We start from the raw sequence: 243,793 nt of genomic DNA, 5'->3' as shown, positions 1-243,793 counted from the left end.
TTACTGTGACTTTAAAGGGATTTAGTATGAATGCAATGCAGTATGTACCAGTATAAAAACAAGTACAACTGGAAACAAACCACTAATCATGATAAACTTCTTTGTAAAAGTAATCAATAAATGCTGTGGAAAAACTGCAATGGAGTACTTGATTAAAATATATTTTTTATTAATAGGTCCAAGGATTTAAATCTGTAATACAGCAGACAGATTTGGACAGTTAATGTGAAATGTACTGTTACCATTAATGGTTATTGTTATTAAAAGTTGTATTAAATTTAAAACGCAGTGTTATAGGTAAAATCAATATCTAAATATTACATTCAAAATACAACAAAGAGCCAATAACTGTAAATAATGTACCACAGTAGTCACAGGGTACTGGGATGTGTTTCTGCCACAAGAGAGCAGCATTACTTCATGAATTGTTGGGGTAACTTAGACAAGAAATGGAAAGAAGTGTCCATTATGCTTACTTTATTTAAATGAAGACAGAACCAGTGTCTGTCCTAAAAACATAAACAACACTCTTTGTCCTTTGAAGGTGACAAAAAGAGAAGTGTACTTACCATGTAGTGTGTATTTTAATATCATCATTATTATTTTCCTAAAGTGAAACCATTTGCGTTTGCTATTGCTGATGATAGATAGGCTACAACAATTCATAAGGCCGGTTTTCAAATACACTTAAAAGAAAAAACATCTGAAAAAGGAGAAAAGAAAAGTCTGACTGCAATAACAATTTCATAACTTCATTACATGACAAATTTGATACTAAATTAATACTAAATTTGTTCACCATTATAGTGGCTTTAAATTAATGTAAATATAATATAAATAATGTAATGTTATCTTGCTATCAGAAAAAAATGCATATACTGTAATAAATCTTCCTTGGAGCATTTTACCAACTTGGCGAAAAAAGTGACAACTTGACAAGTAAAACTAAAGATTAAATCTTTTAAATATAAAATTTAAATCATTTCATACAGGTTTATTTATATGAAGAGTGTTTGTGACAGCTGATCAAAACTGTATATTTGAGTAAAAAAAAAAAAAAATTTCAAATGTTTATACAATTGTAAAATAAAAAAGTATGATTAAACATTTCCTTCTCATATGTTTTTCCTGACAGCTAAATAAGGTTCAAACTTTAATAATATCTGTATATTGTGTTGTATAGTATATACACTTTTGTATAATATTAGTATTAAACCAATTATATTAATACTTTAAAATGTTTCATTCATCAAAATGTTAAATCTAGTCGATAATAATAATGTAAACTTATTTTATCTTAAATAACAGCTTAAAGTCTTTCTAAATATAAACACTCACCACACTGTTACTGTTGGCACATAATAATAATAATAAACATGTTTATATATATATATATATATATATATATATATATATATATATATATATATATATGTATATATAGTAATATATATACATACAAAACATTGCTGTTATCTCCACTCAGTCCCTGTCATTTCCTGCCTTATCAATGAGATAATAAAGAGAGTTCAACCATCCCACATGGGACATGGAAGATATAGATACCACACCCCTTCCCATGCACTACAGTACATTAAGGCCAAACATATATCACAAAGCATCAATGAAGAGATGAAAGATGTTCATGATGCATCGATAAGTGGACACTGACAAGACGAGAAGGGGGGGGGGGTGGAGACGAGGTAGAATATAAGGAGCCATTGTCCTCATATCCGCGCCCTTGCGGAGGAGTCTGAGGTCAAATCTTCCCGCAGTCGTTCTTGATTTCAACGGTCGGTTCCTGGCCGTCACAGAGGTGATTAATGACGAGGAGCAGACTTGATTAGCTAAAAAAAGAGCGCCGAAACAAAGTGGTCCCAAAGCTCCCGTCGACTCCCCCTGTTTAGATTAACACATTCAATTCAAGAACTCTAATGAAAATGCCATTGGTCAGGATGAAAGGTACGATTAGGCACAAAGTCCTCCTTCAAATTCACAATGGCCCTTGTTCAAGAGGCAGATATTATGCAAAGTGGACCTCTCAAAGCTTTTAGCAATACAGAAAGTGATTTTTTGAAGCCCTTTTGGTGTTACATAAAGGTAAACGAGGGGTTCAGAAGTCGTGTTGGTCTGATGGTTCTGGAATATGAATGTTGTCTTTTGGTGGGCACTTGGGACCGGAGGTAACCTGACCATATTGAGCAGGGAAAGTTCACTATAAAATAAAAGTAAATAACTTTCTGTCATCGTTTATTCATCCTTTTGTTGTTTCGAACACCAAACCAAAGATTATTGATTACTGATGCGGCTTTTTTCTTTGGCATCAATAGCAGAAACCAAAGATAACCAGGACATAACTAGCGAGGGGCGGGAGATTTTTTATATTGTCTGTATTGAAACATTGTTGAAAATGTAAGTACACATAAAAAAACATAAATAGCACCGTGCTAGTTTTTGGATATATAAAGGCAAAAAATCTTACATATTGTGCTTTTAAGTTAGCAAGCTATCAAGTGTCTTGAACGAGTACATCAATAAGAGATTGTGGTTGTTTGTCTTTTTGGAGCACTTTTGATAGTTGATATTTTAAACTCAATGATAAATATGTCACAGACAAAGCCGCTTTTAAACAACTCTGTATACAATCACTGCATTAAGCCTGACAGGCTCTTAGTGCAAATTTGCTTAAGATCAATGGCTGTAAAAGCAGATGCATCCTGACTAAAAGGAAGATATCTACTTTAAAAGCATTAGAAGTAGCTTTCTTCTTCTCAGTACAGACAATAGTTTACTAATAATAGAGTACAACTGTGACTGCTCACTTTTTTCTGCGACAGAAAACTGAAATAGTTTATTCCGACAAATGTCTTTATATGTGCATGAAATGTAATGATTATAATCTAGGCTTTGATTTAAACTTTTCCTGACTTCTCAAAGAATTAAAAACTTATAAAGATGAAAACTGTTATGTAATATAGGAAAGTATTACAGCAATTATAGTAGTGCACTTTCAGAAATAAAAGTACAAGAAATTTAGAAAAGTTGTTACTGGGGCAGTACCTTCAAATTCAAAGCTGGAGTGTAAAAAGATTGACATGATTATTAGAATACTTTAGAAAAAATTATTAGAAAAAAGGCGGTCGCTGTTAAACTCTTGCCATATTTACTGTTTACATGATGCCAGCAACATTTCTGACTGACTGATGAATTTCAGTCATAAATAGTGGGTGCTGCATTTGACGGGCCAGTCTGAGTATTTCACAATCTGCTCAGTTACTGGGATTTTCAGGCACAACAATTTCTAGGGTTTACAAAGAATGGTGTGAAAACAGAAAAACATCCAGTATGCAGCAGTCCTGTGGGTGAAAATGCCTTGTTGATGCTAGAGGTCAGAGGAGAATGGGCCGACTGATTCAAGCTGATAGAAGAGCAACTTTGACTGAAATAACCACTTGTTACAACCGAGGTATGCAGCAAAGCATTTGTGAAGCCACAACACACACAACCTTGAGGTGGATGGGCTAGAACAGCAGAAGACCCCACCAGGTACCCCTCATCTCCACTACGAATAGGAAAAAGAGGCTACAATTTGCACAAGCTCACCAAAATTGGACAGTTGAAGACTGAAAAAATGTTGCCTGGTCTGATGAGTCTCAATTTCTGTTGATGGTAGAGTCAGAATTTGGCGTAAACAGAATGAGAACATGGATCCATCATGCCTTGTTACCACTGTGCAGGCTGGTGGTGGTGTAATGGTGTGGGGGTTTTCTTGGCACAATTTAGGCCCCTTAGTGCCAATTGGGCATCATTTAAATGCCACAGACTACCTGAGCATTGTTTCTGACCATGTCCATCCCTTTATGACCACCATGTACCCATCCTCTGATGTCTACTTCCAGCAGGATAATGCATCATATCACAAAGCTCAAATCATTTCAAATTGGTTTCTTGAACATGACAATAAGTTCACTGTACTAAAATGGCCCCACAGTCACCAGATCTCAACCCAATAGAGCATCTTTGGGATGTGGTGGAACGGGAGCTTTGTGCCCTCAAATCTCCATCAACTGCAAGATGCTATCCTATCAATATGGGCCAACATTTCTAAAGAATGCTTTCAGCATCTTGTTGAATCAATGCCACGTAGAATTAAGGCAGCTCTGAAGGCGAAAGGGGTCAAACACAGTATTAGTGTGGTGTTCCTAATAATCCTTTAGGTGAGTGTATGAAGAGTTCAGATGCTAAAGCTGCCTAACACCACCTTCTTCAAAAATAAGATAATGAATGTAACAAAATGCTTTCAACAAGTACTATAAATGGTCGCGATTACACATTTGGAATGAACTTAACTTCCGGTTTCTGTTTGTTTAATGGTTTGACTAGTTGATAAACTAACCTCTGGAACAAATATTCTGTCGAATATACAAATGTTTAAATTTCCTAAAGATGTGGGGAGACGCCAATCCATGTGAAAGTAGGCAGCTGATTTGTAGTTAACATTGTATACATTATATAGTACACATTTTACACAGTGACGTTAGCTCAGTGTAGTTTTTGATACTCTTTAGCTATAATTGGAACGAAGGTAATCTACTTGTTTATTTAGCTTGTTATCAGAAATAAACTACTTTAAAAGGACTTTGTTGTTATTGATTCTTTGTGGAAGTTTACCAGAATTTAAGTGTGTTCCACAAATGCCGTTTGTTACTGCTGAAACCGTCTCTACATCCATCAAATACTATTGCATCAAATCTGCTTAATCCCGCCCTCAGGCCATTCAGAAATACCGGTTTATTGGCATAATCTAATAACTGTGATAAAAATGCTAATTAACAAGAAATCATGCCAGACGCACTTAACGGGTTTTGCATCTGAGCTCTTATATATTTTTCTATTCCTTTTTTCTACATTTGTAAATATTTACAATGCATGTAAAAATATCTGTTATCTTGAACACACATTTTCTCAATGTAAAATCTGATACAATAAATTAACACAAATAAATAATAATAATAAAAACCTAAAAGCTCCCAGCGCAGTTCGGCCAGAAAGCAGGATCATAACTCATTAAAACTCCCTTGGGCGAATTCCAAATGGGGTTTTTGCGCCCTTGAGGGGCACTTCGGAACGGGGACGCTGCATAAACAGTCGCTCCAAATAGAGAAAATGAGTTTGTTTTTATTGCTTTATTCACCAAATGTATTTTTAACGGCCACACACTAGGCTCAGTATTCGAATTATGTGAAAGATAATGGGGGTCCCCCTGTCATTATAGGGTCACCGTAATTTCACAAAATAAGATGTAATCCTGGATCAAAATTTTTTTGTTGGTCCTAGATCAACATTTTAATCAAAGAAACAACAAATTACCCTAACCTCAAACTCTAACTATTTTTACTCCTCAAATTAGAGGCCCGTGACTTCTCTTCAGAGGGGCATAAATTCAAAATATGTGTTCGGAGTGTCATGTGTGTTGCTTGTCAGGTCAAAATATGTGTTTGTTGCAATGTGTAAACCATGTTCCTCATGCATGAATCTTGTCAAAATACAAGCCTGCTGTACACGCGTGGAGCGGATGTATTAAAAAAAGAGACGCTCGTGTTCACAAAATATTTGCATGACACTCACTTAACACTAAACTCTGATTAGACATGAGATTATGTGAGTATCTAGCAAAAATGGGCGTCTCTTTTATCATTAACCCTTTAGACACATGTGCAGCAGGTTCGTATTTTGATATATACATGACACATTTTGAAACAAGTTGACGAGTCACACATATGAAGGGCTACATGTTGTGACAAGCTTTGCATTGTGGGCCCTCAAAAAATAATTCAATTTTTTAAAGGCCCCTAATCCAATCCTAAATTTAACAATCTATCTCCAGAAAACAGTGTGTGGCGCACTTAAGAGTTTACATTTATTTCAGACAGAAATCTTTTAGTTTATTGTGAAATTGGATCAAATAATGGAAAGTAGTGCTTTGTGGCTGCAAAGCACGAGAAATTCATGTAAAAATGTTTTATTAAAACCAGTGGACCCCCTAAATGTTTGTGCTTTATAAGGAGTCCCTCAATGTTTACAGGTAGTCCGGGACGCCAACCCCCCTCAATTCAAACAGTGACTAGGCTATAAAAAACAACAAAAAAACTCCCTCCAGAGTTTACACAGCTTTGATCTATGAGGGGAATAGGGCATAGGGATGATCACTTCCGATTAGACTTCACCCCCTGTCCCTGTGTGCTGTTCATGTTCTCGGGCTAAACTCACCGGCACATTGTCATCATTTCCCAAAGTAAACTCATCCTTGTGTCTGACGGAAGCGAGGAGGGGGTGCACAGCTTCTTTAGGAGCGGCACTGACTTTGTGGAGAAAAAATGTGACTTGGTTTTTAGCCACATAGTTTTTTTCCTCCTTTTTTCAGCTCCACAGGGGTAGTGGTGTTTCATTGTTTGTGTAATTTCTAAACCTCGCCTTCTGCTTACAAATTCTCACTCTTACAATCAGCTGTGTGTTTACTATCATTTATCAAAATGTCTTATTTTGTGTTCATCAGAAAAAAGAAATTTATACTGGTGGTTTAGAACTACATGAGGATGGAAAAATTATGGCAGCATTTTCATTATTGGATGAACTATCCCTTTAACCTCAGACTTTACTGTAACTCTCTCAAATGGTTTATATTTTAATAAAATCGTTGAAAAAAAATCAGAGCCTGGGGTGCGCTGGGCAAAAACTAACGCGGGGTTAGTTGTAACACGGACTGTTTACATTGTTGCACAAGGTTGAGCGTTTTATTTTTCTGCTATTTTTTTCCACGCTGCCAAAAGACGATCTTCTGCAAATTAATAGAAATGTATAATGTTTTTCCAGAGAGTTATTGATGAACGAGTGTTTTGGTGGCAAGTAAGTACATTTTTTCATCATGGTTTTTTTTTGGTTTCTAAGTTGGGTGTGTAAGATACCAAATCCAATGCTATGTCATATTAATCCGTGTCTTGTTGACTAAACATAGTTTTGAAATATGTCTGCAGCTCTTAGCAACTTTTTTGGTGGGCTTGAAAATATTTTGACCCAGCGGGGTTAATTGTAACGCTGTGTTACAACTAACCCCTCAGCACTTACGATATGAAAACCGCTAACGTTAGCGTAATTCTTGCCATTGTTTTAAATAAACTACACACAAATGATTGCTGGCTGCCAACAAAATAAATGTGCCTGTCTTATCAAAAATCGTGTGTCAAATTTATTTTTGTTCATATCTTTAATATTAATTGAATAAGGTTACGTCAAAGATTGAAATCATAATGAAATGAATGGATAAAATCAGACTTCGATGCTCATTATCTCAGAATTTGATTTTGAAACTGTAGTATGGTTATTACAGACTGGGTCACATATAAAAAAAAATGTTTGTCATAATTGTGCTGCTTTTTCTCACATATTTAGACATTTGTATCCATTTATAATTGAACTATTGTTAGAAAAGAGCTGGATGAATGAATACAGTGTAGATACCTGTCTATTATAGACAGATATATAAACAATATCCACTTCAAGTATATAGACAAAATAGTATTGAAATATTTGCCTGTAAAACTTAATTTTTAGCAAGTGTTACAACTAACCCCCCTGTCTGTTACAATGAACCCCACCTATGGGGTAAGTTGTAACGTTTGCACTTCTGTCACGTTTGGTGTAATTGTCCAAGAATGATAAGTACTAGGAACAAACTTCAAATGTTCATTTGTAGCAGAGATGTGTGTGTTGAACGATTGGGCCAAAACCAAAAAGCGTTAGGTTGTGCCCGCTCTCCAATACAGCTGAACTGAATAAATGGCAGATAACAATCATAATGTTGTTTTGTAGAAGTACTTTATTTCTGGTTAGTACACATTGCTCTACGACAGAAATGTAACGTTGCACACAAACACATGTGGTGATCATCACAGGGAACCTTTTAACATCAGAAAAAAGTTTTAAAACTACCTTCAATACAATCAATGTTTAACAATTTTGGATATATTACTGTACCCTATGACCTTTTTTGTACCTTTAAAGGTACAGTTCAATGTTTTGTACCCCACACCTTAAACTGGTACAAAATTGGTCCTTAGGATATAATATTGTACCCCAAAAGATGCAACATTTGAATACTTTGTATACCATAAAGGTCAAAAATGAACCTTCAATGATACCACCCCAGTTTTGTACCTTGATTTCTGACATTGCAATTGTTTTTTATTACATTTTCTAAAAAATAAATCCTTTGTAACCTTTAATCTAGAAAATAACTCCTACTTTGCCCAAGTATAACAAAACTGTGCTGAATGAGCATTGAGGATGAAGCTCTGTTTAATAGGAAGCTGTTTGCGAGTAGGGCAGATTACAGGGATACTTACTGAAATTCTGTGTATGCATCCGGTTTTCTGGAGGTACGTTAGGTCTCCTAAACACAAAACACAGAGCATGGTGCTCCTCTTTATAGGACTGAAGGAGCAACAGGTGGATCTTAAAACGAGAAGAGCAACTAGAAGGATAACATTAATGCTGATGTATTTCCATACATAGACCATATGTCTCTATTGGGGTAACAAAGCTGTTGTTCATAAGGAAAAACAAAATGCACAAACACGATAAATACAATAACAGCTGTCTGCCCTAAAGAAAGATGTTGACAGTAAAAAGCTGTTGGACAGTGTGATTGATTCTGAATATGAATGCCTGATTATATTATTTTATGCTAATATTCATGAAAACTTGATTATAAGTGAAGGCACTAACAAGAAAGGTAGAACTTAAATGTGATAATTATTCACAGTGAGCTTACATGTAGGCTATTCAAAATATATAAATGTAACGCTCTTGTGTCCTTAAAGTGAAATCCAAAACTCAAAGATTTAACATGTATAGAGACTGTCTTAAAGTCAAAAAGTGCTTGTGTCACATTTAAATTAAACAGTAGATCACACTTTTGTAAGGTAATTTTAACACAATGCTGACATTAATTTGAATAATAAGCAAAGTTACATTTGCATTACAGGTTGTACCACATTTACACTTAAAGAATACATTCGATCTCTGTGTTTACTTTTCAGTAGTAATTCATCAGGGCAAAATATCATTTTTATTAAGCAAATTCTTATTAATGCATAGTCTTTATTTAGGAATCTACTTTGAGATGAACTGTTAGTATTATGTTGTGTTTTATTTAACCAATCCTCTTTCTTTACAGTAAGTATGGGGTCTGATGACTGGATTTTTGACTGGGCTAAAGCTAAAGTTTCATTAATAATAAATGTGTATAGCGTGAGCAATAATGATGCAATGGCCATGTGGGAAAAGTTGCTGAAACATCGTGGAGATTTGCAATATTTAACTGTGTTTTTTCTAAAGGATGGGGGGGTGATCTCAGTGTGAATGGAGGTAGGCTGAGTCACAGAAGTTGCTGGGTTTCCATCTCGTGGCGAATTGCTGATTGTGTTTCAGTCGCAGCAATCGATTTCCTCGTTGGCCAGCACAATAGCGGTTCTGCAGGGAATGTAAACCTGATAGGAAGAACCACACAGACAGAAAAAAAGATCAAAGGGACTCTGTGATTGTTTCAGGCAGTCTAACACATTTTTAAAACAATGCATGACATCAAAACGTGTGAAAGACTGAAGAATATGCGCATGAAACCTCATCCATGTCATATATTTAATACAACTCGAGATCAAAAGCTCAAAAATTACATCCCCCCCAAAAAATTATCCCTAGCTGTCACTGGGGACATTAACCTTTCAAAAAGTACCTAAATAGTGCATATTAGTACCTAAGAGGTGCATACTGATACCAAATGTACACAAATCTGTACCTAAATGGTACATGTTAGGACCGTTTTAAAGGGTAGTGACCCCAAGTGACAGCTATACAAACCATTCTGGACCATTTTTTTCTGACAATGTAGTTATCAGGGTATTAGTTAAGCTGCATTCAGACCAGCAGCGACTAGCAGTAGCAGAGCGACACAATCTCATTGATTTCCGGCGACACGAGCGACAGTGACCGTTGACGACTGGATGGGCATGTCCAGTCGCGCGACAAAGTTGAGAAATGTTTAAATGCAAATTGTGAGTGACTTTCCGAAGTGAATACCAATGAGAACGAAGCAGTGGAGTTCATGTCATCCATCTCTCTTCAGTAACTAAAGTGGACGGTACTTATTTGTTTACGACAACCAGATTTAGAAACTCTACTTATAATCTTTATGCTACACTCTCTATATAAATTATAAACTGGCAAGGTGTCTTTTTTGGGTAAATGAATTACATTGATACCGATGACATCATCTGCTCACGAAAGCACTCCAATAAAACTGGACACTAGCAGAACATTTACTTTATTATGAAATATTTGTGATTTGTATGGTGGATGTTAAATTGTAATTCATATGAATACAAGCACTGTAAAAAAATCCTCGTTGCACTTAAATGTTTAAGTTTTAACGACTTGTGCAAGTCATTTCAAACATTTAAAGGTGCCGTAGTAGAATGTTAAACTGACTTATTACACGGCTCTCTGGAATGCTTGATTCTGATTGGTCAGTTGAGACATTTGCAGGTTCGTTCTTTTCAAATAATAACCGCTCCAAAGTAATAACGCATAGCCGGTACTACTTGTACGATTAAAATCGCTCCGCGCCAATAAAGATTACTGTTTGGCGCCATCTTGTGACAAACACTGGACAACCACAATTAAGAATGGAACATTTTGACATTAATTTTAACATGTACGGAAAAAACAAAACATTTAAACAGTGGATAGAAGAATGAACAACGACAAGACACAGAGAGCTTACTGAGACTGAACTTGACAAAATACAGCATGACAGCTACGAAGCCAACACACACAAAAATACAGAATGGGCATTAAAACTTCTCAAAGACTGGTTAAAGAGAAAAAAATGGAGACAGACAAGTATGAAGCAGAGGATCTTAATAAGGTATTACGATCATTTTATGCATCTGTGCAAAGTTTCGCGGAAGGATACAAATGTTAATTTAAAACAAATATGCCAATAACATGTTTCAAATTCATATTCATGTCCAGTTTTTTTTTCTTATGTGGCAAGTAGCCGTGTAATAAGCGGGATAATTTAGAGGCAGCCAGTAGTTATCAGGAAATAAGCCCCTTCAGTGTGATACAAGACCCTCCACTTCGCGTCGGGTCCTGATCACACTGTCGGGGCTTCTTTCCCGATAACTACCAGCTGCCTCTACATGATTCCTTACATATATCTAGGCATAGATGAATAATAAGAGTTCTGTCCATGGTAATGACATATAATGAGCCTCAAACAATATTGTTACCTCCTTCTTATGTAAACATTATGCATGCAAAAGACTGCTAGAAAACAGACCAATCTTAACATAACACCGACTGTGACGTTACAGTCGAGATGAACACCCCCAACATTAAATGACACATTAAATTAATATTTTGAACAATGCTAAAACAAAGTTGTGACTGTTGAGTTAGTGCAATATGCTAGTTAATGCTATATGCTAACATTTAGGCTGAAGTTCTACTATTGACGTTTTGCAGGCCCATATGGAAAATAACAAACTTACCACTCAGAAATGTCCATAAACAATCTCCAAACAATTGATTATTCCTCAAATTACGTATCTTTGTCTGATACAGACTCAAACATAAGATCTGTTTACACACACACAAAGAGAGACTGAAGGAGCTGCTCTGAGAAACAACCAATTTTTATTCATGACCATTTGAAATAAGGCAATAATAGACCATTTCATTCTAAAGGCATAACCTAGGATTGTAAACGAACACGTAGAACTGTCTTTGCATCATTTTTGCACTTAATAAAGCCACATACTGTAGATATCAGAGAACAATTTAACTGATTATTTCAATGCATTCTTTGGCACCTTTAAGCAAATCTGCTTACTACCATCTCAGAAATATTGCCAGAATTAGTTTTGTCTCAAGACAGGACTTAGAGAAACTTGTTCATGCTTTCATCACAAGCAGGGTGGATTACTGCAATGGACTCCTTACTGGGATCCCCAAAAAGACCATTAGACAGCTTCAGCTCATGACGAGAACCAAAAAATCTGAGCACATCACTCCAGTCCTCAGGTCCTTACACTGACTTCCTCTTACATTTAGAATAGATGTTAAAGTATTATTAAATTATTATTATTTTTATTTTATTGTGATTTTTTCTCTTATATATTGTTTTCTCTTTTCTATGTACTGTAAAGCACTGTGAATGAAATGTGCTATACAAATAAACTTGCTTTGCCTTGCCTTTAAGTGCAACGAGGAAGTTTTACAGTGTGTCTACTTTGTAAAAGCTGTCAAGAGAAAGAAATGCTTTTGGAGGACTCGCACCTTGTCCATGCTAACAAGCAAACCTTGACTTTCGCCTGCCACTGATCATCAACGTAACAAAAGTAGCAAATCATTGCTTTTCAAAGACAAGACCTTCAAAATGTCCCATCCTAACTTCTTGTTTTAACAGAAAATATGTCAAGGCAGGAAAGAGAATTGTATTCATCAAAACATTTTGTGTGATATTCAATTTTGATCTTTGGAAAAAAGAATGAACATTATTCAAAACAGAATTAAAGTCCTTATAAAAAAAAATCTAAATTGAATTTTGCAGTTTTCAGTATGAATATGTTAGCCTTAAAGTGCACCCTTTTCATTGCTAGAACGTTTGTGTATTTGGTATAATACAATGTTTTCGCAAGGTTTATGGTTAAAAAACACATTATTTTCCATTTTTGTAGCTCCAGATATACTGCCTCCCTCAAACGCATCGATTTAGTACAAAACTCATGGATTTGAAAAGCTCTGTGTCCCTGATTGGCCAGCTTATCTGTACGTTGTGATTGGCAGCTGTAATGTGATGCTCCTTACCATGTTTGAAGGATTCGATCACAATGCAATGCTAACAGGAGTTAACTTACAGGTTGTGAGTCAAAGCGGGAGGAATTATGATAATGTTGGTCTTGTCTACATCACCAATCCCAGGAGGTAAACTGTTGACTACAATCCGTGTGTTTGTTGTAGTCCAAGAAAAGAGATTTACGTTGGAGACGATAATTCATGTCATCGTTTACTTTGGGGTTTGTACCTTTTGTATATCATTAACATGTACTAACACACACTTACACACCAAAGGAAACGTAAAATCATGAATCGGAAAACAGGTGCTCTTTAAGGATACCCAAGAATGAGTGTGCTCCAAAACATCCACGACATTTACATTTACAAGATACAATTATTCAAAATGTACACTCTTTCACTTCCTCCAATACGGATCAATGATTTTTATGACATCATTCTGCACTTCAGCTTTTCATCACAGTCCACACGTTGATGTAAACTAAACAGCTATTGGCTATTTTATAAGGGGGAGGAGCCACTCACTATGTCCCACCCTACTAAAATTACATCAACACATTAAACAAAGCTGCACATTTCAAGGCACTTCAGTGGGCCTTTAAACAACATGAAGGGAAAAGATAAGCCCCAAGACTTAATTCTTAAACATTTCAAGGTTTACTTCAAAGTAAAAACTATCTGCTAGATAAACAACCCAAGCTGTTAGCCAACCCAGCTACAAATGAATTTAATTTCTCAAACGAAGCATAGTGTAAACCAGAGATATGAGGTGGTTTGTCTTTCATATACGCAATATTAAAGCACCATTCCACTTCTGTCAACCATCCAAACCTCTTCAAACTCTCTTTTATCCTGCGCTCCGCAAAAACCATGTTTCTTCTGCACTAAACCTCTGCAGGTTTCAAGAAGATGCTTGTTCACACCTCCACGTACTGTAGTATCCTGTCCGATCCCTGCCGCTCACCGAGTGTCCTCTCTTATGCTGTCGGGTGCGGTTCAAAACACCATCGAAATCTAAACTCAAAGACAGAGAGGGATTGCATCTCACGAGAAACCCAGAACACGTTCATTCTCTGTTTGTTCCTACACCGGCGCGGCGCAGCGCCACGGGAGCCAAGCATCTCTCGCCGCAAACTGACAACAGACATCGGTGACTAATTAAACAGACTCAGTGAAGAGAAGCAGAGCCGGGGCGCGCCGCTGCCGAGAAAGAAAGTGATATGTTGCACCTGGCTAGACAAAAGCTACCGCTGCGTCGCAGCCTCCATGTGTCAACAGCATTTACTTTCCAGGGCCGCGCAAAACAATGGTGACAAATGGTGGATTAATCGTCTAACAAAGAACAGCAGAGATCTCTAATGTCATTACCGCGATGCGTCGCGCACATGCTGATTATTGTGACCAATGCAATATGCACCTCATTATTAGCATTTGATCACTTCAAATTAGATTCTGATTTGCAAGCGTAGACACGCCGGATTAAACACACGTGAGGTTTGGAATATGAAACGAAGATATAGGGACGGTTTCCCAGACAGGGTTTCTAGTCCCAGACTAAAATGCATGTTTGAGCGGCATTAATTAATTAATTAATGACTTAAACACTTTGTACTGACGCAGAGCTGGCGACTGCCTGGGGCCCCGCAACAAGACGAGGGCCCTCCATGCATAAAATTATTTTGTCATTGCACAAATCTCATAGACGCGATCAGCAAGCAGTACGCGCTTCATGCGCAGGGTTCTTATTGATTAAAATAGGGATCACAAAGACGGTAGGTAAAAAACCCAACAGGATAAATTCCCCACACAACAATCTACATTAAAATGATATAAAATACAAAATCTTAGTATAAGTAAAGACATAAAATTTGCATAATGTACATGATGTCATGGCGCTTGCGGAGATGTGTCTCATTGCGCATGCATGGAAATGAAACGTTTTTTTGTTTTTATATATATCTTCTATCTTTTAAACAGGTATTGTTTTGGAATAGTGAAAACTTTTATCTTGGTATATGTATTGCCTCCCTATGACAAATCGCTTTAATGTTTTTTGTAAAAGAGTCTGCTAAATGCCTAAATGTAAAATGCAAATAAAAGCTCCTAAAAATAAAGTGAAAGCACTAAAATATATTGATTATTGACAATATATAGCAGAGGTTCTCAAAGTCCGGGCCCGAAGGGAATTTGATCCGGATCCACGTTCACTTCATATTGCAAGTGCATTCATTTCTATGTGATTGATTAAATGTGTGCATTTGCTACTTTAAAAATGCATATTAAACTTGTAAACCACTACAAAAAAGGAAATGAAATGTTTTGGATTATGGGTAATGTAGTATCGTATAACAGCGCAATGTTTACGTTACGTCTTTCAATGATGATAAAAAAACAAGACTTATTTTAGTGAGGTTGGGGTGGTAGGCTATGGCAAACTACTATTAAAACAATACATTTTACTAGCTGAAGAGAAAGAGAGAAAAGCAGAGAAAGAAAAGCAATCGCAAGGTAAAGGTATTTTCTGCTTTACATTGTTTAATGCCTATGCTAATTTAAAAACATTAGAAAAATGTCCATAAACCTTTCTAAATTAACCCACATGAAAAAAGACTAGTATACTATATAATTTACTGCAGTAATCTGTATATTAAAATTCTTGGATACTAAAAATATACTAGAGTTCAAAAACAGTATACAGAATACTGTGTCACATAGTAATTATTTTGTATTAATATCCATGATATTTGTATTGATACATAAAGTACTGTAGTTATCTTGCACTAACAACATTGCTTAATAATAATAATAATAATAATAATAATAATGAAATTTTATTACTAACTATAAAACATTTTAAACCAGTGGGGCCCATTTTCAAGGTCTCGCCTAGGGCCCCATAACCCCTGTACTGACATATCTTAACATATATCAGTGCCACTGTTTTGTCTCAAGATGCACACCAGTATTGTTTTTTGTAAGGTTTGATTGTAAAAACTACCAAAATGTCCTGGTATAACTAGTCCTGGATTAATCTAAACCCTGCCCGGGAAAAGATTTCAACCCTGTAACTGAGATACAATTGATAAAAAAAAGTGTTAAGATGGAATACAGTTCTGTATGTATAATATACAGTATTTGGACCCTGTTCACACTTTACATTTACAAGTAATAAAAAGAAATTTAGAATCAAAATGACATTTTTAAGAAAGATAGCACATGCATACTATTAAAGCATTTAGCAAAGAAGTATCTTTTTTATACTTTAAAGCAATACTGAACATGAGGAAGATAAAAAGCATTTGGAGATTTTCTGCTTGTTAAATGTTATTGGCCTAGGGTTGCACTGAAAGGAAAATTCTTGGCCGAAGCTAAATAAAATGAAGAAGAATACAGAGCAACTGAACACATTTTTGCTTTTCATTTTCCTAATTATTTTGCCAATTTTCTCACAATTGCACAAGTTAAATTTTTAAAATGTCCTTTTATATTTATTTCACATTATTTAACAATTACATTTTTAAATTCCAGCCGTCATTATAGGGCTTTTTACACCTGGTCAACCACATAACTGCTAAATGGATATTAATCTGATGTTTTATTCACATGCAAAATGCAAATACCCAGGATTGCTGCCGCCGCGTCTTTCTCATACGCTGCATGATGTTCAGGATGTCTTGAGTAATAAATGAAACTAGTAGTGCTGTATGTTTTCGTGTCTTTCTCTGAAACTTTAAAAGCTTTTACTGATAGCTTTTACCAATATGTTTGCTGCAATTGCACATCTCTAACTGATCTGGTTACTATTTGATTGTGTCATCAAAGACCTCATTGCTAGGTAAAAGTTTCTATTTAAAAGTTGCTATTTTCTGCCAAATAATTTGGGTTGCCAAATTTTCGGTGCATCTCTAACTGGAACATGTTCATCTGTAAGTTTTTTGGCTTTTAGTATCAATATGTTAACCTAAAACAGGGGTCTCCAAAAGGGGTCTCAAAGGTTGCCCGCACAAAGCACATTCTATTAATAGTCTCAACTGTAATATTTATTTATTACATATTTTTTATATTAGCTTGGCTTGGTTTAAGTATGTTAACATTTTAAACAATGATAAAACATGTCAACAAGTAAAATAAAATAAAATCAACAAGTAAAACAAAAAAGTTTTGAGTAGACTATATCAAAAAGTAGCCCCTCCACATTGTTTTATCCATTGTGGTAGCCCTTGCTCACAAAAAGGTTGGAGAGCCCTGACCTAAAGGATATTAACTATAAAGTGATGCGATCCAAAACATTGACAAAATACTTTATTGAAAAAAATATGTGAGCCTGTCAGTAAAATACAGACTAAAGTCACAATCGAATTATAAGATTTTAATCTTTGACATGATATTACTCAGTCAATATTAAAGGATTAGTTAAATTTCTTTAAAAAAATTCAAATAATTTACTCACCACCATGTCATTCAAAATGTTGATGTCTTTCTTTGTTCAGTCGAGAAGAAATTATGTTTTTTGAGGAAAACATTCCAGGATTTTTCTCATTTTAATGGACTTTAATGGACCCCAACACTTAACAGTTTTAATGCAGTTTAAAATTGCAGTTTCTTAATGATCCCAAATGAGGCATAAGGGTCTTATCTAGAAACGATTGTTATTTTTGACAAGAAAAATAAAAAATATGCACTTTTAAAGCACAACTTCTCATCTATCTCCGGTCCTGTGAAGCCCCAGCGTGACCTCATGTAATACATCATCACGTCAAGAGGTCACGGATGATGTATGCGAAACTACGCCCCAGTGTTTACAAGTAAACCGTTCCGACTTTGTTGTATGTCAAAATGATCCTAATTAATGTATTTGTGTCAGTTTATTGTTTAAAATGGTCCGCAAATGTGCATTTCATATAAGTAACATGTGACCTTTCCACGTCATTACGCAATTGCGTGAGGTCACGCTGGCGCGTCACAGGACCGGAGGAAGAAGAGAAGTTGTAGTTAAAAGTGCATATTTTTTATTTTTCTTGTCAAAAATGACAATCGTTTTGCTAGATAAGACGCTTATGCCTCGTTTGAGATCGTTTAGAGTTTTTGAAACTTCGTTGAAAAAAACTGTTAAGTGTTGAGTTAAGTGTTAAGTGCTGGGGTCCATTAAAGTCCATTAAAATGAGAAAAATCCTGGAATGTTTTCCTTATAAAATTATATATTCTTGACTGCACAAGAAAGACATCAACATTTTGGATGACATGGTGGTGAGTAAATTATCTGTATATTTTTTTGAGAAAATTGACTAATCCTTTAAAGATATAAAGGTTATTTTTCACAGAATGTTATTTATATTACTTAGTATGATTTAATGAAGAAAACAGTAAAAAAAAAGACTTTAGACGGGTTTTCACTTGTCTCAGTCTGAAACCGTTGGCTGAACTTCTGATGTATGTAGATCACTTTTCTAGAAACACTTTTTTAACACTGAAAACACGGATTTAAAAGCCAACCTCTGATTTGTTGAATTGTCGTCTGATCAAAGAAAAAAGCTTTTATGCTTCCATCAGTGACGATATGCTTCATCAAGAATAAACGCTGCATGTTTAAAAATATTCAAGGTATTTTAACATGTTTACCATTTTTGTTATAAACATTATAATTGTTCATAAATGAGGGTAGCACACAGTTATTGTGGCAACATCTCCAAACCCTTAAACATGACACAGCACAAAGCAAAACGTGATTGGTTGCTTTACATGTCAGTCACATGGATTCTTGGGAAGGAGTTTTTCACAGACTGGGTCACATATAAGCAATTAAAACTTACCGTGTCTTACTTTTGCTAAAACGGATCAATCATTTCGATGCCATCTTTTTATTTAGATTTCAGACTGTGAAGTAAACTAAATACTATTGGCTATTTTAAAGAGGGGAGGAGCCACTCAATATGACCCTGCCCTAGTTTCATGTATCAATGGAAATCATGTAAATGCAATTAAAATGTGATGAACTACACCTGAGCTTATTCTTCAAAGACACCTGCCTGAGGAGGGTTGACTAGTACATCAAATAAAAACGATTTTGAGGTCAAACTGATAAAAAGTTTTTTTGTTTGTAGAGTCCACTTTTTCTGACTAACGCAACAACATTCATGCATTTTAAATGTGGCTTAAGTGTCTCCTTTATTCCAAAACAATGTATATCCAGTATTCAAAAGCACTTTTTGGTAAAACCTCAAAGTATTACGACTTGTCAAGGTTTGTTATAAGAAACGTAGAAAGGCTGGCAGGGACCGAGTAGCAGGTGTTCGAAGGCCTTGATGGCACGTGTGGTTTATTGTGCTTACGTTAATATTCAACGCGAGAGGGATCCAGCTGAGACGCCTTCCACTTCAAGGACAGTAAATCATTAGTAGGTCTTTGTGATCATGAAAGAGCATTCAAAAAGCGAACGCAAGGTACAGAGCCTGTGGTCTGACGCATAAACAAACAGATGATGTACGAAATGAGGACGTCTGCCTCGCATTTCATTGAATCCCAATTCTGACCTGTGGTTTGTGATCTCCAGAGTTTCAAAGACGATGCAGAAGAGCCTTTGGTCACGGCGCTCGATCGGGTCGACGTTGTGATGCGGTGTGGATCAGCACACATCATGCACGAAACAGACTCGGTTCACACGCCTCCGGGACACACCGGGGGTCTCCGGGATCTGTGAGTAGTCTTATCACGACCTTCTGAAGATGGGCATATTGTGTAACCTTAAAATAAGAACACTCCAAAACAATCCACCGCCTCTTTCTCGCCCTAAAACTCATGCTCCGTGGGTCTCTGGTGAATACTCTCACCAGCTAAACTCGTACACCTGTCTCTTATCTCGTCCGTGCTTTTTAAGTGCTTCTTGACTGAAGCGTGGAGAGAAACTTCAGCTGGATACTGATTTATTGAGGGCAAAAATGTGTCTATTTTACACTACCGGCGAGCTTTACATTCAATTTATTGATTTAGGGTTTAAAGTAGAGATGTGAGTTGATTAAAAATTTGTTACATTTAATGACACAATATGACAAACATTTCCTTATTTATTGGATATTTCACTGAAAACACATTAGGTAACTAAAACTGGATTGGAAAATCAACGCATTGTTTATTTCATCCTATCCTCCAACCCATACAACTTTTTTGGTCGTTTGTCCATTCCCCCTGGGGGGCGATCGAGATGTTTTGGCTTCACTTTTCAGGGCTTGTGAGGCACGCTTGATTCCAAGTGTACCGAGGTCAAACAATCGATTTATATGAAGAAAATATGTAAAAGTGTCATTACGTTAGCTAAGGATGTGTGGCCAAATTCCGAATAAAAATTCCTTATTATGTTTTTTATTTATGCGGAAAAGAGTAAATGCGAATAATAGGAGATGGAAACGAATTTGCCAAATAAATTCTGATGTAACGAACATTAAACCCACGTGACAGATTGTCTAGCTGTATCGTCTGACGTTGTCGCAATGTCCTTGCTGCTAGTGCCTGTATCAAAAATTCTGCCCTGCTAGTAAATGTTTAACTTGCCACATCGTAACTAACTGCAGTCCTGTCTCCATCTTCTTTAAGCGTCCCTTGTTTTTTTAACTGTTGGTTACTAGGTTACCAAACGTCATTCGCTCGAAAAACTTGATGGAAATGCATCAAAAAAATTTTTCCGGATTTTAAAGAGAGTTTGAATGGAAACCCCACTATTAATTCAACTATATAACCCCACTTTCTGCCTCTTTCATTTCGGTTTTATGTTAAAGCGTGTGAAAGTGGCACAAGCCTATTTCATCAATTGCTCTGAAATATCTGAGAAAGCTCTTACATATGCATGTACAAACTGTTGTGCAGCATGTTTACTAATAACACAAGCAGCGGTACTCATAATATTAGTGCACATCAACCTAAACCCATCATTTCTCCTACTCGCGTTTAAGCGAAAGCAGAGGGACTCGCCCACAGACCATCTCCTCAAAGTAATTAAAACAAAAAATTTAACAAAAGACAAATGAAATTAGTCCAAGGTCTGGACTCCATAAAAGCCCAAGAGGCTGTCTGACTGGTATGTAAAGCAACCAATCACAGTTCATTTTGTTTTGGGCTGTATAATGCAAAGCTGATATCCTAATGCTGCGTTTACACCAGCCGCAGTAGAGGCGTGAAGCGTGAGTGATTTCAATGTTAAGTCAATGTGAAGACGTGTTGACGCGTGTCTAGATGTCCTGTGGTGCGGATGAGGCGTTTAGCGCAGCGCAGCAGACGCGTTTCAGCCTCATTTGCGCGTTTAGTTTGCGTGAATTCCGCAAATTGACCGTATAGCACGATACACCCCAATGGCGCTTTTTGTTCATTTTGCATTTGACACGAATTGCCGGCTGACACCCCAAGTTGAAAAATTTGAACTTTGGTGGATTTTCGCGCCACGTTAACCAATCAGCAGCCTGCTTGCTGCTGTGGCGGCAGCCCTGCCTGGAGTTACTCATTCAGCATGAAGGCTTGATATTGTCCATAAGCAGTCACCCGGAGCTATACGACACAAGTTCTTATTTCTATAGAGACAGGAATAAAAAGGACAACGCTTGGAAGAGTGTCAGTGAGGACATTGGGCAACCTGGTAAGTTGTAAATACACATTTCACTTTTGAGTCACATGACGTTTATCGACCCGCGCCGTTTATTTTCCCCCTATAGTAAGGTGACTAAATACAAACCGGTAACTTTCTCATGATAAATGCACAATCAACATCAGCCATCCTGCAAACAGACAACCGCATAGCACCTGCCCCTCCCACAAGAAGCGGATTTTTGCCTCTGATGCACATAAAATGCTTGCTTTTTCCGTACGTCTACTTCGCTCTTGACGCGCCACTGCATTCAGACTGTTCAAGCTGCAAACTAGGCGTGGTAGACGTGATTTTGACGCCTGAAACGCGGTTGGTGTAAACGCAGCACAACATGGCCTAGAAATCCTGTTGAGTTGAACCAATCAGATGATGACTCTTAAAGTGTTTCCTGAATTGATGTCTGACGCTGATATACTGTACACTCTTTTTGTGTAATGGACATGATTGATACCTTAAATCGTGTTTTTTATTGAGGAGAGTTGTATTACTTTTACAAATGATCTGACTAACCATTCTGCCTCATTAAAGGAATGCATCAAAAGTCAAATTGAGGGTCCGCTATTTATTAATTTAAACCTGGGGGAAGGCTTTTAATTTAGACCAACAAGCAGCTACCTACAGTAAACAACCCTAGCAACTGCATAGCAACACTACTAACTATCACTAAGAACATTTTGCATCGCCCTAGCAACCACAACATAAATTTTGGTGGGGTAAGCATCAATGACATTTTCTACAGATATTGTACAAAGCATTTCACTAATGTAATCTCACTTTAAAAAGGATTTCAGTGGCACTTCAGCTTTTTTATGGTGAATTTAAATCATACTAAATAATAAAATATCACAAAACTGCAAATAACATATGTTACTAGATGAAAATACATTACTGGTTATTATTCATCAGCTAATTTATAAAATTATTATATGTTTCTCACGAGTTAGCTCAAGAAAGACGGCGACTCGCTGTTTTTTTTTAATTAGCGCCTCATGAATATCATTGGAATTCAAACAATCTCCTCACATGCAGAACTTTAGGAAACAAGCACAAAAACGCAGTCGACGCTCGCACCAAATTGATGCTAGGGGCAGGAAAATCATATTTGTTCATCATTGCAAAGTGAAAGGGTAGTATTTTCCACTCGTCTTTTGCTCGGCGCCTCCGCAGTCATCCCGATGAATACCTGATTCTGCCGAACGTGCCGGTTTAAGAGCTCGGCGCGTCAGCCTTTGCAACGCCTTCAGACAGTAAATGAGAGTTTGTTGTGACTCGTGGAAACGGAGGGGGTGAGCTAATGGACCCATTAAAGGTGTGAAAAGAAAAGACGGAGGGAAAGTTTACACATACTCGAGTCAACTTTGAAATCATGGCCATTACATAAATCATAAAGCAAAATCGGGAAGAAATAAAGGAACTTGGCACCTGCCAACGATCAGAACGATTCATTTCTGTCGTATGCAAAAGAGAAACGTCTGACAGTAGTCATGCAGCCACAGATCGACAGCACACACCTTTATGTCATCGGCGCTTATGTACATCTCCTTTAAAGCTCTACCGGGAAAAGGGACTTGTTAGACTAAACTTTTCATTTGCCAGAAAGTGGGAGGGAGCGAAATAGTGGTGTTTGAATGAATAACGCATTGCAATGAAAGAAAAAAGAGAATGTGTAATTCTGGGGATTTAATTGATGAAGGCTGTCGTAATACAGTCGGGGAGAGATAAAAGGAAAGTTGTACAGGGTTCACAAAGTCTCCCGCAGAACTGCCGTATTGCACTTTACATGGGGGTGAAGCCACAGTCAAAAATTCATAGCATAACAGCATAATTAATCTAATGAAAGGAAAAATATGTACGCAGCAAAAAAAAGTATCTATTCTTGTTTTCCAATAATTTAGAGAGGTTTTTCGCTAAAATAACACTGTGAAAAATTATATATCAGTAAGTCATACCAAGCAGTGGTCTCAAACTCCATTTGCAGCCCGCCCTACCCCTCTCTGCATCTACGGTCAAAAATTTAAACTTAATCTGGCTCGCAGAAAGACTTTTATTTACTTTGTTTCATATATGTTTGATTGTTGATGGGAATGTTTAAGGGGCCGTTCACAGTAACAAAAAAACGCGTGTAAATGCGAGTTAAGACGCTTCTTTCCAAAGCACTCGGGAGGTTGCTATGCAACCATGAGCTGTGCTCTCTGTAACGGCAAGGAAAACGTAACGGTAGATTCACACGGGATGAAGCGTTAAGGGCTCGTTATAGTTGTGCGTAGGTCCTACGGCATAGCCGCGACAGTGTAGGTTCAGCGTCGGTTTTCATTTATAATTTTGCGTTGTCGTCCGCGTCGACGTGCAAACACGCGCGCAGACCGCTGGTAAGCAGTATCCACACGTGTATCCACAGTAGCAGCGCGACCGTCAAAGAAGAAGAAGTTTACCCACAAACGAAGAAGAAACAGCAACTTGATGATTTGAGAAGACCAGCAATGATGGAAGTAAATAAACAGCGACTTTTTTTGCAGTTTGAGTAAAATCACTCCTCAACTTGGCTTATCTTTGTTTTCACCGTCGCAAACGGAAATACCTATGATGCAGTTTTTTAACCTGATGGGAGGGGTTCTGGTGAACCAATCACAGAGCTTGCGGTCTGCGTAGAACTGACACGCTGTAAAAAAAATTTTGCGAGGTGCACTTCAGGCTTACCAGAGCTACGCACAGGCTATGGATAGCCTACGCCGTACGCATGACTTTAAAGGGCTCGTTATACTGTAGTCGTGCGATGGTCCTATGGCATAGCCGCAATGGCGTAGGTTTAGCGTTGGTTTACATTTATAATTTTGCGTCGTCGTCTGCGTCGACGTGCAAACACGCGCGCAGACCGCTGGTAGGCAGTATCCATGTGTGTAACCACAGTAGCAGCGCGACCGTCAAAGAAGAAGAAGTTAACCCACAAACGAAGAAGAAACAGCAACTTGTTCTGTATGATTTGAGAAGACAAGCAATGATGGAAGTGAAAAAACAGTGACTTTTGTTGCAGTTGGAGTAAAATCACTCCTCAAATTGGCTTATCTTTGTTTTCACCGTCGCAAACGGAAATACCTATGACACAGTTTTTTTACCTGATGGGAGGGGTTCTGGTGAACCAATCACAGCGCTTGCGGTCCGCATAGAACTGACACGCTGTTAAAATTTTTGCGAGGTGCACGTCAGGCTACGCACAGGCTACGGATAACCTACGTCAACTTACGCACGACTATAAATCGGGCTTTACAGTACATTCACACGGTGTGTAAGCGTTAACGCTTCCCATTCACTTTTAATGGGTGACGTCAAGCATTGCCGAACTGAATTGTGGATCCGACGGTGCCGCGTCACTGCCGTTGCTCGCGGCACAAGTTGAACATTTCTTAACTTTTCAAGCTGCAACGTGTGCGTCAGTCAATCAGATGGCCTTATGGAAATACCCTAGTGCGCGACAGCCAATTAGGTTTATGGAAGACCAGAGCATGTGTAGCGGTCACTGTGATTGGCTGTTGGCCACGCTCCAGACAAGCCTTCCGTCAAGCATTAACGCTTCATGGCCCCAAGCCAGTCTGAAACCCGGTTTAAAAGTGTAACACAAGTAAATGTGTTTGTGACAAACATCCTGAACAAGACAATTATGCTTGCATCTTCACCTAATGTCCACCATTTAAGATGAGGATATCCAAGCATCCTATTGTATCTGTCTGGCCACAATATATCAATAGAGTTCATAAAATGCTCATTTGCAGCACAGGGATTTGGATGTGCATTATAAGGATCAATATGTATTTGACCTGTCTGAGACTAATGTATTCCACTATCAATTTCAAGAGTCCAGGTCATGCATATTTTACAGTATCCCATACAGTGTATACTTTCAGACATCTGCCTACTTATTTTGTCAGCAGTGATTGATTCATTAAAACAACAATTAAGTTAATACATCACTACTTGAGGGGTTTATCATGCCAGTGTTGCTGCAACAATGCTAGGGTGATAATGGCGGCTACCAGGGTGTTGTAACATGTTGATGCGTGGTGGTTAGCATGTATTGGTTGTTTCCCTACTGGTCCAAGCATATAGCTCAGGCTTGAGTTTTGCCCCTTGAAAATCTCATCACTATGAAAGGTAACAGCACACTTATCTTTAACACTCATACAATGTGAGCAATACTTGGATGGATTGGTTCAAATATTTAACCGTAACTTTCGTTGAATGCTGCAGCCATGTTACAGCAGCAAAGTCCTTGATTATTACGCCAGTTTAAGAGTATAGTTCATAGCCATATCTGCCTAGAAAATCACAACTTTTAATTTTCCGTCGGTCTTAGTACACGATGTAACTACAGAAGAGTCAAGTTTTAAACAGGAAAAATATTGAAACTCTTTGGTTATTTTTTAGCGTGATGCTAATGGTCTAATCAGATTCAATGGATTATGCTAAGCTATGCTAAAAGTGCTAGCGCTAGACACGGAGATCAGCTGAATGGATTTCAAAACGGTAAAAATCAAATGTTTAACTCTAGGGGAGCTGGAAAATAAGCATGTCCCTTTAACAGTTGCTCTTTAATATCAAAATGTAAAGAAAAACGATAAAATCTGTCTTCAAGTTTTAAGCACAGTTCCACTCTTTTTTTCTGCCTTGAGACCTTGAGATATCTTCATGCCTAAAGGCCCTGAGGTCTTCTTTCAAAGTAAGTTTGATAGTATGAACATAATACGGTTCATAAATTATGCAGCTTTAAAGGATGAATGTTTTACTTTTAGAAGTCCTACTACTATATCAGATAACAAATGACACTGCCGTCTTGAGTAATCTGACACTGATGACCGTAAACAACAGTTTCAATCGTATTCGCAAATGTTTTCATGTTCTGCAAAAAAGAGACCTTGGTTTGAGTTTTCACAAGCGCTCTTTCATTAATAAACTCCTTTTATTGATCTTGTTGGAGCTTTTTGGAAATAATAGTCACTCTAAAATATGCTACGTTATGTTAGGTCAACTAGGGACAAACCCAACTGTCGGGTTAAATTTATCAATTATTAAAAAAAAGGTTTATATTGAAACAACCCAGCATAGGTTAATTTATTGCCCAACATGCATGCTTTTATTGCATAGAAAGGTTTAAAGTGGCCTTTCTTTTTGAGTCACATGGGTCAGAAAAACATGAGGGTGAACAAATGATGGCGCAGAATCTGATAAATCAAACGCTTCCCAAGCGGTCACACGACGGAGCATATCCAAGAGAACAAACATCAATTATGCACATCTTTGTCACCTTTTACCCACCAGATCAAGATTAGCTCACATGCTCTGCTTAACAATTACAAAAGTATGTCGACAACTGGACAAGTCAGCAAAAAGTTAAGTTTGCTTTTGAATTTTTATAGATCTTATTAAAGTCAGGAGGCCCAAGGGTGAGGAAATGAAGGGGGAAAAGGGAGAGGTGCTCAATAAGGAGGCTGAAAATAAAGCCTTGCATCACAAGCTATAGCCAGAAATGAGGATTTAAATTTCACGCTATGCACTTAATTTCAATAAGGCCTCTGGAAACAGAATACACAATATGTCAGCTGGAGCCCATAGACAAAGAGAGAGGGAAACTTATCTGATGAAGAAATGTGACTCACTAGAAGAACTGTACTATGATTACTTAAGATAGTGCTGCAATACAAGTCACGCAAATAACAGAAATATTATGTAGTGATTGCACGGTGTAAAATTTTGTGGGTATTATTCCAGTAATGCATGGCTCACAATTTTGCATATTACTGTGTTCAAACACAAAATCCTCCTCTAAACATATAGCTGTTTTGCCTTGAGCTTCAATCAAAGCGCTTACAGTTTTCAAACATCTCTCACGATGGCTATTGCATGCTTATGCAGACTGGGAATTTTTACAGTATTCCTGTATTGGATGTATTGTAGAGCTAAAGTTAATGCCACGATATGGCTTAATAGTAAAGTATTGTATACTGTTTATAGTATAGCAAAGCGTAGTGAAGTATAGTAGAACATAATATAATATAGTACATTATGGTACAATATAGCGCAGTACAGTAAGTTTTAGTTTAGTTTAGTTTAGTTTAGTTTAGTTTAGTTTGTAAAGACAAAAGAACTGGTATGGCATAAGTATAGGATTGTATGCCATATTATATAGTTTAGTATAATCTAATATAATATATTCTATATAGTATACAGCATAATATATTGTAGTATAGTATAGTACAGTGTAGTATAGCATAGTATAGTATAGTGTAGTAGTATAGTAAAGTATAACATACTATAGCATAGCATGGTATAGTTAGTTTAGTTTGTGATGACAAAGAACTGGTGCTCTGGTACAAAGTCAATAATTAAAAAAAAATCAGTGTTTCCCATACATAGGCTCTACTTGGGCGCTGCGCCCAGGTAAATTGCGACCCGCCCAAGTAAAAAAAATCACTTTACGAAATTCCGTATTTCTGAACTCGACTGGATGACCCGTGTTTTGGAGAGAGACAGAGAGAGAGAGCGCGCGCGAAAGAGACAGCGCGAGAGAGAGGTGGTGGTCGGGTGACCGTGAAGATGATGCACGCGTCATAAACTCATCATCCAGCGCGGCAAACTGGATCAACTGCAGCAGCACATACGGAGCAGCCAGGGAACACACTGCGACCAAAATGGTCGCATATGCTTATGTGCATATGTGTTTATAGCATCTAAGTTGGCTTCATTTTGCGTGCAAGCACGTTGTGTCTCTCCGGTTGAGTGTCCGTTCACGTGCTCTCTGTTTCTCAATGAATTGGGCGCGACGCGAAGCAACCTCAGTGTCACATTGTATCCTTTCATGTTTTTGAACTTGAGCAGAGTTTTACCATTAGAGGTCTTTCTTCACTGAGGACGCGGGACCCGTACGGTTCCGGGTTTATATTTTAAATGGTCAGATGGGTCCGGGTCGGTCCTAGTTCATTACTTCGGGTCCCAAGTCTGATTAATATTGTGTGTAAAACCCGAGTCGATCGGAGAACGGCCGTGAGCGCTACCGCGCTAAAGCTCGAGTGCTGTTTTAGCGTGCCTCCGGTTTCTATGGCGATAGCAACTGGCTCTTGTCACGACCACGCGCCGCTTCATTTTCTTTATCCCATTTTTTAATAGTCTTACTATTAATATACAATATCTTTACTAAAATCTAAACAGTTTGCACAGAGATTGTAGCAAAAGCAGTGCTAATACTGAATGAGCAAAGCTCTAGCTGACTCAGGATATAAAAAACGCAAAGCTGTAATGTAAAGTCTGTCATCGGGACAGCACAGCAAGTAGACTTTTAAATCTGAAATAATTAGTGGATTAAGCTTTTTTTAATCGGCAAAAGAGAAATAGAAAGCAGAAGCAGTAAAAGTGCTTATAGAAGTTATTACCATTATAACATCAGTCACATTTATAATCTATAGACCTGCACTGTCTATATAGGCTATAGTATACATAGTATTGTATATAATTGAGTTTGATAAAAGGGGCCATCAAATTGCTTCATATATCAGTGCAAAAACATAAAGTTTTTTCGTGGTGCTTTGACAAACAGTGTCAGCTTTGTTTATGGCAAAAAAAGTTTGGGGTGGTTAGATTAATGAACTATAATGTGAAATTAATATGAATGTTTTATAAATCAAAGTATTGTGTTGTGTCACACATTATTAGTTCTTTGTTACATGTATAGTAGACCATTTTTTGTCGGTGGATAATAATGATTGCCCTTTTCACCAGCTACCACCACAAGTAAATTTCAGATCTGTGGGAAACACTGAAAATACTTAATTTGTATATTTGTTTTATTGTTTATTTTGATATAAGTATAGTTAAAATAAATTAAAGATAAAAAAATTAAGACTAAAATTTGATTGATTGATTTTATTTGTACTTTATGTAAGGTGATTTTAGTATTATATGTTTAAAAAAAATTCACTTAAATATAAACTATTTATTTTTAATATGTTGTATAAATTGTATTTCTTATACAATTTTATTGTACAAAAATAGTACTGTATAACTGTAAAAGTTTTACAAATTTGTATTAGAAATGTGTTGAATTTTACTGGAACTAGTATCAACTACTGTAATTTGTTAGTATCATAACAACAGTACACTGTAAAAAATGATGTGTTAATTTTTTACACATTGTGTGTGTCATCCCATTTAACACGTTATTTCATGTTAAAATAAATGAAAGGGACAACACAAGTTGTGTTAAAAACAGTGACAGGAGTAACGCGTTACAAAGTAATTCCGTTACTGTAATTCCACTACTTTTAGCGTTAATGAGCATGTAACAAAGTATTTTTTTTATTCAAGTAATGCAGTTCCAATAACTGAAATTGAAAGTTCATTTTTCAAGTTCATTACTCGAGTAAAATGACACTTGCAGACAAGACATTTCTGATCTAACGTCGCAGGACTGTGGTTTTATTTCACAAAATAGAGTTACTCGAGGTACATTTACATTACCCTACAGTCACATTAGCTACAAAAGTGAGCGACACCGAGCGACATGCACTCGCTTGATGGGCGTTCCTTGGCTAGTACCTAAAAGCGTTATCAAAAGTCACTTTAGAAGTAACAGTAAAAGTTAAGTTACAAGAACAGTGTATTTGGATTTAAAAGTATTTATTTCTCGATAAAAGTAACAAAATATATGAGATAAAATGCCGAACTTATCAGATATATACAGAAATACACATTTTCCGCTATTTTGAATTATTTTCTTCGACTCGACCACAGACCTACGTCACGCTGCTCCTTCACTCCGATTGGCAGTCGCTTTGTCGCATCGCTCAGCATTTGCATAAAATAGCCTGCTTGTCTATTTTAGTCCCACCTTGCTCGCGCAGCGGCGAGCTCGTCGCTTGCCGCTGGCAAACGGCCACTCCAATTGAAAATGAATGGTAGCCTGTCGCTCTGTCTCTTGTAGCTAATGTGACTGGGGGGTTATAAGTGACTTTGTCGCTGTGTGTTGCTCGTCTCTTTCAGAAGAGACATTTCTTTATCTAGTTGTCATAAACACATAAGTAACGTCCACTCCACTAACTGCCGAGAGACGGATGATGTGAACTCCCCTGCTTCGTTCTCATTGGTCTCATTGCCACCGAGCTTCCATTGAAATCAATGAGATTGCGTCGCTCTGCTACTGCTAGTCGCTTATAATGTGAATTTACCTTAAAGCATGTTTGATTAATAAACAATTTGGCTGATAATCTCTTTAGCTACTAATAACGAGTATTGGGGGTAACCAATTACAAGTGCATTACCAGTGCACAATGTGCATTACGTAATAATATTACTTTTCTGAAGTAACTTTATAAAATGTACGCATGTATATTTGAGTTATTTTATAATGTGAGTTCCTTTTCAATTGAATTAATTAAATAAAAAGAATAATGTACTGAATTAAACTGATTAATCACGTAGAATAGTGCGAAACAGTTTAAGTCAGAACAGGATGGCAGAATGGCAGGCCATTTTTGCAATGGAAATATGCAATTTCTGAATGTAGAACCTTCTCAGTCATAAAAAACACTTGCAAGGCCTAAAAGAGATCAAGCCTTAGCCAAGTAAGAAAATGTAACGCAAACACAAAAAAAAAAATGCGAAAGTAATGTAAAAGTAACACAACTATTACTTTCCATAAAAAGTTACACAATTAGTTCAGTTCAATTTAACATTTGCCTGTTTACAACTACACTGTAAAAAATTTCTGTAGAAATTTGGGATGCACCGAATCCAGGATTCGGATTCGGCCGAATACTGGGCTTTTTGACGGGGTTCGGATTCGGCCGAATACTAGATTTTTTTCCCACCGAACCGAACCCTAGGCTTGCGCTACGCAGGTCGACGTCACGCGGCCGTTGATTACACACATCGGGTGCTGACGTGGAGATGAGCTTTTTCTTTCGGTGAGCCTTAGGGGCTGGACACACCAAAACTTTTAAACACAGCTGAAAACGCCTTGAGGACGCCAAATTCCAGCTGTTTTTCAGCCGAGCGCTTGGTAGCTGTGATGCTTCAGCTGTGAGCCGGTTGGTTGCTGTGGTAATCTCCCGCCCCTCCTCCACTGTAATTGGACGGCCGTGTGAAAACTGACATTGACGAGCGGAGCTTCTCACTCAAAGTTAAATATAGTTTTCAGCGCGGAGCTGCTTGCTTATTGGAAAAACGAGCGTGTCGCAACGCATCGCTTTCATTATGCATAGGCTTATGGTAATTGTCAAAATAGTTTTTCCAACTTGTCATCCTGGCATAATGTACAGTTAAAATTAAATAAAATGAAAAATACACTGCTGTGGACGTTGTTTACTTCATTAATGTGTTTTACTGTGTTAATGGAATAAGGATGGGAGTAGGATTTGGTATTCGGTTTCGGATTCGGCCGAATCTTAAACGGTGGATTCGGGATTCGGCCGAACCTAAAAAATCTGGATTCGGTGCATCCCTAGTAGAAATTACAGTATTACTGGGTATTACTGGCAACTAGCTGCCAGTAACTTACTGTAGATTTTACATTTATGTTATTTACTGGCAACAGTTTGTTTAAAGTTAAATGAACATGAAACATTTTCAGTCTTTATCTTCTACAGTAAGTTACTGGCAACCAGCTGCATAATTACAGCAGATTTTTTACAGTGTACATTATTCAAGAGATTTCCTCCACAATCAGTAAAGATACATGCAGATCTACAGTATGTGGCCATGTGTATGATGTTGTGTGCATACTGTACCATCATAGAGTTGGGCCGATCGTTGAATTCCACCGGCTCCGTGAAGAACTCTGTGTTGTGGTCCAATCTGCCATGACCTCCATACTGGATTTCATCCGAGTCCAGTTTGATCTTATATCTGGAGTAGCGTGTGGTTAAGAAACGCATTGTGGAGATGCTGCAGACAGAACTTATAAAGTAAATATATGAGGAGCTACGATGCAAAAGCCGCTCATAATATAAGATAAGAATTCTTCAACATTCAGACCAGTATAAGAAGTTGAAATGAAACAGCATTTCACATTGAGCTCCTAAGGTGTTGTGAAAATTCGAAGGGGCGAGTCAGGTCGCTGTGATTGGCAAATTTCCTTGTCAATGGGTCAATGCAAACCACATGTTCATTAGCACATTGTAATTATTATTTAACATTCAAAACATGCTTAAAAAAATTAGACTGCATGAGAAAACAAAGTGATTTTTGTTGTGATTTACTTTTCTACATAAAATGACCTTACATAATGTACAAGTCATTTTGTAAAAATACTCAATTTTAAAGATATGAAGATTATGAGTAAGATTGAAATCAATGAATGAAATTAAACTTTGATGCTCCAAATCTCATCATTACATTATGAGACTTTAGCCTGGATTTCACATACAGGTTCATAAATTTAAGTTTAACATAATAAAAACATATAGTAGTTTTTACACAACATTTACATTGGCCTTAAAAAAGTAGATATTCCCCATATATTTTAAAAGTTCACCACATGCCACTAGAGACAAAGTATCATTTAACAGATCAAATAAACTCATGCATCCACCCATCCATCAAAATGCTTCAACCTAATGGTCCAAACATTGATCTTAAGCGGCCAAACACCAGGCACAATTAATTCATAGTCATTAAATCCTCGTGGCATTCACACTGAAGTGTTGTGGATGTGAACTAGTTGTCCATCCTCTAGAGAAGTTCTCCTGCTCTTCTGAATGCAGAGCGATGAGTCGGCGCTACTGATTGCTTTGAGCTCCGCTGAGACAATGACACACATTCGTCCCATATAAACACGGCCGCCAGAACCGATGAGTCTCCGCATCAACAATTCCAGGCAGAATTATTTATCCATTTCAAAATATTAATAATGTATTCCATCAAAAAATGTTTCAAACAACATCGAACGTGCACACACACACAATTTCCCTGTCTGTGCTACACTGACTAAATTAAATATTAAAAAAAGTAATTGCCTAGACTCATGACCGGAATAAGAAACATTTTGACAGAGAAAGAAAGGTCAGGAAAGAACGATGAAGACATTTCCGAAGAAACTGGAAATCTATTTCATGCTTTTTAGCTCTTTATAGGTATAAGTTATATATCAAAAAGTTGACAGCTGCCTGGAAAACTTCAGATGCTAAACATACGACAATATAAAAAGTGCTTAAGGCACGTTGGACCCATTTTTGTGACTTACTGTTTTCTACATAAAATCATCCTATATAGTGTAAAGAACTTTCAGTGGAAAAAAAAACTTACTGTCAGAAAAAAATTGGTCCCAAGCAGTCACTGGGGCGATACCATTTAAAAAAGTACAAAGAGTTCATATTAAAACCCTCAGGGGTACATACTGGTACCAAATGTATACTTTTTCTGTAACTAAATTGTACATATATAGTATCATAAAAATCATTCATTTCAGTATTATAAATCTTGAAATCTATATACAATATTTTTAAGTAAATCCAGCCTTTATTTTGTTTTAGTGCAGTTTCCAGTAAGTAAACACTGTGTTCCTGTGGCACTAAGAAAGAGAAAGATGGAGGTGCTGTAGTGTCTGTTTACGCCTGCCTCTCAGGACTTTAAACAGTTGTAAGATGTAACAAACATGCAGACGGGCATCTAATTGGCTGCTTGAATAATCACCTCATATCCCCGTGGGCAAGCGCTGGGTCTTCATGTTATCCTCAAACACTCTGTTACTCAGCCCCTGGAGCTGGAGCACACTTGGCTTTTATTGTCAGCTTGCCAGCTTTGATAGCGATGATTAAAAAGAAGTGTTGCTATTCGTATTGTTTGTGCCGAGAATGACGATAGATGAGCCCCTCACCAACCCACCCACCCACCGACCCTGAACAATTATTTGCATTGCATCCTCTCACTGATAAGACAAACTTGCATTGTTATGTATATTTTGGGGGTGTTTTAAATAAGTGATGCTATTTATACCATGCAGAGTTAAAGGGTTCTGCATATAAGTTGTTTACTGTCGTTATTTAAATAAAACTCAAGCAAGCAGATAAGCTTTCATAAAACGGCACTCAGGAGTGCCCAAAAGCTGATTTTGTGAAATTTGCATTATTAGGGCGCCATACCATGACCCCAACAAAGCTAAAAAACGACCTATATTTAAGCTTAGATATGTTTAGATATTTTTAATATCTCAATTATTTCTCCTAAACATTAATGAGATTACATGGAGAGCAAATGGAAGCTGTAGCTTAAGTCTCCTGCATCTCAGATATTTTTCCTGAGAAAAAGACACAGAAATCTCACAAATGTCTCTATTAGAGTTTCAGAAAAGATCTCAGCAATGTCACAAACTGAGTTCAGATTTGCCAAGTCAATATTACTGAAGATTTCAATATGAACTCAAACATTTCTCATGAAATTTACACAAATCCGGATAATTTTACCTATAATAGATTTTACTGTATCAATGTACAATGTGAGAGACAGTTAAGACTTTAAACATTACAAACCTATAAATAATTTCAAATTTGATGTGGACAGGTTGTTAGGAAAGAAAAAATAAGACTCCAAAAATCTTCATGACCACTAAAGCAAAACCTAAAGATTCACCTTGTGACCTGAGATTCACCTCATCTTATGTTTAAGCTTAATCTCTGCACATTTGGTCTAAATATGTTATTTTGAAAGCTTAAAATTTATTTCACTAACATTTTCAAAATGGCCTGCAGATAAAATCTTGCAGGGTAGGTGTATACTAAAGGCTCTTTCATATAACTCATGTCAGTATTCCCAGCGTTTTGGAAGCAAAATATCAAGATAGAGCATTACGTCCGGCGCCCCGTCGTGCACAGATCAAACGCTTTAGCACACCCGTTCAAACAATCTTTCGACTATGGTCACTACTAACTTTTCAAAAGTGTAGCCGTTGATTACTGACCAAGTGGAAAACGGGGGCAAAAGTAATGCGGGACGAAAGTAACAAAGCGATATTCTCCGAGCCCTGACTACATTTGCATTGCAAGCTATGATGGCACTTTTAGCACACAACCCTTGACGGGGTCCAGAAAGCTATTTTTTACGATGGAAAGTTTTATGTGCCACCGTAATGATCTATCTATCAGTAACACATCCTGAACTTTGCCTTTATACTTTATTACCATTTTTTCTGACAGTAAAAGTTACACATACAGAATTTTTCAGTATAAAAGTAAATCGGGTTTAAATGTAGAGTTCCTGTTAGGGCTGTGATGGTTGTCATAACCACCGGTGGTGCAGCACCATCGCGATGGTTAGAGGCAATCAACTGGGAGTGCACGTCACAAACTATGAAAATTATTAAGTACATTCTCACCCAGCGAGATGTCTTTAAGTTGGTGTGAACGCAAGTGACTTAGAGTTAAGGGAGGCAACTGATATCAGTGATGAACCGCAGGCTTGGGGCAGAACAATGAGGCAAGATATTCTCTCATGGTTTTTGGCACGACTGGAAACAACTGGATAACCCCAGTAAGGTTCCTTAATTGAATGGTGCGTTGTTTTGTGGGTGGAAGTGAAGGAAGATGGAAGTGAAAGATTATAAACACGCAAATAGGCACCGATCCTGTTGGTGCCACGGGGCTCAGCTCGAGCACCCACCGAAATGAAAAATTTTTAATCAAATACGCTTCTGAAACTCGGGAGCGTCTCTGATTGGTGGATCTAATTAATTGCAATATCGATAGTATTACAATATTTCAAAACGACGCAACTTGACCACGCCGCTTTCCTTACCAAACGATTGAGTTTCCGTTTGCCATTTCTAAGTAATCTAAGCATTGCTTGGCGTTGTGATGAAATCAGTGCCTATGAACATGCACATTGTTAAGAAACACATTTTTGATCCTCATTTACATTTATATATTTCAAATTATAAAATGGCCTGTTATGGTTCTTCATTCTGATTGGTTGAAACGCTTTCTAAGCCGTGATAAAATACACCGGTAACCTCACGGTTCAGACCGCATTACATAAGAATCACTGCACCACTGCTGCTGCGTACTGATTTATGAAAATAAACACCACAGTCTTAAATCATATTTTTAATCTGTATACAATTGCACAATTATGGCGATATCCAGATACATGTCAATAAATATTGTTGAGTCATCTAATCAATAAAGAGAAAACGCTCACTGAGGAGTTTCTACCTCAAATATTTCCGCTTTCCACTGGGTGGCGATCTTACACAACTTAAACACTGACGCATTCACTCAACACTAAAAACAGGCTCTGAATCTGATCTCTTACAAAAGTTCTTCACAAAAATTGAATTATCTCTGCTTTTAGCTGAAATTTTGAGAGGTGATAAGAGAACAAAGGATGAAATGTTTTATTTTTAAGCAGAGCATTTGTTCTTTCATTTGATATATTTTATGTTTATTTAAAGAAGATCATTTTTCTGGCAGCCTTTAAACTAAAACTGGGTGGCAACTTAAAAAATAAAAACGCTGACGGGGAAAGAGTTAAAGTTAAGTATGCATATTTGAGAATCACTTCAACAGTTGCACGATATAAATGTAAATGTATAAATTGGATGAATGTTGATTTATGAAAATAAACACCACAGTCTTAAATCATATTTTCATTGTGTCTTTGCTGTCTCTGTGTTGGTTGGGAACTGCGCTCTGTTGCAGCCACACTTGATTCTGAGGAACTACTTTGTTACACATTATTTGTGTTTTATTTTATTAAATCCTGCTATGCATATGAAGTAACCGTTTTATAAATGCAATAAGCCCCGCAAAGCAGTGGGGTTACAGTGCATTTTATAACAGCTAAGGGGGTTTTAGGCACTCCGCTTCGCGTAATGTCCATAATGCTCTTTGTTCCTTATAAACGCACATCCAAAAACTAAAATACAATAAATATTAAATGTCCTTTGATGAGACAACCTTTCTCCATTTGTTGGGTATTATTGCTTCTGGTTTGTGCCTTTTAATTCACAGAATTCCTAAAAAGAATCTTAACGAAAATTTGATACACGTTTGATTGCACTGTAAATATAACGGTCCGAATGCAAACCGACAGATCTTTTTAATTACATATTTAAAATATGTTTGTACATATTTTGCAATAATACCATGTATCCTATATATTTCATAAGTCTAATTTTAATGTCTGTACTGCCTGTCCTACTCTGTATTTACTGTAAAGCTGTTTTGCAACAATGCAAAAAGTCCTAAAAATAATTTTGAACATTCAAATTTTCATACGCATTAACGTAAGCTTCCTCCTCCATCGTATCAATACCCCACTTCTTCATTCCTGTTGCTGGACATGGCCACATGACATGACGATAACTGTTTCTCATGCGCTAGAAACACCAACGTCATGGGTTTGATTCCCAGGGCATGCACAAATGAACAAGCAGCAAGTCTCGCTGGATAAAAGCATCTTCCAAATGTCTGAAATGTAAATAGCTTCTGTTTGCTTTGTCGCTGTGAACTCGACTTGAGAGGTGCCCAATGTTTTTTCTCCAATGCCTAATGAGGATGCCAAAACTTAAGCCTTCCTGCCTCTCGAGGCAATTCGGAAACTGATAACTTTATTATTAATGCCAGCATTTGATGTTCCGGCTCTAGAGGAAGCGCACGAGATGTAAGCAGGTATCGCGGCATGGCAGAATATCAGTTCTGCCCCCTGTGGATTTGTATAGACGCCATGCCCAAGATCCATAAAAATACTTCAATCCCAAGAGAAGAGAAATAGCATAAAAAAAACACAGGAATCCTTTATAGCGAAGACGTCTACATTAGGCATTCATGCATTGATCAATACCACCCGTTCCCATTGGACAAGTGCTAAAATCGCAGAGGACCAAAGCGTATATGACAGACAGAAACCAACACGGAGTGTGGAGGAAAATATTAAAAGTATTATTGTACGTGTGTGTGCATAGATGACTGCAGAAGTGAACACACAAGACCCAGAGTGGTTAATTCAATGTTCCCTGGCAAGCATACCAGAGTAACACTAGCACCCCCTGACTCAAATTGGCGGTTGGAGGCTTTTAGCAATTATGTTTTTGTTAGAGCGTACAGATGCGTGTCTTGCAGGCCAGGCGACTCGGGTGTTAAAGCACTATAATCAGTGAAGGCTTGCTGGGGAATGGGAGGGTCTGAGATCAAAGTCAATTTGTTCACAGGAGGAAAATAAGGGACAAGAGGGTGGTAGGTTTGAGGACAACAGGACCAAAGAAAGGTGCAAGTGATCACGATTGACAAGAGGTTCGCGACTTTGTTACTGTCTCGTGTTTGCAGTAGCGGTAATGGGAGCTCTTAGTAGGGCAAACAGGTCGGTGAATGCTGTGATATTAGGATATTAGGAACCTAGATACCATTTCAAAATGAAGCAATTTGTATTGTGTAATAACTCAACATCATCTTGCATCCTCTGCACCAGGTATACAAAGCATGGTCTACATTTTTCTCCAAGAAATAGTGCGTAAAAGAATGTCCTTAACCTTCTTAAGTTTTTCAACATTTTGGGAATTTTTATTATTAATTTTTAATTGGTCAATTGCGTCGTCCATGGTCTAATATTCCTCAACAACCAACAAAGTGACATCAGACCAATCAATGATGCAACCCAATATTTATGTGTTTTACTCATGTGAAGGTGCTAAATGTTTTCATATACCATTTTGGCTGTGTGGTTCCATAAAGGACCTTAAATAACCAAAGAACATTTTGTGCAACAGTAGTGGAGAAAGTTCTTCAGACTATAAAGAAATGGTCCTTTTAAGAACTTTGACTAGAGAAGAAGAAAAAGAAACAAGTTTAACTACATGTTGCATTCCAACCAATCATTGATCGCTATCTTTAACAACATGTGTGATGTCATTAAGGCTACGCTTACACGGGAATGATCTGAAAAGAAAATGTTGCATTATTACTTTTTATTCTGCATTTATACTAGGGCTGTGAAAAAATATCGATACGGCTAACTACTTTTTTTCCACAATAGTGTATCGATATTTCAATCTCTGCTATCGATATTTTAAACTTTTTTATTATCCCTCTGTGTGTATCAAACGACCTCCTCCGTCGCTGCTGTAGTTGTCGCTGTCCAGTTGTCTGTTATATACGGCCAATGTCTCAGAAGTTAGCGGGAGTAAAAAACTGTCAGTAAATTTTTAAACACTTGCAGCTTTCGTGTGGACACACTTTGGCTTAAAAAAAGTAAAATAAAATCAGCTCTATTTTTTACAGTTTTGATAAAAAAAAGAAAACGCATTGCAATGTATCGCAACATGCAACGTATCGCATCGTATCGTGATACATTGTACCGCGATCCATGTATCGTGATACGTGTTTTACCGTGTGGCCCTTGCCAATACCCAGCCCTAATTTATACGAGCATTTTGAGGGGGAAATCTGTTGCAATTGAAACTCAACTGTGCTGTCAATTATTTTCTCTCTCGCTCTCTCTTTCTCTCTGCACTAAATGGCAGTGCTGTGGTTGGATAGTGCAGATTAAGGGGCAGTATTATTATAATAAGAGCTCCTTATGACATCATAAGGAGAGCCAAATTTCAACGACCTATTTTTTCACGTGCTTGCAGAGAATGGTTTACCAAAACTAAGTTACTGGGTTGATCTTTTTCACATTTTCTAGGTTGATAGAAGCACTGGGGACCAGTTCAATTTTCATGCCATGGCCCCTTTAAATCTAACCCCATCCTCAACATCACTTTGGCCACTACTGTAGATTACTAAGTTACAGTATATATGACTAACACGCAATGTCTCTCTCTCTCTCTGTCTCTCTCTCTAACGATTTCATCGTGATCAATAACAAATATAATTCTTCTACCATCACCCCTGGTTCTGTCTGACTTTATTCATATTCATTTTTCCTTTTCATCTTTTATACAATTCATTAATTTAGTTTTCTTATGAAGTCATCAGTTGTAAACCACAGGACTGTTTCGCCCGAGGGAAAGGTTGTTATAGATTCAAGGAGGACTGCTGATATGGGTGAATTATTTAGAATGACGTTCGAGTAAATGCCCCTGACAGATAATAGCAGAATGATGACCTGACACAATCACAGACGCCTGTTGGCACGCAGCATATCAAAGACACATCAGGCCTGACAGGGAACGCTTTCATGATACCCAACTGGGATTTACAATACTCCAACCATCTGAAAAGATAGAGGCGCGTGAAAAACTTGTCCATCGAGAGACGAAAAGAATCGGGAAGATCGAGAGGAAAATGCATAGATGGTTTGAGTTCCTGTCAGGCGCTGATGTCGACAGAATTTTAATGGCTGATGTTTGTGCTGGAGTGCTTAACTCAGGGGAAACTTTGTCTTCCTTTATCCAAAAGAAAGAGAAGAAAAGTCTAAAAGAACAAAACTGCTGCTCATCCTGTTAAAGGACATGGGAAATATTATTCCATCTCTCTGTAGACTCCAGATTTATGACCACTTCCTTCTTCAAGCTTTTTTTGTTCGACTCATACGTGTGGTATAGTTTGGATTGCAAAACTTTGCTTGTTTGTGGGATTTGCAACTGTTAAAGGGTACATATCATGAAAATCTGACTTTTTCCATGTTTAAGTGCTATAATTGGGTCCCGGTGCTTCAATCAACCTAGAAAATGTGAATAACAACAATCCAGTAACTTAGTTTTGGTAAACCATTCTCTACAAGCATGTGAAAAATAGATCCTTGAAACGTAGATCCCCTTGTGATGTCAGAAGACTGCAATTCTGCACTATCCAACCACGGCACTGCCATTTAGTGCAGAGATCAGCTCATTTGCATTTAAAAGGGAAACATGCTATTATCTATATGATATTTTGAACTAGAACTTTACATATGTACTCTGGGGGCACCAAAGATTTATTTTAAATCTTGAAAAGTCTTGTGAAATGTCCATTTAACCGATGCAGATAAGCCATTACATTATGACCACCACCATCCTAGAGTAATGAGTGGACCTGGCAACCAAGAAATGGCACAGTTACAGTTTATTAAGCAGTATATACAGTATAGGGCCCTATATTAATTATCTAAGCACACGAACTAAAGCCCATGGCGCAAGTGCACTTAGGGTGTGTCCGAATCCACTTTTGCTAGTTTAACGATGGTAAAAATGGTTTGTGTGCCTGGCACACAGTCTAAAAGAGTTGTTCATTTTTTTGGTAATGGGTGTGTTTTGGGTGTAACGTGCAATAAACCAATAAAAGTGTCCTATCCCCTTCAAAAACCAGTTGCATTCGAAAATAATGCACACCCAAGGTGGTGATGCGGCAGGACGCGGGTGTGCATTATTTTAAAATAATTCAAAGGACCAGAGTTAATTATTTCTTTTATACCACGGTTACCACAAACATTGCTCTGGTGCCTATTGTAAAGACATTCAAAAGGTTAGGTGTGCGGTTTACAGAAAAATAATCAACACCCATGAAACATTTCTCAACCAATCAGAATAAAGCATTCAACCACTATAGTGAGTACATTTCAAAAGTGGTGCACGTATGAACAAATGTCAAACTCAATAAAGACCAATAACAATAAAATGCAGTCTCTCTCATATTTTCCCCTGCAATTAATGGAAAGGCACAGAGTGTTGCGGCATTGCTTGACTCACCTGGTACTGTCTAACAGAGAATAGAGATCCACAGATAAATATACACAGGTGCATCTGAGATGGAGTATGTGCGAGATGGCAGGGGTTTAATGAAAAAGCACTCTGGACATGTTGGGTCGTACTTGTTTACCTCTTCTGACACGGAATGGCACATTCATCTGTCTGCACCTCTAATTGGACGCTTCGCTTCAACTCCCATTGGTCGAGGACGGTTAGCTTGCCGACACAAACATGCACACATACACACGGAGTAATGCTAGGCAAATTCGTCAGCGTGTTTATCTCTCGGGCTCATAATGACAGCTGTTTCTGCCGGTTCTCAGCTGTTTACATTTCAAAAGCTGTTTTTTCACTTCCTGGCTAAAATACTTCCCGTGGTATTAAACCAGTAAGGAAAGGCACTAAGGATAAATAAAAAACAACAGAAATAAAGCATCAGGTGTTTAAGTCTAATGCCCGGGGTTTTAAGGTTCAGCCTACTGTAGGAAATTTGATGAAGAACTTTGATTAGGTTTGTACTGCATTGAACCCAAACACAAAGCTGAATGAAAATGATCAGTTCCTACATACAGTACAACAGTCATTCAGACAGAAATGAAGGATACTTTCCCGCTGATCCCACAGCGATTCTATAGCTGCTGTAGCTTTTGGTGGGGTGGAAGTTGAAGACGAAGATGACGTTAGCTCTCTCGAAGACTATCACCTTGTCTCCCTCGTGTTTGGCGCTGACGTGAGCCTGCGGCAGAAAAAGAGAAACCAAAAACCAACAAGTCAGCCAAATGGGACTGATTGAGATTTTTAATCAAATTATATACAGTACTGTGCAAAAGTCGTACATGTTAGTATTTTCAAAATCTTTTGAAAAGCCTTCCCAGAATAGGTTAAACAAAGGCTTGTCATTAAATGTTGGTGTATTCAGGTTTCCCATGCATGGTCAGACAAAAATGGTTAAAAAATTGTCCCTAGATGATTTAGGAAGAGTTCATATTGACACTTCAGGAGGTATACACTAGTACCAAAGAGTGCTTATTAGGAGCTATAAGTTATCGAATAGACAAAAAAAAAAACTGGGTTATTTTCAAGCCAACATTGGTTCAAAAAGGGACAAACCCAACCTGTTGGGTTAAATTAACCCAGACATTTTTATATTTAACCAAACAATGGGTTAAAATATCCAGCTTTTTGGGTTGAAACAACTCAGCGTAGGTTAAATTACAAAACGTTTATGTCTTTATGTACAGAACTTAAAAAGTTGCCCGCCAGCATTTTTTTATGATTTTCACAAAAGTTTCACAAAATGCCTTCCAGGAAAAATTTTTTTTCTATAAATATTAACATACATACAGTATATATCAACTGAAAGAACAAACCATCTGCTTTCAAACAAACAAACAAATAAAAAGAAACACTTTTCATTTGTTCTCTTTTTATAACCTCTTAAATATGGGAAGTTTCTTTAAAAAGCAAAAAGCTGAAATAATTGCATTTTTGTACAGGAATTTTGTTAGAAATCAGATTCAGAACGATTATAAAAACATACAAAGAGTTTCAAATTAATTAAATTAGTTTTTGCTTCAGTTTTTATAAATTGGGAAAAAGATTTTATAAAACTAGTCGATAAAAGCAGAATTACAGATTACCGTAAAAACTTATCAGGAAAGCGTCATTGGCAGGGAAATGTTTTCTCTTAATTGACGAGATAACTCGTGAAAGGCGGGGAAAGAGTTAATGGTACTGTCGTACCATTTTGTGCGTATGCTGTACGTATGCACCAGGGGTCTCACTTATAAAACTGTGTGTAGGATCCTTAATCAAAAAGTCTACGTACGCACAAAAGCCAAAAATTGCATACAGCAAAAAAAAAAAATTCCCTTTATAAATCACAGATCACCTGCAAGTGTGCATACAGGAATCATCCTCAGATCCCACCCTTCAAGCCCATTCTCCAATTAAGTTTGCTTTTTATAGATCACAAGCTTTGCGTGGGAACTGGCGTACGCATGTTTCCAGCCCCACATGCTTTATAAATGAGACCCCAGGTATGTAGGGAACCTACATGTTATAGCAACTGTTCAGTTGCTTAATGGAAATATTAGCCAATCACATGATAGGAATAAAGGATAAAGTATCTTTTGACGGTCCAACCAAATAATCAGAACAGAAGTAAATACTATAATGCATAAAAGTGAACAACCTGTGTGATCCTTGGGAGTCAAATCCATAACCTTTGCATTGCTAACACACTGATCTACCAACTGTGTTTCATAAGCTGTGTTTCCATTAAAGACTTTGACGTTATTTTCTAAATGTCGACACAAAACAAAATTGCAAAAATGACGTTGTTTCCATAACCAATGTTATGCGGCTAAAACGTAATTTAGTTTTTATTTTGATAAGGCGTGTTTGGCTTCATACGTTGGCTGTGCAGTTGCCACATGAAGTCTATTACACCTCTTCAGTCTGGTTTTCCAACCAAATTTAAAGAATAATCATGTGACTTTCACACATGTGAAGCCAAAACGTCTCGATCGCCCCCCAGTGACTGGTCCCAGTATAGGTCATAAACCCAGCCTCCCCCATGTTGTTCAATGGGTCTTGAGACCAACGAAACTATTTAATTACACTTCAATTATCTTTTTTCCGCAGCTGGTTTCTGTCATTTACTGTAGTTTTTATCACGCTGATGTAAACTCAAGTGTTTGTTTTTAAAATAAGTTTGTTTTTAGTTAGTTATTTAATGATATAAAAATGGTGGTGTCACGTCATGATTGACAGCTGTGATATTGTGTGATATGCACATTCTGCGAGGGCGGGGTCTTGATTTCACGTCTTTACTTCCTGCTCACTACTGCGCAGGACTGGTCCCGAAATCGCTACTTCGCAGACTCAAGACCCTAGATGTCAGCGCCGTATCGGGACACTGGCGGCTTCACTTTTCACCAATGGAAGAGAGCGAAGGGGCGTCGTTCATCAAGTCTATGATGTCAGGTGACATGTAAATGCAATATATTCTTTTTTATATTCCATCCCACCCGAGCGTACAAACTTTTTTTGTGATATACGGGAGTTTAGGCGAAATAGCTGTGTTTCCATTTGCCATTTCAAATTGCACAATTTAAAGGGTAATGGAAACGCAGCTAGTAACACCTTTACAAGATTTAAATGATTTCGAACGTGGCATAGTTGTTGGTACCAGACAACTAAATCTAAATCTAGTGGGATTTTAACTCATAACAATTTTAGAGAATGGTCAGAGAAAGATAATAAAAAAGGAATGAAGGGCAAGTCTCTGGGGGAAAATGCTTTGTTGATGGCAGAGGTCAGATGAGAATGGCCAGACTGATTTAAGACAAAAGAAAAGCACCAATAACTCAAAAATATTTGTTTGGTGGGCCAGGTCAGCTCACTGTGTGTTAAATGAAATAAAAATTTTAAGAGCTGAGAACCGCAGAATCTGTCCATTTCCCCTTAACACAACCCCTTTAAATACTCGACACAAAATCCACACAACCACATCGGGTCCAGAGGAGCTCACTGTGAGCAGCAGATGCCTGTGAATGATTTAGCCGCTGTTCTCGGCAGAAATATGGGTCTGCAACGTACCATTATGAGAGATTATCAATGTCACCCTGCCCCACTATTTTTGGTGCCCCGGACTCTCAGCCAATTTAGGAAGTGAATATGAGGGAGAGATAAGAACGGCTCACATTGGACAGGCAAGCGAACCAGATGACAGCTGTTCAGAAGAGAGACAGAATATTCTAGATTCATCTGCATTGAGTTAAATTGTATTATATGATATTCATGCCTGGTTTATGCTTCACTGACAGAAAATATTAATTTATGGATCTGTAATAAATTTCATATCAGTTATTTACGACACATATACAAGACAATAATTTCACAGCACTTCAATACAGTTGTTTATCAAATGTAGTGCTGTGTACTGTAATATCTACAGCTTGAGTCAGAAAAAAGCAAAAATGCTTGAAATTAAATCTGAAACAGACTGCTTTTTGTAACGCACCCACTATAAAACCTTATTTGAACTTACAGGGGCAGTTTCCTGGACACGGGTTTAAGGGTGTTTTCAAAAAGCAAAAAATGATACATTGTAACATATTTAGCCGTTTTGGTTCCTTTTCACACCACACTGATTGGTCTGATCCGCACCAGTTGAAACGAACCAAAATTCTGTCATGTGACAAGATCAACATCACTCATTGACCACATGTCTTTGAACGTTTTCCTAAACTGCTTCTCGATTGGTCAGAATCAACGTGCGCAAAATTCCAACGGAACCACGAAAGTAAACAAAAAGAAGAAGAATACAGCAGACACCGTGGACATACGACTGCATGCTGTAATTATGTCTCCGTGGTTGTTATACATAGTTTGTATACAGCACTCTAGACAAACCATTCATTTTCAGAAAGAATCGCGGATGCGGCTTGAAAACAATGTTTTAATTGCACTACAAACGGCGAAGACACCAAATTTCTGAGTCTCCTCCCACACCTCCTCGCAACTCCAGGTATGTCCGCGACCTGGAATTGTGCTAATATTGCTAATAGAAACTGTCAACAAACGCTTCCTCATCCGATAATGCACATCGCAGCTGACTACGGCATCTGGTTTAGTCCAAAATGTGCAGTACTTTTGCAGTTAGGTCGGTTTGATCTCGGATTGTGTTCTCACCACAAACGAAACGCTCTAGAGTTTGTTTGAAAGCGTATCGGGACCACCCCTTCAAGGCGGTCTCAGTCCGCTTGTTTGTTGCGCACCAGAGTTTGTTTGCTGCATTCTCACCTGCCCAAACAAACCGCACCAATTGAGCAATCGAACTCGGTATGATTCAACCGAACTAAACAAGGCATTTCTGTTCCCATTGGAAACTCAATGGCCTTAAAGGGGACAGAGAATAAAAAATTGTTTTTACCTTGTCTTTGTTGAATAATGGTAGTCTACACACATTCACAAACATACAAAAAGTTCTAGACATGCTAAACATCTCAGTCTCATAGACTTTTAGAAATGTCAGCCAGAAAACGACCCAATCTGAAAAACTGATGCTTATGACATCACAGGCATCTCACTGCCCCTCCACTTTAAAATAATTGGCTTCATTTTTTGAGTGGCTGCAAAGTCAGCCAATCAGTAAAAAGATTGCAAGTTAAGCCAGTAGGGGGAGCCAAATAGGTGCAAAAACACTTGTTTTAAAATCCCCCACCCTAATAGAGCTATCTGAGAGAGGTTTTTAGGAAGCTTCTAAGGCATTACAGACCCAAACAAATTTTTTTTGTCTACATGTCACATCACAGAACAAGGAAAAATACTCCGTTCAATCATTCTATGTCACCTTTAAGTTTCACAACGGACATTTGGACCTCGGTAAGCATGGAGGCGTATATGGCTGTCACCTGTAATTTTATAAGAAAGAATCAGAGAAATGGGGCAGCGTTCAAGGGGTCTATTGCTCAGGACACACGCTACAGCTGTGCATTAATACAGCTCTCAAACAGTTTTGGCTGCCAGGAATCTCGTGGGACACTTCAAAAAAAGTGCAAAGGCTACAGCTGCTTTGAAAGAAAAACAAACGCAGCAGAATGTTGTACAGCACAAACTCATTCATGATACAAGTTGGAACACTACATATGAAATGCTTAACCGACTGGTAAAGCAACGATGGCCAGTGACCGCTGTTTTGTCAAATCCCAGCCAGTGTTGTTTTCCTCAACGGTGACAATAATGAAATTATTTCGTTGACGCACCTTTTTAATGATGCTAATGCGACGACTTTAAGGTGACGAAAACATGACGAGATGCTTTCGAGTTTTCGTTGACGAGACGGGACGAAAATTATTATAAGTCTGACGTTCACAATGCATGTCATTTCTGCCTAATTTGCGTGAAATCTGTCTGTTTTGAGCTAAGAAGTATCAGCAATGCTGCCGCATTCTATCCTTGTTTTGGGTGCGCCCACCACCCAGCTGCCGCTATGCCGCGCACACGCATCACATTTCACACAACAACAACACACCTGCGGCTGTGGTGAGTTCGAGGGACCGTGGCGGTGACACCAATAAACGGAAACGACGAGATGATTTATGAGAATACCACCAACCTCAAGCGGCACCTGAATGCTCATCACGCTAATATTTTTTTAAAGGTAACTAACAAGTCACGCTGTTAACATATCATATTACACGGCTCTCTGGAATGCTTGATTCTGATTGGTCAGTTGAGACATTTGCAGGTTCGTTCTTTTCAAATAATAACCGCTCCGAAGTAATAACGCATAGCCGGTACTACTTGTATGTTTAAAATCCCTCCGCGACAACAAAGATTACCGTTTGGCGCCATCTTGTGACAAACACTGGACAACCACAATTAACAATGAAAAATGTCGACATTAATTTTAACATGTACGGAAAAAACAAAACATTTAAACAGTCGCTAGATTTGGACGATTCAAATGGCTCCCCAATTAAGACAAAAATAAATTGAACTACAAAGAACAAACAAGACAAGACACAGAGAGCTTACTAAGACTGAACTTGACAAAATAGAGCATGACAGCTACAAAGTCAACAAATACAGAATGGGCATTAAAACTTCTCAAAGACTGGTTAAAGAGAAAAAAATGGAGACAGACAAGTATGAAGCAGAGGATCTTAATAAGGTATTACGATCATTTTATGCATCTGTGCAAAGTTTCGCGGAAGGATAAAAATGTTAATTTAAAACAAATATGCCAATAAAATGTTTCAAATTCATATTCATGTCCAGTTTTTTTCCTTATGTGGCAGGTAGCCGTGTAATAAGCGGGACAACATTTTTACCATGTACCTTTTGTGAAGAAGAGCATTTAGAAGACATTTTATAAGGAACAGGTGCACTTTTTTCAGACTTATACCGAACTGCTCCAGAGTTCGCTTGCAATCGAACCAAGACCACCTCCTTCAGGCGGTCTCGGATCGGTTGTTTTGGTGCGGATCCGAGTGCAATTGCCATGTTCACACATGGGTGATTCTCGAGAAATTAGACTTATGAGGTGTCATGAAACATTTTGATAAAAAAGTAAGAGTATCAAAATAAGAAGCAAACATCTCTTCATGTACTATTTTGCACATGATTTCAAATGACAATTTTGTTGTTTTTTCCACATTCAAGGGAAAAATTTTCATTATCGCAACGTGTCCATGACTAGATTTGGGTTCTTTGACATGGAAATATTTATAGTTTAAAATCTAAAAAATAAAAAGCTTCAGTGCATGTTATACTATAAACATTTACAGTAAAGAAACATGTGGTATTTGGTGATCATTGGCAAATGTAGAGACAATAATAAGGAATATAAATTATCATCCTCCGCGACATTTTTCAATCATTGTTTAAGCCCTCAAGGAACTAACATTAAAAAAAATTGTTGTAAGGGACATAATTGACTGTGACACTCAAGATGACTTCCAGGTAAGCAGTTCTTATTTTTCTCTCCAGATAAAATTTGAAATTTTGTTTGTCATAGTACCTAGACAACTTTTTAGTTATCATTACCGAAACATGATATTGTAAATGCATATATTTAATGTAATATCATGTTGTGGTAATAATAATTTTTGGTAATGATAATTTAAAAAAGTAAATAATTTTATTGGAAATATGTTTTAAATCCTCTAAAAATAATGGTTATAGTAAGTTCAGACCTTAATCTTATATGTGCAAAAAAAAAAAACTGGCTTCAAGTTTGACACGGATTGTGTAAGAATGGACACTGGGTTTCGGGAGAATCACCTATATGCCTAAACGAGCCAAAAGAGAAACACACCAGGGCCGTTTCTCAATATGCGTTCTTGTCTGTACTTGTGTTCTTGTGGACTTGTGAAACGTCATCAGTAGCGGACCAAGTACTGTTCCAAATCAAAGTTCGCATCAAGCCCAAGTTCACATAAAATCCCCGGATGTGTTCTTGATCCGCCCATTTTATCGAGGATGCATCAGAGGAGACTGTATGGACTTATGACAGCGAAGTTTCCCAGAATGCATTTCGCATCAGGAGTTCGTTCTTCCGAGTCTGAACTTGCAAGTTCGAACTACGAAGGACACAAGTCCGAGTTTGGCGTACTTGGTATTGAGAAACGGCTCAGGTTCTGAAACGAAGGTCTGAAAACACCTATAAAATAAGTCATTGTTTTGTCTCAAGATGCACAACAGTAATGTTTTTGTAGGGTATTTAAATGTCCTAATTCAACAAAGGCCTAGTCCTGGATTAAACTAAACCCTGTCTGGAAAACTGTCCCATAGAGTTTTATGTCTAATGTGCTTTCTGCATTCTTCTCTCACAGAAAATTGACACTTTATATATATGTGACCCTGGACCACAAAACCAGTCATAAAGGTACATTTTTTTGAAATTGAGATTGATCAGAAAATGTATAAATGATCTCTTTATTAATGTATAGTTTCTTAGGACAATATTTGGCTGAAATACATTTATTTATAAATCTGGAATCTGAGGCTGCAAAAATTCAACACACATTTAAAGTCCTTAGCAACACAAATTATTAATGATAAGTGCATTTTTGATATAGTTATGGAAGTAAATGTACAAAATATCTTCACGAACCATGATGCTTCCTTACATAAACAAAAAGTAATACATTTACATACAATGTATTTTAATATACCCGTGCTACTTATGACTGGTTTTGTGGTCCAGAGTCACATATGTTTATTATTTGAAGATAAACATGGATATGCACATATTTTTTTTGCAGATGGACTAATGTCATTTCTGTCTTAGTGGGACCAATATTAAAGATTATTTATTTAGGCAAGACATGCTAGTCTAAATTAAAACAAGCTGTCAAAATGTACACCTTTATACCTCAAAGGCACACCTAAATGGTACACATTAGGACCTTTTTAAAGAATAGCGTCCAAGTGAAAGCTTTTGTACCTTTATTTCTGACAGTGCTTGGTTTATGCTTACAAGGTGACCTGTGTTTGAATCCTGAACAGCCTAAACCTGCTGAAATAAGATTAAATAAAACAACACCTTCTGTGTTTCATAGTAAAGAGTCAAAAAGTGTCAAGACTTAGCATTGAGGTCTGAGGATTACATATAATGTTGCTGTTTTTTTTGCATCAAAACAGTATCATTTAGAGTAAACCTGAGGAGGTGAAGCAATTCTCATCATTGTCATGATATACTGGCGCCACACTGGCGAAAGAGAGATAATGTATATTATGGAGTGCTGAAACAACATCACTTAGTGCATACAGATATAGCTTTAATGCTTTAATAGAGTTTACTGTCATGCCTGGTTTTATTTCATAACTAAAAGTATGAACAGGAATAAGAAAATCTCAAAGGAGGCACCTGCAGTGAACTAGAAAAACTACAGCTAACAGGTTGGGATAGTTGTGCATTTAGAGAGGAAATTACCATTTGACACACAGTACCAGACTTTGTCGATTTCACACAGCAAAATCACTGGTGTTAAAATAACACCCAGGGTGTCAAATTTAACACTGGAAAAGTGTGTATATGTGTCCACACTACACTGTGTTAATTTAGTCAAAAGTGTAGTGTTAATTTAACAACACTCATTATATGTTAATTTAACACTCAATATTGTTAAATTTGACCCTTTGTTCAACACTATTCATTGTTGTTTCCACACTACACTGGTGTTGGCACAGACATACAGTGTTAAAAATTAACACTCCTAATTTAAAGTCAACACCGGTGTAATGTGAATTCAACAATGTTAAGTGTTAAAATACTGATTAATAGCCACTTTTGTTGCTAATGGGTTGTTTATATAAAAGACAAATGACAAGAAATATTGCAAAACCTCTTTTTATTAAAGTACATCACATTTAATATTTACATTGATACACACAACACTTTGCATTTAACACTGCTTATTTAAATACCTCAGCTACAATTAGAAACAGAATACAGTATGGAATAATGAAAGTTATCTTATACCACAACGCAGTGACATGAAAACCACTTATTATAAGGTCTTTAATAAATCAAATGAGAGTTTAAAAAAAAATAGCCACCCTACTCAAAACTTGAACATTAAAATACACTGCAATTACCTTACTGGCAGGCAGAAATGCTTATACTTCACAATACTAAAGATTTTTCAATAACAAAACAGACATTTCAATTCAAAAGACGTTTCATTTTTCATAAATACGTTCCAACCTGGTATTTAGTTCTGTAGTTGTTTTACTCATGATGTAGTGGAAGGCTGCATCAATGGTCTTCATCATGGAGGGAATGGCTTTTTGGTCCAGAATCATGCAAAAATTCTGGATACAACTTCTGTTCCCAACGCAGTGCAGGCAGGGCTGTGCTGATTCATTCCCCTCAAAGCATGGATTGATGCTAATCACCTAAGTGTTTTAAAAGAGTGTATTTGATTAATGTATTTGATGTGTATTTATGAACTTGTATGTATTTACATAGGGTGAACAATGCAAGCAAACTAACTGCTGAATAAATAACTAGAACAAAATACTAAAAAAACTTACACAGCACAATCAGTAGCTTCAGTTGCACATTGACCCTCTTTCTTATTTCTTCTTTCTTCCTTTCACAAATGAAAGGCAAGAGGTGAATGAGCCAGGGAAGAGCTGCCACATCACTGTCCCGTCCTAGCAAAACAGAATTTAAACACCATGAGTATACAGTTAAACTTTAAAACCGTAAATGTAGCAAACCCATGTAGGCCTGTCGCGATAAACGATAAATCGATTAATCGCACGGTAAATAAAATGAGCTCGATCATTTTTTTAGGCCGCGATAATTCACATTTGCATGCTTGTTTGTTTTCCTTGTCTCTCTCTCTCTCTACCAAAGAGACTGGATGACCGCTCCGTGCAACGAGTGACAAGGAGTGAACCCTCGTCAGTCATTTGTCAGTCGCATGATCTGTGTGGGGAGGGGGGACTCCTGGCGTAGCCTATCACAGTAGGAGTACTGAGGAGGATGAGAGCCGCGTGAGAAGTGTAGCAGGAGAAAACACTAGTTAAGACGAGAGTTGGAGAAAAAGATGGATTTACTAGAGGCTGTTTACACTTGTCATTAACATGCGTTTTTATCGATCGGATCACAATGTTTTACGTCTTTTCTGACTTTTCTGACACAAGGTGAACAGTGCTATTTTAGCCTTTCATTGATAAACTAAAGCGGGTGATCTCCGCAGTTTCATTTTGCAAGCGTGTGAAAGTTGCGCGATCTTATTTCATCAATTGCGCTGAAAATTCAGAGAAAGCTCTAACATATAAACGTACAAAACACTGTGCAGCATGTATACTTGCTAAACAAGCAGCGGACTCCGACATAATATTAGTTTGCGTCCATATAAACTCATAATTACTCCCGCTGGCGTTCAAATGACAGCGGAGAGACTCGCCCACCGTCTCACGGACCGTCCCCTCACAGTATTCAGCACAGAAGCGGTCGAAAGTGGACAAAAGAGACGGATTTAAATACCAGGTGTAAATGTGATATGTCTCTCTCGTCCACTTGTGATCTGATCAAAAACACATCTTGATACCAAGTGTAAACAGCCAAGTTTCAAAACCAAACGCTACAGCTGCAGTGTGGGAGTACTTTGGATTTAAACCTAATGACCGAGGTGAACCACTAAACCTGAACGAGCCGTTATGTCGCATTTGTGGTAATAACGTAGCACTTAAAAGTGGCAACACGACAAACATGCATATGCACCTAAAACGCAATCATCCTGTTATTTTGTTCATTTCTTGTGGATATTTAAAATGTCTTCCAGTTCCAGTATTACTTATTGTTTAGAAATAAAAGTTTATAGATCTTTGAAAAGGTGTATCTGCATTATTATAATGGTCCCGGAGCATCAATGTTATCGCCTATCGCGATAAATTCCGAGGCAATTTATCGCCTAGCAAAATTTGTTATCGTGACAGGCCTAAACCCATGTACACTTACCATATTTAAACTCCTGTTGACCAGACAGAGGGTCATCCATATTGTTGTATGTTGGCTATTTTGCAATACATCACCTCAGCATATTTCTGCAGATTTTCAAAGACAAAAAGAGTCAAGAAAATACCAAAAAGGGTGCAGTTTTAACCATTATTTGAATCAAAATCATCACAGTATAATAAATCATGTTAGAGACAGTGTACAGTACAAATGTACTGTGTGTACTCACATAACTAGTTGGTAAGCTCTTATCCTCCAAACTGGGTTAAGGAATAACAGTTCCAGAATTCATGGGAATGCCGTATTCAAATATAGTCTGGTAGGGTCCTATCACAAAAATGACAATAAAGACTCTGAAAACTTAACATTCTTTTTATATTAAAAACAACACTCAAGACAATATGAATCTTCATTTATACATTTTCAAAATAGTAATCAATTTGATTGCTATTTAATATGACATCAATAGCAAAACGATGTATGAGAAGATAATATATTTTTATTAAAGTTGGCAGCAGGTCATGTGAGTTTCTTTCCAGATTAATAATAATAATAATAATAATAATATGTACAAAACTACATATACTAAAAAGATTGGTTAACTGTTCAGTTATGTCAAATAAAATGATTTATATGTATAAATATATAAACTTACCTTCTGTAATGAATTTATATAAGTATTAGCAGTCGTTTCTCATTGGAAGTCATCCATGTCAGGTCTTCTTTAATAAACTGCCCTAAAAAAACAGCATCTCTTCTGAATGATTTGAAGCACTCAGTGTGAACTTTCCCCAAACTAGCATCTATAATGACAGAAAAAACAAATGTTCGCCATACACGTTTTACACTTCCGTATGTATTTGCCATTTGCATCTGTCTGACATCTAGCGCCACGAAAAGCTTACAACACACAATGCATCCAATCCAGCAATCTGTGCATACAAATGATGATATATTGTGAGGTTTTGGTCAAATTAATTGTTGGTTTGGCGATATTTCCCCTGTTTGCATACATCTTAGAAAAACACATGACGATGCGGTTGCGGTTTTCTCCGTGTTTTTCAGTAATTTGAATAATTAACCGATATCCGTGCACTCACGTGCATGTAAACGACCTCGTTAACTCACGGTATCTAGCCTGTATGATTACCTTATAACGAGCATCATATGGTGAATAAACGAGCTTTCATTTAACTTAATTTCATACCTTCACCTCGTTTTATCATGGTTCAATTCTTTCGTTCATATCTCCTGTTAAAATTATCCTTCTTGGTTTTAAACTTTTAGCTAGCAGTTTAACTTTATACTAAACTAACAAGGGAACAACGTAACACAAGGTAGCTCTGATTAAACTGAACCAAATAACGAACAAAGGGGAAATAAAATGGGAAAAATATCTTATTTAGGTTTTTTGGCATATGGCTGCGTAGAGTCAGACAGAGAAATAACAGTTTAATTTAGCTAAACCATGTGAATATTATGAGACTGATTTACCTGATCTCTTCAGTCCTCCTGTGAAAGAAAATGGCGGTAAAATCCCTGACAGGAAATGTTTAGTGGAGGCGTGGCTTGATTTACACCGCTCAGAGTGAAATCTGATAACACCCTTGTTTTACACTGACACTGTCCTGAATATAACACTGGCCTAGCAATGGCAGTGTTATTTTATTACCAGATAGTGTTAAAACAACATCAACACTGTGTATTTAACACCATCCCTGAAAATTTAACACTGGTGATTTTGCTGTGCATGAATCTGATGGGCTGAGAGATATTTCAAGGTGTTGAATAATTTTCCCACTGCATGTACACTCATGAAGTACACTGTAAAAAAATTCCGTAGAAATTTCAATGTTATTGCAGCTGGGTTGCCGGTAATTTACCGTAGATTTACATTTATGTTATTTACTGGCAAGAGTTTGTTCAAAGTTAAATAAATTTCAAATATTAACAAGTCTTTATCTTTACAGAATAAAACTATACAATAACAGCCTCATGCAAAGCATTCTGGGAACCAGAAATCATCATCAACCTTTTTCTGTTTTTTGGTCCAGATTTTGTTTCCCAGAATGTTTTGCTTGATGCTGTTTTTTAGTTTTACTCTGTAAAGATAAAGACTTGTAAATGTTTAATTTTCATTTAACTTTGAACAAAATGTTGCCAGTAAAAAACATAACTGTAAATCTACGGTAAATTACCGGCAACTCAGCTGCAATTTCTACGGATTTTTTTTACAGTGGAAGGTGTTAAAGTTTAACATCACTTTGGCAACAAATTGCCTTTTTTACAAAATATTCTCCTACTATTTTAAGCCTTTATGACTTTATCCTGTGAAAGACAAATGTTGTTTTGGTGAATGAAGACTGAAGCAGACATCTTAAGTCTTTCTAATGGCGCTTTTCCATGGCTTGGCACATCATTTACTTACCATGTCATCCAAAAATTTTTTTGCGTATTACGTAATCACGTCAAAATGTCACGCATTACATTTGTAAAATGCACATTACTTAGTATCATTCCACATACAACAATGTCGGAACGGTCCTCTTTTATACCACTTGTAAACAATGGAGCGTCAATTTGGGTAGGGACGCTAGGTCCCTATCAATATCCAGGGAACACTAAAATTGTCCCTAGCAATAGTTTCGACCAAACAATTAATCGGTATTTACATATAACTAGAGATGTTCTGATACCATTTTTCTCTGCCCGATTCCGATATCTGGGTTCGGGGTATCGACCAATTCAGTTTTTAAATACAAAAGCTCCTTTAAAAACACTGAGTGTAGCCACAATGTAGTAAAATAAAAGACTTGAGTGTAACCATCGTGTTTGTCGGGGTGACGCGTCTTCAAATGCTATAAGTTACTGTTACTTGTTTTAAAATTATTAATACTTGTGCAACCCATCAAAAATGCGTCATAGCATATGAGACATGTCAACGTTTTATTAGTCTGAAATACTAACAAATAGCGAACATATGGTTGCACGCTTTCATGTCTTCGCTGCTCTAAGTAAACAGTGGGTGCGTCACGTGTGTGGTAACTTCCTGGTGTTTGCATTCAGAGCAGCGAAGAAGAGATGAGTTTCACTTTGCAGCGTTAGCTTTAACGTTAGCTATAACGGGCATTACTAGGTTTATTAAGAAAATGGTATCGGATCGGTACATGGGTTCAAATGTGGTATCGGGCGCATTTTTGATACTGGTATCGGAATTGGAACAACTCTACATCTAACCACTGATGTCCATCTGTGTCTTGTGTTTTTACTCATTACTTATTTTATTTAACATTTATTTACCCGGGAATAATTTTTACAATGACGCAGTAAAATATATAAAAATAATGCAGTCTGTGGTGCAAAAACGTTTAACCGATCTCGTTTTCTGCAACGAGTCCCACCTCCATAACTCAAGTCGCTAATAAGATTGCCTATGCCTTTCTTGAGTCCCGCCTCTCTAACCCACGTCGCTTTATGATTGGCTTTGTCTTTGCTTGCTGTCTGACGTAGGCTGCATTTGGAAGTAAAAAGCTCTGTCAACAAGATGCAATGTGCATCATATCATAGTTATGCAGGCTACCGGCGGAGAGGAAGAAAACATTCTTATACCAAGTTTTATGCAACTCAGTGTTTCCCCTACCATTATATAAGGGGGGCGCCCCGCTTTCCTAACAGCTCGACCCGCCCCCCTTGAATGTGAAGTAAATTTGATTTTCTTTATAGTGCCTGAGAACAATTTGTTATTTTATTAAACAAACTAAATAGCCCTCAAGTAATATGTTATTTCTCTTATTTCTACGATGGCATGTCTTTTCTGTCTGTGTTTGCACGTTTACAATTATCCAATTGAGTGCGCACATATTTTAATGTTCGGCTTTATTCACTGCGCGCGCTCTCTCTCTCATGCTGCCTGCAGCGCGCGCCTCTCTCTCTCACATAACTGAAAAGGTGACGTGTTTTAAAAGTCCGTATACTTTCTTTTTTGCGTAAACATCGACAGTCACGGATGTTACTGACAGAGAAGACGGCTGATCGAGATAATCATGACTTGCCGAAAGGTGTTTCCCACACACACGCGCAATTCTCTCCCTCTCTATCACGTGTATGCGCACATGTTTTGTAGTAACTCTGTGTAACAGTAACATTGTATGCCGTAATATTTCTAAATTTGCACCGAATTATCTGCGCTATTAGGCTACGCGATGGATAATAAAACTCACATTTGAAATAAAAAGCTCATAACACAACAAGACATGATTATAGAAAAGCAACACCAGTAAGGCATCAATGTAAATGTATGGTGATTTTGTCAGATGATTATAAACCGCGTTTATATATCAGGATTTCAGCAGAGTTAACAGCTGGTTGGATTAAACACAACACAAGGTGACTGGGTCGTGTTTACTCTTACTACTTTATAGTCTACTCATTTTATGTTTGACAACAGAACAGATAATATGTAAAGAAAAAAAGAATTGTTCTCTCCAACAATCCAAACAATGCATCATTTAAAATGTGTTTATCATATAAGTGTATTAACTAACATTGACAAACAATGAATGAGTAATATATTGTGTGTGTGTGTGTGTGTGTGTGTGTGTGTGTGTGTGTGTGTGTGTGTGTGTGTGTATACACACCCAACCGAACCCCCCCCCAAAGCTGTACTGTCCTTCCAATTCACTTAAACGGGGCATCTTTTTTTGTCTTTTTATTTATTGGTTTCTCAATTTTTTTCTGTTTTTTAAACCATTTTCGCTTGGGTTTAGGGTTAGATTTTAGATTTGCTTAATGAGGTTATTTAATATACAGGTTTCTCCATGTTTTTGTTCAAATTTAAGCCATGGTCGCTTGGAGTTGGGATTAGAGTTGGGGTTTGGGTTAGGATGTCATTTTTATATAATAAAAAGTTGTTCTAACCCTAAACCCAAGCGAAAATGGTAAAAAAAGCAAAAAAATTGAGAAACCAACAAATAAAACGACAAAAAAAGATGCCCCGTTTAAGTGAATGGGAAGGACCTGCGTATCATATGCACGCCAAAGTGGAATTTGGCGTATGTATTGCACGAGTTTTACACTTCGTGCTATTTATACGCATCTTCAGGAGACTGGGCTGGAATAAATGGGTTATTGAAATGTGGCTCCCCTTGTGATGTCAGAAGGAGATAATACCGCCCCTTAATCTGCACTATCCAACCAAAGCACCGCCATTTAGTGCAGAGATCAGCTCATTTGCATTTTAAAGGACACATCCAAATACTGCACAGTTTTGCTCAAACCTACAAATTGGCAATTTAACATGTTATAATAAATTATCTATATGGTATTTTGAGCTAAAACTTCACATATGTACTCTGGGGACACCAAAGATTTTTTTTACATCTTTAAAAAGTCCTCTTTAAAGTACCCTGATGGTAAAATCCAATGGAAATCCATGCAGACTCTAATGGTGGATGTTACCCATAATTCACTGCTTACTTTACATGTTAGTATGTCCCAGTACTTACCCTCTTTTGCTACATGCTAAAATGTAAATACCTACTTTCCCATAGCAAAAACAGTATGTTCTTTTTAGGCATAGTACAAGCAGATAAATTGTGATGCAGCATGGGTACTTTGAGCTACCATAAGCAAATCCTGAAGATTTCAAATTAAAACTTTTAGGGGCTCATGTGCCAACCAAGCAATGTCATTGAGATGAGCACAGTGCTGACAGCTCTTAATTAGCCTGGCCTATGTTTTGGTGGATCACTGATGTTCTTTTAACTGATGTGCGAACAAACTTTTTCAGAAAAGTCCCCAAAAACTTGAGCATTTGTGTTGCACAACGTCTAGACGTCTTGTATACAACCTGCTGTGTTGTGGTGGACGCACTGTAAATAATATATGAGCACAGGCCCTCACAGGGAAAGAGAAAATGGAAAATAAAGAAAAAGAGAAACCAGCACGAGTAGGAGAGAGCAAAGATGAGTTACTAAACACCAATCCTGTTTACAGCACAGTGGGCGATCTGTATGATTTTAGCCTCAAGTAAACAGGTTTTGTTCGAATCACAGCTTTAGTCTTTTGAAGCCTGCTGAGATGCAACATCAATCGGACAGCTAACGCCTTTACAAATGATGAACGGACATTTCATAATACATCAGATGTATATTTGATGATTTTGCTGCAGACATTAATTTAAATCTTTTTTGAAATATTGTGATTGTCTTGATGTGCTCTTAATCTGGCAAATGTAATTTGCTCTGAGTTTTGGGGAGTGGCCTTATTTGTCCGTCTGACTGACGGCAGATGAGACGTGATAGGGAAATATTTTTAAAATACATCACTTTTTCGCAATTATATTTAGTGACAGTGAAAAAGAAAGTTTCCTATAAACATAAAGATAGAATTTTGGGGCTGTACATCCCTCATTTGGATGTCCTAAGTTTACTGCTCACTCTGTCCTGCCCGCTGGCGTGCTCCAGTCTCTATCCACAGACTGCTAAAAGAGCGGGTCTGCTCTGGGGTAACGGACGGGCGAGCAGGCGAAACCTGCCAAGTACCAAGTGCAGAGAAGCTGAATCTAAAGAGCAGAGGAGGGATTTAACAATCCAGCTCACACACACACACACAATGCTTGGCTCTCTCGAGCAATTCTTTCTAACTACTCTGTCAGTGTTGTGGAGAGAGAGAGAGAGAGAGAGAGAGAGAGAGAGAGAGAGAGAGAGAGAGAGAGAGAGAGAGAGAGAGAGAGAGAGAGAGAGAGAGAGAGAGAGAGAGAGAGAGAGAGAGAGAGAGAGAGAGAGAGAGAGAGGGGGGGGCTGGGAGTCTGAGTGGGTGCCAAGATTATGTCGATTATCTACCCTGGAAAAAGACGTCAATGACGCACAGCAATTACAAACATTCAGACACACAAAACTTGCTCATATTTTTTAAAGACCTCTCATTAGAAAAAACACAAATGAGAAGAATTACGGCTTATTACCAGTTATCGGTTTTAAACAATAATGTTAGCAATGTAAGGCAAATACATTATTATCCAATTAAATTAAAATGATTCCCTTTCACCTGATAACTGTTTAAATTTCAATGCAAATTACACAATAACTATTTCAATTCTATTGTTTAAGTATTTGTCTTATGAACAAATGCTATTTTTTATACAAAAAGTTATTTCACATTCATCTCTGAAAGAGAGAGAGATGCGAGAGAGGAGAGATAATTGTGCGTACGTCAGAATAAAGCAATCTTGACCACATGTGAACACAAAGTTGACTATATACTCACCTAAAGGATTATTAGGAACACCATACTAATACTGTGTTTGACCCCCTTTAGCCTTCAGAACTGCCTTATTTCTACGTGGCATTGATTCAACAAGATGCTGAAAGCGTTCTTTAGAAATGTTGGCCCATATTGATAGGACAGCATCTTGCAGTTGATGGAGATTTGTGGGATGCACATCCAGGGCACAAAGCTTCCGTTCCACCACATCCCAAAGATGCTCTATTGGGTTGAGATCTGGTGACTGTGGGGGCTATTTTAGTACAGTGAACTCATTGTCATGTTCAGAAACCAATTTGAAATGATTCGAGCTTTGTGACATGGTGCATTATCCTGCTGGAAGTAGCCATCAGAGGATGGGTACATGGTGGTCATAAAGAGATGGACATGGTCAGAAACAATGCTCAGGTAGGCCGTGGCATTTAAACGATGCCCAATTGGCACTAAGGGGCCTAAAGTGTGCCAAGAAAACATCCCCCAAACCATTACACCACCACTACCAGCCTGCACAGTGGTAAGAAGGCATGATGGATCCATGTTCTCATTCTGTTTACGCCAAATTCTGACTCTACCATCTGAATGTTTCAACAGAAATCGAGACTCATCAGACCAGGCAACATTTTTCCAGTCTTCAACTGTCCAGTTTTGGTGAGCTCGTGCAAATTGTAGCCTCTTTTTCCTATTTGTAGTGGAGATGAGTGGTACCCGGTGGGGTCTTCTGCTGTTTAAGCCCATCTGCCTCAAGGTTGTGCGTGTTGTGGCTTCACAAATGCTTTGCTGCATACCTCGGTTGTAACGAGTGGTTATTTCAGTCAAAGTTGCTCTTCTATCAGCTTGAATCAGTCGGCCTATTCTCTATCATCAACAAGGCATTTTCGCCCACAAGACTGCCACATACTGAATGTTTTTCCCTTTTCACACCATTCTTTGTAAACCCTAGAAATGGTTGTGTGTGAAAATCCCAGTAACTGAGCAGATTGTAAAATACTCAGACTGGCCCGTCTGGCACCAACAACCACGCCACGCTCAAAATTGCTTAAATCACCTTTCTTTCCCATTCTGACATTCAGTTTGGAGTTCAGGAGATTGTCTTGACCAGGACCACACCCATAAATGCATTGAAGCAACTGCCATGTGATTGGTTGATTAGATAATTTCATTAATGAGATTTTGGTGTTACGAGTTGATCCAACTTTTTTACTTATTACAGAACAGTGTAGGCACTGTTCTGTCCCAGGTAACTGCTGTAATGTCCTATATACAGTAAAGTGTGGTAAAAAAGTCTATCCCCATTCTATAAAGTCTATTCAATGCATTACCTTCATAATTTAATGCTTACAAAAAACTTGCTATTTAACTGATGGCCTATAATGTGATGTATTCCTTCACCATTTTAGGCGATTTCTTTACATCATTCATTTTTGTTGTTTTATATGATAATAAAAGTTTACTGATTTCAGTTTCAAATTAATCCGAAATTATCAACATGGCCTCAGACTTGTGGATCTCACTGTAGCTGTAAAAATGTCATGAGACTTGTATCACTCCACGCCCTGACATAATAATGAACGTTTACTTGAATCAATATTTCATTTCTATTTTATTTTCTAAGCAGCTACAGGGGCTACATGTATGTAATAAGATGAATAACACAGTACAGTAAGAAAATGCACTAACATATTAAACTGCTATGTAATATTACAATTTAAGTATCACACAGATGAGAAGCGGCTTGTCGGCTCATCTGTAATTTTTAAGATAATCTTTACCCATTAAATTGCATGGCTATACCCACAGACATGATGTCTAAAAACGCCAGCACTAAAAACTGTTTCTTGTTTAGCCTGTCATACATAATAGAAGTATTCACCTGTAAAACAATATGGCAAGGTCACAGTAAAGTACAGACAAAGTGAGTCTTGTGTAAGATGGCGTGCTATCACATTAAAAAATGCTATTGAATCATTCAGCCTAGCATTTAATCCCTGCCGATTCAGCTCCGCAGTCTCCATTTGCATCATCACCTTGCTGCAGGTAATAGTAGTGTGCTAACCATCCGTGACCGCCACAGGACATTATAGTTATATTTCTGTATGAAACCTCAATGCACTCAAGTTCTGCTCCACATAACTGTACATAAAACATAGCTGTTATGCCAAGATTCTTGCATTTTGGTCGATTGGACAAAATACTTGATGGTGAAAACTCGTTTTACCATTACTGAAAATAATTCAGACTAGTGAATTTACCTACTCATAAAAATAATTTTTTCAATCCATTTTGGATCTGTATATGCAGAATATTCCTTTAACACCATCTACCACCAACTTCTCACTTTTTGGTATATGTTTCTTCCCCAGCATCCGTAAATCAATCCACTCATAACTTTGTCAAAGCGTAAGGACTGAAATCCCAAGAACAAGCCTGGTATGTTTTTCTCAGGTAATGATTCCTATACAAAACCTCAATATGGTGAGATAGAAATGTGTTTAAAAGGCAACCGAGTAATGATATCGCAAGGCTGGTTAGGGACTGATAGCCGTTTTACTGAAATGACAGATGTTCTGGTGACGTCCACAGCTTTTATGTTGCATATAAAGGGAGTTAGATATAATGAGAGAGAGAGAGAGAGGGAAATAGAAAACATGGAAAATGACAAAGTCAAACAAAGGAAAAGATGGAAAGCAATATTTAATGACGCCGACAAGTGAAGCAAAATGTATTTTTCTCTCACCGGGGGCGCAGCCAGCCAGCCGTACTTGTCCTCTGTGCGGTTCATGTCGCGATCGAAGGTGTAGAGCTGCTTGTAACGCAGGTGGTCTGTGTCAATCAGGTTAAACTGCCTGCGAGCGTAATGGTAACTCTCGTTGTTGCCGACTCGCGGGAAATCGAGCCATTCCGGATGGCCGAACTCATTACCTATGAATAAAGACAAAGAAAAGATATTTCTGATGGCTTTCCTAAACATTAAACTGATATATGCTTCAACAAGCCTAACATGTTGGTTATTGCATGAGAAAAGACTTAGTTGTGCTTGCTATAGACATACAGTAGTTAGCGATGCAGTAGTTCAGGGTTGCAGATTTGAATAAAACACTAAATCTACAATATGTAAGAAACTTTGGACAAAAGACATGGAAGATTCCTCAAACCATATGGCTAACATCCGGCTATTACTTTGCTAAGACATCCGATGATTTGTAGATAAACAATTGGGGGGAAAATGCAAAAATTTAAATTAAAAGAGGGCCCTTGACTTGGAACCCTTGGCAACCACCTAGTAACCATTCAGAAAAACACAATAATGTTTCATGGGGACATCATAAATATCATTGCTGAATCTGGAACAAGCTTTTAATCAACCAATCAGATTGTAGGATTGGGGTCGAAGTTAGATTTAGGCTTTGGACTGGGTTAGTTGCTTTATCATATATCTAACTGTGGGTTCACACCAGCCACGTTCGAGGCGTCAAATTTGCGTCTACCGTGCTGCTTGAACATTTTGAGTTTACTCGCTTCATTCGCGCGTGAAAGCCGCGCATGAAATTCTAATCATCGAGACATTCACGCGTCATTCGCGTCATGGGAGGGGCTTCTGCCACTCGGCTCGCTTCCTCTAATGACGTCACTACTAGAGCAAGCTCCTGATTGGTTAACGTGGCAAGTTTTTTTCGCCAAAGTTCACATTTTTTAACTTGCGCGTTTGCGGTGGCAAGGCTCAATTCGCGGCATTCGCGCGAAATAGAAGCACGAATGAGGCGGAATCGCGTCTACCGCATCGTGCTAAACACCTCATTCGCGTCGCGAGACCTCCAGATGCGCGTCAACGCTCTTTACATTGACTTTACATTAAAATCACTTGCGCTTGATACCTCTGCCGCAGCTGGTGTGAACGCAGCATAAGAAAATAATTTTAAAAATTTTCATTTATGCATTTTGCAGATGCTTTTATTTGAAGTTGTTAGATTATTCAACAACATTTTTATCAGTATATCTGTATTTTCTGTTCATTCAGAACAACACAATAATGTTGATCCAGGATCATGTCCTGCGTGGGGACATAATAAATATCATTGCTGAATCTGGAATGACTTTTTAATCAACCAATCAGATTGTAGGATTGGGGTTGGGGTCGAAGTTAGATTTAGGCTTTGGACTGGGTTAATGCTTTTATCATATTCTAACTGTGGGTTCACACCAGTCGCGTTTGAGGCATCATGATTGGTTAAAGTGGCGCGTATTTTTCGCCAAAGTTCACATTTTTTAACTTGCGCGTTTGTGGTGGCAAGGCTCAATTCGCGCCGTTCGCGCGAACTAGAAACTCAGTATCGCAAGTAGCATGTTATCACGGTTATTACATAGTTCACACAAAAACGTACACTTTGAAAAAGTTTGCATTTATAGGAACATAAAATGCTGTTGACTTGTAAACGCACAGCCAAACAGCATGAAAACTTTACTGTTTATGGTTGAAAGTGTCGTTGAGTAAACGGCCCATCATGCATCATATAAGCAAGAGAGACATTTTACAGACATGTTCTGAAACCACTTCAATAAAACACTCAAAAACACTCCAATTAAATGTTTTGTTAGCTTGACACTGTCAAGACGACTGCAATGACAAGCATAACTAGCGGGCAGTTCTCCGATTTCTCCAAATAAACAAACAGCAGTCGTTTGCTCAGATGTCCAAATTCAATATCTAATTGATAATGCAGACATTTCAAAAGGCCACCTTTCGAGAGCAACAGTACCACTTGTACATTTTAAGATATTATTTGACAGCTGACTGCGAGCAATACATACACCCTGTAAACTGACCTCACCCCGAATCATCAGTTCCTCTCCCAAAGCGTTCACCCCTCCACAGCAACATTAACTTCAAAGCCGCTGACTAAACACAAGCCAAGAGAGGGGAAACGTGCATCTTCAAGATCTATTCCCAGAGCGTTTTTATATTTATTTTCCAACAAACGAATGAATGCTAAATGAATTCACCGACCTACATTCATAACATTTCTCAGAGAGCAGAAATACTGAAAACACAGAAGCATAATGAAACAGAAAGACAGATTTGAATAATGCATTATGAAACGTAAAATGACCCTGTCCAACGGTTACGAGGGAAAAGAAAGGCTTGTCTATTTATGCACCGCCTTTGAATTAAAACTGTAAAAAGATGAAAAGGTGCCAGTTTGCTGAGGATTTTTGTGTTATGATTTTTCTAATATAAACACAACTGTAGATTCGATAATGTAAGTTTCTGTAGTAAGTGTTCCTGTAGCTCCTGTAGGGTAGATAGCATGCAAAGTTCATAGGTTCGCTCCCAGGTAACACATTTACTGCTTGAATGCACCGTAAGTCACTTAATAAAAATGCAAGTTATGGTCTTGACTACTATGCAGGGTAATAAACAGACAGATCTTTGTCACTTAAGGCAACATACAATGCATCTTGTAGTTCGATAGCAGCGGACAGCGGCTAGAAGAACACATCAGGGATCGAGTAGGCAGCACACCCTAACCCAGGGGTTTTCAAACTTTTTGTTTGTGTGGACCACTATTTGTAATCAAGAATTTTCGCGGACCACCTCATAATACTCAAAATAAAATATGTCCTGAATTTATCTGCACTTCTAAGTAGGCTTACTAGCACTAAAACTATAACTGGTCATCACATCAGTAAAACAGGTTTTTAAAACATATTCTTAGAATATATTTTATTAAGAAAAAAATATATTATTTTTTATATTTTATTTTGCCTTTACACGGACCACCTGCAGTACCCTCACGGACCACTAGTGGTCCTTTTACTTCATTCCAGTTGCCTGCCACCATTTTGAGTACCACAGTTTGGGAATGGCCGCCCTAACCAAGATATTTTTTGAAGTAGCGTTTCTTTTCATGACAGTCGCGGTGCGAAATGTTGTCTTTCATAGCCATTTCCCGTATCCGTAAGAATCATAGACAGTAAAAGATAAGAAATCTGTAAATCGTAGCAAATGCTTGTAGCCTGGTACTCGGTAGGTACTCAAGATGGTGGCTGGCAACTGGAATTACGTAAAAGGTCACATGACTGATATTCATCAATACAACATCTTCAGTGTGACCCACATTTACACACAAAACATTGAATGAGCCGTTTTGTCAAATGGGGGCAGTAAGGATAATCTCCTCATAATGGCCCCCTCAAAGTCCAGAACTAAACCTTATCGAGCAAATTTAGGGCAAGTTGGAAAATAAACGGCACTTGGGAAGCTTGTGGCTTGAGTTGTGAAGGCACAGGGTAACATTACATTATACTGACAGTATGCCAGAGAGTTGAGCTGCTGTAATTGCTGCAAAAGGTTGGCATACCAAATATTAAAACAGTACGACTCACTTCATCTGATTTGTTGTGCTCAGAGCAACCATCATTATGCAATGAAATCATGTTTTGTAGGCAAAAAGGTCAATATTTTCAGATCGGTCAGGCGCTCTAATAATTTTGGCCACCAATGCATATGTAAATGAGAATGGCTTTATTGAGCACTTAGTAAAATACAGTAAATGAAAGTTCAGAGACTATTAGCTAAAAGTGCTAACACTAGTCTGACTTTAAAGTGTAAATGTGGCAAAATTACATCACAAATATGCTAATTAGCACGTCGAGAATAGATTTTGAATTAAATCGGTCTAAACGATTCCCACCCCTACCCAAGACTTCTTCAACATTTGGTTACGATTCCGGAACAATTCAGCTTCTCTCTAAAATGTTGAAAACACTGCAAACACAGTCTTTTTTGTGATTTACTGTTTCTGACATAAATCACATCCTACATCAAGTAAAGAACATTCTGTGAACATATAACCTTGATATCTTTAATAATGACTACAGTATTTTCCGGACTATACAGTAAGTCGCTCCAGAGTAGAAGTCGCATCAGTCAAAAATGTGTTTTGAAGAGAAAAAACATATATAAGTCCAGTGTTGGGAAAGTTCACTTTCTACATGAACTAGTTCAAAGTTTAGTTCATAAATTAAAAAAGAACTAGTTCAATTCGTAATTCAAACTTCAAAATTTTGAACTAAGTTCACAATTCCAAAAATGAACTAGTTCTTAGTTATTTTTTCCATATGTTGCTGCAAACTATTTTTTTTTTTTTAATTATTGCCACAGCCCATATAGAACAACAGACAGCAATTATTTTATCAGTTTTAACCAGTGGCGAGGCCAGAAATTTTAAACTGAGTAGACCTCGGTGAAATAGGGTGGACCTCAATTTTAACTATTTTTTAATTTAAACTTTATTTTTTTATATTAACTTTTTCCTGTACTCAAATGGTTTAAAATGCCTCGAAAGTTAACATTTGAAAGGTTTAGAAACACATGCCTTACTGGTTGCTTCTTTTTCACCTCCATGCTGCTTTTTGTTTTGATGACGCATGTAGCGGTGCGACACTGACTGGTGGCTGGTGTTGCCAGATTTGGTGTGTTTTCTGCTACATATTAAGGCCTGTTTATGGTATGTAGGGCCCTATAAAATCCGTTTTATTTTTTCCCAAATTCCATTTTATTTTTTCCCAAATTCCGTTTTCTCAGTTTTAATTTTTGCTAATTCCGTTTTATCCATTTTAATTTTTGGCAATTCGGAACGCGATCCATATTTTATACACGATCGCTTGAAATGCATATAACTTTACAAACATACACAGGATAGTGATCTGACTTAGGACAGCATGAGCGCACAGCTCTTTGCACGTGCGAGCGAAAGAGAGACAGAGAGCGGCGCCATGATGCAGATGATTATATTTTAAATGCGAGGGATAGTTTGTTTGCCTCAGCTCGCTTGAAATGCATAAAACTGAACAAATACATGAGGATTTGTGTTCGGACTTCGGACAGATGCGAGAGCGCGTGCACGTGAGAGAGGTACAGTGAGACAGACGTGGATGAGAGAGTGCATGTATCTTTGCGCTCACAGTGAACAGAATGTTGACAAAACTTACAAAATAACAGTTCTCCGGTCACATAAAAGTCATGTGGGAACTGCTAGGAACTGAGTGCTTAGCGTCGAATTTCTCAATTTTTTCGCTGACGAAAGCATAGTCGTGGAGAGCCGCTTCACCATGGTTTCAGTGTTTTGTAGGGGGTCTGAAACGACGGGAGGGGGCGTGTCGCCCAGATTTACTTCCTCCGGTCTGCATTTCCCCCAGACATACGTTCGTCTCCCACACAAAAACATAATTTTATTCAAATTATGTAAAATTCTGCGAAATTCCGCGGTAATACTAGATTCCGTGTTAATTTGCCAATTCCGCGATTCCGTCCGTGATTCCATGATCGCAGAAATTATAGGGCCCTAGGTTTGTTTTAGCTGGGTTGTCGTCTGGAAGGCTCTATAGAAATCTGGCACCCTATTGAACAATGTTAAATTGAGAGCGCGTGCCGTTCACCGACACCAGAATTCACAGAAATGTTCATCAGGCAGTAATAGTACATTCAGTTCACCCAAAACATGAACGTCGAATCGTTCAATGAACACGTTCAGGCAAAACACCATATAAGTCGCACTGGACTATACATCACGTTTATTTCGAAAAATGTTTTTACAAAATCCAAGCCGAAGAACAGACATTAAATCTGGAAAGGCAAGTTATTCAACTAAACAATAGCACAGAACAGCAGGCTGATTAGGTGTCCGTACATGTTAAAGTAACATTAACAGTTATTTACACCATACACAATAGCATACAGAACATACCTGGGAGGCTGAATTGGCTGAATTAACACGACAAGCCAAATCAAGTTCAAAAAGGTGCCGAAGTCATTCCACATCACTGAATCCACTGAATTACATAATTACAGGAGCAGGATAGAGCGGACTCTCGCAGCTGTAGACGTTTCTTTTGGTTTATATGAAATAATTTTGACGTATAAGTCGCACCTGACTATAAGCTCCAGTACCCACCAAACTATGAAAAAAGTGAACTTATAGTCCAGAAAATATGGTAAGTAAGGTCATGTCAAAGTGAAATCAAACTTTGATGCTCCAAGTCTCATAACTAGATTATGAGACTTTAGCCTGGATTTCACAGTCAGTGTAACATATAACTGATATGATATTTAATAATATTTGTAGTGAATTCCAAACAGGCCTTTCAACCATATTCATTAAAACTACTGTTGCTGTACTGTAGCTTTCTTGGTAAAACACCCCAAGGTCATGGGTTTGATTTCCAGGCATTGCGGGTACTCGTGAATGAGCATTGAAAGTCACTTTGTACAAGGTCTGCCACAAGCATAAATGTATGAATGTAAGATGGGACAAGGATATATTTAAGATGGGACAATTATGCCTTTACGATTTTCACTGGCCTGACAATCGTTCATGACAACTATTTGTTACAAAACACTCTGGGAACAATGAGCCTTTAACAGGACCTTCAACAGAAGCTCACAATAACAGCGTTTCTGTACACTCTGAAACATTCAGGGCACGATGATCTCACCGAGACTGGAGCAGATGGCTGTGGAGGTCTCAGGCAGAGCTAAAGCAAAAAACCAGGGAATATATCTGCGAGCCGAGCGTGTGCAGTGGAATAAAAAGCAAAGAGACGGATGTGACAGTCTTGTCAAGCGGAGTGATGAGATAATGAATCCGTCATCATCCGACAAGACAACATCGTAAAACAACAGTTGGGTAATTGAATTCAGAGGAGGCGCTTTGACAAGCAGGAGAACAAAAGCAAAACAATGGTGATGAGGGACGTTGTAATTCAGAGGGAAAAAGCAGAAGAAGAAAGACGGGAACAAAAACGGACGCCTGGATGAGGTGAAATAGACACGGAATGACAGCGCTGTCTACTAAAAAGAAATGAAGTAGCTGTAAGACTGGTGTCAAACTATAAGCTAACAGGGATAGGAAAGCGTAAATCGTGTTTTAAGAATGAATCTGCACACCGCCTTGTCCCTAGACACAATCATGATCCGAAGACAATATGGAAATCAACGTAAACCTGGGAATTGGAACAATAACAGAGGAATTTTCACCCAGCCGCCCCCAAAAAAAAACACACACACTATAACCGCAATGTGCAAACTTCCGGAAACTTCATCAACTTAACTTTATACGAATAAAGTTGGTTCGCTGCATTGGGTTTATGTAAGATGTGGGATTTTTCTCATGCATGCATATATATAGTGTTACATATTTCAGTTGTAACAACACAGCAGGCATTATATTCAATGTGACCCTGATTTTAGTAGCCAAATATGTGAATACAGATGATTGCATAGTAGAGGTGTGAATCGTTTTGACCCTCACGATTCGATCCAGAATGGATTCGTAGGGTCCAAATTCAATTCAGAATCAATTCTCGACTTAGGAATTAGCATATTTGTGACATCATCACGTTGCATTTACGCTCAAAGTGCTGTTGGCACTATTGCTACTAGTCTCTGAACTGTCATATATTGTATTTTAATGAAGCTAAGTACTTAATAAAGCCATTCTCATTTACATATGAAGAGTTTCGTCGCAAAACGAGATAAATCCGTTTTGTAACATTTTTGTCAAAACATGTTTATTATTATGTTATCATGTTATTATTTTGTTTAATGGTGCTACTTAGCTGTATTTTTTTAAGTTATGAAGGTTTAAATCAAAACCGAGGGGCATCCTTCTGATCTCTCTAATGAAGCGAATACGGAAGTGACTTAAACTGCAATTCATCGACTGGCCCCTTGAAGCTGGCGCCAAAAGGGATTCAATTCCCATAGACTCCCTTGTTAAAAATGCCCAACTTTACAGTAGAAAATAATATGTTTACAGCCTGGTACAAAAAGTGTTTTTGGTCTATATAGCTTATTTTGCCCTTCATGACAACTGTGAGGGGGGTGAATTTTTTTGTAACTCATCCGTTTAAATTATATTAAGCCTTAAACTTCTGCATAATTAGGGCGTGGCCGCTTGAGTGACAGTTGAACAGCCACTGCTGTCACTAGACTCGCGTAAGGCGGATGTGGTTTCACCTCAGTTTCACCCATGTCCCGCCTCTTTACTCATTTTCGGTTTTCCGCGAGTGATTCGCGGTGACGCGCGGCGAAGATGGCGACGGCAGGCAACGCCTACTTTAAGCTTCAAAAACGATCTTCACAAGCCAATGGGTGACGTCACGGACACTGCGTCCATATTTTTTTGCGGTCTAAGATCAAAACAAACCAACTGCAGTTTAATTTATATTAATTGGAATGTACAACCAAAAAACTAGTTTTCTGAAAAAAAAAACGTCTCGTTTTGCAGCGAAACTCTTCATATGATCTGTTTCAGTTGTCAGATATTAAAACAAGTAAAAACTCGTAATTAAATGGAACTTAATTAATTTTACGTTACCGGCAGTAACTTCCATGAACTGCCATGGTTTCTCACTGCCACTCACTGAATAAAGTAAAGATAGAGGGAGACCATCCCCAAAATGAATTTTGTTTATTTTGCAGTTTGGATTTAGCCGAACGGTGCTATATTTATATGATTTTTTCCTTTTCTACTGCTCGTGTAAGCTCGATGCGAGAAAGAAAGAAGGACACGCGCACTTGCGAAAGAAAGCAGCACACAAGCTTTGCTTTTTAATAATCGATTATTCGTTTTTATGCATCGATGCAGTAATTGTTCACCTTAGCATCGCGATGCATCGTAAAAACAATTATACTCAACAGCCCTTGTGCATAAGCACTGATTTCTTTAATCTCTGATGGGTGCGCAACACAACATCACACAGGTTGCTTAGCAACGGCAGACACTACAGGAGCGCCAAAGCGCTTTGAAAAGAAAGTGGAGAGTAGTGTGGTTGCGTTTTCCATGTAGTTTTAGACATGAAATGTAAAGCTCCCCTTACTCAGCTTATTCTTAAGCCGAAAGTATACTAGGGACGTCCGCTTATGCGCGCCGTCCGCTCCTCCCTCCTTACGTTGCAATTGGAGATCGATACATCTTGACTGGGAAGAAGGCGGCGAGCGGACGCCAAATCATCCAAAGTCAGTTGTTCAAAACCTTCTTTTTAGTTAACTCTGTGTTCACAAACAATGTTCTCAATGCTCGAGTTCATGTGTAGAGACACAGGCGATACTTTGAGCAAAGTATCATGTTGTGTTGAGCCTTCTTAGTGTTGTTAAAATAGTGATTTTGATGCTCACAGCGCATTGAATGCATAGCTTCTAGTTCTTTTGCGATCACTTCAGGTACTCAAAATGGCGGACGACAAGTGAGTGACGTCAGCTGATATTCATGAATACCTTCAGAACTCCTCTCTGAACTTTCAGCTGCCCTGTATTTCGCTCTCTTATTGGCTGTAGGTCATCAATGATGTTATTTTCAGTCAGAACACATTTCACACGGCATGATTTTTAATCACAGACAGGTCCAGATATTTAGCATGCCAGATATCTCACAGGTGTGGGCGGCTCTTCGGCGATTCTCTCAGATCACGTCTTTGATAATTCACACTGTGTCATTGTCACTCGCGTGCACGAGCAATGGTTTGCCTGTGATTTCGGGCATTTGTCTGTGATTTCTCAAAACCTGTCGGCGAGTCAAAATCAGGGCTAAAATTGTGCAGTCTGAATTTGGCATTAGTAACCTAATTTAAAACATTACTGTTTGAAAAAAAGTGCATTAACTGTACATAACTACAAAATGACATTCATAGTTAACATCATGCTGGTATTTGTTGTACTGAATTTAATAAAAACAAAATTCTATACATTAAATTTAATAAAAAATGTAATAGAAAAGTTAGGAGAAAGATATACTGTTTAAAAGTATTTTAATACATTACGACAAAAAATTAACAGTATCTTGCTATTTTAAAAGGTAAAATCTTTCAAGTGTAAGGCTTGAGACATGAAAAACACAAAGGATGAATATTGGTTCAATAAATGTGGTCCTTTAAAAAGTTGGATGCCTTGAAACCATAAACCTGTCTGAGCTGCAGTGTTGTTTTATTGCACGAGTCGCATCCTGGCAATGTCCACTTCTCCAATTTTCACACACACACACACACACACACACACACACACACACGCACGCACGCACGCACGCACGCACGCACACATATAGAAACTGAACGGCTGGGAATAGGGTGTGTAATACAGTTAAAACTAAAGCTTAGTGTTTGCTTCGTCATGGTGAGGGCCTTCAAAGTCAGAGAATAATTTAAACATTGGACACAGAGTTGAGAAATGGCCTGAGATACAAAGTGATATAGAAGTACAATGTACTTAGGCACTTAATAGAATCGGGGAAAGGCGACTTCATATTATAACTGTGGTAGCCGAATTCAGCTACAGCAAGTAAGCATAATAAGCCTAGGAGCAGAGGAGTATCGGTTATAATGTACATGCTGTGACTGCCTAACCTCTTCTATAGTATCTAGTACTATACCATATGTGACCCTGGACCACAAAACCAGTCATAAGTTTATATATATATATATCACCAGAAAGCTGAATAAATAAGCATTGATGTATGGTTTATTAGAAGAGGAAATTATTTGTCAGAGATACAACTATTTGAAAATCTGGATATGATGATGCTTGTGATGATTCCGCAAACTATCCTGAGTAATTCGGTTTTCTTAAATAATTCAGTTACCTTAAAAGTTTGGCACCCAAACCTAGTTATTGTACAACACATTGTGTTGCGTTTACACCAACCGCGGTAGGGGCGGCAAAAACACGCTATTCACGCATAGTTGGACGCTTGAACATTTGAGTTCACTCGCTTTATTTTCACGTGAAAGCCACGCGTGAAATTCTAGTCATTCGAGAAATTCCCGCGGAAATTCGCGTCATGGGAGGGGCTTCTGCGACTTCGCGAAGACTCTGCCACTCCGCTCGCTTCCTGTAATCACGTCACTATTACAGCAATGTCCTGAATGGTTAACACGGCGCGGAAATCCGCCGAAGTTCAGATTTTTCAACTGCGTGTTTCCCGCGGCAACGTTCAATTCATGCGGAACGCGTGTAATCGCGTCTTTGCATTGACTTTACATGTAATTCACCTGCGCTTGCCGCCTCTACCGAACATAAGAGTTCTTAAAGGGTCCACTTAGATCTGAAAACCTTAGGTCCGACCTCAGGTAATTTAAAATAAATGTGTTTTTGCCGAACGGACCCGAACTATCTCGTGTGTGTGCATCGAGTCCTTTTCCAACCACTCTCTCTGTGGCTGGCAGGTTAATTTTCATTGAGCCAGAGCTGTCAATCAATTTTGAATGCTCTCCATAGCGGTTCCCTTGGTGTCTTCGTCAGATAACAAATGAAAATAAATGGAGCAGCGGGCCAAATTGTTTAAAATAATAATAATAATAATCTGGGTCGGGCCGGACTCGGGTCTAATTTTGTTGGGTTTGTCTCGGGTTTGGTTTTTCTTAAAAATAAAGAAAGATTTATGCACTTTGGGTTTGGGTAAAAAGTGATGTTTCATTTTGGGTCACGTACATTTCTTTGGACCTGAGAAGACCTCTACTACACACCCAAAACCCAATGCAATTTTGTTGTCGATATGTGAATCATTGTGAACCCCTTGTAAAGTATCGCTAACTTCTGTCTCAAATCCCCTTAAAAAAATAAAAAAATAAATGCACCTCCCCTTCCCTTGTTTGGGCAATGATCCCGACTATACTATGAATAAAAATGTCAAAAAAAACAACAATATAAAATGCATTCATAGCCTAAGGTCACATTCATTTTCGAAAAAAAAACTATTATTTTCAAGAATACGACCTACAGAAACTAATAAAAAAGCGTGACATAAATAAAGAGTCATAACTTAAGAACATATTTAGTGAACTTGACAACTTATTATCAAGTACAGACAACAGCGTCTCTTTATAATAAAAGCCGACGGCAGTCTTTCAGGCCTGCAGGTCTTTCAATTTACAACGTAACCACAGTCGAGAGGCGCCCTTGGAACAAGGTCGCCCGGAAAACCCGAGCATCTATTAGCATATGCAAACACAGCACTAGATGAGATGATCTTTTTAAAATGTGATTCAGGATTAAAGCTCGGATGACCTATAGCTGAATCACATACACACTCGCTTTCAATCGGTTTAGTATCTTCACCTTTCATCTAACATAAACACCGAGCACATTTAGAGCTGAATGCAAGCAGACTCTAATAGCTAATGTGGGATGCTGTTAACATTTAATACATCTATAAAGACAATGAGGTTACTCTTTGTTTGTATGATGATCCATATCAAAACAGGTCAACAGTCATTTTGTTTAGGAATTGTTTGTGCAGTTACACAGCAAATGGCTGAGTGATAAAAACTTTGTGTTGCACCACCTGTACTGCACGTTGTTCCCTTGATCCAGCATTTTCTCGTCTGGATTTGTCTGCATGCAATGCAATACATTCCAATATATAATGCAAGCTTCATTAAATAAACTTTAGTTTAAAAAAAAGATATTGTTGAAAATTAGTAACATCTGGTTGTCATTAACTGCTGTCAGCTTTATTAAATGGGACTTTTTCAAAATGTCAAATAAATCTTTGGTGTCTCCAGAGTACATATGAAGTTTTAGCTCAAAATACCACATAGATAATTTATTATATCATGTTAAAATCGACACTTAGTAGTTGTGAGCTAAAATGTGCAGTTTTTTTGTTTGTCCTTTAAAAGGCAAATGAGCTGATCTCTGCACTAAATGGCAGTGCGGTGGTTTGATAGTCCCCTTCTGACATCACAAGGGGAGCCAAATTTCAATTACCTATTTTTTCACATGCTTGCAGAGAATTGTTTACCAAAACTAAGTTACTGGGTTGATCTTTTTCACATTTTCTAGGTTGATAGAAGCACTTGGGATCCAGTTATAGCACTTAAACATGGAAAATGTCAGATTTTTATAATATGTCCCCTTTAAACTAAAGGTTTACATGGTACTAGTTTTTTTTTTTTTTTGCATATAAAAGACACTGTTGTCAAACAATACCTATTCATATGTATATGTGAAAATAACTAAAAATGCTGTATTTTGCATGCCATGCCAGCGTTGGAGATGTCACACAATGTCTGACCATGCAATACACATGTGCATGACATCATGCACTTTAACACTGAGACAATAACAGTACTGTTTTAAACATGTCCACTTTAAAACTGTGTAAATGAATGGCAAAAATGCACAAAAGGTTTAAATGAAATTGATGTTGTGTAAACAGTGTGTCCATAATGTTCATTCACAAAAGAGTTGACTATAAACGTAACCACATAGCAGTTATAAATGAGTCCTTTAATCTGTACCCATTTATCTGCATGGTGTTTGGGAAATAAGAAAATACCTGAGTAAGATTGTTATTGAATATGTCCAACAGATGGGCATTAACCCCTTCAGAGCGGATTTTTCAGGTGTTTAACCAGTGTGCCTTAATTTGATTGGTTGATCAGCATTTTTATTGGTTTGAACCACAAAACATGTGATGTCCATTCCAGTGGATGCAGGGTCTGAAGCGGTTAAAAAGAAATGCTAACAAACGAATATGCTTATGAACACACATTTATTTTAAAAAGTAAAATATAATAATAATTATATATATATATATATAAAAAATAATATAATATATATATAATATTGTACTTTTTAAAATAAATGTGTGTTCATTAGCATATTCGTTTGTTAGCATTTTTTTGTTATGAAATTAAATGAAATTTAAACAAAAAAATGTCTTAAGCAAGTAAATATTATATAAACGTATTTGATTAATCCACACGGCTCCAGGGGGTTAATAAAGGCCTTCTGTGGGAAATCGATGGTATTTTGTAAGAAAAAAAAAATATTTCAAACATTGCAAACTAAAATAACTAGCCTCCGATAGCGACCAACGTGCATTCACAGGGAAGTACATTTCCAGCGTATGAAATAGCGTACGAGTTGACGCTCTGGCTCATCGTGCTTATCTTTGCTTTGCATTGCGAAACATGGGCAACTTTTTCTGTGGCCTTTTAGCTTGCAACTTGTTTATGCCTCTGCAGAGTAAATGGGCGGTTTGGCCAAGTTGAGGGCAGCTCAAATTGATTTGCTTGCTCAAACAATTTGTTCTTGCATTGCAGTGGCTAAATGACTCCACGGCCATTGATCCAGTGACATGACGCGTCGTCCTGTATTTACCATTTCCCCCCCTTTGCTTTGGCATTGACAAACAGACCCTGAAAACCACTGATGGATACTGAATCGCTTTGATTCATGAATTATTCAATAACAAAGTGGATTTTTCTTTGTATTATGCAAGAATATAATCCGAGGTTGGTGTATTGCACAGGTGCTTGATGCATAACCATTTTCATGATTCATTTAAAATGTATTTTGAAAAACGATACATTTAATAAAATAGCATACTACTGTACATGTTCATATATGGAATAATACAAATGTGTTTCAATGCTGACATTTTACAGCTAGATTTCTCAACCTGACCTCTGACCCCTGCATGCAGTCAGATGAGACATCATTAAACAGAACTGATATTTGTATCAAATTTTAAACACGAAACGTAACTTCTGATAATCCATCTATTTATGTCATGAGAGCAGAATTACATTATTAACAACATACATTACCAGTATGACTAACCAAGTACGCAAGCAAACACGTGCACTGTGTTCTTCTAGCCTTTGGCTTTCAGAAGCTTAACAGAATAAATAATAAATATTCATCTGGGTCACAACACCATTAGGCAGGTCATTTCAGCCAACAGAGAAAAGCTTTAACAGATATGTGCTATCGCTGAAGACCGGGCCACATTCATAGCTGTCATTACTGTTAGTGGTATTGGCAGTTCAACTGCTGCAGTAAACAATAACAGCCCTCCTGTGTGCATGATGTTTGAATCTGTCCATATGTTCACCAGCACACTGGTCATTTGTGGGGTCCAGCCAGTGTGCGTGCGATATAAATAAACCATTGGCTGGAAATCTGCCTGGATTGCCTCTGTTAAACTGAACAGGGTTTATTAAAATGAAGAAGTCTGTTTTGTGTGGCCCACCTGGTCAGCAGGTGGGGCTCATACGCTGTTGGGCCTGGTACAGATTCAACTAGTTTAGTGATAATAAGCACTTCATATGACACTAAAGCTAAGATGATGAGTTAATGAAACACTAAGAGTCGAATTATCTACCATGAAGCAGTGTGTTTTAGCAACAGGGATTAAAATGTGGCATTGTCGGATTTTAAGATAAATGCTAAAAGCTTCCTTATTTGTAAGTCACTGTGGATAAAAGCTACTGTTAAATGAATAGATGTAAATGAAAATTAACCTTTTGTTGAGATTTTATTTCTAATGAAATGGAGGACAATGCTTTATAAACTTTCCAGGACAGGTAAGTACCTGTATGTCAATGCATTGTAAAGTCCCATTGAACTCAAAACGACAATTCTTACATGTAATATTGCTTATTATTATTAGTGTTTATTTTAAAACTTTATCTATTTAAGTCTTTTTTTTTATTCAAAAAATTCAAATTTAATTCTCGGATGAAGCCAATACTAATGAAGAATCGAGCTAGGAGGGCGTGGTGTCAGCAACCAGTCACCTCAGCTTCACCCACGTCCCTCCTCTTTACCTATTTTCGGTTATCCGCAAGTGATGTGCGGTGACGCGCGGTCAAGATGGCGACGGCAGGCACCGCCTACTTTAAGCTTCAAAAAAGCTTTTCACAATCCCATGGGGGACGTCACGGACTGAAAATGTACTTCCACGCCCACTTGTGGTGATCATTCACAGATGACATTAGTTAGATGCCTTGGACGTGAGCATCCATTAACTCCGCCCCCTCCAACTGTCGGTCTGCTGTCAATTTCAATTACGAATGAAACGCCTACTTTTCTACATCCAATCAAGGCACAGTGAAAACACAAGCAACAGCCACTATTTTCATTGCGTGATATTCAGTTTTACTCGAAAATACGTCCCGACATGGAAGTGAAGTCTTTTGTGAATTCCTGTTTATGGGGACTTTAAATCAGTGTTAGGGGGTGTTTACACAAAAGCGTTTAAACGCGGCTGAAATGGCAGTCGGTCATCAACAGTGGGCACTTGCCAACGTTTCTACAGCTGACCGCTTTGGTTGCCATGATACTTCTGTTTTGTTTATCAGTTGTATTGTCCCACCCATCCACCACTGTGACCAGATGGACGAGTGAAAAGTGACATTGACAAGCTGATCGTTCACACAAAGTTGAACATTTTTCAACTCTGGGCGCTCAGCGCCAAACACAGAAAAACGCTGAACGACGTTTTTGAAAAGCATTGTACTTCCATTGGAAACAGTTGAACACATATGTAAGCCGCAGGCATAAGCCCCTAAATCTTCAACACTCACATTTTATTATTTTAAAATAATCTTACAGAACAAGGGCCAGATTTACTTACAGATTGCACCAGTGTGAATGCCTTTTTTGCCATAAAAAAAAACTACTGTTAGGATTTACTAAAGACACAAAGTAGAAAATTTGCACAGAAAAGATGTGGACTTTATATGCATTCGTAGGAGTTTCCCTTTAAGACACAAAATTTATGGAAGTAAGTCTTTAAATGAATCAAGCAAAACAATTTAATATGATTTGCGTTAGTCAGCTTACTGGTATTTGTGCCATTATTTAATGCCTAAAAAAGCATGTCTTAAACCCTATGCTAATTTGCGCTGCTATTGGTAGATTGCATTGGTTATTATGGAAATGAGATTTTTTGCACCTTTGTTATTCAATGCGTTCCTTGTCAGTAAATCACCTGCAGAAATGTCCATTCCCATCAGCGCTTTTTTGAAATTGCGCTCTCATGCTAATTAGCCCTGTTTAGTAAATCTATCTCCAAGTGTCGCAACAACTACATTGGACCCAACAGTCTTAAGGGGACAGTTTACTTAAAAGTGAAACTTTGTGTCTTTAATTACTCAAAATTATGTTTTTGCAAACCTGTATGACTTAACTAAGTGAAGTAAATGGAGACTGAGACTCAATCTTTGCTTTAAGTGTTCTGAAGACGAAAGATATTCATTAAGGTTTGGAAATACACGTGAAAAGGGTAGCAAAATTCCAGGAATTTTCAAGGCTGGTGTGTTTCATGGGAATTCACGTGATTATATGGGAATTAACAGGAATTAATGGGAATAAACGGAGAATTTGAAAATATTGTAGATATTTTCCTATAAATTACCTATAACAGGGAACTTAAATTATCTTGCAGCATAATTTTGTTTAAAACCTCTGCCACACACTTACACTCACTCCCCCTGAAATAAAAATCCTAAATATACCCCCCCCCCCCCCCAAGGGGGGATTCCTTCGATTTCCAGGCCTTGACTATTTAAGAAGCCATACTTGCTGCATTTGAGCCCAATGACTACATTATGTCTAGTAAGTTTTGATGCTAAAACTTGGATAAATATATTTGATATATGGTATTATAGTTTAACTAGTAAACATCCAAATCTGTTTATACAGTTGCTAGCTAGCCAGTAAATCAGATATCTACAGTAAATGTAAGCTGGCACTTTTTCATTGAAAATGTATGATTCTTGCTAGCTCAAGCTGTTATGTCCTTCTACATTCTTTCAGCCAGTTTTCTTTTATCATACAGAATTACTGTACCACCCAAAAGTTTGGACACATAACTATTTTTTATGTTTTTATAAGACGTCTCTTATGCTCATCAATCCTGCATTTATTTGATAACAGAATTCAGAAGAGAATTCTTTAAAATTTGTATTACCTTGCATGCATTTCTGCCTATGACTAAACAAAATGTTTATTTATATTTGTATATGATATAGTTTATTTACATTTCCCCAAATTTCCAAATAATTTTTCATACAGTACATTCCCTGATAAGTTTTTACTTTGGAATATTTCAAAAATTCCCCAGATGATGTTCCCCTTTGCAACCCTACATGTGAATGATGATTTATAATCTAAATCATGAACATATGTTTATTTCTGGGTTCACCGTCCTTCTTTAAACACAGGGAAAATTCTAAGGGTTATGAAATAATAAAAAAACACCAATAGCCTGTTGGTGAAGTCTAAATGTTGAGTAGTTTTCTAAATCAATGCATCTGCAAGGACTCACCTATAAAGTTTAGGTAGCCCTCCCCTCCCAAGCCGTGGGTTAGCAGTCGGATCATCTTGTGAAGTTGAATGCCCCGATCAATAACAGGGTTCATTGGAATCAGAGAGCTCATGCTGGTGTACATCTCCTTGTCCATCAACCAGAAGGCCAGCGTCTTGTCTCCCACCAGAGCCTGAACGAGCAGATAAACTGTTTTAGCAAACATGGGGCAAGGGCTTGATAAATCCCTTTTGAGGGTTGATCTTATTGGGAAAATGGTGAGCTATTGTCAGGAAATGTAATACCGTGTTTTACAATACAAAGTCTTTATGTACTTTAACATGCTAATTGCCTTGAGGATGAATAACAGTATAACAACGAATTAGTTGGTAAATTAAACTGCATCCACAAACATATTTAAATTTTTATCGGATTTTTAGACAGGAATATGAGAGAGAACAGAAAATGATGTGAAGATAAGGGCCGAACCTGACTGAAATAAGTTGTAAGCCAGATTCGAACTCACATGACCCACATACTGTAAGCACCATATCTCAATGGTGCCCAAATCCGGCTTCAACATACATTAACATTTTTGCAAAAGCTACACATTTTTGTTAAATAGAAACCTTTTTGCTATGTTAAACTCTGTGTTTCAACTCTGGTCTTATATTCTCATATTGAGTGAGTGGCATAAATAAAAAAATTATGCCCAAACCAAAATTTAAAAATAAGACAACAGCTAGTTCAAGTTGAGTTATAATGTGTACAGACAGGATGGATGTGTTGATTTCTCATATATCTGTCGTCCCAAAAGAACTACAGCCTGCGGTGACACTAATTTTCATTTCATTTTACTGAACTTTAAGCACAGAATGGAAGTTCTCGATGTGGCAGTACCTGGTCGTGGCTTTCGGCGTAAGCTATGCATTTCTCTCCGTACCGCCTGTTGGTCATGGTGTGCACAATGTTTCCCATGTCCCAATCTTCATCCTTCAATTCCTTCAGGATCTGTAAACGGATGTGAAGAATAAATGGAATGTTCAGGAAAACAACTGAAAGAAGGAAACAGCAACATTGACAATTTCACAGCAGCCTCCACAGCACTTCACCATCAAATGTGTTTTTGATCGAATGTATCATGGCCATGTTTCTACTAATGTAAATGGGTGAAACATATACGCATGTGTGTAAATATAGGATGTATAATGCACACACCGTAAAAATTGGGTAAAAAAGAAACAAACCCAGTCGTTGGGTTAAAGGGAGCACTCCACTTTTTTTAAATATGCTCATTTTCCAGCTCCCCTAGAGTTAACATTTGATTTTTACCGTTTTGGAATCCATTCAGCTGATCTCCAGGTCTGGCGATAATCCATTGAATCTGATTAGACCATTATCATGCTAAAAAATAACCAAAGAGTTTCAATATTTTTCCTATTCCTATTTAAAACTTGACTCTTCTGTAGTTACATCGTGTACTAAAAGTTGTGATTTTCTAGGCAGATATGGTAAGGAACTATACTTTCATTCTGGCGTAATAATCAAGGACTTTGCTGCTGTGATATGGCTGCAGCAGGTGCAATGATATTATGCAGTGCCTGAAAGCAGGGTACTATTTTCGGGCGCTGCTTGATATCAAAGAGTATAGAAGTACAAGAGGGAAAATCTCCTTCGTTTTTGGCATCATTCACTAGGTGGCGCTTCAGTAGCGCGGCCGCCATTTTGGAATGAAAATTCTCACAGCCAATTCATTCTCAATTCATTCTCAATTCATTCTCAGCGAATCTCACAGCCAAACCAGAAGCGCAATAGTAAGTTTCTTAAATTAAAATTTTGTTCACTTGCTACACCTACACGAAACTCTGTATTGTCTTGTATGTATGTGTTGATTTGTTGTTGTTATCAGTTGTGGAATCCAATCATTAAATAGATACACATTTGAGGTAGTTTTTTCTTGCTTTATTATGTAATTCTATTTTATGCTTCTTTACACATTTACTATTATTATTAGTTACCAACTCCACTAGGTATGAAATATATTCTGTACATATTAATCCCCTGGATCCCGCTACAAACATGATAATCTTATAGAACATTATGCATTGCTCTGTCTGTTATCCTATAATTGCCACTTTTGGACAGTGGCTGTGTTTTTTTTTTAACTTAATCCATTTCGAGAAATTCAGATGCATATGTGTGTATATGTGTATATATATGGAGCCAAAATATTATGTGTTGATGAGTCGGTATGTTTGTACGTAAAATTAGCCTATATAAAAGTGGAAGACTTGTCTAAATATCTGAAAATAATCTGTAAAAAGGGATTAATGATCACTGGTCTAATTGTATGTTATTCTGTGTAATCATCATTCAGTTTGAATTTGATCTTTTAATGTACAAAATAGCTGATATTGCCATTACTTCTAGTTGACTCCCGATTCGCTTTTATTCCAAAATGGCGGATTAGTGGGGCTGCTGCTTGGCGCTGGTGATGCAATGGAACGTTCTATTGAGTTTCCTCTCTTGTGCTTCTATACTCTTTATTGATATCATTGCGCCTGTTGCAGACATGCTAATGGCCTAATGCTAATGGTCTAATCACATTCAGTGGATTATGCTAAACTATGCTAAAAGTGATAGCGCCAGACCTGGAGATCAGCTGAATTAATTCAAAAACGAAAAAAAAAAATGTTTAACTATGGAAGCTGGAAAATGAGCCTATTTAAAAAAATATATTTTAGAAAATTTAGAAATTTTAAAATCAATATTTAAAGGATTAGTCAATTTTCTATAAAAAAGAAATGGAGTTTCAAAGGACTCTAAATGATCCCGAATGAGGCATAAGGGTCTTATCTAGCAAAACGATTGTTATTTTGGAAAATAAAATAAAAAATATGCACTTTAAACCACAACTTGTCGTCTATCGTCCTGTGACGCGCCGGCGCGACCTCACGCAATTGCGTTATGACATGGCAAGGTCACGTGTTACATATATGAAACGCACATTTACTGAACATTTTAAACAATAAACTGACACAAAGACATTAATTAGTATCATTCCACATACAACAACGTCGGAACGGTCCTCTTTCTCCACACTTATAAACACTGGGGCTTAGTTTCGATACGTCATGCGTGACCTCTTGACGTCATGACGTATTGCGTGAGGTCGCACTGGCGATTCACAGGACCGGAGATAGACGAGAAGTTGTGGTTTAAAAGTGCATTTTTTTCTTGTCAAAAATGACAATCGTTTCACTAGATAAGACCCTTATGCCTCGTTTGGGATCGTTTATAGTCCCTTGATACTCAGTTGAAAAAAACTGTTAAGGGTTGAGTTAAATGTTAAGTGTTGGGGTCCATTAAAGTCCATTAAAATGAGAAAAATCCTGGAATGTTTTCCAAAAAAAAAAAAACATAATTTCTTCTCGACTGAACAAAGAAAGACATCAACATTTTGGATGACATGGTGGTGTGTAAATTATCTGTAAGAAATTTGACTAATCCTTTAAATGTTCCTTACCTTTCTTATAAGGTAAATAGTCATGTAATAAGCAGGACAATGTATATAGGTATAAAAATATGAAGAGTTTGGTTCCAAAATGCAATAAACGCCATTTTTGAAAAAAATGAATTACTGCCAGAATCAGTATTATATCAGGTCAGTATTTCAAAGTAAATTCTTAATTTTACACAAAATCCAATATCTGCTGTGTTATTCTGTCATCTTATCTCCATTTTTTCCCAAAACGCAATAAACGCCAATCCTCCTTTTCTACAGAATGCAATAAATCCACTCCACAGATTACAGCGCACCATTCCACGCAATGTAAACAAACAATGGCGGTGCGTTGAGTACACGGAGTCCTAGTTTTCCTCATCTATCATGTACTTCGTGATCAACAAACAAACAAAAACGAAATAATACTTTAATAGCATTGATAATCCTGTGATGGTTTTCTGTGACGGGAAAGAAACGTAAGCCATCAACATCTCATAATTTACGCAAGAGGCATTTGGAAGACGATCGCTTGTTCTCCCGACAGAATCTAGCTTCTCTCGTGCTAACACATTGACCCCAGGGGATCTTATGAAAAACTTTCCATAATTTTACTAAAAGTCAACGAGAATCACAGCTGATCGCTATGAAAAATATTAAGCGACGACGTCAAGTATAACCGCGCAGCAATGACAGTGTTCCTAATATGACAGAGTAAGTGTTTTGATTAATGCCAATAATCAGGGTTCTAAATTAACTTTTTTGACCACCAGCCAAAGTGGCTGGTAACTTTCTAAAGTTACCAGCCAATCAGCATTTCCACTAGCCAAATTTTTTCCGGTGAAAATAAGAGAAATTATGAGTGCCACTGAATGCAACAATGATTTGTTTTTTTTCTTTCGCGTGCATGAGACAATCCTGACAAAACATGACAACATTTTTGTGATGAAACATAAGATTTCTTCATTTCTCTGTCGATAGACATAAAGCTTTACTGGGGCACATGCCCCCCATTTTTTGCTGACTTTTTTTGAAAGCCTGCTGTGTGCAAGTATACAATGTCCTTTGCTTAACCCACTATTCTACAGTGCAACAGTTACTGTGAAAGATTAATATGTATTTAAAAATATTTAAGTATAATCTTCATCATACCTAACATTATTAACATGTTTGGAGGCATACATGGCAGAAAATGTTTGGTAATAATGACAGCAGAGAAATATTTTCTACATTATACAATGATAGCAATGATTAATAACTTATTTTTACAAGAATATTTTAAGAAACCAGTCATTTTATGACTGCTATACTAAATAATCTAAATCACAGTTACTGCTAACTGTTATGCAAGTTAGTGTCCTAGAGTTAAATATTAGTAAACTAAATATTAATTTCATATCTGCAAATACAGAACAGTATAACACACACATCTGTTGATTTTCTCAGCAACAATGCAATTCTATAGATTTGACAAGAGGTCTTCCTGAGATTTTTCCTCTAATGTTTGAGACCTGACAGAGTGAGGATGTAGTTTGTCTTACCTCCCTTAATCTCATCATCTTTCCTTTCTGCTTCCCTTTCCCTGCTTTGCAAAAACATTTCTGATGTCCATCTACAGAAGCCAATAATGATCGAGTAAAAATAAGATTAGCATTATGATTTAGAAACTTACTTCTCGTCATGTTTTCATAATTACTCATTCGCGTGGCGTCCCCTTTTGGATGCAGTTGCGCGCGCGGAGGAACGCAAAGACGCGCGTGGACATGGATACATGCATGCACACGTCCGTGCGACTGCTTCGTCGCTTTACAAGCGTAAATTGGTTAACTACATTGCATATAGATCTGTTTTTGCCGCTATTTTCTTTGTTAAGGAATACACTAGTTAACTGCTAAAATTTAAACTTGAGATTTACACATGGGCACAAAAGATTTACACTGGATCACCTGCCCCAGTAAAGGGGTGTGGCGACACCGCTGTCTTTTAGTCTATCCTGCCTGCTCTGCCCGTTCGTTCTCCATGGTTTCTCGCGCTGGTTTCGCTGCAAACTGCGCAGCCAATTGGCGTATAAACATCATCACGTATTACGGCACAGTGTTCATGGGAAATGTCCTGCCAGAGGGATAAATGACCGAGAACGAAGCTTTATGTATCTTGCATGCAATGCCTCATGCATCACCGGCCAAACTGGCTAGTAAGTTTTTATTAACACCCGCCAAAATGAATTTTAACCCGCATTTGGCGGGTTGGCGGGTGTTAATTTAGAACCCTGCCAATAATGTTTATTTTTTTAATCAGTGTGTACAACTAGTCAACTAAATGAATTTAAAAATCGCAAACATGAATGCACATTTATACATTGATTGAATAGATAAAATCTTGGATTTTATTGCATTTTGTGGAAAAAATAATTAGTTTTTATCATAAATCTTTGAAAATCAAGTTATGGAGCTATGTGACAGATGCTATGTTAAAGTTTGTAACAGACAATAGTGGTTTCCATCTTGTCACTTTCTTGGTATAGAAAACACGCTTTTACCGAAATTTGTCAAAATGGATTAATTGCATTTTGGAACCAAACTCTTCATATTTTTAGCTTGCAGCATATACTGTGTGCAGTTAAGATTAATGATCTATATGTTAAAGGTTAAAGAAATAGTTGACTTATTAGTTAGAAGTTAGTTAATTTAAGGTTAATTTGATTGGTTATCTTCTTATATGGGAACCAACACGGTGAAGCTCCACAAACCACAAACATCCATCATTAAAGTAATCCAGATGAGTCCAATAAATGTCTTCTCAAACAATATTTGTTTACAATATTATAAAATATACTGTATTACAGAATTTCCATATTTGGGTGAACTGTTACTTTATGCAACTATGCTTATGTAGTTCACAGACTATATGTTGGAAACAAAAAAGGCCTATTATTAAGTTTCAACCTGTTTTTTTGCACTTGCTTCATTTAAGATGCGCTGTTACTGACAGTGCTTAATCAACACTCACGGAGTCGCTAATGTCAACAACACTGTGTAAGTAAGCTACAGTCAATCTACTTGCTCTCTATGTGAGCCACGTCTCAGTCATTAGCATGAATGGAGTTACCTGCGAACACACATCCTTGTGCTTTTCTCATCGCAATTTATCACCACAATCTCACTCAAACTCCTTCCAACTTCACTTCTCACTTTCAGTTCTGTGACAGCACTCGCAGCTCACACCGTTATGCCAAGAAGATTCGTCGGGAACAGGATAGAGACGCACATCATGTCGAAAACGTATTAAAGCAAAAAGTACAAGCTGTGCATCCAGCGCAAACTTTCAAGACTCACTGCATGTGGATGCGGAAGTGTCAACTATACATATATTTTGACTAATCATTGTACAATATTTGTTAACCATTGTCTTACCATAATTTAACCATTCCCTATCCCCCCTGATCATTTAGCATAAAATATCATTTATTGCACAAAAAAGCACTTTTTAAAGTTTATTAATTCAGCTTAGACTGAAACATAAAAAATATTCTATCCAAAAGTGAACACGCTGCTGTCAGGTTTACTCTAAGTTTTACACATCAGCAACTTTTCGGAGTGCAAACAAGAAACAAGGAAACATTTTTTGTATCCCTCACATCACTCACGGCGATCTCTGTTAGTGCCGGGCATCTTTACCTCACATGGGGTGCTCATGGACCTCTCAGAAGCAGCACTGCCTGACTGACAGCGGCTAGGGAAGCCCTTCAGCGTGACAGGCCGTCATGTGTTGGGTCAGATTGGGTTTGACAGGTGACTGACACACAGGAAAACCTTTATATTAGCCCACAGCCAAACAATCAATGGAAAGACAAAAATAAAGGCAGAGGTTTTGTAACCTGCAGTGAGAAGTCTTGGAGGAAGACTGAAAGACAGCACTCAACAACCTCTTGTTTAACAGGGTTTGGCGTGAGGACACTTTAAAAACGTGTCGTATGTAAATCGCCATCAGGTTGTGATGACCGTAGGTCACTGACGGTGAATAAAGGCCAAGCAGAATGACAAACCATGTCATGCTGTTTTAAGTCCAAAGTAAAAACCAGATGTGTGATTATATTTTGATTTATTTACTCATTAAATCACAAATAATATTGTTCATGTTACAAGCCTTCAATGTAAAGCTCAACTCAATGCATGCATTATACATGCAAGATCATTATCATTTAGTCTGATTTGTGCAATATCAACGCCCATGAAATTATAAGGCATTCAATGTGTCTGGTAATCATTGGCTGTGTTCTGTAAGATCAATGGCAGAAGAGATCAAAGTTGAAATTCGTTGAGTGTCGCATTTCAGCGTTTGACCCACATGCAACCTAAGAGCAACTGTGCTTACACTATAAAGAAAGCTCTGACACAGCATTTAACAGACAGAAACGGACAAAATCCATTTAAAGGGAAATAACCGGGTTAATTTGAAGTCAAGTACTTTCAAATAAACTGGACCATTTTCATTTAAATCAATGGATCCGCAGTGTTCTGCAAACTATACACTGTAAAAAGATTTTTTGGGTTAACTTAAAGAGCAACTATGGTCAGATTCACGATTTTACATTTCCTTTGGTGTGTGTATTAGTACATGTTAACAATATGCAAAAGATACAATCCCCAAAGTAAACGATGATTCAAGTTATCGTCTCCATTGTAAATCTATTTTCTTGGACTACAACAAACACATTGTAGGCAACAGTTTACTTCCTGGAATTGGGATTCCTCCCGCTTCAGACTCACGGCCTGTAAGTTAACTCCTGTTAGCATTGCATTGTGAGCGAAACTTTTAAACATGGTAAGGAGCGTCACATTTCCGGCTGACGTCAAGGGTATTTAGACCAATCAAAACGTACAGATTAGCTGGCCAATCAGGGACATGATGAGTTTTGTACATGAATCAATATATTTCAGGAAGACAGTATATCCGGAGCTAAATAATATGTTTTTTGAACCATAAATCACGCAAAAACAATTGTATTATACCAAATACACAAAATAACATTGTTTTAGCAATGAAATAGGTGCTATTTATATAAGTTGAACGAACAAATCTTTTTAAAGTGTAGGGTTTGTGTAGAACGGTTGTTATCAATTACAAACAAACAAAGAGTCTGGTTATGGATGTTATCATTAACTCTTTCCATGCCATATCCAAAACTTGCTGTCTTATAAATTAAGGGAAAATGCTTCCCTGCAAATGACGGCAATCCATATTTCCATTATTATACACTAGGTGGCACTCTTACCCAACTTCTACTTTTACAAAAATGCTATTATTTCAGCTTTTTGCTCAATATTTTGTATTTTTTAAGAAACCTACCCATATTTGAGAAATGATAAAAAGATAACAAATAAAGATATTAGGATAAAGGATATTATTTTTTTAAGCAGAGGTTCTGATATATTTTATATCAAATATTTTATATATTAAATATATGTTTATATATTTAAAGAAAGAAATGTTCTGAAAGGCATTAAACCTTTGTGAAAATCATAAAAAATGCTGGCACTGGCTGGCAACTTTTATTAAAAATGCGCAGCGAAAGAGTTAATAAGATTGTAAAGAATTAAATATGTAAAAGTAAAAGTTGGATCAACTCAAAAGATGACTTAAATAGGCTTATGCCCAGCTGCACTACTTCCTGAACTTCAGCCAGCTCCTTGTTTCCTGTCTGCCATTATTGGACAAACTGATTAATCCAGGTGTGCCTGACCTCAGTAGTCACAACAACAATAATCAGACACACCTGGATTAATCAGTTTGTCCAATAATGGCAGACAGGAAACAAGGAGCTGGCTGAAGTTCAGGAAGTAGTGCAGCTGGGCATAAAGCCTATTGGTATTTTTTTTTCAATTTAAGTAAATAATTTAAGCTGAAAATATTTAAATATTTTAGTTGTTACCAATTGAAGTAATTTTTAAAAGTGAGAAAATGTAAGTTTCTAAAACTAAATTTGTTTCGACGTTAAGTTTTTTTTTTTAAGTAGAGCAGCTTTTGCGTTTTACAGTGTATATGCAATTTAAAATGTAATTATAAATTGTAAAAATTGTCTTTGTGTAAATCTCAAAAGTCAAAGGACCAGTGTAAAAATGAAGATTATTCAGTGGAAGTCTAAGAAAAAGATAAAAGAGGTAATCTTGCACCCTAACCCAGACACTACTGATTTACATTTTGTTCGTAAGCATGATTTCTTTAACTTAGATCTAGAATCAAGACTACACTGCATACAGATCGGCTCTTTCCACCATTACAGAGAGGTGAACTCTTGACCCAAACTGTCTGATAGCTCAGGGCTGCACACCATTACAAAAAAAAGATCTATATACTTTGGATACGTAAGGCAATTGAGAGCAATTAACCAAATGAATGAGGATGGATCCCAAAATACAGCGCGCTGAGAAATGCAACCCCAAATGACTGAAGTGCAAAAGGCCAAATGGGAGACGCTCTTTTGCTGTTTATCTTCTGACGTTACGTACCACCCAGCTCCCCCTCAATTATCATCTGACAGTTTAATTTCTGTCTGATCTTGAATCCTATCCCTCTTTTCAGTGAGTGAGAACTCTCTCGTGACCTCTGCCTATTGACACCGAAACTGAAATGATTTGATGTAATACATGACTGCATAGCAACAAAGAAAAAGAGGGGGGGGGCAATTATATGAGTCACTCATTGTGAGAGATGCAAATCTGGGTCGCATCTGTATTAAAGCATTTTCTGAAATATAGCACTCTAAAAATGTTGGGTTGTTTCGAATCATGGCTGCATAAAACTGTTGGGTTAAGTTAACCTAGAAAATGTTCGACCCAACTATGGGTTGGAAGAACCGAGCACAAGTTAATTTGAATCTAACAGTTGGGCTTGGCCATATTTTACACAACCATGGATTGAAACAATTTCAGAGATAAAATGTGAACTGTATTATTTTATAATCTGTTCCTAGACATAAATCCACGATCTTTCCATTGCAACTGTCAGATATTTCTGAAAGGACAAAAACACCATAACCGTATCACTAAATCAGTGCATTGCTGTACATTTTTTGAATGCATGTGATAAATGTAAAGTACTATGGGAACACAAGTGAGAACCAAGGCTGCAAGACACTCGAGAACTCAAGACGAAATTGCTATTGACTTCTAATCTAAATCACACATGGCTCAATTGATATAACACCTGAAATGAATGTGTGGATTATCACTAAATAATGACTTCATTTTTCTGCTGTTAATTACACAAAGAAAAACTTGGAAAATCATTGTGCAGACCAGCGGTTTCTACCTGTAAACCTAACAGTATGTTTTGGATTCATATCTAATTCAATGCATCAGCATGAAAATTTAGATCAGACAAGAAAGATCTCCAAAATATGAAGTGATGCACTTTGGAATATGCATCCCAGCTGTTACTGGGGCTGTATCCTTTTAAAAAGTATTTTTACATAAAGAGTTCATATAAGTACCTTAGAGGTACATATTGTAGGGCCCTACAGGACGTAGCACTGTGTTCTTACCTCAACCCTCGACAAATTAATACATACCTATCTTTTTCAGTCCGTTTTGAATGTGTTAGCATTTAGCCTAGCCCCATTCATTCCTTAGGATCCAAATAGGGATGAATTTAGAAGCCACCAAACACTTCCATGTTTTCCCTATTTAAAGACTGTTACATGAGTAGTTACACGAGTAAGTATGGCAGGACAAAATAAAACGTGGCGATTTTTTAAGCTGAAAAATGAGAACTATATTGTATGGCGGAAGAACACTTAGTTTGCAGCACTTTGACCTCGGGTGCAGTAATATCATCAACTCTCGCTCAAAGTTCTGTCAATATTACTGCGCCTGAGGTCGAAGTTCTGCAAACTAAGTGCTCTTCCGGTATACAATATAGTTCTCATTTTTTATCCGCTTAAAAAATCAATACATTTTAATTTGGCCCACCATACTTAATTGAGGTAAAAACATAGTAAAGTATTGAAAAACTGTGGTGTTTATAGTATAGTATAGTTTTATGATTAAAAGAAAAAAATAAACATTGGGTTGCTTGTCAGTAGCATGGTTGTAGTACTTTGAGCTTACCGTTACAGCCAAAATATATCGGCCTTTATATAATTTTAAATAAAACTTTCAATAAATTCATGTTAAATTGTATTCAATTAATGTTTTACTATTAATATGATATGCTTTTTGATAACTAAAATTTAATTTAACCTCCTAAAGGTCTTTACACACCGGGACGTTTTTCGTGCGCGTTTATCGTCGACGTTTAACGTCTCGTGACTCAAGAACGAGCGCCAATGTGAGTGCGCACACCCACGCGAAAAGCGCGAGGCGCAAATGCGTCATTTTCAGAAAAACGCGTGGGACACGTTTTTTTGGTTTGACGCGGCGCGTTAAAAGTTGGCCGACCAATGAGATTGGCGCTTTTGTTCACGTGCCTGGCGCTGCTGAAGTTCCAGTAAAACACGACTTGGTGGCGCTCAAGCACAAAATGGTCTTGCGGAGCACGTGGAACAGGTAAACACACAAGGAAGCATCGAGGCTGTGGAGGTTTATGAAGGTGTCGGAGTTCCTCACAACATCGACTGAATTTCGAAGGTAACGTGATATATATAAGAACATAACAATACATAGCTGTGTGGGCTATATGATTAGATTCAACTTTATTGTCATTACACAAGTACAAGGCAACAAAATGCAGTTTAACGTTAGGTCTAACCAGAAGTGCAAAAGCAGTATAAAAAGTGCAGGATATCAGTATTTGCATAGGTGCAGGATTATATAATACGATGAAACAATTTACTGTGGGTGGTACTATGAACATAATATACAGAAATTTACAAATGGATATGTACATAATAAATTAAACTATACAGAACAGGAGTGAAATTAATATTTAGGTAGTGCATGAATGAATTTGGATTGTAACTTGTCAGTTAAGAGTGCAATGGCATAAGTTATTGTGCAGTGAATTGTTATTCTAATATTCATTACATAGTACAGGGGTGTAAACGATGCAATTCAAGTAGTCCAGCAGTGCAAATGAACAGGGAGTATGTAATAGACAGTCCAGTAGTGTATTGAACGGACCAGTAGTGCAAATTTACATTATAACTGCAAGTAATAAAAATGAATATTGGTGCATTACATTATGATATGTAATGCACTGACATTGAACAGTGATTAACTTCATACCATGCATGTTCCCTGTACACCGTGTGATATCACGTTTTGTTGTTTGCACCATAATACTTTGTGTGTAACTGGAACCTGTTGTACACAAACGTGGACAATTACACTGCTTCATGTTCAAAGAAAAATATTTGGTTATTATATTCATTGCTTCTCCCTAACCCCAAAGTAACTGGAAGAAATCTAAAATGCAAGCCAAACCAAAGGTCGGGTTTTAGGAGGTTAATTTGTGTTCTGTGTATAGGTAACCTAGTTTGTTTAGTCAGATGAAATACCATGAATCTAAATTACATTTGTAATCAAATATTGACCTCATGGATATCGTGGCATGGCCCTCAGTGTGAAAGATTGATTCTGATGAAAACTTCATTTATCTTTACAGTGTTCACAGCAATATTTCTGCTAAAAATGATGTGAGCAAAAGTGAGGAGGCCCCAGCAAGCACGTCTTCAGGATCATCCAGCACCAGCCGTGACAAGGTCCAATCTAAACAAAAGAAAACAGTCCGAGACAAACCTCTGGAGAAGTACCTCTTATTAAAAGATGCTAAAGGGAAAAAATTTAAAGCAGTGCACAGAAGAAAGAGGAGCACAGAAGGAGCGCTCTGCCCGTTTTTGGTCACACCTATAGATGTTTATTATATACCATTTTATTTAGTTTTTTTATGTTTATACATTCAAGAAATACAGTTGAACATGTACATTTCATACATATGTTTATTTGCACTACAGTTCACTTAGACTTCTATCATTGTGACTTTTTTGCTCTACAGCTCTGCCAGTTCTTGTTCACACAAATTAATGTTTATTATATACCATTTTACTTATGTATTTTAAGTGATTATACATTTAAGAAATTCATTTGAAAATGTCTAATTTCTAAATGTTGATTTGCACTACCGTTCAGTTGCACTAAAGTCATTGTGACTTTTCTGGACCAACATTTCTGACTCCTGTTTTATTTGATTTTACTGTCATGTCTCTGATTGTTATTGCAAACTGCAGTTCATTCACAAAAATAAATGTTGGATTAAAAACGAATTGTAAATAACGTGCCATTTTGACACTATGCATATATTTGTACATCAGTATTGTTGACCTCTTATTGTAATAACTACATACCTACTTCTTTAGCCAAATCACAAAATACAATACATTTGGGAGGAAATGTGAGAAAATTGTTAACAAGAGAAAGTGCTTGTAAAAGATTAGTTAAAAATACACACATCGGATCACCCATTACCTTATATTTTGTGAAAGAGCTTTAATTTAGATATAACGTGTTCTATCAAAATAGTTAATTTTATGTGGAGAGTGCTGATAATAGAATCGAATTATTTGATCAAATAGATTTGATTTAACAAATGTATTTAAGTTCACGGAGATATTGTTTGTACAAAGAATATATATATATATATATATTATAAACACACCGTTTTCAAAATGGCAATTATAATGACTATAACACGAATGCACAGTTTGCTTTTATCTGAGAAGATCATATTTCACATGATCATACTGTCAAGTAGCTGATGGTGAGTCCTGATGGTGAGTTGAAGTAGTCTTTGTATAGTTGCTGCTACTAGTAATATCCATGTTTTGTTAAAAGCAAGCATATGACTTGTTATTGACTAGCGTGTGGCTTTCTTCTTCTGTGTGACAAGTGAGTGTCAGAACAGAAGCATAAAGTTTCGCTGCGCCCCTTGTGTACCGGCATAAATCTGTTTTGTATTAAGCGCCATCTAACGTCCAGGGGTGAATTTGCACCTCACTCGGCTCAGCGCCAGTAAAAATCGTCTGGGTGTGAAAGCAAAAAAACGTCACGTTAAACGCCGACGATAAACGCGCACGAAAAACGTCCCGGTGTGTCAAGACCTTAAGAACTCACTTTTTTGCACCATAATACTTAATTCTGGGTAACTTGAACCTGTAGTACACAAACGTGGACAATTACACTGCTTCATGTTCAAACGAAAAATATTTGGTTATTATATTTATTGGTCCTTCCTAACCCCCCCAAAAGCTGGAAGAAATCTGAAAAAAAGACAAATCAAAACTCGGGTCTTAGGAAGTTAACCATTAACACCAGAATCCAGAAAAAATAAAACGGAAAACACGGAATTTGAGAATAAATAAGACAGAATTTAGGAAAAAATAAATGGATTTCATAGGGCCCCTATATTGGTATATCAAAGATACATAATGGTACCAAATATATACATATGTGTACCCAATGGTCCATTTTAGGCCTTTTATGGGACCTTTATAATTTTATCAAAAACAAAAATGCACGCACACAGTGGTGGCTTTTCCGAGGGGTGCAAATTCGAAATGTGTTCAGAGTGTCATGTTTGTTGCTCATGTTTTCAAAATATGTGTTTGTTGCATCATGTGAACCATGTGCATCACATGTTTTGTCAAAATAACTGCCTGCTGCACATGCGTCAGAACCGCTTATGATAAAAGAGACGCTCACGTTCACAAAATACACGCAACACATTCCCTTAACAGTAAACTCTGATTACGTATGAGATTATGCGAGTATCTGGCAAACGCAAGCGTCTCTTTAATCATAAACCCTTTAGACGCGTCTGCAGCAGGCACTTATTTTGACAAGACACGTGATGCACACAGGATAACTCGATGCGCCAAACACATATTTTGATATTATGAACCAAACACATTACGGCCTACATGCATGTTGTGACGAACTTCGCATCGAGCACCCTCGAAAAAAGAAGTCACCGGACGCCACTGCACGCACATACTTTCTGAAGAGAGAAATAACGGATAATAAGCTCACTTCAGAAGCTGAAGAGAAAAACCTACCTAGTGTAGGACAATAAACATGTCACTTGTCTTTACTAAGTCTTTACGGCATCAATGCACTCAAAGATTGTGGAAAATCAACCAAAAATCAACCGATTCTGGACAAATCCTGAATGCTTTTTCCGTGTTTTTTCCGTAATGACTGTGTAAAAAGGGCTTTTGAGAATGCCTGTCATAGACTTTATGTTTTTAAAACACTCTTTTGACCTAATCTAATGCTGCATGCACACTCCCAGTGACTTTGTCACTGTGTGTCACACGTCTCTTTCAATAAGGTTGTTAGGAGGCATTCCTAATTCTTGCTGTCCACGTAACAATTATACACAAATGAGTAATCGCCCACTTCAGTAACTCACGAAACATGAATGATGTGAACTCTATGCTTCAGTCCCATTGGTAGTCGCTCCCGAAAGTCGCTCAACATTTGCATAAAGTTGAAGGTTTTTCAACCTTGTCATGTCGCTGGACAATTTGTATGTTTAGATGGAGAACAGAGCCGAGCTTCACTCTCTTGCCCTTGTGAGACAACAGCATGTAAGACCTTCTTCACTAAGCTTTAATTGTTTCCATTACATTTCAATTTGGTGGACTCGGGCAGAAGGGCACTGGCTAAATTAAAGGGCTTTTGTTATGCTATGCCTTGGAAGAGACAGCGTTTTAAAGTGGTAATCAGATACAATCAGGCAAACTTGTGCCGCACGCCTTATCTGCTTCTCTTATTAGGACATCTTAATTTCTCAAAGGCTCTGAGATGTGGCTGGTTGCCACTGTGGGCTCAGAGGTCGGATTAATCAGACAGGTTGGGCGACACTGAAATGTGTGTATGAGAATGTGTACAACACATCAGACAGTTTGGCCCAGTACAATATCAAACAGTTGTTCGCTTTAAGGGGAATGTGTCCAAGTCATCACACAAAAAAGTAAATTTAATTTTTTTTGATAAAACGAAAGATTTGCATTGTATATTTTAAATGTGCAGTGTGTACATTTTAGCGCCATCTAGTGGTAAGGTTACAAATTGCAACCAATTGCTCAGTTCACTGCTCACTCCTTGCTTTTTAAATGCCTAGAGAAGCTAAGATAGCCGCCACCAGACAAACATGTCATCGTCGGAGACAACTTAGTAAACAAAGTTTGTCTGCTAATATAAGGGCTTCTGTAGAAACATGGCGGCACAAAATGGCGACTTCTACGTAAGGGGACCCTCTGTGTATGTAGATGAAAACATCTCATTCTAAGGTTATAAAAACATAACGGTTCATTATGTAAGGTCTTTACACACCTCTGATAATATAGTTTTGTATATTATATTGCATTTCTGTCAAGAGATTCTTATAAAAATTACACACTGCACCTTTAACTCTTTCAACGCCAGCGTTTTTAAAAAAAGTTGCCAGCCAGCGCCAGCGTTTTTCATGATTTTCACCAAAGTTGAATGCCTTCCAGAAAATGTTCTTCTTTAAATATATAAACATACAATATACCAAATGAAAGAACAGACCCTCTGCTTTCAAACAAAAAAAAAACCGTTTCATCCTACCTTTAGTGGTTCTTTTGTAATCAGCTTTTGAATATGGGTAGGTTTCTGCAAAAACACCACATTTTGAGCAAAAAGCAGAGATAATTCAATTTTTGTGACGGACTTTTCATAGAGATCCGATTCGAGCGATCTTTAAAACAGACACGGACATGCAGCCACTTGCCATAGGGCAATACTTCCGGGTTTAAAAAGTTGCGGTGGATAATAGCGGTATTGCAGAAAGACGGAAAATCTCGTCATTGGCGGGGAAGCGTTTTCTCTCAATTGACGAGATATCTCGTCAATGGCGGTGAAAGAGTTAATGAAAAGTTAGAAAAGATGGTCAAAATATGCACCCCTGCTGTCACTGGGACAGTACCCTGTAAAAAGGTCCTAATATGTACCATTAGGTACAGATATGTATACATTTGGTATCAATATGTTTCTTTGAGGTCTTAACATGCACCTCTGAGGTACTTATATGAACACCTCTATATGCAAATGTGTACATTTTGAAAGAGTACAGCCCCAGTGACACCTGAGGTACATATTTTGACAATTTTTTCTGACAGTGTACTGTATAATGAGAATTTAGGGCAAAATCTGTATAATGGTAATAAAAAAATGGCATGTTTTTTGCAATGTTTTGGTGAGATTTAACTTTTAGCAGTTTCTGTTCGATGCACCTTGAGGATTGGCTGAGATTTCTGACAGATCTGTTAGCAGGGGACTCTCTCAGATTTCATTGTCGAAAATACATAAATTTGCACAAATACTGTACATAAAAATGAGTCACACACACACGCAACAGCTGTTCTGCACTTGTCTTCACGCACCCTTTATCTTTCTTAGCACAAAACTGAAAGTCATCCGAGAGTTCTTCAAGAGCGGTCTCATCGGTACCCCAATGCAAAACGAAATCGATAGCGTTGTTGGATGAAAAGCCTCAAATAAATACTGCATGCTGGGCAACGCTGTATAAAAAAGGCAAATGTTATAAAAGCAGCAGGCAGCCTTAATGCCATCCTAAACACTGCTCCTGAATCAGTGAAGTGGACACCTTTGTGCACGGCGAGCACGGAGCTGAATCAACCTGGCGGAACGGAGTTGTACGGAGGTCATCGGTGGCAGAGAAAAAATGCACGGCCCGATGCTGCTAGTCTGGCAAAAAGCGATGCATTGTGGGGAGACTTGTTTAGCAATGCATGGCGATACTCTGCAGAGACTGTTCGCTTGGCATCGGCGGTTACCCCTGCAGTGCACGAGGCACAGAAACTTTATTTAGAAGATTTTTGCCTCTACTGTACAGAACAGTTGAGACAGACTCTAAAATGGATAGGAAAGTTAATAAATAGCAGATACACGACCCCTGGACAAAAATCCAATAAAACAAGTCACTCAATCTTAAAACAGAATGAGTTTTGTAGATATATAAATGGAAACCTAAAGGCATTGCCATACGGGACACCCCAGCGGCCCCTGCAGTGCAAAAGGGCCCGACCCTACGCAAGGGCCACTTATGCTGTTAGCAGCCCATTATATTATGGAAAAAATGCATGGAGTGGTTTCTGCACTGTATTGAACTTATATTTAAGCAGCATATATAATGTGCATTCTTCTTGAAAACACAAAATCACAATTTGGTGGGACAATTTCTCAGTGTGATTAAATATTGATTCACATGCCCAGTGCCCAGTGACTGACATGACAGACCTGCAGCTGTTTCTTCATTGCGTATCTCCCAGTGAAACAGAATGGAGCAATATTTAGATAGTTTTACAAAAAAAAGATTTATAGGATTTTTCAATGCAAATAAGTAAATCATATGAGGACCCCCAAGGACAGTTTTAACAGTTAACTGGTTGGTGGTGGCAGTGGTGCTGAAACAATCTATAAAGATATTCATAATGTTATTCAGATAACACGACACAGTTTAAACTCAGTTTTAAAGTGTTAGTGCTAAATGTTGCGCTTTCAGAAAAAAATCCCTGTTATCTCTTGCTCTGGCTAGTGTGTATAGACCCCCAGGGCCCTGTATTGATTTTCTAGGAGTTTGCAGATTTCCTCTTGGAGCAGTTGGTTAATGTTGATAAAGCGCCGGTTGTCGACATTCACATTGATAATACAAATAATGCGAATTAGAGAGAAAAGTCCTGCACCGTGGTACAACAGCATCACTCATGCTCAAGAGCGAAAATTGTAACCTTGAGTACAAATGGAAATTAATTAATTAAGTCTTTAGAATCATGTGGAAAGACTGTATGTCCCTCTATAAAAATGATCTAGAAGCGGCGAGGGCCGAAGATCTAATCATAAAATCTGAGGTTTTTAATTTAGTACAGTGGCAAACAAACAGACCTCACCTGAATGGGATTTTCCACCACGCTTTAGTAGTAAGGACTTCATTAAGAAAATCGAATATAAGAGATCCTAGTCATCTGGCAAACTACAGACCCATTTCAAATCTATCTTATAAAAGGCTCAATTCTGGTCCTTCATTCTGATTGGTTTAAACGCGTTCAAAGTTTTGATAAAATACCCCGGTAACCTCACGGTTCAGACTGCATTACATAGTTAATTACACAATTAATGGCGATAACCAGAAAAAAATCTATAAATATTGTTGAGTTATCTGGTCAATTAAGAGTCCTTCACAAAATTGAATTATCTCAGCTTTTAGCTCTAAATTTGAGAGGTGATAAGAGAACAAATGAAGGTAGGATAACACGTTGTTTGAAAGCAGAGGGTCTGTTCTTTCATTTGACATATTTTATGTTTATTTAAAGAAGAACATTTCTCTTGAAGGCATTAAACTAAAACTGGGTGGCAACTTTTTTTTAATACGCTGATGGGGAAAGAGTTAAGCATGCTTCCAAACATATTTGATCCACACTTCAACAGTTGCACAATAGAAATGTTAATGTATAAATTAGATAAATGTTGATTTTTATGAAAAATAAACACCACATCATATTTTCATTCTGTCTTTGTTGCTTGGAAACTGCGCTCTGTGGCAGAGACACTTGATTTTGAGGAACTACTTTGTTTGGTGGAAAAGTAATATTTGTACTAATATAATTCCAACTTATTTGCTGTGTTATATATTATGAAATCCTGCTATGCATATGAAATAACCGTTTTATAAAAGCAATAAGCCCCGCAAAGCAGTGGGTAAACAGTGCGGCTAAGGGGCGTTGTTAGGCACAATGCAAAGCTGTTATAAAATGCACTGTAACACAATTGCTTAAATTTACTAATTTAGCACTGTAACTCATTGCTTTCATTTATGTCTAATATTTTTATTAAAATTATACTGGTATAGTTTATATCCTACCTGTCTGACCTCTACCTTTTTGTTCATTTAAACGGGGAATTATCTAAGTTACGGCAGTTAAGTACAGATTGCCACAAGGGTCTGTTTTAGGCCCTTTGCCGTTTTAAATATACATGCTACCCCTTCGCAATATCATTAAACACCATGAAAACAATAGTGTCCATCATTATGCTAATGACGCTCAATTACATATTTCAGTAAGACGGTGACATTTGTAAATTATCCAAGTTGACAAAGTGTATAAACGATCTAATATATTGGATGACCAGCCATTTTCTTCTATTAAATTTACATTAAGGTACAATAATGTAAAAAGTGCTATACAAAATGACTTTCCCATTACAAGGTTTCAATGTTTCTTAGAGACACCCATTTAGTGACATAGAAAAATTATGTCTTTTATATTATTAATTTTATCTTTTATAATCCCATTAAAAAGACCTGTCTAAAATCGATTCTGCATCACAAGGCTGCGATTCTGTGTTTCATGCGCAGCTTTTGCGTGTACTATGGTTTTGGTCAGTAGGAAGTCCTTATCAATCTAAAATCATTATGAGTCAGAATTGTTAATAACGTGCATTTAAAAAAGCAACACTCGTTAAACAAAATCATTTGCACGATAAATCGTTACAGCCCTAATATATAGGCAGAGCATTCAACACATTCCGTCAGGTACTTGTGGAAAAGATACGTTTTCAATGGTTTCTGAATGTGAAAAATGTGGCTGACTGGACAGAGTCTGAAAGATCTACCAGCAAGGAAAAGTGAACATGAATGAGCTGCACCGTAATTTTGTGTCCGTTTGTAAAGGCATCACAGATCACTGTTCATTCACTATCCCTAGAGTTCTGGATGGGGTGTACATGAGCAAAATAAATTTTAGGTATGTGGCCGATTCACAGTATATGTGAGCAGTAATGACTTGAACTTAGATATGACTTGAACAGAGATATTACTTATTGGACCAAAAACCTGTAAACTGAAGCTCTCAGAATACAGAAGGATGTCACCATAATCATACACTGTAAATAATCATAATTATCATCCTACACTGGCTTCCTATTTAGTTCCATATTATTTACAAAGTATTGTTATTTGTATTTAATTGATCTTTTAAAATCCATGACCATAATTAAGATCGCAAATCTCTGGTATCTTTTGTGGTACCAAGGATAGCAAATTCCATTAAAAGGAGGTAGTTGTGCTTGGCTCCTAAACTGTGAAATAATGTTCCTGTCACTATTCAGGTCTCAGTTACACTGAGTTTACAAAACACATCTCTTTAGCCAAGAATTCACATAATACATCTCATAACCTTGTACTCCAGTGATAGCAGATCAAATGCAAATGTGCTTAAAATTATTCAAATGCTTAAATGTTATGAAGAGCAGCTATGCTAATTATTCTCCATCTGCTTTTCTGTTTTTCTATGGATGCCTGAGGAAACCAGAGATACAATTTGGATCCAATCTGTATTCCTGTAGCTCACTCCTTATTCAGTGGGCCTTATTCAAACACACCCCCACATATCGACGTCACTATGTTGGAAGATTGCATGAAGCATCTCAAATGTATACGCAAACAAAGGCGGCGTAACTTTTCTTCTGGCTGTAGTATTGCTGCTATCGTTGCCATGGCATGGAGACGCTGTGCTTTGATATTCCAAATATGGTAAGGGGTGTAACTTTCCATCACACGCTTGAGGTATTCGGCCAATCACAATGCACTGGATAGCCGGCCAATCACAATGCACTGGATAGCTGGCCAATCAGAACACCCCGTCTTTAGGACGATGCGCTTCTGTCGACAAGTTTCAGAAAGGCGGAAAGCAACAATAATGTACGGTATATGGAAAATATTTTTTTAATAGTTTTTTAACCTTAATCCTCGTAAACACATTGCATTACAACAAATACACAAAATAATGTGCTTTTTAACAACATCTTTAATGCTCCATAACTTTTTTATTAGTTTTGGAAATGGCATCTTCTTAATGAAAAAAAAAACGTAAACATAAAATGTAGCAGAATATCAACTTATTGCAAGTCCTTATTGCATTTGGCCAAACCCACTGAATATACAGTAAGAAATTGCCTTAATAAACTGTCCAAATTTAAATCGAACTTATAGTTTTACACAACAAGCCATACTGCCAAGAACAGAAGTAAAGAATCCCAAACTCTCGGTATACATCCATAATGAGCAGAACTTCATTAATATGCACCCTCGCATAACCAACCCAGAACAAAGACGTGCTTTGAGACATACATCAACTCACAGAATAAACCCTAATTAAAGAAAAACGATTGAAGAATTGCCCATGATTCTACTTTTAATTAGGCTGAAAAACAGGACCAAAGGTATGGAACACATCCCGGCTCCCGAGAGCGCCGTGCTATTAATAAAAATCTACCTAAAAACGAATACGCCCCGTTTATCTGATATAGCCTACGTCAGTCTAGTTTGTAAAGACAGATTTGGAGCAAAATCCAGATACTGTATCTTCAAATCTAATTCCCCCGAGAAAGAGACAGATACATGTTCCACTTGTGATTTACAAACAGGACAAGTATGTGATGAATGAGACGCTTAGTACGATATGGCTCAAACTAACTGGCACAGTCCCGAGGGGATATGTAGAAATGCGAGCGTGTTGCCGGTTGTACTGACAGTAGGACTGTGATCTGACGCGGGGCGGGTGCGCCGTGATGTGCTGATGAATTGAATTTGCTTTCGATGTATTCAAGCTAATTGCATATTCTGTTTAATGTAACAGTTTTGTGAAAAACGCTTACCTGGATCCATTTGTCTGGAATGGCCATGGCGAGGCGATAGTCAAAACCGAGACCTCCTTCCTTGAGCGGACGACACAAAGCAGGCATACCGGACACTTCCTTAAAAAAGTAGGAAGATTTTTTATTTTAAAGGGGACATTTCACAAAACCTTTTTAAGATGTCACATTAATCTTAGGTGTCCCCAGAGTATGTGAAATGTTTTAGCCCAAAATACCATATAGATAATTTATAATAACATGTTTAAAAATTTGGCGTTTTTGGGTGTGTCCTTTTAAATGCAAATGAGATGATCTCTGCACTAAATGGCAGTGACGTGGTTAAAATTAAAGTGCAGATTAATGGGAGTTATTATCCCCTTTTGACATCACAAAGGGTAGCCAAATTTCAATGGCCTATTTTTTCACATGCTTGCAGAGAATAGTTTACCAAAATGAAGTTACTGGTTTGATCTTTTTCACATTTTCTAGGCACTTGGGATATAGCAAATGTAATAGGAAATGTAATAATTTAAATAAAAATTTGCTGTACAGAAGCTTATGTTGCACAAAATCCGAAAAAAAAGAAGAAAAAAAAACACAGTGAAGCAGCATGGTCCTTATGATGACCATTGAAACTTTGCTGGTAAAACTAGTAAAAAAAAAAAAACAGAGGCTAATTCATACAAATTTGTACACAATTAATTTACTAAAAATGTATGATTATTAGCAAACAGCATTAAAGGAATATTCCATTTTCTTAAAAGAAAAATCCAGATAATTTACTCACCACCATGTCATCCAAAATGTTGATGTCTTTCTTTGTTCGGTCGAGAAGAAATTATGTTTTTTGAGGAAAACACTGCAGGATTTTTCTCATTTTAATGGACTTTAATAGAGCCCAACATTTAATACTTAACTCAACACTTAACAGTTTTTATCAACAGAGTTTCAAAGGACTCTAAACGATCCCAAACAAGGCATAAGGGTCTTATCTAGCGAAACGATTGTCATTTTTGACAAGAAAAATAACAAATATACACTTTTAAAGCACAACTTCTCGTCTAGATCCGGTCCAGCGCGACCTAACGTAAATGACGTAGGGAGGTCACGTGTTACATATATGAAACGCACATTTGCGGACCATTGTAAACAATAAACTGACACAAAGACATTAATTAGTATCAGTTGACATACAACAACGTAGGAACGGTCCCCGTTTTCAACACTTGTAAACACTGGGGCGGAGTTTCGCGTTCGTCCTCTGTGACCTCTTGACGTGATGACGTATTGCGTGAGGTCACGTTGGCGCATCACAACCGGATCTAGATGAGAAATTGTGCTTTAAAAGTGTATATTTGTTATTTTTATTGTCAAAAATGACATTCGTTTCGCTAGATAAGACCCTTATGCCTCGTTTTGGATGGTTTAGAGTCCTTTGAAACTCCATTGAAAAAAACTGTTACGTGTTGATTTAAGTGTTAATTGTTGGTGTCCATTTAAGTCCATTAAAATGAGAAAAATCCTGCAATGTTTTCCTCAAAAAACATAATTTCTTCTCAACTGAACAAAGAAAGACATCAACATTTTGGATGACATGGTGGTGAGTAAATTATCTGGATTTTTCTTTTTAGAAAATGGAATATTCCTTTAATGTAACTCCACTCCTAAACCAACATCCAGCAGGTCATACCAAAACATTCAGAATCATACAAATTAGCCAAATATTTAAGATTTGCTTTGAAATTGTGTTGGTGCAATTTATTTATTTGAAATTGTGTTGGTGCATTATTGCATCCACTATGATGCAATAATGCACTCCTACATTCGTATAATCTTAATCAACTTTTCTCTAAATGAAAAACTACAAGCTGCAGTTTTTGGTATATTTATAGTCGTTTTTAATGGTGTTTAATTGTTTCCTGCAATGTGAGCAAACTCTATTATTCACAGTCTAGGTCCATCAATGAAGCTCATAAAAGAGAACCAGATGATATCTCTTGTGTGCACTGTCCACAAATTAGAAAACACAGAAGAAAGTAAGGAAAAAGTAAGTGCTCTCATTAATCATGCCTTGAGACAGTAATACATTAGTACTGAGTGCTAATTTAATGCACTGTGTCCCTTTGACTCTAGAGGTTAATTTTGTCTTTGTGAAGTTGGAATACATCGCCGCTGTTGACAAGACTTAAGGTCACTGAGCCATGACTAGAAGTACTTTGGTTATTTTGAATGATACCGGCTTATATTCGGAGTAAAATAATCAACAGACCGCCACAGATGCCTTTGAATTTAAAGGAACAGTTCGTCAAAAAATAAGCCAAAGGGACACACCGAAATTTAAGACGACACTAAAGATGACAACGATAACTACAAAGATAAAGTTTAAAAATCCTCCTAAATTATAATATGGTTTATGATTTAGGTTGGTTTATGGTTAGGAATATGGGCTGGGTTTGTGTTAGGACTTCATTTCAGTTAGGACTTTGATAGGTTGACCCAAGAACATGCTTTAGTCAGCCAAAATCAGGACAATCCCATAAAGCTGCAATAAGCTGTAACCCAACAAAAATACAAAGAAATAGCAAGAACTGAACCCTATGAGTTCAATTACAGGAACTGCTGAGCTAACAGTTGATTTAAGTGTGCTTGTTCAACTTCAGGGATTTTTATGTCACAAGTTTTACGAGTTTTATTAAAACAAACAGACTTCAAGTTTGTTGTTTGTTATACATGTTGATAGTCACATTACAAATCTTGGAAACTTTATCAAAGTCCCTTAAAGGAACACGCTGGCTTTTTGGGACTTCAGCTTATTCACCGTATCCCCCAGAGTTGCACAAAGACTGGAAGTTAATGGCTCCAGCTAGCATACGGCTACCAATAAGTGAGCACTGCTACTTGGGTTAGGTGATTAGCGCAACACTTGCGCGAACTCTCTTCACCACGGGGCTTCTCAGGTGCTGCGAGCAAATCACTCCGCCCAAGTAGCAGTGCTTCGTCTTGTGAGAATATAGTTCCCAGTATGTATACTGTTAAAAGATGGCTGTGTCTCATATGACCTTGTTATTTGTACACGTTGTGACTGTACAAATCACAAAATATAAAAACTAACAGGTTCCATTATTTTGTCACTTATTGGAAGCAGTATGCTAGCTGGAGCCATTTACTTCCAGTCTTTGTGCTCAGCTAGGCTAGCAGTGGGTGCATCAGACAGAGTTACGGGATGCACAGAGATGAAAAGGGTATGTATGGATTATCTAACTCAGGGGGATACGATTAATATGCTAAAGTCCCCAAAATGTTGTTCCTTTAAGGAAAGTCATGCCACCATAGGCATCCATGTTTGCAGTGCCTCCGGGTAGTTATTTTAGCCGCAGTCGACCCCTGAGTGTTAAAGGGATAGTTTGGCTAAAAATGATATTAAACCCATGATTTACTCACCCCCAAGCTGTCCAAGTTGCATATCTCCATCGTTTTTCAGACAAACACATTTTCGGATATTTTAGAAAATGTTTTAGATCTTTCAGTTGATTAAATGTAATGTTACAGGGTCCACGACCTTCAAGTCCAAAAAAAGTGCGTCCATCCTTCACAAATTAAATCCAAACGGCTCCAGGATGATAAACAAAGGTCTTCTGAGGGTAATCCGCGCGGTGCTGTTGTAGAAATATCCATATTTAAAACTTTATTAACGAAACTAACTACCTTCCGGTAGCGCCACCATCTTAGACTCCTCTGTATTCAGGAGAGAGTATTAGCGTAGTGTACGCACTTTTCCTGGTGACGTATGACAAATTCGGAGGGCGGGGGCACAGAGCAGCAGCAGAGTAACATCCGTAGGCTGCGTAAGCTCTCATCCTGAATGCGGACGCGAGTAAGATGGCGGCGCTACCGGAAGGTAGTTATTTACGTGAATAAAGTTTTAGATATGGATATTTCTACAACAACACCACGCGGATTACCCTCAGAAGACCTTTGTTTATCATCCTGGAGCCATTTGGATTTATTTTGTGAAGGATGGACGCACTTTTTGGACTTGAAGGTGGTGGACCCCGTAACATTACATCTAATCAACTGAAAGATCTAAAACATTTTCTAAAATATCCGAAAATGTGTTTGTCTGAAAAACGATGGACATATGCAACTCGGACAGCTTGGGGGTGAGTAAATCATGGGTTTAATATCGTTTTTGGCCGAACTATCCCTTTTAGCTCAAATTGAGTTTACCCAATCTGTTTAATCTACAGCGCATGCACACAGGTTGGTAAGCACTTGAAGCGACTGTACAGAAACCCTCCCAGAGGGAATCCTTAGTATTTATTGATTGATGATTGGTTGTTTTAACTGGAAGGCTGGGCTTCTTTCACCAGAGCGGCCATATTGAGTGTTGCATTATGCTTCTATAGCAGTATTCAATCTCTTTGACTTTATGCAAAATATTTATAACTGTTTTTTAGAACTTTTCTGTCTTTTATGATTGTTGTCAAAAACCTTTCTGAAATATAAAAGATTTATAAAAACACTATTATGTTAAAACAGTCAAACGTAAATCATTTTAGTAGTTATAGTGTAAACATAATAACAGCACATAGTCTGAGAAATACCCCCTTAGATGCTCTGTACCGCTGGCAGCTTCCATATTTTATCAAATAAAAAACACTTATAAAGACAGGACACGGCTCACCTCTGCAATTGTGATGCAATCGTGATATAGGTTGTGTACAATATGATTTGCTAACATGAGGTAGACCAGCGACTCTTCATCTACTTGAAGTCCAAAGTATTCAGTGTAATCTCCTGAAAACCCTGCTCCTGTGTTTTGGAAAACAAGCAAAGCAAATTTGATTTTATAAGAGAGCTGTACTGTATGTCACAGACACTTCCATTATAATAACAATTAATAAGCAACTAAAAAACCCATAAAAGCTATAAAGAAACCAAGGCAACATCATTACATTTTCAGTGGGTCTAATCTCATGTTTCATTAATCCCAAGAGGTAAGATTTAGTTTTTCAATTTGTTTAAACATACCAAAATGTCAAAGCAACATCACTGGCACAAAATAAAAAAAAAACTCATTTATTTAAGGTAACTTGCATCACATGTTTTCTCTGTTTTATTTGATCCCTTTATATAAGTTTACATAGCATACATTGTTTCTTTGACAATATGTTGCTCTACAAGCCAATGGCATTAACAGTAAGACCAATATTGATGTAATAACATTGCTTAATTCTTCATGCATAATGTGTTCCTGTTTAGCTCGGTGGTAGAGCTTTGCAAAAGGTCGTGGGTTCGAACCCAGGGAACACAAATACTGATAAATAATTTGGATAAAAGAATCTGCCAAATGCATAAATAAATAAAATTAAATAAATAAATAAATAATAAAATAATGTGGACGTACCGATTCCATGATGATGGTAAAGCATGGACGTCACCCCATCAAATCTGAACCCATCAAATCTGTATTCCTCCATCCACCAGCGCAGGTTTGACAGGAGGAAACGCAACACCTCCCAGCTACACACAAACACACACACACACAATTATTACTGACACAGAGATGTGTATTTGATTAAAGGAAAAGCAAGCTTTCTCAGTATCAATGCCTTATGCAGTAATAGGATTACCAATTTTATTAGCAACTATATTAGTATTGCTCATATTACTGGTTAGGTTACGGTAACAAACCCCCACTGAATTTTGACAATGATGTGTCAAATTTACACACACAGCTGGGGTTATAAATTTAAGTACACATTAATAATTAAAGAAAAATAAGGATTATTAAAAATATTGTTTATGATATTGTATTACTGCCCTGAATAAACTATTTCAAATACTAAACGTGACCCGTGCTGGAAAAATTAGTCGTAATGCGCATAGTGTACCTTTGAGCTACAAGCGAAAGAAAGTATCAATTTGATTTTGGCCAAAATTTATGTTTTTATAAAAATAACTACATTAAGCCCCTGTCTGGCAAAAAACACCCCCCCCCACCGCATCCGGTATACACACATACACAGAATTACAGTTTTAAAAATATCTGTTTTGACAATACTTCACACAGATATAATCTGTAATCTCTTAAGTGTCAATTTTTATAATTTTGTCTTCTGGAAAACGCTATGTAGTTTTTGAAGGCCATCACTTACCAAATACAACGATCTTTAAACAAAGTAATAACACTTGACATCCATACACAGTTTATCAGTAGTTCACGTCCATTCACAACGTATGCACGCCTCTGACTTAAGTTATTTAAAGTGATAATCCTGAAAGGACCAAGCATTGGATTTCTGTAAAGTGAAGTTACTGTTCGTGAGTGGTTACTGTTATACAGTCATGTGGTGTACAGAAAAGTTTCAGCAGACTTGAATTGTGGCTCCAGGTTCTCCGGCACCACAGCAATACAATTAATACTGCTGACATCATCACATTCTGGGATGTGTTGTTTCCCAGATGGCGTGAAGTCGGCAATGCCTGGAAGTGCGGCTAGTATTGCGTTCCCAGTTAGAATTTCACATGATATGGAGTGAAGCGAACCTCACGATAGTGAAGCGAGCATCGATCACATCTACACTTCTCATACACGCTCCATTCATGTCATACTGTAGTATTCGACCCAAGAAGGGCAATACTTTTTTGCATTGTTTAGTGAGCATCTGACTTTGAAATTCTCTCTCGAACCCCCTCAAGCTCCATACTAATAATTTTTTATTTCTTATGAAATACATTCATAAGAAATACCGCATATCATTGTCACATTGCACTGATAACAACATGTAAATTTGGTTGCAATTTTGCTTAGTTATTGCCTTATGCCGCAATATTTTTTCTTAATATCCTTCCCCCTTGAAAGTTAGACAGCATTACACTATTTGATACACATCTTATTTCTGAAACGCTCGTTTCTTAACGTCGAAATGAATACTGATGCGCCCCGTCTATACCGCACACTCTGCCGGGCGCCTCAATCAGCTCCCCTTGGCATGTGGCTATGAGCATAAATTAACTGCCGGGATGAGAAATTGAAATCAACTCTTTCCTAAAGTATGTCTATATCCTGGTGTGTTTGGCTGATATGTGTAGGCACTTGTGACTAGACCCCTCCAGCTGAGCATCCTCAACAACTTACCTCTCCTGGAGTAATGGCCACGTTGCCATAGAAACTTTGTTAAAATGCAAGAGCAGGGGTCCTCTGGCTCCGTGCGAAGCACACGAGGAACGAGGTAAAACATCTCGACCGTGTGAAGCCGAATTAAAGCGTCGGAAAGAACGGCTCGAGAGTTTTCTAAATGCCAAACGGTCTGATTCACCATGCAGCATCCCTAATGTTATTGTCATGAAAAAAGACAATATGAGCTTTAAAGATGTGTGCGGTTCTGGCTGAAACGTTGCAAGCTACCTAGATCGATATTTTAACGTCTAAATGAACTCTCTTCTTCCTTTACAACAATGAAAGAAAGCCCAGCCAGCAGAAAATGAGAAAATATGGAAATGAACCATCCGATTTGACACTCTGAAGGTACTGAGAATAACCCGTGAATCTCCTCAGACGTGCGAGTTTGCAGAACCGTGAAGATGTTTGATAACGTTAATGCGGCCTTCGTTTGGAGTCATCTCGTGCGTTGGCCTGATGCATTCGGCACTGTGCTGATCTAGGCAGCAACGCTCGTGTATGCTAAATCAAATATATGGATATATACAAGTCCCCATTGGCCAGACACAAATCCCCCAAAGCTTCTCCCAAGACCGAGCAGTCGGCAATTGGTTCTGCTTGAGGAGTGAATCAGCAACCGGGTAGATTGTAGTTTTCCCGGCCATGTGGGAAATGCTGATTCAGATGTCCCTGGCGCGGTTTCATAAAGTTTTCAGCTCTTGGTTTATTATACCAACAGCGGGGACTGTGGTAATCTGATAAGCATGTGGCATGGACGGTCACGCAGCGGCATAAGCGGTAAATAGATTATAGTTTGATCAACACTGCGCTCGCAAAGGCCAAACACATAATACGTTATCGGGGTAACGCCTGCATGAGCGGAGAAGCCTTGACAAAGCAATACCTGCGCAAAAAAGCCGGGTATTCTGTACGGGAAAGCCCTCTGCTGGGAAAGTCTTACAGGAAGGAAGTTTGGTGGATTAAAAGCTTGTCAGGTGTTGAGAGTGAGATGGCTTGGCGTTTCGTAAGCTAACAGAATTAGTTACCGGCAACGCTATTGATATAAATTGCCGAATGGGCATAACTAGATTATATATGACTCTGAGGGTATCTGAAAGGATGGCAAATCTTATTTGATTATGAATCTTTTTACAGGATTTCTCCTAATCACTACTGCTTGGAATCAGCAGGAAGCTTCTGCCTTTTAACTATGAGCATTAACTTACTATTACACCTTGGATATATGTTGTAACTCAGTTGGTAGAGCACGGTGTTAGCATTGCAAAGATCGTTTGATTCCCAGGGAACATATAAATAATGTAGATTAAAGTCGCTTTGGATAAAAGCATCTGCCAAATATATAAATAAAATTTGAGCAATTGACACCTGTTAAAATGTTTAAAAAAATTGTATGAAATTAAAGAGGCTTGGCAAATTTTTTTTTTTAAATAATAAAATATTACCACAATATCTAGAAAACTAGAAATATTAATAAAATATATATTATATCTAGCATATAACTGTTGTCAATGTATGCTTTATTACTATGAGCTTTTTTTTCTATGCAAATGTGTGTACAATTTTAAATACAACCCAGATTCCTTAATACCCTGTCTTTGCCATAATATTTTGTCTATTAAATACCTTAAAAAATTTGTGGAGTTTGTGGAGCATTTTGTACGATACACCTCATATTTTGATGGTTTAATCTAACCTGAGGGGGTACTAAAAAACATTTTTTTTTTTGTTGTTGTTCGGACATATTGGCCACTGCTACTGTATTTCACACTGTGTTGAAATTAATAAAATGGTATGAATCCCTTTTACATTTTAAATTTACACATTTGAAAGATGCTTATGTCCAAAGAGACTTGAAGTGGATGCCAAGATATGCATTTTATCAGTACTGTATGCGGGTTCCTTGAGAATTGAGCCCCTTGACCTTTTGTGCTGCTTCCACAATGCTCTACCAGCAGAGCTAGAGGAACAATAACATGACTGAATAAAGTTATAGCATATAACTCATATATAGACTTATACGGTTTATAATGATCTTTCTTGTATTGTAAAATTCCCATGCGATTTACTGTATGTACTGACTTAATAAATGCCTTAAATGCACTCCAAGTAGCGTTGCGAATGAAAATGTTCTGTTAAAAATTGCAATACACTATTAAAAATGATTTCAAATCAACATCATTTGTTAAGTTAAAGTAACATAAAAATATAAGTTGAACAATTTCAACTTGTTTTATAAGTTATGTCAACCTAAAATAGTGACTTGCAAAACCAAAATGTTTTAACTTCATGTTGCATTTTTTACAGTGCACTGTGCTGTATTAAATCTGTATCTCATAGCTGTATGTTATGAAGTTAAAGGTGTTAATACAAAACATATTATAATATTTATCATAATAAAATAAACACCAAAACATAAACTTCTATCTATTAAACTATTTATTGGTCATTTTACTGAAGAACTACATTAAATTTAATACATAATTTAACATAACTGCAAGAAAATACAAGTTGTAGCCAGCATCTGCGAAGGCATCAACATTTAGCACTGGTGCAATAAACATATACACTCACCTAAAGGATTATTAGGAACACCATACTAATACTGTGTTTGACCCCCTTTCGCCTTAATTCTACGTGGCATTGATTCAACAAGGTGCTGAAAGCATTCTTTAGAAATGTTGGCTCATATTGATAGGATAGCATCTTGCAGTTGATGGAGATTTGTGGGATGCACATCCAGGGCACGACGCTCCCGGTCCAACACATCCCAAAGATGCTCTATTGGGTTGAGATCTGGTGACTGTGGGGGCCATTTTAGTACAGTGAACTCATTGTCATGTTCAAGAAACCAATTTGAAATGATTTGAGCTTTGTGCCATGGTGCATTATCTTGCTGGAAGTAGCCATCAGAGGATGGGTACATGGTGGTCATAAAGGGTTGGACATGGTCAGAAAGGGGCTTAAAGTGTGCCAAGAAAACATCCCCCACACCATTACACCACCAGCAGCCTGCACGGTGGTAACAAGGCACGATGAATCCATGTTCTCATTCTGTTTACGCCAAATTCTGACTCTACCATCTGAATGTCTCAACAGAAGGCAACATTTTTCCAGTCTTCAACTGTCCAATTTTGGTGAGCTTGTGCAAATTGTAGCCTCTTTTTCCTATTTGTAGTGGAGATGAGTGGTACCCGGTGGGGTCTTCTGCTGTTGTAGCCCATACGCCTCAAGGTTGTGCGTGTTGTGGCTTCACAAATGCTTTGCTGCATACCTCGGTTGTAACGAGTGGTTATTTCAGTCAAAGTTGCTCTTCTATCAGCTTGAATCAGTCGGCCCATTCTCCTCTGACCTCTAGCATCAACAAGGCATTTTCACCCACAGGACTGCTGCATACTGGATGTTTTTCCCTTTTCACACCATTCTTTGTAAAAAGAAATCCCGGTAACTGAGCAGATTGTGAAATACTCAGACAGGCCCGTCTGGCACCAACATTCCCATTTTGACATTCAGTTTGGAGTTCAGGAGATTGTCTTGACCAGGACCACACCCCTAATTGCATTGAAGAAACTGCCATGTGATTGGTTGATTCGATAATTGCATTAATGAGAACTTGAACAGCTGTTCCTAATAATCCTTTAGGTGAGTGTATATGCCTATTCAAAGTGACAATAAATAAACATACAATGAGAAATATTCATGTAAGTAAAACATTTTAATATAATTAAATATCAAAGAAACTGGAAGCCAAGATTTTACTTCAGAAAATTTCTCAATTTTTCTCAGAGGCAAACAACTGATAATTTGCCTCAATGCTACATGCATCCTTGGAGAAAGAGTGACAGGGAAAAGACAAGTGTGATAATAAACACAAAATTATCCCTTTTCTCACCGCGACCTTGCTGCACCTTATGACAAATCTGTCGTATAGCACAGGTTGGCAGACAGTAATGAATTAACACTACAAGAATACTCTCAAACAGAGTTTAATCTCTCTACAGGGATGCTGATTTTATTTGCATTTCCTCTTTCTGTTATCCAGTCTCAGGTGCGCATGTAGAGGAAACTTGCGTATCCTCAACATAACAACCTGCATAAGAACAAATAAATTTACAACCTTGACAGGTCATTTCACACGTGGCACGATGCTGAAACGACGGCACCCGACAGACTGAGCGATGGCAAACAGCCGGGCCTTGTGGGAAACGATGGTTGAGGCACCCCATTTCACGCATCTCACACGCTTCGCCTGTCCTTCTGGCAAAACGGCTTCTTCACTCATTCAATAAGAGACGAACGCCGCGGATTAATGTTTATTGGGGAAGAGATGGATAACGTCTGGATAAAATGATGTGACAAGTGCCAACACCGTGTCATTTTTATGTCTCGCTGCGGTTTCTGGAATCCGTCCAAGACTGTCAGAATTTGCATTCTCCATCGCCATCCAGCTGTGCCCGCTGGCGGATTTCAGGCATTTGTCTCAATAGAAAGTTTATTAAGTCTCATTGAGAGGCGAATGTGCGATGCTTTCCGATGAAGAATGAATATTTTGTGAAAACAAGGCGCTCGTCTGGTGTCGCATCTAAAACACCTTGCAGATGTTGTCCACTGTTGTCTAACAAAGGCCACGTATAATTCGCTGCTATTTGCTCTGCATAGGGAGGAAAGTCATTATACCCACATATCCCTCTTATTTGGGATTAAAACAAGACCAATAACCCTCGAGTGCGGCACACGGTCGAAATGTGAAAGCACAAAAGCGTCTAGCCTCCGGTCTGGCTTAGTTTTGATGTGCGGTGGGATTCCGACGATGACAGATGAAAACTAAATGCAAATGAGCCGATACAGCAGGAGACCGCAGGAAGAGACGGATAAGCGTGGAAAGTGCTTTCTGAAGTCTCACATCTGAGACCTTTCGAGCACCAAAGAGAGGGCAGACGGCAGCGATGGCCGAGAGGTAGCGCATGCCTGCCTGCCCTTCAGCGGGCGGGTGGAGAGGAGAACCATAGCGGCACAGAGGATTAATTTACACGCCTTCACAAGGTGTCCTTGCTGGTCTTTGAAACAGCCTATTAGAGGAGCCGCAGCAAGGCATGAAGTGCGGCCCGGTGGATGTCTCTGGGCTGGTTAGATCTGCACTACAAGGGATAAGAGCTCTAAAACTAGCTGTTCCTGCCGATGCCATACAGACGTAGCACGTAAGAAACTGCATTTGTACCAGATCTTCCTTTTTGACATACGAAGAGCAAAATTATACAGATTTTGCTCAGACAAACCTACAATGATTTGATAGTTTGTTTATGTGGGAGACCTTAATAAATTATTACTGAATATAAAATTATATTGGCACCAAGAAAATACTCTTTTGGCCATGGTACTGTATGAACAATAAAGGGATTGCTATAAAATGTTTGAACTGAAGTTATGGGACTCAGGGTGGCTGGGCCCTAATATGTATCATTAGGTAAAGATATGTATATATTTTGTAGCAATGTGTACCTTTGAGGTACTAATATGAACTCTTTAGATGCAAAGCTGTAATTTCTGAAGGGGCGCCGCCCCAGTGACAGCTGGGGTACATATTTGGACCATTTTTACTGACAGTGCACTGACTGTACTCACCTGTTACCACCAATAGCTATTTAAAAAAGAGTGATCATGGAGAGAAGGGTCAGACCGGACACAAAAAGATCAAAGAAACCCTACCACCAAATGCCATCCCACTATGTCACTAATGCAGACCACCGCCAATGACTTCTGATCAATGATATAAAAGAAAACTTCATTAAATAATGTTGTGCCATTACACTTGCTGGGATCAGCCATCTGCTGGATTTAAAGTAACAAAAAAATAAAAATCACCCTCACGTCATAAGAACTCATATGACTTACTTTCTTCTTTTGAGTCACAATTCATCTGTTCGTCATAGACGGTTTCATCGGACGCATGGACGTTGGTGCGTTTACACGCTTGGCTCAAAGTCTCTTTAGCGCCTCTTTTAATGGAATGGATAGCGATTAAACTGACCTCTGGAACAAATACACTGTGGAAAATAATAATAATTTTTCGGTTTCCAAAAGACCGGGGGGAGACAGTAAGCATGGACAGACTGATCTCACAAAATGTCGTGTGATAGTCGAAAAATGTTATTAATTTATTTGTGTCAATGGCACGAAAATTTAGCCCATTTATTATTTTAGCAAATAACTTTTTTTTCGTGCCTTGAACACAAAATTATTTTTTGTGTCACTCGCACAAATTATAATAAATATTTTTATATTTATCTATAAATATTTTTGTTGTAATAAATTGTAATAAATAATATTAAATTATCTATAAATATTTTTGTTGTGTCCGCACGACTTTCTTTTTTGTTTAATTTTATGTATTTTTTTCTCATAGTTTTTTCCTATTTTCTTACCATTGTCACTTGGGGTTGGGGTTAGGATCACTTTGTTACATTTTTAGACATCCTTACCCAAACCCAAACTCTAATCCCAACTCCAGGCGAGAATAGTTTTAAAAGCAGAAGAAAAACATGTAGAAAACCAATACATAAATGTACATCCTAACCCAAACCCCAAATATAACCTAAAACCCAAATCTAACCCCAACCCCAAGCGACAATGATAGGAAACGAAAAAGACATTCGTGCTCAAGGCACGAAAAAAGCTGAATTTAACACGACTTTCCGTGAGATCATGTGGGCATGTGTAGATTTTGGCAGCCAGGCGAGAATTTAAGGATCTGTAGCTCACATTATTGCTATGATTTGAACTAATGTAATTAACTTGTTATTTATTTGCTTGTTCAGGGAACTACACTAACCTTTTCCAGTGGTGGCACTTGTGCTACTAACTTTTTCAGTTACTGGCGCAAAACATGATTTGGTCGCACAAATTAGTTTATATTATATTATGGATAATAATGAACAATAATGAAACTGTACTGCATACAGATGTCTTTTTTATTTTCCTTGCCATCTTTTAAACCACATGCCGCCTTTTCTTTTAACGTCCCACAAATCTGAAATTTACTTGTGTTGGTAGCCGGTAAAAAGGGCAATCATTACCCACCGACAAAAAATGGTCTACTGTACATGTGATAAAGAACTAATAATGTGTGACACAACACAATACTTTGATTTATTGAACATTAATATTAATTTCACATTATAGTTCATTAATCTAACCACCCCAAACTTCGTTTGCCATGAAGAAAGCTGATACTTTTGTCAAAGCACCACAAAAACAATTACTGTTTTTGCCCCGATATATGAAGCAATTACATGACACCTTTATATTCAAACTCAATATAATACATATTAATAGACAGTGCAGGTCTATAGATTATAAATGGTTATACTTTCTATTAGATAGCCACTTTTACTGCTTATGCTCTTTCTATTTCTCTCTTGACTATTAAAAAAAGCTAAATCCACTCATTATTTCAGATTTAAAAGTCTACTTGCTATCCCGGTGATAGGTGAAAAACATTAGGTACAGCTTTGCGTTTTTTATATCTTGAGTCAGCTTGAGCTTTGCTTGTTCAGTGCAATTAGCATTGCTTTTTTGCTACAATATATGTGTATACTTTTAGATTTTAGAAAATATATGGTTTATTAATAAAAAGGGAGAAAGAAAATGCAGCGCATGGTCGTAACTAGAGCCAGTTGTTATCGCCATAGAAACCGGAGGCACGCTGAAACTGCACTCGAACTTTAGCAAGGTAGCGCTAATGGCCGCTCTCCGATCGACTCGGGTTTTACACACAATATTATTCAGACTTGGGACCCAAAGTAATTAAACTAGGACTGAACCCAGACCCGACTGACCATTTAAAATATAAACCCAGAACCGTGCGAGTCTTCCGTGAAGACCTCTAATGGTAAAACTCTGCTCAAGTTCAGACATGAAAGGATACAATGTGACACTTGCTTCGCGTCACACCCAATTCATTGAGAAACAGAGAGCACGTGAACGCACACCGAACTCATCTGGAGAGACACGACGTACTCGCACGCAAAATGTAGCCAACTTGATGTGTTGAAGGCTCAGAGCACATCATAAAACGTATTCTTAAAATACATATTTCTGTTTTAATAATAAATGCTCATAGTAAAGCATAGCATTTTGCCTAAAACATAAGGTAGGTACAAAAATAATCAGTGATACATTTGCGACCCATTAAAAATTAGGGTCGCAATGGCATTTCAAAAGTTCGCATATGCGACCATTTTGGTTGCAGTGTAGTTCCCCGTTGTTATTAAAAATAAACTACTCTAGAAGGACTGTTGTTATGGATTCTTTGCGGGAAGTTTGGGCTACAAAAGCCGTTTGTTTATATTGTTGGTGCTAAAACGGTCTATAAACTTTTTTGATTATTCTACTCTGCTTTTGTATCCTTATTGCACTTTAGTCCCTATTGTCCTCTCGTTGCTTCATAGGAGAAATGAAGCTATACGTGTTTAGAATGACATGAGACTGAACAAATGATGAGTCTTCTTTTATGGGTGAACTATTTCTTTAATAGAGGGCCTGACACGAAGGCGCATCCAAACCGAAAAACAGACAAATGAAACTGTGTTGACACCGGGGCGTTCCTTCGGGCTTTTTACAAATGACACTTCAGACGACTGCTGGTGCTGGCATATGTCTGCAGCCCGTCTAATGAGTCCCTCTGATAACTGCACAACCTCAATAAGTAATGAAACTCCAGCTTGGCTCTTATTACCGAATCTCTTCGCCGTCTGACACTAAACAGTAGATAATGTATTGGCGGTGGCAGCTTTTGGCATGCGCTTATTAAACGCCGGTTCAAAAAGCCATTCATAGACCCGACGAACACGGCCGGTCTCTCTTCCAATGTGTGACAGAGATGAGCATCCAGCCGCAGAAAGTGAAGAAGGGAAACTTAATTATCACGCACGGCGAGAGCGCCAATCAATAGGTTCGGGTTTACTGTGACGGCCATTAGGGTCAGAGCCAGCCAAAGCCTGAAGTGCCACACGCCGCCTTAGAGTTTCGGCTGCTGTGACAGTAATGATTTGGAGAACAGGAGTTCGGGACAGCATGCGTGGAGCTGCATACATTGTGGGAGTGAATGGGATTGTAAATACGTCCGTGATATGCTGACACAAAAGGGGAACAATGAGCTACTACATATTTAAGAGCTGCTTATGTCAATTCACATCTTTAAGTTAATTTGCAATTTATACATGTTTTATAGTTAGCGATTTTCATGCTGATGTGTGAGGATGGATCTTCATTGCAAGATCTTGGTCATGTCTTTGATTAAGACATGCAATGTTAAGACAGTTTTACACAAAGTATGATAACTATAAATTGTGTCCAATGTCACTTTCTATTTGTACTCTACTTTCACATAGTTTTGTGTTCTTACTTATTCTTGTACTTATTTAAATTTAATTTTTTCTTCATAACAATATTTTCTTTTATTCCTACATTGTTGTGATTTATTTGTTTTAAAAAGACATATCACAAGACTTTTTCAAGATGTCAAATAAATCTTTAGTGTCCCCAGAGTACATATGTGAAGTTTTAGCTCAAAATATCATATAGATAAATTATGTTAAAATTGTCCCTTTGTAGGTGTGAGGAAAAATTTGACTTTTTGGCTGTGTCCTTTAATATGCAAATGAGCTGATCTCTGCACTAAATGGCAGTGCAGTGGTTGGATAGTGCAGATTAAGGGGCGGTATTATCCCCTTCTGACATCACAATGTGAGGTGATTTCAATTAACTATCTTTTCACATGCTTGCAGAGAATGGTTTAGCAAAACTAAGTTAATGGGTTGATCTTTTTCACATTTTCTAAGTTGATTGAAGCACTGGGGAACAAATTATAGCACATAATCACAAAAAAATTTTTTATGATATGTCCCCTTTAAGCAAACTATGGCACAAGCTCTTAAATGAGCTATTCCAAGTTTTAAATGAGCTTCTAGCCCATGAAATTTTAAAGCACACATTACACCCGCTGTTTCTGCTTATCTCATGTTAATCCTAAGTACCTATAGAGTAGTATTACCTAGCTCCTTCATATCTCCAAAGAGTCTTTAGTTTTATCAGATTTATAAAGACAGCTCAGCTTTATAGATTATTTCAGAATAAACCCGAACCTTTGGATGCGTACCCCGGGTCACGAGCAAAAATCATTATCCCGCTATGTCAGGATAACTTTCTATGATTCAATACATGTTCGTGTCATAAACATTACATGCACTTATAAAACACATTTTCATTTGATGCAGTTTTACTTTCCCCTCACAAACAACAACATAGTTAGGCGAGTCTAAAACGATGTGTTGATGACGCACTTTTGAGCCAATGCGCCCCCTAATGCTGCGTTTACGCCAACCGCGGAAGAGGCGTGAAGCTCCAGTGATTTCAACGTTAAAGCGTTACTAAACCTCAAGTCAGAGCCTGACTCCACCCACTGCAATATTTGAAAAATGCAAGAAAAGTGGGCAGACCCCAACGGAGATAGAGGGGACGAACTAAGCTCGTACAAAGTGTGTGGTGAGATCGTAACAAGGACGTGGTGGGCTTGAACCTGCTTACGTCACGAGTTATTTTTTGGACCCAACATCCAATAGGAAAAGTCAACTGCAGTAGCCACCGTTTAACCTGAAGAGGGCAGCACTCAGACGTTTTTACACCATATATTGTAGTATTGAAACACTTTATATCCAAATGTCAAAAAACTTCAATGAACAGCACTAATAAAGCATCATTCTTACAGATCATTAACTAAAAAAAGTTGGTTTAGGGTTTAGTTACTCTTTAAGTCAATGTGAAGACACAATCAGGAGCCTGCTTGCTGCTGTGGTGGCAGCCCCGCCCGGAGTCACTCATTCAACCAACGCTTGATATTCTCCGTAAGCAGTCACCCGGAGCTATACGACACAAGTTCTTATTTCTATAGAGGAGACAGGAATAAAAAGGACCTCGCTTGGAAGAGTGTCAGTGAGGACATTGGGCAACCTGGTAATTGTAATACACAGTTCACTTTTGAGTCACGTGACGTTTATCGACCCGCGCCATTTATTTTCCCCCTATAGTAAGGTTACCAAATACAAACTAGTAACTCTCTCGATAAATGCACAATCAACATCAGTCATCTTGCAAACAGACAACCGCATAGCACTTGCCCCTCCCACAAGAAGCGGAGTTTGCCTCTGACGCGCGTCAAATGCTTGCTCTTTCCGCGCGTCTACTCCGCTCTATACGCGCAAATGCATCCAAATTGTTCAAGCGGCAAACCACGCGTGGTAGCCGCGATTTTGACGACTGAAACGCGGTCGGTGTAAACTCCACATTCGCAAGCTTCCAGTCAGGTTGTAAATTTTAAAGTTATATGAGAGATATGGCAGCTTTCCCATGAGTGGGCGTGGTTTCAGTGCAAACAGCAGACACGCCCCCACCACTTGAGTGCAGAGAATCCTGCGTATTTTCCAAGATTTTGATAGCTTATTCATTTACAGTTTTTTATCATTCAAATTTTAAGTTATGATGGAGTGGTTAAAAACACTTTTCTGTGGTGTAACAAACTCAAATATCACATTTATTATCTGACTTTGAAGGGGCTTTAAGGCATGGTTTCACAGACAAGGCTTAGCTAAAGCCAGGACTAGTCCTTAGCCAAATGTTATACTTTAATTTAAATGTTATAAATATACCTTAGAGAAATATGTTACTGGTATGTATTTTGAGACAAATCTATGGCACTGTTATTTTCAGTTGAGGCAGCACAAATGTGTGTTTTAGTCTAGGAGTAGCCGTAAGCCTTGTCTGTGAAACCGGGGGTAAGTTACACATGATTGTTACACATCTATACAGGCTGAATTTCTAAAAATCTTAGATTGAGATAAAAAGCACCTTTTGTGTAGTTTTTGCTGCACAGCAAAATCACTGGTGTTTAATGTACACGGCTATATAAATGTGCTTATATCAGTACCACCAGACCTGGTGATACCCATATATACACCAGCAATGTACATTTAACACTGGTGATTTTGCTGTGTACTCTGGAATAAATAATATTAGGGTCAATTTTGGTTGATTATAATATAAGTTAGGTCAAATTAAAAACTACCCCACCCACTATGCTTTGAAGATCCCTACAGTCTTTTAGCAGTTACTCTGGCTTAAATATTTTTAATAAAGAGCTCTTTTCCAGTCAATTTAATAACTGAAGTGTAGAAAAAAATATCCACGCATTTTTTAAGACAATTAGTATTAAAATAGTGGTGCCGCAACTTTCTTTTTTAGAGCTGAAAAGCAAAAGAATAAGCACAATTGAAAGTACATTTCATCAGATCTTATTCTGTGTAGGTCAAGAAACACCCAAGCCTCTACAGCACACTTGTGCAAAGCGCCTGCGCTCGTGCTCAGAATCTTCACACAGGTTAACATTTACTTAGACCTCAACTTTGTAATTCAACCCTACACTGTAAAAACTGTCCAAATATAGTTTGCATCATTTCTTTCGGAGCTGCAATCCATAACTTTTGCCTCTCTGAAGTCTCTCCTTCCTCGCCTTTTCTTTACGTGGGTTGAAGTCAAATGACACAAAACTTTATCCAAACGCTCAACCTATATCATTATTACAGTATAAACTTACTTTTGTGAATTGTGGTAAGGAACAGGGAACAGTTCTGAACACAGATCCATCGTGTCCTTGCTAAATAACTGATTTTTGTTTATTTTTAACACACATAAATATTTTTGCAGATTATGCAGATTGCAGCTTTAATTTAGTTACTGACAAATACATTTCCATTTACGAGTTTGGCAGATGCTTTTATTCAATGCAATCTATATTGCATCAAAATTTAAGCTATACATTTTTTATCATGTGGGCTTAAGCCCATGACCTTTTGCAACGCAATGCTCTACCACTGAGCTATACAAGACCACAATCAAATATTTAAATACCCATCTCCTACCCCCATGTTCAGTATATCTAAGGTACACAATCATTGTAACAGTGCGTAATACCAGACGGGAATGAAGCGAATAGGTATGAACCATAAGAGTACTTTATCTACAATTATAATGGGTATCAAAATTATCAGTGATAAACAGTTCAAGATTTATAGCAAAAAATTATTTAAAAAAAATGTGTTGTCTTAGAGTACAAATTTAGTTCTGCCCTAGTAACTGACCACTGGCTTTGCTCTGTTTATCCAACATTCAGTTGTAAGAAAACATCATTGCAATGTTGTGTTTAATCTTTGGAACATTTTTTTACAAATGCTAAATGCTTTAAGTATTTATGAGTAAACATAGCTTTTTTAAGTATCATCTGTCAGCTCAGCAAATAGGACTTTATGTTCCAACTACAGTACACACTTTGTCCACATTATACACATATATGGTTGATGTCAAAATTTTGAAGTGGTATATCAAATCTTGTTTTGGCAGCGAACCAACACTCATTTTTTAGAAATACTCATACCATGCTCTTTTTAAAGTTTTATTTTTGAGAACCGAAAGGTGAGTTATTTTCCCCTCAGAAAGAAAAACAGATGTATTAAATGAAACCTGTCAAAAGGGCCAGAGCTGGGAATGACAAAAGTGACAGAAGATAAATAGAAATGAACTTTCCACTCAGCCAGTGTCAGGAGCTTCTCTCAAGAGCCAAGATCAAAACTTGAGAGAATTTCATTGCTAAGCAAACTGAATGTAAGCTCTGCATGGACATGAGGATACGCATCTGTCTAGAACCATTAAAGAATTAAAAAGAAGTGTTATTTATCATCAGGAAAAATCTCATAACATTTGCAACAAAAACATGAAGGGTGCAGAATGATAAAAGCATTTTTTTTATCTAATTTGAATGAGCCATTGTAAAATGACTGATATGTGGTCAGACAGTGTCTACATATAGAAAAAAAATTAAATTAATTATTTTCAATAAATATTTACATTAATGTTAGCTTGGTCAATGCACTAAAACTGAGTGAGGGTCCAAAGCTGCCTAAACAGTTTAGCAACACTGACCTGGATGTACCAAAGGGATGGAGGCTGGTAACTGGGTGACGGTAAGGTGTTTATTTACATTGTGCAATGTAGAGGCAGTTTCCAATAAAGTGCTGGTGATATTTACAAGTCCTTATTTACAGTAGAAAAAAATAATCCAAAAATGTATTTACAACAAACTGTGTAAAATATTTACAAGTGAAAGGCTACACCAATAAATTAGTCCAATCCACTGTACACTGTTTCAGGTATACTGACTCACTCAACGAGCCCTGAACAATGCAGCATGAAGCCTTTAAATAGGCTAAGCCACTTAATAGGACTAAACCAAAAAAGAAAAGAAAAGGTAACATAGAAAATTAACAAACTCAAACAAATACATTGCAAATGCAAAAACAAATTAAACTTCCATAATAAACAAATTACATAAACATTAAACTAGGGACAAATAATGTAAAACAATATTACATGTATAAATTCCCTCAATTTTCATGGTCAACTGTGGCCAAAACTCCCAGTTCAACTAATCAGTTGAACTGCGCCGTCTAGTGGCGGGAACGGAATATACAAAATGGCAGAAAAGAATGCAATTCAGTTTGACTGTTTGGAATGGGGTGATGAACCAATACGTAAGTATATCTGTTTGAATATGTAAATGGATGCATTTAACAAAAATAAACGTTTAACATGAACACTTGTTGTACGTTTGTTGTCTGTTGTTGCACAAACAAATTAACAAAACATTTAACTTTTAGACATTTAACCAAATAAACAAGTCAGAGATATGGACAAATCAGCCTCAAAACAACACACACACACAGGTGGAACTACAAACATTTCTGTGTTAACTGATGTATATTTGCGCAAGGCAGAGATGAATGTAAAAGGTATGCGAGTTGATGTAGCGAGTCCAAATCAAAATAAAAGTCCTTTCATAATAAAAGTCATTTGTCACAGGTCTCCGTGACATTTCCCCCTCCCTCTCCAGACACCGCCTGCGGTGTCCTTGAGAGAAAGTCTGCAGTGCAATTCTGTGAACCTGATCGGTACAAGACTTCAAAATCAAATGGCTGCATGGCCAGATACCACCTTGTTATGCGAGCATTAGAGTCTCTCATACGGCCTAACCAGGCCAATGCTCTGTGGTCAGTCTCTAAACGAAATTTTCGTCCAAGCAAATAGTACCTCAAAGAGTCCAAGGCCCACTTAACAGCAAGGCACTCCTTTTCAACCGTAGAATAATTGACCTCTCGGGGCAGGAGTTTTCTACTGATGTAAACAACTGGCTTGAGTTGACCTTGTTCCTCTTGAAGGAGCACAGCACCAATGCCCTGTTGTGAGGCATCAGTCTGCACTGTAAATAGTTTGTCATAATCAGGACTCAGGAGTACTGGCTCTTGGCACAGTGCATCTTTCAAGTCTTTAAAGGCTTTTTCACATTCCTCAGTCCATATTACCTTGTTAGGCTGGTTCTTTTTAGTTAAGTTAGTCAAGGCAATTGCCCTGGCTGAAAAGTTTGGAATAAACTTCCTGTACCAACCAACAAGTCCAAGAAAAGATCTAACCTGTTTCTTTGTCACAGGCTGCTTTGCTCCTTTAACAGCCTCCACCTTCCCCACCTGAGGCCGGATCACACCGTGACCCAGCACAAATCCAAGGTATTGGGTTTCTGATTTGGCAAGGGCACATTTATCAGGGCGGATGGTTAAACCTGCAGTCTTGATACGTGTCAAAACGTCTTTGAGATGCTTTTGATGCTCCTCCCAGCTATGGCTGAAGATTATGATGTCATCCAGATACGCTGCAGCATAATCCTCTGTACCATGTAGAAGTTGATCCATCATTCTTTGGAACGTAGCGGGGGCCCCATGAAGGCCAAATGGCAGAACGCAGAAATGGAAGTGGCCAAAGGGTGTTCTGAAGGCAGTGAACTCCTTACATTCTGGTTTCAAGGGTACCTGCCAGTATCCTTTGCAAAGATCTAATGTGCTCAGGTACTTCGCCTTTCCTAGTCGCTCTACTAGTTCATCCACTCGTGGCATTGGGTAGGGGTCAAACTTACTAATGCTGTTCAACTTTCTGAAATCCAAGCAGAACCGTAGAGTACCATCTTTCTTTGGCACCAACACTATGGGACTGCTCCATTCGCTTGAAGATGGCTCAATAATACCAAATTGTTGCATCATTTGTAACTCCGCTTTCATTTCAGGCAGAAGTTTCTCTGGAACACGGTACATCTGCTGACGGATAGGTTTGGAGTCTTTAAGGACAATGGAATGGCTCACCAGTTCTGTCCGTCCAGGAGTATCCATAAAGAGCTGATCAGGTATACATCTCAGCAGCTGATGTCTCTGTTCCTCAGCTAGATGTTCCAAGTCCAACTTCTTGTCATTAAGACATGTGGGTAAGTATTGCTCATCCACTTCCTCTTCTCCTTGCACAGCTCTTACCAACATAGCAACATCAGCATGTTCTTCTGGTTGCACTGGAGGTTGGCGTGGATGCCATTTCTTTAACATGTTGACATGAAACACTTGCAAAGGTTGAGCTCGTGAAGGAATTTTGATCTCATATGTAACTGGACCTACCCTTCTTTGTACCTGGTATGGGCCTTGCCACTTTGCCAACAGTTTATTCTCAGATGTTGGGAGCAGTAACAGGACTTCTTCACCTGGCTCGAAGCTCCGTGATCTTGCTGCTTTATCATACCAGAGTTTCTGTTGTTCTTGAGACTGTATCAGGTTTTCTCTGGCAAGGACACTGGCCTGTTGAAGTTTCTCCCTCATTTTAATCACATAGGTAAGGATGTTTTTCTTCTTTGACACAGCAGTTGTTTCCCAGCTCTCTTTCAGGACATCTAGGGGACCTCTAACTTGGTGAGCATACAGTAACTCAAACGGAGAGAACCCTGTTGAAGCCTGGGGAACTTCTCGGTAGGCAAACAGGATGTAAGGCAGCCATTTGTCCCAGTCTTTCCCGGATTCTGAAACAAACTTCTTTAACATAGTCTTTAGAGTTTGGTTGAAACGTTCAACAAGACCATCAGTCTGAGGGTGATATGGGGTTGTTCTTACTCTCTTAATACCTAACAGTTGGTAAACTTGGTAAAGGGTGTGACTCATAAAGTTGGTACCTTGGTCTGTTAGAACTTCTTTTGGTATGCCTACTTGAGAGAAGAATTTTAACAAAGCAGAAGCTATCTGTTTAGCAGTGACATCTCTTAAAGGGAATGCTTCAGGGTATCTTGTGGCATAATCTGAAATTACCAGAATGAACCGGTTTCCTGCCTGACTCCTTTGAACTGGACCAACAACATCTACCCCTATTCTCTCAAAGGGAACCTCCACTACAGGTAAAGGAATGAGGGGTGCATATGCAGGGACACGGCCAGTAGTGAGCTGGCATTCAGGGCATGTCTGGCAATATTCTTTAATGTCTGTGTACATTCTGGGCCAATAAAATCTTCTAGAGATTCTTAAGCATGTCTTGGTGAATCCTAAATGACCTGACCAAGGAATGGAATGACCTAATTCTAGCACCTCTGCTCTTCGTGCTTTAGGTAACACCAACTGAAGATCTCCCTGCTTAGTCTGCTTATACAGAAGTTCATGTTGTAACAGGAAAGGCTCATCAGAAACAACATTAGTGCCATCATTCGTTTTAACCTGGTTAAAACATACAGCTAGGGTTGGATCTTCTCTCTGGAGTCTGGCTAAATCATTTGGAATCACCATATCTGCTTCAGATAACTCTGGTTCCTCAACATCCTGAACAGCAAACTCTGGAGTATCAAGCAGTTCCTCTACCCACTCTCTACGCTGTTGCAACCTGTCATCCGTTGTTGGCCCTGATTCACAGTCAATATCAGCAGTGTTAAAAGGCAAGGTTTGCAACGCATCATGAGGTTCTAAGTCAAGTGTTGTCTGTGTTATCTGCTTTGCTTGAGCTCGTGTAACTACTCCACACCAAGCTGTATCCTGCACTAACTCAGGCAAAACTGGCATGTCTGTGCCTAGCAGGATGGGATAAGGGAGAGTTTCAGCAATTCCAACCTTCATAAGATATGATTGGCTTAACACTTCAATATACACCTCAGCTGTGGGCAAGGGAGTGTTATGACCATGTACACAACAAACAGTAACTGTTTCACTATCGTTCCAGTCTTGTCTAGGTACAAACTTGCTCTGAACTAGCGTATATGTACAACCAGTGTCCACCAGAGCCAAAACTGGTTTACCATTTAACAAGACAGATATAACAGGTTGTGAGTTGCATTTTAAGAGGGATGACTGAATTGGATGGGGAACATAACAAAGACTTGCTGTTTTGGGTTTTTTCAGGGGGCAGAGAGGTCTAGTATGGCCTGGCTGACCACAATGAAAACACACAACATCTTCCTTAGCTACACTCTGCAAAGTTGTATCTGAAGTATTGGGTTTAGCATGTGTAACCTTAAAGATTTTAGCTTGAGAGTTTGAACACCCCATAGACCCTTCAGACTTACCTCTGGTCGAAGACAGGATGCCTGCATAGCGGAAACTGCCTGCTCTTTTATGGGCAGAGATATATGACTCCACAAGGCCAGCAGCTTCTTCGGCAGTAGCTGGACCACGCTCCTTTACCCATGTCCTCACCTCTGGATACAAGACTCGTAGGTACTGCTCCAGCACAAGGGTCTCCATAATACCTTCCTTAGAACTGGTAGAGAAGTTAACCCACTTGCAAAAAAGTCTTTCAATCGGGTGTAAAGTTCTGGAGGTGATTCATCAGGATGAGTATTCAGGTTACGAAATCTCTGTCTGTAAGTCTCTGCATTGATCTCATATTTCTTAAGTATTGCAATCTTCAAAGCATCATAACTTTGTGTGTGCACAGGATCCATTGCAACAAATGCAGATCTGGCCTTACCAGTAAGCAGCGGTATCAGATGTATAGCCCAGTCTTCTTTAGGCCATTGGTACACCTCTGCCAGTCTTTCAAATGTTAATAAATAGTGCTCAATGTCATCCGTGTCTTCAAGTCTTGCTAGATGAGGATCCCGGTCTACCATTCTAGGCTTTGGCTTATCTGGCCCAGCCCCAAGGCGGATCTGCTCCATATCCAGCTGCATTTGGGATACATGGTGATTAAGCACTTTAAAATGTTGTTCTCGTCTCACTGCTTCTCTCTCATAACGATCATCACGTTCTCTTTGAAATTCCATAAAGGACTTGAACATTTCAGCCAGCGTTGTGATAGCAGCATCAGCTCCAGCAATAGGAACAGTCAGTGAATGCGCTCCTTGTTGAGAACTGTCCTCCATTGCACCCTGTTCCACATCTGGCACAGTGGTTTCATCAGGTTGCTTCCTCGTTTTGGGAGGCATGACTGGATGTAAAAAAAAATCACGTCACCTCAGTGGTACAAAAAAAACTTCTGACACCAAATGTTAGCTTGGTCAATGCACTAAAACTGAGTGAGGGTCCAAAGCTGCCTAAACAGTTTAGCAACACTGACCTGGATGTACCAAAGGGATGGAGGCTGGTAACTGGGTGACGGTAAGGTGTTTATTTACATTGTGCAATGTAGAGGCAGTTTCCAATAAAGTGCTGGTGATATTTACAAGTCCTTATTTACAGTAGAAAAAAATAATCCAAAAATGTATTTACAACAAACTGTGTAAAATATTTACAAGTGAAAGGCTACACCAATAAATTAGTCCAATCCACTGTACACTGTTTCAGGTATACTGACTCACTCAACGAGCCCTGAACAATGCAGCATGAAGCCTTTAAATAGGCTAAGCCACTTAATAGGACTAAACCAAAAAAGAAAAGAAAAGGTAACATAGAAAATTAACAAACTCAAACAAATACATTGCAAATGCAAAAACAAATTAAACTTCCATAATAAACAAATTACATAAACATTAAACTAGGGACAAATAATGTAAAACAATATTACATGTATAAATTCCCTCAATTTTCATGGTCAACTGTGGCCAAAACTCCCAGTTCAACTAATCAGTTGAACTGCGCCGTCTAGTGGCGGGAACGGAATATACAAAATGGCAGAAAAGAATGCAATTCAGTTTGACTGTTTGGAATGGGGTGATGAACCAATACGTAAGTATATCTGTTTGAATATGTAAATGGATGCATTTAACAAAAATAAACGTTTAACATGAACACTTGTTGTACGTTTGTTGTCTGTTGTTGCACAAACAAATTAACAAAACATTTAACTTTTAGACATTTAACCAAATAAACAAGTCAGAGATATGGACAAATCAGCCTCAAAACAACACACACACACACAGGTGGAACTACAAACATTTCTGTGTTAACTGATGTATATTTGCGCAAGGCAGAGATGAATGTAAAAGGTATGCGAGTTGATGTAGCGAGTCCAAATCAAAATAAAAGTCCTTTCATAATAAAAGTCATTTGTCACAGGTCTCCGTGACAATTAATTATAAACTTTTTGTACTATTTTTATATAGGGGTGCGCATGGTAAGTTGTAACACGGACTGTTTACATTGTTGCACAAGGTTGAGCGTTTTGTTTTTCCAGTATTTTTTTCACGCTGCCAAAAGACGATCTCCAGCAAATTATTGGTAATGTATAATGTTTTTCCAGAGAGTTATTGATGAACGAGTGTTTTGGTGGCATGCAAGTTAATTTTTTCATCATATTTTTTTTCAGTTTCTAAGTTGGGTTTTTAAGATACCAAATCCAATGCTATGTCATATTAATCAGTGTCTTGTTGACTAAAACATAGCATCGTTTTGAAATATATATTCTGGTTGAAATAAACATTTTTCCCAGCGGGGTTAAATGTAATGCTGTGTTACAACTAACCCCTCAGCACTTACGATATGAAAAACCGCTAACGTTAGTGTAATTCTTGCCATTGTTTTAAATAGACTACACACGAATGATTGTTGGCTGCCAACAAAATAAATGTGCCTGTCTTATCCAAAATCTAAGCCAAATCTCAAATTTATTTTTGTTCATATCTTTAATATTGATTGAATAAGGTCACGTCAAAGATTGAAATCATAATGAAATGAATGGCTAAAATCAAACTTTGATGCTCATTATCTCAGAATTTGATTATTAAACTGTAGTATGGTTATTACAGACTGGGTCACATATAAAAAAAAGTTTTCTCTTAATTGTGCTGCTTTTTCTCACATATTTAGACATTTGTATCCATTTATAATTGAACTATTGTTAGAAAAGGGCTGGATGAATGAATACAGTGTGGATACCTGTCTATTATAGACAGATATATAAACAATATCCACTTCAAGTATATAGACAAAATAGTATTGAAATATTTGCCTGCAAACTTAATTTTTAGTAAGTGTTACAACTAACCCCCTGCCTGTTACAATGAACCCCACCTATGGGGTAAGTTGTAACGTTTGCACTTCTGTCACGTTTGGTGTAATTGTCCAAGAATGGTAAGTACTAGAAACAAACTTCAAATGTTCATTTGTAGCAGAGATGTGTGTGTTGCTTGTGTAAAAATATAATGAATCAAACTCAAATATTTTTGGAATGATTGAGCCAAAACCAAAAAGCGTTAGGTTGTGTCACACTCTCCCCTACTACATGTTATACTACTTTTTGTTAATTTAATATTTATACATTTTTTATTAAATTGTTGTTTTACAGAAGAAAAACTTACCATGTTACCAAATTACCATAATTAAGCTTTACAATTTAAAAAAATAAAATATTTCATATTTCTTAAAATACTAATTGTTTCATTGTTTCAAATTATGTTTTATAATTGACCCCATGCTTTCCAAGAGTTATGTGACTTCCTTTTTTTCCGGATGAACACGGATGAAGTTTTTTTTTGTGTGTGTAAAAGTAAAATCTTCTTGCATGTCACATGATGAAAAACATTACAACTTAAATAAAAAATATATAATTAAAAGTGATGTAAGTGTCTCTATGGGCCCTATTTTAACGATCTAAGCGCATTGTCTGAAGCGCACAGCGCAACGTCTAAATGGGCATGTCCGAATCCACTTTTGCTAATTTAACGATGGGAAAAATGTTTTTTGCGCCGAGCGCATGGTCGAAAAGGGTTGGTCCTATTGTAATGGGAGTATTTTGGGCGTAACGTGCAGTAAACCAATGAGAGTCTCATCTCTCATCCCCTTTAAAAGCCAGTTGCTCTGGCGCTATCTCTTATCCCTATTTAGATGACGGACTTTGTAAACTGAAAAACTAAGCGGAGGAAGAAGATCCCCAGTTTAAGATTAATGTTAAATAATTGTGTTGTTTTTCACTTGTATTGAAATTGTTATTTTTTTATTAAAACCTTTAAAACCCGTTTTCTTTTAGTCATGGAAGTAAAAAAGCAGGCTTTTAATTGCTTTAAATGTATGGCTATCCAATATCATAAAAAAATAATTTACAAGCATGTAAGATAAGGTTTGTACTCTAAAAATACTTTATTTGTAACAAACAGGAGATAAAGAATTTACAAACGGCTCTCCTCACGTTTCAGAACTTTGGACAGCGTTTTTTTTGGCAAAAAGTTTTTTTAAGCATTACTTAAAAATGTTTCTCATCTCACCATATCCACAGGTACAGAGTCATCATATAATAAATCCGTGAGGTAGCATTTAAAAAAAACATTTAAAAACAGATGCATTTGTTTAAAGCAAAGCATTTATTTACTTACCAGGCTGCAGGTGAAGCAGCTTTTTGCGCCTTCTAACGTCTCATAATCGGTCCTCATTTATGTCCAAGAGACTCAATAATAATCTTTTACATTCAATCCTTTAATCTTTCATATTTAAAAGCATTTTTGTGCTGCTGTGCATTATGTACCTTGTGATAAGCAAACCCGCGTTGTCCTCCCGTGTATAGGCGCATTTTACTAATGCGCTCTTTAAATAACATAAAACACATTGCGCCATTGACTTTAGACTTTAGACCAGGTTTTTGTTGGTCAATGGCGTAGTCTATTTTAGTTGCCTCAAAATAGCAACGCGCCAACAATGCGCCTGAACACACCTCGTTTTCAGACCAGAAAGCCCATGGGCGCAAAAGGGGGCGCAAATGCATTTGCTATTTAAACAACGCGGCGCTAAACGTGAAAATTAGGGTGGAAACTAGCGAAAGACACTTGCGTCGCGCATTGCGCTGCATTGCGCCGGGTGTAAGATAGAGCCCTATATTTTAATGTTTGTTTCTTCAGAAGACATTTATTTACCTACTTGAATCATTTGGATTAATTACCTACGGATATGTGTGCTTTTTAGATAAATACAAATAAACAAACAAACAAACTATTTTCACAACAAAATGTCTTCTTCTGGTAAAAGTCAGTACTTGGTGTCATCTCTCTTGACACTAAACACATCTTTAACTATTTTGTGGAGACTTAAGTCTTAAAGTTATTCTATTAGAATTAGAAATTAGAATTTTATTAATTTAGGTTCATTTAAGTCATTTCATTTAACTCTTGCAGGTTCCTGCGATTGCTCAAGTGCAAAAACAACAAATCTAATGGTGGCCAAAGATGTTTGCACAGTACTGTATATGTGGGATGGAAAGAGGTTGAGTAAATTATGATTGGTCAGATTTGGGCAAACTATTCCTTTAATTTTTATAACAAGAGGACTATGATAAAAAAGGAGCAAAATATTTCTTATTTCGAGCACATATATTCAACGATTTTAACGTTCTGAATGCAGTTAGTAAACTTTTAACAGCACATTTCACATGTTAACTTCAGAGATAAAGGCAGAGAACAATGAGGAAAGACATATTGATGAAGAATTCACATCGCTTTGTGGCAGAAAGGTTTCAGACATAACATTGAAGTAATTACTGTCAGCCTCAGAAGGTGCAATGGGAATACAGCCGGAGGCAAAACCAGTACAGTAGAGGCTCGCTCTTCAGTATGGAGATAAAAAAGAAATTAACATATTAGTTGGCACACGCTTGTGAAGAAAACCTAATGGCGACAGAAATAATGCATATTTTACCTATGGCCAAGCCAAAAATAAGTTTCAGCAACTGTACATGTCCTAAAATGACTTTATAGCAGTAGCAACCATTTAATGATATGCTGCTCTTGGTATTTAACTTTGCTCTACTGCGGGTTTCTCTTTCTAAGCTTCTTAGCTACTCCATTGTCTCTTTGTTTCAAGAGATGAATGAGTCTAAATAGGCAAATACGGCAATGGTTATTCATAAACAGAAAGCATCTTTAACCGCTTTAAGCACTTTATATGAATATTCTTTAGCCAGAGATAAGGACAAATTAATGTTTGATCGTGAGCACACAAAAGTGCTGATGAAGGAAACTAATTATAGAAGCATAATTTCATGCGAAATATTAATTGCAGAGTGATGACCTGTGAGCATGACTCTCAAACGCACACACTTTACACAACTTTAAACAACAGTTGGTAGGTCACGCCAACATTAAAGGTCCAGTGTGCAGATTTTTAGCAGCATCTAACGTTGAGACTGTGAATTGTAACCAACGGCTCAGTCCACAGCTCACCCCTACCTTTCAAAACCCAAAGGGTAGCTACAACAGCTGCCACAGGACAAACACGTCATCATCTGAGACAACGGCTGTGTCTGAAAGCTCTAAAATGATGCCTTCGAAGGCAGCATTCCAAGGTGGGAAGGCATCAAGGCACATGTGAATCCAATGTTTGATTTACTTCATGTCTCCTGAGATACCTTGGTCGTCTTGTCCCACAATTCTATGCATGGGGAACGTGAATGGTCGAGCCTGGTTGAGTTCAAAAAATGGCTGCCAAAAAGTGTCTGGAGCACAAATTTTGTATAAATCAAGTTTAATTTTGTACTTTTTACACCTTTTGATCGCATTTTTGGACAGAAATTAGTATAGTAGTTTTCAAATATGGGATAAGTTATCACAAAGGCGCTCTTGTGGTTTGCCAGAGCTGCCTTCATTTCGCCAAAGTTTTGATTAATTTTTATCATTAAGGGGATTTCTAAGTGGGCTATTGACACAAAATTTCCACCAGATGTATCCATCAAGCCAAATATTGAATTTGTCTAGAAGCTGTAATCACCAACAAAGGATTTTCTACAAAGTATTAAATAAAGTGTGTTCAATACTTATTCCCTCTGTCATTTCACTTTATTTATTATGACTCAACTTGTATACTTAAATGTTCTGATTTCTTTGTATGAATTCAATATTTTGCTTGATGGCTATCTGGAGGAAATTTTGTATCAATAGCCCACTTAGAAATCCCCTTACTGATAAAAATGCTGATGTGTCAAATACTTATTTTCCCTGCTGTATCTTAATGCATATATACGGTTTCAATGAAACTGTTGCATATAACGCATGTGCATTGTTGAACCTGCGCGCCTGGGCAGAACTTAAAGGAAAACGTTTTTCAATATTTTACTGTGTTTTTCCCTCAACCCTTAACGGATTAACACATAACCCTCTTTTCTTAACGTGTGCACTTAATCGTTGTACAGCGTGTCCTGAATGTGTTAGCATTTAGCCTAGCCCCATTCATGCCTTAGGATCCAAACAGGAATGAATTAAGAAGACACCAAACTTAAAGACTGTTACATGAGTAGTTACACAAGTAAGTATGGTGGCTCAAAATAAAACGGAAATAACTTAAATCAGTGGTTCCCAAACTTTTTCGGCATGTGGCCCCCCTTGTGTAGGGTGCATTCCTTCGCGGCCCCCCCCAAAAAAATTTGTGACAAAAAACTGTTCTAAAACTCAACATTTTAATAAAAAAACATTAAATTATACGAAAAAGTAGTGCTTTTGGTTAGTAGCCTTATTTTTTTTTAGGTTTAATTACACAGAATTCATGATAAATTAATGTATTTCATAAAATGTCATAAAACTGGGGCCCCCCTGGCACAATCTCGCGGTCCCCAGTTTGAAAACCACTGACTTAAATCACTGTTGTTATTCATAAAATTACTGTTTTACAAGAAAGGCAGAAAAAAGTCAAGTACTTCATTTTATTTTTATTCAGAGGCCCAATTACAGTTATTTACTGTACTTGCAGTGCTTCATAGAAAAACATGTTTTAATGGTTAAATGTTACGCTTGATCTATTTGTGACTTCTGAGAAAAGCTAAATGGGCCAACTTAAATATGTGTATAAAAATTGTGACTTCCTTTTGACATTTATGAATCCTGTTCAAAATGATAAAATGTCGAAAACTCTCTAAAAACGGTAAGAGTTTGCATTAACTTCCTAACCCGAGCTTAAGTTTGGCTTGCATTTTAGATTTCTTCCAGCTATTTGAGGTTAGAAAGGACCAATAAATATAATTACCAAATATTTTCTTTGAACATGAAGCTCTTTTTAAAAAAAAAAAAATCACCAGTTGTCACCAGTTACACAGAATTAAGTATTATGGTGCACACAACAAAAAAAACATCAGGTTGTAGGAGGTTAAAGCACTTCATAATACTGGATGATCTTTGAGACAAATAGATACGAGGTCTAATAAATTTAGCCATGCACATATACATATATATATATATATATATATATATAGGCTGTGAAGAAGTTGGATTGTATCTATGGAATCACAAGTTTTTAAATCCGTCTTTGATTCGCTGAAACACAAGGACACTTTAAGCTACTACAAGCTACTATTTAAACATGCTCTTTAGTTCATTCACAATATATGAGTGATTCTTTATATTCCTTTGATATTTTGAGCCAAATGCCTTATTGCAAGGTCTCTTGGGTTACGTCTTTAATGTGTTAACACAGCTAGCATTAGGACACACATTGTTAGATGTAGGCTGTCATACGTATGCTTTGTTCTTGTACTTGGGTTTGATCAAGGCATTGCACCTTTCCAAGTAAAATAGAAGGATGAAGGATCTCATTAACTTATTATAACTGCATACCGGGTCTCCTTACCATACATGCACAGAATAGATTTTACACATATGTTGTGCATCATTTGATAATTGCACAATTTTATTATAATAAATAAAATAATTTGAGAATGTTGAAATGTAAGCAAAACTAGAGTAAAATAAATACTGCCCTAATCTTATTCAATTTTAAAGTATAAATGTGAATTTTTTTTTAACAAATTAAATGTTTTCCATAAAACATTTGTTTGATGCTGCTGCATGCAAAAAACTATTATGCATTTGTTTTCCAACTTTGGGAAGACCTGGCCTTGTATAGTTATAGGTCTGGAACAAAAACGAGAAAAATGCTAGTTTAAATCCAACATAACCTGTCGCCTTTGACCATGGTACTTCTACATAACCTCATTAAACTGTGTGACAAGTGTCTGCTAATTAATAACTTGTTAACTAATTTGCACATCTTAATGAGATGTATAATTTTTCGACAGTGTTTATCTTTCCTTTATAAAAATCTGCAGGGCTGACAAATATCAGGTTTAATATGCACCCCAACATTGTGAATTGGATGGAGTCACGTTTAATGTTAACTAAAACTGACTTTTCTGTAATATGTTTAATATAAACATAATTATTTTACACAACTTTCCAATGTACTGACCTCCAATGCCATATAAATCACTGTAGAAACTGTAGAGGCAAACGTTTACTTTTGGCACAATAAACTGCATTCAGTTCAGCCAGAGGATTTGAAATGTAAAAAAAACAAACAACCCCCAAATCTCACCTAGAGTAGTTGAAGAGTCTGCTGTCCCAGAGACTGTGTACTCCACGGGGACCGCTGTGAAAGAAACAGGAATCTGAGCCATCAAACTTGTTCAGGCCGTCCTCTGTGTTATTGGATGCGTGGCTGTGTACCACATCCAGCAGGACGATGATACCAAGAGAGTGAGCAACGTCAATCAGCTCCTTTAGTTCCTCCGGGGTGCCGTAACGACTAGAGAGAAGAAGAGATGAAGGCAGATATCAGAGCTGGCAGGCCAGAGGTTGTCTGTCAAACCGCATGTTGTTATTCTTGGGTTAAGCTTGAATCTAGCAAGAGTCCTACTGTTGGGAACAATCCTTTGAAAAGTATAGAGATGTTTTTCGGAGAGTATCCCACAAGAAGAAGCACTGGGAAACGACAGACTGTTGGTGTCATAGATAAAGGGCCAAAAATGTATACCACTGTTTTGGCTCAAGATGACGTGGACCTTATCTTAATAAATTACATAAAATACTGAGAGATTTGCTTATATGGTTTCTATAAAAAAGTTTCTGTGCAATGTCGCAAACCATTGATTGCTGTTGGTGCACAAATTTTGCTGCATAAAACAAGAACATGATACATTTCGATTTCTAGGATGAGCAAATATTCAATAAAAATAAAAAAATCCTGAAGTATCCTTTATTTTTAGGTTTTTTTTTGTTGTTTGGTTTTTTAAGGTAGTAAAATAGAAAACTATGAAATACTTTATGCAGTATTGCAAAGTACACCTGCAGAAAACACTAATAGCATAACCAACAACAAAAATTAGCACTACCCATAAGATGCGTTAGACAATCAACCAATAGCACTGGGTTTAATGTACAAATTTCTGAGCATGTCTATCTTAGACCCATCAATGTATCGAAAAATAACCCAAATTGGACTACTTTTAACCCAACGTCTTTAGTATCAAATTTCTGCCCAAACGCTCACGCACCCAATTCAACCACGCCCCTTGAACATCTCATTTGACTGGCTTGCTAAAATAAGGTAAGTTAAAGGTGCTCTAAGCGAATTCATGCGTTTTTTTTTTGTTTCATACAGTAAACATCTCCTCACTATCTGCAAGCTGCCTGTGCCCTGAACACACAGTAAAAAACACGGTCTCTGTAGCCAGCCCATGCTCCACAAACTGCAACAAAAACAAGGTGGTCAAACCTACCAACACGAAACATGACAAACGTGTTCCAGCCAATAAACGGCCAGAAGGATTTGGGTGGGGGGTTGGGCGCGTTCATGACTCTTTCAGAAAACACGAAAGGGAGAGGGAGGGGAGGAGTCAGCTACGCTCCGTTTTGTTTGACAACACTTCGAACGTCAACAAGAAGTGACATCACACAGATTCGCTTAGAGCACCTTTAAATACAACTCATTTTGTCGGTGTGAAACAACACAGAAATCGAAAATTACTAGTTAGTTATATCTTCAATCTTCCCTTAAAGCTCCGACAATCTCAATCGCTCAGAGAAGCTGTCAATCACAAATGTCAATCATAACGACACACCTCATTTCTATTACTAGCTAAAATGAAACTTATCACAAAATGAACAATTGAACATATATCAGCGTGATTACAACTACCTTAAAGGACCAAAACAATCTTTCGAAAAATTTTATCGGAAGTGTATTTTTTTACTCGAGTCCAGTTCGTTCGTTCCTTTGCATGAAGAGGGCGGAGTTTATGACTTGTACTGCATCCAGCCACCAGGGGGCGATCAAAGAGCCAGCAGCTTCACTTTTCATGATGTATGAGGCAAACAAAAGGACCGTTTGCGCTGCGACACTTTACCACTGAGCTATACAGGAGACATGTTGGTTATGTGATTTATAAATGGTGGCCCCAATGACAAGGCTCCATGTGGAATAAAACAGCTTTTTCTAGGTCAGTGATATGACAATGTCATTTTAGAGACCATCGTTTTAATCAACTCTTTTAAAGTACCATTCATTTCCCAATGTCTATCATATCGGAAAAAAATATAAAACTTCATCTGCAGGTACCTTCCTCAATGGCACAATGCTAAGAGCAAATATATTGTGCATTCGATTTTAGCCTACAACGGTTAGGTCACACCATCCCCATAATGCATGCGCACATGTGCGTGTTTATCACCGAACGTTTATCCCTCTACGCAACAGGTGTGTTTAGCATTGCGACACACATACAAAACCATCAACCGTGCCACACGACTGCCACCTGAAAACAAACAAATATGCCAGTAAATAAAAATCAAATCTAAATTCGTTTACAGCGTCATGGATACTAAGCAGAGGTCAAAGCCTCCGTTTGGGTCACCACATTGCTCCTTGCGGAACAAAAGGGTGAAAGCAGCAGGTTTCCATCAACACTTTGTATCTGCTTCGTGTAATTGCTCTTCGAACCATCATCTCTCCTCCGGCTATCATCATATTACTTTCTGACGCGCGGTGACAACGATACCCCTCCGCCTGCTCCCGCCCCTTCCCAGCATCTAGACCTTGCACTTTTCAAACAGCTCGGGGAGATCAATCATGGGTGAAATTACTCTGTATACATTATACTCGCACTATAGGCTGTCTCCGGCGCTAGCAAGTAAGGTCGACGGACGGAATAAAGCACATAAATAAAGAATTCCTGCCCGTCTTCCTTTATCAGAGGCCTCTACCTCTCTACAGGATTAACTGCAAATGTGTTTACAGGGAGATTATCGGCCCCGTCACAGGAGCATCTTTGTGATTTGGGGCCATGGATGTGTGTGTGTGTGTGTGTGTGTGTGTGTGTGTATGTGCGTGCGTGTGTGTGTTTGTGTGTGTGAGTGAGAGAGAGATGCAGAAATGAAGAAAATATGTAAAAAAGAAAATGTAAATATTAGATCAACTACAATGATCCATATAAATGACAATTCGCCCCAATTGTTACATCGAAGTGGTAGAAAACTTTCTTAAAAATCCTTGTAAGCTGCATACCCAGACATCAAAGGGCACTCCTGCCACAAAAACTTTTCCAAAAGTTTGGAAGCAATGCAATTCTGTCATCTAAGATACATAGTTTGGGTAAAACTGTAAGAAAGCATAGCAAGTATACTTGGCTGATAAAAGAAGCACAGAATGCACTGCAACGGGTTCATGTAATGTGAAGTTGCATAGACTATAAATATTTGTATTTTCTTCAGAACTAAAACTGACCAATACAAACAGTCCCAATTAAAAAGTGTCTATTTTGTGCTTTTTATTATTAGAGTATGATGTTGTTAGCTTTGTGACTGTAGCTTTTACTTGTGTACTGTATAGCACTCTTCAAGAGAGTCACACTGACAGGACAATAAGTCAATAGAAGAGCCACTTTTACTACAAAAGTTACATTCAGTCATAAATAGCATTTCTTCTTATTAATCTGTCATTTCTGAACATACAATATGCAATGCAATAAATTAGGGGTGTAATGATACATTGTGCGATGTGCTTGCTATGCTTCTCAATGAATTATGGCGACATGCCCCTACATCCAAAAGCCAGAGGGCGCTCTTGTACAGAAACACAATTATGCGCCACAGAAGAAGTACCATTGCACCGGCAGCTCCAGGAAATGTATAAGCATATTAATATTGCTGTTCTTCAAACCTTTTCAGGTATTTTCATGATAAAGAATATTTATAAGGATTATGTTTGACAAGTGTTGCTTTTATAAATGCATGTATTGTTATAAACGACTCAAACAGACTTTATACTGATCAAAAAGCCATAGTATGTGAAGGAGCTGTGCATAATAGCGTCGTTGCGAAATAATAATAAAAAAAAATCACAATATGCCTTCCAGGAAGAATTCTTCTATAAATATATAAACATACAAATATATCAAATGAAAGAACAGACCTTCTGCTTTCAACTTTAACCAAAAAAAAACAAAAAAACAGGACATAAACATGTCATCCTATCTTTATTTGTTCTATTTTTATAACCTCTTAAATATGGATAGGTTTCTTCAAAAAATCCTAAATTTAAGTAAAAATCTGAAATAATTGCATTTTTGTAAAGGACTTTTGTCAGAGATCAAATTCAGAACGATGATCAAAACATACACAGAGTTTAAAATATGTAAAATTACATTTTGCTTCAGTTTTTTATAAATTGGGTAAAAGTGCCATCTAGTGGATAATAGCGAAATTACAGATTACCATAAAAACTAGTCAGGAAAGCATCATTGGCAGGAAAATGTTTTCTCTTAACTGACGAGATAATTCGTCAATGGCGGGGAAAGAGTTAAAGGAACAGTATGTTTTTTTCAACGGCATCTAGGAGTGAGATTACAAACTTCAACCAACCACAATTTTGAAACGCAATGAGAAGCTACATTAGCTGCCACAGGAGAAACACGTCATTGTCTGAGACAACGTATGGACGAAAAGCGCTCTGTAGAACAGTTTGTCCATTTAAGGCTCCTGTAGAAATATGATAGTGACTTCATTGTAAAGACAGCTGCGGTGAATGTAGATAAAAAGGCTCATTCTAAGGTAATAAAAACAATACAGTTCATGCATGTAAGGTCTTTATACACCACTCATAATATGGTTATGTATATTATATTGCATATCTGTCAAGAGATCCTTCTAAAAGTTACACAATGCACCTATAACATTTCCCAATATTCAGAAATATTTACCTTGATGCAGCGAAGAAACTCGTGACCTGGTAACCAAAGCTGCCATAATACGCATGTTCCATTATGGCCATCAGCTGAATACAGTTATAACCTGTGTGTATGATAGTAAAGAGAGTAGTGTTAGCAGATCTATGTTGTCTATATGTCTATCTTTCAAGACATTGCAATGTGAGCAACTATAATATTAATGATGACATTATATAGACCTGTACCATGTATAGTACATTTTGATCATTTTCGAAGTTTAACAGGACCAGTCCACATCTATTTCTGTTGTATGGTAAATAAGTGTAAATATATTCACACATAAAAAGACATAAAGGCTTGAAATGAAACAAAGGTAAGTGCATTTCACTTTAAGAAGTTAAATTTATTTATTACATCACTTAGGCAGACACTTGAATCCAACGTACAGTATACAGTTTTATCTGTGTTTCCTGTAGATCAAACCTATTACCTTTGCTAACACAATGCTCTACCAGTTGAGCTATATGAACAATAATGAGTGTAACTAAACAAAACATGTAAATTCTAATGCGACTCATTTATGAATATTAATGTAATAAGTATAGATAGTATGAATTTGTTATTCCTAGCGATACATTCTAAACTCCCACACAGAGAATTATGACTCCACATACATTCAAAACATTTTTTTATATTAATCAGACAATATGTGACCCTGTCTGTGAAAACATCGTTTTCTACATAAAATCATTTGACATAATGCTAAGAACAGTCTGTGAAAATATAACCTTGATATCTTTAAAAGGGGGCATATCAGGAAAATCAGACTTTTTCCATGTTTAAGTGCTATAATTGGGTCTCCAGTGCTTTTATCAACCTACAAAATGTGAAAAAGATCAACCCAGTAACTTAGTTTTGGTAAATTATTCTCTGCAAGCATGTGAAAAAATTGTTAATGGAAATCTGGCTCCCCTTGTGATGTCAGAAGGGGATAATACCGCCCCTTAATCTGCACTATCAAACCACCGCACTGCCATTTAGTGCAGAGATCAGCTTATTTGCATTTAAAAGACACGCCGAAAACTGGCACATTTTTGTCAATTAAGTGTCAATTTTAGCATGCTATAATAAATTATCTATATGATATTTTGAGCTAAAACTTCAAATACATACTCTGGGGACACCAAAGATTTATTGAGCATCTTAAAGAAAGTTGTGAAATGTCCACTTTAATATTGACTGAGTAAGGTCTTGTCCAAGATTGAATGGTAGAAAACAAACTTTAATGCTCCTAATCTCATTATTAGATTATCACACTTTAGCATTGATTTCACAGACAGTCCTGGTCAACTACGAGGTACACTGACATTTCCCGAACCGTCAAACCCAACAAAACACCTCTGCCCTTTCTAGCTATGACAGATGAGCATCCTCAAAAGAAGCCGGATCTTTCATGCTAACACGCTGCCCGCATGACACGCAGCGGCCACTGGGACGTGCCGATTGAAGGACTCACTGGGTCATACGCGGTCCCAGATCAGACCAAAAAAAAAAACATGCAACACGCAACTACACTGACACAGCTTTGAAACTGCAAGGGAAGGACTCGGGAGAGAGATTCAGCTTTTCACACACAGTTGTTGTTTTTTTTCTGAGCAGATTGGGTTATTTATTTATCTATCTATCTATCTAGCCATCTTCTTTGCCCGCTTCAGAGAAAGTCTTCAGATTTTTTTGATGAGATGTGCAAGCACCAGGAGCTCAGAGAAATGTCTCACCGATGATGCGTACACCCAGGCGCACGAACAGCACACACATGCCGAGCGCTTTTCGAAGGGTTTTAGATGGCATTACAGCAAGTTTTCCAGGGAGATGCAAGGCGGTTACCACAAACTATGAGAAATCCTGGGACAGGAAGATACGGTGCATGGACATGTGCATGGATTATTCTATCACAGTATTTGTTATGGCAAACTGTACTGCAAGGCTTTAAAAAATGCCTGTCCTCCCACATAATGTTAAAAAAAAATGTTTTATACGCACTTCTGTTTTACCTACAAATACACAACTAGAACTTTATATTTGCAAAAAAAATGTCTTCAAGCGATACTCCATCCAAATATCAAAATTACCCCATGATTTACACGCTGTCAATCAATCTGAGATACATATGTCCATCATCTTTCAGACAAACACAGAGTCCAAGATTGCGTCGAAGTTACCGGAAGCTAGTTGTTATAGTTATCCCTGCATCACTCGATTCCCAAAATCCAGTCTTCCAGACAGTGTTTGTTTACACTGCAAACAATAAAGCCTTCAAAACAGGCTTCTTGGATCCTGAATCACAAGTTAATGTTTGCAAATGTTTGTGATTAACCACCAGCCGAACCCATGCGATGCATGCATCACCCCAATCAGCGAACCGCAGGCTTCTGAACTCCATCTGCCGTGCCGCACGGGTACTCGAAAATGCACCCTACATCTCCAAAACACACACCCGCATGCACTCAAACACACCTCTCTCCGCCAGCATCTATGATGGGACTAATAAACACTTCACAGGGTGGCAGAAGCCTGCAAACAGGATGTTGACCTACTCAACAGCCTCCCCACAACATTGGCATCGAGGCCAGTGGCTCATCATCTATACGGCGGGTCTGTCAGGTTAAGCACCACTGCAGATCGGATACTTTGTGATGAAGGAGGAGCGCTGTCAGACAGAATTTCACCCCTCTCTGAATAAAAAATGACTTTTTACATATAACCAAAAAGTATGAAGTGCTCGGCGGAGTTGCATCTTTTTGACTGAATGTACTGTAAGTCGCTTTGGATAAAAGCGTCTGCCAAATGCATAAATGTAAATTTAATGGTTCCAGCACTTTTATCAAGTGCATAACATTGGAGCGCCTACTTGAGAGTAAATTCTCTCAACAAATCTTTGAAAAGGATAAAGAAAAAAAATAATAAGGGCTAAACAAAATAAAATAAAAACAAAACGTCTATAGTTTTGTAAAGAAGTACAAACAAACAAAAAAAATGATAAAATAAAATGCCAAGTCAAAGGGATAGTTCACTTTAAAATGAAAATTCTGTCATCATTTACTCGTCCTCATGTTGTTGTGAACCTGTATGAATTTCTTTTTTTCTGATGAACACAAAAGAAGATATTTTGAGAAATGATGGTTAACACACAGCAGTAAGTGACCTAAAACTTCCATAGTAGGAATAAAAAAATATGATATTTTAATGGGTACTGTCAACTGTGTGCTTACCATCATTTATCAAATATTTTCTTTATCATTTATCACAATACTTCCAAAATATTTTTCCTACTATGGAAGTCTATGGTCACTTACTGCTGTGTGCTTACCATCATTTCTCAAAATATCTTCTTTTATGTTCATCAGAAAAAATTAATTCATACAGGTTTAGAACAACATGAGGATGAGTAAATGATGACAGAATTTTCATTTTAAAGTGAACTATCCCTTTAATAAGCAAAAAAAAAAAAAAAACACATACACAAAATAAAAAAGAAAAGAAACAAAAAGTTGTTTAATGAGCATATTATTATTAAAAAATCCCATTATTAATTAAATTAGCGCTACAACACATTTTGAAAAGCTTTTGGGTAACATTGACCAGTCAGTCAGTGGTTGTGGGCGGGGCTTTGTTAGTGTGACATCACATTTACAAGAGAATCAAAGCAACATGTCTAATGAGACTGCTTTGAATTAATAAGCATTAAAATAGGAGTAGGTGGATTTTCAATGCCAACACACATTTATGTCCAAACACCTTGTAAAAGTGGATTTTGCATGATAGGTGCCCTTTAAAGGGGGTGTTGCAGGTTAACCACCACTGTTGATTAATGTGTACATAAATCAATCAAGATGTGTATATCATTTTTAAAATGTCTTTAAATGTCTTAAAGACCATTTTTTACATTTTTGGTATGAACGTTTTTTTACCCAATTCGACGATGACATCACGAAGTGGAGAAAGCCTCAGCCAGAGCCATAGAGATAGATGAGACATTTATTGCCGTTAAATACTTACGTATATAATATAGAAATCATATAGTAGGAAACATATAATGTGGTATACTCCAAAGTTACCATGCTAATTATTATTTATGATATATGTGGAGATAAATAAATCTTTGCAAATCTGCTGATTGGATCCATTCATGTCCTGACCACCAGGCTAGAGAGTTTTAAACATGCTTAATCCACACTTACTAGTATATCAAATAATATCTCAAATATATTGTTTTGTGAAATAAAAGGATGTTTTGATATATAGTTTATGGAATCATAACAAATCACACAATAATTTTATACGCAGAAGCCGCATACATACTGCAATAAACAGGCGTTCGGCGGCTTTTTACATCAAAGGACGACAGGCTATATGCCATTTGGGGATGGGCCGCTCACTGATCCCCGTATTTTTATAAATCCTGGACATGGTTGGACCTGCCAAACGGGTTGAGCACTTTTATATACTTTGTTGAGAAGAGAGGCTGCACAGTTTGATCAGTGGGGTGCGGGAACCGGCCGCACATCAGGTCGCCAGACAGTGTTGCTAATATAACTCGCAATGTATAACTTTTATCAGACCGGCCCACCGGGAAAGTCCTGACTCTCCCAATTGCCACTCCGCTACCGGCTGTAGGGAAGTGAGTGCGTTTTGGTCGCTGGTCGAGGCGCTTACCCCGTGACCAGATGTGACGTGCCTCCAGGATTTGAGTCATGCTGCCTGAATCCGTTTGTGCTGAAGATCGCATACACCCATTTTAGCAGAATCATGATCCCCCTCAAGCCAGCATGCAAGAGTATGTTAATTGTTTGTTAACTTTCTATCTATCTATCTGTCTCTGTCTGTCTGTCTGTCTATATCTATGTATTTATCTATAATCTGCGCTTATAGAACTCGTCTCTCTAGTCACTCTCAATGCTCTCAAGGCGGCTTTGGTAAATTCTCTCCCCAGCGTGACGTAATGCAGTGCGTTGTGGGGAAAGGAAAATCATTGCAAACCGCTGTACTTTTTCATATTATATTCCTTTTTGTGATACACAACAACATAAAATACACTGGATAACAGTTTAAATGTTTATTACCAACAACAAGCAAATTGCACAAATTCGTTGAAAATTAACCCTGCAACACGCCCTTTAAGTGCGACTCACATTAACACCACTGTTTTGTGTTAATAAAACAGCTTCTTACCAAGGTCTTTGATCTTAGGAATCACATTGTGTGTAAAGTTGCTGTAAGATGCCACTTTGCCCTCTGGAGACGCGATTCCAACGTGGGACTCATAGATACGTAAGCTCCTGGGCTTCGCTGGGCGAGGATGCTTGTGCTGGTAAGGTAAAATATCTTTGGGGTTACTATCCATTCACATTCAACATACCTGACTATGCTACAAACAATTTCAGAAATCGTTGCATAGCAATATGACTAATAGCTGAAGGGCTCTAACAGGCGTCTGTAATACACAGTCTACTGCACAAATGCTTCCCAGTCTTCACTTGCCATTAAAGCAAATGTTTTTGATACAAACAGCTCATGATGCATTTATGTGTCTCTTCTCACCTTACACCTATACATTTGTTTGCTTTGAAACTCATTCATTTACACCTATAGGTCAAGTTCAAATGCATTACATATGCAGCACATAGGTAAACTTTAACTCTTTCCCCACCAGCATTTAAAAAAAAGAAAATGGCAGCCAGCATTTTATGATTTTCACAAAAGTTTAATGCCTTCCAGAAAATGTTCTTCTTTAAATATATAAACATACAATATATCAAATGAAAGAACAGACCCTCTTGCTTTCATGCTACCTTTATTTGTTCTCTTTTTCACCTCTCAAATATGGGTAGGTTTCTTCAAAAAGACCACATTTTGAGCAAAAAGCTGAGATAATTGCATTTTTGTGAAGGACTTTTATTAGAGATCCGATTCAGAACATTAATTAAAACATACACAGAGTTTGAACTGTTTGACCTAAGGTAATACTTCAGGGTTTTATAGTTAATAGCCGTATTACGGATTGCTGGGAAAACTTGTCATAATTTGTCTTAATTGACAAGTTAACTCAAAAAGAGTTCATAGAAGTAGCAGTTTACTTTAGCAAAAGCTAAGGATGCACAATAAAATACAGAAATAATGTGGGGAATTAATCACTTACAATGTAAGGTTGAGGAGGGTCCCAATGTACCCAATCGTAGATGACGGAGTTCTCATGCTGGGTCACATACTTTGCCCAAGGTGAGATCCGGTACAGGCGCTCACCTGCTCTGGTGTGAACAACCACCTGGGAAGAGAGACAAATGAGGGATGTAATGGCAAGGGCACAACACGGGTGCTGGTAAATCTGCTAAGAGAAAATATGTTTACAGCTGCTGGAAAACAGGGATAAAGGGCCAATCTGATGAAAAAGGTCACGGTGCACAAGCCAAAAGGACAAAAGGTCCGACCGCTGGAGGTGAAAGAGGAGGAAAGAGGTTGTGTGGAAAAACAAGACCTTTGAATTTATCCGCTTGGGTTAATCGGATTTGCACTATCAGCGTTTGTGTGTTACGAATTATTTCAAGAGAGAGAGAAACTGCAAGAAAAGATAATCAAAGGCAAATTACATGTTAGTGTGTTGGTTCTGGAATGTGCTTGGAATTTCGCTTCATAAGCGAAAACATACAAACATGAAAGAGCCACATGAATAATAAATCAAAAGCTTTCGGGTTTTACCAGTACTGTATGCTCTGGATGACAACTACCGTACAGTCAGAGAGAACATGAAAGACCGAACTAATTGTGTATTTGTATATTATGCACATTTAATGAGTAATTTAACCCTCAAAAAATTACTAACACTCATGGTTCAACGTTGCCGAGTGTCATGAGCACTGTCATACAAACTAGTGCAACATAGAGAAGTAGTTTACAGGTACGTTGAATTTAAAAGCCACTTATTTAAAATAACTTTTATGGCGCTCTTCCGCTTCTGGTCACTGTGCTGCCGCTGATATTTTTGATGTACCATGGAAAAAAGTTAGGTAATATAAGTTTCAAACAACATAGGGGCGAGTGAACAATGGCAAAATTTCTGACACTGACCTTTCAATGTGACCAAAACCGCATAAACTGTGTCAAACCATCTGTGGTTTACCTCCAAGTGAATGCTTCCTAAAGCTGCCTTTAATAAAGCCATTAGCCCGAACACATCATTGATCACGAACAGAAAGGGTCACTGAATCCGTTGTGTACTATTGGCAAATGCTATTTATAGCCTGAGCAAAACTATTCACATCCAGATACGAACATCATCATGTGTCTCGGGCTTGACAACAGAAGCAATCTTTCGAAAGGATGTTCAGAGACAGTTTGTGAATTTATGGTCAGAGTGTGTTTTGTTTCCATTGATCTGTACAATTGCAGACCTGGTGTAGTGATGGACAGCACATGATCTGAATTAGATTTTGTTTGCATTACAATTTTATGTCTTGAATCTCAAGAGCATGCAGGATTACAATGTGAATTAAATAAAGTAAAAAAATGAAGAAACAAATGGCCTTAGTGGTCAATGAGGCGGTACCCTTTCAAAAAGTACACCTCTACACCTAAAAAGTTCATATTATTAGTACCTCAAAAGGTACATATTGGTACCAAAGAGTGCATATTATGTCGCTTTTCTATTGCTTTTCTAGTACCCCACAGGTCAGGTCGTGTCAGCTCACCTCGCTTTGGCACGGTTAGCTTTTCCATTAAGTTTAGTATCACTTCAGAGTTTAATGGATTATAGACATGTCTTTATACACTGCAAAAAAAAAATGATTTTCAAGAAAAAAAAAACATTTTTCAGTAAAAATATAAAAAAATTCTTAAATGAAGATGATTTTTCTTGATGAGCAAAATGACCCAAGAAAATAAGTCTAGTTTATAGACCAAAAAATATCAAATATAAGTGATTTTGTGCCTAAAATATGCAAAATAATCTTTTTATGAAATGATTTTTTGCTTATCCCATTGGCAGATTTTTTCTCACAAAATCACTTAAATTTGATATTTTTGATATTTAAATTTGATGCTCATCAAGAAAAAACATCTTAATTTAAGAATTTTTAGATATTTAAAAACTCTTTGGTGTTGCTTTAAGATATTTTCTCTGTTTTGTTGTATTACTAAAGTTTGGTGATTTATTACTCACAATTCTCCACTAGTAATCGTGTCTATTCCTCAAAATTAGTATCAATACCTCCAAAATGGTGATTTGGTGACGTCACACACCTTAAAACCACACGACTATGGTAAGACCGATTGTACATATTAGGACCTTTTATTGCCCCAGTTACACTTTGGGAACATTTTGTTCATGACAGAATACTTACTTTCTTACTTATTCATTTAGCTGACGCTTTTATCCAAAGAGACTTACAATTGCTATATATATGTCAGAGGTCGCACGCCTCTGGAGCAACTATGGGTTAAGTGTCTTGCTCAGGGACACAATGGTGTGTCACAGTGGATTCGAACCCGGGTCTCTCACACTAAAGGCGAGGGTCTTATTCACTGCACCATCACCAACCCCACTTCTTAAATTACGAAATTCATGCAGATGCTGTAAATCCATTTTACATAAATACATAAATGATTATCGGTGTTTAATCTTTAATTGTCCTGTTGAAATCCTTTCAATTACAATTCAGTTAATGCACCTACATGGCATTTGAATTGAGCATCCTGTGGGGTGTGGCCAAACTGATCCAAACCCCATCCTGTGAAGTAAAATGAACATTCATTGCCATCCCTGACAGAAACCCATAAATAACATCCAGGTTTCCAGCCTGTCCTCCAAACAAAAGCAGGACAAGAAGCATGCATATTATCCTAAAGTGCTAATGTCACTCTCCTCCGTTCCCTTGTGCAGTCACGCGATGGTCACTCCGATACACCGGATCAATAGCGGAGCATCTCTCTTTTTCAATGTCTCCCTGGGGAGCTCTCTATCCTGAACTTTGAACGCTCCTCTCTTTCCTAGCCAAAAAGCGAATGGATCATTTGATACTACCTTCCATAAGCTGTCGTTGTGAGGTAATGACCGGGCCATTGGCACCTGCAGGTGACCTGCGGAGCGCAGTCCCAGTGGGGCTCAATCATTAGCTGCTCTTCTCCCGAGGACACGGAGAAGCATCAGGCCGTCATGCCGCAGGCTTGCCAGTTTATACAATTACAGAGAAAGGGCATGTGAACAGACAGATGCTGAGCCAGACGGGCTTAAGGAGAAAATAGAAGAAAATAGCAGACGCACGGTGCCGATAAAAGGTTCGTCGTGAAGGATAAATGGATAATGATAAAACCGTATTAAAAACAGTATCCATTTATGTCTGTCACTTTATAGATTTATAGTCTGTACGGTCAAATTATAGATTAGGGGTATTTTATCTTTTTATAATATAAAATAATCTTGCATAAAACATCCGCTTTTAACAAAGCAAGGTGACCGTGTTACGATATATGAGTCAGAAATAGTAGGACAAATGTGCATATTAAAGAGCGATTTACAATGAAAATATGATCCAGTTGACACTCAAAAAGGTCTGCTGTACCAAACTGTACTGTTATACTGTACCGAACCATTTCCGATGGCTATTGTACCCCGCACCTGAACCAAAATGAAACGTACCAAAGACCTCTACTTCAAGCAATCTTTGAGGGTCAAAAAAAACTTGGGTACGGTTTTGTATGTGGAAGCACCCAGATGGACAGCCCATCCACCAACCTGCTATAAAAATCACAATAGTGCCAATAATAGACACACAGCATAATAGACACCATAAGCAAAATAGCTTTGAGTGATCATAGTGATACAATAAAAAATAAGTATAGTACATAATGAACAGATGATGTCAATCCAAACAGGAAAGTCTTTCAGAAAGTTGTCACGTTGATAAAAGCTAAATTTTTTCCTCTTTGGAATAACATTAATAAATGAGTCCAGGTTTGATTCGACACGGACTTTAATTGAATATACAAGTCCATAACGGAGTGAAAAGCCAGACCGCTCCTCCGGGACCGGGCTTTAATTTGTTTAAAATTAAAGCTCCGTGTTTTAAACCTCATGGGTGTGAAAGAACAAATTAAACTGGAGTTATTAAAAACATATGCTGTTGAGGAGCAACAATTGGCTTGAATGTTGCCGCCGTCCCTTTAACATTGACAAGTCATCCATAAAACGGCTGAATATTCGATCCAGCCTGTCAGAGCGTGAGGGCTTCATAATACCTCAGTGCATCGTTCAGACTAATGAAGTAAACACGGCAGCTAACGCGTCTGCTCACCTTCAGCTTGGAGCTGTGACTGACAGCAGGTGTTCCGTCCTGTTTAGGCGGTATGCGCAGTTCCCATTTCCCAAACTCCTTTTTCTGGTACGGATGCGAGAAATTGTCCCAGCCATCTATTAAGGTGGAAGAATATATGCAATTATTATTGAAACACATCGCAGTATAAAGTACAAAACTGGTTTTAATTTCAACTAATAACTTATCTTTAAATCTTGTGAAAATTTGTACAGATTTTACAAGTTCGCTAATTCGTATGAATTTATACGAAGTGAATCACACAAAAATATACAATTATTAGAAAATGAATAAACTGAATCATCAAATCTGTCCGTACAAATTGGCTACGAATAAGCCCCCTTGTAAGATACGTACAAAAACGCTATCTCATGGTAATTCGTACGTATTTTACGATGTGGCTAACTTGTATTAATTCGTATGACCACATTCGTACATTTTTGTACGATTTGCTTTTGCCCCTGTGATGTTGGGGTTAGGGGTGTAGTTTCGTTTTGTTTTTATGATAAGCTTATGTTTTTGTACGATCACTTCGTACGAATTCATACAAATTAGCCAACTCGTAAAATATAAACGCATTCTCGTGAGATCAGGTTAAATTAGATCAGGCCATGAGATTATATTTAATATAAGCGGTTTAAATCCCTCACCTTAGATTTTAGCAATACTGTAGTAATAGTGATGGTCGTTTATGGTTAAGCATTATATATTCTCTATGAAATTAATAACTAAAACCTTCTGCTTATATAAAATCCATGTAAGTTATGCCCAGTAACCAAAGACTACTGGCTTATATAAGACAAAACCTACACTTCATAATGACTGGAAAAGATGGCAAGTGTAAAAACAAATTCTGCTTTCTTGCACTTTCTTGGCGAGAAATGTTCTGCCAAACTTTTCACAAACAAAGGGTTTCAAAAGAAAAGCTTTAGTCACTTCTGACTGCATTCGCTCTTGTAGGCATCTCAGATAACCTTGAAGGGAATCTTGTGTTTTTGTCTTAAGCTGAGCACAATGTTCTTTCATCTAGTTTAAGATGAAAAAAATCTCTGTCAGAGAGAACAAACAGTCAGCCATAAATTGACAAGTTCAAAATGAGCAGACGGACCAAAGCATAACTCCTGTATGAAAAAAATAAAAATAGTTTTATGATTTATGAATTCTGCACCAGGAGAACACAGTTCAATAAAACTCTTGATATATGTATTATGAAACACTCCCTTACAGCTTTTGTGCCTTTACTTGTACAAAATCAACAAGAAAACAAACATTATCGTAATACTGTATTGTAATACAATGTTAAAGAAATTGTTTAGATTCTGAAACCATTTCAAGTCTTTTTGATTTTCTTTCTTCTGTTACACAGAAATGTCTCAAGATGTACTGGCCACTCCATATAATTAAACTGAACAGACACTGAAGTTGTTAATCCAAAAATACTGTATTTTATTTGACTCATATGTCCTATATTTAAGTCTTTTCTAAGTCATTTAATATTTTGTTTTGGAAAGAACTAAATATAATAATGTAACTTTTGTAATGTAATAACTTAAAAAAAAAAGTGCACCATAACTCATTCCCCACCAGCCTTTTTTGAAAAGTTGTGATTTTCACAAACGTTTAAAAAAAACTGTTCTTCTAAAATATACATACAAATTATGTCAAATGAAAGAACGTACCCTCTGCTTTTAAACAAATAACAACCAAAATGGGAATAAAAAAAACTTTTCATCCTATCTATATTTTAAATAAAATCTTATAAACTCTTAAATATGGGCATTTTTCTTCAAAAAAAAAAAAAAAAAAAAAGCTGAAATAGTTGCATTTTTGAGGAAATTTGTTAGAGATCAGATTCAGAACGATTATCAAAACATACACAGAGTGCAAAATTAATAAATAAATTTTGGCTTCAGTTTTTTATAAGGTAAGTGCGTCATCTAGTGGATAAACGTGGTATTACAGATGACCATAAAAACTCACCAGGAACGCGTTTTTTTCATGCAAATGTTTTCTCCTAATTGATGAGATAACTTGTCAATGGTGGGGAAAGAGTTAATGTGCAACCTCTATGTCAGGTTTGAAGTCATTTGACCAATCATTACGATTGTAAAAAAAAAAATGCAATTTGAGGGCTGCAGTAGCAGATTTTTAGTAAATATAAGGGTAAAATTTGACTGTTCTTCACGCAAGATTATTACCAGTGTTGGGGAACGTTACTTTTAAAAGTAATGCATTACAATATTAAGTTACTCCCAAGAAAAGTAACTAAGTGCGTTACTTAGTTACTTTTCATGGAAAGTAATGCTTACATTACTTTTCAGTTACTTTTGCGTTACTTTTTCTTGGCTGAAGCTTGATCTCTTTTAGGACTTGCAGGTGTTTTTATGACTGAAAAGTTCTGCATTTAGAAATTGCATATTTCATCACAAAAATGTCGAGCGCTGGCATCTCAATCTCAGTTTCTAACTCAAACTGTTCCCACACAGGCGTGTAGGCATAGAGTGCATAATGTAAATATACTTTTTATCGAATTAATTCAACTAAAAAAGTAACTTGCATTACTTTTTTTTAAAGTAATTAAAATATTAATGTGTACATTTAAAAAGTAATGCGTTACTTTACATGTTACTTCAGAAAAGAAACATTATTACGTAATGCACGTTACTTGTAATGTGTTACCTCAAACACTGGCTATTACCATATTTTTTGGTTTCTAAGCAACGTTTTTTTTTTTTTCAAAACTTGGCAGTGCTGCGTCTTGTAGTCAGGTGCGCCTTGTAATTCAGTATGAATTAATTTTGACATTACGAGGCAAGAGACAACATTACCGTAGTCGCAGGAGTCCACCATATGCTGCTTTTGTTTTAATGTAATTCAATGGATTCAGTAATGTGGAATGACGAGTATGCAAACTTCACACTAATTGGCTTGTTCGGTTAATTTAGCCTATTCAACATTCCAGGTAAGTTCTGTATGCTATGGTTAATTTTAAACCACTGATAATATTACTTTAACGTACAGTCATCTATTCAGCCTGCTGTTCTGTGCTATTGTTTAGTTGAATAACTTGCCTTCCCAGATTAAATAGCTGTTCTTCGGCTTGGATTTTGTGAAATAATTTTCTAAATAAACACGACATATAGTCCATTGTGATTAATATATGTTATTTCGTCTTAATGACGCATTTTTGAATGATGGGGCTTATACTCCGGTGCGGCTTATAGTCCGGAAAGTACGGTAAATTATTTTAATAGACTTAAAAAGGTAGTCCATATGCTATATTAAAAAAATTATGTTTTTTGTAGTGCTTAAAAGTCCTAGTTCCAATTCACTTTTACTATGTGATAGATTAAAATGTCTCTTTTTGTGTGTTTCATGTGGGCTTGGAACAAAATGAGGGCAAACAAATGATGACAGAATTTGCATTTATATAAAGATGAACATAAACTGTCTATTGGCCCTATTTTAACGATCTGAAACGCAAGTGCGAAGCGCAAAGCGGAAGTGACTTTGTGGGCGGATCTTGGGCGCTGTTGCTATTTTCCCGGTGGGAGAAATAACTCTTGCGCCAGGCGCAAATCAATAAGGGGTTGGTCTGAAGTAGGTTCATTATTCATAGGTGTGGTTTGGGCGTAACGTCAAATAAACCAATCAGAACGTCATCCAACATTCCCTTTAAACGCAAGAGCGCAAGTTCCATGGCGGGTTGCTATTATTATGACGGATTTACCAGGCGCACACCAGGAGTGGTTCACAGCCGAGGAGACCGACGTTCTTGTCAGAGCAGTCAAAGACAGAGAAGTTGTTTTGTATGGGGATAGGAGAAACCCGCCCAAATCAGTGTAGGTTAAACAGGCGTGAGAGGAAATAGCCACAATTGTCTCATCAGCTGGCATCCCCAGGACGTTGTGCCACAAGCGCTACAATGATGTCAGGAGACGGGGGAATCCCAAGCTTCCCATCATAAATCGGGCACGCCGTGTAACGGGAGGTGGATCTGCCTCTAGACAGAACCTGACCGCTGAAAGCCAAGAAACGCAAGCAGTCCAACCCCAAAGTACACTTACAAATCAAGTTCACATACATTAAGGTTTCTTATGAAAACATTTTAATTATTATTTACATAAAATAAACATTATCAGCCACACAACAAACTTATGAAAATATTTTAATCGTTATTTGCATGATAATTTTTTAACGCAGCCACACAAAATAAATAAAAACTATCACCACAATGCTCACCACAATGATTTCCCTTATCGCATGTGTTAATATTTTTTAGTGTAACAATTTATGATTTGCAAAAATAACTGTTGCATCTGTGTAGATTAGATAAGCAAAGTGTGTGCGCGTTGTGGACGCTATACATTATGGTCAAGCATGCGCCCTTAAAATAGCATAATGAACAACACGCAACACGCCACTGACTTTAGACTAGTTTTTTTCTGGTCGGTGGCGCAATTTTTTTTTAAACTGCAAAATAGCATCAGGGATGGTTTGCGCCGGAACACGCCTCCTTTTTGCGCTGAACCGCCCATGGAGCGCAAGTTAATTCCCTAGTTTGCCGACGTGCGTCTGTGGAGGGAAAAAGCCGCTGTGCGCCGGTACGAAATACGAATGATACATGCGTCACTGACAAAGTCAATTGCGCTGGGTGCAACATAAGGCCCTATATGACAATGTAAAACCTCATGACATATTGAATTTTGCCCCAGCATTCTCCACAAAACACAATGACCTTCTGTCTGAAATGCCCAGACAAATTCAATGTTAAAATACATACTGAAGTCTCCAGTAAGAAATAGGGCCTCAGCAGCCGGGGCCCACTCCTTAAAGATGAGGCTGTTGTCAGGCATTCTCCGTATGCCGAAACTCTTATAGCTACTTGTGAACTGATCAAAGCCTCCTTCGGCCTCTTCGAGGAGTGCGAGCTGTTTTTCAAACAGCCCATACCTTTAAAAACAAAGAGAGCAGAGGAAAACTTCTTAACAAACGTGGATAGAGTAAGATATACTGTATACATTATATCTGTTTTGCCTCACATACATAAGCAAATTCCATATTAGTGAAAGATATGAAAAAATAACATCAGTAAGCATCAGTGTACTGTATGCAGCATACAGTATCATAAAGACGCTACAGGCAAAATACAAAACAAATATTTCCCAAGAGAGAGAGAGAGAGAGACAAACAAACTGAGAAATATGAAAAGCTGTTAAAACTATTTATTTGGCATCCAAGAGCGTAACTTATTCATATATAATTCATAATAACATAAATCATAAAATTTTTCTTGCTCATGTTCTATATGGTAACCATCAAACAACCCTTAGCAGAATCACATTTACCATTAGGATCGTCTTTGAAAGTTAAGTTCAGAAAACAGTCGCCCACTCATATATATATTGATGCAAGGAGTCATCGACCCGCCATCTTCTGTACATATTACTTCACCCGCAGACACAAAACACCTATTTCACTTCTGTTTTCAATCCCAACAACCCTCTTTAAAAGAAATATGGGCATAAATCCAGCCGACTGCTGCTGGCTTGTAGTTTTTTTTCACAAGGCTGATCAAGTTCACCTCCCACTTTATGGCCATTAACAATGGTGTACCGCAAGGCTCTGTACTCCTCCCGCTTAACAAATGACAGTATGTACCTTGTGATGACAAAACGAAAGATTTTAAAGTCTAAATGCTTGCTCAGCCTTCGGTGGGCAGGACGGCCTAATGTTATTTGCATGTCAGAGACTGATTAAAAACATTTTAGTAATGCAAAAACATTTACTGGGAAAAATAATAGTTTCCCGGACAGGGTTTAGGTTAATCCAGGACTAGGCTTTAGTAATATAAGGAAATTAAAGTAGTTTTTACAAACAAACCTTACAAAAAGCTATACTGGTGTGGATCTTGAGAGAAAACAATGGCACTGATACATAAGATAGGTCAGTGCAAGATGTTTTTATCTCTTTCACCGCCATTGACGAGATATCTCGTCAATTAAGAGAAAACGCTTCCCCGCCAATGACAAGATTTTCCGTCTTTCCGCAATACAGCTATTATCCACTGGTGGCGCCCTTCCGCAACTTTTTAAACCCGGAAGTATTGCCCTATAGCAAACGGCTGCATGTCCGTGTCTGTTTTAAAGATCGCTCTGAATGGGATCTCTATGAAAAGTCCGTCACAAAAATGGAATTATCTCTGCTTTTTGCTCAAAATGTGGTGTTTTTGCAGAAACCTACCCATATTCAAAAGCTGATTACAAAAGAACCACTGAAGGTAGGATGAAATGTTTTTTTTTTTTGAAAGCAGAGGGTCTGTTCTTTCATTTGGTATATTGTATGTTTATATATTTAAAGAAGAACATTTTCTGGAAGGCATTAAACTTTGTGAAAATCATGAAAAACGCTGGCGGGCAACTTTTTTTTAAAACGCTGGCGGTGAAAGAGTTAAAGGTGACATTGAACGGGGTATTTATCCTTGTTCTGTGATGTGACATGTAGACAATTTTTTTTTGTTTGGGTCTGTAATGCTTTAGAAGCTTCCTAAAAACCTCTCTCAGATAGCTCTATTAGGGTGGGGGATTTTAAACAAGTGGTTTTGCACCTATTTGGCTCCCCCTACTGGCTTAACTTGCAATCTCATTACTGATTGGCTGACTTTGCTGCCACTCAAAAAATGTAGCCAATTATTTTAAAGTGGAGGTGCAGTGCGATGCCTGTGATGTCATAAGCATCAGTTTTTCAGATTGGGCCGTTTTCTGGCTGACATTTCTAAAAGAGGAATTTCTATGAGACTGAGATGTTTAGCATGTCTACAACTTTTTGTATGTTTGTGAATGCGGGTAGACTACCATTATTCAACAAAGACAAGGTCAAAATGGTTTTTCATTCTCTGTCCCCTTTAAATTATGGCTGCTCAAACATGCATTTTAGTCTGGGACTAGTCAGGGCCCCATAGTGTTTGCAGATTTACTGTATATCCAGTGTCATAATGGTTTTAAAAATTGTGCTTTTTTTAGCTCAAGTGTTACATAATTTGAAGCAGATGTTGTTTGCACTGATAACAGACGTAACATTCATTTATTATGAATAATCATATTTTTTGGTTTGCATCCAAGTTGCAAATTAAAAGAGAAAATGAGATAAATCACCATCCATTTTTGAAGCACTTGATTGATTGGATTATACTGTACAAAAATATCCCCGTAGCCCAGTAAAGAAATATCCAAACCCATTTCCTGCAAAAAAGCAAGAACTTGGTAAGATGTTGCTCATCATACCACCCACAATCTTTTCAAACTTATCAGCTAAAAGTGTATGAAGCAATCCTCTGATGTACTAACAATGACCTGCCACTTTGACGATAGTGTCATCTTCAAGCACTCACAGACCCCAAACTCTCTCTGTCTCTATCAACGGGCGGAAAATTGCGCTAACTGACGACTTGCAATTCCCTTTGCTCTCTAAAATGGCACATCAACACAGGGCATCTCATGATGAAGACACATTGTAGATTATCTTCCCCAGATAATCAAGGGAGTTCAAAGTCGGTCATCACCTCCTAGTTTGATTCTGCACAGCTATTACAGCGATTACATCCAGACGTCTGCATGTGGTAACAATGGAACATGTTAAAATGAAAAATCGGTCACCGTTTACTCTACTTCATGTTGTTTTAAGCCTGTATGAGGTCTTTTTTATTCTGTGGACAACAAAAGAAGATTTTTGATAAATTACTTACTTAGAAGAAACATGTGCAAGCTGCAAGTGAAAATTTTAACTACCACCCAGATAGCTTCAAAATATCCTTACTGTTGAGTTCTCACAGACCTGGCAACCATCGTTGTATGCGTGTACGTTTTCTGACATCTCTTTTGTACTGCACCGACTCTCCTCGCCCGGTATATAATCTGTATTGTGCATTTACGTTCTGTAATTACATTCTATAAGCCGCTGCCATGCGTATATTGGAAAAAGCTGTACCTACAACCGTTTCTGCCCGTCCTGGTCATTTCAAATGTTATTTCATTGTGTTTTATTCTAATGGAAGCCTTTCTGACCGTCACATCATTGTGCGCAAAAACGCTAGCTGAAAATGGCTGTGACATTCAACAGCACAAAGAAAGATTTCAGCCTTAATAGAAATCATTTAAAATGAGAGTAGAGACAGAGAGTGGCTCTCCTGGGTTTATCCTTGTTTATTTCTTACCAACCAATGCTGCTGTTTCACGGCTGTACATTCTCAGTCACTTAACATCTGCTTTTGAAACTTAAATGCTGGCGAAGACCTTATGGCTAATTCTTATTCTTCAAAATGATCAATAGCGTGCTTAATATCCCCCCTGTCACCTACTGTTCATATGATTCCCAGCCCGGTTGGATGCCATCTCTTACAAGAATGAAATGAAGAATCTAAACAGCCAAGCACACATTGAATGTCTAAAGCCTGCAGGGAAGTTTATGCATACAGCCACTTGTGGAGACTTGTGTCATGTCAATGAGTTATGCATTTGGCACACACTTTAATCCAAAGCGATATATAGTGCTTTCAAAGATTGTACATATTTTAATCCAACCGTACGTGTGTGTGTGCGTTCCCTATGATTCAAACCCACAAACTTTATGTACAATACTTTACTTAAAAGAGCTTCAGGAACTTCTCTGAGGCTTTACCAAAGCTTCTTTAAGGAAGTCGCACCGCACATGTTTGCAACATCCCCCAACGGTTATTTCAGTTATGCAATAAAGTCCTAGCTGCTTGAATTGGGAAAGACAGATATGTGTGAAACCATGTGCTGAAATCAAATTAAACAACATATTTATGATCAACAATTTAACCTGATATAAACTGTACTAGGGATTGTAATTTAATATTTGATAATTAAGACATACATTTTTGAAGTTCTATTAAAGGTGACATAGAATGATTGAACGGGGTATTTATCCTTGTTATGTGATGTGATATGTAAACAAAAAATGTTTTTGTTTGGGTCTGTATGCCTTAGAAGCTTCCTAAAAACCTCTCTCAGATAGCTCTATTAGGGTGGGGGATTTTAAACAAGTGGTTTTGCACCTATTTGGCTCCCCCTACTGGCTTAACTTGCAATCTCATTACTGATTGGCTGACTTTGCTGCCACTCAAAAAATGTAGGCAATTATTTTAAAGTGGAGGGGCAGTTAGATGCCTGTGATGTCATAAGCATCAGTTTTTCAGATTGGGACGTTTTCTGGCTGACATTTCTAAAAGAGGAATTTCTATGAGACTGAGATGTTTAGCATGTCTAGAACTTTTTGTATGTTCATGAATGTGGGTAGACTACCATTGTCAACAAAGACAAGGTAAAAATGGTTTTTCATTCTCTGTCCCCTTTAAAAAAATAGCCTACAGAATATAAACTGTTCTAAAAGTACTAAATAGTATTGGAGAGCAGGGGCGAAAGTACAATTTTTCAGAAAAACGAAATGTTTAAAGATATTGGGCTCTATCATACACCCGGCGCAATGCAGCGCAAAGAGCGACGCAAGTGTTTGTTGCTTGTTTCAGCATGCCGCAGTTATCATTTTTACATACAGCGTCTAGTCATTTCATTTAAATAGCAAATGCATTTGCGCCCTTGCGGTCTGAAATCGAGGTGTGTTCATGCTCATTATTGATGTTTTGCTATTTTGAGGCAACTACTATCTGGTCTATAGTCTAAAGTCAATGGCGCAATATTGTTTTTGTAACTTAAAGAGCACAAATTTTACATTTCCTTTGGTGTGCAAGTGTGTATTAGTAAATGTTAACGATATGCAAAAGGTACAAACCCCAAAGTAAAAGATGACACGAGTTATCGTCTCCAACGTAAATCTCCCTTTCTTGGACTCAGTGGCGGCCGATGACTTCTTTTTGTGCGCTCGATGCGAAGTTCATCACAACATGTATGTAGGGTTGCCGCGGTGACGTAATTTTCCCACCGGTTAATCGGCGCGTCACAAACTCGGTGATCCCGGTATCACCGAGTGGGAGGGGCTTATAAATGCGCATGCAGACGTGCACATTTTACTTTCACTTTTGAATTACGCAACTGTTTAAATGCAGTGCTTGCGTACGCTGCTTTAAATCAAGTATGAATTTGCGTGCAATGCGAGTGCAACAGCTGGTTTACTTAAGTGCTTGAGTCAGTGTGCGCAGGTAATTCTCAAAGAACCCGCCAGTCCCAAGCATAGCAACCGGCTACTTCTCCATAAAAGCGCTGCTTGAATGAAGGGTTTAATATTTTTCTTGATGAAAAACACAACAACAAAACGATCTTGCTTATATTAAACATCATATATTTATATTATAACAAAAACGAGTAAGCACGCGGCTTCTGTCATCATCTGGTCAGTCAGCTCGCCTCACAAACTCTGACAGAAATAAATGAAATCTGACACCTGCTGCTCTGTGATGTGACGCGTGTTCAGCTCCACTGAATTCAGATAACAGAAACATTCAGTTGTAAGTGTTTGCTCTCTCTAACGAAACTAAATAATTTAATTACACGGCATAATTGGGGCGGCAGTGGCCTGGTGGTTCATGTAGGTTGTCTACAAACCGGAAGGTTGGTGGTTCAATCCCCGGCTCCACCAGACCAAGTGTCGAGGTGTCCTTGAGCAAGACACCTAACCCCAGCTTGCTCCCGACGAGCTGGCTGGCGCCTTGCATGGCTGACACCGCCGTCGATGTATGAATGTGGGAGTGAATGGGTGAATGTGAGGCTAATTGTAAAGCGCTTTGGATGGCCATAGGTCTGTTAAAAGCGCTATATAAATGCAGTCCATTTACCATTTACCATTTACACAAAAATATCAAAATGACGCTGAAAGACAGTGTCGCGGTGGGCAAGTGATATAACCGGTGAGAGGCTGAAGCACCGGTTATCACCGTTTCACCGACTATCGCGGCAAGCCTACATGTATGTAGCCCGTCATGTGTGTGGTTTGTAATTTCAAAATATGTGTTTGGCGCGTCGAGTGAACATGTGAGCATCACGTGTCTTGTCAAAATAAGTGCCTCCTGCAGATACGTCCAAAGGGTTTATGATAAAAGAGACACTCGCGTTTGCCAGATACTCGCATAATCTCATGCGTAATCAGAGTTTACTGTTAAAGCTCCCGTAACACACGCTGTTTCTGCATTTCTGATGTTAATCTGGAGTACCTATAGAGTAGTATGACATCCTTTATATCTCTGAAGAGTCTTTAGTTTAATCAGATTTATAAAAGGAAGATTAGCTTTACCGAATCTTTCCGATAACGTACGAAAAAATAAAGAAGGAGGAGTTATACCACGGGAGGAGCGAGTACGAGTCATGCAACATACAACACTGTTTAACTTATGATTCACTACATGTTCTTGTCATTTAAATAATATGCACGCGACTACATCCAACATAAGACAGAAGTCTTACTTACCGCGTGCAACTCGTCATGACCCGGTTCGGAAAATCCAGCGCATCAAACACACACGCAAAACTCCGCTGCTAGGGTTCCCGCGGGGTCTTAAAAAGTCTTAAAAAGTCTAAAATTCAGAATGTTAAATTTAAGGCCTTAAAAAGTCTTAAAAACACCCAGATTTTTATCCTAGGTCTTAAATTTAATTTACCCAAGTCTTAAATTTCTTACCTCTTTTCATTCCCAAAAAGCGTTGTCCGCAGAAAATAAAATAGTAATTTAAAACGCTGAAGAACTAACTTAATCAGTGGCGGAGGCAGAAAGTGTATGATGGTGGGTCTCTAAAAAGAAACGTTCCGCCCTTTGTCATAATCCACGCAAATCGTGCCATAAGCTATATTTCAGGTGTTGTGATCTGACTGTTTACTGTGGGTTTGGCGAGAAACAATCCTTAAACTTAGTTCTGTATAAGCAAAAATCTTTTTCGGGTTAATTTATAAGCCCTTGGCTTACCTGAGCATTTGCCAGGTTCTGAAACATAGAGGACACAGAAGCGAACAAAACTCAATGCTGCTTTATTGAAAATCAACTTAAACAGTCAGGCAGTCGAGTCACGAGCCACCAACAGCGTGTCAACTTTAGTGTTACACAGTTTTATATTTTAGACTTTAATATTGCTCTTTGCTGCGATGCACTTGAACCTAACGCGTTTTCCCTTCAGCTCTCCACAAACAGCAGCGATTGGCAGACGGAAAGCAAGAAAGTACCGTAATAAACCATATATATCAAAAAGGTGCAATTGTCTTCTTTTAGGAACAATTCAAACTTTTTTATTGCGCAAATGCTTCAGGAGTTACGGTTAAATGAACAGCGGTAGATCAGAGCCCTTTCGCATAGGCAGGCTGCTGCATACGGCATCGCCAGGTTTATTTAAGTTAACTGAGCATTACATTCGCAAGTCATAAGCATATTACAACAATTAACGATTAACTAAGAATAATAATCAATATTTTAAAGTTAATTTCAAAGTTAATATTCTGAAATAAGACCATTTCTGAAATAAGAAATGCGACCCTTCGGAGGCTACAGCCTTCGGATTGAGAAACGGTCTTAGTGGATAACGTTAGCAACACATATCAAACAGCCTTTTAATGGTAAATTTCATTTTCTTAATGCAGATTCATCCGTTATTGTGTAATTAGAGAGGCTATTAAACCTGATGGCGGTGTATATAGTGCATATTTATGCATAAAACGTATGGGTGGAGTGTTTTTTTGGCTCTGTGATTCTGTATTCAATTAAATGCAATACATTAATTTATTAATAACTTGTATTAATAAAATGCATATATTAATGCTTTTAGGGATTAATAATAATTGAAAGTGATCTTTTTTTCTTTGTATATTTATAAACAGGCACAAGATATATACACAGCACACAGTCAGTTGTACATTAAACATTATGGTGTGGTTTCCCGGGCAGGGATTAGCTTAAACCAGGACTAGGCCTTAGTTTAATTATGACATATAACTAGTTTTAATAAACATGCCTTACTAAAACCATTACTTGTGTGCATTTTGATGTATTTTAAGATATGTCAGTGCAAATTGTTTTCAAGTTTGGAAAGCTCTTATCCCTGTCTGGGAAACCTCCTCTATAAGCTCACGTACTACACAGTGTGATGCATTTTAAAGCTTTAAGGTTGTATGAGGCAGTGTAAAACTAGGCACAAACCAGCAGCTGACCATACTATTGATCTAATATTAGTGAATTTTATTTGTCAAAAAACATTGTTGATAGAATTTTATAAAAATACTACTTACACATACATATTAGTGTGATGTATAAATATTGTAAATCAATGCATTTCTTGACTATTAATTAAGAAAAATCACAGGTCTTTGCCTCTAACTCAATGTATTTCAATGGCTCACTATGAGCCATTTTTGGGCTTCCATCGTCAGAAGTCTCTTCCTAAAGGGCTACGGGTAAAATTTGTCGGCGCCAACACTCGCGGTCTAATAGAGTTAAGCATAATGTATTTCCATGTATTTTGATTATCTGTTTTAAAACTGCGTTCATTTTATATTTTTCTATAACTGAATCAATAAAAATATAACGTTTTAAGAATTTCTGAGATCAATTGAATGCTTCTAGTAACGTGTCGTGTTGGTCTTAAATTTGACTCATAATGGTCTTAAAAGGTCTTAAAAAGGTCTTAAATTTAACTTGCTGAAACCTGCAAGAACCCTGTACCCCGGATAATAAACTATATCCATTGATTTCATAAGGCTGGATTTCTTCTCCTTACATCCAAAAACACACTTCATATTTCGTGTCATTGTTGAGTTTTGAAATTAAACAAAGCTGAGTGGCGTGATAAGATGTTTGCAAGCTCTAGCGTCTCCCGCTGATTGACGGGTGGGCGGGGTTTTCCGGGGGAAGTGGCCATATAAAGAAGTGATACGTATAGAAAACCCCTGAAACGTCAGTTGGACCTGTAATCGAAAAAAACTTGTACGAACCCTGGCGAAGTGCATTCGGCACAGAACTACTCTGTAACATGTCCAACTGCTTTTTTGACACTTTGCCTATGTTGAGCATGAGGAAACAACTCTAGAACTGTGTTAATAAGTCAGAATGCTTGAAATACCATTGACCCCCCCCCCCCCTTTAAGGGAGCGTCCTGCATGTTTTTTTTTAACGTGAGCGTCTCTTTTATCATAAACGGTTTTGACGCGTGTGCAGCAGGCACTTATTATTATAAAACACGTTATGCACATGGTTCACATGATGCAACAAACACATATTTTGAAAACACGAGAAACACACGACACCCCAAACACTTATTTTGAATTTGCGCACTTCGGAAAAGCAGTCAAGAGCTATCAGTCCACTGCTTGGACTACAACAAACACACGGATTGTAGTCAACAGTTTACTTCCTGGTATTGGTGATATAGACAAGACCGACACTATCATAATTCCTCCCGCTTGGACTCACAGCCTGTACGTTAACTCCTGTCAGCATTGCATTGTGAGTGAATCTTTCAAACATGCTAAGGAGCGTCACATTTCCAGCTGTCAGAGGTATTCAGGCCAATCACAACGTACAGATTAGCTGACCATCAGTGACACAGTTCTTCTTGTATGGTACGTAAAATAACGTTGTATTTTAGCAATGAAAAAGATGCACTTTAAATAAGATGGATATAAAGGCTTTTTTAACAAAACCATAGTTTCTGATTTTTTTTACCAAATTATTATTCATTAGGGATTGGTCAAGATAATCGACAACCACCGACTAGTTGATTAATCTGGGCATCTGGATTTGTTTTTGAATTGTGTAGTAGTACTTTAAAAGTGCTTAAAAACTTCTCTGAGAGGAGTATGACATGTTGACAGTTTGTTATGATAAAACTCTCTGAGAGACATTCATTCTCCATAAATGTTCCCACTGCCCCTCCAGCCATCAAAACACAGTTTGGGTAAAAATCCATCACATGACAATTACTGTCGGACTTCAAACCACCTGCTGTGAGCAATGTCCCTGCATATTCTATAAGTCTATTTGTGTGAACCATGATAGTTTTGTGCAATGAAAGGTTATAGATGTATTTGTTGAACATCTGCCAGTTACCCTATTGAATCTTCCGTGTTCTTGGATTTAATCTTGGCTATTTTTACTGCTGATCTATGTATAAGTATCGCAGATGCTGTTTTCAATTTGCTGTGCTTTACTGTGTGGTTCAACTGGCAAAGAATGGCGCTAGCAGCACCAAGGTTCAATAATGGTTCCCTAAACCATTATACAATTACAAACGTTATTTTTATATATACACATCTGAATAATTGATTAGTTGTTTGGACCACTCACTAACTACTTAAATTAATACCTTTATATAGTTTTCCACAAGCTAAAACGAATATCCTACAACAGATTTCAGGACACCTAAAAGGTGAACACAAAAGGTGAGCTATCTGCAATAAAATTAATAGGTCCCCCTCCCAATCCACGCAACTGCGCCAGACATCAGCTGCTCTATGATTATGAAAGTCATTGCCATTATAAGAAATCAGTGTTTGAGGGCGGAAAGAGGGTCGGCCTGCTGCCGCACCATAAGCCCGTGATATTCCTCGCATGTCCGCGGGCTCGTGTCCCAGATGATTAGAGTCTAGAGGAGAGATCAGAAACTGCATTTCAATCAGGCCGTCAAGGTGACTTCATAGGAAGCTGATTTCCAACGCGGTCATTACGGAAACCTGCAACTCTATGAAATCAGAACTTTGACAAACCTGCTTATTAGTAATAATGAGCGCCAATTACAAGACTATAGACGTCCTTTCTAACAACATTCGCAGTGCTGAAGACACGTTTACTGGGGTTCTTGATCATAAAGATGATCTAAAACTGATTTATCTACTACTTAGGCTTTTAGACACATGAAAATGAACTTTTATAGATTTGCTAAATCTGCAGTGTGCAGTTGTCCAGTACCACGAGTGGACACCAGAGGACATCGTCATCTGGACACCACAGCACAATTACGTTCAAATCTGATTTTTTGGAAGTTGTTCGATAAAGTTTTTACATCATACATTAATCTACTCTATTAAAGTATGCAACAGGGCGATACTGTGCCATATGTAAACCAGTGGGTTAGCATATCTCTTTTGAATTGAAATGAATGTCTGTGAAACAAAATGATAAGTAATAAACTTTGATTTTATTAACAAAAGGAGCATAAAGGTGATACGGTCTGTTAAAATCACCCCAATGTCATCCAAGATGTTTATGTCTTTCTTTGTTCAGTCGAGAAAAAAGTAATTTTTTTGAGGAAATCGTTCCAGAATTGTTTTCCATATAGGTGGACTTTAGTGGACACTTTATAATTTCAACGCAGTTTAAATTTGCCGTTTCAATGCAGCTCTAAACAATTCCAACGAGGCATAAGGGTCTTTTTAGCAAAATTATCGTCATTTTCGCCAAATAAATAAATAATGTACGTTTAAAGGTGCCGTGTGTAATATTTAGAAGGATCTCTTGACAGAAATCCAAAATAATATACAAAACTATATTGTTAGTGGTGTATAAAGACCTTTCATAATAAACCGTTATGTTTTTATTACCTTAGAATGAGACGTTTTTATCTATACACAGAGGGTCCCCTTACGTGGAAGTCACCATTTTGTGCCGCCATGTTTCTACAGAAGCCCTTAACAGACACACTTTTCTTACTAAGTTGTCTCCGACGATGAGATGTTTTTCCGGTGGCGGCTACTGTGCGTTTCAAAAGCGAGGGGTGAGCAGTGGACTGAGAAGTTGGCTGCAATTTGCAACCTCACCACTAGTGCCGCTAAAATTTACACACTGCACCTTTAAGCCACAACTTCTTGTCTTGCACTAGCTGTCGTGGCCTTACTTATTACGTAATCACCTCGAAAGGTCATGACATATCTTTTTACGAAAGTGGAACATTCCTAAAATAATTTTTTCAACCTCTTCTCCAACCCATACGATTGTTTTGATCGTTTGTCTGTTTCCCCAATTACGACCAACAGATGCGTTTACTAAATTAGCGCCTCTACTGGCATCAGGTGAAGCTTAATATATTAGGGTATGAAATTATACATTTGGGTATAATTTTGCTATGATGACATGCATTGGGATATGATTTTTATACCAGCAGTATTAACTGTATTTGTATTATACGTTACACATTTTTTTAGGCATTTACTACAAATAACGTACCCATTTATTTATTATACAGTATGATAAAACACATCACACACAAAGTGATGACAATCTTCTGTAAATATCAGATACGGTGTACACTGGTTTAAAAACTGCTGCCTGAAGAAGCAATGATACATCATCATTGGGTCTCGTGACTGATTGCTTCATTACTTTAGCTAAGAATGTGAAGCGCTATTGGCTCTAATGGTCCCGTTTATGTTTGAATCAGATGTTGATTCATGGATTTCTTCATATAAAGTAATCGTATGGTTTCAGTTTGCAAGAATTGCAACATGAATTGTATGTAATACTTTTATCCTGTTGGTTTTGTGGTGAATTTATGCAATACATAAAATGCAGTAAATGAAATGTGGCGGAAGAGCACTTAGTTTGCAGTAATATTGACGGAAGTTTGAACGAGAGAGAAGCAGCCAGGAGTGATGATGTTAATGTGCGCCGAGGTCGAAGTGCTGCAAACTAAGTGCAGCAGTTCGACTAAATGTGCAACTAAATCGCCACGTTTTATTTTGTGCCAACATACTTACTCGTGTAACTACTCATGTAACAGTCTTTAAATAGAAAAACATGGAATTGTTTGGTGGCTTCTAAATTCATCCCTGTTTGGATCCTAAGGAATGAATGGGGCTAGGCTAAATGCTAACACATTCACAACGCGCTGTACAAAGATTAAGTGCATGCATTGAAAAAAGATAGATATGTATTCATTCGTCTAAGTTGAGGTAAGAACAGAGTTAAATTTTGAAAAACTGTGGTGTTTTCCTTTAACTGCTCTGGAGCTTTGACACCTTGTGCCATAGCACATACACTGAATTGCATTATGCAGAATTGAAAAAGTATTAGACATTGACCTTTCCTCTGTCCTCTCCATTTTATTCTTTTAAACTCCTAAAAATAAGGTTATAAAGGCGTTCTCTGCAGCAATACTAGAACTATTTTTAGTTCTTTAAAGAACTTTTTATGTCAAAGAACTATTTTTTATCTTTTATAGTAAAGAACCTTTTCCACTACAAAGAAGATCCCACAAGCCTTCAGCAGTTACAGCATTGTCCAGGTTAAGGGTTGGTACAAAAGAAATGTACAAAAGCAAAAAATGCAAATCCTGAATGCAACTCTAGTATGCTTTTGAAAAAGTCATCTGGCAAATACATAAACGGTTGAAAAACTGGTAAATATCATGCATTTGCTCCTTTACATTGAGCCATAAAGCACCATAAAAGTATCATAAGACTCATACACCAAGAAAAACATTTATTCTGTATAGCTTTAGAAGACCCAAGACTGTAATGTAGTGCTTGTTTAGGGTCATGTGGACCACTTTTTATAGTGCTTTTTATTACTCTGGAACGCCCCAGTGCTCATTCACCTTCATTATACTGACAATGTCGCCATGATATTCATCAAAAATTCGCCTTTTGTGTTTCACAGAAGAAAGAAAGTCATACGGGAAATCTGCGCTCAGAAGACATGAAGCGAAACTAGCGTTCCTGCAGATTAACACCAAAACAAAAAATTAACAACTCCACGCAACGCTAGTCAAAAGAATTAAAGAACGTGTAATGCATACAAATTAGCATGTAGCGCTTTGTGCAAATTCATATGCTTTACCCCAGGGGTCTCCAACCTTTTTGTGAATAAGGGCTACCACAATAGATAAAACAATTTTGAGGGCTACTTTTTTGATATCGTCTACTTAAAACCTTTTTGTTTTAGTTGTTGGTTTTATTTTATTTTTCTTGTTTATATGCTTTATCGTTGTTTAAATGTGCTTTGGCAGGCAACTCCGTGAAGGTAACCATGTTGGAGACCACTGCTTTACCCATTACTGAAACTTACCATGAGGTGGTTAATCCCTACACACACTAATTTTACAGTTTCATGGTTTTATTTTGTGGTCAGCAGTTTACACCACTTTTTGTATGTGTGTACCAATAACAACGTTATTCCTGTGACTAAAGCTATTATTCCTATCATTCTACAACTATGATCAGAGTAAAATCACACAAAAATCATAAATTGTATATGTTAGTGTATAAATGTTTATTAACTGAAGCATATTTAATGTAATAAAGTAACAAAATGTAGCTTTGTATACTGAGCATTTGTTGGCCCTTATGTTCACATTTGATGAAAGCATTTATTAAATGAAAAAAAGTAAACTATAAACTGTAAAAAGTGACATTTCTCTGTGTTACCAATTGAAGTAATTTTTTAAGTTGATCCAACTTTTCACTTTTTACACTGTATGTGAAGAAACATGGAAGTTCACCTGACACTAAACATTTCATACATTAAACTAAACAGACCTAAATAATAAAATAAGTAAAATAATGCAAATACAACTATTAGAGATGCACTGAAAGGAAAATTCTTGGTCGAAGCCGAATAAAATAAAACACTCAGCCGGAGGTCGAATACCAAACAAATCTTCTTTTTTTTTTTGCCAATTTTCTTCATTGCACAACTTACATTTTCAGAATGTCCTTTTTACTATATCTATTTTAAATTATTTAACAATTAATTTTTTTAACATTCCTTCAGTCATTGTAGGATGGGGCCTTACACCGGATCACTTCTCTGATCAGTTAGCTATAGATAGACTTTTTAAAACTGTTCCATTTACATTTGACCACATAAATGAGTCTTGGCTAAACGAATATTAATATAAAACGATCTTCTATTCCCGCACAAAATGCAATTAACCTATTCATTAATCTGCCTTAGCAAAATTGCAACAACGCTTTTATGCAGCACTGTACTGTATGTTAAGCAGCGGACGCGCGTCTACGTGCACAATCAAGCACGAGCAAGGGAGAGAGGGAGAGGGAGAGAGAGAGAGAGAGAGAGAGGGAGAGGGAGAGGGAGAGGGAGAGAGAGAGAGAGAGAGAGAGAGAGAGAGAGAGAGAGAGAGAGAGAGAGAGAGAGAGAGAGAGAGAGAGAGAGAGAGAGAGAGAGAGAGAGAGAGAGAGAGAGAGAGAGAGAGAGAGAGAGAGAGAGAGAATTTGAATTTTAACATCACTTTATTACATACAAAAAACATTATCACAATACTAAAATACAATAAGCACCAATGTGACTTATAAAAAATTCACACTGAAAAAGTAAAAACCAAATCCCCCTCAATTAGGCAACATAACGCCTCATCACAACACCAAATGTTTTCAAAAGTGACAAAATCGTCCACCAGCTTATAATAATTAAAATCAATCAAAATCCTTGATTGCACCATGTTTGAAAATATTACACTAATATCTTGACTCAAATTTTGCTCAATTTTCTTTTTTCTACTCATGTAAACTGCCATTTTAGCTTGGCCCAAGACAAAGTTTAGCATCTGGCATAGATATTTTCTTTTCGCCACATACTTAAAACCTAGAATAAAAACTTCCTGAGAGAACACTTCCTTGCACCTGCCAAAAATATTCCCTACCAGATCAAACAAAGGTTGTAATCTGGAACAAAGCAAAAACACATGAAAGAGGGTCTCTCTCTCTGCACAAAAAGGACAAGCCACATTAACATCAGGATTCAGAATTGAAATAAAAGTATTCACAGCAATAGCACCGTGTATCACCCTCCACTGTAAATCACCTATCTTTTTGGCCAACGGTGGTTTGTACAATGCCCTCCACTCAGGTTTCATATCTGCATCCAAATTAAAAAAAGCACGCCAAGGAGTATCAACTTTCATATTTAAAGCCTTTTTGTTAAAAACAATCACACAATGCTTATAAAGTGTTTTTCCAGCACAAGAAAAAAAATCCACATTCTCAAAATCAACAGAGTCCAAAAAAACACCAGAAAAACCTACCAAGTCCAGTGATATAAACAAATCAGGAAAGGAGTCCATAAGGTTGTTTTTCACAATTCCAGCACAAAAGTCTTTCAGCAAAGACCTTTCTGATGACATGAGTGCTGCCTGCCACTTTGACAGAAGCTGTGCAACTAAGCGGGTTGATCTAATCTTCAAACATTGGGCTACCGCCTCTTCATTCTTAAAATCAGGTCCGGATATATCCAATAAGTGGCCCAAGGTAATGATTTTATTTTCAATGAGTGCCTTATTGAGTCCCGGGAAATAAGCATTTTCAGATAAATCCAAACGTGATCCATGAATTAACGGTTCTTGTAGGAGCCAATGGAGAGATTTCAAATTATCTGTTTGTTTAAAGTCAAAAAGACTCCAAACTTTAAGAGTGTTCCTGTAAAATACTGGCAAGGTAGAAATGCTCAACTTCAAAGGGTCCATTAGAAAAATAGTTCTATCCAGTCCCAAGCTTTCTGTCTTACGTAAAACCACATAAGCAGCAGCACACCATTTTAAGCTACTTGAACCCATTAGCAACCTTTGAGCAAACTGCAACCGAAAAGTTGCTAATCTGCTTTGTAGATGTATTAAGCCATGTCCACCATTCTCTTTGGGTAAAAATAAAATGCTCTGCGGGACCCAGTGCATCTTATCCCAAAAAAAATCAACCAATAAAGCTTGAATCTTTGTTATCAAATGAATAGGAGGGTCAACACACATCAATTTATGCCATAATGAGGACGCAACCAAGTTGTTAATAATTAAGATGCGCCCTCTGAATGACATTGCTGGCAATAAATACTTCCATTTATTGAGACGCCCTCTTATTTTTTCCATGACACCTTCCCAATTTCTTTGTGTTGTTGATTCGTCGCCCAAAAACACACCTAAATATTTAATCCCTGATTTTACCCAATTTAGGCCTTCAGGCAATTGTGGTCTCCCATTTGACCACTTGCCCAGTAAAACCGCTTCACTTTTTTTCCAATTAACACTTGCCGAAGATAGTTCTTTAAAATCAACAAGTAATCTTGACAAAGCCTCTATGTCATTTTGTCCGCTAATCATTACCATTACATCATCAGCATATGCAGATAAAACAAGATTGTCATCACAATTTGGCAAATAAATACCCTGAAGTTTAAGTCTTATTTGGTGTAAAAGAGGTTCTATTGCCAACGAGTATAACATACCAGACAATGAACAACCCTGTCTGACACCTCTAAAAACATTAAAAGGGGCACATAAACCACCGTTAACCTTCAGTATACTCTGAACGCCACTATAGAGAACTTTAATGTGATTGATAAAATCTTGACAAAAACCAAAAGCTTCTAAAACTCTCCACAGATAACTATGCTCAACCCGGTCAAAAGCCTTCTCTTGATCGAGCGAAATTAGGCCAAAATCCAGGTTAAGCATCTTGGAGATATCAAACAGATCTCTAATCAAAGAAACATTATCAAAAATCGATCTACCGGGAATGCAATAAGTCTGATCAGTATGGACTACACACTCCATCACCCCTGCCAACCTATTGGCCAATGCTTTGGAGAGCAGTTTATAGTCGGTACAAAGTAACGAAACAGGTCGCCAACACCTAATATCTGTTAGGTCGCCTTTCTTCGGGAGGAGGGTTAGCACTGCTCTACGGCAGCTCAAAGGTAGTTGGCCTTCCGCCAAACTCTCACTCAGTACATCCAGCAAATCTTTGCACAGTACTGACCAGAAAGACTTGTAAAAGTCAACTGGTAATCCGTCGAGTCCTGGAGCCTTCCCAGACTCCATACCTTGTAAGGCTTTATACACTTCCTCCATCCTCAAATCACCTGAGATTTCGGTGTTGGCTTCCTGCGACAGCTGAGGCAAATCATCAAAAAAAGTACTATCATCTTTAAAATTATCCCCAATCTCATCTTGATATAAATTTTCATAAAACAAAGCCGCTCTCCTTCGAATGTCTGCAGGGTCCGTTAAAAAGGTGCCAAATTCAGAACGTAAGGCATGAATTGCCCTACTCTGCCCATTTTTCTTTTCTAGATTAAAAAAGAATTTTGATGGAGCATCCATCTGGTTCACCCTCTGGAACCGTGACCTGACCAGAGCCCCTTGCGTCTTAGTTCCCAGCAAATCTGCTAACTGGGTCTTTTTGTTTGCCAATACGCCTACAAAATTACGATCACCAGTTTGTTCAACCAATTTTTGTAAATTTAAAATTTCAGTCTCCAAGATGTTCATATTAAAATTAGTCTCTCTAGTGACGTTTTGCGTATACTGTACACAAAATTGTTTTATTTGGGCTTTGCCATAATCCCACCACTGCCTCAACGACTTAAATGAGGCTTTTGTGTTCCTAAAATCCGACCAAAACAATTTAAATGTGTCCTTAAAATATTTATCTCTTAACAGGCTAGTGTTAAACTGCCAATATGCACTCCTTGGCTTTAGAGAGTTAACAAACACAAAACACTGTACCATACTATGATCAGAGAAACCCAATGGAGTGATCATACATCTCCTTACAATGTTACATTGGTGCTTAAAACAATAAAAACGATCCAGTCTAGCAAGAGAAATAATATTATCACGCACATGAGTCCACGTATACTGCCTCTGTGTCCCATTAAATTGCCTCCAAATATCACATAACTCATGCGTCTTAATGAGTTGGATTAAACGATTTCGAGAAGGCATATGAGGCTCAACGTGGTTCCTGTCCAGATTTGACATTGTACAATTAAAATCTCCACCCAGGAAAAAGTAATCATCATCACAAACATTCTGTAATGTGGAACATAATGAGTTTAAAAATAAAACTCTTTCCACTCCTGACGTTGGAATGTATACACAAATAAAAACAAACGAAAAATTATCAAAAGTGGCCCTTACTCTTAAAAGTCTTCCCTTTACTATTTCATCCACCTGATAAGAGGATGGAGTAAAATTTTTAGCGAAAAGAATGGCAACTCCTCCGCTGGATGAAGTATTATGACTCAGGACAGAGACCCCATCCCATTCTCTTGCCCAATCAATAGCATTACTTAAATCACTATGCGTCTCTTGCATCAAACAGACATCAATTTTTCTTTGTTTAATCAACTCAAACATTTCAGCTCTTTTTTTCATTTCTCTGGCTCCGTTAACATTCATCGTTGCAATATTAACTTCACACATGTTCAGAAAAATAAAAATAAATAAAAAGAACACCATTCTACGTGAATACATCAGATCGAAGGTTAAAAAACTAAACTTTGTCTTCTCCATCATTAGTATTGTCAGCAGTGAGCTTCCTAACTATTTTCTTCAATCTGTACACCTCTTTGTTTGTAAATAAACCCTCTGACATAAACAGTCTAGTTTTATTTACAAACTGCTCATTGTCAGAAAAGAACTGATTTACATTTACCCCTCTCTTATTTTTGGTAGCTCTAAGAAAGAGTTTAATGTCATCTACATCATAGTTGGAGCCAGAAAAGTCATTTTGTGAAAAACTAACACTTGAATCAGAGGACTCACTTCCACTCCCCATTTCTTCCTCATCAATATGATCTTCCACATCAACTCTTTTTGCTTTAATCATTTGAGAATCACCAGGTTTTTTCCTTTTTATTGGAACTTTAAAAGCACTCTGTTCCATCTCTAATACACTTTCATCATCAACTAATCTAGGCTGCAAACCCAAAAAAGTGTTACTGCCTTCCGTTATGTCTGCCCCTGCGTCAGACCGAGTTTTTGGGTGTTTTGCAATTTCAGCGTTCAGTGGTGTGTTTTCAGCATTTCCAGTTATTAAACTATCTGTTGTTTCCCGAACAAACGTTTCATCGGGTAATCTCATCTCCACTGAGTTCGCTTTTACGGCGGGTGGATTTAAATTTGATGGTCCAGCTTGAACCGCATCACTATCACCAGCCACCGAAGTGTTTTTCCTCGGACAGGTACGAATTAAATGACCCACTTCTCCGCAATTGAAACACTTAAACATTTCCGTTGTGACATAAATAACGTAATCAAACTCGTCTACTTTCAGATGTAACGATAAATCAAGATCCTCGTTTTCTTTAAGGATCATGTAAACAAAGCGTCTGAAAGAAACAACATGTTTCAAAAGCGGAGAATTACAACCAATCGGGATCATCTTAATAGGCGAAACAATTTTACCATACCGTGACAAGATTCTCACCAGTGTTTCATCACTAATGAATGGTGGCACATTTGACAGTAACACTTTTTTAGATGGCATGGATAAAGGAAGTACTGGAATAAAAAGCCCCTCAATGACTATACCAGTTTCAACAACCTCATTTGCTTTCTCAACAGAGCTAAGAAAAACCACATTGGCACTGTTCATTTTCGAAGCGGACATAATGTTTTCATGACCAACAACCTCTCCTATAGCTATACAACAATCCTCTACGCTCACTGCAGCCGCTACTTTAACACCATGGCGACGCGTGAGTTTACTCAAAACTTGTGACCGCGGGGCCGCCATGCTGACCGTACCAAATACGGTCGCACGCGCCCCAGCCAAACAGTAAGTGAGCTAACAGCAAAAGGTAAAACACCCAGCAAGAAGAGTAAGAAAAGGCGAAAAACTCACTCACACACTCCAAACCACGCTCCCGCAACTCCACTCGCGCTCAACAGTCACACCGGAAGTGAGAGAGAGAGAGAGAGAGAGAGAGAGAGAGAGAGAGAGAGAGAGAGAGAGAGAGAGAGAGAGAGAGAGAGAGAGAGAGAGAGAGAGAGAGAGAGAGAGAGAGAGAGAGAGAGAGAGAGAGAGAGAGAGAGAGAGAGAGAGAGAGAGAGAGAGAGAGAGGAGAGAGAGAGAGAGGGGGACAAGATTGACAGGAGATGACAGAGGAAACAAAATGCTTTTGTTAAAGGAGCAGTATGTAAGAAATGTTTATCAATTAATCATAAAATGGCCCTGATATGTCACTTGACATTAAGAAATCAGTTTCATTTCAAATACTTATATCACTGACAACAGTTGTCTGGCAAGGATATTGTCATGTAAAAAGTGGAGTTGCAGCCCTCAGCTGATGTTTATGTTGTCATGTTGTGGATTGGCCACCAGTTGTGAGATTGCAGTACCAGTTTTGACCACAATCCTACATAATGTTCCCTTAAATAAACATTATTTATCATTTAATATAGGCGTGTTTATCATTGTCATGGTTTTAGGAAGTTTTTATTACATACTACTGATCCTCTTCGTCGTTCTATGACATGAGATTAAGAGCTAAAGTCCCTTGACGTGCTTACAGGTTTCTTTGAGAAACAACTAGTTGTGAGGAATGAATTTCAAGTCCAATGATTTAATTCCCTCTATTTTTATTTTATGGTGTTTGATTTAACTTTGTATTAGTTATGTCTTTAATGTATACCTTGAACTTTCTCTTCTCAGGCTGCCTCGCACAGCACGACCAGGTGATCATTTGACAAATTAATTGCTGCAGAAAAAGAACATGAGATTGTGTTTGTTACTCACACCCTGATGAAGGCTTGTAAGCCGCAAAACGTAGGTGTATTTGTCATCTGTTTTTAAAATATTAAGCCATGTGAACTAAAGGCTTTTTAACTTTTTCCACATTATTCAATTTCCTTGGAGACTCCTTATTTATTGAGTTGAATTATCCCATACATCCAAAGAGCACAGAGAACATAAATTTACACCCCGTGCAGCACTTCTTTTGCATTCTTTGCTCTGAAAAAAACTGAGCTGAACTTTGTATTATATATTTTTGTGATGCCGCCGTGTCTTTCTTATACGCTGCTTGGTGTTCAAGATGGCTTGATTTTAAATAATAAATGAAACTAGTAGTGCTCCAATTTTTGGCAAAATAATTTTGGTTGCCGAACAATCGGTGCACCCCTAAAAACTCTAAAAAGTTACATCTATATAGTCTATATGCATAAAATATGTCTACAGTATAGTAAAATTTGGATTGCACTTTGTATCTGTTTATTAAATTAGTTATAAGTGAATCTGTAAAGACAGAGGTTCAGTCATCTGTGATAAGTGTTATCAAGCGTCTGACTGATGCTGACAGATCTACATTTCCGAAAATGTAGGTGCTAAAACAAGTTAAAACTAAAACAAAATTCAAATCTAGTTGAATTTCAGCTTCAGTCGATAAGTCAGTTGCTTGGCGTCTAGAGACATTCCTGATGCATTCCTTAAGGACGTTAATACTATAACTATATTAGCGTCCAAAAATGGAGGTACTGTAAATGATCTGTTGTTGCTTCACAATTTCACTGCCGAATACCTTTCCTGTAAAAAAAAAGCATCTGTGAAAGCTAGAGGCTCTCTCTGAAGACTAAAGTTGCATTTTTCACTAGCATGCAAAGCATACTCTTCTGTACATCTTTTCAGCTTGCTTGTACCAAGTTTTATATTAAATAACACCACTACCTACTGGATATCTTTCCAGACAATCTTTCTCAAGATCAAGCATTCTCGATCTCCTCTTAATGATGGCAAGGAAAACGATCTGTTGGTTAAAGCCTGAGCCACCTACCGTCACGCAATGGACACAAAAGATAAGACAAGTTTATTTAATGGAACGGTGGACAGCACAACTGCAATTAAAAACCCCAGTTTCTGAATGAAGATGGGATCCAGTTATTAACTTTCTGAAATAGGACATAAGCCTATGCATTAAATCATCTTAGAATTACGGGCCGTTTCCCAAAAGCTTTGTAACTTAAGTAGCACTTGAAAATCATTGTAGATCTACGAGTGCTCTGGAGTAATCGTTCATTCATAAGTGCATCGTAAGACAACAGGGTTACAAGGTCACCTGCAGGACAAAAAGCAAATTGCACTCCTGCAAGGACGATAATGTAATGTTTTAAATGTTTATTATTTATTGGGTTCTTCTTTGTTTATTTGTTTAAATTACTTAAATGTAATATATTTAAAATTCAAATGAGAAATCAAATTTAAATGACTGAACAAATTAATAAATAAGGAAAACGTAATTTGGTACAATTTTGGTAAAAGTTGGTACTAGCAAATTGATAAATGGTTCTTACCAATTGCTGCTATTATTCATCTACAGTAAAAAAAAAATGTTTTGAAAGTTAATGACATCCGATTAAAGAAACCAAATAAATATTTACGGTACAATGCAATAATCCCTAATAATAATCAAACATGGATAATAAAAATAAACAATAATAATAATCTATAATATAAAACGCAGAAGGCATTTTCGCAGTTGGATGAGTCCTAACTAAATACGGAAAATATATTTTTATGGACAAATTATTAAAACATTTAAAAAGTCATTGAACAATAATGAATAATATTACACTGTAAAAAAATTCTGTAGAAATTACAGTATTACTGGGTATTACTGGCAACTAGCTGCCAGTAACTTACTGTAGATTTTACATTTATGTTTTTGCTCGCAACAGTTTTTTTAAAGTCAAATGAACATGAAACATTTTTAGTCTTTATCTTCTACAGTAAGTTACTGGCAACCAGCTGCATAATTACAGCTAATTTTTATTTAAAAATATTAGTGCACATCGGCTGAAGATCATTAGCCTAAACAAGCTTCTGCTACAAATTCGAGTCATTCTATTGTTGACATTTCAGCACTTGACAAACGGATAGCGACTAGTAAGAGGCACTTAAAACCCAGCTGCGAGCGATCGTTTCACGTTCATCTTTGGGAAACGCACGTAAATGAACGAATGTTCATTAAGTAGCTCGTAGAAAGCGCTCTTAAAGGGATACTTCACCGATTTAGCATTCAGCTTTGTATCTGTAGAAACCCGGCAGTATTACTGAATGACCATGTTTCCCTCCCTCATTTCCCCCTGAGAGGAGAGATATCTGCATTTTGGTTCTGCAAAAAAGTCCTCCGATGATGCAAAAATCGTCATATTACATCATCGGAGGACTTTTTTGCAGAACCAAAATGCAGATATCTCTCCTCTCAGGGGGAAATGAGGGGTGGAAACATGGTCATTCAGTAATACTGCCGGGTTTCTACAGATACAAAGCTGAATGCTAAATCGGTGAAGTATCCCTTTAAGTGCTAAGTTCAATCGGGAAACCCGGCCTGAACGATATCTTCCTCGTATCGGTATATTTGAGGAGTGAACGCTATTCTTTTTAATATTAAATGATTTTTAAAACTGTTTTAAAAGCTATTGTTATTGTTCATAGTCTGAATGCCCAATTGTAGTAATGCGTAAGATGTACACGTCAACAAACAAGGGAAGTTTGTATGGACAGACCCTCGCTCCCTTAATTTTGACCGAGGGAGTGAGTCTACTTCATATGTACACTTCAAGCAGCTCCATATCCCACAATGCATCACGATTGTGACATCACTTCAGCAACTCGCGCTTTGCACATGGAGGGGGTGGTCTCCACTCTCCATGTGATCAAGGGCTTAGGGCGATACTTTTGAACCTAATTTAGTAGTGGGCACTCGTATAACGTAAGCAATGACGTACATCCGAGTGAAAGAGACTGAGGGAAGTTAGCGAGGGAAGGTCATAAAAAACGAACTGGAACGCACGGCTAGTGTTTTTTTATTAAGTGAGATTTTAATTCGGAAGACCTCTAGCAAGAAGTACATTTTCAAAAGTTGAGAAAAGCCCCTCTGTGACACAGACATACTGAGTGAAAAGAACAGATGGACAGGCTTATTAATATTGTTATTTTGGGTATAACAGACTGACAAGGTTGGAATTTAACACAGAGACATTTGAGACCTAAGTATTAACTTTGTCCTCTGTGGGATCAACTGAACAGTTTATATAACTCACTTCAAAGTCAACATAACACAGAACTAAGTTTCAATGTGTATGAAACAGATTATTAAACAATAAAACTGTGGCTTAATTTCAAAAACTGGAAACTGGTTGGTTAAAGTGGTCCTCCGCCAACCATAGATTGTGAACAAGCTATTTCATGGGTCTGTTAAGCTATACGTTTTTAAACAGCTTTTCTCTCCTCAGGCAAAAGTCAGTGACCAAGCAAAAATACATTGCGTCAATACAAGGTGATTGGAACACTGTTCAATCTAAAACGGGTGCATTGCACACAGATTTGTTTGTAATCTCTCTTAAAGGCAGAAAAGCAGGCAGTCATGTCCTATGTGTGCCGAATGGATCATAATGACAACATGTAGGGAACTGACACGTTCATGAACCTCAGCGAATGATGAGCGAACAGAAGAAATGCGTATCAATCACCATCTGGAGTTCATGGAGTCTCTTTAGCCATCCGAATTTCTGACTCTTCACTCCCATAACCGACGCTCAGCTTGATTCAGAGCTGCCCGCAAAGACCTAGTTGATTTTGACAATTGTGCTTATAAGAAACACTCGTGTTGCTCAGAGGTTTTCGACGCTGGGTTTGATCAAGAGCCGAGCAGCTATTTCGTTGGCACCTGCCTATGTACAATTATTCATGGGGAGTTTTGGGGTCCAGGCAGGCGTTTGAGCCTTGCCCGGGGCAGAAGAAGAAGAAGAAGATATCTAAACGGGCCCTGTTTTTCAACATGAAGAATGTGCCACACAGACAAAATGCTCAAAATGCTATCAGGGTCTTGTGTAATAAAGTGTGCAAGCATCATGGAGTTATTAAATATATTATTATAAGAAACAATAGCAAATATCTGAAGGATGCAAACGATGCCAGCAAAAAAATCAGTTCACTCAGCGGTCATCATAGCAATGCCTCCAGGCAACGCATTTCTGTAAAGCTATGCAAGTGTTTGGGGAAATAAATGTGAAATATGTCTCGATAACATCTGTCTAATCAACAATAAAATCTGACAATAAGTACAAATTCTGACACTTTAGCTCCCTATGCTGTGTACTCAAAAGAACACTCTGTTGTGTTAATACATAAAGTTTTACCTCGCAAAAGTTTGCATCATCTTAATACACTAGCAGGGAAAATTTGCTGTATCAAATATTCATAATGCCTCCTGCGTGTTTTGGTTTAGTTTGGCAGCCCGTCGGCTATGTTTGCTCATGCAGATAACATATATTCAGGGCTATCTGTAAATGATTAGCTTCTGTTAAAGTGATACACACCAGTTCACCCTATTAGAGTGTTTGTTTATCAGGGTACAAGGGTACTGAGGTCAATACAAGGGTTGCATCACAAAAATATATAATAGAAAGTTCAGCTCAGTTCCATTGGACTTGAAATTCAGTTTTATTTAAAGAAAACTGCATAAATTAGAGGAAAAGAGTTAGTTTTGTTGAATACGTATCAGATGTTGTAGTTAAGGAAAGCAGTATGTGAACCCCTAGACATGAACTGGTCTTCTACAGTGATTTGCCATAAAATGTGATTTGATCCTCATCTAGGTTACAACAATAGACAAACAAAATGTGCATAAGCTGACAACACACAAATAATTCTAGTTTCTTGTATCTTTTTTCATTAAACATTCACAGTGTGAACATTCACAGCCTCCCAGAGTTGTTGCCTCCATAAGGCTGAAAAGGGATACAAAACAATTTTAAAATGTTTTGACATCCATCAGTCTACAGTTAGACAAATTGTCTATAAATGGAGACCTTTTAATACTAGTCTTCCTAGAAGTGGGCACACAGCCAAGATAACTCTTAAGGCACAATGCAAAATACTCAATGAAGTAAAGAAGAGCCCACAAGTATTAGCTAAAGGCTTGATGACATCATTAGAACTGGCACACATCTCCGTTCATGGTCTATCATACGTAAGTCTTTGAACAGACACGGTGTCGATGGCAAAACACCACAGAGAAAGCCACTGCTTTCCAAAAAACATTGCTGTGAGCCTGACGTTTGCAAAAGAGCACCTTGGCAAACCCCAGTGCTACTGGGAAAATATTTCATGGACTGATGAAGCAAAAGTTGAATTGTTCTGGAAAAATACTATGGCGCAAAAAGGGCACAGCTTACCAACAGTAAGCATCATCCCAATAGTGAAGTGTGGCGGAGGGAACATCATGATTTGGGCATGCTTTGCTGCCTCAGGGCCTGAACCACTTGCCATCATCAAGGGGAAAATTAATTCCCAAGTTTAACAAAATATCCTACAGGTTAATGTCAGGGTGGCTGTCCGCTAGTTGAAGTTGGTTGATGCAGCTGGACAATGACCTTAAGCATGAAGTAAATTCACCACAGACTGGCTTGCTTGAAGTAATTGCTGCCAAAGGAGGTTCAACAAGCTATTAAATCCTAGGGAACACTTACATTTTTCTCCAGCACTGTGAATGTTTAATGGGTGTTGTCAAAAAAGACACAAGAAACTAGAAATATTTGTGTGTAAGTTTTCAGCTTATGCACCTTGTGTTTGTCTATTGTTGTAACCTAGATGAGGATCAGATCACATTTTATGGCAAAGCACAGTAAAAACCAGTTCATTCCAAGGGGTTCACATACTTTTTCTTGCCACTGTATATAAAGTTAAATAAAGTGCATAATATACTGAACTCAGGGTTTCCCGCAGAACATTTGTTAGTTAAGGTGGTAGGGTTGTACAGGTGGGCGGGCCAGGGGCGTGTCAATCAAAGGGGCGGGGCGTATGCGTCATGATAAAAATATTTTTATTTAAAACACTCAAATAAACTCAATTTTGAAGAAACTATGACAGAAAATGAACACATACTAGATTATTAATAAATTAAATGTTTTATCAACAGGCTAGTTATCCTTCAGACAGTGACGGACCATGTCTTTCTCTCATTTCGGCCATGTGGCGTTTGGTGGAATTTTTTTTGGGACGACCTAGTTAAGGTGGTAGGGTATCCCAGCTTAGGTGGGCCGCCCGAACTGAAAAGTGCTGCGGGAAACCCTGGAACTTTGATGCTCATGCAGGTGACAAAGTCTGGCTCATATTTCTTGATCCTTTTCAATTTATTAAATAAATAACTTTTATTGTAGTGTTTTTAAAATTTACTTATCTGTTATGACTTATATTTTTTAATGCACGTGCCCTTATTTATTTTTTTAATTAAAAACATTAACCTTTTCCACTCCCGGAAGTGACCGCTCATAAGAAATGTCGCTGGAACAGGGGTATCTGCACTTAGCAACATGGCACAACTTCCAACAATCAAATCAGTTTTCGGTGGATAAAATCAAGAACCACAATTTATTTATTTCAAAAGCTGTTTTACTGGTATATACGTCATAAAAAGGAAATGGTGACTTTAAATGTTTCTCCAAACACAAATAATGTATAGCATATATACAGTATATTATTATATTTTAGGAACTTATATTATTAAAAATATATATTATTATATTCACGTTGAAATCTCTTTTTTTAGACAGAAAAAATATTTTGGTTTAAAACTTTGAGCTTTGTAACTTTGCAGATCTTATACATGCCCAAACAGCCACATAAGATAACACACTAAAGAAAAACAAGACATAGCATCATATGACTTCATTAAAATGTATTAAATAAATATTTTAAAGAGCACCTTTATTTTTAAGATTGTATCTTGAGATATTTAAGCAACATTAATGAATGTTGAAAATACACATCTCATGTATTTTTAGAAAAACATTCCCATTTGCCTAAATTCTCATCTCTTTGCGGTCTAGGAGAAACAATTGAGACCTCATTTGTAATTTTTTCATTCCTATGGGCTCTCATACAAAGCAAATTAAAGTACAGAAATCTGAAATGTTATTAATCTTCATTCTAAAAAGTTTTCACAAAGACTTTCTTAATAACCCGAGGTTCGCTGAACCCATGTGGTTTTCCTCAGTCAACCTGTGACACACATTTTACATGCCAGTATTCCACTTTTGAACACCAGTCACACGGAGAAGGTTAAAATTAGCAACCGTGCACGTGTATTCAGATAACTCGATGGCTACCCCTCAAGACTTTGGTGTTAATTAAAACGATAATGAAGAACTCCATTTCACTTGTCAGTGGTCTCTATGGCTCTAATGAATGGAGAATGTAAAGTCATAAATATGCAAACTGTGCCACGCACACTTAATCTGTGCAACAAGGCAATTAGGCAGTGTTATCATTACAATCAAATGTAAAGACAGTGCCATAAGACTGCTCATATCATGCATTAAAATGATGGGTGCTGAACAGTCAGCTTTCTGACAGCAGCACTCACAGTATTGAAATTAAGTGGGCATCTAATTGGTAGGAAGCATTCAGAGTCTCTAGGCAAAAGCAATGAGAAAATCTAGAGTACCAATGTTAGTGTACAGTATGTCAGTGCTTACTCAAAACATAAATCTCTGTTAAATTAAAACTATAATTATGAATGACTTTGTAATTATACATATATGGATGTGGTCACCCTTATCCATCACTTTTCACTAAGTCTTAAGTACTATTCGGACGGGCTTAGTTTTGTATTTTAGTCCCGTCCAAATGCTTCATGTCAGTAATCATTACGGACAATGTCAGTAAAGATTACGGCGACTTTTACCTTCTGTAAAAAGGTCCGGAGAAATTACCTCAGGTAAATCTAATCCAGTGCGAATTATACCTGCTGTAAATATACTGTAATTCATAATTCATTTTGCGGGTTTCTTTCAAATATAAAAGCGCTTAAAGAAGCATTTACTTGCATTTTAGGCAGAAAAACAAGTCAGTGGCCAGTCAGTTTCTGAATACCACGACACACAGACTTAAAAAAAAGTCAAAATCACTTCTCAGAGGCACTGTTTCTGAAACTGACGTCAAAGTACCGCGAGAGTGATTCAAGAAATGCGGAGAAGTCTAATTTCCACTCACTCTTGCTGTACTTTGATGTCATCCGTCTGTCAGTTGTTGTGGCGCCGCTTGAAGTCAAACACACCTACTGTGTAATCGAGTTGCCCCTCCCACTTCTGAACGTTTTACTGAGATTTTTTTAATCCTGTGCCAATTGACCATCAATATTACAGACGTCCTGACCTGTGGTAAAATTATATTACACCATCTACCCCCGTGAAACTAATCCCGTCCGAATAGGGCTTTAGAGCGGATATTCCCAAACTAGTGGTCCGTGAGGGTACTGCAGGTGGTCCGTGTAAAGGCAAAATAAGAATATGTATATTTTAAGAATATGTAAATAAATAATATTGATATAAGAAAATTTAATTGTCAAGTTATTGTGTGATTACTAAAATAGGCCAGTGGCGCTCGGCCGTGAAATTCCAGTTCAGTGCCGTTCAAAAATGGATCGGTGTATGAATATGTGGCAGCCGTTTTGTGCAGTAAACTTTCTTTAACAAACTTGTTGTACTGATGTGATGGCCAGTTATAGTTTTAGTGCTAGTAAGCCTATTTAGAGGTGCAGATTAATTCAGGACTGTGTGTAGACATATTTTATAATGAGTATTATGAGGTGGTCCGCGAAAATTCTTGATTACAAATAGTGGTCCACACACACAAAAAGTTTGAAACCCCTGCTTTAGAGTATTAAAGGGCACCTACTGTATATTCCAGACTAAAAGTTAACTTTTTTAATAGTTTGGCGGGTACTGGAACTTATAGGCAGGTGCGACTTATACGTCAAAATTATTTCATATGAATCAAGAGAAACGGTTAGCATCCACAACCGCGAGAGTCTGCTCTATGCTGCTCTTGTATTTATGTAATTCAATAGATTCAGTGATGTGGAATGACTTCGGGACCTTTGAACTTAATTTGGTTTGTCGTGTTTATTTAGCCCATTCAGCCTCCCTGGTATGTTCCGTATGCTATTGTGTATCATGTAACTAACTGTTAAAGGCGCTCTAAGCGAATAATGTGCGACGTCACTTCCTGTTGATGTTTGAACTGTTTTCAAACAGACAGAGCGTAGCTAACTCCTCCCCCTCCCCCTCCCTTCCGTGCTTTCATGAACGCGCCCAACCCCCACCCCCAAATCCTTCTTGTCGTTTATTGGCTGGAATACTTTGTTTTGTTTTGTGCTGGCTAGGTTTGGCCATTTGTTGATATTGCCGTTTGTGAAGCCTGGGCTGTCTACAGAGATCGCGTTTTTTTACAGTTTGATCAGCGGACAGGCAGCAAGCAGATAGTGAGGAGATGTGTCCGGTATGTAACAAAAAATGTTTTATGGTCTAAAACACTTCAATTCGCTTAGAGCACCTTTAATGTTACTTTAACATGTACGGACACCTATTCTGCCTGGTTTTTTGTGCTATTGTTTAGTTGAATAACTTGCCTTTCCAGATTAAATGTCTGTTCTTCGGTTTGGATTTTGTGAAATAATTTTCGAAATAACCGTGACGTTTAATCCAGTGCGACTTATATATGTTTTGTCCTCTTCAAAGCGCATGACTGATGCGACTTATACTCCAAAAAATATGGCATTTCATTGCTAAAAAAATATTTTGTGTGTATAATACAATGTGTTCACGTGGTTTATGGTTAAAAAATACTGAAAAAAAAACCTACCACGTTTACAGTTCAGCCATGTTTAAATGATATGGTGTAAAATATGTTAAATATGTGTTTTTAATTCAGCAAGTTGCCTCCAACAATCATCATCTCAGTAACAAAAACACTTTTGCACCAATTTGTTGTAACTACAAGTGTCAGGTGTAATTAGAGTATAGCAGACATCCCACCTTGCAAAAACTTTTTTCAGGGAGGTAGCTCCCAGACCCCCCCCCCACACACACCAAAAGATGTGTATTTTTAGGGGGTGCCACTGTTTTTATTATGCAACCTCCGGAGGATGCGGCCTTTTTACTGAGAAATGGCCTAACAGAGCACAATGCTAGCAACTTGCTAGCATGGTGCTAGAGGTCAAGGCATATGGGTTAGCTTCCCAGCAAACATACATACTGATAAAACAATACTTTTAATGCACTTAACAATAAGTCTTTCCATAAGCTTGTTTAGAAAAAGTAAAAAACATAAATATAAATACTGCAGTGTGCCCTGTATAATAGATTATGGCTAATGTCACACATATAATGCATGCACAAAATCTGCATACTACACAGTATACATAAACAATATGAGAGGTACTACAAAAACACTAATAACAAAACCACATCTCTAAAATTACATGGACGTTACAATAATAACAATGCAAAATGTAACCCTTTCATTTGCAACAAGTATATAACACAGCTTTCTGAAAAACTTGATTCTGATTGGTCAGTTTGATATTCCCCAAAAACAACAGCTACTGTAAGACACAGCTAAGCGCTCAACTTGGCCCATACTACCTTTGTGTTTAATGTATCACTTATGCCATGGTTACAAATGAGCTAATCAAATATTTCAAATGTTTATTTTATAAATATATGTGTTCAATTATTTACTATAATAAACAGGATAATGTACAGTCAGTATAAACCTGTCAGTATTTTTTGAAGTAACAACAAGCTGAACTATCCCTCACTTATAGGGGTGGGCGGGGCCATGGGCTGTCCGTTACCATGCCCACCTACTGTATATAAATAAAATGAACCTACGACGTAAGCTAGCTAAGCTTAGGGGGTTAACAGGAGAGACAACAGGAAATAAACGTTGTGGTTCTATCGAAGTAAGTCACACGTTAATAAAACGATCCTAAAGTGACACTGCTCTTTCTTGCCTGCTCCATTTTGTTTAAAAATGACGACCTTGAAAACTACAGGACGCGGCAAGCACGCAAGCTTTGCAGGCAAGTGCAATGACTAAAATAACAATAATAAGACTACTATACATGAAAAAACAACACATGTTTTCCTCAACGATCAAAACCCAGCTGTATTATTTAACTTAGAGGTTATACACAGAAGTGAACTGTCATTTCAGCATCAGCATATTTAGTGCAACCCACCAGATATCCGTATTTGCCCCTCAAAATAAATGTCAAGACACTCAGCAGCTAAATAAATCCATGCGATGAGCATATCGCAGCTGTCTCTTATTAATATATTGAATTAAACATCTCATTATTATTGCTTGTCATTGTGCGTTTGGGACGGGCATGGGACCATGATCCAGCGATAATACGCAAAAACACATTTACCTCCTCTGGAAGTCCTTCTCAAAGGATTTAAGGTAGGGATCCATTTGCAGCAAGGAGTTCAAATGAGGAATTGACACATGATACTTTGAATCTGCCATGTTCGCATCAGACCCGATCAATGGATCACCGAGCGCCTCGATCAGATCCGCTTTTACTCTGTGTAACTGAGCTGCAGCTCGGGTTGCAGTGTCATATGAGAGCGGTGTTATCTCTCTATGCCCTGCCCATATCAAACAAACTGCTTGTGCGGGCTATTTAATATGCATTTTAAACAGTAATGTTTCGTGTTTCTTTAAGGGCAGTGCGGAAGTGTTCGCACAGAGTCACGGCAAGCGGTTTATTTAACTTTATGCCCTTGAGAAAGCTGTCTTGTATTTGCTTGTAAGACATATTGCTGCTAGACATCTCCTCATTCTTGCGACCTCATATGTTTTTTATTATTTTTTTAAAAGGTTATTTCATGTACATAAATTGCTATTCGTTTCATTTTATTTTGTAATATTTTTAGACACAAAAATTATATATATATATTTTTTTTTACATAATTAAAACATTTAAAAATGTTAAATTAAAAAGTAAAGTTACTTTAAATCTTTAAAGCAATGGCTTTCTTATTTGTGAGATATTGGTCATTACATATTTATTGATTTGACATATTTTATCATAAAATTGTTATAAATATTATACATTACGTTTTTGTGATCTAATTTTGATAAAGATTAGATAACATTTGTATATTTAAATTTTAATTGTCAAACTGCAGTACTACAGTATTTACTTGAAGTAAAGAACATAAAAGGTTATTACAAATCAGAGGTGAACACTAGTGATTTTCTGTGTGTACAGTAGTGAAAATTTCATTTTTCAACCATCTATAATTTATTAATATATTCTTTTAATTACTTTTACTTCACTTCATTCCAAAGCATTGTAACCCACTACATTTCATATATGTATTATTACATGGAGTACTTAATGTGGTACTTCATTTTACTTGAGTAAAAGTTAGAAAGTGCTAGTGCTACACTGTGAAAAAAAGTGCACTTAATTTTTAAGTATATCAACTTGCATTTACAAGGATTTTCAATTTACATTTTTTAAATTGACTAGTGTTGAGTGTCTGTAACTTATAAAATAAAGTTGAATTAGCTTAACATCAACTTCATTTTATAAGTTAATCTAAATCCAACTTGATTATACTTAAAAATGTAAGTACAAAAATATATATATATAGTTAAGTATTATTAACTATATTATTTATGTAATTAAGTATTTAATGAAATTTATATAAAATGTACATGGTACAAAGTAAAAGCAGCTCTATTATGTTTTTAACAAATTAAAAATTACGTTTTATGAACTTATAAAATTTTATAATTTTTTTAAAAATAAAATTTACTTAAATGTGTAGCAGATGATTTTCTCGAATTTTAAAAAAGAACCGCCTTCTCCACTTTAAAAAAATAATGCAATTGCGCAACACTCCTGATTGACAACTAGAAGGATCAATAGTCTTGATGATCCACCCAGAAAAAGAAAATCCTCCGCAATACCTTTAAATTGGTAACACCTAAAATATTTATACATGTTCAACTTAAACTTTCTCATATTAAAAAACTTCAAATTTTTAGCCAATTGAAATAATTTCTAAAGTTGATCCAACTTTTAATTTTTATGTTGTGGAGGTAAAAGTGTGATCTACTTAAAAGTTTTTAAGGGCCTCGGAACCATTATATGTGGGAACCAGGCTCGAGCCCACCTCTGCAAGCCGACCAGGGCGCGATTACCACGGCAGAGCGATCACACTTGTAAACAAACCATGCGGTTTGGATAGTGTGAGTGCACCCTGAATTTCTCTAACCAATGCAGCAGCAACTGGTGCACGAGGGATGTGCCCTTTCCTTAATACTAACCCTACACAAACACACACATTCTGGTTTCCCTGTTTTATGGGGCATTCCATAGACGTAATGCATTTTATTTTGTACAAACTGTATATTCTATTCCCCTTACCTACCCCATTCCCTAACCCCAACCATCACAGAAACCTTTCTTGTACCTTAGATTTTCAATAAACATCATTCTGTTGGATTTATAAGCTTGTTTCCTCATGGGGACCACACAATGTCCCTACAAGGTCACAAAAACACTGGTATTCCTATCTGTCCCCACAACGTGATAATTACCAGGTACACACACACACACACACTAATATGCTGTTATACTCCATATAACTCAATGTACAAAGCAGAAATTAAGCTCTGATTTAGTTTTTAATTAAACTCTGTTGCACAGGGCTACTAAAGATTTAATGGTGCCACATGGTGATCAACAGTAAAAATTACAAATTTTAACTCTTTGCAAAAGGAAAAACCACCACGATCAAGAATGCATTCTTATATGATGTTATGGCTTTCCAATCAAAAAGTGACGTTATAATGGAAGTCAATAGACCAAAAACTGCCACAAACAGTAAATGAGGGAGAAATTTTTTTATCTGATGCTGCACAAAAACTAAAAATGCATCAAAGCAAATGTTTTTACTAATCTTCACTAAAAAAAATCCAGTCCACAATCACTTTTTATATTTAAAATCTGTTATTTTGTGTGTTTATCCCCAAATCAGTGACAGCACATATGAATTTGGCTATTAAAGAGTTAAAATCATGGACTTTTTGTAAACATTTGGTAGTTTTGATCTGTACTAAAAAAATTGAAAAAATATTAATCTGATACGTTTTTACAGCTTTTTAATTTAGTGGATGTTTTCATCCACAAACAACCCCCGAAAGGTTAAATTTGCCCACGGTCAATTGTTGAGTTTTCAAAAAATGTCATTTGGTTAAGTTGTGGCCAAATTAAGACAACACATCCCCAACAACACATAAGGGTTAATAAAAAAAGTGTGACCATTATGAAAAAGAAATGCCTAGTTTAATATTTTTTTGGGGGACCATGCACATTTTTTTGCTTTCGATACCCCTGAGGTTAACGTTTTCAAAAAAAAAAAAAAAAACACTGTACATAAGTTGTGTGAAATACTTCATTAGTGTCCACCTCGTATAAAAATGGAGAAAAAGAAATGGCGGCCAATTACCTGGACCTATTATACCTGGACCTTTTCCTTCTACATAAAGTATCTGGATATTTACTTGTAGGCTTTTTACTATGAAATACCCCCTCAGAAATGAATGAAGAACCTTTTTTATTCACAAAACTTTCTTTAAGGTGATAAAAAATTCATCAGATTATAACAATGTATGAATAAATGTTTTTTTAAGAACCTTTGACTAAATGTTTTTTTGAGGAACCAGAAAAGGTTCTTTTATGACATCACTGTGAAGAACGTTTTAAGCACCTTTATTTTTAAGAGTGTACTATAGTACATGGAGTAAAAATGATTAAATAAGGCTTAGTATAACCCAAAAACCAAGCATACTGTATTTTTTTGGTTTCTGTTGTGTTTATAACATGTGACCATGGCCACATTTTTTTTTATTGAGATTTATACATCGTCTAAAAGCTTTTTATTGATGTATGGTTTGTTATAGGACAACATTTGGCAGAAAATCTGGAATCTGAGGGGGTAAAAATCTAAATATTGACAAAATCCCATTGAAAGTTGTCCAAGTTTTTAGCACTGCATCCACTAACAAAATAAAAGTTTTTATATATTTATGGTAAGACGTTTACAAAATAATGTCATGGAACATGACCTTTACATTACTTAATATGCTTATGATTTTTGGCATAAAAGAGAAATCAAAAATGTATTTTTAACTATTTCTACAAACCCGTGCTACTTAAAACTGATTATGTGGTTCAGGGTGCCATACTGTATGGAGATGTAATATATAGTAGCAAGGAGAAATGCTTTTCGCTCTAACTGCATGGACTGACATATTGCAATGTTAAATTTTCTTGATCTTTATATCCTACAGCATACTGAGGGTAGAATGTGCATATGTTACATGTCACCGCTACAGAACACTACCATATGGCTTGATTAGTTTCAAGGTCAGATATAAAGACAGCGGTAAGTATTCACTTAGATGAGAAAGAACAACAAATATATTTTATAGCCTCAATGAACCACTTTTACAGCTATTTGAATTCAACATCAACATTCGTTGATCACTACACAAATGGTTTGCTTTGGCAAAATAACTGACGTTGTGCTGCTGCCCTTGAATCAATGCATGCACAGTAAGGCCACAAATAGTCCATATTTACATATGCTGCCTCAGATATCACTCTTTGGACCTGGTTGTGCTCACAATCACCCGGAGATCATATGGATCGGATGAGAGTTTTATGAAAAGCATGGAAATGAAGAACTAAAATCGTGATACAATAAATGCTTTTTGTTGCCTTCATGTTATGTATGCTGTTGCATTTATTACATATAGAGTGAAACATCTCAATATGCTTGGGGTTGCAAAATATTGTAAAATAATGTAATAAGGAATATGCCATGCCTAATTGCAGAAATTAATGTAAAGTATTTCCTGCAGGGCTTTTGCATGGTTGATGCCGATGCTGTTTATCTGAAATCTGCATGTATTTGATAAAATTAAAGCCCTTTATCAAAGCATGAGCACTCCGAGCATTCCTCTTTTAACTTTGGTTGCATCACACTTGATTTTGAAACGGTCCAGTTTGATCAAATGCTGAAAAGTAAGAAGGAGAAAACTTTATGTGGAATATTATTCGAAATATCAGTGTGACTAACATCATATCAGTTTTCATTAAGATTTAATCAGGCACTAAAGATGTAATCTCATTATAGAAAAGCAGACAGATTAAATATGTGCTACCGTGCCTTTACAAAAACATGTTCTTCTAGACCGCTTAACTTTCAGTTTTCAATTAAATCACCTGAGTGTTTTTTTAGCTTGACATTCGCTGTAAAAGCATCTAATAACCCAATATTATTGCCATCTAAGGTCATTTATACCTTTATGAGTGCATTATGCATTTAAATATCATTGTGGTAATATTCATGAAAATAAAAAATGAAGGTCAAGGTTACTCTATGAAATGTTGATATAATCATGTGCTTTAAAATTAACAATATGATTCTGCGGGTTATTGAATTGAAAATTTTGAAGCAGGTGGAGGTTGAGACTAAGGTCAGGGCTGCAGGATATATTAGAAATTTAGGGAAGGATACAAGAGAAAATTGGGCAAAGTTTTTGATATATTTTTTATAAAAACAGAATAATATATATATCACTGAAAAAAATTATTCATTGAATTTAATCAATTTTTTTAAGGTAAGTGGATGCAATTATTTATTTAAGCTACATTTAAATAAAAAAGATTAGTAAAGTAAAATAAAATATAAAATGTTTGTTTAAATGTAGCTTAAATAAATTGATTACAACTACTTACCTTAAAAACATTGATTAAATTCAATGAATCATTTATATATATATATATTACAATCTTGACACAAATCAAGAAATTCATAATTGTTCTATATTCACACTTGAATGTTTCAGTCTGAAAAAATGATTCTGTGTCTTAGTAAATTTAACTTAAAAGAAATTATTAAATTCTATTAAAAGTAAAAATAACACAAAAAATGTAAGTAATTCTAAACTAACAAATTATTGAGTAAATTTCACTTAAACCCAAATTTGTTAGAAGGAAATTTTGTGTTGAAACTTCTTGAATTATTTAAGTAAATATAATTAACTGGGCAGCGGGCTTGTACTTCCCAGCATGCTTTGCATGGGACTGCATTTGGAGAGTAAAATTTGAAATTAAACACTATTTTTTGTGTTTTTAACAAAAAAGAAAGACTTGTTAGTGTTTCGGGTTAAATTATCTTTGAGATTTAGAAGAGTTTCTGTTTTGAGTTTTGTGGTTACCATCAGTGGTGCTTGTGTATAAACAATGATGAAATTCATGATGTAAGCAGTAACTGTGCTTATGCCAGACCTAATGAGTCTCTTCTTACTTGCTCAACATTTTGTGGAAGTTAAAATAGAATAAAAAATTATTGGATTAAACTTCATTTTAGTATGTAGAAATTAAACCTTAATAATTATGAATATAATTAATCTGAAATTACTTATAAAATAGAATACACTCAATTGATAAATTATAAGTACACTCAACTTAAAAAACATATCTGGAGTTAGATAAATTCATTGTGTGCATGTTCTTGTGGTAATAAAATTAAGTAAATTCAACATAACATTTTTTTCAGTGCATTATGAGATTTTAAGCCTCTTTGGCATATTTCAAAATTTGATTGACACAATGAACCACAATTAAAGTTTTTAATCTTTAATACAGTAATCTTTTGAGCCCTTCAATAATTACAGTGTTATCACATTAATAGAGTGCCTCAGGGATAATGTATTTTTGTAGCAAAAAAAAAAAAAAAAAAACACGAAAGTGAGTTTTACAATGTGAATGACACAAATGTGTGTTGTGTGTGAACACAGCAACCAGAATGAAAAAAATCCACCTTCTCCTTTTTTTAAATCTGCATTGGACATGCTGTTTTGATTCTTTTGTTAATGTGATGTCACACTGATAAAGCTCCGCCCATGCCCACTGACTTTCTAAATGTGTTTGTTAGCACACTGTAGCACTAATCTGGCTAAACATATTATTGTCTTAGACTGTATTCACAGAAATCAGATCTATTTTTAATAGAGAACGCTCACTGTCTTTTGGTAAGGGAGTAAAGAGAGCTAATTTGCATTTAAAGGTACAGACATGAAAACATTGTTTTAGATGCATTTTGGTCATCTTATAACAACTGATCTGTGCGGTATTTTGAGCAGAATCTTCACAGACACATTTTAGGGACAGCAGAGATATTACTTGTAAAAATGGGCATTTAACATCAGATACTGAATGTTGCCACATATTCTCAAGATATGTAAAAAAAATAAAGGTCTGGTTCAATGAAGATGTCTTAAAGATGACTTGGGGGACTTTTCTGTCAAACAGTTTCCCTTGAAAACGCTTTGGCCTCTGTCTAAAATCTGCCTGATTGCCACATCAGCCTGTAGTGACCATGTTTTACCCTTCACAGAGTTCATAGACAGTACTCCAGAGAGCCCCCTGTGGGTTATTTTTGGAACTAATTTTATGAAATCAAATCCTTGTCACCTTCAAAAGACTTTAATCTGCAGTTGCACCTAAATTTAAAGTGATAGTTCACCCATTCATTCACCCTCATAGTTCACAACAGCACTAAATTCTGCTTCCTGCTTCGCTACTGTTCGGACGCTTTTACTTGCGCTCTGTGCTTTGCGCTTTTGCTTTTTCGCTTTTATCTTTTGATTCAACTACCAGCAGTTCAGCACAGTGCTCAAACTAAACAATTGGGCACTCACACTAAAACTACAAATTCCTGGAACTATATTGATATTTGGAACATTCAACAACTTGGGGATTTTGTCAAAGCGGTCTAGCAGTCTGCTATTGCCGGCAGCTGACAATCCTAAAACAGGACAACACAGCTGCCCACACTCAAACAGAAGAAAAGAAGAAAGAATGCCTTCTTCTGGATATAAATCCACCTGCTGCTCAAATTGCCACAGACTTTTACAAAAGATTGCAGTTCTCGAAACAAAGTTACTTGTGGCGCTGCCGACCCTGCCAGAACATACAGCGGAGCTTCATCGTGGTCCTTCTCAACATAAAGCTGGTGAGTCCTGTGAACCTAATGCTTTTAAACAGGTCATAGTGAGCTCAGAGAAACCTAAAGAAATTGAGGACACAAACCGATGGCATAAACAGGGTGCGAGACCCAAAAGTGCTCAAGACATTAGACTGTCACGAGTGTCACAAATTGCTGCATTAGCATCATCTACCCCAGATATGGGTACAACTCGAGTAGCCAATATTGGTATTCTACCACCCCCTGTACGGCTTGAAAATAGATTTGAAGCACTAATGAGTTTGGGTGAAGAATCCCCAAATGTTAATGGACACAGATCACGTCAGCCTGTAGCTTACAGAGCTAACAGACGCTCAACATCATATAGGCAGCGGCGCTCCGCTCAGACAGCAGCCGAGCCAAACACGCTGATAGTGGGTGACAATATTATCAGAAACTTTGAAAGCAAGGCTACCCGTACATACTGTTTTCCTCGGGCAACGGTTTCTGATGTTAACAAGGAACTTTGCAACATTCTGATGAAACATAAGTCTGTCAGTCGGATTGTCATACATGTGGGAAAGAATGATATTCGAAAAGAGCAGTCTGAGCTCCTTAAGGGGGATTTCAATGAACTTTTTGAAACACTTACAAGACTGAAAGTTCAATTTTTCATCAGTGGACCTCTTCCAGCCCGAGGAACAAATATGTTTTCACGTCTACTAAGCTTAAATTCATGGCTGCAAAAAACCTGCACCATGAGAGGACTGAATTTCATTGACAATTTCAATATCTTCTGGAGTCAAAGGCAACTTTTTAACACAGATGGTATCCACCCAAACAAACTAGGTGCTAGGTTGCTTAAAGACAATATCTTTTTCTCCATGCATCATCCATCAGCTGAGTGTGCCAGTCCACTACTGAACAGCGGAAATGACCACAGGATTTTACACCAGCACCTGGATGGACATTCAGATGACAAGGATAAAACTCTGCAGTCACAAATACTGTTCACAGACACAGCTCAGGCTGAGCCCTGTCCACAGACCTCGCTACAGCTGGATTGTGAATCAACACCCAAGGACGTTTCTGTTGATAATGACCAGAGGAATGATAACACTCCCTCCCAGCTTTCAGGAACTCCAGAATCACAGCTGATGTCGTCACACTCTCTCTCCCTCTCTCCAACATCACCACTTCTGGGCTTTTCAGAGAAAATGGAAAAACTGGTATCTGCTGGAACAAAGCTCTCCCACTCTATTGCTGCGAGTCCCCAAATATCAACCAAGAAACGGCGGGCTCCTCAACCACCAAAGCCTTCGGGCCCAGCCCGCCCTCCCCCTCCATCTCAGAGAGCACTCCGACCTCTGCCTCAACGTCAGGGATCACACCAGCCCTCATCTGCAAACAGCACTGGTAACTGATGTGTGTTGGGTTCCCGCTACGTCAGCAGTAACAATCATAAATATTTTAAGAACAAGCGGGCGCCCAATGTCCCTTTAGCTTTCCCTATCTCTGTCCTGACATGTGATAGAAAGATGAAGGCCGTCTCCAGCCGCACAGCAATTCTATCTAATCTACTGCCTATTATACGTCATTCTGAGATTGATACAGTTCCAAAACCAGTTACTGTTAAGTTAGCACTTCTGAACATCCGTTCACTAAAGAACAAATCCTTTTTAGTTAATGATCTTATCACCACTAACAACCTGGACTTTATGTTTCTAAATGAAACTTGGTTAGATGACAGCTGCAGCGCTACAGTCCTCAATGAATCAGCCCCACCCAACTTTACCTTTATAAATGTCTGTAGAGCTGTTAGAAGGGGTGGAGGAATAGCTGCTTTATTCAAAGATGCCTTTCAATGCAAGCAAGTGTTACTTGGTGATTACCAGTCTTTTGAATATTTGTGTATTGCTCTAAAAGGTACACCACGCATTCTGTTTACAATTATTTATAGACCTCCCAAATACACCTCAGCATTTGTTGATGAATTCACAGAACTTTTATCAACAATTTCCTCTGAATTTGATTATTTTGTTATTGCTGGAGATTTCAATATTCATATAGACAATTCAGAAAACAATACTGCGATTGAACTGTTAAATGTTTTAAACACTTTTGATCTGACCCAGCACGTGCAAGGTCCTACACACAATCGGGGACACACTCTTGATCTGCTCATTAGCAAGGGTCTAAACATTTCATCCACTGTAATCAAGGATGAAGCGCTATCTGACCATTTCTGTGTTTACTTTGATTTATTGATCTGTCCTGCCACTGATGCTAGATCTGTCTATATCAAAAAAAGGTTCATAAATGAGAACACCAGTGAGGTATTTATGAATGCTATGTCAATGTTGCCAAACATATCCGCAGACTCTGTTGATGTTCTCCTTGAAAACTTTAACATAAAAGTTAAAGATGCTATTGATGGTATAGCTCCAGTTAAGGTCAGGATGATCACTGGCAGACGTAGAGCACCCTGGAGAAACACAACAGCAGTACTGCACATGAAAAGAACTTGCAGAAAAGCTGAACGTATGTGGCGGAAAACAAAACTTGAAGTACATTATAGCATCTATAAGGACAGTCTTCGTGCTTTCAATGTAGAACTAGGCACAGCTAGACAGACCTTCTTCTCCAATATTATAAATAACAACATAAACCACACTCGCACTCTTTTTGCTACTGTAGAGAGACTAACAAACCCCCCAAATCAAGTTCCTAGTGAAATGCTCTCTGACAACAAATGCAATGAGTTTGCTAAGTTTTTCTCTGAGAAGATCAGTAATATCAGAATGGCAATCAATACGACCTCAAATTGTACTGTGGTCAGTCAGATATCATTGCAACAACCTCAGAAATTAGCCATTCTCTCAGAATTTGACATAATTGATATAAAAACCTTGGAAGAAACAGTACAACATCTTAAAGCATCAACTTGCAGCCTTGACACTCTCCCCACATCTTTTCTCAAAAAGGTGCTTAACTGCTTAGAAACTGACCTCTTAAAAATAGTAAACACCTCTCTGATCACAGGCACTTTTCCAGAGTCATTAAAAACAGCAGTTGTAAAGCCTCTCCTAAAAAAGAGTAACCTAGACAAAACCATACTTAGCAACTACAGACCTATCTCAAATCTTCCGTTTATAAGCAAGATCGTTGAAAAGGTTGTTTTCAATCAGCTGAACAAATTCTTAAACTCAAATGGCTATCTGGACAACTTTCAATCTGGTTTCCGTCAGCATCACAGCACAGAGACAGTGCTCATAAAGATAATAAATGATATTCGCTTAAACTCTGATTCAGGTAAAATATCAGTGCTGGTGCTACTAGATCTTAGTGCTGCCTTTGACACAGTAGATCACATCATACTCTTACATAGACTGGAAAACTGGGTAGGGCTCTCTGGGATGGTTCTCAAATGGTTTAAAACATACCTACAAGGAAGAGGTTACTATGTGAACATAGGTAACCATAAATCTGAGTGGACATCCATGACATGTGGAGTCCCACAGGGTTCAATTCTTGCACCGCTTCTGTTTAATTTGTATATGCTCCCACTTGGTCAAATAATGAAAAAGAACCAAATTGCTTACCACAGCTATGCAGATGACACCCAGATATACTTAGCCCTGTCACCCAATGACTACAGCCCCATTGACTCTCTATGTAAATGCATTGATGAAATTAACTGTTGGATGCGTCAAAACTTCCTCCAGTTAAACAAAGACAAAACCGAAGTCATTGTATTTGGAAATAAAGATGAAACTCTCAAAGTTAACACATACCTTGACTCTAGGGGTCTAAAGACACAAAATAAAGTCAGAAATCTTGGTGTAATTTTAGAGTCTGACCTTAATTTCAGTAGTCACGTGAAAGCGATAAGCAAATCAGCTTACTACCATCTCAGAAATATTGCCAGAATTAGATGTTTTGTCTCAAGACAGGACTTAGAGAAACTTGTTCATGCTTTCATCACCAGCAGGGTGGATTACTGCAATGGACTCCTTACGGGGATCCCCAAAAAGACCATTAGACAGCTGCAGCTCATACAGAACGCTGCTGCCAGAATTCTGACCAGAACCAAAAAATCTGAGCACATCACTCCAGTCCTCAGGTCCTTACACTGGCTTCCTGTTACATTTAGAATAGATTTTAAAGTATTGTTACTCGTTTATAAATCACTTCATGGCTTAGGACCCAAATACATGACAGATATGCTAACTGAATATAAACCTAACAGATTACTCAGATCATTAGGATCCGGTCAGTTAGAAATACCAAGGGTTCACTCAAAACAAGGTGCGTCAGCATTTAGCTTTTATGCCACCTCTAGCTGGAATCAACTTCCAGAAGAGATCAGATGTGCTTCAACAGTAAACACTTTTAAATCTAGATTAAAAACACATCTGTTTAACTCTGCATTTACTGAATGAGCACTGTGCTGCTTCACACTGACTGCACCTTTAACTCAAGTCACTTTTACTCCTGTTTTATTCTTTTTAACATTTTAAACTGTTTTATTAAAATCACATTTATTTTCTTTAATTGTTATTTTAAATTCTCATGTATCTTTGTCTTTATTGTGATCTTATCGTGTAAATCTTATTTTTACTTTTTCTTTTTCTTTTTTATATATTGTTTTCTCATTTCTGTGTAAAGCACTTTGAATGACCTCTGTGTATGAAATGTGCTATACAAATAAACTTGCCTTGCCTTGCCTTGCCTAAACCCATATGACTTTCTTTCTTGTAACACAGAATAGGTTTTATGCCCAGCTGAACTACTTCCTAAACTTCAGCCAGCCCTTTGTTTCCTGTCTGCCATTATTGGACAAACTGATTAATCCAGGTGTGCCTGACCTCAGTAGTCACATAACAATAATCAGACACACCTGGATTAATCAGTTTGTCCAATAATGGAAGACAGGAAACAAGGGGCTGGCTGAAGTTCAGGAAGTAGTGCAGCTGGGCATAAAGCCTATTACAGTAGATGTTTGGAGGAATGTTAGTGACCACGTTTACGTGCGCCAATAATGTGATAATCTCCAATAATCAGATCGCAGCTAATAAGTTTGCGGCCCCACCAAACTTATTCACTCCAGCTTACATGCCATTTTCAAAATGCATCTGGAGGGAAAACTTCCTGTCATGTTTACTTTGAATCTCAGCTTAAGATGTGTGAAAAACACATGCGCACTTAGGTAAGTGCAGAATAAATATGATTAAAGTGTTTACGTATCCATTTATTGCAATTAAACTCTGCATACTCTACATGCTTTAATACGATACGCTTGCTTATGAGCTTAATCACATTACTTTAATAGACGTACTGTGTTTACATGAGGTAAAGTGTAATGGCAATATTGCCAAAACAGAATTAAAGTCATTATTTAACATGTCTCCATGTTCTCCAGTGAATAAAAGAAAGTAAACAGGTTTGAAATGACAAGAAAGGAGTAAAAGACTTTTCACCTTTGTGTGAACTATCTCTTCAAATGCACTTTCAGCAAGTTTGTTTAGTTAATTATGACCTTCATCGACGTTTTAACACACTTCATAAAATAAGGCTTGTAAAAGTTTCATTCGGACAGCACCACATTAAATGCACTCTGTTTCTTCGTAATAAAACCTTTAAATCCACCCAGAGGTCGTATACCCACTTGAGGCCTGGCCGCATTCAGGTCCAGTGCTGTTGGCGAGCCGTTCCTCTGTCCTTGAGATGGAGCCCATGTACCCTTGCTGCATGACAAGTATGACACTACATAAGCTATGCAGAGCCGTGGAGCCAGGGCAAGTGGCTGGGAAGTCACTGTGTCGATTTATGCCAGCATTTGGTGGCTGACTGAGCGTGACGCCTCCTGGTTCTCAGAGAGGGAGGAGAGACACCAGACAGCTGCTGACAATACCACAGGAGTTACCCAGCGTGCCATTTTGTCCATGAGTCCCTGGAGCGTGAAACCTGGGCTGGATGAGAGGGATGGACTGCTTGATACTTGTTGACATGGGGCTAAAACAGGTCACTCAAGCTCAGTATGGCCCGTCAGTTTCTTTTGGAAGAAGTGATGAAGATGAATCATCACTGAACTTCAATGGTCAGGAGGAGCGTCAGATTCGAATGCTGGACTGTTTACAACTTGGAGTCGTGGGTCATCGGCTCCATTGTTTGCTTTCACGTTTGGCCTTTGATTTAGAAATGTGAAATGCTATTCATATACTAAGACACAAGACATTAGTGAGCATTATTTGGTCAAGTTTGCTGTTATGCCTTAGAACAGTGTTTCCTAATTGTGGTCCTCATGGACCCCCTCCCAGAATGTTTTGGATGTCTCCTTATTTAACACACCTGGTTTAACTCATCAGCTTGTTAAGGAGACATGTTTACCATTTTGAAAGGAGACTAATAAGTTGAATCAGATGTTTTAAATAGGGAAACATCTAAAACTTTCTGGGAGGGGGTCCTCGGTGGCCAGGATTGGGAAGCACTGCCTCAAGGGCTCATTGTGTGTACGTCCTACAGCGTAGCCACAACGTCATCGTCCGCGTCAATGTGCAAACACACATGCAGACCACTGGTAGGCAGTGTAACCATGGTAGCAGCGCGACCATAAATTAAGAAGCAGCTTGGCAAGTTTAACACACAAATGAAGAAGAAACAGCAGCTTATTGTGTATGATTTGCGAAGACCAGCATTGATGGAAGTAAATAAACAGAGACTTTTGTTGCAGTTTCAGTTAAATCACTCCTTAACTTGGCCCAACTTTGTTCGCACCGTTGCAAACGGAAATACCAATGATGCAGTTTTTTACCTGATGGGAGGGGTTCTAGTGGACCAATAGAACTGGCAACACAGAGGCTACGGATAACCTACAGCGTAGACCTTACGCATGACTATAAATTGGACTTAAGAAGAAACTTTTTGTGGTTCCTCAAGGAACCATTAAGTCAAAGGTTCTGATCAATTACTTTAAAGGGATAGTTCGGCCAAAACTGATATTAAACCCATGATTTACTCACCCCCAAGCTGTCCGAGTTGCATATGTCCATCGTTTTTCAGACAAACACATTTTCGGATATTTTAGAAAATGTTTTAGATCTTTCAGTTGATTAAATGTAATGTAACGGGGTCCACCCATAGTCCACGACCTTCAAGTCCAATAAAAGTGCGTTCATCCTTCAAAAATTAAATCCAAACGGCTCCATGATGAAAAGCAAAGGTCTTCTGAGGGTAATCCGCGCGGTGTTGTTGTAGAAATATCCATATTTAAAACTTTATTAACGAAAATAAATACCTTCCGGTAGTGCCGCCATCTTAGACTCCTCTGTATTCAGGAGAGAGTATTAGCGTAGTGTACGCACTTTTCTTAGTGACGTATGACAAATTCGGAGGGCGGGGGCACAGAGCAGCAGCAGAGTAACATCCGTAGGCTGCGTAAGCTCTCATCCTGAATGCGGACGCGACTAAGATGGCGGCGCTACCGGACGGTAGTTATTTACATTAATAAAGTTTTAAATATGGATATTTCTACAACAACACCACGCGGATTACCCTCAGAAGGCCTTTGTTTATCATCGTGGAGCCGTTTGGATTTAATTTGTGAAGGATGGACGCCCTTTTTTCGGACTTGAAGGTCTGGGACCCCGTAACATTACATTTAATCAACTGAAAGATCTAAAACATTTTCTAAAATATCCAAAAAATGTGTTTGTCTGAAAAACGATGGACATATGCAACTCGGACAGCTTGGGGGTGAGTAAATCATGGGTTTAATATCATTTTTGGCCGAACTATCCCTTTAATAACTTTTTTATAATCTAAAGAACCTTTATATAGTTGTTCCAGTACCACTATTGTAAATCTGGTAAATATTGTGGTAAAAATACATTAAAGGGACACTTCACTTTTTTGAAAATAGGCTCATTTTCCAATTCCCCTAGAGTAAAACATTTGATTTTTACAGTTTTGGAATCAAGGACTTGATGATATTACGCAATGATATTACGCAGTGAACCCATTCTCACCAAAATGCCTACAAATGGCACACAGTGTGATTATCGTGCAATAGATACGCCAAGTTCCGCTTTTGCATGCATATGATACACCAGTCCTTCCAGTTCACTTATTTGGCGAATCGTTTCATGTCGTTTTACTTATTGGTTTCTCATTTGTTTTCTGTTTTTTTTTTACCATTGTCGCTTGGGTTTTGGGTTAGAACAACTTTTTGTAACATAAAATGACATCCTAACCCAAACCCTGATTCTAACCCCAACTCCAAGCGACCAATGATTTAAAAATAGACAAAACATGGAGAAGCCTATATATTAAATTACATCCTAAAGCAAAACCCAAATCTAACCCTAAACCCAAGCGAAAATGGTTTAAAAATACAGAAAACAAATGAGAAACCAATAAATAAAATGACACGAAACAATTCACCATATAAGATGAGAACGGGGAGGACAGGCGTACTGTATCATATGCATGCAAAAGCAGAATTTGGCATATCTATTGCACGATAATCACACTGCGTGTCATTTGGACGCATTTTGGTGAGAATGGGTAGCCGAAAACAGTCCACTTGGTTACTTTCAGTAGCAGGGGACTATTTTCGGGTGCTGCATATTATTGCGCCTGCTGCAGCATGTTACGGCAGCAAAGTCACTGATTATTACGCCAGAATGAGAGTATAGTTCCTAGCCATATCTGCCTAGAAAATCTCAACTTTTAATTTTCTGTCGGTCTTAGTACACGATGTAACTACAGAAGAGTCAAGTTTTAAATAGGAGAAATATCTAAACTCTTTGGTTATTTTTGAGCGCGATGCTAATGATCTAATCAGATTCAATGGATTATGCTAAGCTATGCTAAAAGTGGTACCGCCAGACCTGGAGATCAGCTGAATGGATTCCAAAACTGTAAAAATCAAATGCTTAACCCTAGGGGAGCTGAAAAATGAGCATATTTCAAAAAAGTGGAGTGTCCCTTTAAGAATCTTTTAAACCTTCAAAGGCACCATGAGCAAATCAATACTTTAAGAACAGGTGGACCATTTCATATATTTTTGTACATCCTGAGGTGTACAAGGCGCAAATGCACAAATGACTCACTTAACTGAAGGGGTTTTTGGTTGATTACAACAGCTTCTGTTCGGATGGGTTGAGCGTATGTTGAGTCACTCAGATCTGTGGGATAGAGCGTACTTCTGGACTGACAGCTTTAATAAACACAAACTCCTGCTGCTGGGGTTGAGCAGTCAAAGCCACCACGCTTTAAAGCAACCGTTTATCCAAAAATGAAAATTCACACTCATATGGTTCCAAACTTTGTACAATTTCTTTTCACAAGTTTATATCGACCGTGCCTGTTGAGCTCTAATAGTTATTTAAAAACAAACAAGCAGTCAGAGCCGATGGTGTAGGGCAGCTCTCCGCCATGTGGTGCTTTCGCACTTTCGACGACTGGCACGTGGTCATTTGCCGATCCCATACCTCTCTCTCCTCCCTGTACTTTCCTGTCCTCTCCTTATTCATTGTTAAATAAAGGCAAAATGTCCAAAAATAGAACTTTTAATAGGAATAGAAAAATAATAAGAGCTCTGCACATGGTAATGACATATTGTTAGCCTCAAACATGATTGTTTTCTCCTTCTTATACAGTAAACATTGTGAGAAGTCGGCAGCTACGGTGCGGATCTAGCCAGGAGTCGTCTGCTGTCCTAGAAGTTGTACAAACTCCTTTATGTTTTTGAGAAATGGTCACTATAACCTGCATTTATAGGAATCTTTGGGCAGCATACGGTTTGAAACAATACAAGTGTGTGTATATAATGAAAGCATTTTCATTTTTTGAGTGTACTATCCCTTTAAGAACATACAGTAGCCTACTCATGTTTGTTGATCGGCATTTCCCAGCCATCAATCACCATCCACACACATGTGGGTTTATCTCTAAACATGACTGAATGGAGCTGAAACATCCCTGCGTTTCCCCAAATAGAGAAAGTCTAAACACATGGCGTAGTGCATGACTACAGTATATTTGTGTTCATTATTGATAGATTTATATTTACATACGATTCCATTTTCTCCTTAAATTCCTTTGTAAAAGCGATAAAAAAAAACAAATCTTTACATTGTGAGTCCTAGTCACACAGGAGAATATTCTTCGTTCTGCCTCAAGGCTTTAACGCCACATGGGCAATACAGTATATGTTTGAGAGACTCCCTCTGACTCTCAATACAAACATTACCCAATAATGCACACCCAAGCATGCCTTTAAATTTCTGCTATCTGACTCGAGACGCTGAAAATATTCATAGTATTGCCATGGCTTATTTCAAGCTGCGATTGTATAGCCAGATCTGTTGTTGAAGCATTATAAGAGCACACGGATCATTTACCTGCAGTCCGCACACACAAACAAGCCTTTGCAGACCCGCACACGCCCGTGCCGAGAGAAGTCCTCCGACTGCTCATCTTGAGTCCTCTCACATTTCCAGTGCCCTGCCCACAAATCCCATCACATCCACCTAATCAAAGGCATTTTTCTTTGGCCTGTAGGGATGTGCACTTCGCACGAGCAAGGTGAGGGCAGTGAGGAACTTTTGTGGTGTGAATAGAATATTCATTGCGCGGATCATTGTGTGTTGTCGGTGTGGTTTGAATGCCTCTGGGTGTGGTTTTGGATTACTGGGTCTGAATATCTTTTGCTTTGTGGAGATTTGTGGTGATCTGTGTGTCATTTTTTTGATGTTTTTATACTATCTTCATTCTGGTTGAGATTACAGTGAAATGTAAAAGCGTTAAAGCACGTACATCGTTCTCTCTTCTCAACGTGCAGTGGGTGCTGCTGTTGCGTCCCACCTCCATCCCAAAGTGCTCAAAGGAAGCCCAGTCCTCATGCAGCAGTCCCTTTGAGTCGCACACACCAGCAACAACAGAGCAATGGCAAATCCAACCCACAGGCCAGGTGCCACAGGGGGGCATGCCCCCCCCCAGAAAGTATTTGTGCCCCTCCAGTTTTCTTAACTTACATCAATTAAATTGAAGAGCTAAATTCAGTCATATACTTTGATATAACAATTTGGTTTATAACGTGTATAACTGAATTTATCCATTTATCCATGATGTTTCAGTGTGGGAGGTTTAAAACATTTGTTTCTTAAATGCAACTCGAATGAGCACTGTCACTATCATCCTCAAAGCGAACTGCAAAGATAAATCAGATTTTATTAATAAAACTGAACAACAGGAGGGCAGAGAGACACTGTAAGGTTAGTGTCACGCCGGTTCGCTATTGGGAAGTCCAGTCAGAACATGGAACAATCCAAAGATAAGAGCGGGTGAGGAGTCAGATGGGCAGTAGAGATATTAAAGAACCATCCAGGGGCGCGTTTCCCAAACAACGACGTAACTCGTTGCTGAACGACCATAGTACGATGCATCGTTGGAGAAACGAACTACCTTGTCACGACTGTTTCTCAAAAGCAAAGTAACTTTGTCGCACATTTGTCATTTGAACAATGTTGGTTTAACAACATAGTTGATGATGTCACGTGGGAGTACTAATTAATCTGTGCAAATCGATTTAATGTCAGATTATTGCTGTAAATAACATATATGGCATCGGAAGACTGATTTTGTTATCGTGATTTAGTTATCTGTTGTTTTTTCAAGATATTTAATTCACGCGCAAGTTCCCTCTTACGTCACTCCTCCCAGGAATTCCCCAGGGTCTTAAAGCTCGTATCGCGCACATGCGCAGTTTTCGAATGATGGATATAGACTGTACTACATGTTCCCTTTCAGTCGGTCACTACGACGTCACGTCGTGACCGACGAATTGGGAACTCGCTTAGAGAGACCAATCTGCTTCGTATACTACTAAAACGCCAATGAACTTGGCATTGAGATATTTGCATAATGCTGGCGCCGCCCCGCCAGGTGCGTATATAAGCAGCAGGTGCAAATAGGGAAATCAGCTTTTTCGCTTCGAAAGCCGGCTTTATCTGCTACTGAGAAGCTACTCTCTGCTCTTCTGGGAACGGTTGCTGAAGTTGATTGACAAGCAGTACTAACACAGCGGACGCTCGCAGTATTCCACGGCTCTGCATCTTTTTTGTTTTGAGTTTAGTGTGTGCGTTGCCTTCCCTGTGCGCATCATCAGCTGAGCACCTAAAGAGTGATTTCCCTAAAAGAGTGATACGTGAGAGCTCTGTGTCTTTTTAAAGGCAGCCACTCTCTCGTATATGCGGAGATCAGCGTCCTTTTCAGGATAGCTTTTCGCCGTGCGATCTTGGATGCGAGAAGTATAAGGGTTCCAGTGACGGTCACGAGCGCTGTCTTCGTGCTCAGGCATCGAGCACTCCGGGGCTGCGTTCGTGGAGAGTTTCTGTTCTCTCTGTGAGAGCATAACCCTCTTGGATTGCGGAGACGGCTGTCGTTTCTACGGGAACGCTGTCCGCGCCTTTGCAGTGCTGACGCCGCCATGGTGCGGCTGTCAAGCGCTCGCAGGGCGCCCTTCGCGTCACTACGCTGAGTAGGACGGAGGATGCGTCCTCCACCTACCGGCCTTCTCATCCTCAGCCGGTTGAGGCTCCGGTGGAGACTGCAGAGTCGTGTTCTACGATGTCTGCCGAATCCATTGGACCTCCTTCTGGTCCCGTCACTTCTGCAGCATCAGAGGGGTGTCCATTTTTCCTCCGAGGCAGAGTCGTTCCGGAGATGGCGGCCGTGCCCGCTCGAGCGGCGGAGACGGTAGAGTTGGAAAGGTTAACCCCTCTCCGCCCGAACCGTCCCGCCCACATGATTGGTACTTCGGAGCTGTTCGGGCCTCTCGGTCCTCTCCTCCTGTGCCTTTCTTTCCCGACGGCACGAAGAGCTGACGTGATTGCGGCCGTCCGGCCGTTCAGCTTTCACCCCTCACCTCCCTCACCAACGGAGCCGCTAAGGGCGGGGACCCCTTCAGTGGAGCGGGATGCGTTCCTGGAGGGACCACCCAACCCTTCCCTCCCGTGTTTGTAGACAGTCGTCCGGTTACGGACGCTGCCCATCAGGCATGCCGGAGAGGCGGCTTCGGCCCTGCACGCAATAACGTTGCTGCAGGCTCACCAAGGATTTACGAGGGAGGCCGCGACCTTCAGTCGTGCGATGTCCACCACAGTGGTTCAAGATCGCCACCTTTGGCTGTGTCTGGCTGACATGACGGACGCAGACGAGAACAACTTGAATGCTCCTGTCTCACAGACCGGCCTCTTCGGCGAGCCAGGGGAGTCGTACAGCTCCGCTGCGCAGACTGAGGCGATCTCCTAGGTCACGCCCCGGCGGAAGAGAGCTGCCCTTGGTCCACCACGCCGGCTCCTCAGTCTGCCTCTCGCCGTCGGCGTCCTGCGGCGACCACCTCCGTTCCCCTCCTCGGACCCCATCTCGGCAGCGCAGGGGAACCGGTCGTCAGCAGCTCGCCCCGCCCGCTTAGCCGCTTCCCGTGAAATTCGGGAGTTTAAGTGGCCAGTGAAGGGCGACCCGGATTGGCAGAGGATCACTCTTCAGGAGATGGAGCTCCTTCCCCCGATAGAGGGTCGGGTGGAAAATCCTTGGTTTGCATATGTTCCACCGGCTGTTCGGCCGGTACCCACTTAACCACACATAAGAGTGCATTCCTCTTCCCTCTCTAGGTCTCCGGAGGATCGAAAGAGCCGTGAGCGGGTACACACCAGCTCCCCTACCTCTCCTCTATCGCCAGCGGGTGACCTGAGGAATCCGAGCTCTCCGCTGAGGAGACCGGACCACCAGCACCCTCATCGGAGTCTGCGCTCTCCGTAGAGGAGACCAGACGACCGTTACCCTCAGCGGGCTCAGGTCAGTGTCACACACACATACTGTAGATGTTTATGCTGTCACAGCAGACGCACCGGCAGTCCCACCTGTCTCGCTTCGCTGCCCCACCGCGGGTACTTCGGTAGTGTCGTTATTTCTCCTCGTACGGTGCCTGGGTGCTTGGCTTCAGTTCCCAGCCCATTTCGTTGGGTTTTACGCACGATCCGCCTCGGTTACGAATCCGGCACACCCCAAAATTCGGGCTTTCGTTTCACTCTGGTGAAAGCGTCCGATGCACATGTACTGCGTGCAAAAGTCGATATCCTGTTGGCGAAGGATGTTCGAGCCGGTCCCTCTTACCGAGATGATGATGATGATAGGGTTTTTCCAGCCTTATCTCATAGTACCCAAAATACGCGGCGGGTTACGATCGATTTGATTTACGCACCGGCTCTACGAAGATGTTCTTTTTGGATGATAACGCCGAGGCTCGTATTTCAATATTCAGATCGGTTTGCAGCCTTAGACCTGTAAGACGTGTACTTTATGTGTCCATCTCCCCTCGCTTTAGACCGTTTTTCGCTCTGCGTCGTGGGGTGGGCATATTAATACTAAGTACACCATTCGAGCTGTCTCTCTCTCTCCGTGTCTCCATGTGCTAGTCACGGCATTAAAATGTCAGAGAGAGAGCGTTGTTCGCATTCTGCTTTTTTCTACGTCGACTTATAATAGCCCGTTCTTGGCAGACGTGCGCGAACACAGAGAGTTAATGCTTCGGCATCTCGCTCGTTTAAGTCTTCAGGTCGACTGGGAAAGAGCAACTTTGCCCCGTGCAGAGGATCCTTTTTCTCAGTATGGAAATAAGACTCGATCGACTAATTGGCGTGTTTAACAAGAGCGCGCAACCAGTCAGTTCTGACTTGCCTCGGTTTAATTCGAGGGAAGTACGCGGTCCCTCTGAAACAATTTCAGAAGCTCCTGGACATATGACAGCATGCTGCGGCTGTGACGCCGCCCGAGCTGCTTCATATGAGACCGCTTCAGCGTTGGCTTACGATCGAGTCTCGAGGAGAGCGTGGCACACCGACATACACCGTGTAAACATTGCACCTGCGTGTCATTTCAATTTTTCCCCGTGGTAGACCCGGCATTTCCGATAGAAGGTATGTCCCTGAGGGGTCTCCTGGCATTCTGTATATTGCAATGCCCTCAGCACGGGATGATCAGCCACGTATGACGGGCTTGCAGTCTCAGGGGTGTGCATAGCACCCCAACTGCCGCGAGCGGTGCGCTGTATATCTGGGACTTGTACGCTCCGCTATGGAGATGCGAGGGAGGATGTATTAGCCGACACCAATAACATTGCGACTGTTGCGTTATTTACCGTTAAGGCGGTTTTGCGCTCTCGTCACCTGTCGCATCTCGCTCGTCATCTCCTCCTTTGGAGTCAGAAGCATCTGAGGTCCCTTCGTGCCATTTACATCCCGGGTTCGCTCAATACAGCGGCAGACGCGCTTCCCGAGCTGCGCCCCCGGCGAATGGCGACTCCACCTCCAGACGGTCCAGCTAATTTGGAAGAAGTTCGGTTGTGCGTAGATAGATCTGTTTGCGTCGCCGGACGATACCCACTGTCGCCTATTTTATTCACTAACCGAGGGCAGCCTCGGCGTGGATGCGTTGGCACACAGCTGGCCGCGGGGGGTGCGTAAATACGCATTCCTTCCAGTGAGCTTTATTGCGCAGACACTGTGCAAAGTCAGGCAGGACGAGGAGAGCCTTTTTATTAGTCGCCCGTACTGGACTACCAGGAATGGGTTTTCAGAGTTAATGCTCCTCGCGACAGCCCCTCCCTGACGATTTCCCCTGAGGAAAGACTTTCTTTCTCAGGAAGGGGCACATTATGGCACCCGCGCCCCGACCTGTGGGATTTCCATGTATGGTCGTTGAGCGCGCGCAAGGTTTAGGTGATTTATCGCAAGCGGTATCTAACACCATCGACGCGGTTCGAGCACCGTCCACAAGACGGGCTTACGCGCTTAATGAAACCTTTTTCGTCACCCGGTGCTCTTCGCAAACGCGAGGACCCCAGAGAATGCCCATTAACATTGTGCTTTTATATCTTTAACATAGGTTAGATGGTAGGCTGTCCCTCCGCCATTAAAGTTGATATCGCCGCTATCTCTGCTTATCACTCACTTATCAACGGCAGATCAGTTGGCCAGCATGATTTAATTATTACATTTTAAGAGGCGCTCGTAGGCTAAACCCCTCGCGCCCTCCCTCTTTCCGCCTGAGACCTGTCCATGGTGCTGAAGCCTTCAGGTCTCCCTTTTGAGCCTTTGCAGTCTACGAGTCTGATGTTTTTATCAATGAAAACTCTGACCCTGATAGCATTGGCCTCCATGAAGAGAGTAGGGGATTTACATGCATTCTCTGTTGACGATTCGTGCTTTAGTTTGGTCCTGCTGTCTCACTGAGACCCAGACCAGGCTACGTGCCCAAAGTTCCCACCACTCCCTTCAGAGATAAGGTGGTGAGCTTGCAAGCGCTGCCCCCGGAGGACGCAGACCCAACCTTGGCTTTGTTGTGCCCCGTACGCGCACTGCGACTCTACGTGGTTCGCACGCAAAGCCTCAGGACCTCAGACCAGCTCTTTGTTTGTTATGGTGGCCAGCAGAAAGGGAAAGCTGTCACTAAGCAGAGGATGTCTCATTGGATAGTTGATACTATCGCCCTGGCTTATAATCTTCAGGGTATTCCTTGCCCCTTTAATTTGAGAGCGCACTCCACACGGAGTGTTGCCTCATCTTGGGCTTTAGCTCGTGGTTCCTCGCTAACAGACATCTGTAGAGCTGCTGGTTGGGCGACACCTAATACGTTCATTAGATTTTACAGTGTTCGTATCGAGCCTGTATCCTCTCGTGTTCTTTCCTCACCAGGGGGAGCACGGAGAACAGTCTCGCAGGTCGGCTTGCAGCCTCCAACTGATGCTTCATAACTGTGTCAGTATGGAAGGCCTTCAGAACAAAAATGCGTAATGGTTTGAATTGTTCTTCCTCCGCTGCCTTGGCAGCCTTTGTTGCGGAGCATTGGCTGTCAGCCTTTCACTAGCTGTATCCTCGCGAACCTACGTGTCTGGCTCGGGCTCCACATTGTGTCCCACCGGGTTCCTTTGTGAGTATTTTTCCGTGGGGTTAATCCTACCAGCCCACGTTTCCCTTAGCAGAGCACTGCTTTGCTTACACAGCCACGGCTGTCTTTTTTCCTCAACAACGGTTGACTTTCGCCCACCATTAGCCCTTAAGACGGGTGGTGGCTTCCGCAGCGTTCCTATCCCGCTCAGGTAGGGCGCTTCCCAGTCGCTGGCACTTCTGTGGGGTTAAAGGAACATCTAGTGCCCGGCCTTCTGCCTTAAAACCTACCTCCTCCTCCTTAAGTGGAACCGGAGGGCTTTTACGCAGTCACTGGAAGAGGTCAGCCCCTAGTGGCGTTTTGATAGGGATTCCCAATTCGTCGGTCACGACGTGACGTCGTAGTGACCGACTGAAAGGGAACGTCTCGGTTACGGATGTAACCCTCGTTCCCTGAAGGAGGGAACGGAGACGTCACGTCCCGTCGCCACAGGTGCTGCCACCTGCTGTTACGGCCGGTCACACTTTCCGGCTTTCTCAGCGAAAAGAAGCTAATTTCCCTATTTGCACCTGCTGCTTATATACGCACCTGGCGGGGCGGCGCCAGCATTATGCAAATATCTCAATGCCAAGTTCATTGGCGTTTTAGTAGTATACGAAGCAGATTGGTCTCTCTAAGCGAGTTCCCAATTCGTCGGTCACGACGTGACGTCTCCGTTCCCTCCTTCAGGGAACGAGGGTTACATCCGTAACCGAGACGTTTTTTGCTTATTTTGTTCAAAAGCATGATCAACGTAAGTCTACATATGATAATAACAAGGAACGATGCTTCTAACGACAGGTCAAGAGCTGTCGTTCCAACGACACAAGTTAGCGATGCAGTTTGCGAATGTTTGTTTGAACGATGGTTTCGGGAAACACCAAAACGTTGAACGATGTTAGTAACGATGGAACTTACGATGTTCGTATGCTAACGATGCTTTCGGGAAACGCACCCCAGGACCATAGACAGCACCAAGCTAAAATGTACATAAAAAACTATCAAAAATATCACTATATATTGTAACAAATGTTTTCTTTTTTCAACAGTTAACAGTTTTTTCCATTTAGTTTTTCCCTACATTTTTGTGTGAGACTGCTGTGTAGCATTATAATAATCCAAATAATATTTTTACGTACATTATAATCCCATAATAAAAAAATTAGGGCCACAAACATTTAATCTACCATTAAAAGGGTTATAGCCTTCTTGATGCTGTGCTGCTGTTTATTCAATTAATTTATAGTTTTGTAGCAATTTAGTTCTGTTTTTGTCATTTTATTATTTTCTAATGGGCCTATAATATTACATTTATTTGAAATTATTTATATTAATTATGTTTGAGTTTTTAATTTAATCAAAGCTTCTATTTTTCCAGTTAATTGAGTGCTTCAACTTAAACCTTTTTCAGTCACTTCGTTTTTGCAGGACTGGAGTTGTTAGCCCGGACGGCAGTCCTGGTGTTCAGTCAGATTTATCTTCAAAGTTAGCTTTTGTGTCTTCTTTTCCCATGATGATGATATGATAGCGACAACAACATTACTTAGCTTGTGTGATTTGAATTTAAGGAACATTTAAAACCTCGCAGGCTGAAACATAAATCAAGGAAACGGCACCTATGTCGCTGAATGGGCGATACACCAACGGCCGGTCGTCAATTATTCCTTACAGTATTACAATAATATGATTACAGTTTACAGTGGCTCAATAAATTAATTTAAAACATTACAAAAGCAAAACACGCCTGACGCACATAATCTGTAAATTGAGTTAATAAACCTTGCTGTGTTTTTGTGTGTAAATTCATTTTAAGGAGGAACACTGCCATCAAAAGTGACTTGACACTTGACGTCGTAAACACAACTTAGTGTACAAGCTCGTAAATTACCATTTATCTGTTTGACACCACACAATACACACATTTTTGTGACATTGCAATTTTGTTAATATCCATTAACGCATGGGTTTTCAAACTGGAGTCCGGGGACCCCTAGGAGTCCTCCAGAAGGTTTTAAGGGGTCTCCAGGAAATTTCAGAGGAAAAAATGTTCACAATAAAAAATGGTAGAAGTCCACCAAGCATTATTATGGTTTCATTTGTAAGTGTTTGACTTTCCTTTAATATATACTTTCAAGAAGAAACTGTACACAGAATACAATTTTGGGTAGATTACCGTACCTTAAGGACCCACATTGTTAGAAAAAAGTCAAAATATGTTCCCTAGCTGTCAGTGGGGCAGCACCCTTTTAAAAGGTAATTGTATGGACCATTAGGTACAGATATGTAAACCTTTAGTACCAATATGTACCTTTGAGATACTAATATGTATTTTTGAGGTACTAATAAGCTCTCTTTGGTCCCAGCATGTACTTCTGAAGTACTAAAATGAAATCCTTAGGTGCAAAGCTGTACGTTTTGTCCCAGTAACAGAAAAGGTACAGTTTTGTACCTTTATTTCTGAGAGTGTAGGACAGTTAAAATGTTTCTTTACACATAAAAATATACATATTTGGGGCTCCTTGGCATCAAAAAGTTTGAAAACCCCTGCATTAAAAGACTCAATTATTAATAACATTATATAATTATTTTATTTTAAATAACATGTTTGGGGAATACAGTAAATAATAGCCTAGATTTGTCTCTCATGTTTTCTATAAGGACAATTTCCTGCATTTCCCCAACTGTTGTAATGCATTTTTGAGTCAGAAGACCTTTGTTACAAGCAATTACCTTTGAACTTACCCACCTGTCTCATTACATTACAACTCAACGGGGTACCACTCGATTCATCTGCTAATGAAAAGCACTGTAATGCCAACATAAAAGACCAAACAAAATACACACTATTCGGCGCGCATGCCAGCAAACACTAAATTCAGCCACGCAGCTCAAGTGCAATTGGATGCGTGTCACCCGATAACCTCCATTCATTGGAGGAAAGAATTAGAAGTCAGGGGTCGACTTTGATCAAATGCATCTGGCCAGCCATAATTCTCCAAAATACGGGAACGGCGCTTTGCCGTGATGTGAGGAGGTTAACATTAAGCAATAAAAGGGGCTGAGGAGAATGTGAATGAAGCTAATGAGAGGTGATAAGATTCATTTCAGACCTCAATTTCAAGGATGGAGAAGCAAGTGGTTCAGGAGACTATGATACTCCCGCAAGAAGAAGGGCTAATGAAAGATATTAGCCTTTGTGGAAAAGAGTGATATCCACGGATCTCTCAAAGGTGAGGAGCAATCTTCAGGTTTCTGACAGTGATGTTTTGAGTGCGTGAAAGTGTTTTATGAAGACATTAAAGGAATTTCCTGCCGTTTGGTTTGCATTAGTTGGATGTTAAACGTCTTTTTACTTTGAAAACTTTTGTTTTGTCAGAGGAAGCCTGATGTGCTGATCAGTCAGATTGGTTTCAGGTTGGTTATGCACATTTATTAGTCAGCCTAAAACTTAAATTAAATGTGTTTTCAATCATTGATTTCAATATTCAAGATATCAAGGTTATATTTTCACAGAATATTTTTTACATAATGTAATATAATTGTGTGTAGAAAACTGTAAATCACAAAACAATGTGTATTAAATTATCCTATACATGTTAAAAATCTGAATTATAGGTTTAGGATGAATGTTTTCATCGGCATATTCAATAAACTATTAACAACCCTATAGTTTACTCCTGTAGACTGTGGGGTTGGGTGTATCGAGGGGCCGTCAAGTACTTTTACAACAGGTCCATTCGGATCCCCTCTACATTTTGACAACGTTTCCATTAGAAAGCGCAAAGCTATGCTGTTGCAGTAGGATTCTCAGAAAACACAATTACAAATTTGAGCCCGCTAAAGCTTCGGCGGTAAAACGGAATTGTTAACACTTGACCCGATGATGAAGTGGCAAAATTGGTTTCCAGGGAACGGCTTTAGCTCGGAGTAAAAACTGAAAGAGGGAGCACGAGAACACAGCAGAGGCTTTTATGTGAGTCAGCATGGGGAAATCAAATGGCGGCAATGTAATTTTCACTCTGACAGGAAAGAAATCATTCAAGTTAATGTTATATTTCCTCAGTGAGACCAACTCTTTACATTTCCATCTTTCTCTCTCTCTCTTCTGAAGTTTGCGGCGTACAAGGTGTCAATTATTTAAAATGCTTGTTGTTGCTTTCATTGACAGGCACTTTCCACGAATGTGGTACTGTCACCAGTGTGTTCTCTTATTTGCATCATTATTAATTCCCATTTGTTTCCTTGGTTACCCATTTGTCTCGTTTAGTTCACCTGTTCTAGTCTAGTTCTTTGTATATTTATTGCATATTGGAAAAGTAATTTTAGTAACATGCAATGGCGGCTAGTGACTTCTTTTTCGAGTGCGCACGATGCGAATTTCGTCACAACATGTATGTAGTGCGTCATGTGTGTGGTTCGTAATTTCAAAATATGTTTTCTGCGCGTTGAGAGACCATGGGCCCTATCTTGCACCCAGCGCAATTGACTTTGTCAGTGACGCATGTATCATTCGTATTTTGCACCGGCGCACAGCGGGTTTTTCCCTCCACAGACGCACGTCGGCAAACTAGGTAATGAACTTGCTCTCCCTGGGCGTGTTCCGGCGCAAACCATCCCTGATGCTATTTTGCAGTTTCAAAAAACAATTGCGCCACTGACCAGAAAAACTAGTCTAAAGTCAGTGGCACGTTGTTCATTATGTTATTTTAATGGCGCATGCTTGACCATAATGTATAGCGTGCACAACGCGCACACACTTTGCTTATCTAATCTACACAGATGCAACAGTTATTTTTGCAAATCATAAATTGTTTCAATAAAAAAATATTAACACATGAGATAAGGGAAATCATTGTGGTGAGCATTGTGGTGATAGTTTTCATTTATTTTGTGTGGCTGTGTTAAAAATCATGCAAATAACGATTAAAATATTTTCATAAGTTTGTTGTGTGGCTGTATTACGTTTATTTTTTGTAAATAATAATTAAAATGTTTTTATAAGAAACCTTAATGTATGTGAACTTGATTTGTAAGTGTACTTTGGGGTTGGACTGCTTGCGTTTCTTGGCTTTCAGCGGTGAGGGTGGACGCAGCGATGTCCTCTGCTGGCTTCAGGTCATGTGTGGAGGCAGATCCACCTCCCGTTACACGGCGTGCCCGATTTATGCTGGCAAGCTTGGGATTCCCCCGTCTCCTGACATCATTGTAGCGCTTGCGGCGCAACGTCCTGGGGATGCCAGCTGATGAGACGATTGTGGCCATTTTCTCCCACGCCTGTGGAATTACCGACGCTGATTTGGGCGGGTTTCTCCTATCCCCATACAAAACAACTTCTCTGTCTTTGACTGCTCTTACAAGAACATCGGTCTCCTCGGCTGTGAACCGCTCCTGGCGTGCGCCTGGTAAATCCGTCATAATAATAGCAACCCGCCATGGAACTTGCGCACTTGCGTTTAAAGGGAATGTTGGATAGCGTTCTGATTGGTTTATTTGACGTAAGCCCAAACCACACCTATGAATAATGAACCTACTTCAGACCAACCCCTTATTGATTTGCGCCCGGCGCAAGAGTTATTTCTCCCGCCGTGAAAATAGCAACAGCGCCCAAGATCCACCCACAAAGTCACTTGCGCTTTGCGCTTCGCAGTTTCGTTTCAGATTGTTAAAATAGGGCCCCATGTGTGCATCACGTGTCTTGTCAAAATAAGTGCCTGCTGCAGATGCGTCTAAAGGGTTTTTGAGAAAAGAGACGCTTGCGTTTGCCAGATACTCGCATACTCTCATGCGTAATCAGAGTTTAATGTTAAGGGAGTGTCTTGCGTGTATTTTGTGAACGTGAGCGTCTCTTTTATCATAAACGGTTTTGACGCGTGTGCAGCAGGCACTTATTTTGACAAAACACGTGATGCACATGGTTCACATGACGCAACAAACACATATTTTGAAAATACGAGCAACACACGACACTCCGAACACTTATTTTGAATATGCGCCCCTCGGAAGAGCAGTCACGAGCCGCCACTGGTAACAAGATTGCAAAATTTGCAAACTTTGTATAAAATAATTATCTAATAAAACATTTACATCACAGTCAACAATTTGATCTCTCAGTGAAGTCACCATGAGCTCACAAGATCCTCATAATGTTGTCACAATGTGTGCGTCACAGTGATCTAAAAGTGTAACCACACAGCACACTCACTCTGTGCTCATATATTAAGGTCATAATGGTCCCGTACACACTGCATATTAATTTGGTTGTCACTTCACCTTTTAATGCTTAATCCTGTTCTGTACACACACAGTTCAGTAATTTGTGGGAGTGACAACCACATTCTACAACCGAATAAACTCACGCAAAATGCAGGTAGTGACAACCGCATTTACAGAAACTCTGCTTAGTGTGTACATAACCCAACTGAACAACTAGTAGTTAATAAAGTGTTTAAACATGTATCGTAAACATGACAGGTCTATCGTCTGAAAAAATTTATTCCTAGAAGGGGAAAAGTTTTCTGTATGTGCGGTTCAGAATATGACAGAGGCACGTGCGTTTGCTGACTAGTGTTGCCAGATCTTGCACTAAAAAAACAGCGAACAAGAAAAATCCAATGATAAAGCGAAATCAATCTAAATGCTTTACCTCAAAGATCAAAATATTGGAACCGGCACCTTCACACTTTATTAACACCAAAAACTTGATCGCTTCATGAGCCAAAAGCCATAAACGGTTAAGCGCCAAAACGGTATTTATAAGAAAAACAAGGACCTGGCAACACTGCAAGACCACGCGCTGTGAAGCAGCCTTACAAAAGCGTACAATACACAATGCCAAGACGGAGGTTTATTGCAAAACACAATGCTGTTAAATTGTTTTGGTCAAAGCTGTGAGTGATAAGCACGCGAGGTGGCAGAACGTTGCTATGGTTATTTCTGTGTCAATCATCACATTTTAGGGAGTGAGTCTTGTTCGGTACAGACATACAAACGAACATTTTGGGGATTTACTCTAGCATTTAAATGCGGTTGTCACTCCCAAAAGTTTGCAGTGTGTACGAGACCATTATGAGGTCACTGCACACTAACTGTGAGCTCATACTACTCATTAAGCACACCATATATAAAGCTTGCTGCTCAGAGAGCTAATATGCTAGCGTTTGCTAATTGGAAACATGTCGCTGAGACATCAGCATTTTATTGCAAATGATATCCAGCCAATAAAAGAAAAAGTGAGAAAGACATGATTGTCTCTGCATTTAACCAATCCACTGAACATTGAATCAATCCACTGCACTGTCATTCACAACACACAAACGCACACATGGCAACTATCACTGCAACACCCCAACGATCAATCACTATCTGCCAGCTGTGGGAATCAAACCAACAACCTCTGTGTTACAAACAAGTTTGACTCTCCAGCCCAGTCTCACAAAATTACGTACCTATAGTCACATCATTTTTTGATTCTTTTTCGTGATACCGTCACGAATTTCCGCGTTTTTTCGTGATCGTATCACGAATTTCTGTTCATGTGTCATTGTCACGTATTTGTTACTCAACTGTTTTGTCCTAATTTCTTACCATTTTCGCTTCGGTTTAGGGTTAGATTTACATAAAATGACATCCTCACCCAAACCCAACTCTAATCCTAATGCCAGGCGACAATGGTTTAAATTTTAGAAAATATAAAAAACAAATCTGAAAAAAAACCAGTATAAACCAATACTTAAAGTGACATCCTAATGCAAACACCAAATCTAACCCTAAACCGCAGCGAAAATGGTTTGAAAATAGGAAAAAGCAGTTGAGGAACCAATAAGTGACAATGACACATAAACAGAAATTTGCGATACGATCACGAAAAAACGCGGAAATTTGTGACAGTATCCCGAAAAAGAATCAAAAAATTATGTGACTATAGGTATGTAATTTCGTGAGACTGGGTAGCAGCCAACAGTGAGCGTGCCGTGACCTCACATCGTGACAATAGTATAGCTGTGTCTGAAACCGCTCCCTTGTTCACTCGTTCACTATTCCCTATATAGGAAATGGCAATTGAGTCCAGAGTCCTTCCAGGAAAATGAGTTTTTTTGTGATTGTTGCGGGCTATAATCCTTGATCTATGTTCACAATGTGAGGTCATGATAGACATGATACACTCACCGTGCGCTCATATCATGGTCACAATGTGAGGTCACGGTATGAGAATGGTGTGATGTCACTACGATCATCGCGTGATCTCACGTATTGACTGGGATGACAACGTTGTATAAAATGTTTCAGGCCCTATTTTCACACCTTTTCTGTAAAGCACCTGAAGCCATTTCCTTGTTTAGTCAGCGTGGTAGAGCTGCGCTCCTGGTGGCATCTGTGTCCATGCACCTGTAACTGCTTAAAATACATTTCAAATTCACATTAGGTAAAAAGTCAGGAGCCCAACAAAGCATGAAACAAAATTTCCATTAGCGACATTAAACAGTATTACTGCAAGTGGCATCAAGTTGTCTAATAAAGTCTTCAATTAGCGATAAAAATGCTTGAGTACATTAAAATGGACCTTATCCAATTGAGTTCCATACAGTCTCCTAATCATTAAATATTTCAATTAAGGCCCACTTCATTAGCTATCCATCACATAATCAAGCATCACTAATTGGGAACATTGCAAACATTTAGGCAGTCATTTTCCTGTCCACGTCCTGCACTTTTAATGTAATACCCCCATTAAGCGGGTTTGTGTATTCAAATGGCTAAATGCTCAAGCGATTCACCTTCAATTAAAATATTGAATCTCTATTTTCAGACTCTGCAAAGAATGTGGGCTTATCTGAATGAAATAGACTGAGATCATATAGGGATGATCTATGATATCTGTCTTTGCCTTGACTTTGAACTTCACAAAAAAAATGTTGAATATATTTCTGTCTTCTATAGTCTTTGCACGCTGCATTAATCAATATTTTAAGTTTCTTTATAAGGGTTAAAAGTGTCTATGCAATGAAATCCATTTATTCTTGCAAAATTATATAAGCTAATAAGACAACTTTTTTATATTTCAAATACATTTCAAATACATTCAATAAAACCACATCTTAAAGGACAAGTTCGGTATTTTAGACTTAAAGCCCTGTTTTCAGATTGTTTATGATGAAATAGAACGGTTTTGACTGAAATTTTGACATTTGCGGCTGCCCTGAGAATTTTCGCGTGTTTGTGTTTCACCTCACACCTCTACAATGGGTTTAATGGTGCACTGGAACAATCCTTCCTAAAATGCATTAAACTTTCGTTTACAAAGAGGTGAAACTCACCGAGTGGTCAGGGGTGTTCACTGATATGCTCACACAAAAATCGCTGCAAAAGATGCTTTCCAACAGCTGTTTTAGTGTCACAAAGTTGACGATCTTTTTTTTAAGGGCGGAACCAAAGTTCGGGAAGTTTTGGTTCCGCCCGGAAAGTTTCCCCATCGGGCCATATATGAGGACGGACCTTCTTACTTCCTGGTTGCCAGGACGACGGAATCAGGGCTTGACGAGCCGCAGGTGAGAGAGATTAAGGTAGCGAAATATGGTTGGAGGCGGTTTGAAATAAAAGGGCTCTGCTGAAACACAAGGAGAGTTGTTTTTGGGCACAAGCTCCATTTGCTGCCTAGGGCAGAGAAAAATTTACACGCTCCGTCCTTGGAGGAGCCGGAGGGCGCCGTTGATCCACGGAGTGCTTATAGCAAGAGGAAAGAGTGCGGCAGCCAAGAGAGGCGAAAAGGACGGAGCTGTGGTATTTAAAGGAGCACTGCACCACGAGGACGCTTTGTGGATACTACTGTAAGAGGAAACCCTGTGGGTAGAAGAAAACAATGGAGATTGTGACACGCTTGGAGTAACCAAGGAGGAAGTAAACGAAGCAGTTTGTGAACTATTTACCAAGAGGACCGCTGTGAGTATTGGCTCTGGATTGATTTGAAGCAATAACTACTAACCTGTGTATTATTGAACGCCTCCAGGAAGGCGGCCCTACCCCTGATCTAGCGTGGTGGGTGAGCCGCAGGAATAAGTGGATTAAGCAGCCGTAGCAGCAGAACCAAAAGCTCCGACCGTAGTACCATCGCCCCCATCCGACCTTAGCGAAGTGGAGGACGTCGGGCGTCTCGTGTGTACACTTGTAGTGTGGTGGGTGAGGCTATGTCATTTTGGAAAACCTTTCACGTTGAAGTGGTGCTGTGTATTTGCTGTGGGTTGCTGTGCAAGTGCTGTGTGTCTTGTCAGACGTACCCCGCATCATCCTTCTACTGAGGAGGAGACGGAGAGGCTGACGGTTGTGAGTAACCTTAATTATTGTGTGCTGGGTGCGATTCAAGTGTAAAGTGACGGCGTGGGTTTTGGAAGGCGCCCCGTCTGTGTGTCGACAGTTACAGAGTGTGGCGGTGAAGACTTGGAAGCTGGCAGTGCATGTGTGAGTACCACCTCGAACCTGTATATTGCTATTTTACCTGTGTGCTCTATCTTGTGGCAGAGCGAGAGGCGAAGCAGTTCCGCCGCCCCGTGGCCTCTACAAAGGGGCGCCCCTGTCCGGTATCCGATCGGCCTACGGGCATTGAGGATAGGGCAGCGCTCGGCCCGGCGAGTCGGTGTGACAGTTCGCCCCCTGCTGATCAGCGTATCCGCCGAGAGGGTTTTTGCCCCCGGCGACCCCTAGGAAAACCATCGTCGTTTGCCTTTCTGGGCAGGCCCGCTGTCGTAAGCCCGCCCCCGTACATGTCGATCACAACGTTAGTAGAACGAACTGTGAACAGTCATCCATGCCCCGAGCTGTAAACAGCAGAGAGGTGAGAAGTATCCAAGTTGCACTAACTGTGTTATTGTGTCCAAACTGCCTGTAAAGGAAGAGAGAACGAGAGTGAACGTCAGTAGAACGAACTGTGAACAGTCATCCATGCCCCGAGCTGTAAACAGCAGAGAGGTGAGAAGTGTCCAAGTTGCACTAACTGTGTTATTGTGTCCAAGCTGCCTGTAAAGGAAGAGAGAACGAGAGTGAACGTCAGTAGAACGAACTGTGAACAGTCATACATGCCCTGAGCTGTAAACAGCAGAGAGGTGAGACGTATCCAAGTTGCACTAACTATGTTATTGTGTCTGCCTGTAAAGGAAGAGAGAACGAGAGTGAACGTCAGTAGAACGAACTGTGAACAGTCCTACATGCCCTGAGCTGTAAACAGCAGAGAGGTGAGACGTATCCAAGTTGCACTAACTATGTTATTGTGTCTGCCTGTAAAGGAAGAGAGAACGAGAGTGAACGTCAGTAGAACGAACTGTGGACAGTCACATAGACCCGAGCTGTAAACAGAGGGGTGAGAAGTATCCAAGTTGCACCAACTGTGCTATGGTGTCCAAGCTGCCTGCAAAGGAAGGGAGAACGAGAGTGAACGTCAGGAGAATGAACTGTGTAAAGGCTCAGTTGTTGATGAAGGAGGAGAGCCTGGAGTGGCCGTTATTTTAGTTCCCCCTTTTTCCCTTCCCTATTTATCATTTTTAATTAAATTAAATAAAGTACATTTTAATTTATGCTTACCTTGTGTGTCTGGTCATTGGGGTGGCTTTGGGAATCTCCTCGAGGTGGAGAAAGGGGCGTGACCTTATTTACATCTGGGTCCACCCCTACCTGTGACATTAGCATTCGTTGTTAACTTGTGGACCTATTTTTCCAAACGCCTCACACCCGTACATTCTTCCGCTTAGAGCTTGAATAATAGACACTCCAGCCCAGGTGGTGGCGCTAATCTGCCTTTGCCAATTGCAAGAATAGAAACAAAGTTCCCGGCGCGGAGTAATACCGTACCTCACAGCACATCTAATACAAGTCAATGGAGTTGGTAAAAACTACGATAAAACCTGTTGGAATGCGTCTTTTGCAGCGATTTTTGTGTGAGCATACCAGTGAACACCCCTGACCACTCGGTGAGTTTCACGTCTTTGTAAACGAAAGTTTAATGCATTTTAGAAAGGATTGTTCCAGTGCACCATTAAACCCATTGTAGAGGTGGGAGATGAAACACAAACACGCGAAAATTCTCAGGGCAGCCGCAATTGTCGAAATTTCAGTCAAAACCATTCTATTTCACCATAAACAATCTGAAAACAGAGCTTTAAGTCTAAAATACCGAACTTGTCCTTTAATATCTGAATTTTGCATCTCAAGCTAATGTATTTTGTTTAGGATATTCATTTACACTGTACATTTCTGACTTAAGAAAATAAACCCAAAAAAATCCCAGCGGGTTTTGTCGTACTCGCATAAGATGAGCTCTCACAAGAGGTTGTTTTTTGAGAACATTAAATATGACCCTGTCTGTAAAATCCAGGCTAAAGTCTCATAATGTAATGATGGAGAGCATCAAAGTTTGATTTCACATTGATTTCAATCTTTGACATGACCTTACTCCTTCAATATTAAAGATATCAAGATTATATTTTCACAGGATGATTTTATATAGAAAAAAGTTAGAGAAAAAGCATAAAGAAAAGGGTTTATACAGACTGGGTCAAATATAATGACACTTCTAACCTTTTATACTGTATAGTCTAATACAAAATGTCCATTACAAAATAAACTCCCTGTGTGGCTTCTCCCCGTATCCACATCTGTGCCGACAACCCAATTAATGACAAATGCATTATTCGTTCATTTCTCTCTCTCTCTCTCTCTCTCTGCCCCCCCCAGTCTTGACTTGTTTTTATAATAAAAGCACAGATGGTGAAGAGCTAGCGTACTCCCCTTAGACTTCCTCGTTTTATAATCGACATGACATGATGCAGGTCTGTGAACACACGCTTGAGTCAGTAGGTGGTTCATGGTGGGCTTTGTAATTATTGCAGACAAGAGCAAACACGTAAAATGAAAACAATTTCGAAGATTTAATTTGGGTCTGATTAAAAGATACCGGCTGATGTTGATGGCGAATCATCCTATCAGGTCCGGAATGAATTGAGTTTGTAAGATGATTACATCTGTTGATAAGGAACGCATTAATTTCAAATCACCCAACTGTAAACCAAACAAGATCTGTTAATGCTTTGGACAGAATTATAAGCATGCATATAATGAAATAACAACAAAACATGATATGTAGTTTAATTGTCATATTTTAACAAGAGGAAAAGATTTAATGGAGTTCCCAGTTGTGTTTCATTTAGGTGCCAATCTGATGTTTCTACTGCAATTGCATAAGAAAAATTGTTACAATACATTAAGAGTATGAAGCGGTTAATGTATAGATCAAATAATCTGCTATTGTGTAAATGTAATGAGAAATGTTTGGGTTCATGTTGAAATCTTCAATAATATTGACTTTTGATTGCAGACTTGGCAAACCTGAACTCGGTTTGTGACATTGCTAAGATTACCTGAGAGACAGGAGTCTTAAGATCTTTGCGCACTGTAGTCTGTAATTTCCGCATACGTTGTTTTTTTTCTTATTAGTTATCCTACGAATTGGTCATGCAAAAAGTTTGCACATGGTATTTAATGCACATTAGTTAATCTGTTGGCCAAAAATTTGCAAAACAATACAAGATGAAATCTTTGTAACGTTAGCATAGCACTATTCACTGCGAAGGGATGCAACAAGTTATCATTTAGCAAACTTAACAAGGCAGTTTTCTCAGTTTCTCCCTGTTGGGGGGGCTTCACTAGAGGGGATACAGCTACAACATGATCAACTCTCACAAAGATGTTGGGTTTAGGGTTAGCTTTGGTTGAAGGATTGAAATGAAAACAGTGCTTATACCGCGAGATTTCACTATATTTTGGCTGTAGCTCTATCACTTCTAGTCACAACCCTGCTGGGGACTGCTGCCGCTGTACACTCCAAATTCTGCTGGGTTATTTTTAACCCAATGCTGGATAAATATTGGACATAACACATGTTAGGTTATAAATAAACCTATGCTGGGTTGTTGTTAATCCAACCATGAGTTGAAATAACCCAGCATTGCATTAAAACAACACAGCATAGGTTTATTTATTAACCCAGCATTGTTCTGTCCAATATTTACCCAGCATTGGGTTAAAAATAACCCAGCAGAATTAAGTCTGTGCATTCACTACACCAAAATGAGTTAAATGCAGAGGTGTGGGCTACCATACGTGAAAATCATGGCACTTTCAATCTGTCTTTATATTTCGCCTCTTTGTATTGCTTACTTTGATTGTCTTACTTGGTGCAAGACAATAGTCAGACGCTTTTCTTGATTTTGACGTTCGCTTTTATGGTGTCTCTGATGTCCAAAACACCTCTTAGAATGCTTGCTACGGATGCGAAAAATGCAGAAAATCGAACCTGATCCGAATATTTTTATGACAGACCAAAGTTTCGGAGTGTAAAAATGTGATTGACACAACACAAGGTCTTACTTATATTCAAAATTTGGATGAGTATTTCAGAGTTATTGTGCAAACATCTTTAAGCAAAAGTTTCCATTTGCTCTCCATTTAATCTCATTAATGTATAGGAGAAATTACTGAATATTAAAGAAACTTTTTTAATAGGAAATTTCTAGCTATTTACTAATCAGCACTGCGCAGACTGATCAGCATATGACATAAAAGCAGGACCGTAACCACAATAGAAATTAAGGGGCCTATCATACACCCGCAGCAATGTGGCGCAAGGAGCGACGCTAGTGTTTTTTGCTAGTTTCAGCCTGTCACAGTTATCATTTTCACATCTAACACCATGCTATTTAAATAGCAAATGCATTTGCGCACATTTTGGGCGCCCTTGGGTGTGCTGGTCTGAAATTGAGGTATGTTCAGGTGCATTGTTGGCGCGTTGCTATTTTGAGGCAACTAAAAGAGACTACGCCATTGACCAACTAAAACCTGGTCTAAAGTGTAAAGTCAATGGTGCAATTTTTTGTTATTTAAAGAGCGTGTTAGCAATATGCGCCTATAAATGGGACAACAACTCGCATAAACTTTGCTTAATACACACACATGGACATGCAGCAGCACACAAACGTTTTAAAAAATGAAAAATTAAAGGATTGAAATGTAAAAGATTATTATTAGGGAAGCAGCCTGGCGCAAGCGCAACTGGCTTTACAAGGGGATAGGAGATCAGACTTTAATTGGTTTATTGGACGTTACGGCCAAAACACATCCATACTCATTACGCGAATTGGAACAACACTTTTAGACCATGCGCCAGGAGCACAAACCATTTTCCCATCGTTAAACTAGCAAAAGTGGATTCGGACAAACCCTAAGTGCTATTTGCACCATGTGCTCTAAACCATGTGCTTAGATCATTAAAATAGGGCCCTGAGGGGGACATGTCCCCCAATAATCAGATGTCGCCAAATTGTCCCCCCCAATGTTTGACATTTTAGCAGGGCTCTGAACTGCCGCATTTGCATGCTATAACTTTTAATGTGCGTTTTCTGCATGCAGCAGAAGCCTGTTACATCATTTGTGCTGTTTGTGTAAGAAAATGAGACGCAGTACGTAAATGTTTCACTGAGTTGAGAGTGCCAAAATATAGACGTGTAAAGTGAAAATCACCTCTTCACAACAAAAAACCCTCAAACAATAACCATTTTTAGACATGATGATGCATCTTTAGAATATAAATCAGAAAATGTAATGCATTATTATATTAAATGTAATAATATAACACAACAATATTAAACTGTTTATAATCTTCCAAAACTCAGCTAATTATTTATTCAAATACAACAGCCAATAGCAAGTCTCCAAGTGCACACACCCTTCAGTATTTGTATATTTTGTTTTACAACAGTTCTTATTTGAAGTTTAAAATTTAAATATTCAGTATTTTTGTAGTATGATATACAGTACGGTAGATAAATGATATAAAATGGTTTCAGTAAGCATACAGTATTGTGGGTTAATTCGTGATTCCTTTTGCACACCTGCACATAATCAGTCTTAAAAACTCATTTTGGCTCGCATTTAAGAAAAATCTCACATGCAAATGTAAACACGAATGGAAAGATGAAGCTCTTAGGAGATTTTACTCAGAGACTTGCCGCCTTTAAGTATGGTAAGTACACTTAATATGCTACAGATGGATGTATGTTTATTACTATCTGGTAGATACAATGTGGTCCCACCAATGTTCAAGCTGTGGTTACGGCGTTGCATAAAAGTATCGCAATTTCAGAGCAGACTACTCCATATGTTTTTAAATAGCTCTTGTACTTTAATCTCATACACAGATTAGTGTTGGAAGCAGGACAGGGATTAGTTTAAACCAGGTCTAGGCCTTATTTAAATGAGGAAATATCAAACATGCTTTACTAAAACATTCCTTGTGTGCAATATGTAAGTTAAGATATGTCAGTGCCAGTTGTTTTCATTTTGGACAGCTCTTACATTTATTGTAGTCAAGGACTAGTCTAATCCCTGTCCGGGACACTAGGTTTAATTGTACATGCTGTATATTTAGATATTCCCCATACTATAAAGTTTGCAAAAATGTATGCTATGCGGACAACAACAACAACAACAACATAAAAAAATACACCCTGACATTTTATCTGCTGTTACCAATCACCCGGCTGACAAAAAACACCTTGTATTTTTTTGTTCGAGACAGACACGGATCACTGGTTTTTTGGGCATTTACTGAATGTCACAGCTTATTGTGTTATGCTGGGTTAAAGGTCCTGAGCTCAACTAGAAAAATCTTTCCAAATACTGTTAACCTCCCCTTACCATCAGGTCAGAGCCATTGAAGTCATTTTCAAATCGCTAATGGAACTTATTTTCAAGAAGTAAACAGTAAAATAGGGCATTAAATAAAAGACTTTATATACAAATGAAACGGCTTCTGAAATGAGAAATAAAGGTGGGATGGGACTTGAATTCGTCCACCAAGAATTTATTAGATTGTTGGAAGTTGGGTCATGTTATTTGCTAATCGCTGCAATGCCACAAGAGATCGTTTTGAGGAGGGGAGGAGAAGTCATTTATAAAAGTAAATACCACAATATTAAAAAAAAAATCTCTCTAAAATCTAAAGCTGTTGGCATATATGATAACAATCTGTCCTTTTTCCCTTCAAATTTGCAGTATAAAATGCTAAGTTATGAGGTGGCCTATATATTTCGGAGACATGCACCAATGTTTTTCTTCTGAAGAAACATCAATTAAAATTTTAGCTCACTTGATGCGCTAGCCAAGATAACTAATTGTAGTTATAAGTCCCTTTCACACATACAGTCTTTACTGGTAATTTACTGGTAAATTGCTGTTAACAGGTCATGTGTGAACAGAACCTTTCCAGTAAATCAGTGCTCCCAATTTATCATTAAGAGAGGTTGTAAGATTACCAGTAATTTATCGGTAAGCGCTATGTGTGAACGAAAAATATAGGATTACCGGCATTAAGAACAGATGACGTCAGCTTCGGGCCAATCAGAACGTTTTTTATACAGATGACGCGTTTACCCCCGCACTGTTTACGGATGTTTCCACACACATGCTGCTTGAATGTCGAGCACACCTTAAGGTAACATCCACATTTCTTCAACAAAGTTGTTTAAAACAGCTTACCATCTATTTGCCAAATTGTGACATCCTTAGTACATTCTCCATGAAGCCTAATGTGCAAACTCAGGTTCTGTTTCGCAATGTTGTTTGGTCACGAGAAACTTCGTGACCATCATGGTTTGCCACAGATGAGAAAACAACAAAATACGTACCGTGAATATGAAATCATAACCCGCCATTGTTTATAAATACAACACTGAGCTCGCCGGCCGCGCACCACAGATAACTTCCGCTTTTTATCCGAGTTAACCTGTATTTTGATACTGATGTGTGAATTATGTCTCAATGGTAAAAAGACGAAACGTCATCGCGTGTGTGAATAGCACATTTTTGTATTTACTGGTAAATTCATTCTGGTAAATTCATGGTAATATACCAGAATTACTGTTTGAAAGGGGCTTTATAGATACAGTACATACAAAAGTATTAGGCCACTATCATCTTTGTTGTTTTTATAAAAATCCGTAATTATTTTTCGCTCTCTTTCTTAAGATACAGACAGACATACAGAAAATATATACACAAAATGTATATATTATTTTAAATGTTTTAATTTACATAAAATTGTATAAAATCGTACCTCTTATATTGTATATACTCTGTAGAATCAGCTAAGTCTGGCTCTCTCCCAAGGGTTTTTTCCCTTCTAGGACTTTCCCTCACTAAAAAAAGCTGGGCGTTTTTTTCTCCTTGGGGTTTTTCAACCCCTGGGGAGTCAGCTGACATTGGCTTAACTTAGCACCCTCTTCTATACGCCACATTATTACTACGCTCACTAGTATGGTTTAATCTTAGCCACTGTATTCTGCTGCTTATTGTCTGTTGCTTATTCTGTGTTTTCGCATCTATTAATGTAAAGCTGCTTTAAAGGCACACCGCAGAACTTTTTAGCCACTAGGGGGCACTAGACATGTATTTTTCACGCCTAGCGCCCCTAGAGGCCACAAGCGCCGCAGCACTGTCTCAAAGGAAAATAACTGGCCAACCTTAAAACTAAACTAAAAACTAAACCTTTAAAACGCTATAAACGATCAAAATTTTGAGGCATCAGGGAGAAACGCAGTCATGTTACAACTTTCTGATGAGGAACTCGTGGCAGAAGCCATTTCTCAATCTGAAGGTTGCAGCCTCCGGATGTCGTATTTCTAAGCTGCATACGTCATCAAGACTGTCTTATTTCAGAATATTAACAATTATAAAGTTGACTATTATACCTTTTTCAAAACAAGTATTGTTGCCTCGTCCCTCTCTCCCTCGCCACCAGGATTTTCCGCAATGGCGCTCATTTTTCCTCTCTTTTGTGTGAAAATTGTCGCTCCAAATCCAAGTAAACCGATGTGTTTAGGTCTGCCGCTTTGTAATACGTCACGCGAGTGACAGCGGAATGCAGCAAATGAGGAAGAGAGAAACGCTCAGATCTGATTGGTGAATGAATAAGGTTTGGTTTTACACTGTGTGAGTTTGAGCAAGTTTGACTGCTAAAGCATCCTGGATTGTAATGTAAATACCATAGACAGTAAAAGAAAGGTAAATACGTGAACACTTGAATGCAGCATCTGAATACAGGGAACTATATGCAAGATAATTGCCGTCATTTATAAAGAAGATCGCATTTATGTATGAATCAAGATCGTGAGTTTACATTAAAAATTAACTTAAAGGGGAATCGAACCTGGGTCGCCTGTGTCATATGTCCGTGACACTAACACGGTGCCACAGAGTCACATAATAGAAGTTGCTCTCTACACTCCTCACGTAAAAAAAAACTGTGTGGAGGAAGTGGAGGAAGTGACATATGCCATAAAGCGGTCAAATTTTGTAGTTTTTTTTGTGCTTTGGTTACTACCCGAAACCCTAAGTTTTAAAGTAAGAGTAAAAGCGATACAGACCCCGTCAGGCTATGGTAGACATGTCATTCAACCTATTTTAAGTCAATGTACTATCACAAGGGTCTTGAAAGTGTATTATGAAGGTTGAAAAACTACATGGTGTCGCTTTAAAACAATCAAACAATTCAAAGCGCTATATAAATAAAATTGAATTGAAAAATCTGCAGAAGGTACGACTCCATTGGAGTGACTAAGATTGACGATAACGAGTTTTCTGCCACATTTTACTCAAAAACAAATGTTATGTATTTTAAAACCTCCTCAGCTTAATGCTTCTTCCCAAGTTACACCATGAAGGCTGTCGGTTTACCTTTGCAAAGGTGCTCTGAATTACAGATTTCCTTCAATAACTCATTTGCGTGTGAGAGTAAAAATTAATGGGGTTTCAGGAAGAACTACACATTAGTCCTCTCTTTGACCTTGCTTTATCTATACGAGCATACGTTCAAAATAAGTCTCTAGCAGAAAGCGCTTATGTCATGTGGGAGGTTTTGAAACAAGCTAATTCACCTGTGTGGCCTTGCAAAGCCGTGAGTATAGGAAATAGAGCTAAAGCCACTTAATCTTCCTAAAATCAAGGCTAAAATCTCTATCGGAGAGATGCCAGGTTGTCTATGTAATGATTAATAAGATATTGTGAAATTATCCTTACTGTGACATTACAGATGCCTTTATTAGGAAATTGTCAGTTAACACACTCTAAACATGCTTGGGTTATTTTCAACCCGCTAGGTTGTAATTTAACCCTTTGACTACCACACAATGACTACCAAAGTTGGTCTGTTGATCTTGAGGAAAGTCAGACGAGGATCAAGCTAACCAGCTTCTGGTAACATGCAGTTACAGCATCATGCATACATCAGCATTTATTCAGTAGATAGATGTATATCTCTCGATTTTATTCTGAGACGACTGAATCCGAAGAAAAACTTCGATTAGCAAAGGTGGAGCATGTGAAAAGCTCTGCCCTGACCGCAGTCATGATGTGTGTGTATATGAATAGCTAATATGGGATTTCAGTGGAAGAAAGTGTGAAGGGAAAAGCTGACTCTAGATCAGTGGCTGCAGGCAACTGCATCCATGCTTGCATATGAATAACGGCATGCATGTGGAGAGGAAATGAATTCATGTGTCGTTTAAGTACTTATTTATATGACATGAATATTGGTAGCATCTTGTGATTGTAAATACAGTGTCAGAAAAAATATGAAAAAATAGTACCCTTTCAAAAAAGTTACCTCAGAGGTAAATATTGTGCATATTAGTATCGCAAAGGCATATATTGCTACCAATATTAAATGGTATATAAGGACCTTTATTAAGGGAAATGTCCCAGTGACCGCTACAGTATGGACCTTTATTTCTGACAGTGTAACAATGGATGTCTGACATCTCCATCTATGGATTTCATAGCTTTCCCCTTCAGATGGTTTACTCTCCAGCTACTAAATATCTTTACAACCAGAAAGTCATTTTCACCATTCAGTGTTTATACCATTTCTGGCGGTGGGCCACTGCTCCTCTGAGGGCGGTTGCTCTTGGGATCAGGCAATGTCTTTGTGTCCGAACAGGACATGCATGTCAAGACGTTCAGCTTACAGTAAAGGTGTTAGCACCCTAGGATGAGTTCATCACTACAGCTGTTGCGTGAGCACACGGTGCCAAGGTGTTGGGAACAAACTTGTGGTGTGAAACAGTCAAGATTTCACAAGAATAAAACGTTAGCCTTATGGTTTCATTTATGAAGTGCTTGCTAGTATGTAAAGGTACAGCGGTATACAGAAATCACAGTTCGTTTTTTTTTTTTTTCATTTATTTTGAACAGACAATATTGCAAGCACTACGGTCTAAGCTAAAGTAACGCATTTGCTTTTAAAAGTACCAGAAGTACTAAAACTTTACTGAGGGTTCATTAATGTCCACACGCGCACCCGATACAGTACAGCGGTGCAAGTTTAATAACTTTGCATGAGGGAAGTGATAGTGATTCTTGCTCTAGTGGGCGGCACTAATAATTAAAATGCTGAATGAATGAGTGGCGTTATATTGGCCGCGGTTCAGCTCAGCCTTCATGTCTTCTCTTTGTGAACTCAAACGAAGCTTTTAAGATTGGAAACCTGGAACAAACAACGCTTGACTTTGTGAATAACAGTCAGAATCGAGAGCTGATTCAGCTGTTTGCCGAGATCAAGCCCAAGGTGATTTTGAAAAAGTAGCTTCAAAAGAAGACCTGCAGTAGGCAACGGATTCGCCCGCATACATACTAATATGTGCAAGTAAACAGCAATAGAGAGAGAGAGAGAGAGCGAGAGATGTGGTTAAATTAAACCATAGACCTAAGAAATGCTTTAGTGAGTCTATACAACCCTGATGCAATATACAGCATTTAAAGATTAATATAGCATAAGATTAACCCTCTGCCTTTGGAGCGCCATTAGGCTGAATTAATGTTTCCATGTTATCATAATTTATTTACATGATTTTATTTTACTTTGATGAGAGCGAAACTCATAACTGCATGTACCTCACACTACCATGTTTCCATGAAAGAAGTTTTACGTAGTTATAAATAATACATTTAGTCCTGAATAATGCAGATCTCAAAAAAGTAGGGGAGACTGGTGATGGTTGCAACACATTTTGCATTTCTCTCAATTACTAAGAGAGACTATTTGGACTAGACCAAGAACATTTTTATATAACATATCTGTCTGTGGATTACCCAAATCATGTAAAGTTGAATGAAAAATATCATTCATAATATCTATCTGAATAGAATGTCAGATGTTGTAACTTAAAGAACTACATAATGAAAGCATCTGAAATGCACCAAAGTTGCATTTACTTTGATTTAGTTTTATGTCTTTTTAACAACTCGTTGAAACAATTCCCACCAGCCCTGACAAAACATCATGGGTGTGATAGGCACACTTACCTTGACACTTGCTAAATCTGTCACTTAAAGCTCCCATAACACCCGCTGTTTCTTCTTATCTCATGTTAATCTTGAGTACATATAGTGTAGTATTACCTCATTTATATCTCCGAAGAGTCTTTAGTTTTATCAGATTTATAAAATTGGCTTATTTCTCCTTACATTCAAAAACACCAAACTATTCTCCAACCCATACAATTGCTTTGGTCATTTGTCCATTACACCAAATAATTTCTGACATTTTCTGACATAGAAGAAAAACTAACAAAACATTTCATTAATGAATTTAATGTAGCCTAATTAACTGTTTTTCCAGCAATATGGACCCTACGCTGCATGGCTTAACCCATGATTGTACTGTTTTTAATTAATTTTAGGTAGATTGGTCTCTAAATGCAATAAAATATAATTTTATCAATTTTTATTATTATTATTTTTATTAAATGATTGATTATATTTGTTAAACACAAGGAAACTTTAAAAAAAAATGAACTAAAAATATTAATGACATTGTCATAAAACTATTTGTTAGAGTATTAAGACTTAATGACATTTTAATGACAAATTATATTTGTACCACTGTAGTTGAGGTCAAGAAAAATATTCATGATGCTGTTATAAAACTATATGACAGAGTATTAACTACAAATTCAGTTTGTATCACTGGTAAAAAGTGGTCAGTTATGTTGTCTTGGTAATGTCAAGTTGCATAGATGGGACCAAGTCACACATGTGCAAGTCTCAAGTAAGTCTCAAGTCTGAACTTTCAAGTCTCAAGTAAGTCCCAAGTATTTTTTTTCTTGGGCAAGTCAAGTCAAGTCGAGTCACAGGCTATGTCAAGTCAAGTCAAGTCCTATAGTAGGTCAAGTCCAAGTCAAGTCAAGTCACCTTATTATTGTAATTTTACCTGCAGAATCTGATCTTAATAAAGATATATAGAATATAAAGATATAAAGAAATACTTATTCAGTAAAATACATCATGGAATCAAACAAAATTGTAATCTCTGCCGTTCGCATGCCTAAATTTGAAATAACGAACTTGAGCGCGCAAAAGACGTGATATGTGAACCGGCCCTAACATTGTAGAATCCAGTCATTTTTCTCTGTGTGTGTTCAGGTGGCAAACTTAGACACAGTAGCCAAGTATCGTACCGCTCAGATCAAGGGAAGTATTTTTTAAAAAATAAAAAAAAATTATTTTGCCCACATTTGTCCCCAACATGGTATGATGAGGGTTAATGGCTACTTAAGCTATTATTACATTAGCTAACTACCAACTAACCTTCAAATGACATATGAAATTGATGGTTGTCGTCTGGCTGCCCGTGATTTTAATGTTGCATGTCTTGCAACACACTGTTCGTCTTTTGCCATCGTGTTGAAGCTGAAAGCGATGACCCCCGCTACCCCTCCGGCTGACATGTTGATATCTGATCTAAGTGGCCGTGGTGTGCGTAAGGTACGAGAGGGCATGACTGATGATAGTGTCATGATTTAGTCATGACAATGGCATTCTCAGCCTGTGCTCCAGCTGGGTCAACTTTATTTTTTAAAATAGTTTATATATTTTATATTCAAATTGAAAACATGATGTGATTAACACTCAAGTCATTCAAGTCATCGTGTCTCAAGTCCCGAGTCTTTAACTTTCAAGTCCGAGTCAAGTCTCAAGTATTTTTTTATTTTTGTCAAGTCAAGTCACAAGTCACAAAAATAGCGACTCAAGTCGACTCGAGTCCAAGTCATCAAGTCACAAGTCCCCATGTCTGTCAAGTTGTGATGACAAGTTATGATGTATTGGTTAATGTCAAGTTGTCATAACAAAGACATCTCAAACAATGTGCAAGATGGCAAGTGACATGTTATGATTATGAAGGTGTTATGTCAGTCTTATGAACACCCCTTCAAGTAAAGCGTTACCAAAACACCTTTAGGTTGTTTCAACCACTGAGCATTCACACATTTGCAAGCACCTTACATGATTGTGAAAAGTTGTTATACCAAAAAAATGTACATGTTTCCTTAAAATTTTGAGTTAATTCTACTTAAAAAATGACACAACTTTTTTGAGTTAACTAATATTTTTTATTTAATTAATTAACTTTTAGTTAAATTAAAATTTAAGAGCAACCGGGTAACTTCATTTTATAAGTTGAACCAATAAATATTTTTTACAGGGTAGTAATAGGAGTGCTCAGTCTTGTCTTATCATATATCTTGAAGTGAGTTATGACTAATGTATAGAAAAAATTAAGGCAGTAAACATGTAGCCCATTAAAAAACTTTCAAAGGTTTTTTGATAAATGCAGCAATAATTGTTAAAACTGCTCTCGATCTACTTTGTGACAGGATGATTTAACTGAGGATGTGCAGTATGAGTATATCATTGCTCTTGTATGTTGTTTATTAAAAAAAAGCATAAAGGTTATAAAGCAGTTTAATATGTTCATCTTCATTTAAAAATGTGATTTTTCAAAACCAGAACAAAAATACTGATGTTGCATGACAAATGTAATATATTTTAAATGCTACTTTGACAAATACGGAGGCAACAAATGATTTATTATCATGATAAATTCAAATGGAAATTAAATCAACAATACCAAGCTTTCAAAGCCCAAGACCTTGAATAGCATCTTTTTGATGTACACCGCATATTGTGATGTTGTTTGAGTCATTGGCAGAATCACAAGAGCGTGCCATTTCACGACAGAAAATGTTCAATATGCTGAATAATGCAATGCCACGGCTCTCTTTGGCTTTGTTCTGGAAGCTTTATTTCAGACTAGAGCTGCTTCTGTCAGTTCAGAGATGTGACTGTCATATACAGTACTATCAATGAGACACCTGGAGGTGATCCACAATGGAAACAGGCACATTTACAAGCTAACAGATAACTAGTTAATCATAATTTTGAGCTGGGTATTTTACAAGAAAGATCTAAGTGGTACTTGTCTGTGCAAAACTTGAATGCATGATGCTAGCAAATCTCTAATGTGGGTCTATGTGTGTAAACCCGTTTTTAGTAAAAGAAAGATGCCTGATTTCTTAAAAAAACAACAGAAAAAACCCCTTACTTTACATATACGCAATTTTTCAAACATCAGCAATAATTATTGTACATTAGCCTCTGTTCATAAAGTCTATAGCGGAAAAGATTTGAAAAATGCACAAGCGTACGAGAACCAGGTGAGCATGAAACTGCATGTTTGAGACACCGGTGTGTTTGAAACATCTGAGCGTGACATCCTCAAATCCTGTCCCTCTGAGTGAAGGCCAAAAAGAGG

At 38.1% G+C, this 243,793-nt stretch overlaps 1 protein-coding gene and 1 long non-coding RNA gene across 2 annotated transcripts; both read right to left on the bottom strand.

Moving 5' to 3' along the window:
* Positions 1-7,856: 7,856 nt before the first annotated feature.
* gbe1b (glucan (1,4-alpha-), branching enzyme 1b) lies at positions 7,857-193,668 on the bottom strand. Its single transcript, XM_065281611.2, has 16 exons — positions 193,491-193,668; positions 160,324-160,493; positions 155,523-155,638; positions 151,376-151,501; positions 150,409-150,544; positions 145,210-145,300; positions 140,550-140,759; positions 111,109-111,224; positions 110,386-110,513; positions 105,723-105,821; positions 83,424-83,534; positions 82,545-82,716; positions 64,169-64,353; positions 42,791-42,921; positions 32,317-32,434; positions 7,857-9,548 (listed from the first exon to the last, which is right to left on the bottom strand). The coding sequence occupies exons 1-16, from the start codon at positions 193,586-193,588 to the stop codon at positions 9,486-9,488; spliced, it is 2,070 nt and encodes a 689-aa protein (XP_065137683.1). The 5' UTR covers positions 193,589-193,668; the 3' UTR covers positions 7,857-9,485.
* Positions 51,693-55,370, bottom strand: LOC135771393 (uncharacterized). Its single transcript, XR_010542901.2, has 5 exons — positions 54,827-55,370; positions 54,401-54,498; positions 54,175-54,260; positions 52,737-52,859; positions 51,693-52,598 (listed from the first exon to the last, which is right to left on the bottom strand). It is a non-coding gene; the product is annotated as an uncharacterized lncRNA (long non-coding RNA).
* Positions 193,669-243,793: the final 50,125 nt, after the last annotated feature.

Source organism: Paramisgurnus dabryanus, chromosome 8 (assembly GCF_030506205.2).
Source record: "Paramisgurnus dabryanus chromosome 8, PD_genome_1.1, whole genome shotgun sequence".
In the NCBI taxonomy this organism is placed as follows: domain Eukaryota; kingdom Metazoa; phylum Chordata; class Actinopteri; order Cypriniformes; family Cobitidae; genus Paramisgurnus; species Paramisgurnus dabryanus.
Note: the sequence above shows the minus strand (reverse complement) of the source record. Positions and strands in the feature narration are given on the sequence as shown.

What these genes read in the sequence shown, in the direction of transcription:
- gbe1b (XM_065281611.2), bottom strand. Translation starts at nt 193,588, where the DNA reads ATGGCAGATTCAAAGTATCATGTGTCAATTCCTCATTTGAACTCCTTG. An exon ending in GTCACAGCTCCAAGCTGAAG is followed by an intron (nt 151,502 to 155,522) that starts GTGAGCAGACGC and finishes CTCTCTTCCCAG; the next exon opens with GTGGTTGTTCACACCAGAGC. An exon ending in GGGCTACCTAAACTTTATAG is followed by an intron (nt 64,354 to 82,544) that starts GTGAGTCCTTGC and finishes CTTTATTCATAG; the next exon opens with GTAATGAGTTCGGCCATCCG.